Raw genomic sequence first — 288358 nt, forward strand, 5'->3', positions numbered from 1 at the left:
AGAGGGGCGCAAACCCTACTGTAAACTGCATACATGAGGGATCTAGGTTGCATGCTCTTTATGGGAATCTACTGCCTAATGATGTGTCACTGTCTCTCATTACTCCCAGAGAAAAACATCTAGTTGCAGGAAAATAAGCTGAGGGCTCCCACTAATTCTACGTTGAGTTGTAGAATTATTTCATTATATATTACAATGTAACAATAAAAAAAGTACACAATAAATGTAATACACTTGAATCATCCCGAAACCATCACCCCATCCCCACTCCATGGAAAAATTGTCTTCCACGAAACCAGCCCCTGGTGCCTAAAAGGCCGGGGATGGCTGGGCAAAAGAATCTTGTGGTTCTATCCTTGATTATCTCCTGAATGATGTTTCCAGCTCCGATCAATCAACAACATTACTCAGCCCTCACGCCCTCCTTCCTGCTTCCCCACCAGCTGACCCAGCAGAGCCAGGCAGCCGGCTAACTGTGGGCAGCCAAACAAGGTCGGAAGTTGGACAGGCTTACCCATTATTCACCATAACTACAAATCAGCTGGAGAAAGCCCAGGCTGGCGGCCAGATGGAGGGTTTGCAGGCCAGAAAGGGAAGGGCTTGGCAGAGACAGTGCCACGGAGATGGCAGGTTGAGGTCACTTGCTCTTTTCTCCAGGGCAATGGGTGACCGAGACAGCCGTGCAAGCCAATGGTAAGTAAGACCGGGGGAAACGTCCTGAATAAGTCACCAATGGGAAGCAGTTTCGCTTTCCCTCTGTCTCTCCTGCTTAGCACGAGACCAGCTCAGCACAGGGAATCAAGCTTCGGTGCCAGAGACTTTGGTGGCTTCCAAGACTGCTTTTTCAGAGACAGGTACTTGAATTCCTGCTTTCAGCTGAGGGGTCATTCTATCTATGCTCTGGGAGTGTGGGGGTGTGTCTGAGTAGGGTCAGGGGACAGTGACGGACAGGCCGTTGTGCCAGGACACGCTGCGCTGCTGGCTCACTCCCCCTCCCGGCAGCTGGTTATTCTTAGCCACGGATTGCTTGCCCTTCCAAACTGGTTTATTAGTGCTGTTTTGAGAGAGTTGCTGGACACGGGAGGCCGACGTGCAACTGCAAAGCCAGTAAGGGCATCGGTCGCTGCAGGGCCACCATCCTCAATCCTGCCCCCACCAGGCTGCCCCGGCCCGGGTCCCTTCCCTTCTCTTCCCTCAGCCCTGGCAGGCCTGCTCCCTCTCAGCTGACAGCCCACTGTACTGCAGTCAAATTAACAAATCAAATTAACACAGAAATGCATAGACTGCTCCAGGAATAGGAATAACACACTAAACCTCACTGGAGGGCTTTAAAGTCTCATAGTGTGAGAATCTTCAGAACTGGAAGAGAAAGCAGAGACCACTAACAGCCAAGCCCACGTTTGTCCTGCCAACAGCCCTTGCTAAGGAAGCCGCCCACCCCCTCCAGAGGAAAGGCGAACCTGTGTGTGTGGAAGGTCATGGTTTGTACCATGTGGCCCAGTGCCCTGACCACTGTGCTGTGGACAGAGAAGGGCAACTATGCCAAGGGCAGATTCAGAGGCTGGCTTAGCCCAGCAAGCTTGCCTGGTACTAGAATTTTGTCCAACAGGGGTGGCAATGACCAGGTGGGACAATTGCATTTTCTCTGTCTGGAGTTTAAACCTGAGCCATACAGAGAGAGTTAGAGCAGGAACGGATGGGGAAAGCAAAAAACGGGGAAACAAAGGCAGGTGGGGATGCTGACAGTGGACCAAGGCTCCTTGGGGGTGGGGGACACTGGGTGCCAGCCCCAGGATGCCCAGCTTGGGCTCCGGGATGTCTGCTACCGACTTCCAGCTGGGTCGGGAGACCCCCCCGCCAGGTGGTGCTGAAGGCAATGAGAAGCGGACACCCAGGTAAACAACAAAGTGGGTCTATCTGGGGTGCCTAGCGAGCTGAGAGCCTCAGGAGCCGACAGCATGACAGGCTGAAGGCCCCAAGCAGATGCTGATCCATGTATTTATTCTCTTAACAAGTGATTATTATTAATAAACAGGTGTTCTGTATTCACTTATAACTCAAAAATATTCCAAGCAGGCAGCTGTTACCCACTTACCACTAATCACAAACTAAAAGGTATTCTCCACAACGGAGCCATGGGGGCAGGGTAAATTTAATGTTTCTCAACAACAGTCTGCCCCCTGCATTTCCATTCAGACTCTCCCAAGGAGCCCCCTGTATGAGGCCACCTCACTGGGTCTCTCCTGTTTACCACCCAAAGGAGCAAGTCATCTGTCCGTTCTGTGTTACACATGAGGGAGTTGAGGCGAGGAGACCACAAGCTGCTCCTGAGGTTACAGGACCAGTCCAGGACTGAGAAGGGGCCGGTGTCAGAGGCAGATGACCGAGGAGATTGAGTTCAGCTGCTGAAACTTTCTGTGATGTCCTTCTTATTAGAAACAAGTTTGTAGACAGAGTTGAGTTTCGAGTTGCTCATGGGTCATGCCCCTCACCACCGCTCCTCAGGTGGTTTATGGGAGCAGAGACTACAGCTCTGTGGTTTCTCATCAGCCTTCCTTAGGTTGTACCCATAAGGAAAATGGTTTTGGAAAGGGGGAAGAGGCCTGGTGTGGTGGCTCACTCCTGTAATCCCAGGACTTTTGTGAGGCTGAGGCGGGTGGATCCATGAGGTCAGGAGTTTGATACCAGCCTGGCCAACATGCTAAAACCCCATATCTACTAAAAATACAAAAATTAACCAGGTGTGGTGGTAGGCACCTGTTATCCCAGCTACTCAGGAGACTGAGGCAGGAGAATTGCTTGAACCTAGGAGGCAGAAGTTACAGTGAGCTGAGATTTCACCACTGCACTCCAGCCTGGTCGATAGAGCAAGACACCATCTTGGGGGAAAAAAAGAAAAAAGGAAATGGGAAAGAATGGGTAGAAAACTCGCTCCAAATGCAGAACTACTTACTGGCTGTCTGTTCTAAGGGCAAATCCAAGCCGGTTGTGTGCTACTCTCTAAAAACCCATAGAGATCTTGTTGTCCATACCCCAATAATTAATGGAAAGCCAGCTTATAGGGATATCCTCTTTATCCCACAAGAAACACCAACAGACTAAGTTTTATTTTGAGTGGCTGAAGACCTAAGGGAAAAACTGTCAAGGCCAAACTGTCTGGATGGAATAATCCTTAAAACAAGGTGTATATTTCCCTCTTGACAGGCCCATGGACACAGCACGGATTGCGGTTGTCGGGGCAGGTGTGGCAGGGCTCTCTACGGCTGTGTGCATCTCCGAACTGGCGCCCCGATGCTCTGTCACTGTCATTTCAGACAAGTTTACTCCGGAGACCACCAGCGATGTGGCAGCTGGAATGCTCATCCCTCACACTTATCCAGGTGAGAGATTTCAACTCCTGTGTCGGACACAGTAGATGTCTGATGGAATGATGTTAGTGGAATTCTGTCGACAAAGATGGCTGGCTGTAGGTGTAAGGGTAATACCTGTTTTTTTTTTTTATCTTTATCTTTATCTTTTTTTTTTTTTTTTTTTGAGATAGGGTTTCACTCTGTCACCCAGGCTAAAGCGCAGTGGTGCAATCTTGGCTCACTGCAGCCTCAATCTCCCAGGCTCAAGCGATCTCCTACCTCGGCCCCTTGAGTAGCTGGGACTACAGGTGCATACTTTCATACCTGGCTAATTTTTGTATTTTTGTAGAGATGAGGTCTTGCCATGTTGCTCAGGCTGGTCTCCAACTCCTGGCCTCAAGGGATCCACCTGCCTCAGCCTCCCAAAGTGCTAGGATTACAGCCGCCATGCTTAGCCATGATGTGTAGTTTTCACATCCTGTTGGTTCATTTCTTAGAACAGCCTGTTATACTGCAGTACAAAAACAACCTCCAAATCTTAGCAGCTTAAAAGGCAAAGGTTTGTTCGTGCTCATACTACATGTGGATTGAGCATCAGCAAGGGGCTAGCTTGTCATCCAGGGACCTAAGACGATGGGGCAGCTGTCATCCTGATTGTCATCAGTGCATGCGTCCAGGGGCAGGGATCTCTGAGGGTCTCACATCTATGATTAAACACTCTAGACAGGAAGCAACTTTTAACACTTCCAATGATAGCTCTTTGGCAGAGCAGGCCACATGTCCCCACCCTCAGCAGGAGGCCAGCAAGTGTGACTCTATAGTTCCTAGAAGATGTGTAGCAAAAGCATGTGATGAACAGCACTGACGACTACATGATTGGTGACTCTGCCTTTCCACTGACGCTCAGTAATGACCATCAAGTCAGAAATTACTTGTAGTGGAACTAAAATTATCCTGACTTCTAAGCCTGTGTAAGAATAATTATCAATATGTTTGTAATTAGTTGATCATAGTTAGTCAATATGTCCTAGAACCTGAAGATGCATGGATTTTCTTTTTCTTTTTTTTTTTTTTTTTTGAGACAGAGTTTGCTCTGTTACCCAGGCTGGAGTGCAGTAGCATGATCCTGGCTCACTGGCTCACTGCAACCGCCACCTCTGGGGTTCAAGCAATTCTTGTGCCTCAGCCTCCTGAGTAGCTGGGACTAAAGGCATGTGTCACCATGTCCAGCTAAGTTTTGTATTTTTAGTAGAAACAAGGTTTCGCCATGTTGATCAGGCTGGTCTCGAACTCCTGGCCTCAAAGTGCTGGGATCACAGATGTGAGCCAATATGCCTGCCAGTGCATTGATTTTTGAACAAGTCCATGCATCCTTTCCTTTCTGCATTTTCCACTTGAAATAAGAAGAGGAAGAAAATAGCATTAAATAGAAACCAAAATCTCACTGCCGAAATGAGGTTTATACTCACTGTCCCCATTTTCTCATTTCCGTTGTCTTTTTCCTCTTTAATTTTATTTTTTATCAAAGTTATATATGTCCAAAGTTTAAATGATCAAATAGTTTACACCATTGATTACAAATCCCAGCAATCTGGAATATAAAAATTGCGCTGTCCTTTTTAATCTGGAAACTCATATTCTTCAATTTGAGAAGCAATCTTGGAGTTACTCAGTCGTTAACTTCCTCCCTTCTGAAGTCCTTTTCCCTCTTTCTGGAAATGTTAATATGCTGGACCTCCCAGACTGGTCCTCCAATTCTTTTAGCTTTTTCCTCCTCCTATTTATCTTTCTTTATTTTACTTTCTGAGAGACTTTCTCAATTGTATCTTTCATCTTGCTATTGAATTTTTTATTTCTACTATAATATTTCTAATATGCCAAAGCTCTTTTTTGTTCTCCGAATTTTCCTTTGTTATGACATCTTATTTGTGTTAGAGGGTTGCAATGTCCTCCCTTATCTTTATGAAGATACTAATAACAGTTTTTAAAAACTTTCTCCCTGAGTAGTGTCTGAGTTTCTGTCATCTCCAAATTGTGGGGGCTTTTTGTTTTATGAGGTTCTCCTTTTTCATGATAGAGGTTTTTCTTGGCCGTGTGGTATTCTTTACCCATTTTCTGATGTTTATAAGTGGGATCCTGAACAGCAGATAGGAATTTCTGAGTGTTTGCATAGGGCTTGTTGCCCATGAGCTCGCTGGAGTAAGAGGGCAGGGCCATTTATTTGGAGACATCTGTGATGTCATTCAGTTTAAGTTTTTCTTCTTGAGTGGGTCATGTTTCCTAGGGAAGAGGCTTCCATGTCCTGCCTGGGGAGAGTGAAGGCCCAGATGCCAGCTGGTATTCTAGAAAGTGAGGGGGGAGAGGCTGGGGTCCTAGTATCCAGTTTGCATGGGTTTCCTTAACCCTCCTGTTTTCAGCATGGCATCCCTTGCCTTTGCTGGTGCTTAGTGTTTTCCAGCCCAAAGACCCCTAAGAAAGAATAGACACATCTTTTGTTAGGGTGGTAATGGCCGTGGCCTTTGCATTGCAGGTCTAGGAACTTGGCTGGTCAGCTCCTGGGAACCGCCTCCCAGGAAACAAACACAGGTACCTGGTATGTCCACCAGATGCCAGCTGTTATAGTTTGGCTGTGTCCCCACGCAATTCTCATGTTGAGTTGTAGTTCCCATAATCCCTAAATGTCATGGGAGGGACCCGGTGTGAGGTCATTGAATCACGGAGGCAGTTACCTCCATGCTGCTGTTCTCACAATAGTGAGTGATTTCTCAGGAGATCTGATGGTTTTATAGGGGGCTTTTCCCCCTTCGCTCAGCTCTCATTCTTCTCTTCCTGCCACCATGCGAAGAAGGACTTGTTTGCTTCCCTTTCCACCATGATTGTAAGTTGCCTTAGGCCTCCCCAGCCATGCTGAACTGTGAGTCAAACTTCTTTCCTTTCTAAATTACCCTGTCTGGAGTATGTCTTTATTAGCAGTGCCAGAACAGACTAATACACCAGCTTACACTTGGTGCTTTTCTTGTGACGAGAGTTCTTGGGACCATTTTCCAGGCTCTCCCTTTTCTGCTCCAGGCCTGAGTGAGTGTTCAGAAGGCTGCCAGCTAGTCATAGAATCATCCCTCACAGAGGGTCACTCATCTAAGGGTTCATCGGGCCATCGAGGCCCGTACTCTCTCTTTGGCCAGGTGGCTGGGTCTCCTGGCTCAGGGTTTTTTCTCTATGGTGCTGCTAGATAAAGACTTTGGTCTTCTCATTAGGTTTTTTTTCTAGACACTATTCAGATGAGTCCCAGTCATAAATATCTCCTGTGCTCATAAATGCCAATACCATATGGAGGCCATGCCTGTCCCATAGAGTTGCTGTGGGGATTAAATGGGTTGGTACATGTAAAGCATTTAGAAGAGTACCTGGCACATAGTAAGTGCTATATTGGCATTTGCTACTATTCCCACCATTCCAGCTATAGTTTGTGTTACCAGCTCTTGAACATGAATTGGGTTACCAGCCTTCCTAGACCCACTGTTGAATGGGAATTGTCTGTTCTTTCGGGATTACTTCTGCAGCATGTGAGTCTCAGCCGCTATTTTGTTTTTAAGGTTTGGGGTGAAAACAGGAAGTTGCATTTCAATACAACCTCACACATTGGCATAGATTGTTCGGTAAAATCTACTTGAGGTCTAATTTAGTTCTCTCTGAAGCTTATAATTTATTTATTCCTTATTTCTAAAGCAGCATCCCCAGTGTGCAATTTTGGAATACAGTGTTAATTTCACATGGGCACATGTTTAAAATCGGCAGTACAGGTTTGCTGCTAAAGACATATTTATTGGCCCTATAACAAGTGAATTTGCTGAAAAATCCCACTGCTGACATGTCTTCAGTGACCTGGGGGCTTTGCCTGGGAAGCAGGATATCTCCAAAGGTCTTTCTATCTGTTCCCTGAATTTCAGGGACACCTCTCCAAGTGAAGCCAACCTAGCATCCTCTCTGCCGCAGTTTCCATGTCTCCTCTGTGGCTCCCCTCGTAGCAGCCCCTCAGGCTTGTCGTTCCTTGGTCCCTGCCCTAACACTAGCCGCTCTCTCATGATCCTTCCACAGGAAATAGACGGCCACATACTTCAGCCACAGCTGGATTTGTCTGTGATTAGGGGTCATTCCTGCTCTCTCTGTGCCTACACTGGACACTATTATTTTGAGGCTTAAACCCTGCATCTTGTTTTTTCCCCAATAGGCCTGGCACCCTTCTAAAAGCTGTGTCTGGGTCCAACCTCATGTGCTCTGGCAGAGACGCCTGGGGGATGGTATAGTCCCCGAATACTGTGCTGACCTCAGAAATGCTACTCTGGCTGGCACCTGATTCTTCTGTGTGGAGGGTCATGGCAGCCCCTGCTGGGAAGTCTGGCCTGCAGGGGGCTGCCTCCAGCCTGCAAGTCTTGTTTCCTTTTACCAGGAGGTGAGCCCCTAGGGCTCCCCATCAAGGTGCAGTCTGTTCCCTCTCCTGGTTGACCTGGGCCCCACACACCTGCCCACGTCATCCATTATGTTTTCAGTCCCCAAGAAAGAGGCCCTTGGTCCTTTGTTCTATTGTCTCAACTCTGTGGCCAGCTGGATCCCGCAGCCATGAACTGAGATCTGCTCAGGTTGGTTTCAGACCTGCCAAGGATCTCTGCAATATATCTAGTACCAAAGACCACCTTCCAGCCAGCTCGCAGGTCAGGTTTGGCCCTTGTGGGCCTGTTTTCCTCCATTGATTAATCATATGAGCAGATGTGGACAGCATGTGTCAACATGCAAATCTCTTGTTGCTGACAGATCCTCCACCACAATGTGGTACTTTATGTTAATATTCCTCCCTGCTTCCTTATTTTATTTTTGCCTCATTTCCCCCCCAAGTTTCTGGGAAGGAGTTTATTTGAAGTACTGTCATCATCATCATTTTCCTTTCTGTTGCACTTTGCTTTTCTCCGTGATTACAGACACACCCATTCACAAGCAGAAGCAGTGGTTCAGAGAGACCTTTAATCACCTCTTTGCAATTGCCAATTCTGCAGAAGCCGGAGATGCTGGTGTTCATTTGGTATCGGGGTAAGTGAGGAAAGCTGAAGTTGTTTGAGAATGTAGAATGATCTTAACGGGCATTAGAGTTCAACATAAAATATTTATTGAGTATCTACTGTGAGCAGAGTGCTGACTTAGATGCAGGAGGATTCAGAAAGAGCATTATAGGCTTTACCCCAGAGAACCTAAGAAAGACAAGTTATGGTATTACACTTTTTAACAATAAACAACAATCACGGTTTTGCATCACAAATATGATTGATTTTGGGTTTTCTCAGAGACCATGCAGTGATTTGCAAATTTGGTTAAAAAAATATGCAGGAGGTAAATGCTGGGTTTGGGTGATGTGGGGATGGTGCAGCCGATGGAAAGCAAACGGGTATGACGTTGGGATGGCCGCAGAGACCTAAGGGAGAGGGGTTTCTTACTTATTTGGTGTCCCTGGAGAATGAGATATTCCAAAGAAGTATATTTTAGAGGTAACTAAACTTGTCTTTTGAAGGGCCATTTGGAAAAAAATATTCCTGAAACTGTTAGCATACTTCTATTTCATTTTTAAGGTGTAATTTCAGTAGATATGCATAATTAAATGAAAGTTTGAAAATAAATACTATTTAACATTTCTGTTAGTAAGACTAGCACATTTTAAAATATCTTCTTAAACAGACATCACTAAATATTCTATTACTTTCAATTTACAGCTCAGTGTCATCACATGATGTAACATACATGTCGTTGGTGTATGTTACTCATGTAACAAACATGTTATCCTGTGTGATAACACAGTCTTTTTGCAGCCTTCTGAAAAAATGTTTCTTACCTCCTCTTTTGATGTCAGGCTGTCCACTGACGTTTTCTGCTAGTCTAGTGTATACACTTGCATTGGGTGAATTTCTACCCTTTTTTTCTTCTTGCTTTCCCTTACCATTGCAAACACCAAGACGATGTTGACAATCAGTTAATTTCCCAAAAGCCCCTTCCCCAAGTAGCAGCTTTGCTTTTCTATCAATCTATGAATCAATTCTTCTGTATAACTAAATCTAGAGCCAGTTGATGAACCAAGTAGAAAAAAAAGTCTCGTCGATTTACAATCACACTGTCTTTTTCCCAAAACCAGCATGAACCAGTCTCATTCACAAATTCTGGCTCTGAGTAATTTTTGGAAATAGCCATGTCCAAAATTCAAATGTCCTGTGCAACTTTGGCATAAGTATATAGCCTTATTCATCTATTCATTCCTTCAAAACAATATATTCAGCATTCTTCAGAATCAGGTTCTTTCTTAGTTATTAGGGCTACAGTAGTGAGCAATTAGTAATACTGCTTGGTATATAGTACATGCTTCATAAATATGTGTTGAGTTGATTTTTAAGGAAGCCAGACACAGTCTTGCCGTTATGTAGCTTACGGTCTGTAGGGAATGCACTAAATCGAATGAGTTACCAAACTCACTGGGACATGAGTTACCAAGAGGAAGAGGCTAGGGTAGGGTGCTTTGGAAGCATACGTCTGGAGAAGAAATTTGCTCTGGGAAGTGATGAGAAACCATCCAGATCAAAGTGTTTTATCTGAGACCATCAGGAAGAGTGTAAGTTAGACTGGTGATCTCGTAGAGGTGAAGTGGGGGCAGAGACCGGGTGGGAGAAGACCCAGGTGGAGGGAACAGCACACACCTAGACCTGAGTCTAGGGCGACTGTGATACGTGGGAGGGACTGAAGGAAGTCCAGAGAAATAAGAAGCCGTTGAGGGAGTTTACGCAGCGAAGTGAGTGGTCATAATTGCATCTCAAAGATGTTTTCTGCAGTGTAGAGAATTGATCCGTGGGAAGAGATGATGATGAGATAGATTGGATGTGGGTAGTAGAAACAGAGAGTAGATGGACTTGAGACATGCCTAAGAGGAGATTTGCTGGGACTTGACAGTTGATGGTGTGTGAGAGGTGAGTAGGGAGAGAGAATCAAAAATGATTCCTGGGTTTCTGGGGATTAGCACCTGCCTGCATGGCTAGATAACTCATTTTCTGAGTTACGTAGGATGGGGAAAATGTGTGTGTGTGTGTGTGTAAATGCATCAGACTTCTAAGTGGACTTACCAGGTAGGGAGTAGGTAACATAGGTCAGGATCTGTTTTTGGAACTCAAGAGAGAGAATGGACCGGAGATATAACCTTCTAAGTGCTCAGGACTGGAGAGGTGGCCTTCTAAATGTCTGGCCTGTAGCTCATGGTGAGTATATGGAAGAGGGCAATTTAGCCCAGGGCAAGAGTGGGCCAGCACAGAGCGCTGCAGTAAAGGACATTTGTACCTTCATGGGGACTGCTCTGAATCAATTACCTAGAGATGCACATTCTGATGTGGGAATTATTAGCAACTATGCACAGCACTCAAATTATTTTCCTTGCTTTTTTTTGAGTAATGATGATTTATAACATTTATCCTTTTTTTTTTTTTTTGTCTTTTGAGGCAGAGTATCACTTGTCTAGGCTGGAGTGCAGTGGTGTAATTCAGCTCACTGTAGCCTCCACCTCCGAGGGCTCTGTTGATCCTCCCACCTTGGCCTCCCTGATATCTGGGACTACAGCCTTGTGCCACCACACCTGGCTAATTTTGCATTTTTTGTAGAGATAGGGTTTCATCATGTTGCCCGGACTGGTCCCGAACTTTGCCTCGGCCATCCAAAGTGCTAGAATTACAAGTGTGAGCCACAACTCCTGGTATTATAACATTTATTCATTTACTGATAAAAACAACCCAATACTTACCAATCTAAACATTTGCATAGTAGCTATTAGTAGTACTATTACAGCCTTCTTGTTAACAACCAAATCTGAGCAAGAGCTTTTTAGAAAAGAAGTATTAAATTCAATCTTTAAAAGGCATGTTACTTTTAAGATATCTTATTTGTCCAATCACCAACGTCTGCTATTTATTTAGCTACTGAGTTATCTGAATCCAAGAGGATAGTAAAATAGATCATTTTCTCTTTGTGTTTATAGAAACTACATTTTTTTAATGCTCTAGGCCAGGTGTGGTGGCTCATGCCTGTAATCCCAGCACTTTGGGAGGCCAAGGCAGGTGAATCACTTGAGCCCAGGAGTTTGAGATCAGCCTGGGCAACATAGTAAGATCCCGACTCTACAAATAATTTTAAAAATTAGTTGGAAGTGGTGGCATGCACCTGTGGTCCCAGCTACCTGGGAGGCTGAAGCAAGAGGATTGCCTGAGCCCAGAAAGTTGAGGCTGCAGTCAGCCACGATTGTGCCACTGCATTCCTGCCTGGGTGATGGAGTGAGACCCTGTCTCAAAAATAAAATAAAATAAAATAAGATAAATGTTCTAGAGAATGTCATATGAATTTTACTAGAAATAACATTATTTCACAAATTTCAGGAAATTTTTTCATTTAATGTGTTTGAGTTGGCAGATATTTCAGAGCACTCCTACCGAAGAAGTGCCATTTTGGGCTGATGTGGTTCTGGGATTTCGAAAGATGACTGAGGCTGAGCTGAAGAAATTCCCCCAACATGAGTTTGGTCAGGCTTTTACAACCCTGAAGTGCGAATGCCCTGCCTACCTCCCGTGGTTGGAGAAAAGGTCAGTTGAAACGCTCCTTGCTAGTTCCTTATCTGTCATAGCTACAAATCATTTCATAGCTATTCATAAAGTACATACTGAAAAGTCTCTGCCATCCCTCAGAGCTCTTTTACATTGTCTTGTCACTCACAAATGACTAGGGCTTTGTAAAACAATCTGAAGACAGTGTTTGTGTCACAAGGACTAAGTTACACCATGCTCATAGTAATTTGTCTGTCTTCCATTTTTGGTGTGTACCTTGATGCCTGACTTATTCCCTACCCTTCTTGCCCCACGTAAAACCCTCTTGCTGAAACAGTATCTTAGTTTTCCTCATCTCTAAAATGGAACAGTTTGGAAAATATGTTTCCAGCTATAAAATAATATGATTTACTCTAATTCTTTGGATGAGAGAATTGTTTGCTTATTATAAATTATTTTTAAATTTTTTTCTCATTTGTGATAAAGAAAAAAAGTTTCATATTTCCTTTTGTCTTAAATCAGAGCTCTAAAACCGAAGGCCTATCCAAATTATGTCACTGCTTCCTCACTAAGTTCAGCCTATAATATCTTGAACTTGCATATTGGCTTATTTTCCAGGACTTTCGGGAAACTAGTACCTATTTTCCAGTTAGGAAACACATCAAGAGTGTCTTCATTTGAGGCACATCAATAAATCTGTCTTTAGTTTATTCTGGACTTGCAGGCATGTTGAGGGTTGTGAAACATTGGTCCTTTTGATGCTCATATGTGTATATTTGATAGGTAAATAGGAACCATGTGAATTATTGTGTAAATGTTGGAAAAGTGACTTGATGGAAGCTGGGGCAACAGTGATCTGGTTCCAGATGTAGGTTATAGGATAATTGATTCATAGAATTCATCAATTACACAATTTTTTATTGAACACTTATATATGTGGCATTATGCTAGGAGCTGGTCAAAAAGAAGCATAAAATATGATTTCTTTTAAAAATAATTTTCTGGTCTTTTGGGGCTATGTGTGTATGTGTTTGTATGTTAATTACAATGACAGTAACACACGTGGTAAAATAAAGTACAGACTTAAGCGGGTTGGAATGGGAGCACAAAGGAGGAAGCCTAGGACTGTGGCATCAGGATCTAGTTTCGCAGCTTTATAAGTGCTCTTCTCACTTTTACCTCTTAGCAATTTATATAGGACATTTTGCTTCTGTAAGTTTTAGTTCTGTAAAACCTATGCCCTTTTGTGCCTTGTTCACTGGCCCATAAATCACTGTTTATATGCCAAGTTTGGACTTGTATACACCAGCTGATAAACGTATATTTTGAGCTGTCACATGATGGAGTTGCCTGCTAGGCAACATGCATATTTTAGCAGCATCACCACCTTTTCTGAGAAGCAATAGTGTATAGTGTTGCATTTTTCCCCTTATAAAAATGACTAGAAATAGAAAATTGGTAAACACTGATGCTAGTGATAAGAAATTGAGGCATCAGCCAGGCGCGGTGGCTCATGCCTATAATCCCAACACTTTGGGAGGCCGAGGCAGACAGATCACCTGAGGTCAGGAATTCGAGACCTGCCTGGCCAACATGGCAAAACCTGTCTCTACTAAAAGTACAAAAATTAGCTGGGCGTGGTGGCAGGCACCTGTAATCCCAACTACTTGGGAGGCTGAGGCAGGAGAATCACTTGAACTTGGGAGGCAGAGGTTGTAGTGAGCCAAAATCGAGCCAGCCTGGGCAACTAGTGAAACTCCATCTCAAAAAAAAAAAAAAAAAAGGAAAAAGAGAAAGAAATCAAGGCGTCATATACCTTATTTTAATAAAATCGTATTATTACATGATAATAAAATAATTATTTTAACAAAATAAGTAATAAAATAAAAAAATCCAAAAAATAAAACAAAAAAATTAGAACATGTGGAAAAAGGCAAAAAAATAAAAATAAAATTTAGGTAAGTAGAAGTTATTAGCTATGCCAAAAAGTGGTAGAGTTCAGATTCAATACAATGCATAATTTTTTGGATTATGACCCCAAAGAAGCTCAAAATGGAAGAACATTTATAAAATATTTTGTATAAAAGGTAAAAAAATTAGCCAGGTGTGGTGGCGCATGCCTGTAGTCCCAGCTATTCAGGAGGCTGAGGCAGGAGAATTGCTGGAATCTGGGAGGCAGAGGTTGCAGTGAGCCAAGATCACGCCACTGCACTCCAGCCTGGACAATAGATGGAGACTCAATCTCAAAAAAAAAAAAAAAAAATTTTTGATATTTTTCGTGGTCTTGGGCTAAAGTTTCATTATTACCCCCAAGTCCATTGTGTGGCTTTCTCATCTTGAATTTTTGTCTTAATTATCAGGAAGATCTCTAGAAAACTTGGCTGGAGCCCTGTGGTCTCCAGCAAATCAGGAAGATGCAGATCAGTGAGAACCTGAGAGTGTTGTTCTCCATCAGTGACACGGTCAAGGGCTGATCAAGGGCGTGGGGATGGCCAAGGGTGTGTGTCAGGGATGGTAATGGGTACAGAGCTAAGGGAGGTAGAGGAACTCTGGATTCTTCATCCAGATTCCTAACATTTTGCTTCACTATTTTCTCCTTCTTTTTACTCCTTATATGTATTTTCCTTCAGAACCATTTGAAAGTAAGTTGTAGATACGATGCTCCATTATTCCTAATTATGTCTATGTTTGTTAGTTAGTATATTTATTTATTTATTTATTTTGAGATGGAGTTTTGCTCTTATCACCCAGGCTGGAGTGTAATGGCGCAATCTTAGGCCACTGCAACCTCCACCTCCTGGGTTCAAACAATTCTCCTGTCTCAGCCTCCCAAGTAGCTGGAATTACAGGTGCGCACCACCGTGCCCAGCTAATTTTTGTATTTTTAGTATAGACGGGATTTCACCACATTGGCCAGTCTGGTCTCAAACTCCTGACTTCAGGTGATCCAACCATCTCAGCCTCCTAAAGTGCGGGGATTACAGGCGTGAGGCACTGCATCCAGCCCCATGTTTAAATACTGTTCTCAGAACAAGGGTATTCTCTTACATAAACACAGAACTATAATAAAATCAATATCATTATATTGATACAACACTATAATCTGTGGATCTTATTCATATTCTTCCAATTGTCCAAATAATGTCCACATATAAATATAAATACACACAACACATATTTTTTTCCAGTCCATGAAACAAACCACAATCACATTGTCTTCAGTTGTCATTTCTCTTGAGTGTTTAGTCTGTCTTTGTCTTTTATTACATTTACAACTTTGAATAGTACAGACCAGTTGTTTTATATAATAGAATGTCCCTCAATTGGGGTTTGTGTGATGTTTCCTCGGGATCAGATTGAGGGCCTGCGTGTCGGCATGAGAATGCACAGAAGTAATGTTGAATCCTTATTGCCTCATAGCAGGAGGCCAATGATATCAGTTTATCCCCTTATTGAGGCTGTTAACTTTCGTTACCCAGAATGCCAGGTATCTCTATTGTGAGGTTACTACTTTTTCTCTTTGTAATTACTAAATATTTTGTTGTGATATTCCTGAGAGTATGTAAATATCTTATTCCCATGAAATGAGTTTCTATGAAAGTAGTACTTTGATTTATGAGTTTCAGCATCCACTGATGACTCTTGCCTGAATTATTTATTACTGTGATGTTTGCCAAGTAATCATTTCATAACTCCATCTACATAGCGTGTTTTCTACTGCAAAGTTTTCCTTTTCCTATATTTATTTATATCAGCGTGAACCAATGGATACCTATTTTATTAAATGAATTATAATCTACTCCCTCTTATTATTTTGATGTTCAAATTGTCCAAGATTAGCTGTGTAGGAGCCCCTTCAAACTGCTCCTGTGTCTTTTTGATATGTTCACTTGATTTGCTTTTTTTTTTTTTTTTTTTTAAAAAAAAGCTTTTGTTTTACTTAAGGGGAACAATAAAATTCCACACACACCCAGTTGCGAGAAGAAAAATATTTTCTTTTCATGAATATTTTCCACCATCTTTCCCTTAACACAAACCTGAGGCAATGCCACAATTTAAATTTATGAATTCAGTGCAGGAAGAAATTGTCTTTACTCTTTTTTCCATTCTTTTTTCCTCTGTCCCCTTCAATTTTCTGTCTGTTGCAATGTAAATCCTGATTTGAGGTGTAGCTAAAGAACACACCCAATATCAGACCAACCTCTACCACACCAGCAGGAAGGCCAAGTTGGCATTTAGAATTGATAGATTCCTCAGAGTGTTGCATGTTCACATGGCAGCAAGGAGACCCAGGGACGTGGCAGGAAACACCTGCACTCCATCCATATCTTCCCTGAAGACAGTTGTCCTGGGCCACTCCTTGGGCTCTGGGGTGCACACAGTGGCACGGTCTGCCCCTGGGAGGAAGACAATGAAGGCCCTGGAAGACGACAGGGTATTGGGATCCTGGGTCCCCAGAAGACAGGCTGGAAGTGAAGGGAGAGGGTTCTAGGTGGGCACATGCAGGAGCCCCCAATACTTCCTTAAGAAGAAGGGCATGGCTGGAGTAGGGCCAGATCCGGGTCCTCCGGGTGCCCAGCTGAAAGAAGGTACAGCTCAGATGAGCCAGAGTAAGTTTTAAGTCCTAGTGATAGCCTTGAGCTTATGGGTAATCAGGGAAGGGAGTGTGAAGCGTTTCTTCACAAACTCTTCTGCCCAAACTCTCATTAAAGCGTTGGCTCTAAAGCCTAGAAGTGGAATGCAAATATGTAACCCCTCCTGGGGGAGAGGGCTCAGTTGCTTTCATTTTGCTTTAAAGGGCAAATTGTTGATAAGACCCTGGGTGGATGAGGAGAGTTCTGATGGGGCAGGGACGAGGCGTGAAGGCCCAGGGCACCTGAAGGGGTGTCACTGTGGGAGGGGGCAGAGGCAGGGACATGCCAGCCTCAGCCCCCAGCGCACAGTCGCCTTCTCTGAGGAATCCTCCTAAGTCTCCCAGTTGGCCTGGTGCTGCCCTGCGTCGTAGGCAGCGACCTCCCCTGCGGGGGCCGGGGGTCCCCCACGTGGGACTGTGAGTGGGCGCCAGCCCTCGGCCCGGCCCGCCCCTGTGCACCCTGCCGGCTCCCACTCCTCCGACAGCGAGTGTTTGAGCTCCAGGCAGCCCCCGGTCATTTCCACACCGAACCAGATATCATCTGAACGATGTCTTCTTCCTGCTTCCAAAGCATCGCCTTCTAGAAGACAGGCCTGGTAGTTCCAGCATCGCCGGGTTTTCAGGCCTGACCCCTGGCTGCAGCAGGAGGGCCTGGGAACAACCCCGCCACCCAGCCCTGAGCTGCGGGCCCGCAGTCAGCGTTTCCCGCCACTGAAAGTGACCCCCGCCTGGGAGCTTGGGGCTTGGCGGGGACGCAACGCCATGGGCCTGACCCAAGACGGGCCTTTCAGGGCGAGCCTTTCAGGCGGGGTGGGCCCCGGTGAGAGTGAGGGGCGACACCTGGGGCTCACTCTGGGCTGCCACCCACTGGCCTCCCGCCGGGTGTCGCAGATGGGACGCCTCACAACCCCTGCTCCGTCCTGACGCTCGGGGTTGCCACCGACGCCTCTTCCACACGGTGTGAGCGTCCAGCCTTCAGTGTTCTCACTCAAAAATAAGCATTTGCTCAGCAAGCCACACAGCCATGGCTTCGGCCTAAGCACCATTCTTCTGAAATAATACAAAATCCCACACAAAAAAATTTTTATGCTGCAAATTAGATCTGCATTATTTTTCAAAAGATAGAAGAGATCATCTCCTTCTCAAAGAAAAAATAAGACAATAATGCCCAATACTATACAGAACAAAAACAAAAACCCCACAGAGTATGAATCACCCATGCAGGTCACGTTTTATATCAGATTCTGCCAGTGGAGCTCAATTCTGCTGCTTTTTTACTGGTGCCTTTCAGGAAATGAATCAGCAAGGCAGTAAGTCTTCCTCCGGGCAGTCTACCTAAATCCATCCTCCTGGAGGGACCGGGATTGTCCTGCCTCTGATGACATTCAGAAGACTGGGTGGCCCACTTCTGTGCTGGGCCCTGTAACATGGACACATGGATCTGTTTCCAAGAGGCCACAGCTTATCCTGTGTCCTCTAGGAGGCCCCCATGCTGGCCGCAGCTCTGGTCCCACTGAGCTCCTTGCCCGGCACTTCCCTTGCCCCTTGTCTGATTAGGTCTCTCTGTGACTTTCTCTGGGAGACTCCTCTGGCGCCAACTTTTTCTTCTCCTGAATGTTGTGTTCTACTGCTCGGCCTGACTCACAGCAATGCCAATGAAAGAAACTGACTTCCTCGGCACCATCATTAACCCCTTAGCCAGCCATGTGTCTTCCCCCGTCCCTGCTGCCAGCCATGGGGTCTCCAGGTCACAGCCCCACCTCCCTGTTTAGTGCTACCCAAGATTCCTTTCTCACCATGGCTTCAGCTTCAGTGGGGCATGGGAATTTTGTCTCTGATTCCAAGAGCCAGAGGGGATGAGGGGACTCTTTGCTCCTGAGAGGCTGAGTGTGTGTGTGTGTGTGTGTGTGTGTGTGTGTGTGTGTGTGTGTATATGCATTTAAAATTTGCTTAGTGGACCCTTGTTTTTCTCAGGGGCACAGTCAACTCAATTTGGGCATTAACTCCTTTCTGAAACTCCCAGTGAGGTGAAGGAAGGGCGCTGAGGACAACCATCCTCCATGTTCGTGGGTCAGGCTGAAGCGGTCCAGCAGGGAGCTAACTTAAGCTTGGGGAAATGAACACTCTTATGTTTTAGGGTGAGGACCAGAGGATGTTGGGCTTGGGCTATTTCATGAGCCCTGCTTCTTGAGTGACCCCCAACCCCATTTCCTCATGGGAGGTTGGGACAAGGATATACACTCTCCAGGATGAGGTCTTGCTCAGTTGCAAGAAGCCCCAAGAAGAAAGTCACCATGCTTCTTGTACCTCCAACCATGTGACCTCAGACTTCCAGATAACTACCTCATATGGTCATAAAAGCAGCCTGGTAGGCACTTGGTCACCTGATTTAACATCTGACTTCTGGGTACAGTTCCCTCCTATGAACTGGTGCCATCTGATGCATTGCCCATGGGATATATAATAATGACTGGGCATCACTATGTGGCTGCATTGCAACGGTGTAAAGGTGACCAGTCTCCACACGTTTAGTAAGTATCCCTCTGGGATCCAGGGCCTGGGAGCATCCAGCACAGCAAGCCTGACAAGGCCCAGCCACTAGGATAGCTTAAGAAGTCAGCAGGCACAGGTTGGACTTTTATTAGTAGCTTGACCAGCAGGGAACCCTTGAAATGAAAAAGAAAGACATTTGCATGTATTGAATTCTTGCATAATCATCATAAAAACTCTGTAAGCTAGGCACTCTTATCCCTAGGAAACAATTTCAGTGAGTTTTAGAAATTTGCTGAAATCCCAAGGCTGGCAGATTCTCTTATTCTCCTGAATTAGGAAAATAATTCTGAGTTTTAATTAGGATATCTGGAGCACAGAACATAATGTTCAAATATTAACACATGGAATCTACAATGTAAGAATAAAAACAAACCCCACAAAATCAAAATAATGATCAAATAATGATCAGTTAAAACTTTCCAAAATTGAAATATCATCCTTAATGAAACGTAAGTGATATACAGGTATGGAGGGCAGGAATACTCAGATGATGCACTGGGTCTTGTTTTTATAGTTGCATAAAAAAACCCTAAGCACTTTTTTAAAAAAAATAAAAAGTCTTTATTGAGCAGCTGCAGTGTGTTCTGCACAGTGTTATGCTTTTTTCAGACATTGTCTCATTTCATTTTCACGAGCCTAAGGAAATCAGTATTATTACCCCCAAATTATGGATATGTGATTAAAGCTTTGAGAAGTGGAATAACGTGACCAAGGTCATATGGATGGTAAAGGGTAGAGCCCTCCTAAGCCGTTTTTAAAGGTCTTTTCTTCGTGTTCACTTTTTAGAAGATTCTAAAAACACTGAAATGTGTTGGTCAGTATTACTACCAAACTCCAATTTACTCTTCTTTCTTTGCCAATGTTATGGGAAAAAAAAAACCTTTACAGAGTTATTTTAGTTTTAAAAATATTTATTATATGTCTAACAATATAATTTAAGCTTCTAAATTGGTTATTCTTACTGAGAGAGCCAAAAAAAAAAAAAAAAAAAAAAAACAAAAAAAAAACTATCCCCATAAAATTTGCTGCATTAAATGCTTTTTATCGATGAGTAGTTTTATTCACAAAACAAACAAACAAAACAGTCACACCAGCTTCATTCTCTCTCTTTTAACTACTTTTAGTTATACCAAAAGGTAATCCATTGGCCTTATCGATTCTCTGTGGCCCCGAAGTGTAGACGCTTGCCAGATTCTTTTCTCTGGTTTCCTCATCTCAGGTAAACAACCACGGCCTTCCTTGGATTTTTAGAATAAAAAGCAACAGCATTTATATTCTGTTGTTTGAAGCCCTGATGCTGGCAATGTAGCCTGCATTTAGCAGGAAGCGTGCCTCAGGGTCCTGTGATCTCAGAGCAAGCGGAGCCTCTGAGTTCTTCTTGCCTCCCAAGGGTGCTGGGAGTAGTTCAGCCTCTCAAAAAATATTTGTTACATCATCAATGAGTCTAATCCAGAGGTTTCAAACTGTTCTTGAAACTGCTCAGTGGAGATACTTTAGAGGTCTCTGCAGAGGGACGGAGTGTGGCGAGACCGAGCAGGTGGAGCTCTACCCGGCAGCCTGGCCTTCAGTCAGATGCAGAGAAGCTGCAAGGATGCGGAGACAGCCTGAGGCTGGTACTTGATGGAATAGGAAGCTGAGCTATTGGGGTTAGGGTCTAAGATGCTGTGAGCAGCAATGTTGATCTTTTCCATTTTCACTCATCAATGTGAGGCTCACTCTTTTTCTTTCTTTTCTTTTCCTTCCTTCCTTCCTTTCTCTTTCTTTCCCTCCCTCCCTCCCTCCCTCCTTCCTTCCTTCCTTCCTTCCAGTGGTGCCTTGCTCTGTATCTCAGGCTTGAGGGCAGTGGTGCAATCCCAGCCTGAACCTCCACCTCCTGGGTTCAAGCAATCCTCCCACCTCAGCCTCCTGAGTAGCTGGAATCATAGGCGTGCACCACCACAAACGTGAGGCATTTTCTAGAAATGCAACCCAGCTTCAGAAGGCCACTTTTCTGCTGATCTTAATACAAGTTTCAATTCAACTTTCCAACCAGGAAGTGGGGTGGAAAGTTAGAATCACTTCAAAGAGTCCCTCCTTGCTAAGTTCAAATTAGTTGTCAAACCCATGCTGTTCACTGACCATCATTGACCACCTCAGCCTCTGCAGAAGTTTCTGTCTTTTCTCATTATTTTCCGTCACATTAAACCTGTTTATCTGGCCTTGAAAGTAGATGGTGCTCAGAACTGCCATGAGGATCACTTCTGCTCTCTTAGGGGCAGGCAGGAGATAAGCACTCTGCCTCCATTTTCAGGGTCAACCCTACCCAGTTTCTCCCTGAAACGGCTTGGATTGCAGCAGTCAGAGGGAGAAGATGCCAAAGTTATGCCACCCTGCATTTCTCTCCAGATAAAAAGAACGAATAGTATGTGTAAGATCAGCAGGGTGAGTTGGCAGGCAAACAGGAGACCCAGGAGAGCTAATGAAAGGCCAGCAGACTTGAGACCCAGGAAAAGCCAATGTTTTTGTTCTACTCCAAAAGGAGAGAAAAGCCAATGTCCCAGGCAGAAGGCAGTCAGGCAGAAGGAATTCTTTCTTCCTTGGGGAAGAGTCACCTTTTTTGTTTTATTCAGGCTTTCAACTGATAGGATGAGACCTACCCACATTAGAGAAAGCAATCAGCTTTACTCCACCACCGATTTAAATGTTGTTCTCATCCGAAAACACTTTCCGCAGAAATACAGAGTATGTTTGACCAAATATCTGAGCACCCCATAGCCCAATCAAGTTGACACATAAATTAATCATCGCAGATCCCAAGCAGGAAATCATACTGTCTTTCGTATTGGCTAACACTTACTTCTAGTCTACTAGGTACGGGTCACTTAGCTGGGTCACAGGGATGGTAAGAAGCATAAGATACAAACTCTTCCCCGGAGGAGTTTGTGATTAATTGATATCAGTCCTCTAAAATTTATTGTGATTGATGCATTTTCAGAGAAGTGGCCATTATTTCATTGGAACCTCACAAGCAGCCTGTGAGACAGGCAAGGGAGGTATCCTCCAGATTTGGAGAAGTGAGGCAAGTTGGCCAGGAGCTCAAAGCTAATGTGAGGCAGAGCTGGGACATGAAGTCAGGCCTTCTGATGCCACATCACTTCTCCTTTAGAGCTCAGTCCATTCTGCCAAGCATTTACACTTCTGTCTGCTAATTCCTCGGTCAGCCCTTGAGGAAGGGCACTGTCACTCACACCCTTCTGGCCCCTCTTAGCAGTGCCTTGCATCCAGGCATTCGGCCTGCGTCTTTTGAACAGAGCTTCTGATAGTCCCTTTCTCATATTAAATCTCCTATATTCTACAAGTGACCTATGAACAAAATTACAGGTCCTGAGAGTTATTGCTTAATGGGTACAGACTTTCCATTTTGCAAGATTAAAAAAGTTCTGGAGGCCAGGCTTGGTGGCTCATGGCTGTAATCCCAGCACTTTGGGAGGCTGAGGCAGGTGGATTGAGTGAGTCTGTGAGTTGCAGACCAGCCTGGGCAACAAGGTGAAATGCTGTCTCTATCAAAAATACAAAAAATTAGCCGGGCATGGTGGCGCACACCTGTCGTCTCATCTACTCAGGAGGCTGAGGTGGGAGGATCACTTGAGCCCAGGAATTCAAGGCTGTAGTGAGCCAAGATCATATCACAGCACTCCAGACTGGGTGACAGAGTGAGACTCCCAACTCAAAAAACGTCAAAATGTTCTGGAGCTGGATAGTGGATGTGGATGGTAATGACGGTTGCACAACAAGATGAATGTGCTTAATACTACCGAACTTTACACTTAAAAGTGGTCAAAATGGTAAATCTTATGTGTATTTTACCTCAATTTAAAAGAAGACTACAGGTACAGAATGAGCCATTTACTTTCATTATTGATATACTTCGTCCAGAAAATACAATAATTACCAACCACAGCTGCCATTTAGCTCATCAGCTGCAAATATTTTGTGTTCTTCTCGTGCTAACATACTTGTAGACATAAAGCAGGTGGGGATATGACCCCTGTACCTTTTAGTTAGGGAGACCAGGCTAACACAAAGGAGCATGCAAAAGTTAACAATATGAGACAAAATGTTTAAGATGTAAATTTAGGTGTTAAATAAGTGGTATAAATAAGAAATGCTTGGACACTTAAAATACCAGATCAACTTTGCATTTATTCAGCATCTACTATAATCTAAGAACTCTACAAAACTTAAAAAGGTCAAAGCAAGCCGGCCGCGGTGGCTCATGCCTGTAATCCCAGCACTTTGGGAGGCCGAGGCGGGTGGATCACGAGGTCAAGAGATCGAGACTATCCTGGTCAACATGGTGAAACCCTGTCTCTACTAAAAATACAAAAATTAGCTGGGCATGGTGGCGCGCGCCTGTAATCCCAGCTACTCAGGAGGCTGAGGCAGGAGAATTGCTTGAACCCAGGAGGCAGAGGTTGCAGTGAGCCGAGATCGCGCCATTGCACTCCAGCCTGGGTAACAAGAGCAAAACTCCGTCTCAAAAAAAAAAAAAAAAAAAAAAAAAAAAAGGTCAAAGCATATAATCTCCCTTGTTTTGAATTTTCAAAAGTGGTTTCCATTTAGATTCCACTTTAGAAATCCCTAGTTCCTAGGATGTGAAGCAGTTGATGGCTAGAATTTGGCCTTATTGGACCCTGGAAGCTCTTGAGGTGTCTGTTCATCAGACCATCATCTAATTTTTATTCCCAGCTTCCTTTCTTTACTTCCTGGAAGTAGTTGATCAGGATGCTAACAAAGGATCACCTCACGGTCTGTCTTCCATAGGATAAAAGGAAGTGGAGGCTGGACACTCACTCGGCGAGTAGAAGACCTGTGGGAGCTTCATCCGTCCTTTGATGTCGTGGTCAACTGTTCAGGCCTTGGAAGCAGACAGCTTGCAGGAGACTCAAAGATTTTCCCTGTAAGGGGCCAAGTGCTCCAAGTTCAGGCTCCCTGGGTGGAGCATTTTATCCGAGATGGCAGTGGGCTGACGTATATTTACCCTGGTACATCCCATGTAACCCTGGGTGGAACTAGGCAAAAAGGAGACTGGAATCTGTCCCCAGATGCAGAAAATAGCCAAGAGATTCTTTCTCGATGCTGTGCTCTTGAGCCGTCCCTCCACGGAGCCTGCGACATCAGGGAGAAGGTGGGCTTGAGGCCCTACAGGCCAGGCGTGCGACTGCAGACAGAGCTCCTTGCCCGAGATGGCCGGAGGCTGCCTGTGGTCCACCACTATGGCCATGGGAGCGGGGGCATCTCAGTGCACTGGGGCACTGCTCTGGAGGCCGCCAGGCTGGTCAGTGAGTGTATCCATGCCCTCAGGACCCCCACTCCCAAGTCAAAGCTGTAGATGACATAAAATGACAGCAAATAGACTAAGAGACTGTTGATCAAAGCACAGAACAGATTCAAATAACTTTTCCACTGCATGGAAGTTTAATTAGACATTTCTTTGTTTTCAGCATTAGAAGTGGTACAACATGTAAGCTGATCACAGTGGCATGCCTAGAGTCCCAGCTACTTGAGAGGCTGAGGCAGGAGGATCACTTGAGCCCAGGAGTTTGAGTCCAATCTGGGTAACATAGCCAGACCCCACCTCTAAAAAACCCAACAACAACAAAAGAAAAGGTGCAAAATGTAGACTTATTTAGGAAGTCTTGTATTAATGACATAGGGCATAAAGATCTATTTTTTTCTTAAAAATATTTCTTACAGAGTAAAATTTCTTTAGATCTGATGTCCAAGGATCTATGCAGATTTATATGAATAAGGAAGCTATACAGATTTTGATATGATTTGGCTCATAAATTCACAGAAGGAGATAATGTATGGAAAACGTTTAAATCACTGTCAATTGCAGAGCTGCCCATGATCTTCTTAGGTTATAACCAAGTCATCAATATCATTTCTCTAAATAAAATTACACCGTGATCACACAATGCAGGATTACTACGTTTAATTGAAGACAAAGCATGCTTGCTGTTAGTACTAGCGACAACCTTTTCCTCCCCTCAGCTGGTAATGATGGTAGGAGACAGAGATGAAGTCGCCTATGGATGTCATATCTATTCAATAGCTGCTTGGGGTCAAACACCTAAGGGTTGTACGTTCCATTACTGTAAGTGATTGAGAGCTGGCTTGCAATATGGTTGACTTTGCCTAAGCATTTTTGAAGATGAACAGCATGTGCAGCCAAAGAACTAATTTGCTAATTAAGGTGGAACAATCATTCTGAATGAAATATAATCAGAGTATTCTGTGGTTTTTTAAGAAGTATTGGGAGGAGGGGAATGTGTCTCATAATAAAATGAGTTAAAATTGTCCAGGCGCAGTGGCTCACGCCTGTAATCCCAGCACTTTGGGAGGCTGAGGCGGGTGGATCACGAGGTCAGGAGATCGAGACCATTCTGGTCAACATGGTGAAACCCCATCTCTACTAAAAATACAAAAATTAGCTGGGCATGGTGGCACACGCCTGTAGTCCCAGCTACTCTGGAGGCTGAGGCAGGAGAATTGCCTGAACCCAGGAGGCGGAGGTTGCGGTGAGCTGAGATCGCGCCATTGCACTCCAGCCTGGGTAACAAAAGCGAAACTCCATCTCAAAAAAAAAAAAAAAGAGTTGGAATTGTCGAGTTAAAAGAATTTAACCTGATTTTTGACTCAGACCTACTCAGAGCCTTTAATGTGTGCATGCGTATTATGAATCTTCTAAAGGGTTTGGGTGGATGGAAAAGGACGTGCTGTATTGAGGTAAAGAGGCTTGAGGAGGCCGGGTGCAGTGGCTCATGCCTGCAATCCCAGTACTTTGGGAGGCTGAGGTGGGTGGATCACCTGTGGTCAGGAGTTCAAGACCAGCCTGGCCAAAATAGTGAACCCCTATCTCTACAAAAATACAAAAATTAGCTGGGCATGATGGTGGGTGCCTGTAATCCAAACTACTCAGGAGGCTGAGGTGGGAGAATAGCTTGAACCCAGGAGGCAGAGATTTCAGTGAGCTGAGATTGCACCATTGCACTCAAGCTGTGCACAGAGCAAGACTCCGTCTCAAAAACAAACAAACAAAAAAACAAAACAAAGAGCCTTGAGAAAGGGATTTAATTTTATTTTGGGGAAGACGACTTCTGTTACATGATACAATAAGATACATTTTGGACATCCAGAGTGAGATATAGGGTTGCCAATGAAAGTGTGGAAAGAGAAAGCTCTCAGCACAGTTACAGCGCTACTGCTGTGTTCGTCCAGAACTTGCATATGATTTTGTTTGCAGAAAACATTCTGCTGGTAGACAGTGAGAGAAGCCCACCAGTGTTTTATGTGATCATAATAATTCCCTGCAGTATTAATATTCTCAAGTAAAATCAAGTATGGGATCTTTTCTTTGGATTTCCACTAGGGGGTGGTGTTGTATCAGATTCGGATAACTTGTTACATTCAAAAATTTAGAAATGACTAGCAATAAAAGATGGATACCAGGTGTATAGAGTGTGTGTGTGCTTCTTTTGAGGTTTTGGGGTTTATATATCCCAAGTGAAATTCTTCTGAATTCTGTTTTAAGCATTTGAGAAATGTGTAAGTTTAGACAGACTAAAAACACATGCATCCTACATAATCAGTGAAAAATAAAATGTTATGATAAAATGGCATTTTTAAAAGAATGAAATAATTTTTAGTAGTTAAAATTGCAGGATACTATTCAGAACAGGTAGAATTTCAGTCCTTTCGAAGCAGCTTTAAGTATACGCCTTTGTTCATTATGCCTGTGGTTTAGATCCCGTGACATTTTTATTGTGTGTAGTGGGCTCACAGTCTATGACCTTTGCCTATTTGCTACTCTAGTTAAGCTTCACTCTGCATTTTATATTTATATTTATTTTTATTTTTTGAAACGGAGTTTCACTCTTATTGCCCAGGCTGCAGTACAATGGCAGCATCTCAGGTCACTGCAACCTCCACCTCCCGGGTTCAACTGATTCTCCTGCTTCAGCCTCCCAAGTAGCTGGGATTACAGGCATTTGCCACCACGCCCAGCTGATTTATATTTTTAGTAGATATGGGGTTTCTCCGTGTTGGTCAGGCTGGTCTCAAACTCCCGACCTCAGGTGATCTGCCCGCCTTGGCCTCCCAAAGTGCTGGGATTATAGGTGTGAGCTACCGCACCCGGCCTGCATTTTATATTTCTAAAGCAGAAAGCTACAAGAATGCAAGATTGGAGGCTTCTTGAGAAAGTGGTCATGGCTGCATGTCCTGATTTCATTTTCACTAATTGCTAAATATTTGTTCCCATTGTCTCTGAAATATTCATTTTGGTCAGCAGCTGCCAACCCAGGCTGTACCTTAGAATCACCTGGGAAGTTTTTAAACAATGTTGATGCCCAGCCCTGCTTTATGAAATTAGGATCTTTGGTGGGTGGGGCAGAGTTGCTGCACATGTGTTTACTTAAAGCTGTCTGCAACATTCTAACAGAGAGCCAGGGCTGAGAAGCACTGAGCACTTCTTCCCTCCTCTCCTCTTAGGCCCCTGCCGCTAGCGTCACCATTATCCTTCCCTGCCATCTCGGTGCATCAAGCTCAGAGGGATGTGCTCACTCAGGCTGCTGTATCCTTAGGCATTTCTGGGCAGGGTGGCCTAGAGCAATTAGCTATCTCCCAAAGTAATTCTCTAGAAATACTGGAATCACCTTGCTGGCTATCAGTCAGCTGTTTAAGACAGCTATCTGTCTTCATCTGAAAGACAAGAGACTAAACATACAAATGGGCAATGGCTAGCCTATATAATATATAAAAACAGAACTCTGGACCACAAGCTGTAGCAACCTGCCCAGGAGACCAATTCCCTTATCTACAATAAATAACACAAGAAGCCAGCCTGCTATGTGAGTATATCAGACTTGCAGGAAGCCAGATTGCTATCTCTAGAAATAATCCAGAAAGATAGTAACTTGTGTAACAATTGGCACAAAACAGCCAGGACTTGATTAATAATTGACAGCATCCCTAATTTTGGCCCCAACTACTAACTTAGAACAAATCAGAGAAAAAAAATGCATTTGCCCCCACTTCTAACTTAGGACCAACCACATAGGATGCTCTGCTTCCAGTTAACTCACCTACAGTGTCCCCATGCCAATCGGGACATATGTGAAGTCTTCTCTTTGTTCTATTGTGAAGCTTTCTCACCCCTCTGCCTACATTGGAATCTCTGCCAAATGTAAGTGTGGTGGGCTGACTCCCTTGCCATAGTAAAATCTAAAGAAATAGGCTTTGCATTTCTCATTTGACTGGTATATTAGGGTTCTCCAAAGAAACAGAACCAGTAGGACATATGTAGACATACAGAAAGAAATTTCTTATGAGGGTTGGCTCACACAATTATGGAGGCTGAGAAATCCCATGATTTGCTGTCTGCAAGCTGGAGGCTCAGGAGAACTGATGTAGTTCTAGCCCAAACCTGAAGGCCTGAGATCCAGAGGAGCCTGTGGAGGAAGTCTGAAGGCAATAGTGCTGATGTCCAGGGACAGGAGAAGACAGATGTCCTAGCTCAGACAGCAAATTTGTCCTTCCTCACCTTTTTCTTCTGTTCAGGCCCTCAGCAGATTGGATGATGTCCACTCACATTGGTGAAGATAATCTCCTTTGCTGAGCTTACTGATTCAAATGCTTATCTCTTCCAAAGATATCCTCATGTATACACCCAGAAACAATGCATTTGCCAGCTAGCTGGGCACCCTTAGCTCAGTCCAGTTGACACATAAAATTAACCATCACAGCTGATCGTCATTTACTTCAAAGATTTCGATGTTTATATAAGTTGAGGTCTTCCAGGGTGATCAGGGCTACTGCCTGAGAATAAACTGCTTTTCTTTTTTTTCTTTCTTGTTTTCTATTTCAGAACATCTTTTATTTTTTCTGAACATGGAGAACAACTGATTTCCTTCTTAAATCTCTGCTTTCAAGTGTCTGGCCTTTGTGGCTGGGTGTCTGCCTGCTGTGTCTGTGACCCAGAGGAACAAGGCTGCTTTGAGCTCTGTCATTGCCCGTGTGCTGCTTCAGCAGGCAAAGGTTATGCACAAGCACAAACTTTTAGGATTTGTTTAAAACTTTTGGGATTTTACTTGCTTAGGAAGAAAAAAAAAAAGTTAAACAGAAAGGCCATAGCCCAGTTGGACACAGTTGTATAGAAGAAAGGCTGTTTTTAAAAATGACATATATTCTTCCTTTCATTGAATAATGCATTCAAATCAACTGATATTTGAACCAGTTTTTCTCAATCAATTAAAAGCTTTTAGAAAAAAGGAACAAAAGAATGGTGGAACCTGTGTCCACTGGGAGTTGTAGTTCTTAGAAACCTGTTCCAGGACTTTCATAACTTGTCAAATATTTGAAATGAATGTGGCATTTTTTATTTCTCTCATCTTTCTTCTTGAGGGTGTGAATGATGGAGACACATTTGAAACCTGCTTCCTCAGGATATCATTCACTCAAGAAAAGCCAATTGAGATATTTAAGCGGTCTCTTTCTTCTTGAAAAATCTCAGCAGTTTGCCACCAGACCTGGGGGTTTATTATCCTAAGTGACTTTGCTGCCTATAAATCACAGCCCTAAGTAGCTAAAGGGAATGAGTTAACCAGATCTCTTATAAATATAACCAATGTTTCTTCAATTATTAGCAGAACAATTGACTTCCGTCTACTCGGGCACCTGTCAACCTGGCCTGCAGCCATGATTCCCACAATTCCACCTCCCAGAGCCTTGAATTGTCATTTTTGTTCCCCTTGAATTATAATTTTTTATACTGGTGCATGTTCTATGGTATGAGCCCATTCCCCAATTTTTCACGTATCACAGTATTTCTCTTCCTTGCAGCCTCAAGTTGTCTGGCAATGGAACTCAACCATCATGGTTGAAACTCCACATGGTCCTCCTGTTCTGCCCAGGCCTCCTTTCCTGGGAAATCTGCTCGGGCCTGGAAGAATCACCATGTTGGGAGTATTCCACAGGCCCTGCCTCTCTGGTCACAGCTTATTGGATCAGAGGAACTGTCAGGTTTAGGCTCTGTTGCAGGTAATGGAACCCCCTTAAATATTTGCTTGAACAAGGTGAGCATGTATTTCGCTCACATAAAAGAAGCCTAGCTATAGGCAGTTTAGGGCTGTTGTTGGGGTCTCCAGTAGTTATCAGTGATCCAGGCTCCTTCCAGCTCATACTATGCTATCTTGAGGTTGTGGCCCCTTGCTCACATCCAACAGGGCAGTCAGAGCTCCGGCCATCACATCACTACATCCACCCTCCAAGGACACTTCCCAGAAGGTTCACATAACACTTTTGCTTGTATTTTACTTCATAGGATTTAGCCTTGGGATTACACTGAGATTTGAGGGAAGCCGGGAATGTAGTCTTTGGTCTTGGTGGCAATGTAAAAGTCAAGGTTTTAGCAGGCTTTACAAAAGTATCAAAGTATAAATTGAGTTAGGCCAGTGTTCGGGCTCGGAAACTGAAACCCCAGAATATGGCACTTTGACATGCTGAACTGAAGATGTCTCAAGGTCTCTCTGATCTCTTCTATCCCAATCCTCTGTCTCTCCCGAAGCACAGAATGCAGCTGCTCTCTGAAGTTCCCTTATCTGCCTAAAGTCCAAACCACCAAAGAAAAAAATCAATTACCTCTGGTCCCTTCCCTGAGTTTTCATGAACTGAACTCATATGACAGGAAGAAAGACTTAAGTCTGTCAACACACCTGGACAGACTTCTGTCACAAACCACTATCTGCTCTGCAGGCCCAACAAACTTTATCCCAGACCAGTATATGTTCTTTAAACCCATTGAATTCCCCTACAAATCATTTACAACTCCCCTAAAATCATCTACACTTTCCCATCTTTCTTTCCCTTAAGAAAAAGGTATAGAACCATCTGTACCCCATTGCATGGTGGAGACTCACTCTGATTCTTCCCTGTGCACGTTAAGAAATTTGTATGCCTTTTCCCCTATTAATCTGCCTTTTATCAGTTGGTTTCCAGTGAACCATTAGAGGGTCAAGAGGAAAATTTGCCTTGGCCCCTACAACAGTCAGATTAAGAATTCGCACTAAGGATTTCCCAGTGATGGGAAATCGCTATCGACCTGTGGACTGGGGCTGACAATCCAAGTTGTTTAGGTTTAGGTATACAAAAACCCCTTGTATAAGCAAATTTATAAAAACAAACAAACAAACAAACAAAAAACCAAGGAAGCCAGGCAGAAGAAGAGAAAAGGCAGAGGAAGAAGAGAAAAGGCAGAGATGGAACCACCAGGGCCCACGAACTGTTGGGGAAGCATTGAGAATGACCTTGCTTCTGATCCAGCCCTCCTTCTTACCTTCTCTCACTGGACAGTCAATTCTATATTCCTCGGAAACCTCACATTAAAAAAAAAAAAAAAAAACAAAACTACTTTTTTTTTTTTTTTTTTTTTTGAGACGGAGTTTCGCTCTTGTTACCCAGGCTGGAGTGCAATGGCGCAATCTCGGCTCACCGCAACCTCCGCCTCCTGGGTTCACGCAATTCTCCTGCCTCAGCCTCCCGAGAAGCTGGGACTACAGGCGTCCGCCACCATGCCCAGCTAATTTTTTTGTATTTTTAGTAGAGACGGGGTTTCACCATGTTGACCAGGATGGTCTCGATCTCTTGACCTCGTGATCCACCCGTCTCGGCCTCCCAAAGTGCCGGGATTACAGGCGTGAGCCACCGCGCCCGGCCCCAAAACTACTTTTAAAACAATTATTGTTTTAAGAAGGTGAAAAAAAAAAAGAGAGCTGCAGAATTTCAGGTTCCCAATAAAGTAGTTGTTTTTTTTTCTGTAATAATTTCAATAATAAGAATGCTTTTTACAGCTAAAGAGTAAAATCTAAACCTCACAGATAAAATCCAGCATTTGGCGACTTTTGCTTAAATATCTTGTCCCTTCTTTTCCTATGACTAACTTGTGATATTTTATAAGTCCTTATTTCCTTTATTATTATAACCCAGTGTTAAGATAAACAGAGTCAAAGCTACCCAAGTAAAGCCTTTGCATTGCTCAGGCCAAGAGTTCTTGTTGTTTTTTTCTTTTACATTGGTGCTAGCTTCTAAATGTATTATTAGTTCCTAGTCAAGATTTTGTTATAACCAGTGGTGACCTCAGTAATGCAGATTATGTTATTTAATTAATAGAAGTGAATTATGGCCAATTTGTGTGGCAAAACTTGTATTTTAGGATTAATGCCTGTATTTAGTTTCCTGTCCATGGATTCTATTGGGTGAATATTTTATCACAATCCTCCTTTTTCCTTGAGCCCATGAAGTGGATTCTCTCCTTTCAACCAAAAACGCTTGTATAAGTAAATTTATAAAAAAAACAAGTGGATCAGCTGGGTGCGGCGACTCACGGCTGTAATTCCAGCACTTTGGGAGGCCGAGGTGGATGGATCACCTGAGGTCAGGAGTTCAGGACCAGCCTGACCAACATGGTGAAACGCCATCTCTACTAAAACATACAAAAATTAGCGAGGCATGGTGGCAGATGCCTGTAATCCCAGCTACTTGGGAGGCTGAGGCAGGAGAAGCACTTGAACCTGGGAGGCAGAGGTTGCAGTGAGCCGAGATGGTGCCATTGCACTCCAGCTTGGGTGACAGAGCAAGACTCAGTCTCAAAACCAAACAAACAACAACAAAACAAGCGAATCACTGTGATGGGAAAGCAGAGTTCAACTATCCATGAGACCAAGGGCAGCAAGCTGCTTCTGTAAAGAGCCCAGTGGTAAATATTTAAGGCTTTGTGGTCTCTGTTGCAACCACTCAATTCCTCAACTTTACCATTGTAGTCTGAGAGGCGTCATAGACAATGCATAAACAAATGATCATGGTGTGTTTCAATAAAACTTTGTTTAAAAAAACACAGGCAGAAGACCATATTTGCCCTGAGGACTGTAGTTTGCCTTATGTTAGACAATAAGCTCCGTGTGGTCAGGGAGATATCTGATTTAGCACTTTATAGCCAGCTCAGGCACCAAGCCTGGTACTTGATAAACATTTGTTGAATGACTAGGTTAAGTGAGCGATTAATTTAACATCAATGGATAGATTATTCCAGTTTAAATTTGATCTTTTTAAAAAAAGCAGGCCCCATTCAACAAGCTCTTGTTTTGGCCTGCTGATTCCTTAAAACTGTAAAAATCTATCTAGTACTAAAATTTCACAGCTTGAATATACGATTGAGAATACATTTATGGCCTAGATTCTTAGGCAGCTGAATTATCTAACCAGCTAGAAGAAACAGGCTGGAGAAAACTTTCTTGGGAGCAAAGCCAGCATGTGTGTGCCTTCACCCAGGTTTGCATATCTTCCTGGCATTACTCTACTAAGCCATGAAGCAGGGGCCATGAAGCAAAGTAAGGGTGCCTCTGGTAGAGGAGCAGCTGAAAGCCATGTCTCTCCCCTGTTTTTATGCCTTCTGCAGGCTCCAGGCCTGTTATACCTCGGATTTGGCCCCTACCATAAGGGGAACAAGATAATAGATTTTTTTTTTCATTATTTCTTCTAAAACACACACACACACACACACACACACACACACACACACACAAGGATACATATGCAGAATGTACAGGTTTGTTATATAGGTATGTGTGTGCCATGGTGGTTTGCTGCACCTAATTACCCATCCTCTAATTACTCTTCCTTCAACCCCCACTGCCCAACAGGCCCTGGTGTGTGATGTTTCCCTATCTGTGTCCATGTGTTCTCAATGCTCAACTCCTACTTATGAGTGAGAACATGCAGTGTTTGGTTTTTGGTTCCTGTGTTAGTTTGCTGAGGATGATGATTTCCAGCTTCATCCATACTCCTGCAAAGAACGTGAGCTCATTCCTTTTTACAGCTGCATAGTATTCCATGGTGTATATGTACCACATTTTCTTTATATACTCTGTAATTGATGGTCATTTGGGTTGTTTCCATGTCTTTGCTATTGTAAATAGTGCTGCAATAAACATACATGTGCGTGTGTCTTTACAGTAGAATGATTTATATTCCTTTGGGTATATACCCAGAAATGGGGTTGCTGGTTCTAGCAGAATTAGACATGAAATTTCTGGTTCTAGATTCTTGAGGAATCACCATACTGTCTTCTGTAATTGTTGAACTAATCTACGTTCCCGCCAACAGTGTAAAAGCATTCCTATTTTTCCACAGCCTTGACAGCGTCTATTGTTTCCTGACTTTTTAATAATCGCCGTTCTAACTGGCATGAGATGGTGTCTCATTGTGGTTTTGATTTGTATTTCTCTGATGATCAGTGATGTTGAGCTTTTCTTCATATGTTAGTTGGCCACATAAATGTCTTTTTTTTTTTTTTTTGAGAAATTTATGTTCGTATCCTTTGCCCACTTCTTGATGGGACTGTTTATTTTTTTCTTGTAAATGTGTTTAAGTCCTCATAAATTCTGGATATCAGACCCTTGACAAATGGGTAGATTGCAAAATTTTTCTCCTGTTCAGTAGGTCGCCTGTTCATTCTGATGATAGTTTATTTTGCTGTGCAGAAGCTCTTTAGTTTACTTAGATCCCTTTTGTCAGTTTTGGCTTTCGTTGCAATTGTTTTTGGTGTTTTAGTCATGAAGTCTTTGCCCTTGCCTAAATCCTAGAATAAAACCTAGGTATTGCCTAGGCAATACCTAGGTTTTATTCTAGGATTTTTATGGTTTGGGGTTTTACATTTAAGTCTTTAACCCATCCTGAGTTAATTTTCATATAAGGTGTAAGGAAGGGATCCAGTTTCAGTTTTCTGCATATGTCTACCCAGTTTTCCCAGCATCACTTACTGAATAGGAGATCCTTTCCCCATTGCTTGTTTTTGTCAGGTTTGTTGAAGATCAGATGGTTGTAGATGTGTAGTGTTATTTCTGAGGTTTCTATTCTGCTTCCTGGATCTACATGTCTGCTTTTGGTAATAGTACCATGCTGTTTTTATTATTGTCATCTTGTAGCATAGTTTGAAGTCAGGTAGCATGATGCCTTCAGCTTTTTTTTTTTTTTTTTTTTTAAACTTAAGATTGTCTTGGCTATATGGGACTTCTTTGATTCTATATGAAATTTAAAATAGTATTTTCTAATTCTGTGAAGAATGTCAATGGTAGTTTCATGGGAATAGCATTGAATCTATAAATTACTTTGGGCAGTATGGCCATTTTCATGATATGGATTCTTCTTATCCATGAGGATGGAGTGTTTTTCCCTTTGTTTTTGTCCTCTCTTGTTTCCTTGAACAGTGGTTTGTAGTTTTCCTTGAAGAAGTCCTTCATATTCCTTGTTAGTGGCATTTTTAGGTATTTTATTCTCTTTGTAGTGATTGTGAATGGGAATTCATTCATGATTTGGCTCTCTGCTTGCCTGTTGTTGGTGTAAAGGAATGCTTGTGATTTTTGCACACTGATTTTGTATCCTGAGACATTGCTGAATTTGCTTATCAGTTCGAGAAGCTTTTGGGCTGAGATGATGGGGTTTTCTAAATATAAAATTATGTCATCTACAAACAGAGACAACTTGACTTGCTCTCTTTCTATGAATACTCTTGATTTCTTTCTCTTGCCTGATTGTCTTAGCCAGACCTAATATTATGTTGAATAGGAGTGGTGAGAGAGGGCACCCTTGTCTTGTGCCAGTTTTCAAAGGGAATGCTTCTAGCTTTTGCCCATTGAATATTATATTGCCTGTGGGTTTGTGATAAATAGCCCTAATTATTTTGAGTTATGTTCCATCAATATCTAGTTTATTGAGAATCTTTAACATGAAGGGATGTTGAATCTTATCAAAGGCCTTTTCTGTGTCTATTGAGATAATCATGTGGTTTTATCTTTGGTTCTGTTTATGTGATGGATTATTTTTGCCTATGTTGAACCGGCCTTGAGTCCCAGGGATGAAGCCAACTTGATTGTGGTGGATAAGCTTTTTGATGTGCTGCTGCATTCAGTTTGCCAATATCTTATTGAGGATTTTCACACCAATGTTCATCAGGGATATTGGCCTGAAGTTTTCTTTTTTTGTTGTGTCTCTTCCCAGTTTTGGTATTAGGATGATGCTGGCTTCATAAAATAAGTTAGGGAGAAGTCCCTCCTTTTCAATAGTTTGGAATAGTTTCAGAAGGAATGGTATCACCTCCTTTTTATATTTCTGGTAAAATTCAGCTGTGAATCTATCTGGTTCTGAGCTTTTCTGGGTTGACAGGTTATTAATTACTGCCTCAATTTCAGAGCTTGTTATTGGTCGATTCAGGGATTTGACTTCTTTCTGGTTTAGTCTTGGTAGGGTGTATGTGTGCAAGAATTTATCCATTTCTTCTAGATTTTCTAGTTTATTTGCATAGAGGTGTTTATAGTATTCTCTGTGTTTATTGTATTTCTGTGGAATTAATGGTGATATCCCCTTTATTATTTTTTATTGTGTCAGTTTGATTCTTCTCTGTCTTCTTCTTCATTAGTCTAGCTAGTGGTCTATCTATTTTGTTAATTTTTTAAAAAAACCAGATTCTGGATTTGTTGATTTTTTTGGAGGTTTTTTTTTTTTATGTCACTGTCTCCTTCAGTTCACCTCTGATCTTAGCTATTTCTTGTCTTCTGCTAGCTTTTGGATTAGTTTGCTCCTGCCTCTCTAGCTCTCTTAATTGTGATGTTAGGGTATTGATTTCAGATTTTTCTGGCTTTCTGATGTGGGTGTTTAGTGCTATAAATTTCCCTCTTAACATCGCTTTGGCTGTGCCCCAGAGATTCTGGTATGTTGTCTCTTTGTTCTCATTGATTTCAAAGAACGTTGTGATTTCTGCCTTAATTTCATTATTTACCCAGGAGGTTGTTCAATTTCCATGAAATTGTGTGGTTTTGAGTGAGTTTCTTTTTTTTTTTTTTTTTTTGAGATTGAGTTTCGCTCTTGTTACCCAGGCTGGAGTGCAATGGCGCAATCTCAGCTCACCGCAACCTCCACCTCCTGGGTTCAGGCAATTCTCCTGCCTCAGCCTCCTGAGTAGCTGGGATTACAGGCATACGCCACCACGCCTAGCTAATTTTTTTTTTTTTTTTGTATTTTAGTAGAGACGGGGTTTCACCATGTTGACCTGGATGGTCTCGATCTCTTGACCTTGTGATCCACCCGCCTCGGCCTCCCAAAGTGCTGGGATTACAGGCTTGAGCCACCGCACCCGGCTTGAGTGGGTTTCTTAATCCTGAGCTCTAATTTGATTGCACCATGTTCTGATAGACTGTTTGTTATGATTTCTGTTCTTTTGCATTTGCTGAGGAGTGTTTTACTTTCAATTATGTGGTCAATTTTAGAATAAGTGTCATGTGGCCCTGAGAAAATGTATATTCTATTGATGCAGTAGAGAGTTCTGTAGACGTCTACATCAAGTCCACTTGATCCAGAGCTGAGTTCAAGTCTTGAATATCCTTGTTAATTTACTGTCTCCTTGTTCTGTCTAATATAGACAGTGGGGTGTTAAAGTCTCCCACTATTATTGCATGGAAGTCTAAGTCTCTTTGTAGGTCTCTAAGAGCTTGTTTTATGAAACTGGATGCTCCTTTATTGGGTGTATATATATTCAGAATAATTAGTTATTGTTGAATTGTTCTCTTTACCATTATGTAGCACCCTTCTTTGTCGTTTTTTATCTTTGTTGGTTGAAAGTCTGTTTTGTCAGAGACTAGGATTGCAACTTCTGCTTTTTTTTTCTTTCCATTTGGCTGCAGATTGCCACAGCTGGTGTGTTGGGCTGTGGGGACATGTCTTGGGACCAAGCTGTCCAGCCTCCCTGGCTCCAACAGGGGCAAAGTACAACCTGGAGCTACAGAGATGGGTGCCACCCTTCCCTGGCCCAGGGAGCTTAGCATGCTAGGCAGTTGTGAGTTTCAGTGCTGGCTGCTGCCCTTCCCACAGGGAGCTCAAAGGGCTTAGACAGCAGGCATCTGCAGCTGGTGCTGGTCACTCCTCCCACTTGGGAGGATTTGGTAGGCTTAAGCAGATTCCAGCTGAGAGGCTGTAAGAATCTGTGTCCTCCATCATTGGGATGCTAGGTCCCAGTGGTGTGAGTTTGTGAGTGGGATCTTTCGATCCATGGTTTGCACAGTTCTGTGGAAAAAGGACAGTTTCCACAGCTGGGTAGCCTGCTCACTCACCACCTCCCTTGACTGCGGGGAGAGGGTTCCCCTTCCTTGTGTGGCTCTCAGGTGGGCTGCACACCACACTGCTCTTCCTTCTCTCTGTGGGTCACACCAGCCTTCTAGTCAATTTTGATGACAGAACCTGGATGCCTTGGTTGCTGGTGAAGGATGCACACACTTATTATGGTTTATTTTTGGTGGGAGCCTCTGAGTGCCATTGCTTCTAGTCGGCCATCTTGGCCCCCAAGATAATAGATTTTAAAAAGTCAGACCTGTGTCAGCAAATTGCTTTGGCCAGAAAGCTTTCTGGTGAGGCTGTTGGTTTGTCTCTGCCTGGCCCTTCCCACACTGCCCCAGAGCGCTGCTCTCTACCTGCCCCACCAACAGCCCTTCAGTATGTCTGGTCTCCCCAGGGCTCGCCATGCCCTTGCACTCACTCAAATATGAGTTAACTTCCCCAAACAAATTCCTTTGGGCCAGGGGTCTTCAACCCTGACTGTGCATTAGAATCACCTAGGCAGCTAAAACCAACCCAACACCAACCAACTGAACAAACAAAAAACAAACCTGAGCCCACTGCCAGACCAGGAGAATTAGAATCTTTATGATGCAGATGGCAAGTATTAGTATTTTTAAAAAATCTGCTCCCACTCCCACCTTGGTGATTTTAATGTGCATCTAGGATTGAGAACCACAGATTTAGATTTCCAGCACTGGTAAGGCATTAGAATCACCTGGGGAGTTAAACATATACAGATGCATAAGCCCTATTTCAGACATCACAAATAAAAGTCTCACAGGGTGGGACCTGGGAATGTCCATGTTTGACAGCTTCTCTGGGAACTTCCTGATGAAGAGCTAAGGCTGAGAACCAGGCCTTAAGCCATGCTGAGAACATACTGTTATAACGTGTCCTGGGCATGGGCATGCTACAACCTCAGCCACCTGAGTCCGTGGGGATGAGAGAAAACCTGGGCTAGGCCAAAAGATGGTTGGCAACGCAGCCCACCAGTCCACATCCCAAAGACCTCTGACCCAGACACCTGCCTCAGTCCCTCTGCCACTGCTGTCCAAGCCTGGCAATGTGGGAGATGCCCATCATCAACTATGCCCAGGACATTGAATCAGCCACAGCACTGATGATCAGTCCATTTTCTTTATCAGTCTGTTAACTTTATCAGCCTGTTTTCATGCTACTGATAAAAACAATTTTGATAATAGGCAATTTACAAAAGAGAGAGGTTTAATGGAGTCACAGTTCCATATCACTGGGGCGACCTCACAATCGTGGCAGAAGGTGAAAGGCACATCGCACATGGCAGCAGAAAAGAGAAGGTAACTCGTGCAGTGAAACTCCCCTTTATAAAACCATCAGATCTCACGAGAGTCATTCACTATCACAAGAATAGCATGGGAAAGACCTGCCCCTATGATTCAATTACCTTTCACTGGGTCCCTCCCACAACACGTGGGAATTATGGGAGCTACAATTCAACATAAGATTTGGGTGTGGACACAAAGCCTTACTATATCAGGCACCAAGGCTGGCGTCTGGGAGGCCTGAGCACTTGCCAGCCAGCAGGGCTGAGGCCAAGCTCTGCAGATCTAGTGTATCTGTTGCCTGGAGGTTCTGGTATATCGCTGGCTTCTGTGCCAGAAGTAGGATCCTGTGTTGAATCACATCTCGTTTTCCTGAGAACTTAAGCCTCTACTTAGATCTTGCCAACTCTTTCCCTCTTTCTCCTCAGGAGCAGACTTGCTTCTTGTACCTGAGAAGCACCAGAAGAGATTTGAGGTTATACATCCTAGGTCCTACTGCTTGAAATTGTGATTTATTGAGTCTGGAATATGGCTCATGAATTAGGATTTTGAAGAAGCTCAAGTGATTATGATGCCCGCCCCCCCCCAAAAAAAAAGTCTTAGAAATGTTTTCTCAACCTAGAATCTAGTCTTCCCTCCTGCATTCCAGTTCCCACTCAAAATGCTAGGAGCTTCTTTTCCTTATAGCCACCAATTAGACTGCTTGTCTAAATAGCCAGTCCAGCTGAATTACTCATGCTCCCTTCTCCCTTGACCTGTGGTTTGCCCACAGTCCCTAGACATGATGCCATAGGGTTGTTTTTTTTTTTAGCTCCCTCCCCCATTCCTGTCTTCTTAGGTTGACCAAGTTTTCTTTCAGTCCTTGCCCCTCCCCACTGCCACTAGTTAAGATGTTATACTTCTCTCCCTCCCTCTCTCTCTTTCTCTCTCTTACTCCCTGCCCTTTTCTCCTTTCCTTCTTATTTCCTATTTCCCTTAGTAGTTAACCTAAATATTGTATATGCATACTTGACTTAAAAAGTGTACAGTTAACCTCATCATTTTCCTCCCAATCAATATAATAATCTTAGAATACTGTATTCCCAAGCACCTCACCTATCTTCTATGTTATTGTTGTTTTATATTTTGCTTCCACTTGTTTTTACGTCCTCCAAATTTGCTATTAAGAATATTAAAGGCCGGGAGATGTGGCTCATGCCTGTAATCCCAACATTTTGGGAGGCCGAGGCAGGCGGATCACCTGACATCAGGAGTTCGAGACCAGCCTGACTAACATGGTGAAACCCCGTCTCTATTAAAAATCCAAAAATCAGCCAGACAAGGTGGTGCATGCCTTTAATCCCAGCTACTTAGGAGGCTGAGGCAGGAGAATCACTTGAACCCAGGGGGTGGAGGTTGCAGTGAGCTGAGATCATGCCATTGCACTCCAGCCTGGGTAACGCAAGCCAAACTGTCTAAAATATAAAATAAAATAATTTTTTTTAAATCAGTAACTACTCAAATGTAGCCATACTTCTGCTTCATCACTTCATCACTTCTTGTAGTTAACTTCTGTCTGATTCAACGTCCTTCTGGACGTGTACTCTTCTTTCCTCAAGGGTTCGTGACTGTTAAACTCTCTTGGTAATTAAAAATGTCTTCATCTTGACCCCATTTCTAATGACAAGTTATTTGTGCAGTGAATTCTGGGTTTGAAGTTATTTCCCTCTGCTTCTTGAAGATATTACTGTGTTTCTCCGGCTCCCATTATTGCTGTGGCGATGTGTGTTTTCAGTCTAATGGCTGTCCTTTTGTTGGTGATTGGTTTTTCTTCTCTGATTGTTTTAAAACACATTTTCTCTTTGTCTTTGATGTTTGTTCTGCAGTTTGTTTTTAAATAATATGTCTAGGTGTGGATTCCATTTTTCTAGACTGCTTCTTCAACCTGGGGATTCAGGCCTTTATTATTCTAGAAACTTCTGCCACTATTTGTTCAAAAATGTCATCTCTTCCTTTCTCTCTATTCTCTCCTTCTGGATCTCCTATTAGACATTCTCCAGCCTGAATGCCTATGAATTTCATGTTTTAAAAATCTCTACCTCCTTGCGTTCTATCTAATGGCTTTAAATTAATTATCCAGTTTTTAATCTGTCCTCGCCTGGGTCCAATCTGCTTTTTAACCCATCCGATCAGTTTTACATTTCAATAGTTGTATTTTAATTTTAGAAGTTTTATTCAAATGTATTCAAGTTCTATCTATTTTTTAAAACATTCTCTCTGTTCTTTTTTCATTATATCTTATTCTTTTCCTGTGGCATTAATTCTTTCTTTTATCTCCTTAATCACTTTAAATATACATATTGTATAATCCTGTATTTTAAAAAATATTCTAGTTTAAAATTTATTCTATTATCTCAAGACTTTGGGCGAGGGTGCTGATCTTCCTATTTGATTTATGTGGAAATTAATGCATGTGGTGGATTATGTCTTCATGTATTTTGTAATTTGGGAGTTGTGGGACTATCTTAAGTTGATATTTTCTGCTGTGGAAATCCTATAGCCTGGGTTGTTGAACTGTCTTTCCAGAAACATTTCGAATTGACTTCCGTCGACACAATCACCAATCTAAAATCAGTGTTTATATTAATTTCTCTTTGGGAATTTCTGCATCACAGGAGATGCCCAGAATCCTGGATTGAGGTAAGCTTCTTTGATCAGTTTGTTGAAGATCAGATGGTTGTAAACGTGTAGTGTTATTTCTGACTAACATGGTGATAAATCTGTGAAAATATGTCCAGTGTTACTTACACTTAAATAATTATAGCTCAACAATAGGATTTAGTTTTCCACTTGCCAAACCAACAGAAATTATAGGGAAAGTTGATTTCCAAGGATGTGGAGAAATAGGCATTTATAAATAGTAGGTGAATATATAAATGACTTTTTAGAAGAAAACAGTCTCGATTGTTTTAAAAAATTAAAAAATAGGCCGGGCGCGGTGGCTCAAGCCTGTAATCCCAGCACTTTGGGAGGCCGAGGCGGGTGGATCACGAGGTCAAGAGATTGAGACCATCCTGGTCAACATGGTGAAACCCCGTCTCTACTAAAAATACAAAAAAATTAGCTAGGCGTGGTGGCGCATGCCTGTAATCCCAGCTACTCACGAGGCTGAGGCAGGAGAATTGCCTGAACCCAGGAGACAGAGGTTGCGGTGAGCCGAGATCGCGCCATTGCACTCCAGCCTGGGTAACAAGAGCGAAACTCCGTCTCAAAAAAAAAAAAAAAAAAAAAAAATTAAAAAATACTTGGTCCCTTTGACCCTATGTTTTTCTTCTAGTATTTTATCCTAAATAAATAATGGTACTTCTACGTGATGGAGTACTATGCAATCATTCAAAACATTTGTATATCGATATGTACAAATATGGAAATGTGACCTGGATGCACTAAATAGAGCAAGTTGCAAACAATGACCTGTTTTAATATCTTTTTTGAAAAATATTAATAACAAAGTATAAATATTTATATTTCAATGTATACCAAAGAAAAATTGGAGATGTAGCCACAAAATGTCAACCTGGATTATCTTGGAAAAGAATTGTGGAAGATGTTCCTTTTCATCTATGCTTAGATTTACAATGATTACATTTTGTGTTATAAAGGGATGTTAATTGTATAATTTTGAAAATAATAATATAAAAAAAAGGAAACGATCTCCTGTTTTTGGAATTTAGGAGGATACTGGGGGCTTTGTCCAACAGTTTCACTGGGGAGTTGCAAGTGAGAATCAAAAAACAGGGGACTGAGGAGTGAATATGTTGTGAGGAAATGAAAACCGCAAACAATACTCTTTCAAGAAGTTCATCTGTTGGTTTCTATAGGAAGCAAGGTACAGGGGGAGCCATTTCAGATGGGAGAGACTTGAAAATGATCAGATGCTGAAGGAAACAGGCCCTAGGATGGGAGAAAAGGAAGATCCAAGCCACGGAGTGTTAATGTGGGTAAAGTTCAAGGGAATTTGATGTACAGAGTCCCTTGGGGAAGGCCAGGGAGAAGATGGTAGACAGAATTCCTCCACTAAGGCAGAGGAAGGCCAGCAAGGTGAAGTGGATGTAGGCACATTTATAGGCGCAGGTAAATGCCTGTGATCTATAGGATGGCAGGTGGCGCCGGGTCTGCCAGCCTTTACTTCTCCTATTAAAATGTCATGTGGAAGTCAAGGGGGAGGTGGGTTTAGATGCTTATGTCTCCTGCCTCAGTTTGATGAGCAGAATGAGTGGGAGCATGGTCATGGAGGAGAAGGACACTCTGGTGCTATTTTCCCAGGTATTTTTCTGCTAAACTTTTGGCTAACTTTTTCAAAACACCCTCATCATAAGCAGATATTATCATTCTTTGGCACAGTAGAAAAACGTCTTGAGCATCTTGAGAAAACATTGCCATGACCTTTGTTCTTGACTGGTCCACTTTTGCTTTGACTGGACCACAGCCACCCTTTGGTAACCATTGCATTGATCGTGCTTTGTCTTCAGGAACACACTAGTAAAACCATGTTTCATCTTCTCTTACAATTCTCCAAAGAAATGCTTCCGGATCTTGATCCCACTTGTCTAAAATTTCCATTGAAAGTTCTGCCCTTCTCTGCAACTGATCTGGGCACAACCGTTTAGACACTCATCAAGTGGAAAGTTTGCTCAACTTTAACTTTTCATTCAGAATTCTGTAAGCCAGATCAGTTGAGATGTCTATGGTGTTGGCTATTGTTCGTGCTATTAATCATCTGTCGTCTTCAATTAGGGTATGAACAAGATTAATTTTTTTCCACACAAATTGACATAGATGTCTGCTGCTCTGGGCTTCATCTTCGACACTGTCTCATCCCTTCTTCAAACGAGTTATCTATTTATAAACTGTGGATTTCTTCAGGGCATTGTGCCCATCAACTTCTCATAAAGCATCAGTGATTTCACCATTCTTCTACCCAAGCTTCACTGTAAATTTGATTTTTGTTTTTACTCCACTTTTAGCAGAATTCGTGTTGCCCTGATCTGGGCTCTTTTAGACTGATGTCTTATCCTTCTTAGTACCTTAAACCAGATCCTGTTCAGTCATGTTATAATGAGTTAGTACAAACTGATTTTGCTGAAAGAAACTCTCAAAATTCATGCATAATTTTTTTATAATGGGCGCTTTTCATCAACTTTTTGAAGACCCATCGTACACAAAGCGTGGAGAGAGACTGTCAGAGTCTGAAGGAGATTCGTATAAAGTAAAAACGCCTGAGAAGTCACAGCTCTTCAAGCAGACCCTAGTGGCCTTACAACTTAATGTGAACGTGTCACAGATCTCAGCTGAGAGTTGGTTTTGATCATGTAGAATTGAGGATGAGAAGGGTTGTTGTAGTAAAAGGTGGAAATGTTTGAGAAATCCACATACGTTGGGTCTCTGCTCAGGTCTGAAGTTTGTTGCCAAGGGTAATGGTGTGCTGAGCACAGAAATATAGGAAGATATGTTTTGTTGAGGCTGGGCTGTGCCTGTACCCATTAAGGCTTACGTGAAAGAGTAGAAAATACTGACATGTACAAACGTAAAGTGGGTATATGAACTGCAGGCAATGCGTTTGCTAGTTCTTATATTTGGAAGGAGACAAAGGAAAGTGTATTTAGAAGAAAGGACATGGGGGGGTTACAGGGGAATAGTTTCACTCCTAGACAAGGCAAGGCTGCTGAGATTTCCCTGTGGGATAACCCAAGAAGGGTTTGTAGGAACGATGTGTTTTTTTTTTTTTTTTCCTTTTTGTCAGTCATGTATTAAATACTTTTAGGCTATGAGTGGAATGATTTAAAAGAGCTATTCAGAGACAAGGGAAATGACTGCTTGATCAGCATAATCCTGGGCTTTTAGGGAAAAGGCTGAGATAGGTTCATTACGACTATTTTAAGCTTGCAACAGAGGGGCTTATCCACAAAGCATTTCTGCAGGCTTTCCTAGGAGAATTAGAAACTTTCGCAACTATCTAATTTTAATCTTCCCAACATCCTTGTGAGGCAGGTAAGAAGGAATATTTTTACACTGTTTTTTTTTTTTTTTTTTTTTTTTTTTTTTAACAAATCATAAAATTTCATGACAAGTATTTTCCAAAGAAATCACGTGGGGCCAAAGTGCAAAGCCAGCTGGAGAAGTCTGAGAGCAACGCTATTATTCTTGCTGGAGCATTTTGTTTAGTGTGTACTTTCTACTTTCTATTCTGATCTTATGGCTGTTGATGGCCTTCAGTCTAATAATGCAGAGTTTAGCATTGACCACCTTAGTTATAAAGGCTTCCTTATGGTTTTGAGGGGGACTGTGCATAGTATATATATATATTTTTTTAATATACTTTTTTTTTTTTTTTGCCAGGCATTTATAGGTTTCAGAGTTGCAGAAAATTTCTCTGATACATGAAGCTGCTGAACCTTAGGAGCAATCTTTTGTTCAGCAGCTCAAAAAGCCTTTCCTGGAACATGAACTGCTAATGAAAGGCAGAAATTTTTTTAAGTCATTGCTAGTCATTATTCTCATACTTCCTATTGTCTGAGGGGAGAACTAATTCTATTGATCTGCCCAGCTAAGTTTTACCCCTGTCAGTAACAAAGACTTAAGCTCTAACAATGGTAATGAATAATAGACAAACACAGCCAATTTATCCTGGGTTGTTGAAGCCTGAAGCATAATGGAACTTCTCCTCTTTATTTAACATGGGATTTGAGGCAGAATACTCAGAAATAGTTGTACTTCATTAAAGCATGATGGTCAAAAAGAAAAAGAACTTTGTGTTAAAGAGGGTTTCTGTGTTTTAAAGAGATTTGATTGTGATGGGTTATAAACTGGCTTTCATTTTTATTTCTTATCAATGAAAGTTTAGGTATCTCCTTTTCACATTTAATTTGTTAAAAAAAAAAAAATCTCAGGGCTAGAGGCACCTGGGGAAGTCAACACCCTTTTGCTGTTAATCCAGAATTAGGCAAAATTGAGGATTTAACTGGTCATATTGTAGTGCTTAATGCTCACCACATTCCCCCTTATGCTGAAATTGAGTGCTGGAATATGAGAATGTGGCTTGCAAACAATTTTCATGATTGTCCATCAAACTTAGGGAGGCTCTAATCTAACAAATCAAATGTACAAAATCAAGATTCCCTTGAAATTTCATTACTGTAGCTTTTAAGTGCTTCAAGAAAGACACTTCAGATGTACATCATAACATTGCTATGAGGCTATTCTTGGTGCATTCCATGAGGCTGCAGCAAAAAGTGAGAGGATTTATTCTGAAACAGTTTTGCTACATCATTATTTAATTCTGTGTGAAGAAAATGCACATTTGGGTAATGAGCACTTTATTTGTTAAATCTCTGTGTTCACAACTTTTAAATTCTATAAGTTTCTGGGAGAATGTTCTATGGTAAAGAAAGAGACTCATTTGAGCCTTTGGTGGTAAGAAGCAGAGAAAGGTCTGGGAAAAGGTTCCTTTTGGCCTCAGAAGATCTAGAATCAAGATTTTTCAATGTCAACATATCAGGTGTTTTGTGTTTTACAGTTTGGTACTGCTTTATTTTGAAGTATATAAGGTGGGGGTTTGGGGAGTATCACAACCTGCATTCTTGGAGTCCATGCAGATCTTGATGAGATCCTACTTCAAATCATGACAATGTCTTCTGCTCAAAAACCATCAGTGACTCCCCATGACCCATTTCATGCAATTAAAACTCCTCAGCCTGCTCTTTTCCAGACCAACCTGGAACAATTCCATTTCCATAGCAAGGCTCATAGTGTTCTTTTTCGGGCACGGGGAGTGACAAGTTTCAGAGGCAGGAAAGTACAGCAGGTGCTGGGGTACAGTGAATAAGGGCACCTGAAGGTCAGATCCACATACACCAAGTTCAGTATTGTGGGTTTCTTGAAATCCTCTGTTGCATGTGTTTCACTGAGCTCCTCTCCGTGCCAGAGACTGGTTACCAAGAGGGAGACAAAAATGAATAATTCACCATCCACATCCCACCCTGCATCTGCTGTGGGACTTTGGCTGGTAAACAGTCACTGCAGAGGCAGCTACGTGCTTTGATACTTAGTGGGGCCAAAGTTATAGCAATAATGGGAATTTGTTTCCTGATTTTTACATGCTCTTTCCCCACATTAAGGGAGAATTTAAAAACCACAAAGACATTAAAATACGGGCTGCTGCTATTAAAAACCTTGCCAGTGATCTCATAGTCGGTGGTTGAAGCAGCTAATGTGCACACGCCGGCAGTAATAGCAAGACACAGACTCTTCCCCACTCTTCTTTGTCGTCCATCCTACAGAAGCTTTTCTCCTGGCCGCGCTTTGTGACATGGAACTATTTCTCCTTCCTTCTCTCTTAGCAACAGCAACATTCTTGCAGACAGCGTTTGCCGCCCTCTCTGAGCAACCACCCAAGTCACTGGGGTGGGAGATGCAGGGTAGCACCTGGCCTTCTTCTCCCTGGGGAGGAAGCTGCTCTTTAACAGTGGAAACATTCTTGAGGGAGGGATGGGGTGAAGTGTGCTCTGTAATTGCATTTGTATCGAATTCTGATGGTGCAAACTCACACATGATCAGGGCTGAGGCTATTCCAAGAGGCCGATGATAAGGAATCAGGTGATGGAGATGGAACAGTACCAAGAGCATGCCGTGAAGAGAAAAGCAGTGGGAAGTGAGCACAGAAAACAGGAAGAAAAAGAAGAAGGAGGAAAAGTGGTATGGTTACATGACACACAAACCCCACAGAAAGCAGAGATGAAAGGAAGAAAGGAGGTGTTTTAGAATAGCACAGGTCAGAAGGGCAAGGGAAGGATCCACTAGTTAAATTGGATTCATGTGCTTTCCCAGAAAGAATAGAAACGTTAGTGAGATACTCTTGGAGTCACCACGTCCCTGGCATGTGATGACTGCAAGAAAAAGACTAGGGGTTTGGTCGGAACAATGGCAGCATGACTCTGGTTTCGTTTCCTTTTCTTTCTCTCTCTCTTTCTTTTTGTAACAGAGAGAGGGGTCTTGCTATGTTGTCCATCTTGGCCTCCAACTTCTGGGCTCAAGCAATCCTCCCACCTCAGCCTCCTGAATAGCTAGGACTACAGGTATACACCACGGTGCCCAGCTTCATTTCTCCTCTTATTTCAGTTGTGTCTAAATCCAGTAAGCCCAAGCCCCAAACAATTCAACCTGAAGGCAAGAGAAAAAGGAACATAAATGAGTGCAAAACTAAAACAAATGTCCTTTATGATTTATAGCGAATGACAACAATAACAAATTACATACGATAGCACTATGTGCCAGGTGCTTCAAATATATTAGCTCATTTAACCATCATGATAATACCTCAATACCTTATGAGGAAGTTACTATTATTTTTCTTTTTCTTTCTTTCTTCTTCTTCTTTTTTTTTTTTTAAAGATGGGGTTTCTCCATGATGGCCAGGCTGGTCTTGAACTCCTGACCTCAGGTGATCCACCCACCTCGGCCTCCCAAAGTGCTAGGATTACAGGCGTGAGCCACCGCGCCCGGCGAAGTTACTATGATTACTGTTATTATTATCCCCATTTTAAAGATGAGGGAACAAGGCACAGAGGGTAAGGATAACTCGTGAGCTGACACATTGCATCCCAGCTAGGGCACTGAAGATTTCTGGGTGCTACTGCCTCATCAGAAGAATCAAGGGGCAGGCTCTAACCATACAAGGTACCTATGGGTAATCAAAACTTCTTCCTTTCATGCTACAGCTTTGGGAAATTATCAGAGCAACAAGGGAAATGAAGGAAGGAGGAAAGGAAGAAGGGGGAGAGGAAGCGAGAAAAGGAGGGAGGAAAAGAAGGAAGGAAGAAAAGTTCCTTTTGCAATCGCTCCACTTCCCGGTGAGATGCTGGGAGGAGAACGTAATGGCTGCCAAGGGGGCTTCTGCGCTTTTGAATATAAAGAACCCTCGTTAATGCCTAAAACTTTGCTAATAACTGTGCTTGGAGGGTTGAGGGAGAACATTTGCACCCATGGATACAGGATACAGGGTAATAAATGCTCCCTACCTTTTGCTCCCTACCCTCAATCATCACCACGGTGGAAACCACTGTGCCAGGATTTCTAAAAGTTTGATCATGGACCACCTGAAGCTTACCTTTGGGGGAGTCAGCACTGACTTAAAACTCACTGGAGGTGGGGCTTTTGAACCTGCCTTTGAATAACTCCCTGGGGGATTTTCATGTACACTTAAATGTGGGAGCCTCCGTATTATGATCTGAAAATAATATAGTTCTTAGGCTTTCCCCAGGGCAAAAGCAGTAATGTGATGAGAAGGAAAAACGGCTTTTGACCTCCAGGTTTTTAATATATTCACAAGCCAAGCTGAGATGACACAGCCCTGAGATTTTTGCCTTTAAGCATGCTGTGCCTCGCTTTATCCTGTCAGTTCCCTGATCATCTTTTTTGACCTTAAAAGGTTTTGTTTTCAAAACCCTTGACTTTGGGAAAGTTTTAACCAGGAATGTTTTTGACTTCAAAGTGATCTGTAGCTGGGAGATTATTTCTGGCATGCGTCATCATGGTAAGATGGGTGGAAGGTGCAGGAGGGTCAATGCAGTACAGGTGGTCCTATGAAAAAGGCAACGTTTTGAGAATTCTTAACCTAAGCCCCTTCATTGTTGTAGAATCCAAGAATGTCTCATTGTGGGAGCAAATGTCTTTAAATAAACCTCTCTAACAATGCCTCTGATGTGTTTTCTGAACATATCCATGAAAGTGTGTGTGTGTGTGTGTGTGTGTTGTGTCTTCCATCAGAACTTCCTGCCCAAGGCTCCAAAGTCTAGGGTTTCCCTCAGAGCCGCCACCACAGTGTTTACCCTGTCCATGCACTGTTCTCTCCACACCCACTTCTTCGACCTTACTTCTTTGCTCCCCAATGGCTTATGTGATGCATTCCCTGATTCTTCCCAAGTTCCTTCAGAGAAACAAAAAGGTACCAGGTTGCAGATATTATGATTTGTGAGCCAGCCAATATGGGTTTGACTATGATTCTTTTTAGGTTAGGATGGATGATCGACAAGAACTTTGGTATCTTGAGTCTGACTCCAGCAGAATTGGGGTGCGATGTCTCTTGTCTGTTAATGATTCCAGAGATATGATTAAGGCCTGCCCCATGCAAGGCATTGCTGGGGGTGCAGAAGTGATTCAGACCCCTATCCTGATGCCTGAGAAACATCCCCAGTAGAGGAAGGATAATCAAGTTCCACAAATGTTAACATAAGAATGGGAGAACACAGTGTGAGGGGACTCAAAAGAGGCAGGGAAGCTTCATGATCTCTTTCCCAGCCAGGCCTGCACAGTAAGATATTCCCCAGGCATTTTCCATAAAAGCAGCCCAGAGCCAGCTGTATTTGGTTGTGGAATAGGCAGTGGTATGATTTTAGGCAGGGTTCCCAGCCTCAAATAGCAGTTCCAGTGTCTGTCATTCTATTATAACTTTGTTCTTCTAGGTCTTGAAAGCTTTATCTTGGTGGGGTCTTCCTTGAACACAGATGTTTCTGTTAGGGTCATTAAGTCTTGGTGAGCTAGTATCTTATTTATTTATTTATTTGAGACCAGGTCTGGCTCTGTCATCACCCAGGCTAGAGTGCAGTGGCATGATCTTGGCTCACTGCAGCCTCAACCTCCCAGGCTCAAGCAATCCTCCCCCTTCAGTCAGCCTCTTGAGTAGCTGGGACTATGGGAGCATACCACCATGCCTGACTAATTTTTTATGTTTTTGGTAGAGGTCGGTTTTACCATGTTGCCCAGGGTAGCCTCAAACTCCTAAGCTTAAGCAATCCACCCACCTCAGGCTCCCAAAGTACTGGGATTACAGGCGTGAGCCGCTGTGCTCGGCCTGAACTAGTATCTTAATCATCTACATGTGTAGGATAGCTATCTCTGAATCGTGTTATTATGAATGACTGTTGATATCTTCTTTTGCTTATTTTTCCCACAGTGAACATGTACACAGAGAAAAGGTGATGGGGGGATAGGGGATGTTGATGCCAGACATTCTAACTTCATTCTTTTGTAAATTTAAACTTTAATTCAAACCGGGTAATATGGTTTGGATGTTTGTCTCCTCCAAATCTCACATTGAAATGTGACCTCCAATGTTGGAGGTGGGGCCTAGTGGGCGGTATTGGATCATGGGGATGGATTCCTCATGAATGGCTTAGCACCACCCCCATTTGGTCATAAGCGAGTTCTTGCTCTATTAGTTCTTGGGAGATCTGATTGTTTAAAAGGAGCTGGCAGCTCCTTCCTTTCTCTCTTGCTCCCATTCTCACCAGGTGATGTGCTGGCTCACCTTTTGCTTTCTGCCAGGACTGAAAACTTCCTGAGGCCTCACCAAAAGCAGATGCTGGCACTATGCTTTGTGTACAGCATGCAGAACTATGAGCCAAGTAAACCTCTGTTATAAATTACCTAGCCTCAGGTATTTCTTTATAGTGACACAAAAAGGATTCACACACTGAGTATATCACATTGTGAAATAGAAATAACCACTTGATGGAGGTGATACTGTTGGCTCCGTTTTCTCTTTGGACAGTCTGTAATTTAAAATGGCCACATTAGCATTTATAGTTACAGCAGGTCTTCTGAACTTCAACTTTCCTGGCATCCTAGGCTGGACAAGCCTTTGTAGTGGAAGGCGATCTTTTGTGTTGAAGGATGCTTAGCAGCATCCCTGGTCTAATGGGGAGCCATTAGATTCCAGTAGCATCCTCCAGTGGCAACAACCAAAAATGTCTTCAGACATTGCTAAATATCCCCTGGGAGGTAAAACCAGCCCTGGCTTAGAAAAGTTCTGTTTCACGCATTTTGCTGACTAAAACCTCAAAGAGGATGTAATTTGTGATCTGATGAAAGCTGCTCTTGTGGTTTACTGACCCGCTTGTTTAATTAACCAACCTATGACACAGTGGTTAATGATTATCAGCATTTTTGAACCACATCCAGAAAGGACTGAGACAAGTTGAACTGTGTAAGAAAAGCAAAGGTCGTGAATGAAAGATCGCTTCTCAGCTACAACAGTGATCCATTAGATTTGCCTCTTCAGCCCACAGACTGACCCATTTTACTATTCATTATCATCCACAACACAGAAAAACACTGTGTGGAAATTAAAAATAGATTTCTTCCAGAAAATTAATGATGCTACATATATATAAACAGTTCCTGTTTATTAGTAATAAACACATAGACATAAACACAAATGCAAAAGATAAAAGGCTATTTAAATATTCCATTTAATTTGAATTTTTTTCCATAATGAAAACGCTTTATTAGAGAACTGTCGAAATGAGATAAAGGAAAATATGAGGTTGTCCGGCCCATTCTCTTCAAGAACTATGCTGTTGTGTATGCACCCCCACTCCATCCTCCACCCCCAGCCCATAGTCTTATTAAATATCCCCATTTTAATAATATAAGATACTGCTCATGCATTCCTCCTGGGACAGAAACTCAACAGATGAGCAGAGGGCACTGTGTTGACTACATAGAAAATAAAACTTCCAGCAAAGTCTATATCGGACATTACCAATCCAGGTTTATCAAGCACCCTACAAACTGTCTTAAAGATCCTTATACAACTTAACAGAGTTCATTTCTTGATGCTTAATGGTTGTTTTCTTAAAATTATTGGGTCCTCTGAATTCCAGAGAATACTGTATAAGTTATTTGTAAATTTCCTTATGCTTCATCTTTGCCCACTTTGGAATCAATGCTTATCTTTTGTTTCTCATGACAACATTCAGGATTTTCTTTGGTAAATAACAAAATCATTACTATTGAGACCCTTCTCTGAGCCAGGTATTATTTGGGCATGAAACATATACTATTTTATGCAATATTTATAATCCTGCCATATATTTATTATTTATTTATATTTATATATTCACGGGAAAATGGAAGCTCAGGGAGGTCCGGTACTTTGTTGAAAGTCTCACAGTGCATGAATGGCAGGGTCCTGGTTCAAACACAGTTCAAGTAAATAGTCACAGGATGTGAGGCTAGCTCTCAGTTTGTGTAAGGAAAAACTTGTACTTGTTTAAATTTGTTAAAATAGAACCCATCTGCAATATCCCCTGGACTTATCTAAGAAAAAAATAAAAGTCAATCGTAATGGAACATTCAGGAGCCTGAGGACCTGATGTGGCCAGGGGATGGACTAGATTGGGTGGAGATATTTTGTTACATGTAGAGAAACAGGCCAAGTGCTTTGTTCACTAGCAAGGAATAAATTGAGTCGTTCTTAAGCCTGGAAGGGAGGAGGATTTTAGAGACAGAGGCTCCCTGTGGAAAACACCCAACATTCAAAAGGGCAGGGGGTAGGGTGCTATATTTGTTTTCTCTAGTCCATGCTGTAGTCTATTAAGGGGGAAGAAGATAGGTCCGCAGGCGCAGTCTGCGTGGAAATGCAAGAGTAAAACAAGGGAAAAAAGAAAAGTGACCACAGCTTTAAAAATCCAAATCCAAACCCAAGCTTAAACCTAAAACCCAAACCCACCCGAATGCGTTGTGGGAAAGGATTCTACTAACAGTTGAAAATGGAACACCCACCACTGGACTTCAGGCTGTGAGAGTGTAGTCTGATTAATTAAGGTCAAGGTGGTGATGGAAATACCAGCTGGGGAGCATTTTGCCGAAAGATAAATTTGTCCCTCTGTATTTCTGCGAGACAGCAGGGAGGTGTGTGTTTGGAGCTAAATTAATTTGATTTACATCGTGCCATGGTAACTTCTGTTCTCTCCGCCCGCTGTCAGATGTCTTAGCTGGCTTTTCCCCTCTCCTTCTTCACCCCCACACATTTCATAACAGGGAAAGAAAGCAGGAATTGGCTTCAGGCAGAACATGGAATAACTCTAATTTGATTATTCTACATTGAGTGCTATTCTCTTCGCCCCAATCCTCTTCTTTCTTGAGAGAGAGAGAGAGAGAGAGAGAGAGAGAGAGAGAGAGAGAGTTGTAAACCCGAGCATAAGTGCTATTTATTTTTATATTGTGCTTAACGGCGCACACCGCTTGACTGTTCTTGTATGCTCACCTACCCTGCCGTGTTTCTCCAACAAACTAATAGCAGAAAATGAAGTTATGGCCCGGATCCCGTTAGGAATGCGCTTTTCCTGGCCCTGTATCTTTCAGCTCCTTCAGGCTTTGGAGGCCGGGGCGGAAGGCACCTCTTGAGGGACCCTGCACAGCCCCGCCCTGGCACCTTCGGGCGGGGTGAGAGGGCGCCCTGTGACCGCGCTCGGCCCACCGCCCCTCGCCCCTCGCCCCTCGCCCCTTCCAGCGGCGGGGCGGGCTCGGCAGGGCCGGATAAGGTTACGCCGAGGCTTCCTCGGTCGCGAGGGAGGGAGGCGGGTCCCAGCCCGTGCCCCGGCCCGCGGGGGAGTTCCCAGAGTTGGCCGCTCCGGCCCTCGGGGCCACATCCCTGCTGCCGGCCAGGCGCGGCCCGCGGGACCCCGAGAGCAGCGCCATGGCCCGGGAGAGGCCGCCCGGGAGGGGCTGCGGCGCCCTGAGCCGGTGTCTGCTCGGGGCCGCGCTGCTGCTCGGCCTGCGGCTCTTCGCGGAGCTGCGGCGCGCTGGGCCCGGGTCTCCTGCCCACAGCGCCCCGCGGGGCCCAGCCTGGCGGCCACCTGGGCCGCACCTGCCGCCCGCGCCGGGTCCGCAGCGCGGCGCCAGCAGGAGGCAGGTGATCTACGTGCGCAGCGGGCGGCGGGTGCCGCCGGGGGGCGGCGGGAGCGGGACGCCGGAGCCGAGCTGCTGTGCCCCGCGCGGGAGCCCGCGCCGGAAGGTCAGTGGCAAAGCGAGCGGTGTGTTGGGCCTGGGACCAGAATCCCCCTCCCGACCGCGCTACGGAGCCTGGCGCTCGGGTCCCGCAGGCCGCCCCGCTGGGACCTCCGGAGGCTTCCGCTCCTTCTCTTCCCCTGCGCTCTCTTAGGCGGCTCCACGGGTCGCATCCCTCAGCGCCCAGATGGGCTCAAGCGGGACGGAGCGGAGTTCATTCACGCTTCAGCCATTACTTGCTGGGCTTCGTCGGGGCCGGACGCCCTTCCAGGCTCCGCGCATCCTGCGAAGAAGGACGGAGCTCTGTTCTGGTAGTTTAGTAGGGAAGGGCTTGCTTGACAGGCAGGGAAAGGCGAAGGCAGGAGGTGAGGCTGCCATTGATGTGGTGTGCTGCTGCCAGCCTTCCGCTCGAGGCCTGGCCGGCGCTGGGTGGGTATCGCCGTGAATGGCCTGTCCACTCCGCTGCCTTTCTCTCGCTGAAGATCCACCAGCTGAACGAATTTCCCTGGAGTTCCATTGCAGGCTTTGGCCGGGGGCTGGGAGGCTGGAGCCCGGGGAGAAGCCGAGCACCCAGCCCTACTTAATGAGAAGTTAATTGGATCCTCGAGGACCAGAGTAATAACCTGGGTTCGTCTTACAACTCGCGACAGTGTTGTGCCTCCTACCTCATTAACTTCTTGGCTCACACCTCACTGAGTGGTCCAGTTTTAGCCTCTGATGGTTAAAGTTTTGGCCGCTTACCTCCTTTTTGGAGCTCGGTAATTTGCGTCGTACTTGGGAATGAAAAGAACTACAGGTATGAGCTCGCCTCGTCCTCTTACCCATCAGCTCCTCCTTCTAGCCTCAACCACGTTTTCCGAAGCAACTACTCTCTGTTTCCCGGCTTTTCCTCGTGTCTTTTAGACAACTACCCCAACCTCCACCCCGCTTCCCACCACCGGCCCTGGAGGGGAGAGAACTGCTGTCTTGGGCTGCCCGGTGCTAGCCTCCTTCTCAGCACCACAGCCCAGCACTGCTGCCGCGGCCTCCCCTCCCTGCTTCCTCCGTGCCTCGGTCTCTGTCTTTCCACGCCACCGCCACCGCCTGTCCTTTCTGGGCCGTCAGTACTAGCTTCCTGGATACCCTGAAATACCTTTTTCTGTCTCGCAAACCTCGCCTCCTATGCAAAGTCTTAATTAGCTCTTCCAGAGGAGAGCAGCCATTTCCTCTCCAAGTTCCTAACTCACTGTCGGTGACACCATGTTACACATTCAGCACAGTTTTGCCAAGGGCTCACCAGATAGGCATCAGGTGCTGGAGGCACAAAAGGAGTTCAGACGCTCGTGGGGGAGGCTCTTAGCACAGGTATCCGGTGATTTCCAGTCCTGTAATTGAGGCCTTCAGCTCTGCCTGGGAAGCAAGAAAGGCTGCTCAAGGCGGGGGACATTTGACCTACAATATGGTGTTTCTTTTCTTTTTTTCTTTTTTCTTTTGAGCCGGAGTCTCACTTGCCCAGGCTAGAGTACAGTGGCTTGATCTTGGCTCACTATAACCTCGCCTCCCGGGTTCAAGTGATTCTTCTGGCTCAGCCTCCTGACTAGCTGGGATTACAGGCGTGTACCACCACGCTGGGCTAATTTTTGTATTTTTAGTGTAATGGGGTTTCACCATGTTGGCCAGGCTGGTCTTGAACTGCTAACCTCAGGTGATCCAACCACCTCTACCTCCCCGCCCCGCCCCCCCCCCCCAAGGTGCTGGGATTACAGGTGTGAGCCACCATACCTGGCCAACAGTCTGATGTTTCTTAAGAGTGGAGCTTCTTTTATTCCCCTGTGGATGTCCTCCAACGACCCGTCATTGATACCCTCAGCCCCGCCCTGTAGTTTTCCTTTCAAATTCACTCAACATCCGTTGTTTCTACTGTCACCTGTCAGAGAATTACTCTTAACTCTTTGTCTCTACCTCACACAACAGTATTGATGGCTGGACCATGTTCTACAACGGACACGTTTGGAATGCATAGACTCAGTGGGGCACTGGAGGGGAGGTTCACACCCATCCCCGCAAGGAGCTAGGAGGCTGCCACAGTGATTCATGCTGGAGATGGGGGTGGCTTACCGTGGTAAGTGTGGAGGTGGTGAGAAGTGGTTGGTTTCTGGATATGTTTGGAAGGTAGATGAGGAGGAGCAGTTATCTCTCTCTGTTTTGTTTGGGGGATAGATGGAAAGCAGGAGTTTGGTTTTCGGCAAGTTAAGTTTGAGATATCCTTCAGGTATGCATGTGAAAATGTCAAATAGGCAGCCAGACGTGTGAGTCCAGAGCTTGGAGGAAATGTCCAGGTGGAAGGTGGTGATTTGGGAGTCATCCAGGTACAAGTGGCACTAAAACTGAAAGATAGCATGTGATTATCTAGTAAGTGAGTGTGGCTAACGAAGAGAATCAACCCCAGCCTGTGGCCTGGGGCTCAGTTTTATTAAAATTAAATTAGGAAAAAAAGTAAAGGAAATGTTTAGCTTTGTGCCTGGTGTGTTTAGCTCTTAATAGTGGTAGCTTTGCTTTCTGTAGTCTGCCCCAGCTTTGTAGCCTCAGCCAGTCTCCACATGTCATTCACTGTAAACTGCAAAGGCGGCTTATTCTGACTCCTCTACCTGCAAGGCCCATATCCCCCTTTCTCATGACTCCTGCCCTTGCCATCCTTGGACATTCCTCAGGTCAAAGGTTCATAGCCCAGAAATCTTCCCATAGCAACCCTGCTTCATGCTGACCCCTCCCCCATTTGGAATGACAACAGAAATAGAGTCTGATTTGTGCATAGCTTTGTACAAGTTGAGACCTGATAATCCATTTCAGATGGAGTGTTTTGTCTCCACAGTTGTTCTTGATGGGAAGGATTGCGTTTCCCATAGTGACCCCTAGTAAATATTTACTCCTGAGACCCCAATATGTGAAAGTATAAGAATCTTACTATTTCAGCCTATTCCATAACTGTAAATGTCTTTGGTTAAAAATTTATAAGAAATAAGTGGTCTTTTTGCTATTTCTAAAATATTAAGTGTTTAGCCTCCTAAGGCAAACATTTTCTTAGGTTTCCTTCTCCAAAGCTATGATTTTCAGGATATACATCTAACCTCCCCAAATCCCTGGGTAGTGGGGATCTTGATCTTGCATTTGTTTTATTCTCCCATTATTTCACAGTTGAATTAAAATATTCCCTAAAACTCTAGAAAGATCAGTTCTCTAATCCATCCTCCCACTTCTGGGAACAGAGCTCAATACCCCAGATCTCTCTAGGGATAAGTCTTGTTTCTTTTTCAGCCTAACGTCAAGATAGCAGTGTAATAAAAGCTGAATGTACCATCAAGTAATTGAAATAAAATTAGGAAGTTATTTGTTAAACTCCTTGGATTGTATTTTATTTAGATTTCGTTTGTTGAAAATACTCATCAACAATATTGTTAGGTTCTTGGTTACTTTGCCCCCGGTACCTCCCAGACTGATAAAGCAGAAAAAGTTCTATTTTGAGGACAGCTTTCTGGGTAGATGAAAACCTGCGTGAAATAATTGGATTGCCAAGTATTTCTTGTTACTCTGCTTCCATTGCAGGTGTTAGAAGCACCAAAATTCTGCCACTTTCATCATAGCTTATGCTTCTCTTAAAGAAAACAATCTATTATAAAAAAGAGTACTGAAGTATAGTCCTCATGTAATTCTTTCTTTCTTCATCCCCTTCTTCATGGAGTCATCCAAGAACTAGCTCTAAGTATTTTCAGTTCTTTGACATCAGGGGTTCTCATCTTCAAGCTTTGTGAAATGAGAGCCAATGACAGCTGATGGATAAGTACTCCCCTTTCTGGTTATGTCTACCCTGGAACCTATATATTCTTGTGTATTACAGACTCTTTAAGCATTCTGTTGGGGCTCTTCGTCTCCAAATTTTGCATACTGTGCATGTGTAAAAATATCACTGTGATGCTTTTTCTTTCTGTTCTGTTTTCTTCTGTATGTGTTTCTGTTTGGGATTTTTCTTTTTTTCTTTCTTTCTTAAATGAACCAGACCTTTACTATGATTATGGATAAAGTTCTTTGTGAAGGGATTTATAGAGGAGCAGATACGGTCTCCATGATTTATGCTTTTTAATGCAGCTCTTGGGAGGATGTTTTATCTCATATAGGTTGGCAATCCACCTAAAAGGCAGATGCAAAATACAGGGCTCATTTGCAAAGGAGAGCCACTCACTCAGTGGCCAAGCTTCTTGTAGAAATTTCATCTCTCTTATCGGATATATTTTACTTGACATTTAATATGTTGGATAGCAAAGTGACTTCTGAGTCACAGAGCTCCAGAACCCAGCGATGTGCTGGCTTGGTCCATCAGTTACAGATCTTTTGGAACAATGTGTCAAGGGGGAGGAAAATAGAACTGTTTCCCCTTCTCCTGAAAAGCCATATGGCAAATTTGGTCTTTCCTCCTCACTTCTTGTCATCCTCTTAGTTTTCTAATTCTGTGATTGTCATCAAGAAGAAAGAGGAAAAATGGCATAGGATGCCCCCTGAAATATCCAACTGCCTTAAGGGTTCTTATTCTTTTTTTTTTTTTTTTTTTTTTTTTGAGACGGAGTTTCGCTCTTGTTACCCAGGCTGGAGTGCAATGGCGCGATCTCGGCTCACCGCAACCTCCGCCTCCTGGGTTCAGGCAATTCTCCTGCCTCAGCCTCCTGAGTAGCTGGGATTACAGGCACGCGCCACCATGCCCAGCTAATTTTTTGTATTTTTAGTAGAGACGGGGTTTCACCATGTTGACCAGGATGGTCTCGATCTCTCGACCTCGTGATCCTCCCGCCTCGGCCTCCCAAAGTGCTGGGATTACAGGCTTGAGCCACCGCGCCCGGCCAAGGGTTCTTATTCTTTACAAAAATATTTGAAGGTAGGTTTGAATTGCTTGTGAAACCTGGCCCAGCGGTAGTTTCCAGCTCCTCAGGTTTTTGCCTGTGTACCTACACTTCTGTCTTCAGGGAGCAACATTAATCAGTCCTCTGACACTGTCCTTAGGAGGCAAAGCATTTTCATTTTAAACAAAGTCACTGAGGGTAATTGAATAAGCTCCAGCAATATGTGGGTGTGAAACAGCAGTTGCTTAGTTGCACAAAGAAAAGCAGGTTTTTATTACAACTTTGGTGTGTCCTGGATGAGGAACAGAGCCCCATACTTTTTCCAAATCTCATAGTTCCTCAGAGAGCATTCTGTGGGCAAAGGAACTACTAATGGAGGCTCGATTGTTTTTCAGCCACTGGTGGTGGAGATTTTAGGGTTTTGTGTATAATTTGTCCTAGTCCACTTTCTCCAAGGAAAAGAATGTCTTGTCAGTTTTCTCAAATAGAACTGAATTTCCTTTTTAGTCTGTGAAGAGAATCAGGTCAAGTACTTAAACCAAAGACTGTCAAGGGTAGGCATTTGAGTTTTTCCATCTGTGCTGTAATACCTTTGGAGTCCTTGTGTTTCTAAGGAGTTTGGCATGCTTTGTTCTGTGGTTCATAGAAAGTAACATGAGCCTGTTTCACTTACCGTGAGACACACTGAGGCAGGAATCGACCAACCTTGATAAGCTTCTTTTAAAAACACCACTTGGGTTCTCTAGATACCTCACATTGGCTACATTAATGTCTTATATTCTGCTAAAAAAAAAAAAAGTAGGAAAATTTGATGTGCAAGAAGCATTTTTTTTTTTTTTTTTTTTTTGAGACGGAGTTCCCAGGCTGGAGTGCAATGGCGCGATCTCGGCTCACCGCAACCTCCGCCTCCGGGGTTCAGGCAATTCTCCTGCCTCAACCTCCTGAGTAGCTGGGATTACAGGCACGCGCCACCATGTCCAGCTAATTTTTTTTGTATTTTAGTAGAGACGGGGTTTCACCATGTTGACCAGGATGGTCTCCATCTCTTGACCTCGTGATCCATCCGCCTTGGCCTCCCAAAGTGCTGGGATTACAGGCTTGAGCCACCGTGCCCGGCCTGCAAGAAGCATTTTTATTCTGCTCAAATGATTAAAGGAAAATTGAATTTTAAGGGCCTTGTAATCTAGACCCATACGTAATATAAACCAGTAGCAAGCTGGATTGCTAGCTGACAGTTCAGGAGGTAAATTTGGCCCACAAATTTTGTTTGAACGACACAGTGTTTTAAGTATTTGAACATAAATATCATTATATGGGGCATATAGTGTCTAGTGAGGTCCAGCTCACCATTCTCTCCATTTGTCTCACCTGTGTGACCTCTGAAGCATTTGAAGTTACAACTGTAAGCCAGAGGTTGTTAAAATTAGTTTCCTAAAAAGCGGTAAGGCTAAGGCTGCTGCCAAGTTCAGTGATAGCATGGCACATGACTACTAGGTTCAGAAAAGCCAAAGGTCCTTTTAAATTGCTCCCATTAAGGAAGATAAGTTACCTAAGGCTGGAGCTGGATGTTGGGGAGATAAGATTGTAGGGGAATGGATTTAGTTAATCTAATATTCTTTTGGTTATAAACAGGAACTGGGCTCTAGCTTAACTTAAGCAAAAAAGGAAGAAAAAAGAATTAAAGAATAAACAACTGTATGTGCCTATGATAACTAACAATTACATTTTTTTAAAGAATTAAATTTATTGGGAAACCTTGGGATTTCTCATTGAATTGGAGGAAGAGTTAATGACTACCATGTGGAAGAGAGAAGGAATAGGGCTGCTGTGGAAATCCCAGCTTTCTGAATTCTTTCATCTTCTCCCTCAAGTGCTATTATAATACAGCTCACCTCACGGGACTCCAGGGCTTGGTCTCTTTGATATTCACCCTGGATCAGCCGGCTCAGGCCACTTGACCTAAACAAAGGCCAAGGGTCCCTGCCCTATTCTGGAAGCCATTCTTAGAGAAAAGAGAACCTTTAAGTTACCATAGAAAGGCAAGTCCTTGGCATACCATAACTATTCAGTATAATTTTTGCACAGTTTTGCCCTTAGGTTTTTGTGTTTCTTATATTTTATTCTATTATTTCAACCAACCCTTGGACTTACCTAGAAATAGAGTATAAGATAGTTTTGGTTTTGCTAATCCTAGACCCTTACATCGATGTGTGTGTGTATGTGTGTGTGTGTGTGTGTGTGTGTGTGTGTGTGTGAATAATATATATATATATATATATCAATACCTAGCTAGCTGTATCTTTCTTTAAATATTAACTATTTTTCTATCTATATATAGTCTTATAGATAGCCTTATTTCCAAGTAGCATTGGCAATAAGTTCGCACCTTGGGTATACTACTGACATTCTAAATTCAGTGAATATAAGCACGCAAGATCTATGTATAGGTAATGTTTTTTGAAGTAAAAAGTTATTTGTGAAGACGTTTATTAATTTTTTACTTATTTGTTTATTGTTTTTAGAGACAGGGTCTCACTCTGTTCCCTAGGCTGGAGTGCAGTGGTGCAATCATGGCTCACTGCAGCCTCGACACCCCAACTCAGGCCTCCCAAGTAACTGGGGCTACAGGCATGTACCACCACACTTGGCTAATTTTTATTTTATTTTATTTTGTAGAGACAGGGTCTCACTCTGTTGCCCAGGCTAGTGTCAAACTCCTAGGGTCAAGTGATCCTCCCACCTTGGCCTACCAAAGTTTTGAGATTACAGATGTGAGCCACTGTGCCCAGCCCCCATTTCAAGGACTTTTAATAGAGAATGTATCAGTATTTAGCCCATGATCCCAATTAGTGTTCTCAAACCAAACTTAAGAGTCTTATGTTCTTTGATTTTTTTTTTTTTTTCTGTCATGTGTAGTTACCTTGCAGGAAAAAAATCTGAAAATTTCTTCAGAGCATCTGAATATTCGCAGCCTACCTTGCAACTGGCTAGCCTGGAATTCTTTAATGCATGTTTATTTCTGTATCAGTTAGGACTCTGGGTTGCAAGTGACAGTCCCAACTGAAACTAGTGCAAATGGAGATTGATTGAAACCCTACTAGAGAGAAAAAGAAGAGCTGCAGAGACCAGGAAGGTTCTGGAAGTTGATTATGACTAAAATGAGCACTGAAGACCTTAGTTATCCATATCAGCCACTACTACAGATGTAGTGAGTATTTATTATTCTTTTTGGTCACACCTTTGAGTATCTTTCCTGTGTGTGAGGAATTCTCTGCCTTCCTAAGAAACAACAACAAAAAAAGTCGTTCCCACTTTTCTTTGCACCCAAAGTGCATTCATGTGACCTAGGCTTCATTTAGAGACACCTGCATGAGAATTTGGATTGTACCCTACAGATGCAAAGCAGGTGGCACAAAGGCCACAGAGTAGCTCAGTGGCCGAGGTTCTAGCAGAGGCATCCAGAGCTCAGGGTGGTGTCCGTGCCCAGCAGTGAGGCTGTGCTGTCTACACTGGCATGTCTGGAGGTGGTGTCCCTACCCTTGAGATTCTGTAAGCTAATAAATCTTTAATCATTTCCTTTTCTGCTTAACTAGCCAGAGTGGCTTCTATTGTTTACAACTAAGAACCCTGGCAGACCAATACATTAGAACTGGCAGTCTGGAAGGTTACAACTGTAACTTTTCCTTTTCAATTTTGCTTAGATCTATTTAATACAGATTTTTGGAACATGGTGATCAGAAGTGCAAGTGAACTGTGGGCTGAAGGACCTTTCCCTGACAAGATAGTAACATTTCACTTCAGATACTAAATTACACCAGTCTGCTAACTTATTACTAGATAAACTCAATTTAATCAACACCAAGCCCTTTTTTCATGGCACCATGTGCCTGAGGCATTGGGTGGGAGAGGCCAGTTTATGCTGTGGTCACAAACAACGCTCCAGCCTCAGGGCTCAGGCGAGCGGAGGTTTATTTCTTGCTTGTGCCAGTTATCTGTTGTGGGGGTGGGGCGTTGCTTTGTGCTGTCACTGCATCTCTCTGGACCCCAGGCTAGCAGTGCAGCTGCCATCTGGAATGTTGCTGGTCACTTTGGCAGAGGAGGGGTGAATGCTCTGGAGGATATTTGTGTGACATTATTAAAAGCCCTAGCCTGGAAGCAGCACACATTACCTCTGCTCACAATCCAATGGTCAGAGCCAGTTGCTCAGTCCCACCCAAAGCCAGAGGGACCATCCTGCTGTGTGCCATAGTCAGGGAGGTGGAGATGTGTGGCGAACAATGCCGATGATCACCACAGTGTGGTAACCCTTCAATCATCCGTGTCTAAATGGACATCATCCAGGTCATGTTTCACGTTCGCTGTTTTGAACGCCTCACTGAATCTGCATATTTGACAGTATCGAATACAGCACGGGAGCCTCTTTTCAGGGGACTGAGATCTAAAATGAAGCAGATGTCTAAATTTAGCAGAGCAGTGAAATAAAACAAGACTCCATTTACAACTTATAAACAGTGCCGTGGTGCATCCTGGAGTTTGTTAAAGGCAATGATTCTTGTTGACATTGTTTATGTTAGATTCTTTGCACAGAGCAGGGGCGGGATGATGGTCTGCTGGTCTTTTTCTCTGGAGGGAGAATAAAGCAAATTATTTGAATAAATAAAGTCATGAGTGTAAATGGGCCAAAGACCCCTATGAGATTAACCTAACTCCACATCAATCCATCTTCATGACCATCACTTATTCATTTTTAGTTGGAGCTGGTTGAACGACTTCCAAACATGTTTTCAGAATCCAGCCACAAATCAGAGGCAATATTTGTGATTTACAGTGTTTGCTATTGTGCATGATACGACAGCAAGTCATTTTAGTTTATTTTTCATGTACTTTGACTAGAGCACAATCACTGAAAAATTCTGATTAGCAAAATACATGCTCATTCAGCTCAGAGTAATTAGGCCATAGGAGGAACCCTCTTCCTTCAGCAGTTTAGGGAGTAGATTATGGGAGAAGTCAGTGAAAGTAATGCATGGGATCTCGGAGACCTCTTTACATGGTTTTACAAATTTCATGAAAATACTTCAGTATGGTGCAGCTTCATCTACAAGATGGGATCATATTTCTATTCTTGCAGTCAGCAATTTATCTTCTGCTCTCCTACTTACTGAATATGGACAAGTGGCATATCCTCTCCAAACTTGAGTTTCTTCCTTTGAAAAATAATTACTGATACTTATCTCACAGGGTTGTTGTGAAGATGAAATGAGAGCAAGTAGGTGAAAGCACATTGCAGGTGTCCTGGCCCATGAAAATAGTTCAATGAATATGGTCTGTGTTCAGTCTTGTGTTTCCAGCTGGGGCACTGGCCTGTGGGTACCAAAAAGGTATAGATGTGTGTGCTTGTGGTGAGTAAAGCCCAATATTCATTGCAATTTTTAATATTTCTTTTATTGTCCTTAAAATGTAAAGCATATGTAATACACTCAGGGATCAGAGGAGTTAGAATTTTTCTTTTTAATCTGAAATAAAAGCTAGCTGTAACTAGTACATTTGTATTAGTGTTTGTATTATAAATGTATTCCCCATAAAACTCATTTATTATGAAATTACTAAGGCTTATTGTTCACATTAGTTTGCAATTTTTTTTTCCTCACAGAACTAATTACAAATATCTTTTACAACATTCTGTTCAATGATTTTGGTCCATAGTAGGATTGACAGTATAAATGGGATTCCAGGGTTTTGAAATACAATTTTTCCTCAAAAGAATGTTTACAAATTTCCTATTAACTGGGTCACTTACTACCACTCTGTTACCTCTTTAGTTCAAGGGAGACCAGTTGGAGTAATTGTGTGTTAAAGAGCTAATTGCTAAATTGTTTTTCTGGTCCTGTCTTCCACATTTTAGTCAATTAAGTGCATATTATTATACTTGGTATTTTATATACATTTTAAAGATAAACTCAACACAATAAAGTCTAAGTATCAGGGTTACATGTGGTTTTATGGGGAATATAATTTCTTCAAGCAGCTTATAATTTAAGAGTGGGGTGGGAGGGGAGCACGTTGTACTAGGAGATTTGCATATATTCTTTCATTTAATTCTCAAGACAAAACCTTGAGGTAGGAATTGTCCTCATTTTGCAGACAGGGAAGTCAGGGCTCAACACTTTAATACCTTTGGGCAAGACACAGCTATAAGGGATGAAATAAAGGTTTAAACTAAAAATCCATGATTTTTTTTCTATATTTCCCTGCTGAGAAGCGAGCTAACAACCAATTCTCATGTAGAGTGGATTCTTTACCAGATGAAAATTAAAATCTTGTAAACAAGAGGCACTACAAAGTTAAAAGACAAGTCATACTCTGGGAGAGGATATCTGCAATGTATAGCACCAATAAAGGATCAATATCCAAAAGTTTAAAAGAACGGCAACAAAGTGAAAAAAACAACTGAACAGAAAAATAAATGAGAAATCCAGGATTAACAGGAGGAAAACTGAAAGGTCAAAAAATATACATTTACATATAATGATGATTGATAAGAAGGGGAAGAAAATCAAAACACAATGAGATTCTATTTCACCCCTATCATACTGGAAAAAATACAAATGTCTGATTGAAAAACAAGATTGATGGCCAGGCTCGGTGGCTCACGCCTGTAATCCCAGCACTTTGGGAGGCTGCGATGGGTGTATCACTTGAGGTCAGGTGTTTGAGACCAACCTCACCAACATGACAAACCCCCATCTCTACTAAAAATACAAAAATTAGCCGAGTGCGATGGCACATGCCTGTAATCCCAGCTACTTGGGAGGCTGAGGCAGGAGAATCACTTGAACCCAGGAGGTGGAGGCTGCAGTGAGCCAAAATTGTGCTGTCGTACTGCAGCCTGGGTAACAGAGCAAGACTCCATCTCAAAAAAAAAAAAAAAAAAAGGATTGAGAATAATATAGGGACAAAGGAACTGCTTATTACACTGCATCATCCAAAGTAGCTCCCTATCCCCACTCCTCCAATATGTTCTCTTATTTTCTCCGTAGCACTACCACTCTCTGACAATTTTTTCTTGCTTTAACTTTTGTTTGCAGTCTCATCCCCATGAAGGCAGGGAGCTCATCTGTCTTACTCACCACAATATCTCCAGTGACTATGATAGTTCTGGCACATAGTAGGTTCTCAGGAAATACTGGCTGAAAGAATGGTTGTTTCTATCACTGGGGTACTAGACCAATGGGTTTGAGGAACAGCTGGATCTTTCAAGTGCTTCTTCAAAGTCCATTTGAGGTCTCTAATTTCTGAATCAGGGTATTGCATTGCAGACTCTTAGCACAGATAGCGCAGCATTCAATTTGCTTCAGATAACGGTGGCTGCAGAACAGAAGTTGAGAACCACATGTAGCCTATGTTCAGCCCATAAGCTAAGAATGGTTTCTGCAGAAGAATGTAATCAATTTGATGTTAGGAAACACTAACATCAAAGTTTGTTTTTTGTTTTGTTTGTTTATAACTTTTATTTTAGGTTCAGGGGTACATGTGCAGGTTCACTATATAGGTAAACTTGTATCTTGGGGGCTTGTTTTATAGATTATTTCATCACCCAGGTACTAAGCCTGGTACTCAATAGTTATTTTGTCTGCTCCTCTCCCTCCTGCCACCCTCCACCCTCAAGTAGGTCCTAGTCAGTGTCCGTTATTCCCTTTTTTGTGTCTATGAGTTCTCATCATTTAGCTCCCATGTACAAGTAAGACTATGTGGTACAGTTTTTGGTTTTCTGTTCCTGCATTAGTTTGCTAAGGATAATGGCCTCTAGCTCCATCCATGTTCCTGCAAAATACGTGGTCTCATTCTTTTTTATGGCTGCATAATAGTCCATGGTGTATATGTACCACATTTTCTTTATCCGCTCTATCATTGATGGGCATTTAGGTTGATTCCATGTCTTTGCTATTGTGAATAGTGCTGCAATGAATATTCATGTGCATGTGTCTTTATGGTAGAATGATTCATATCCCTCTGGCTACATACCCAGTAATGGGATTGCTGAATTGAATGGTAGTTCTGCTTTTAGCTCTTTGAGGAACTGCCACACTGCTTTCCACAATGGTTGAACTAATTTACATTCCCACCAACAGTGTATAAATGTTTCCTTTTCTCCACAACCTCACCAGCATCTCTTATTTTTTGACTTTTTAGTAATATCCATTCTTACTGGTGTGAGATGGTATCTCATTGTGGTTTTGATTTACATTTATCTAATGATTCGTAATATTGAGCTTTTTTTTTCATATGCTTGCTGGCTACATGTAAGTATTCTTTAGAGAAGTGTCTGTTCATGACCTTTGCCCACTCTTTAATGGGGCTGCTTTTTTTCTTATAAATTTAAGTTCCTTATAGATGCTGGATATTAGACCTATGTCAGATGCATAGCTACAGACATTTTCTTCTATTCTGTTCAGATTGTTTGTTAACTCTGTTGATAGTTTCTTTTGCTGTGCAGAAGTTAAGTTTAACTAGATCCCATTCGTCAATCTTTGCTTTTGGTGTCTTTTTCATTCCATCTGTCATTGCTCATTCCTATGTCTGGGATAGTATTGCCTAGGTTGTCTTCTGGGATTTTTATAGTTACAGGATTTACATTTAAGTCTTTGATCCATCTTTAGTTGGTTTTTGTATATGGTGTAAGGAAGGGGTCTAGTTTCAGTCTTCTGTTTATGGCTAGCCAGTTATGCCAACACCATTAATGGAATAAGGAGCCCTTTCCCCATTGCTTGGGAAATGCTAACTTTGAACTCCAATGGAAAAAAATGCTGTCAATAAATATTTCAGTCTTCTCATTAACAGATCTGTATTGCTAAAAATTGTGCACAATTGTTTAATTTCATCAATAAAAGTATTATGGAAATTTCTCTTGTTATGTAAGTACCTATTAATAATATTCTTGATTTTGCTTCTTGGCTCACAAAGGTTAAATTATTTACTGTGTGGCCTTTTTCAGAAAATCATTGCCAACTCCTGCTACAGAGGTGGCCTCAGGGCCTCTTAGCCGTGGCTGTGGCAGAAGGGTGGGTGAGAAAAAAACTTCAGTGGACCCAGTCATGTCCAGGAGACTCTCGTGCTAGAGTTTTTCTGTCTGCAGCATGAGAGCAGTCCTAGACTTCCACAGGGCACTGAGAGAATGTTTTGGTACTCTCTGACCATTCATGGGAATGGCACCATAAAGTCTTGAAGGTCAAGAGTCCATGTTATGCAGTGAACATTAAAGTGATAAATCTTGGATTTGCCTCCTAGTCCCTGTTACCCACCTTTATAACATAACTGTTGTGTTGTCGGGCAGATTATAGTACGAAAGGCGGGTGATCTCATCTCTTCCAGCTGTTGGGGGTCACCCTTTTTCCTAATACTTAAAATGGCTTGAACCATGTACTATAAGTTCCATATCTTTTCTTCCCTCCAATATTCTGATAATAATGGGGCTTACCCTTCCCAGTCATCTCTCTTTGAATTCCTGCTGCTAGCTCAGTGTTTCACCTCTGACCACTGCTGTCTCCTCTTTGCTCTGCATTGCCCCCTTCTCTAATCTTCCAGAGTGACACTCACACAGGCCTTACTGAAGTTCTCAGGGAAAAGCAGGAAGATATCAATGTGGTTCAAAACAGAAATCAGCTAAAACTAGTTAAAGTTTTCTTGGCCATTGGGATTTCTTACAGGCTGTCTTTTCTTCTTAGGCCCCTGGTCCATTGTTCCTGCCTTCTTTTATCTACACATCAATCCCTTTTCCATTTTCAAGCCTTCAACCACCCCCATTCCTTACCTTGCTCTAGCAAATAAATGTCATTTTCTTCCTCAGGCAATTTAGCTTCCTCTGCTTTCCCCTTTCCTTACAGGCCTATCCTAGGCATGAATTACGCCACTCTGGCAGAAAGCAGAATTGGCCTCAATGAGTGAGTGTTTTCAATCATCCTGTTTCCCCTATCCTCTCTACTATTAGACAATCTAAAAAATGTGCTCAGCACAGTTCCTTGAGCATAGGAAGCACTCATTACTCATTATATGTTCATTTGTTTTTACTTTTTTTTTTTTTTTTTTGAGATGGAGATTCACTCTTGTTGCCCAGGCTGGAGTGAAATGGCACTATCTTGGCTCACTGCAACCTCTGCCTCCCAGATTCAAATGATTCTCCTGCCTCAGCCTCCCAAGTAGCTGGGATTACAGGCATGCACCACCACGCCCGGCTAATTTTGTATTTTTAGTAGACACTGGGTTTCTCCATGTTGGTCAGGCTGGTATTAAACTCCCAACTTCAGGTGATCCATCCACCTTGGTCTCCCAAGGTGCGGAGATTACAGGTGTGAGCCACCACACCTGGCCTCGTTGTTCTTACTATAAAGAGGATTATGCCAGCTGAGGCCCAGTGCTGGTCCCCTCATCCTAGCTATGACTACTGCTGTGTTATGGTGAAGGGGAGGTATATTATTAGTGGTACTTTGAGAGCAGTAATATATTGCTTCATGCAGAACCGTTTTTTCCCTTTCTACCTGTCTTCATTTTCTCCTTTGACTTTTGGGGTTTCTGGTGAACTATCTTTCTGTCTGCCATGGAAATGGGTACACAGAGGGTGATGATGTGAACTTTAGGGTTCAAACATGCCCAGAAATGACCCAGTAATTGCATTCCAGGTATATACCTAAGCTAATTGAAAACATGTTTACACAAAATTTGTGCATGAATATTCATAGTGATATTACTCATAGTAGCCGAAAGTTGGAAACTATCCAAATATCTATCAGCTGATGAATGGGTACACAAGATGTGGTATACCCATACAGTGGAAACTTATTCAGCTATTAAAAGCAATGAAGCTCTGATAGCTGCTACAACATGGATGAACCTTGAAATCTAATGCTAAGTAAAAACAATCACAAATGGCCACATATTGCATTACTAATTTTTTAAGGAAATGTCCAGAATAGACAAATCTAGAGAGACAGAAAGTAGATTAGTGATTGCCAGAAGCTGGGGGTAGTAGGGAATGGGAAGTGACTACTACTTGGAACGGAGTTTCTTTAAGGGTGATGAAAGCATTCTGGAATTAGATAATGGTGTCAGTTGCACAAGCTGTATATATGCTAAAAGTCACAGTGAAATGGTAAATTTAAAATAGTCAATTTTGTGGTATGTGAATTATATCTCCATTTTTAAAAAAATGCTCAGAAGCCTATGGAATGCATGGCAGGTGTGAAAGTACATGATTTTCTCTGTTCAGATACAGAGAAATGAACTGTGAGTGCACCCTGGGACTTCAGCCTGATGGTACTCACTTGTGAGCACAGGTATGTTCAACAGAAATGTGGAGCCCACGTGCTGGCCCCTCTAGGTAGCACCTGGCCTGGCCTCTCAGGAATCTTATTCTGGCTGCTGGTCCTCTTCATGATGCTCCCTCTCCCAACAGCTCCTCAGGCGTGGCAGATGCATTGCAGGATCAGATACACAAAGCCTTGCACTAGAAACATAGGAGCTTGCTGTTTGCCAGAGGAGAGAGAGCCTCAAGCTGCCATCACTGTGAGCTTGCTGACCTCCTAGTGCATTAGCTTTTTGCACCAAAGCACTGACACTGAGCACCAGGGGGTTGTCAAAAGATGTGGCCAGGCAGCTGTCAGCCCATTGCACCTCTTATGCAAGGGAGCGCGTGTTCTGCTAAGGATTTAGGCTACCTTGGCCCTTCTTTCTCACCTTCATTCTCACGCAGATAACCGTTGTCACCTCATGCTAATGACTTGTGTGCAAGAAACATACTATGCATTTTGGAAGACTGGCGTTTCAAAAGAGAACAGCAGTTACAGTACCTTGCTTTTAGATAGCTCTTCCTAGCTTACACAGGCTTGCTCTGTTGTTATCCCAAGTGGTTCTCATCATAACCTCATGAGTGAGATGAATATAATTTCCATTTTACCAAGAAGGAATCTGGTTAAATTACTGGATTGAGAGAAATTGAGATTATAATCCAGGTCAGATAAGGTCAGATTTCGTGTTGTTTCTGCTCTATACTGAGACTGCCTCTATGCTGAAATCTGGATCTCAGAAAAATATGTCGATTACTATACATTTTAGGTTTGATATTAAGGCTTCTTAGAAATCTTCCTAATGAACGAATATATCTTAAAGCTTAATTTCAGCGATTTTGTCAGGTTGGCATTTCAAGTATGCCTTACATTTCTTAAAAACAAATTTGAACTGGTTATATAATTATGATAGGGCATGTTCTTTTGAATGGTGAATATTCATTTTGCTCAGAAATAGTAGAAAATGGCCTATCTAATGTGCACTTAGAGGAACCTCAATCAGGGGCAGATAGCTACATCAGTTTTGAAATCGAAATGCTTGAATTTATTTGGATACCCTGGTTACAGAGAGTTGTTTTGGAAAATCTGAAAGCTTGGGCCTTATTCCTGGACAGAGAATGTTCTTATTCATAAAACCAAATTACCAGCACAGATTGGAGCCTGTTTTACACATACAACATTGTATCCTTTCTTGTTATGGTCATGTGTTTAGATAAGACACAGGAGAAAAGAATGCTATCTATATGTATAATCTGTAATTTTAAAAACTTAGGTAAACCATGATGCTGACAATTAAAATAAATATGTGTATACTTGTTCAAGCCATTAACTTAGTAAGAAAAACAGACATAAAATGCCCTTAATGCTTTTTTTAATGTTTTAATAATAAAACCATACAGGAATGTGTGAGAAGTAGGGTAAGGGAAAATGAAAATTTACTTTTCTGTGTCTTTTATCTGAGGAATTCTTAGGTTATAGTTATTTTGAAACCCAAACTTTTCAGTGTAAAAATAGAAGTGAAGAAAGAGGAACAGATTGGAGTCTGGAAAAAAAAAAAAAAAAAACAGAACATACAGCAGGAAGGCTGTGTACGGGGGAATGCTGTGTTCAGCCTCATCTCAGATTTCCTCAGGACTGTGGAGATAACCAGGATGGTGAAGACTTGAACTGAGTTCAGAACAGTGGTTCTCCATGTTTTTGAGTCACAAAATTTTGATGAAAACAATTTGATGGAAGCTGTGGACACGCGCTTCGGAATACTGAACATTTGCACACGTGCACATTCATTTGTGGTGGATTTCAGGAGATCTGTGATTCTCATGAAGGTCGCTCATGAAGAGCGGGGTCAGAATTGTCCATAGGAGTTTTCAGACTACAGATACATAGGCTTCTCCTGGCCCAGGGCTCCTGTGATGGACCACTCTGGCAGGGAGGCATGAGTGCCGGGGTAAGACATGGCCCATGATGGTTGTGATGGTTGATTTCTAAACTTGGCGTAGAGAGTTCAGTAACTGGTGTTCATCTTTAACTGAGAGCTGCCCCTGTGTGATGGGCTTCTCTCTTCTGGAATCACTTCACTGCTGGCTGGGCTGAACCCTCAGGAGGTGGTCCTGCTGTCCTGGACAACAGCCCCTCGAGTCAGGACCCCTCCTGTCTACCCCACACCCTTGCCCCTCAGCACCCCTGGCCTGGCCTAGCTACCTCCTCATGGTGCTAGGTGTGTGAGAGCCTTGGATTTCTTAAGTTAGACCTTAAAGAAGATCTTTGTTTTCTTTTCAGGATAGTAGCCAATGGTTCTTGCCTGCTTTTGATGTTTGTGTTGTTTCATTTGTAAATAAGTGCTTGTTCTAAGCCGTAAAAATGATGAATGCTTAAACAGTCTTTAAAGGTGGGAAAATTCATAGCTTCTTGAGAAAATAAATATAAAGGAAGTTATGGGTCATCTCTTCAACCTCGTCCACATCCTGACGTATGTTCCTATTCCTCCAACTAGGCACCAACATTACTCTGGCATCTTCTAAGTTGATTAATAACATTGCACTGTCTGTATCTATACACTTGTGTCATCTCTACAATCGTTTAATTAATAAGTGAGTAGAAGCCCCACACCAATTTATAGTAATTGATCAGTTATATACGATAAAATATAGTTAAAACAGTGAATCACAAAAATATATACATAGGCCATCTGTTTTAACTGAAAATACATACATGTACATTTGTTTGCCGATCTTTTGTTGTGTGTATTACCCCTGGCTGGAGTTATGATCTTTCTTGCACGAAGCCATCTAAACTATATCACCCACCCTTCCCAGTTTTGATTTCTTCTAAGTGGAGCAAGAATTTGACACTCGTGAACAATCTAAGTGCAGAACACCTCCAGATTTGAGTGATTTTGTTATTTTTTACAGTTACCTCACCCATACCTAATACCTATTTAGAAATAGCACCTAGCCTTTATTGACATGTTTCTTAATAGAAAAGAGAACGCATTTTCTTTCTGTGCACACATTTCATTGGTTTACCCAATTTTCAATTAAATTATGTCGTTTCCGTAGCTTGTACAACTGATAGGAACTGGTTCTGGAGCAAGCCAAATGACTCCTATGGGGAGAATTAACCAAGCTGTTAGCACCAAGAGCACACAGACAGGGAAGAGTCTGAGTTGGTTTTGCAGAGACAGATGAAGAGTGCTTCTACTGCAATATTACTGACGAAAATAAAAGTTGTGCACCATGTTTTAAGGTATATTGAAGCTACTTTATTTTACTTGTAGAATAAATTCCTGTAAGGAGGAATGTATTTTGTTAACTTTAGGAGAATCTGCACAACATCACTCTCCAGGATGGATGACTAGAAGTAGACCAGACCAGTTATGATCAGGAGGTTATCTCTAAGAGGTCATCTCTCTGGGATCAACCTTCCATGACAAACATTGTTTTCATCTTGACCTTCACCAACTACTTTTTCTGCATTTAATCAATAAAATTTGCATAAGAAATATTGGTAGTTTCAAGGTTACATACCAACAGTCTTTGGAATTATGAAAGCCAACTTTCAAGATTATAGAATAATTAGCTCAGTGCTCTAACCTTATGATTTCAAGTAGAGAACTTACACAGATTTAGCTTAAAGTTTATTATAACTGGTATGTAAATATTTAACTTTTTAACCTATTAGAAACAAATGCTAATTTTTAATGAAGTGTTTTAAATTCTCAAAAATGCTTTCTTGTAGTTTTTCTCAGGGTTCCTGCTAAACTACTTGCCATCTCTGATTTTAATTTGAATTTGGACAAAGCTGAATCAAAGACATGTGGGGTTTTGTTTTTTTAAATGGAGTCTTGCTTTGTTGCCCAGACTGGAGGGCAGTGGCGTGATCTCAGCTTACTGCAACCTCTGCCTCCCGGGCTCAAGCAATTCTCCTGTGTCAGCCTCCTGAGTAGCTGGGATTACAGGCACATGCCACCAGGCCCAGCTAATTTTTGTACTTTTAGTAGAGATGGGGTTTCACCATGTTGTCCAGGCTGGTCTCGAACTCCTGACCTCAGGTGATCTGCCTGCCTTGGCTTACCAAAGTGCTCAGATTACAGTTGTGAGCCACTGCACCCAGCTGACATGTAGCGTTTATAATAATGTATTTCCACCTAAAGAAAGAGTACTATGTATATTTAGCTAGATTAAGGCATTACTATAAAGCCCAGTTAGTGAATTTCTCTACTTTCTTCCAAAGTCATTAAAACAAATTGTCCTCAACCCCAAGGATTATACCATGTTCTTTCTTCCCTGGCATTTAAATCAGTGTAAAAATGTCTCTTGGAATCATTTCTGTGGGGGACTGTAAAAGCAGTAAAACACATGGCATCTTCACAGGGCTTGTAGTCTGGTTAGAAAAACAAGATTGACGTACTTGAAACAGATTATACCAAATGTTTGATTAAGTATAAAATGGGAAGTAAAGGTAGTAATTGCTGAAGCACCTGCTTTACATGGTCTATTTTGCACATAGTAGAGGCTTGAAGGATTAGGAAATTTGAGGGAATATGTGGAACTAAAACTAGAGTCTGAAGAATGAGTGGAATCTGAACTGACTAGTGAATAAGTGGGAGAATCCTGGGCAGGAGGGAAAAGGCCCGACACAGTACGTAAGGGGCATGATGCACCAGGTTTGTTTTGTAACCCGAATTTCCTTATGGTCTATCTGAGCTCTTCCGAACTTCCTTGAATCTGATCTTGACACTGACTTGTACTTGGTTATACTTCTTTTCTTTCCCTAGCCAAGAATCTGCATCAGACCAATGGTCTGTTCTAGCCTACCATTCAATCTCTGATGGTGTGGCATCGGGAAAGTGCTATAGCGGTGCATTCATAACGATCACCATCTCTCTTTTTTTTTTTTTCTTCTGTGCACTCTTTTTTTCTTTTCTTTTAGGTTCCAGGGTACATGTAAAGGTTTGTTACATAGGTAAACTTGTATCACAGGGGTGTGCTATACAGATTATTTCATCACCCAAGTATTGAGCTTAGTACCCAATAGTTATTTTTCCACTCTTTTCCCTTTTCCAACCCTCTACCCTCAAGTAGACCCGTCTCTATTGTTCCCTTCTTTGTGCTTATGAGTTCTCATCACTTAGCTCTCACTTCTAAGCAAGATCATGCAGTATTTGGTTTTTTGTTCCTGCATTAGTTTGCTAAGGATAATGGCCTCCAGCTCCATCCATGTTTCTACAAAAGATACAATCTTGTTCTGTTTTATGGCTGCATAGTATCCCATATTGTATATGCACCACATTTTCTTTATCCAATCTGTCACTAATGGGTATTTAGGTTGATTCCATGTCTTTTCTATTGTGAATAGTGCCACAGTGAACATTTGTATGCATGTGTCTTTATGATAGAATGATTTATATGCCTCTGCGTACATACCCAATAATGGGATTTCTGGGTTGAATGTTAGTTCTGCTTTTAGCTCTTTGAGGAACCACCACAGTGCTTTCTACAATGGTTGAACTAATTGACACTCCCACTAACAGTAAGTGTTCCCTTTTCTCTGCAACCTCACCAGCAAATGATAACCATCTTTTATCGAGTGCCTTTTAGTAGGTGCTCACATAAATTGGAATAGGCTAGGTTATGATGTAGTAACAAACATTCACGTGGATGTCTGGATTTCAAATTTCAGTGGATTAAAATAATGAACTTTTATTTCTTGCTATGCTACATGGCCAGCGTACGTTGTTAGGGATGAGAGGCAAGGTCTCAGCTTGATGCTGTCATTCAGGGACTCAGGCTGGCCTCTGCCTCTACTTACATATACTACTGCCGCTCATCAGAAAGACCCAAATCCTTTCTCTAATACTTTCACATTCCAATCCTTCTTTTTAACTCATTAAAGATTCCATCCTCCATGACATTTTCGGAGCCACTGGCCTAGAGGCCTAGGCCAGTGTCACTTCCTACTATAACCAGATCTGCTGTTATAGGGTTCACAGATGGCCCTGAGGATGGCCTTTGCCATGACCAGCTTGGGCTCTGGGCTCAGGTTCTTGGCTTCCCTTGCTTGAAGAATTGAGCAAAGGGCCTTACCCCCAGAGTGAGCGGTCCAGCTCCAAACAAGTGTTCGCGGACCAAGAGAGTGAGCAGCAATGCAGTTTATTGTGCAAGTGAAAGTAAAAGCTTCCACAGCATCGAAGGGTAGAAGGGGACCTGAGAGGGTTGCCATTGTTGGCCAAGGCTGCCTGGGCTTATATCCCCAAGTAATTCTGAGTTGCTGAGTGTTTGCCTCCTAGTCCTGTGTGGGGAGAGGGCTTATGACCATGAGTTGCATAATTTTCTCTTTCTGGTGGTTGTTTCCTGGTTTCTATTGATCTTGCAAGCAGTCTCAGAATGTGCTTGAACCGCTAACTTATACTTTGAACGCAGTCTCCTGACACGGTTGAAGTACCCATCTTGACCTTTTCCCATGCTAGGGTTTCCCTCACAACCTGGATGACTTTGGGTCTCTGAACTTCATTTTCTTCAATTAGTCTAGATTATTGTTAAGGTCTCTTTTAATGCAAAGATCCCCTACCAGTACAATAGGTGCAGTGTAGGCCCAGCTACCTGGGAGGCTGAGACAGGAGGATCACTTGAGCCCAGGAGTTCAAGTCTGGGCTGGGCAATATAGTGAGACGCTAGTCTTAAAAAACAAAAACAAAAACAAAAACAATCATTCCATACAAGTACAAAGCAAGTAAAATTTAAAGCTTGAAATTATTTGTGTCTTTTGGATTTTGTAACCTGCTTTTTTTTATTTTATTTTATTTTTTTATTTTTTTATTGCATTTTAGGTTTTGGGGTACATGTGATGAACATGCAAGATTGTTGCACAGGTACACACATGGCAGTGTGCTTTGCTGCCTTCCGTCCCCTCACCTGTATCTGTCATTTCTCCCCATGCTATCTCTTCCCACCTCCCCACCCCCCGCCCCTCCCCCATTTCCCCCCAACGGACCCCAGTATGTAGTGCTCCCCTCCCTGTGTCCATGTGTTCTCATTGTTCAACACCCGCCTATGAGCGAGAATATACGGTGTTTGATTTTCTGCTCTTGTGTCAGTTTGCTGAGAATGATGGTTTCCAGGTTCATCCATGTCCCTACAAAGGACGTGAACTCATCGTTTTTGATGGCTGCATAATATTCCATGGTGTATATGTACCACATTTTCCCTATCCAGTCTATCATCGTTGGGCATTTGGGTTGGTTCCAGGTCTTTGCTATTGTAAACAGTGCTGCAATGAACATTCGTGTGCACGTGTCCTTGTAGTAGAATGATTTATAATCCTTTGGATATATACCCAGTAATGGGATTGCTGGGTCAAATGGGATTTCTATTTTTAGGTCCTTGAGGAATCGCCACACTGTCTTCCACAATGGTTGAATTAATTTACATTCCCACCAACAGTGTAAAAGTGTTCCTATTTCTCCACATCCTCTCCAGCATCTGTTGTTTCCCGATTTTTTAATGATCGCCATTCTAACTGGTGTGAGATGGTATCTCAATGTGGTTTTGATTTGCATTTCTCTGATGACCAGTGATGATGAGCATTTTTTCATATGTTTGTTGGCCTCCTGTATGTCTTCTTTTGTAAAGTATCTGTTCATATCCTTCGCCCATTTTTGAATGGGCTTGTTTGTTTTTTTCTTGTAGATCTGCTTTAGTTCTTTGTAAATTCTGGATATCAGCCCCTTGTCAGATGGGTAGACTGCAAAAATTTTTTCCCATTCTGTTGGTTGCCGATTCACTCTACTGACTGTTTCTTTTGCCGTGCAGAAGCTGTGGAGTTTGATTAGGTCCCATTTGTCTATTTTGGCTTTTGTTGCCATTGCTTTTGGCGTTTTGGTCATGAAGTCCTTGCCTACACCTATGTCCTGAATGGTTTTGCCTAGATTTTCTTCTAAGGTTTTTATGGTATTAGGTCTGATGTTTAAGTCTTTAATCCATCTGGAGTTAATTTTGGTGTAAGGTGTCAGGAAGGGGTCCTGTTTCTGCTTTCTGCACATGGCTAGCCAGTTTTCCCAAAACCATTTATTAAACAGGGAGTCCTTTCCCCATTGCTTGTTTTTGTCAGGTTTGTCGAAGATCAGATGGTTGTGGGTATGTTGTATTTCCTCTGAGGCCTCTGTTCTGTTCCATTGGTCTATATCTCTGTTTTGGTACCAGTACCATGCTGTTTTGATTACTGTAGCCTTGTAGTATAGTTTGAAGTCCGGTAGTGTGATGACTCCTGCTTTGTTCTTTTTGCTTAGAATTGACTTGGCTATGCGGGCTCTCTTTTGGTTCCATATGAAGTTTAAGGTGTTTTTCTCCAGTTCTGTGAAGAAGGTCATTGGTAGCTTGATGGGAATAGCGTTGAATCTGTAAATTACTTTGGGCAGTATGGCCATTTTCACGATGTTGATTCTTCCTAACCATGAACATGGAACGTTTCTCCATCTGTTTGTATCCTCTCTTATTTCGTTGAGCAATGGTTTGTAGTTCTCCTTGAAGAGGTCCTTTATGTTCCTTGTTAGTTGTATTCCTAGGTACTTTATTCTCTTTGTAGCAATTGTGAATGGCAGTTCGTTCTTGATTTGGCTCTCTTGAAGTCTATTACTGGTGTATAGGAATGCTTGTGATTTTTGCACGTTGATTTTGTATCCTGAGACTTTGCTGAAGTTGTTTATCAGTTTCAGGAGATTTTGGGCTGAGATGATGGGGTCTTCCAGATATACAATCATGTCATCTGCAAATAGAGACAATTTGATTTCCTCCTTTCCAATTTGGATACCCTTTATTTCTTTTTCTTGCCTGATTGCTCTGGCTAGAACTTCCAGTACTATATTGAATAGGAGTGGTGAGAGAGGGCATCCTTGTCTAGTGCCAGATTTCAAAGGGAATGCTTCCAGTTTTTGCCCATTCAGTATGATATTGGCTGTTGGTTTGTCGTAAATAGCTTTTATTGTTTTGAGATACGTTCCGTCAATACCTAGTTTATTGAGGGTTTTTAGCATAAAGGGTTGTTGAATTTTGTCAAAAGCCTTCTCTGCATCAATCGAGATAATCATGTGGTTTTTGTCTTTGGTTCTGTTTATGTGGTGAATTACGTTTATGGACTTGCGTATGTTGAACCAGCCTTGCATCCCCGGGATGAATCCTACTTGATCATGGTGGATGAGCTTTTTGATATGCTGTTGCAATCGGTTTGCCAGTATTTTATTGAAGATTTTTGCATCTATGTTCATCATGGATATTGGCCTGAAATTTTCTTTTCTTGTTGAGTCTCTGCCGGGTTTTGGTATCAGGATGATGTTTGTCTCGTAAAATGATTTGGGAAGGATTCCCTCTTTTTGGATTGTCTGGAATAGTTTCAGAAGGAATGGTATCAGCTCCTCCTTGTATGTCTGGTAGAATTCAGCTGTGAACCCATCTGGACCTGGGCTTTTTTTGGGTGGTAGGCTCTTTATTGCTGCCTCGACTTCAGACCATGTTATTGGTCTATTCAGGGTTTCGGCTTCTTCCAGGTTTAGGCTTGGGAGGTTGCAGGTGTCCAGGAATTTATCCATTTCTTCCAGGTTTACTAGTTTATGTGCATAGAGTTGTTTGTAATAATCTCTGATGATGGTTTGGATTTCTGTGGAATCTGTGGTGATATCCCCTTTATCGTTTTTAATTGCATCAATTTGGTTATTCTCTCTTTTCTTTTTTATTAATCTGGCTAGTGGTCTGTCTATTTTGTTGATCTTTTCAAAAAACCAGCTCCTGGATTTATTCCATTTATAAGTTTTTACTTATAAATGGAAGCTTGTTTGTTTTTCTTTAATGAAAGGAATAGTAATCATTTCTCATACAATTAAGAAATATGTTTAAGATTTCATCGGCTCTATCTGCCCTGTTAGTACGGTTTGTCCCCTGCACTCTTATTTCCAGTCTGCAATGGGGAGAGGGGCCTGGGCCAAGGTCAGCTGCCACGTTGGCAGCCTCTCTTCTAACCTTGGAGATTCTCACTTCCATGCGCCAAAGACTCCCAAGTCCAGGGAGTTCCACAGCAGCAAACCCAGTTAGAGTTATTGACTTCCAAAAAGGTCTGCTTCCTTCAGCAATTCTTCATGTTCCTGAAAAGGGCTACTTCATAATAAAGACAATGGATTTTTCCTTCCATTTAGGGTTGAGGTGGAAATACTTTTGGTTCCAGAGGAGGATTCCAGTCAGCTCTGCCTGCCTTGTTCTGCCCTGGTGACAGCTTCTCAGAGATTCAAAAGAAGCTTTTATGTAGCTTCTCCTAACTTGTCAGCCACTATAACTTATAGTGCATGTGGACAGAAAAATGTTCTATAAATAGAGAATCATGCGAGGAATGTCCTGGAACCAGTGTTTTCTCTAACTGCCAGGTTGGATTTACTGAGACTACCAAATACTGTATCACTGTCTAAGGGCAAGAGAGTAGGACAGGCCAGTATGAAACATGAACAATATGAAAACGACAAAAGAATAATGACTGAAGGAATGCACACTGAGAACGGAGAAATACGTACATGTGTACATGCACGATTATGTGCAACCAGTGACATATTTAATGGGATGTGATAGCCTCATGAGGAAACTGCTGCTAGTCTTTTTTTTTTTTTTTTTTTTTTTTAGATGGAGTCCCACTCTGTTGCTTAGACCGGAGTGCAGTGGCACAATCTTGGCTCACAGCAACCTCGGCCTCCCAGGTTCAAGCGATTCTCCTGCCTCAGCCTCCCTAGTAGCTAGGGCTACAGGCACACGCCACCATACCCAGCTAATTTTTTGTATTTTAGTAGAGACGGAGTTTCATCGTATTGCCCAGGCAGGTCTCGAACTCCTGAGCTCAGGCAATCCACCGGCCTTGGCCTCCCAAAGTGCTAGGATTACAGGCGTGAGCCACCACCCGCCACTACTCTTTAACCAGGTGGCGAATGATGTGTGGCTTTGCTCTCCCCTGTCCCCCAACCCCTGGGGCTGTCCTACTCATGGCAAAGCACCTTATGTCCTGCTTGCTTTTGTCCTGTCTCAGAAGAGAGAATCCAAGCATCATCCATCGTCTACAACTGGTTTCCAAGAAAGGCTTTGCTTCCCATCAATGTCCTGTGCCACATGTGTCCTCTGTCCCCTCCTCAGCCTTTGGGGTGGCTGTGGGATGCTGCCGCTCTGTGTTTTGGGTGCTCTCTGTGGCCTCTGGGATGCATTCTTTCTGCCATTATCCCTGTTCCCCTGCACTTGCTAACTGCGTGAAGCATTTTAATTATTTTGGGGGGTAAAAGTCACTTCTGGTTTAGAGCCTAGAATGGAAACACTTTCCCCTGACTTGATTGAAGTTGAGACTGCCGTGGGCTGAGAGCCACCAAAGAGACCCCGGGGAGCCCTGCGGACCCCCTGGGTTGCAGGTTCTCTTGTGGGGAAGATGGAAATTGCTGTGCAGGTGTTGCTGGAAGATCTCTCTTTCCTCTGTTTTCTCTCAGGCACCCCTTTTCCTGTACTCTTCTCCATTCCTCTCCCCCCTTTTTTTTCTCTCTGGCTTATTTATTTATTATAGAGAACACTAAGATGAAAATAGAATATATAACTTCCAAATTTATTAAAAATGATGAAATACAGAAAAATCTGAGAATGACAACATGTAGGCAGTGGGTGGGAAACTTAAAAAGCCCCAAAATAAAAATATAAACAAAGTAATGTAAATGCACTTAAGTGTTTCAGTTATCAAGAAATACAACTGTTGAAGGGCAAAGTTTATAAAATTAAATCAACAAAATGCTGTATACAAAAGAAGTATTCAAAATAACATAGGTTAAAAATCAAGACTAGGTGTGGTGGCTCATGCCTGTAATCCCAGAACTTTGGGAGGCCAAGGTGGGCAGATCATTTGAGGTTAGGAGTTTGAAACCAGTCTGACCAACATGGTGAATCCCCATCTCTACTAAAAATACAAAAATTAGCACATATTTGTAATCCCAGCTACTCAGGAGGGTGAGGCAGGAGAATCACTTGAACCCAGGAGGCAGAGGTTGTAGTGAGCTGAGATTGTGCCACTGTACTCCAGCCTGAGTGACAGCGAGACTCCCCTCAAATAAATAAATAAAATAAAAATCAAGTGAAAAATATGTCAAGAAAATACAAATCTAAACTAAAAACATGGTTTACAAATATCGACCAGGCGAAATTTCAAGGCAAGAGTCATTAAATGGAGCAAACCGGTGGCTTTTATGTCCGCCCCACCCACTGCCAACCCCCATTTCCCTTTGGTTTTAATAGCAACTCAGGATCCCAAGCATCGTTGAAATGGGTTTTTAGGGGTGCAGCAGACCTTCCTCCCAGAATCATTGATGTCTCAGAGCGGGTCAATATTTGGGGGAAGATCAACTGACTGGATTTTTCTGACTGAAGTAAGTCGATGAACATAGCGGATTGGTGTTGATTCAGATGATGCTAAGCTTCTAAGATTCAGAGTTGCTGAAAGTCCAGGTAGGCTTATGTATTTTGAATAGGATGTGTATATATGTGGAGGCAAGCTGTGTGAGAGAGACAGAGACAAGGAGAGGCAGAGAGAGAGAGAGAGAGAATCCTTACAAATATGGGTATTGTTTCCAGGCAAACTTTTTTTGTTTTGTTTTGTCTTTTAGACAAATGATCTCCTTCTGTTACCCAGGCTGGAGTGCAGTGGTGCAAGCATAGCTTACTGTACCCTTGAATTCCAGGGGCTCAAGTGATCCTCCTGCCTCAGCCTCCCATGTAGCTGGGACTACAGGCATGTACCACCACTCTTGGCTAATTTTGCAATTTTTCATAGAGATGGGGGTCTCGCTTTGTTGCCCAGGCTGGTCTTGAACTCCTAGCCTGAGGTCATACTCCCGCCTCAGCCTCCCACCTCAGCCTCCCAAAACTTTAGGATTACAGGAATGAGCTACCGTACCCAGCCCAAACATTCTTATATAAACTTACTTTCATAAGAAAACTGAAACTCATTTGTCCATTCTGGGTTGATGTGCAACTTCAATGAAACCCAGAATTTGACATCTGAATTTTTACTATGTATGCAGACACTGTATAGATTCTACTTCACGAAAACCTCTGGTTTTCACTGGAGCCACTCTAGGTATATGGCTTCTCCTTTTACTGCCTGTGATAAAAATCTAAAATATATTATGTTTTATTCTCTTAGCCATCCCCTGGTGTGTTTCAGTCTCACTCATGTTGGAACCATTTTGACCTGCACAGAAGATGCAGTGAATTTAAAGATGTCAGTTTAAAAACAAACTCCAACTCAAATTTGTTTAGCCACTCTTTCCAACTCACCAAGATAACTTAGGGAATAAATCCAGAGCTGAGTGTTTATTCCTTCTTGTCTTTATTTTTGTATTCCTTCCTAAAAGTTATCAGGGCCTGCTTGAATTATAGTGCATTTTGTCTTGTCAGGGCTGATTTGATTTCTGGCTCCCCTGCCTCCCAGCCTACCCTCTGTGTCATGCTGCAGAGGCGGCAGATTGGCGCTCTGGATTTGAATTTCAGCATGCCTGCTGTCTGCTGCCAGAGACATTTAGCAGATGGGCTTGCAGAGGGGGAGCTGGGTCTTGACAGGGAGGGGGCCTCAGGGGAAGAGGCTCCTATGGGACAGGCTGGCTCTGCCTTTTCTCACCTTGCTGTTTTGACCCTGGCCCACTATTGGGTCTGTCACAAGATTAGCAGATGCTCAGGTTTTTTGTTGTTGTTGTTGTTGTCTTTAATATCCAGCACTTTGCTTATGATGCATGTGGGTGTGGAATTCTTTGAGTTTTCCTAGGGGTTTGCAAAGCTTCTTGAATCTCTATGCTGTATCTTCCATCATATTTGAGGATCTTTCTGTCATTCTTTCTTTTTCTTCCTCCTCCTCCCCTTCTCCTCCTCCTCCTTCCTCTTCATCTTCTCCTACTTCCTTCTTTCTTCTTTCCTGCCCCTCCCCCTCCCTTTCCTCCTCCCCCTCCTCCTCCCCCTCCTCCTCCCCCTCCTCCTCCTCCTCCTCTTCTTCTATTCCTCTTCTTCTGAGGCAGGGTCTCACTTTGTCACGTAGGCCAGAGTGCAGTAGCACAACATGACTCACTGCAGCCTTGACCTCCCAGTCTCAAGCAATCCTCTCATTTCAGCCTCTAAAGTAGCTGGGATTACAGGTATTTACCACCATGCCCAGCTAATTTTTGTATTTTTGTAGACACAGGGTCTCGCCATGTTGCCCAGGCTGGCCTTGAACTCCTGAACTCAAGTGATCTGCCCGCCTCAGCCTCCCAAAGTGCTGGGATTGCAGGTGTGTGCCATAGTGCCTGGCCTCATTATTTCTTTAATTTTTTTCCCCGCACTGCACTCTTTCTTCCCCTTCTCTGGAATATCAGTGACGTGAATGTTAGACTTCTTAGTATTGTCACACAGGTGCCCAAGGCTCTTTTTGTTGTCCCTCCCCCCCCACCCACTCTGTTGTTCACCTTGGATACTTTCTATGATCTATCTTCAGGTTCACTCTTTCTCGTGTCATATTCATTCTGCTACTGAATCTATCCCCTGAGATTTTATTTCAGTTATTTTTCTGTTCCAGAATTTCCGTTTGGTTCCCTATACCTCCTGTTTCTTTGCTGAGACTTTCTATCTTGCCTTTGGTTTCAAGCATGTCCACCTTTACTTTGTGAATTATTTTGTAATAATTGTTTGTAAGTCTTTGCCAAAAATTTCGACATCCGTGTCATGCCTACATGGATATCTGTTGATTGTCTTTTTCCCACATAAGTTGGGATTTTCCTGATTCTTCATGGGCTAAGTCGTTTGGGACTGTATCCTGAAAATTTTGAACATTATAAGGCTGAGTTTTCTTTAAATACTGTGGATAATGTTGATACATTTAACAGGCAATTATCCTGCTTGGGTCCAGGCCTCCAGTTCCCCCCAGCCCCCTGTGGGTTGTAATTTCCATGTCAGCTCTGTTTTCAAAGACTTTGTCATGGGTTTCACCTCTGTCCCATGTGCATCCCACCCAGTGGCCAGTCTGGGGCTTGGGCAGAGGTCTGTCTGTGAGCTTCAGCGGTCCGTCCATTAGCTCAGTTCTAAAAGTCTTTGCTGTGCCAGCCAGGATCAGATCCACACATGTACAGTTCTAGAGTGAGCCCGGGGATTTACAAACACTTTCATGGGGCTGCCTACTCCTTCTCCCCAGTTGCCCTAGTATTGTCCAGTTCCCTGTGGTTTTTGAATCTATGGCCAGAAAGTTTGATCTTTTACCCCTGCTTTGGCTATGCTCTGCTGCACACCTCCTGTGACTGTGTCTGAGTCCAAGACTAAGCTGTGGGAAGAGAGAGACAGGAATAGTCAATGAGGACTCACCCCACTGTCTGGGGGCCACTGCCTCAGGTGGGAGAGGAAACTTCCATTTTCGCAGGGTTCTAGGTACCTTCAGGCCCCCACTGTGGCTGCTACCATCTTAGTGGGATTACTTGAGAGGGAATGCGAGAACAGAAAGGGGAAAAAAAGGAAGAAAAGTGGGGATTTCCTCTACTTTCCCTGAGCATCAGGAGACGCCCTGCCTCCTGGAACCTGAGCTACCGGCCTGCTCCTGGCACTTCCTGGCTGTGCCAGTGCCCACCACTGGTGCCAGGCAGCCTAGAGTAGGGGTGGGCAGGATACCAGAAGGAAAAACAGTGGTGACCTGGCTCCTAGTTTCCAGGTACTTTGAATTCTGGTCTTTTTTCTGCAATCTGCCTGCTACTGTTTACTTTTCAGATTCCTCAAATAACCACTCTATGCATTCTGTCCAGGTTTCACTGCTGTATTCTGTGAGAGACATGGGGTGGGAGTGTGCTTACCCAGAACGGAAACTGAGATCCTTTGTTTTTAAATGAAATTTTTGCATGGGTTACCTGAATTTTAAACATCACTGCACAATTTATAACTGACTCTTGCTCTTTCTGAAGCAGGGCCAGGTCTGAGAAACAGGCCAATTACAGGAGAATGCTGAGGGGAAGGGATATGAACTGCACGCTGCACTCCCCCTCCCCGCTCCTCCTCCCCCCTGCAGCCCCCCTCCCGCTCTGCAGCCTTCAGAAGCCCTGGGCACACACTGAGGGTGTTACAGAAATGTAACGGCAGCCCTCACAGTCTCAGCCAGGAATGGAGTCATGTTCTGTCCAGATACCATTCTATGCCTCTCCCTCCCCCAACTATTCCCACCCCCCTTCTAAAAAGGAATAAACAATTTCCTTCAGTCATTGTTTCCTGCCCACTAACAGATGCTCTTAATTAGCACAAAATTGCAGCAAAATTGCTAAATAAATCTATTTTATTTGTTTTGGATTTGTTTCTCCCAGAAAGCTTAGGCTTCTCCATCATCAACACATCAACACACACTCACTTGATTGTTTAGCTGGAGTCGAGGACTGAAAACCTAGTTCCTTGCTCATTTCCACACGCACAACTGTGATGCACAGGATCAAAGGTTAGTCATCTTTCCCAGCAGAAAACTGCTGCTTTTAAACCCATTCAGGAGCTTACTAGGGGTGGGAACATGCATCTGAGAGTATTGAAACTTTATAAAAAATATCCCAAACACTCTATCCGTTATCCATCATGATAAAGAAACTGATCATTGACATCAGTCATCATACAATTTCATCCTCCAAAGGACTGTAGCCTTGAAACACAGAGGAATGGAAGCTTAGAAGCATCCTTTAGGTTTATTTTTTGTAAAAAAAAAAAAAAATGTAGAAACATGCTTTGTAAAGCTGATGATGGCACTATTTTTTGATAATGTCTTCATGGGCTGCCTGAGGTCATTCATGGGTGTGAGGGTATGGTCTGTGAAGGAGGACGCTTTTATTCCAAATTTTAAAACAAAGAAACCTTCTGTCCAACACAGAATAGCTCCCTTTCCTAGGTCATGAGTAGGCCTGCTTTTTTTGTGTAAATTTTTTTTTTTTTTTTTTTTTTTTTTTTTTTTTGAGATGGAGTTTTGCTCTTGTTACCCAGGCTGGAGTGCAATGGCACGATCTCGGCTCACCGCAACCTCCGCCTCCTGGGTTCAGGCAATTCTCCTGCCTCAGCCTCCTGAGTAGCTGGGATTACAGGCACGCGCCACCATGCCCAGCTACTTTTTTTTTTTTTGTATTTTTAGTAGAGACGGGGTTTCACCATGTTGACCAGGATGGTCTCAATCTCTTGACCTCGTGATCCACCCACCTCGGCCTCCCAAAGTGCTGGGATTACAGGCTTGAGCCATCGCGCCCGGCTTTGTGTAAATTTTTAAAATGCTACCAGTTTTGCTTGAGGCTCATGATCTTGAATTAATATATTTCTATTATGTGTACAAGTGTAAGCTGGTAGGCAGAGGAGTATTTTAAAAGATTGTGGGTCTCCTTTTGGCATTATCTTTTAGGAGTAAAATCTTGGAATTCAGCTTCATGGCTTGAGAGAATCATTTTCTTTTTTTCAAGAAACAAAACTTTATGCTGAGATCACAAATGATAAAAATATCCCAAAGCCTCATGGCTGTGCTTGTTGCAGTCTTTCTGAGTTAAATCCATTATCTCTATGCACCGAATGACTCGGTGATCACTTTTTACCCTTCGGGAGGTAGAATCTCAGATATCTGCAAAATAGTCACTAAATAACATGAGTTAGTTGTATATGGAATATTCTGCTGTCCTTAATCTAAACTTCTGGATTTTTTTTCCTAGTAACGAAGACATTTGCCTCTCATTAGAAGAAGGCTGCTCACTTTTCAATGCACATTTTCTGGACAAGGTGCCATGCCAGATAAGGCCTTTGCAAAACCGAAAGGGGGCTGCTTCCTTACTTTGGAAATCAGGACTACACCTGCCCTGAGAAATCCTTGTCTGAGGTGGAGCAGTCCCCACTGTCTGAATGCCCTGGTGGTTTATAAATAGAGGGGGTCCCCATTCCTGCAGGAGCTCAGGAGCAAAGCTGCTTCTCTGTGGCAACTCATCGTAATGCTCCATTTGATATTTCAACTCAGGCCTGCTGAGGACAGACAAACAGACCAATCCAAAATGATGGTATTTCCAGCCACCTCTGTTTAGGCTGCTGTTTTACCTGTCTGAAAAGGAAGCATAGGTGGCAGGCGGGATTGGGAATCCACGTTCCCACCTCCTGGGAGCAATGGGGATGGCATTGTTATGGCCACTTGATATTTGAAGATGTGGATGATAGGCATTTAATGTGCCCTGGCATTTAGAGAATTGTTTGGAGTAAAATCACAATGATTTTTTTTTTTAAAAAAGCTTTTAAAAAGGGAAAGATGATTTTTATCCTTTTCTATTTAACCTGCCATTGATGTTTTAAGGTGCTCAGAGAATTCTCTTTGTGGGAATTTGGGAAGGACAAATGTTGATGTGTACACTAGAGAATTAAGACAAATGATAATTGAAAGAGATGATAAAAGCTAGTGGTTTCCATGGGGAAATAATCACAAACTGCTGTCAGACTGATTCCAATAAGAACATTGCTTTATGTGAAATGTTTTTTAAACAGCTCAAGCAAAGCATTAAGCCAGAGCACTTCTGAGGGCATCTATTTGCAGTGTTTCTATTATATCCCCATCTGAGACTCCTCAACTTAATATTATTCACTGTTCCAGCTGCTGTGCTTAGCTTCTTTGTGGTCAACACTCAGTTGGAAATGAAAAATATTAGGTTGCAAGAAGAATACTATTTGCGGACCCTTAAGATATAATTCTATAGTTTCACCATATTGATTTGCCATATGGATTTGAAATTATTGATCTGTGAAGTTACTTTTGCGTGTTAGCCCAGGTTAAATGCTACTACTGTGTTTAGGTTTTCTCTTTCATAATGCAGGAAAAACCTTTGATGTGCTTTTGGGCTTCTAGCAGTGGAGGCTGCTTCCCATGCTCTGCCTTTGTATTTTCAGGCATTTATTTTGGAGTAATACTCAGGCATTGCAACTTTCTGTGCCCCCAGCGTGTCCTGTTGAGATTTCTGTCAGAGCCCCTATAACCTTTATTGCATTCATTGGTTTACACAGCTGTGGCCTATATTAAATTGTAACACAGAGCCTGGCATGTGGCACAAATGCCCACTGAATGAATGAATGACTCCTTGGTCAAGTCTCACTGCCTCTTTCCAAAGAATGCTGGAACAAGAAGCCTTCCATTTGCTCCTGCTGGCCCAACCTCCACCCTGTTCCACCCCGGGAGGCTGACCTGCAGGGACCTAGCACAGCCTCACTTTGAGTTTGACCAATAGGAGGCAGGAGACTGTTGGGGGGGCGCAGACAGTTAGCGTGGACTATGTAATAGGATTGTCTGTATTCCTCTATTGCAGACTTCTCCATGTAGTTCCCTTTAGGCTTGTAAGCGCTCTCTGGTGTTATCAGACACAGATATTGCATTATTTATTCCTTATTGGTTTCTTTAAGCCCTGGCTACACCTTTGTAAATAGTCTTTTTGTTAAATTCTCTCAAATTAGCCAGTTTGAATGAGCCCACTGGATCCTGCTGGGACCCTGACTGACTGCCCAAGTCACCCAGATGACAACCTTGGTTATAATCTAGACATCATAGGGGTGAACGGTGTAATACCTTTCCTCACTCATGGTATGCACACAACCAACACTCCTTTAACAGAAGACAGGTTAATGAGAGAAAAGCACAACAAATGTATTTAATCAAAGTTTTACATGACATGGGAGCCTTCAGAAATGACCCAACGATGCAGAGAAAATGATCTCTTTTAATGCTTAGTTTCCATGAAAATGTAAAGCTACATGGAAGTGTGATTGGACAAAAGGGTCTGATCTCATAGTAGTAGACTGAGGGGGGAACCCCAGCAAGGACTGTCTGTTCAGCTGCTTCTTGGTCCCTCTGTGTAGTGTTTCTTCATCCTGGGTATGGGACAAGATCCTTCTGGAGCAGAGGTATTGGGGGAGAAGGGAGAGAGTGATCTTTATAGATTTCACAGCTTGCTTTGGGGAAGAGCGTCTCCAGTTTCTCTCACCTGCCTTGCAGAAGAGGAATTCTGGTTTCTAGAACTCACTTTGGGGAAGAAAGAGAAATGAGGGGCAGGAAGGAGACAAGATCAGGGATAACTTTCCTTTGAGGCCCATCCAATGCCCTTTTGAGACAGCCAAGTATAAATCGAACCCGGGAGAAACTGACTGGCCTCGCACTGGGAGGAGTGGAGGCTGGGGCAGAGCCTCGGGAAGTTGTCAATGTTTGCAGCGGGGAGGAGCCTGGGATTCAGTCTGTGAGGCAGGAAGCCAGCTAGCAGAACTTTTGCTTTGCTGAGAGTCCCTGTTTCCCTTTTTTTGCTTTTTGCTCAAAAAACTCCATTTTTCTCACCCTTCAAAGTGTCTATGAGTCCAATCTCTCACGGCCATATGACAAGGAGTCCATTTTATCTGCACTAAAGAGAAAGTCCTACAACACTTTAAAGTACATAACATGCCAACGCACTAGACTTTCAGGAATCATGTTCTGAGCCCCAACAACATCATAGTCTGTCTCCCTTGCATTATTTCAGTAACCACCCTTTTCTAGGCCAGCCTATCTCTGAATTAGAATCAGCTGGAGCAGGAGTCGGCAAACTACAGCTTGCAGACCCAATTCAGCCTGCTGCCTGTTTGTGTAAATGGAGCTTTATTGGAAGAGAGCCATGACTCTTTGTTTACTTACTGTCTATGGCTGCTCTTGAGCTACAACAGGAGGCGAGGAGTTGCAACAGAAACTGTGTGGCCTGCAAAGTCTAAAACATTGGCTATTTGACCTATTGTAGAAAAGGTTTGCCAACTCCTGATTTTGAGGAAAACCGTACCATGCGAACTTCATCATTTTCATCCAGGGCCAGATGTTGGAGGCCCTTGTGAGTGGTCCATGACAGTGAAGTAGGAGGTTTTAAAACCCCAGGCCTCGCTGAGTGCTCTTGGGACATCATGTTGCTGTGTTGGCTGCTGCAGCAACCTGGGAAGCACTCACTCTCTCAATGTGACCAAGCGCGGCTGGAGGCATTTGTGTTTAAATGTGTTTGCAATTTATGATTCCAGAATCGAACAATTTCCTAAAGAGAACAACTCTCCTGAATATTTTAGCGTTTTCCTATCAAAGTTATTTTGTATGTATCTGTCTCCTCCACCTGACCATGAGTGCCTCTTGGGAGAGCCTGGGCTTTAGAAATATCTGTACTCACCAGGGCCTGAGTGGCTAAGGCTCAGTAAATATTGTTTGCCCAAATGGTAATCAACATCAAATTCAAGGAAGGAAAAAAGAAATTGGGGGGTGGGGGTGGGAGGCATTAACTGGGAAGGTGTATGACTTAATGTTCTCCTGCTCTCTTACTCGAGTCTCTGCCTGCTCAGCCTGCACAGAACAAGAGCTGTAAGAAAAGGCTCTTCTTCCAGGAGGTGCCCCTCAGGGAAGACTGGCTACATGATTTGTTGGCCCAGTATAAAATGAAATGCAGGACCTCTTGTTCAAAAATTATCAAGAATTTTGACTAACTCTAGGCGTACTGCCTATGAGTTCACAAGGAGCAGTAATTAAAATTACTAAGAATTTCAAGAGAGCATCAGCAGAGGATTAAGCTGAGCATGGCCTCCTAAGACAGCACAGGTTGCATGCCCATGCAGCTGGCCCTGCTCTATGGGTTCCTGAAAAAAGTCAGCCTGTGGAAACCAGGGAAGGCTCCTTCAATCTAGAGGGACTGCATGGTGCTCAGCCCCTGCAAGGGCAGTACAGGCTGTGGGCATATAAGACTGGGGGCTCTACAGGGTTTCTGCAGTGGTGTGTGTCTAATGATGCCTACACTGAATAACCCTCCATCACTGCCAAAGCGCTTGCATTGATCTCAGACCCTCACGTGAGAGTGGATTCCTCTTACCCAAACCCAGATAGATGGTCTGGCCTCACACAGACTAACCTTGTTCCTCACTATTTCCTTGTTTTCCATGTAACCCCGAGTCACCTAGGCCACCGCATCTAGGGGCAACAAGCCGCATTTGTACTAAAGTGTCTCATGGCTGGCCTGTCTAGATGTTGCCTTCTTTGGGTTCAGACAGTTCCCACCATAGTACCTGACTGGAAAACACTGTGTATATGTGAATGATCCCTTTATCTTCCCCCAGAAGCCTCCCCTGCCCACTTCTTCACCATAAAAAGGGGCTTAGGGGCCCATTCTCACCACACTGCAGGAACCCTGTGCTAGGACACCCAAAGCCTTTCCTGGTGCTAGACATTGAGCCCATCAGCTACCGGAGCTCTCGCTTCCCCAACCTGCGAAAGCCCTCCCCGCCCCGGGAATTGCAGCAAACCTCCTGGAGGTCTCCCAGTGGTAACAACTGTGGGTAGGGAGTTCTGAGCTCTAATAAGGATTTCCTGACTACTGCCCGCTTCTCACTGAAGGGGCTCCCATTTTTGCTTCCTCCAGACCACTGCATTCCCCAGCCCTTCATCCACTGATCCTTACTGCAAAAGGGCGCTGAGCGGGTCATCCTTAACCACTCTGCTTATGAGAACGCCCATAATCTCTGCTAACAGGTGGTGGTTAGCAGTGTTTCTAACACTTTCATCCCAAAGTGCTAGAAAGCCACCCTCCCCAGCCCTGGTGATGACAGCTCATGGGTCCTCACTTTGCATCTGCAGGGTTCCGGCAGTCAAGAAGTGTGGCCCCATCTCCTTGCATTGAGGAAGATAAGCAAATGCCCAGAGCATTTCTTTCCCACAAAGAGGAGTCCCCAGCATTATGGTGCTTTGCTTAGGGAGGCACATATTCCTGAAGCTCTAAGTTTTGGGAAACTGTCGTTGATAGGGAGTTTTTCTTCCCAGTGGAGCACGGCCTCATGTAAAATAAGCTGCAGTTAAGGGAGAGCCCAGTGGGGTCAAGTGAAGTTTGCCTTTGATCATAAATGCATAGTCAGACCATCCGGGGCCTTTGTACTGTCCTGCTTAACCTGGGAGCTGGGTTGCCTCAGGCCTCGTTTGTCTCCCTGTGAGTGATGTGGCCTTAATGACAGCAGCTCCCAAAGAGCCCCCTGCTGCCTGTGCCCACAAAACACACACATGTGTGTGTTTTGCTGACAGCTAAAGCAGCCTCACACCCTCTCTGATACTGTGTCCTTCTCCTCCCGCCCAGCTTCTCCTTCCTTACACACAACCTGTGTTTTCTGTTTCTTGCAGGGTCCCCGGTGGCATATAGATCTCCAGCCTTGGGCAGGCCCTGCTCAGTCCCTGGATGAAGAAGCCTGGAGGTTCCTGAGATATATCAGCACCACCCAGGTTGTGTTTCAGGCTCAAACCAGTTAGAGAAGAATGTAAAAGATCCTGATTGCCCCTTTGGAAAGAAGGAGGTGGGGAGGTTCTCAGCGACTCCTGATAAGGACTTGACGGGGAGGTGTGTTCAGAGGCGTGTTGCTTACACTCATCCACTCACTTGGAGGCAGATAAGATGCTTTCCATTTGCCAGGGCATGTTCCTACTTCCAAGAGTGTTACCAACCTGAAATGTTTAAATGATTCATCCCAAAGTGTTTTAAAGATCCACTTTAGAAAATTGCTTTGGAAACCATTTGAAATGACAGATTGGTCCCCGTGAGTAGGCAGTCGAGTATGTCACAAAATAAAACCATCATCTAGAAGTTCAAGCACCATTTTGTATTTGGAGGAACTTGCCTTTCCACTCTTCTGCCACAGATGCTTGGCAGCCAGGGACGTGCTAGGCAAGAGAGCAGAGGAGGCTTTGCAGGCAGTGTGCTGAGGAGTTAATGAATCCAAAGGCTCTCTATCCTCAGAGCACTTTAAATCATTACTGAGCACAGGCCTTTATTAGTGACTTAACACATTGTGGCAGCTCCTGCCCACCTCAAGGCTGAGCCAGTGCCCCGAGCAGGCAAAGAAACTGTCCATTAAGGAGAGTCTATGGCTTTTGACATGTTAATCAGGAGGTTCCATTCTCAAGTTGCCTGATCCCAGGGGGAAAGAGAGACAGAAAAGGAAATCAAGGCCCAAGGGAAATTTAGCCCTGAACTGAGAGGTGCTAGCAAATTAGGAGCTCAGACGGCCTGTGAGCTGCACATGGGCTGGCTCAGGAAGCTGCACAGTGGAGCTGGTGCTGTACGAGGGATCCTGGATTTTAAAAATCTCCCTCAAGCCCACACTTGGCATCCCTCTTCTCCTCCCCAGCCTCACTGGCAGCAAAGCCCACTTTTCCTCTGTGGGAGAGAATATATTTCTAGATCTTTAGGAGGTTAGTTTAGGAAGAAAGTCCCATTTCTCATATAATGCACTCAGACAATCATAGGGATTTTAATATTTGTCACTCAAACATGGACCTAAAAGCTTGTTGAATTAATCATGAGTGATGGGATAATAAATTAGTCCCTGTGCTTCTCATTTTATCTTATTTTGCTGCTGCAAATTAATTTGACGGACTTAGGCAGACTTAATTAAAATACTGAAATTTTAATTTTGTAGACCAATTTTACATAAAGGATAAGAATCTGGACCTCTTAACTGTGATTTTCAAAAGCCCTTAAAGGCTCCAGAAGAAAATAAGAGGTGTTAATTTTATGAATTGTATTTGAGAACTATGGGCTTCACCCACCAAAATAAATTTACGTAGTGCCAGCCACCAGGTTCCAGTTCTGTATATATTTTATATTAATGTTCCATAACTTATAAAAGGCATGTTTGCTTAGAAGTTATTGAGGCATGAAATGGTCATGTTTAGATCCCTCTTGGATCTTTCCCAGAAATTATGGACTGAGAGGAGAAAAATTCTTTTTTTTTTTTATTTTTTGAGACAGAGTCTCCCTCTGTCACCCAGGCTGGAGTTCAGTGGCACTATCTCAGCTCACTGCAACCTCTGCCTCCCAGGTTCAAGCGGTTCTCCTGTCTCAGTCTCCCAAGTAGCTGGGATTACAGGAACCCGCCACCATGCCCCACTAATTTTTGTACTTTTAGTAGAGACAGCCTTTGCCATGTTGGCCAACTGGTCCTGAACTCCTGATCTTAGGTGATCCACCCGCCTTGGCCTCCCAAAGTGCTGGGATTACAGGTGTGAGCCACTGTGCCTGGCTGAAAAAAAAAATTTTTTTTTTAAAGCATCCTCTGTAGTCCAATCTTGTAAACCTGGGTGCTTTACTTTGCTTCTCTGGCTCTCCTTGTTCTGTTCCTAAAATGGAAGAGATGGTATCAAAATTATTTCTACGATCCCTCCCAGTTCTGTGAGCTTGTAGTGTGCATAGAGTAGCATAGAATGGTTATTAACCAAGTATTTTTGAGTGCCTACAAGGTGCCAGGAACTGTTCTGGGCCCTGAGGATACAGTCTCTGCCCTTAAGGATCTAACCAACTGGTTGTGAAGGTAGATAACTGGATGTATAATTGTTATTTAGCTTGATGAGCAATAAAAGAGAATTTGTTGTTGAAGCTCACTAGAAGGATTTTTGTTGTCCTCTAAAAAGAATGATGTAAAGTTCTGGACCTCATAGTGGTTTTTAATGGGGGGCCATTTTAGCCAGGTAAGGTTCTGTGCTTTGATGTACTTCTGGGTTACTGGAAGGCCAGCAGGTGGGAGTCACCAGAGATGACATTAAATGTTTCTTAATCAGAATCCTTTACTAACCAATGCTCCCTCCCCTTCTGTATGTAATGCAAAGCTTTATGGTGGCTTTTGTGGTTTATGCCTCATTTAGAACTCATCTTGACGATGAAAGCCTGCAAAACCAGCACAATATCAGAGTCACTCTTACCTAAAACTTCCAGTTAGCAGAAGTGAGTCATAATGGGCAAGGAAAAAAATAAAAGCTCTGAAAGTACTAATGCAAATTCCACCCCCATCCTCTTATGCTGCTTTTTAACATTAAGAAATATACTTCCCCCAAATCTGTGCTGAAGCTTGTACAGCAAGGCCAGCGTCTAATATGTGCATCGTTGACATATGCATTTCTCAATTCAGAAGGAATTTGTCGAACACCTGCTTTGTGGCTGGCGTTGTGCTGGGCCCTGGGATATTAAGCCTCAATAAAACACCCCTCCATACTGGTAAATAGCTAGGGTGCAAGAGAGTTGGGTGTTCTCTAACAGGGGGCAGACAGATGGATGGGGAAAGTTTCCTAGGCTAGAGGATCTTGGGAGCAGAGGCTTAGGGTATAGGACAGCATGGCATGAGATAGCATGGGTGTGGCACCCCTTGACTTGTTCGTTGTGGTCCTGGAGGCATGGTTAGGGCCATGCATTTTTAAATGAAAATCCAGAGGATATGGCGCTTGGGTAGAGTATGCAGAACATCAAGCTCAGTTTAATTAAGTATTTGCTATTATTATTATTTTAGTGTGAAAGACCATGATACAAGGCAGAGTTCTGCAGTCCATGGTACACGATCTGCTGCTAACAAATAGTTAAATCATAAATACAGTGCTCTGTTCTAAGGGAAGTCTCCAGATTCAGCTTTTTATGGCAACCCCCAAACCATATGCCTCCAGGAAGCATGCCTTGCAGTATAAAATTAATCTAAGCAACAGTGGCTGTTTTAAAAAAGAAAATATGTTTTAAACCCTGTTTATCTATCTATCTATCTATCTATCTATCTATCTATCTATCTATCATCTATCTATCTATGTTTCTATCCATCTATCCATCCATACCTGTCTCTCTACCTAGTTATCTACCCATCTGTCAATTTGTAAGAATAACCTAAGAATAAGAACCCATGCTCTGGATATTTGGACTACAACTTTACAACAATAGTATGTGTTGTATTTCCTGCTCCACACACACACCAGGATAAAAACAATAAACATACAATTCTGCCCTTGAGCCTTTCAAAAATAATGGTACTGTATAAACATACAGCATAGAGTTGATTATTCTGTAAACATGCCGAAGATCGTTGAAGTGATTCTTAAGTTCCAAAATTTTCAGGGCTCCCTTTGCCAGATTCTACTTATGGGTTGGCAGAAATGCCATTCAAGCTTTTGGGATCCAAAATGAAATGAAAATAAATTAGATCCCTTTAAGTTAAATAACTAAAAAACATTTCAGAAAATATTTTTTTCCTGGAGTCTGTTTTCCTTTGTCTAGGCCTAATTTGCTTTATTTGGCTAAAATTATAAGGGGAATTAGAGAGACAGAGAACATAATTCGTTGAGTTGGAACTTAGCTAGAAGTTACTGCCCTCGCTTATTTTGCTTATAAGAGAGTTTATTGAAGCCCTGGCCATAAGTCTTAACTAGAAAGTTTGAAAAATCAATAGTTAATTAATTTTTAGGAGCAGAAGTTTATGGAGGACTTTCAGTTGTTTACAAAGCTAATGTTTATCAATGAGATGGTTAACAAATGGTTAAAATCAAATAATTCTTGTGTTTTATTTTTACTTATTTATTTTTTTTTCTGAGCTAAGGAAGGAAGAGGGGATGTTATCAGAGGGAGTGAATGAGAAAGAATGTCTCTTTAATAGGGATATATCTCTCCAAGATGAAATCTGTAGAGTAAGAAGAAATGCTTAAAGTAGACAAAGTGTCATCTTTAATAAAGTAAAACCCTAATTCCTGACTTTAGCAAAGGAGTTACAGCTGGATCTGAAAGTCCTGACTCCCCATCTTCAATGCCTACCTGACTCTCAGAGGCCTCTGGATAATTGTCAGCGCCAACCCCTCAGCCCATTGTTAGGGGTGGATGTCAGAGGGGCCGCTGTTTTCAGTTTAAAGCTCTGGTCCGCCAGGCGCGGTGGCTCAAGCCTGTAATCCCAGCACTTTGGGAGGCCGAGGCGGGTGGATCACGAGGTCAAGAGATCGAGACCATCCTGGTCAACATGGTGAAACCCCGTCTCTACTAAAACTACAAAAAATTAGCTGGGCATGGTGGGGTGTGCCTGTAATCCCAGCTACTCAGGAGGCTGAGGCAGGAGAATTGCCTGAACCCAGGAGGCGGAGGTTGCGGTGAGCCGAGATCGCGCCATTGCACTCCAGCCTGGGTAACAAGAGCGAAACTCCATCTCAAAAAAAAAAAAAAAAAAGAAAAGAAAGAAGCTCTGGTCCAAGTGTAGCCTTTTTTAATTTGCTAAGGCAGAGATGTGACTAGGCTGGAAAATTTCACTGGGGCTTTACAAAAGGCCTCCAGTAAACTCAAAAGGCCATCTGCCTAAAAATCACCCAGGGGAGCTTATTAAAATGCATGTTCTCAGGTATCAACCTGAGAGATTCTGCGTTTGTAGATCTGGAAGGAGGCCCAGGAATCTGCATTTTAAGTACCTCCCAGGTGAGTCTGATGTAGGTGGACCACGCCTTGAGAAATACTGTGGGAAAGGCTAGAGCTAGGTTTTGATGGCATTAGGAAGGAATGATGAGCAAGGACCTGCAACACATCATATCTTGATCTGTCATTATGGAGGTCTTCGGGGACGTGTACACAAAGAACAATAGCAAGTGGGAATCATCATACCACTTTAATAAAAATATCCCAGGAGGCTTCCCCGAAGCAGACAGCTCAGGCTTATAAGGTCCAGGCATTCTTTGGGGGCACACAGAACTGCCCTGGTCTAACTAGCTTCCCACTCGAGGTGGGGCTCAGGAAGCTGCCCATGTTTAAGGCACAGTAATCTGCCCACTAGCAGAACAGGGTCCAATGAACACATTGAGCTCTGACTAACTAGATTAGCAACTTTTCTTCCCTTAGGCGAGTGGGTGGGGAATAGGAGGTGGGCAGGCAGAGACATAATTTCCATTTATCTGTGGGAGAATAGTAGGAGATAAATTATCAAATTAACGTGTTGATGCACCCAGTTAATAAATGTATTCTGTAGCTGTTGCTTGAGAAAAGATTCAATTCCATTTTCTCTGATTATTTTTTCCGTTAAACAGTGGTTGAAGATAGAGAAGTAGAAAAATACTGGATTCGAGGAAAAGATACATAGGGGTTTCACTTTTTCAGCTTTCCTCTGAAAAAAAGGAAATATCCTAGCAGAAGACTCACATTCACTGATAAATAGTGCAGGATGGTATTGCCAGGCCAGCTGTAGGTGATAACAAGAGGAATGCTGATGCTGTATTGGTCAAATAGGCTCCACCTAATATGATCTTCTTAGATTAAAGTTTTGGAAAATCAGTAAAAGGATTGGACAAACTTAGAATATCTTCTTTTCTTTTTTTCTTTTTATTTATTTATTTATTTTTTGAGACAGGGTCTGGTCTTGCTCTGCTGCCCAGGCTGGAATGCAGAGGCACAATCATGACTCACTGCAGCCTCAACCTCCTGACCTCAATCAATCAACCCCCCTGAGTAGCTGGGACTATAGGCACATGGCACCATGCTTGGCTAGTGTTTGTATTTTTTGTAAAGATGAAGTTTTGCCATGTTGCTCAGACTGATATCGAGCTCCTGGGCTCAAGCAATCCCCCTGCCTCGGCCTCTGTTGGGGTTATGGGTGTCTTCTTAAGAAGAAAATTGCTTGCTGTTAATGTTTTCCAATGCATGAAAGCAGTGATTCTCAAAACATTCTTTGCATCTGGAGCAGTCTGTGGTCTATGCTGTGATAGCAAAAGCTGCTGTATTCATGGAGCATCATGATGACTGAGAGTTTTAAGGGATTGGGGGAAAATACTGTTGCTCAGTAAGGTAAATATCTTGGCCACAGAACTTATTTTCCTTATTTTCTTTGGTTTCAACAGCCTGCCTCAGCTGTGCAAAATGTACCAGCCTGAAACGCAAGTCAGAATCCCTTATGAAGTATATTTGCTTTGTGTGCAGTTGAAATTAGAGACTTGCTTCTGTTTGACTTACACACACATTCCCTTCGGTTTTCTTATCTAGTTTTGATGGATGAGTTAAGAAAAGTGCTTCTGTTAGCTCAGGAAGAGCCTCCTGCCTGGGGCTCTTGCCCTTCTTCCCCAGGAGGAAGTTCATTAGAGCAGTGTATCACAAAGAACACTGCCTTATCAGCAGGGACTGCCGATTCATTTCACTTGACCCGTGATCAGCTGTTTGCCCTGGGTGACACCTGCCACCTTTCGGGACCTTAGTGGCCCCACCTTATCTGCCTGAAATAAGGGATAGCTCATCTTGGGAGTATGCTTCTGAGATCTATGCCTATGATTGTGCCCCACACCTTATAGCAGGGACTCTGGGTAACAAAACCTCTATGTATGATGAGCACTGTTCTCTGTGTCTGGATGCATGGTGAGCACAATTCTCTGTATCTGGAATGCCCTTCTTGGTCTGAGCCTCTCAGTTCCTCCTCCAGGACTAGCACCCCTCTACAAAGCCTTCCTGACACCCCCCCCCACCCCCCCGCCTCCCACCTTTTGTTCCTGATTTGTTCTCTCCTGTACACCTGCACATGGCCACAGCAGCTCTTAACTTCCCTCCAAACCTGCATATAGTCTCCATGAGATTACTTGTTATTTGGTAATTGAAATTCCTCCAAACACTTTATAGCAGTCTTGTGGTTCCCTGGGGAGGACAGTAGTTAGCAGTGGTGAAGGATATAACTTTCCTATTATGGTTTTCAGGGATGGGGAAGCAATAAGTCCCTACCTGCTATTTATCATCCAACATTTCAAATTATTCACATTGATTTCCAATCTTTACAGATTGCATGCAATCACATGAATACAGACAGCCTGGCTACTGACTCTAGTCCTACACACAAGCCCTGGTCAGTGTGTCTTGACGACAGGTTCAATTTAGCTCATCAAATCCGCAACAAGCAGTGCCGCCTCTACTCCTTAGGGTGAGTACATTTTTTACAGCAGAAGAAAACACAAACACTCCTTCAGGCAGCCCAGGCCTTTTCAGCAACACGGAGTTAGAAATGGGTGTAGTGTATAACAGGTGCCATTCTTTGCCCCGTCATCATTTCAGGCTGATCCGTCTGTTGTGTAAATGGAGGCACGCACAGATCACTGAGGTCTCCTTGGCCAGAGGCACTTTCCCTCTCATTCTGCTGGTAGCAAGTTGGCAGCCCCCGTTCTCAGCTTACAGATGATCCTCTTGGTGAAACCAGTGATGTCCAGTTAGAATAAGAGCATCCTTAGTATTAAGAGAGAGAAGAATATTACTGAGTGCAGCCAAAAAAAAAAAAAAAAAAAAAAAAAAAAAGAGTATGTTAGATTTTTTTTCTTTTCTTGAGAGAGGATCTCACTCTGTTGCCCAGGCTGGAGTGCAGTGGCAGGATCACGGCTCACTGCAACCCTTGCCTCCCAGGATTAAGTGATCCTCCCACCAGCAGCCTCATGAGTAGCTGGGACCACAGGCACGCACCACCACACCTGGCTAATTTTTTGTATTTCTGGTAGAGACAGGGTTTTGCCATGTTGCCCAGGTTGATCTTGAATACCTGAGCTCAAGCAAGCCACCTGCCTTGGCCTCCCAACGTGCTAGGATTACAGGTGTGAGCCACTGCACCTGGCCGTATGTTAGAAATTTTATGCACAGTTATGATGTATAACTGAAAACAAACAATGGCCATTGTTAGATTTGTATGTTTTATACCAATGATAAATCTACATCTAGTTAAATTTTTAAAAAAAGGACTAAAAGGGAACTCTTATAAAAAACCATGTCATGTTGTCAAAACTGAGAAAAAATGATATCCAGTTATTCAGGTTGAAAATGACCTAGATGTACAAGTAGATTAAGAGAGCTTTTTTGTGAAAGGATGACTACAAAGTAATGGGACTGTTTTGCCAAAATATACCAGTACTTATATAAAAACAGTTCTGAACTTACAAATGATATATGACTCAAAAAAAAAAAAAAAAAAGACAGGAGGAAATTATTTTTGTTTGGAACTCTTTGTAAGGGCAATGTAGATCCTCAGGCTAGACTACTGAAGTCTTTTACAAACAGCGCTGGGGACCCTGATATGATATTGATCGTTTCCATGTCACATGCTTTCTCCTTACCTGTAGGTTTCATCAACTCTAGAGTCTACATTCAGGCCCAGGTACAACAATCACCAGCCAGAATCCTAGGTGGTCAGGGTTAGGGATAGACATCTGGGTGATGTGGGATGTCAAGGTCAAAAGGATGATTATCACTGTCAAACGATAACAAACACGAATTACCAGTCATTGTGGATTTCATTTTTTAAAAAACAAAATAAGAGTTTAAAGATAGGGTTCTCCTATGGGTTAAATGAAGAGCAATGGTGTATGTTGGTGGAGCTTGGCACATACTAGGCACACGATACATATTTGCTGTGTAGAAGATGGCTGGAGAGGAGAGGCCAGGGAGGGAAGCTAGTTATGCTGTGATTAAAGTGTGGAGGGTGTGGATTCGAAGAAGAGATGCTCAGCTAATTGATTAGAACAGAGCTCTCTTTCTGGAAGCCCACCAGCTATGCTTCAAGATTGGAGGAAGGATGGGAAGTTGTGACAGCAGAATTTATTTTATGTCAACATTAAAAATGTCTGAAAGTGGGTCATTAAAAAATTGCATAGTACCACATGCAAGCTGGTCCTATTTTCTTGCTCCAAATTGCCTCTATATTTTGCTGAATGTTTTACGCCCTGTGATAATTTCATTTAAAGGTTATAACTGAGTAAAATAAAACTTAGAGAGGTGTTTTGGGGGAAAGTTTCTAAATTCCTTTTTGCTTTCCTTATACTTCAAAGCTGTTGGATAAGGTAGTTCTGCAGTAAGAGTTCAGATTATTACATGTAAAAAGGTAGTCTCCTATTTTAAAATATTTTTATTGGCATATATTTGTACACATTTATGGGGTACATGTGACATTTTGTTGCATGAGTAGTAATCAAGTCAGGGCATTTAGAGTATCCATCATCTAAAGCATTGATCATTTCTGTATTGGGAGCATTTCTAGTCCTCTCTTCTAGCTATTCTGAAATACAAAATTTATGGTTGTTAACTAGTCGCCCTACTCTACTTTTGAATATTAGAACTTATTCCTTCCACGACAGGAAAATAGGGTCTGGAGGCAGGGAATATAAGGCCAATTCACAGTTCACCTGTGACAGGAAATATCCTCTCCCTAGGGCATACACCAAGTAAATGACTTCGTAACTTTACTTCATTCCTCTTCATTTACATAGGGTGTACACCAGGTAACCAATGGAAACCTCTAGAGGATATTTAAAAGCCCCAAAATTCTGTCACGGGGCCCTTGAGCCCCTGTGCTCAGGCCTGCTCCCACACTGTGGAGTGTACTTTCATTTTCAAGTAATTTCTGCTTTTGTTGCTTCATTCCTTCCTTGCTTTGTTTGTGCGTTTTGTCCAATTCTTCGTTAAAGGCACCAAGAACCTGGACACCCCTGCACCGATAACACTTTTATCTAACTGTATGTTTGTACCCGTTAAACAACCTCTTTTCACTTCCCTCTAAACACCCTTCCCAGCCTCTGATAACCATCATTCTACTCTCTTACCTCCAAGAGATCAACTTTTTAGCTCCAGTGTATGAGTGAGAAGATCCAGTGTTTGTCTTTCTGTGTCTGACTTGTTTCATTTCACATACTGACCTCCAGTTCCAAACATGCTGCAAATGACAGGATTTTATTCTTTTTTGTGGCCAAATAGTATTCCGTTGTGTATATACGCCACATTTTCTTTATTCGTTTATCACTAATGGACACTTAGCTTGACTCCATATCTTCGTTATTGTGAATGGTGCTGCAATTAACATGGGGGTGCAGGCATCCCTTTGATATACTGCTTTCCTTTCCTTTGGATACATACTCAGAAGCGGGATTGCTGGATTGTATGGTAGTCCTATTTTTAGTCTTTTGAGAAATTTCCATACTGCTTTCCATAATGGCTATACTAATTTACATTCCCATAATCAGTGTGTAAAAGTTTCCTTTTCTCCAAATCCTTGCCAGTGTCTGTTATTTTTTGTTGTTTTAATAGTAGCCATTCTAACTGAGATAAGATAATATCTCATTTGTTTTTGATGTACATATTCCTGATGATTACGGAGGCTGAGCAGTTTTTTATATATTTGTTCAAAAGAAATACAGACAAATGGGACTGTATTAAACCAAAAAGATCCTGCACACAAAAGAAAGAGTCAACAGAGTGAAAAGACAACCTGTTAAATGGGAGAAAATATTTGCAAACTATTTATCCATCAAGTGACTAACATCCAGAGTATACATGGAACTCAAACAACTCAGTAGCAAAACAAACAAACAATCAAATAATTTCATGAAAAAGTGGGCAAAGGAAACGAGTAGACATTTCTCAAAAGAAGTTTCTTATTTTCACTTAAATGTTTACTATTAAAAATCAACTTTAGGGCTGGGCACAGTGTCTCATGCCTGTAATTGCAGCACTTTTTGAGGCTGAGGCTGGCAGATCACTTGAGGTTAGGAGTTTGAAACCAGCCTGGCTAACATGGTGAAACCCTGTCTCTACTAAAAATACAAAAATTAGCTGGGAGTGGTGGTGCACGCCTCTGGTCCCACCTACTCAGGAGGCTGAGGCTGGAGAATCACTTGAACCTGGGAGGCAGAGGTTGCAGTGAGCCAAGATTGCACCACTGCACTCCAGGCTGGGTGACAGGGCAAGACTCCGTCTCTTGCCCTGTCAAAAAAAAAAAAAAGAAAGGGAAAGAAAATCAACTTTATAAAGGGCATCTGAATTCCACTGGGAAAAGAAATGAATAGATTACGAGGGCCAATATTTGACTAAAAACATGAAAGCACTTAATTAAAAACTGAAACTAAAGAAAATATTTCTGCTGCCTAAAAAAAGGTACTTTGGGTTGTGGGTAATTATGTTGATTGCACTTACTAAGGCTCCATGACCCAGACAAATATGACCCTGTTCAGGTGAATTGCTTGCCTGGGGCACAAGTAGATAGCTGGCTGACACCACCTCAATTGATACCTAGAGAAGAGAGAGACCCAGACCAGAATCGGTGGTCCTGAAATGAGGAGTGAGAACAGGGAAGGTGGCCCCGGGTTCCTAGCACCAGGGAGTGTCGGAACAGTTTTGAGATAGGCGGGGAGGGCAGGTGGTAAGTGAATTGTGTGGGCCCTGCATTCAGGCAGTACATGCTCCCAGTCGCAGGGCTGCAGCAGCAACGAGAAGGTGCCACTGCTATACCCGGTAATTCCCAGGCAAACCAAAGACAATGGATGCAGCTGCAGCTGGGAATAACTTCCCGGCAGTAGGGAAAGGAGGGCTTTAAGGACACAGGAGTCAGAAGGCAGAGGCTGATGGCCCCACTTTTTGATCTGTCTCATCTCCTTTCCTCCACCCCCAAGAACTGCAGCGGGTGTCACCTCCATCTTCTCTCTGATGGCTGAAGTTTATTTACTAGGAGTCAAAGGTTTTTATTCCACAATTAATGGAAAAGGCATTTGTCTGTGAGAGTACACTCTGTATCATGTTCAGTTGAAAATGAAAATCAGAGCCTTTTCAGTTTTGAAATGAGGTAGACTAGACCAATTAAGATAGGGGAAGGCACTGAAAAGAAAGGTGTATATTATGGAGAAAGGGATAGAGAAGAGGAAAAAGGAGAGGCTGTGGGTTCAGAAGATAGTATCGTCTGCATAATGACTTCAGACAGGGCGTGGCCTGCAAGTCTTTTCTTGTCTGGAGCAGGGAGGGGTGATGGTCTGGGTGGAGGGAGTGTGAGGTTGAGAGTGGTAGATAAAGCAAAGGGGGAAAGTCACCTTTTCTCCTTTTTATGTCAAAGATTGTATTTGGGGGTAGGAGTGGGCATGAGAGGAAAGATTTGAAAAGGGCTGATACATAGGTACGTATTTTTGGTCTCTTTTTTAGTTCTGTAGTAGGTTGTGCCTTTTAGTTTCAAGACATAAATTCTCATTCGAAGATAGTAGATGATTTCATAAGTGACACATGGTTAGATAGCAAGAGCCCATGTTTTATACAGAGAATCTGGGACCTTTGGTTATCATGAGCATTTCCAGAAGAATGAAAGAGCCAAATATTTTCATCTGATAATAGTTTCACACAGCAGGAAGAGGGTTTGTCTAGTGTATGTGAATAAAGAATCAGAAAACCATGGACCTCAAGCTCCCTTTTTGGGTATTTTCCCCCTAGTTACCCTCTCCATTAAAATTTAAAACCATAGATATACTGTGTATCTGTTTAGGTAATATGTGCATATCTGTGCTTTATACATAAAAAGAGGAAAGGGTTGTTTTTTTTTTTTTTTTTCCCCTAAGAATATATTTTACTCCTTTGGGGATGATATTATCTGACACGGTTTGGCTGTGTCCCCACCCAAATCTCATTTTGTAGCTCCCATAATTCCCACATGTTGTGAGAGGGACCTGGTGGGAGATCATTGAATCATGGGGACAAGTCTTTCCCATTCTGTTCTCGTGATAGTGAATAAGTCTCACAAGATCTGATGGTTTTAAAAACAGGAGTCTCCCTAACCAACCTCTTTTCGCCTGCTGCCATCCATGTAAGATGTGACTTGTTCCTCCTTGCCTTCTGCCATGATTCTGAGGCCTCCCCAGTCATGTGTAACTGTGAGTCCAATTAAACCTCTTTCTTTTGTAAATTTCCCAGTCTTGGGTATGTCTTTATCAGCAGCATGAAAACCAATACATTTCCCCTGTTGAGAACATATTTTAGATAAAATGTGACATTTCATGCAAGGTTATTTAGTAAAAATTAGCAATAATAAAGTGTTTTTACCCACTAGTGTGTCATTTATGCTTTAGAAAGCCTATTTCTCCCCCTCTAATAGTTGGCAGCTTGCAGATCTAGATCGTTATTTGGCCAGATTCTGTGGTTCCTGTTGGGATGAAGAGTGGAGGACTGAAACTCCTAGGGAAAACACTAATTGTCTTACCTCTTCTAACTCTTGCCTTCAATGGAAGGGTTAAAAACTTTCCTTGTCTTTGCTCTGAGTTCATTTTATTATTATTTTTTAACCTTTTAAAAAATGCTTGTTAAGATATGTTTCACATGCCACACAATTCATCCTCTTAAAATATACAAGTCTATGGTCTTTTAGTCACTACATTCAATTTTAGAACATTTTCATTACCCCTAAAAAGAAGCTTCTGTACCTAGTCGCAGTCACTCTCAATTTCCCTCCAACCCTCTTCCCTCCATCCCCAGGCCCCCATCCTTAGCCAATCACTATTCTACTTTCTGTCTGTGTAGATTCCCCCATTCTGGACATTTCACATAAATAGAAGCACACAATATGTGTGGTGTTTTGTGAGTGGCTTCTTTCACTTGGCATAACATTTTCAAAGTTCAGCCACATTGCAGCATGTATCAGTACTTCATTCCTTTCTGTGGCTGAATAATCTATTGTATGAATTTTGGTATGGTGATATCACATTTTATTTATTCATTCATCGGTTGATAGACATTTGAGTTGTTTCTGCTTCTTGGTTTTTATGAATAACGTTACTATGAACATTCCTGTACAGTGGTTTTTTTTTTTTTTTTTTTTTTTTTTGGATTCTATTTGGGCTCTAGGGTACATGTGCACATCCTGCATCCTGCAGGATTGTTGCATAGGTACATACATGCAATGGTGGTTTGCTCTCACCACCCCCCCCCAACCGTTGCCTACATCAGGCATTTTTCCTGGTGTTATCTCTCCCCCTCCTTCCCATCCCCCTCCCCACTGTCCCCCACTTCCCCGTCCCTCCACCTCCCCACCTAGCCCTGTGAGTGGCTCTCTTCACTGTGCCCAAGTGTTCTCATTGTTCATCACCTGCCTATGAGTGAAAACATGCAGTGTTTGGTTTTCTGTTCTTGTGTCAGTTTGCTGAGAATGATGGTTTCTACTAGGTTCATCCACGTCTCTACAAAGGACATGAATTCATCATTTTTTATGGCTGCATAGTATTCCATGGGATATACGTACCTTTTTTTTTTTTTTTTTTTTTTTTTTTGTCTAGTCTATCACTGATGGGCATTTTGGGTTGGTTCCAGGTCTTTGCTATCGTAGACAGTGCTGCAGTGAACATACATGTGCATGTGTCTTTATGATAGAACAATTTATAATCCTTTGGGTATGTACTTCGTAATGGGATTGCTGGGTCAAATGGAATTTCTGTTTCTAGTTCGTTAAGGAATTGCCACTGTCTTCCACAATGGTTGAACTAATTTACACTCCCACCAACTGTGTAAAAGTGTTCGTTTTTCTCCACATTCTCTCCAGCATCTGTTGTCTCCAGATTTTTTAATGATTGCCTTTCTAATTGGTGTGAGATGGTATCTCAGTGTAGTTTTGATTTGCATTTCTCTAATGATGAGTGATGAGCATTTTTTCATGTTTGTTGGCTGCATATTTGTCTTCTTTTGAAAAGTGTCTGTTCATATTCTTCGCCCACTGTTGAGTGAGTTTGTTTGTTTGTTTGTTTTTCCTGTAAATCTGCTTTAGTTCTTTGTAGATTCTTTATATTAGCCCTTTGTCTGATGGGTAGATTGCAAAAAATTTTTTGCCATTCTGTTGTTTGCTGGTTTACTCTAATGATTGTTTCTTTTGCTGTGCAGAAGCTCTTAAGTTTAATTAGGTCCCATTTGTCTATTTTGGCTTTTGTTGCCATTGCTTTTAGTGTTTTAGTCATGAAGTCCTTGCTTGTGCCTATGTCCTGAATGGCCTAGGTTTTCTTCTACAGTTTTTATGGTGTTAGTTCTTATGTTTAACTCTTTAATCCATCTGGAGTTAATATTTGTATAAGGTGTAAGGAAAGGGTTTCAGCTTCCTGCATATGGCTAGCCAGTTTTCTCAACACCATTTATTAAACAGGGAATCCTTTCCCCATTGCTTGTTTTTGTCTGTTTTGTCAAAGATCAGATGGTTATAGATGTGTAGCTTCTGAGGCCTCTGTTCTGTTCCATTGGTCTATATTTCTGTTTTGGTACCAGTACCATGCTGTTTTGATTACTGTAGCCTTGTAGCATAGTCTGAAGTCAGGTAGCGTGATGCCTGCAGCTTTGTTCTTTTTCCTTAGGATTGTCTTGATTATACAGGCTCTCTTTTGGTTTCATATGAAGTTTAAAGTGGTTTTCTCCAGTTCTGTGAAGAAGGTCAATGGTAGCTTGATGGGGATAGCATTGAATCTATAAGTTACTTTGGGCAGTATGGCCATTTTCAGAATATTGATTCTTCCTAACCATGAGCATGGAATGTTTTTCCATCTGTTTGTGTCCTCTCTTATTTCCTTGATCAGTGGTTTGTTGTTCATCTTGAAGAGATCTTTTACCTCCTATGTTAGTTGTATTCCTAGGTATTTTATTCTCTTTGTAGCAATTGTAAATGGGCGTTCACTCATGATTTGGCTCTCTGTTTGTCTGTTATTGGTGTATAGAAATGCTTGTGATTTCTGCACATTGATTTTGTATCCTGAGACTTTGCCGAAGTTGCTTATCAGCTTAAGGAGGTTTTGGGCTGAGACGATGAGGTCCTCTAAATATATGATCATGGTGTCTGCAAATAGGGACAATTTGACTTTTTTTTTCCTAATTGAATGCCCTTTATTTCTTTTTCTTGCCTAATTGCTCTGTCTAGAACTTCCAATACTATACTGAATAGGAGTGGTGAGAGAGGACAACCTTGTCTAGTGCCAATTTTTAAAGGGAATGCTTCTAATTTTTGCCCATTCAGTCTGATACTGGCTGTGGGTTTGTCGTAAATAGCTTTTATTGTTTTGAGATACGTTCCATCGACACTTAGTTTATTGAGAGTTTTTAGCATAAAGGGCTGTTGAATTTTGTCGAAGGCCTTCTCTGCATCTATTGAGATAATCATGTGGTTTTTGTGTTTGATTCTGTTTATGTGGTGAATTACATTTATAGACTTGAGTATATTGAACCAGCCTTGCATCCTATGTATGAAGCCTATTTGATCATGCTGGAAAAGCTTTTTGATGTGCTGTTGGATTCAGTTTGCCAGTATTTTATTGAAGATTTTTGCATCAATGTTCATCATGGATATTGGCCTGTAGTTTTCTTTTTTAGTTGTGTCTCTGCCAGATTTTGGTATCAGGAAGATGTTGGTCTCATAGAAAGAATTAGGGAGGATTCCTTCTTTTTGTATTGTTTGGAATAGTTTCAACAGGAATGGTACCAGCTCATCTTTGTATGTCTGGTAGAATTTAGCTGTGAATCTGTCTGGACCTGGACTTTTTTTTGGTCAGAGGCTATTAATTGCTGCCTCAACTTCAGACTTTGTTATTGGTCTATTCAAGGTTTCACCTTCTTCTTGGCTCAGTCTTGGGAGTGTGCAAGTGTCCAGGAACTTATCAATTTCTTCCAGATTTACTAGTTTATGTGCATAGAGTTGTTTGTAGTAATATCTGATGGTAGTTTGTATTTCTGAGGAATCGGTGGTGATCTCTTCTTTGTTGTTTTTTATTGCATCTATTCGATTCTTCTCTCTTTTCTTTTTAATAGTCTAGCTAGTGGTCTATTTTGTTGATGTTTTCAAAAAACCAGCTCCTGGATTTATTGATTTTTTTGAAAGGTGTTTTTGTGTCTCTATCTCCTGCAGTTCTTCTCTGATCATTGTCATTTCTTGTCTTCTGCTTGCTTTTGAGTTTTTTTAATCTTGCTCCTCTAGCTCTTTCAATTTTGATGATAGAGTGTCAATTTTAGATCTTTCCTTGTTTCTCATGTGAGTATTTATTGCTATAAATTCACTCTAGACACTGCTTTTAATGTTTTCCATAGGATCTGGTACGTTGTGTCTTCATTCGCATTGGTTTCAAAGAACATGTTTATTTCTGCCTTCATTTCATTGTTTATCCATTTGTCATTCAGGAGCAAGTTGTTCAGTTTCCGTGTGATTGTGCGGTTTTGAGTGCTTTTCTTAATCCTGAGTTCTAATTTGATGGCACTGTGGTCAGAGAGACTGTTTGTTATGATTTCCGTTCTTTTGTATTTGCTGAGGAGTGATTTACTTCCAATTATGTGGTCAGTTTTGGAGGAAGTGCAATGTGGTGCTGAGAAGAATGTGTATTCTGTTTTTGGGGTTGAGAGTTTTGTATATGTCTGTTAGGTCCACTTGGTCCAGATCTGCATTCAAGTCCTGGATATCCTTGTTGACTTTCTGTCTTGTTGATCTATCCAATATTGTCAGTGGAGTGTTAAAGTCTCCCACTATTATTGTGTGGGAGTCTGAGTCGCTTTGTAGGTCTTTAAGAACTTGCTTTATGTATCTGGGTGCTCCCGCATTGGGTGCATATATATTTGGGATAGTTAGGTCTTCTTGTTGCATTGATTGATCCTTTTACCATTATATAATGCCCTTCTTTGTCTCTTTTGATCTTTGTGGGTTTAAAGTCCATTTTATCAGAGACAAGGATTGCTGCCCCTGCTTTTTCTTCCCTCTTCATTTACTTGGGTAAATCTTCTTCCATCCCTTTATTTTGAGTCTATATGAGTCTTTGCATGTGAGATGGGTCTCCTGAATACAGCACACTGATGGGTCTTGACTTTTTATCCAGTTTGCCAGTCTGTGTCTTTTGACTGGGGCATTTAGGCCATTTACATTCAACTTTAATGTTGTTATGTTTGAATTTGATCCTGCCATTTTGTTACTGGCTGGTTGTTTTGCCCGTTAAATGACATGGCTCCTTCATTGCATCATTATTCTTTACCATTTGGTACGTTTTTGCAGTGGCTGGTACTGGTTGTTCTCTTCCCTGTTTAGTACTTCCTTCAGGAGCTCTTGTAAGGCAGGTCTTGTAGTGATGAGCTCTCTCAGCAATTGCTTGTCCATAAAGGATTTTATTTGTCCTTCACTTATGAAGCTTAGTTTGGCCGGATATAAAATTCTGGGTTGAAGTTCTTTTCTTTTTTTTTTCCTTTTTTTTTTGAGACGGAGTTTTGCTCTTGTTACCCAGGCTGGAGTGCAATGGCGCGATCTTGGCTCACTGCAACCTCCGCCTCCTGGGCTCAGGCAATTCTCCTGCCTCAGCCTCCTACATAGCTGGGATTACAGGCACGCGCCAACACGCCCAGCTAGTTTTTTGTATTTTTAGTAGAGACGGGGTTTCACCATGTTGACCAGGATGGTCTCGATCTCTCAACCTCGTGATCCACCCACCTCGGCCTCCCAAAGTGCTGGGATTACAGGTTTGAGCCACCGCGCCCGGCTGAAGTTCTTTTCTTTAAGGATGTTGAATATTGGCCCTCACTCCCTTCTAGCTTGCAGGGTTTCTGCTGAGAGATCCACGGTGAGTCTGATGGTCTCTCCTTTGTGGGTGACTTGACCTTTCTCTCTGGCTGCCCTTAGGATTTTTTCCTTCATTTCGACCCTGTGAATCTGACAACTATATGCCTTGGGGTTGCTCTTCTTGAGGAATATCATTGTGGTGTTCTCTGTATTTCCTGGATTTGAATGTTGGCCTGCTTTGTTAGGCTGGAAAAGTTCTCTGTGATAATATCCTGAAGTGTGTTTCCCAACTTGGATTCATTCTCCCCTTCACATTTAGGTACGCCAATCAAGCGTAGATTAGGTCTTCTCACATAATCCCATAGTTCTTGGTGGCTTTGTTCATTTTTTTTTCACGCTTTTTTCTCTTTTCTTGCCTTCTCATTTTATTTCATTGATTTGTTCTTGTATCTCTGATATCCTTTCTTCTGCTTGATCAATTTGGTCGTTGAAACTTGTGTATGCCTCACGATGTTCTCGTGCTGTGTTTTTCAGCTCCATCAAGTTGTTTATGTTCTTCTCTAAGCTGGTTATTCAAGTTAGCATTTCGTCTAGCCTTTTTTCAAGGTTCTTAGTTTCTTTGCATTGGGTTAGAATATGGTGTTTTAACTCAGAGAAGTTTGTTATTATCCACCTTCTGAAGCCAGCTTCCGTCAATTTTTCAGATTCATTCTCTGTCTTTTGTTCAATTGATGATAAGGAGTTGTGATCCCTGGGAGGAGAAGAGATGTTCTGTTCTTTGGTGGTTTCATCCTTTTTGTGCTGGTTTTTTCCCATCTTCGTGGGTTTATTTCCCTTTAATAGTTGAAGTTGGTGATTTCAGGAGGAGTCTCTAAGTGGACTTTTTTTTTCTGTTGAGGTTGGAGCTGTATCTCTTTTGGCCTGTAGAGGTCGTTGCTGGCCTCTCTGGGGTTCAGTCAGGTTGTTGGGTGGGTGGTCGGTCCTTCCCTGGAGTTTGTTTGCAGGTGAGATTGGCCCCGCATTCCCAATGTCGTCTCTCTCAGAGCTTGATCTTCCTGGTTGGGGTCAAGCTGGTGTATTTGCTGCCAAGCTCTCTAGCCAGGGCTTCAGTTTGAGTTCAGTGGAGGTGGGGCTTGCCAGGCCTTATGGTCTGTTTCTCTGCTTTCAACTCTGCCTCCCTCTGTGGGACAGTCCGTGGTGCTGGAGTTAGTTCAAACTCCCGCCCAGGTCCCTGTGACAACTTGCCACGGGACAGTATCCCAAGCTATCCTCTGCTCAGATTTGCATCAACTACCCACCGCGCCCCACTGTCTGTCAGGGCTCCTGTGGACCGTGGGCTGCAGGAGGGATGATGCAAGCACAGGATCTGAAAGGAAGCACCAAGGGGGCCAAGTTCCCCGACCTCCTACCCAGCTGCAGGTTTCAGGTGGGGACACACACCCCCTGTCCCCCGTCTTGATCTGCCACCCCGGGTGGCTGTGCCCTGCGGCTCCTTCCCTGGGCCTAATTCCAGTGCCCTGTCAGTCCCACAGAAAAGAACCTAGCACCTTGTTTGGAATCGTGAAGTCCTCTAGCCCTGTGTGTCTCATTTGCTGGGAGCTGCATTCAGGTGCTGGCTCTTGGCCATATTGGCGCCCCCCACCCCAACCCCAACAAGTTTTTATGTGGACATATGTTTTCATTTCTCTTGGGTATATACCATTTTGCGTTTCCAAATCTATGAAGGTTCCAATTTCTCTATATCCTTGCCTACACTTATTATTTGTCATTCTGATTATAGCCAGGTCATTTTGGTATCTCACTGTACTTTTGATTTGTATTTCCCTACTGCCTAATGATCTTGAGCATCTTTGTATGTGCTTATGTTCTGAGTTTTTTATTCCTGGAAAACATAAAAGGCCACTCACCTTAATACTTTCAGGAATATTTTTAAAAGAGTAATCAAGGGCCTGAAACAGTGCCACGACCCACCCCTTCTGCCCTTCAGCAGCGTTAAAGGGCATGGGACTGCGGTACCACATGCAGCTTGTCCAAAGAACACCTTTATACAATTTGGAAAAGAGCATCCCTCCCTCAAGAACTTTTACTGCTAGAAAATCATTTTTATGGTAATTATGATGGGAATGACATTTCCCAGAGTTGTTCAGTGCGCAATCCACACAACCACCTGCAGGGACCTTAGTTGCTTTTCTCCAAAACATCGGAGAAACAGGATAAAGATGGCTCCACTATTATTCATAACCTTTGAAAATTTAGCCCTGTAAATCTCCCTTTTCCTATTTCTTCAACAGTTCTCAGATTTAACAGTCCTTCTATGTTGAAAAGTCTGTGGTTACTTCTAACCCCAGCATCGATATTTATGCAGAATAATGTTGTCAGGATGAGTTACACAATTTTGTTTCTTCCCCTTAGGGAAGGAGAGGTAGCAGTCTTAATTCAAGGACATATAAGAGCTTTGAATATACATGTTGACTGCTTAATTATTTCAGAGATGGATTGTAGCAGGAACTACTCATTGTCCCTCAATATTTATCCTCCCTTTCTTTTTTTGGTAACAAAACTCCTGAGGTTAGCAGGGCATATGGCCACTTTTCTGGTGGCTGTATTTCCTAGCCTTCTGTGTAGCTGTAAATGGCCATACGAATAGCGTTAAGCGATGAGCTACGAATGGAAATGATGTGTGAGACTTCTAGGCCACTTCCCCAAGGGGACAGCATGAGACTATCACTTTCCATTTTACCTTTCCTCAAGGCCAATATACAGACAGGTTGGCAAAAAATGGAATAGTTGTCTTAGACCCTGAGATGGAAGCCATGTGATCTATACTTCTTGTTTCATTAAATAAACATTAAATAAAATATTTCTATCAAGTAACATTTTCTGATGTATTCTTCTTCTAGTAAGTAATAGCAGAACATGATTTCCTTATAGATTAAATACATTTTTGCTGTAAATAATGGTTTTCCTTTTATTATAATTATTTCTTCAAAAATCTTTCTTCATTATTACTTTGTGAACCTCTTCAGAGCAAGGACCACTTTTAATTTATCCATTTGTCCCTGGTGTCCAGTGTAGTGCCTCGCACATGTAAAATGCTCTATAAATATTTGTTTATGAATATGAATAAGTCAGTGAAATGTAGCTCACCACAGGTAACATTTGGATATTGAATATTGTACTGTCTATTCTGGGAATTCCAGACCCTGCCTCATAGTTTTATTTCACTTAGGGCAGCATTTTGTAGGTCTGACTGTCATCATTCATCTGTTCAGCACTGGGGATTTAGAAATGAGCAAGATTGACACAACCCTTTTCCTCATGGAGCATTACTGTCTGGTAGCTGACAATTCCCTAGACCTGAGATCACAAATATTCCTTTCATGATCCTGTGACCTGTGCTCATTGGCAGTGAGGTGGTGTGTAGAGAGCATGTGCTGTGGATCTATCTGGATTGGATTTTACTCCTGGTTTTACCTCTTTGGGCCATGTTTTGCAAGAACTGTGCGTATTACAATTACTCCTCCTCTTGCTTTTCACACTGACCACAAACTTGACCAATTTCAACTACACTTGAAGACACACCATTTTAAATAAATGAAAGTAAGAATTTTATATATCAATTAAATGAATATAGTTTATTACATTCTAATATGGTACACGTTTATGTATTAAGATTATAGTAAAAGTGAGAAATTAATCATAAAAATTACAAATTATAAATAGTTTAATGTTATCTAATGTATTATACAAAACAGTTCCCCATTATTTAATGACTAACTTATGTGTATATGTGTGTGCTTGTGATATTTATAATAAACACTTGTATATATGTAGAAAAATTCTGGAAAGATGTATAAAAAACCTGCTAACCAAGATCATCTCTGGAAATTAGTGGCTAAAATTTCTAGTGATAAAAAATTCTTTTTATTTTATATGCTTCTTAAAACTTGAGTTATTTATATGTATATTTATTTAATTATAAGCAACTAGTTTAAATAGAAGCCATATCAATATATTAAAATGTCTAACCAAACAACAATTAGTTACAGAATTGTATGTGGCTAATTTAATTAAGTTTCTTGAGAACAATATTCTGAAAATTCAGAGGAAGAAATTATTTATATATTTTACTCCAGATTTATATATAAATTATATGTAATGAATACTTTTTTGATATAATGTTCTCTTAGTGAAACTATCAAATTGCCCATTTCTACTGGTGACCTATTCTACTACTGTTTTGCTCATCTAAATTTTGACAAATTTAATTAAGTGAAAATTTCTTTTGGGTAATTGAATTCTACAATATTCTGATCTCTATAAAAACAAATCTATTGGCCAGCCTTGGTGGCTCACACCTGTAATCCCAGAACTTTGGGAGGCTGAGGTGGGCGGATCACCTGAGGTCAGGAGTTTGAGACTAGCCTGGCCAACGTGGTGAAACCCCGTCTCTACTAAAAATACAAAAAATTAGCCAGGTGTGGTAGCTTGCACCTGTAGTCCCACCTACTCAGGAGACTGAGACATGAGAATCTGTTGAACCCAGAAGGCAGAGGTTACAGTGAGCCAAGATTGTACCACTCCAGCCTAGGTGACAGAGTAAGACTCTGTCTCAAAAAAAACAAAAACAAAACAACTATCTACTAAAAAATGCTTTGTAGTTTCAACTGCAACTCTTGAATGTATATTTAATGCCAGACGTATCAGTTAGCTATTGGTGTGTAATCACTCTAAAACTCAGTGGCTTAAAAATCACCGTTATTTACTCTTGCTTGTATGTCTTTAATGTTGCTTGTATGTCTGCAGGACAGCTGGGCCTCTGTTGACCCAGGCTGGGCTCAGCTGGGAGGCTTTCTTTACCTCAAGCTGAGATGGCTAAGGGGGGTTCTGTATTTCATAGAGGACTGGGGAACTGGCTGGATAAAAACTCTTGAGGGCACATTTTTATGTGATGATAGTGTAAGGGAGAACAGAAGCACTCAAGGCCTAGGATCTGGACTGGCACACTCCCACTTCCTTCAAAAAAGCAAGGCATATGGCCAAGCCAAAAAGTCAAAGGGCAGGGAAGGACACTTTCTCATGATGAGCATGGAGTAGTGTGGATAGTGCAGGGTTGAAGGAACAGAGTCCCCGAGGCCGTCTGCCACATCAGATTAGATTATGGAAAACTGGCATAGAGACTTCAGTGGACTGAGCTGTGTGGATTCAATAGGAGGTAGGACAGAGGGAACAGGATCTGTTAAGTGAAGAAATGGAAGTGCTTGTGAGAGGAGTGCTGAATTTTTTCCAGGCAAAAAGGGTTGAAAGAGCTATGGCTGAGGGACGTCAGAGGACTGACTTGTCCTGGGAGCCAGGGAGAAAAAGAGCAGTATAGTTGGGTGAAGGGAGAGTAAGAGGCAAATAAAACTATAACCGTCCCTCAGCACCCATTGAAATTGGTTGCAGAACTACTGCAAAGACCAAAATCCAGGGTGTTCAAGTCCTGGATATAAAATGGTGTAGTATTTGCATATAACCTATGCACATCCTCCTGCAAAATTTAAATCATTTCTGGATTACTTATAATACCTAATACAATGTAAATGCCATGTAATAGTTATTATACTCTATTGAGTTTTATTTTTACTATTTTTTTAATGTTGTATTATTTTTATTTTTGTTTTTTCAAATATTTTCAATCTGCCGTTGGTTGAATTTGTGGATCAGATCTGTGGATACAGAGGGCTGACTATATTAAGAATGTCTAGGTGGGGTGCTGTAGCTCATGCCTGTAATCTCAGCACTTGGGGTGGCTGAAGAGGGTGGATCACCTGAGGTCAGGAGTTCAGGATCAACCTGGGGAACATGGTGAAACCCCGTTTCTACTAAAGATATAAAAATTAGTCAGGTGTGCCGGTGCATGCCTGTAATCCCAGCTACTCGAGAAGCTGAGGCAAGAGAATTGCTTGAACCCTAGCAGTGGAGGTTGCAGTGAGCTGAGATCACACCACTGCATTCCAGCCTGGGCAAAGGAGCCAGACTCCATCTCAGCGGGTGGATCACCTGAGGTCAGGAGTCTGAGACAAGCCTGGCCAACATGGCAAAACCCCGTTTCTACTGAAAGTACAGAAATTAGCTGGATGTGGTGGTGGACACCTGTAATCCCAGCTACTCAGGAGGCTGAGGCAGGAGAATAGCTTGAACCTGGGAGGCGGAGGTTGCAGTAAGTCAAGATGGTGCCACTGCACTCCAGCCTGGGCGACGAGAGTGAAACTCCGTTTAAAAAAAAAAAAAAAAGTCTAAGTGGATGACCTCTGAACTGAAGCCTTATTTTAGTTAATTAAAATAAGGTAAATAGTTATCATTCACTGAATTTGTGTATTTCCAGATTACGCAATAGTCAGTCATCCCTCTGTATGGGGTTGACGGTTGGCTCTAGGCCACCCTCTCCCCCACGACAATACCAAAATCCATGAACTACCAAGTCTGGCTACAGAACTCACAGATACAAAACATCAGGCCTTTGCATCAGTAGGCTCCTGCATCCCATCAATGCTGTATTTCTGATTCATGTTGGTTGAATTTTGGGGTGTGAAACTCAGTTATGGAGGGCTATTTATTGAAAAAACATCCACTTACAAGTAGATCCACGCAATTCAAACCTGTGTTGTTCAATGGTCAGCTGTAGTAGAATCTATGACAATGAAGTTTTTCTGCACTGGGCTCAGGTTTGGCCAGTGGTGTAGCTACTCTGCAGGATTTTGGTATCCTAAATCACACAGAAGTACAGTATTTGGAGCAGGGAAGACATAACCACCGTTAAAAAAATCATTCTCAGTTAATTTCATGCTTTTCATTAAAACTGGCACTTTAATCAAAGTGATGATCCTTGCACCATTCAATAGGGAATATTTCTGAGTCAATTCAATATTTGTAAGTTCATAATTTTTCCATATGATGTGCTACCTGTTGAGTACTTACGTACAATTCATTTGTAATTTCTTCCCCTTTTGATGTGAATTTAGGTGAGGAACCCTTCTGCTTCTTGAATTCTGGATGCAATAGAATCACAAACCTTTGCGTTTTTTCTTATCTGCACTGTTTAAAAATATTTTCCAGTGCTAAGAAAGCAGCTGTTGTCTTTAAGTCAAACTGCATACAAAGCACTGTGGCCATTAGAATGGAGACAAATTACTTCATTAGTAGAATACACCTCTCCTCAAGAGAACTAATCCTGGGGCTTATGTTTTTGGACATATTCTGAGAAAATCTCTTAAGACTACTGGATAGTCTGCTTTGTTTCATTGCTATTCTGATTTACATCATTAAAAAAAAAATGATGCGTCTACATGTTTGAGTATGTGATTCTCTGGTCTTTGTTTGGCAGATAATTTCTCTTTTATCCAGAATCTTTGAGCAATAATGCTTTTTGTCAAAGAAAGTTTATTGAACGTGTACATTAGCCATGTGTTAAAACAGGAGAAGGCTTGATATAATTAAGAACATTGGCCTTGGAGCTGTTATCTTGGCAGTCCAATACTTTGCTTCATTGCATTTTTTGTTGTTGATGTCCGTCCTCTTTCTTTCTAGGCTGGGAAGTGATGATACCCACTTTGAGCTTAGCATGGCCAACAATGGATGTGAAGTGCATCGTTTTGATCCTAGTGTCAAGTCAGCTCACATTCTGGAGAGTCAGCACCTTTGGTATCACCGCTTGTCCATCGACTGGCGGGATCCCCATCCAGCTGTTGCTGCCCAGAAACCACACAGCAACACCAGAAAACTGGGAAGCATTTTGAATGAATTTGGGCATCACAAGGTGAGATTTTTCATTTGATTTTATACTTGAATAAAGTGAACAAATCCATGAGCTTTTTAAAATGCAAACCAAGAATAGCAACATTGACATTAGATAGTTGAAGGTCCAGTTATTTTATTTTATTTTATTTTTTATTGTACTTTAAGTTCTGGGATACATGTGCAGATCTTGCAGGATTGTTGCATAGGTACACACATGCCATGGTGGTTTGCTGTCTCCATCCCCCCGTCACCTACATCAACCATTTCTCCCAGTTTTATCCCTCTCCAACCTCCCCACCTCCTGCCGCTCCTTCCCTGGCCCCCCACCCACTAACATACCCCTGTGTATAATGTTCCCCTCCCTGTGTCCATGTGTTTTCATTGTTCAGCACCTGCCTATGAGTGAGAACCCATGAGGTTTGGTTTTCTGTTCTTGTGTCAGTTTGCTGAGAATGATGGTTTTCAGATTCATCCCTGTCCCTACAAAGGACATGAACCCAGCATTTTTTATGGCTGCATAGTATTCCATGGTGTATATGTGCCATGTTTTCTTTGTCCGTCTATCAGTGATGAGCATTTGAGTTGGTCCAGGTCTTTGCTATTGTAAACAGCACCACAGTGGACATACATGTGCATGTGTCTTTATAATAGAGTGATTTCTAGTCCTTTGAGTATATGCCCAGTAATGGGATTGCTGGGTCAAGTGGAATCTCTATTTCTAGGTCCTTGAGGAATCGTCACACTGTCTTCCACAATGGTTGAACTAATTTACACTCCCACCAAGTTTTAATCTCACTAATCACCTAACATTAGAGAGTCAACTCTAGACATAAAGTGTTGGCAAAGATAGCGATATTTAAATTGATTTGAAGATTTTAGTTGCTGTTGAGTAATATTAATGGTCTTGGCCAAGACTAGGCAAGAAGACTAAGAAACTTATTTCTGGCATAGGCTGAAGAATACCATTTTCGTTTGGCAACTGATTTACACTTTCCGGAAAGAGCAAACTACTTATACTGACCTCAAATACAAAAAAATAATTGGGGTTGTGTTTAATAAGATATTGCTGTGTATCATGTTACTCACTGTTGTTACACGTTTCTCACTATTTTGAACCTCTAGGCTCTATAAAGAAAATATGTATAACTTCGATTAAAATTTACCTTATAAAATTGAATGGACATTATGTATCTCTGCAAACATTTTATTATGAATGAACAGCAAAAAAGAAACTCAATCTTCGAACTGTGTTCTTTGAAAGCAATTTTTAGTATAGCATACCCGAGCTGATTGTATTCTGTAGGTAGATACTAGGGAATTTCTCCTGAGTGTAGTTGGCTTGTGTTTGATCTTCAGCCCTTCTTGGGTTTGGCTATTTTGGCCTGTGTTCCCAGCCAGAGATGCCATATAATTTAGAACAGATCTCAATGGGTGTTTCTATTTGAGAAACAGTGTGCATGAGACTCAATTTTAAACTTGAGATGGCTTCTTGATCTTCAGCAAGAGGCTTTTCCCCACATTGTTGTTCCTCCTCCTCCTCTTCCCCATCTTCCTCCCTTTTCTCCCTTTCCTTTCTTCATCTTCCTCTTCCTTCTCCTTCCTCCCTCTCTTCTTCTTCCTCCTTCTCCTTCTTCCTTTAAACAACCTTTAATTCGATAGCCCATGCTTCATCAAGAACAACTTCAAAAAATTTGCTATTCTTTTAACACACTATTAACTATTGATTTGTACCTTGCTTTGCCACCAAGAGTAACTGGTGGCATTTAATAGTCAAGAGCCTTAGTGAGGCACATGGAGGATTTTTGGGTAAAATCTCAGAACAGAATTCCTTTTTACATACTGTTAATGTTTTTCACATGTGTGGGAAGAAGCAGGAGCATTTTTCAGAACTTTACTTAGGGTTTTGTTTTTTTCTTTTCTGTTGTTTGCTACCTTTGTAGCTTGGTTTTTTACTGCTGAAAATTACAGGCCTGTTTCTCTAATATGTCAGCTTTAGATTATTCAAAGAGCTAAGTATTTATTCTTTGTGCTCAGTTAGGAGTCTTGCTGTTCCTCTTTTATGCTGTTCACATCCTAGCCTTCTCCAACCCCACTCTTCAAAGAAAAGACTGAGTAGGAAAGAGAGAAACTCAATGCCATTTTGCTTATTTTTTTCCTAATAATATTTTAGCAAAAGATTTGGTAAAGGTGAGGATAAAATAAGACTTTGAAAAAGTGATCTGCGGATATAATTTATCTAACCACGTTTCCTATGGGAAATGTATTTTTAGGTAACAAGATATGTACCTGAATTGTGTTTGTTTAGCTGCAGTGAACAAACCCTTATGCTAAGGGTAAAGCATGAGGCCTTTTGCAATGCTGCTCCTGAGATAGTAGAAATATTTACAGTGATGTCTAAAAAGCAGAAATGCTTTAAAGGATTGCTTATGTTTCTAAGGCTACTTATTTTATTTTATTTTTTAAAGTTTACAATGAACGTGATCTGGCACAGAATTGCCAGGAATGTATTTGTTCCTTTTTTTTTTTTTTTTAATTTTTGTTGAAGATACTGCCATTCTTCCCTAGAGATTTTTTTTTTTTTTTTTTTTTTTTTTTTTTTTTTTTTTTTGGTGACTGCTTTAAAACAAAAACAACAAAACTAAACCCATGAATGATTGCTTTCCTTAGGAACATGCTTCTAGGAGCTATGCGGGGCCAGATAAATGGAAACCTTTTTTGTGGCATGCAGCAAGCATGGTCTGTTTTCATTTTTCTGCACATGTGCAGACAGTGGTAAATAGGATGTGGCTGTGGCAGGGGAAGCAGATAGAAAAAAACACAGTAAGAAATGTCAGCGTTTCTGCCTTGACACCTTCATTCATTTATTCTGAAAGTGAGTGTAGAAACCAAAGCATTTTGTTTTCATTTCATATCTTTAAAATATCTCATATAGTTTTGTAATAATTTTCCTACTCAGCTGTTAGTTTTCCTTTTCTATATATCCATACCTGGATTCCAGCCACTCAAGCAAAATATGGGCAAAAATGAAAGCAATCTTCTGAGATAGTGACAGAAAGATGCATATGGCTTTCGTACTACTTTTAAAACTCTTTGGTAATTTTAACTTCAAACTATAAATCAAAAGCCTTTTCTAAAGCATTGGGTTAGAGCAGCTGCATCAGCAAAACCACGTGGACCAGAAGCCCAGTCTGTCAGGGAATAATATCACTTGGATCCAGCATTACATGAAATGATTAACTGTCTACTCTTTGCAGAAGTGGTTATTGTTAACTAAGCACACAATTTTTTTCAGACTGCAACTAGAAATATTGAATCTGAAGTTTCTGCTCATATTAATCATAATATTTTTTTTAAAAGTCTTTGTTACTTTAGATTTTGTTACACTCAGAGTATCCTCAATGATCCAAGCTAGTTAATGAGGAATTATAACTATTATTTTTGGTCTTAACCATGCTGCTGATAACTCTGAATAACAGAGCTGCCTGAGGGTTTCCCTATCTAAGCTCATCAATCTAGGTTTGAAGCTTGGTCCTCTTGTTCGCTTTTGGTGTTGGCAGACTCACTTAACCTCTCTGGTGCTCAGTTTGATTGTCAGCTAAGTGAGGACGATGATACTTTCTAAACTGTGGGTTGTGTTTGAGAAGTAGATCTGAGCACACAGTGTGAAAGTCTCCAGCAGAATGCCTGGTATGAATTAGTCACTCAATTGTTTTCGGTAAATTCAAAGGGTTTTTATTAACAATTTTAGTAAATTTTATAGAAAACTTTTTCTTTTTCTTTCTTTCTTTGTTATCAGGGAAATGTACATCAGAGATTTCTCTGGAAATTGCTAACTGTACCTAGTTCCAGTCAAGAGTTTTTAATGAGAGCTCTGTGTGAAACTGAAAGGCAATTGGTCTTTCAGATGTGGTTGTAGAGAAAATATTGTTTGCTGCCTTCAGGCGCTGAACAGCTTTGAGGGTGACTGTATAGAAAGTAAATACTGTGCTGTATAGAAATTAAATAAACTGCTGACAGTTAATTGAGATTTATTCCATACAGAACAGATGGATCTTGGGGCTGGGGCCCTCTGGTCAGATGCCCTGGGAGAGCTGGCCTCCCTGTCTGTCAGCTCAGGGAACTGTGTCTTCCTTCACCTGCCCCTGTCACCACTCAGGACATGGCTCAGTGTCCACTCGGACCCTCACAGGACTACCAGTTTCTGCCTCTCTTGGCTGGGAGCTCACCATTGATTACAGAACACCAGTTTTGTTGTGCATTCACTATGATTACATTTGAGAGCATATGGGCTTTGAAATGAAATTACACAGCTGGGGCAACATAGTGAGATCCCATCTCTACAAAATATTTTAAAAATTAGCTGGGCATGGTAGCATGCTCTTGTAGTCCCAGCTACTTGGGAGGCTGATGTGGGAGGAGTGATTGAGTCCAGGAGTTGCAGGCTGCAGTGAGTCATGATCACTCCGCTGTACTCCAGCCTGGGTGACAGAGCCAGATCCCTCTCAAAAAAAAATAAAAGGAAAAAAATTAAAGATTCACTCTTTTTTTTTTTTTTTTTTTTTTTTTTTACTTATCAAATTGCTAAACGTAAACAAGATATTGATACTGCCCTGTATTGGAATGCTTGTTGGAAATAATACACTTTGCTGCTAGAAATGGAAAATAATATACTCTTTCAGGAAGATTTGACCAAATGTATATAGTGTGTCAGTTTTTATTTCTAGAAATATTTTTTGCCTTAAATTCTGTTTTATCTGATGTTAGTTCTGCATACTAGCTCTCCTTTGATAAGTATTTACATGAAATAACATTCTAGATTATTTTCATTCTTTTGATATAGTTTTAGTTTATGTATGGCTTATAAGAGACATGTATTCAACTATGTCTGGATTGTGTTTTTAAACCCAACTTGATAATATCTTTACACGGGTGTGTTTAATTCTTTTATATTTATATTTATAGGGATTACTGGCATATTGGGAATAATTTCTACTCTTTTAAATTGGGCCTTTGGTTTTCTGCACTTTCCACCTCTTCTTGGTAAAGCTTATATCTATTCTTCATGCTTATCTTTAGATTTAAAAAGTATATAATTAACTATAAAATTTTAATACATGTAAAATCATTCAGTATTTCTATATTTCTTCTAAACATACAAGGATCATAAAACGTTAATACCCATTGAACCTGGGTGCCAACATTGTTATTATATGGAGTTTTACATATTTTTATTTTCAAAAAATTTCAAATGCCAAAGTTGCTAGAATATAATGAACGCTCCCAGATTTTTCACTGGGACTCACCATTTGTTAATATTTTGCCATACTTACTTTCTGTCTCCCTCTCTTGCCATACACTTATCTCTGCAACATAAAAAAACAAAAATTAAAAACTCAATAGAAAGCAATGGATGAGGACTTCCATAATAAATCTGTCTGTATGTGTGAGTTTAATAGGTATTGTGTTTGCTAATATATTTGGATTAATTGCTTCTTACTTTGGTATATCTCAGTCCAAGAGCTGACATCCTAATTAATGTGGAAACAGTAGAAATATCCTTATTAAAGTCAGGGAAAAATAAGGATTTTTATCATCACCATTTAAAAAGAAACTAGATTAGAGCTCTTTGAAAAAACAACAACTTAACATTTTGAGATAGATTCATATGCACTTGTAAGAAATAATACAGAGACTCCAGATACAGAACATTTTTAGCACTATAAGATCATGTTTCCCTTTTATAGCCATACCTACCTTCTTCCCCTTACTTCCTTCCCTAACCTCTGGTAACCACTAATCTGTTTTCTATTTCTGTAATTTTGTCATTTGTAAGAATGTTATATTAATGGAATCATACAGTGTAATCACCATTGCTATTTAATATAGTTCTTAAGATAATAGCTAATACAATATGAAAAGAAAAAATTATAGGAGTATAAATTAAGAAAGAGGTAAAAATTTTACTATTTGCAGATATTATTACTATTGAAGGACATATTAGTTGAAGCTAATATGATAGTATGCTGGAAAACTCAAGATTAATGAAAAACTATTAAACAATAAGAAAATAAAATGAGTTGTCTGAGTACAGTGTGCAAAAAATTTTAAACTACACCTTTGTGAATAAAAACCAGTTAGAATATAAAAAGGAAGTAAAGGTTATTTACAAAAGCAACAAAAATAAAGCTAAAAATAAACTTAATGAGACATGTGCAAGGCCTACAAGAAGAAAACTTCAGCCCCTCAAGGACTCAAACGAAGACTTGAACGAATTCAAAGACATAGTACATGCTTCGATATAAACACTAACCAGCATAATGATTAACTCTCTCCTACTTTAATCTATTGATTTAACGCGATCCCAATAAAATTGTCGATAGGATTTTTTTTTTTTTTGTGCAGAACTAAAGAAGCTGATTCTATAGTTCATCTTGAATTAATAAGCAGAAAAAGCCAATCGAATTCTGATAAAGGAGGTTAACTAACCCTATGAGATAATAAAGCTTCTTATACAACTATAATAATAAAAATGGTACTATTGCATGAAGAGATAAACAGATTAATGGGCAAATTTTAAAAATCCAGAAATAAATCCACATACCTGCAGAGCTGTTATATAATCAGAGTACTATCTCGAATCATAGAGAAAAGATGGATGTTTCAGTAAAATTAGGAGTAAGGCTTTATTTTAAAAAATGCTGCTTTGGAGAGAGATCCAAGATGGCTGATCACTAGCAGCTCGGGATTGTAGCTCCCAGTGAAAGCGCAGAGAGCGAGAGGACGCCACACCTTCACACGAATTCTTGTTGCTCATGCACCAGGAGATTCCCAGCGGAGGAGCCCAACGGGTCGCCAGCGCGACTCTCGTGACCAGCGAGGCGGTTTTGCCGGCGCTTCAGAGCGTTGGTTCTTGGTGCAGAGTCAGAAAAGCACCATCAATCTTAACGCCGCTGATTTAGTCGGTGCAGTGGGTTGCTCAGATTTCGGCGCTGAGAATCAGTAAGTTGGACGTACACTCAGAAACCCAATTACAAAGACCACAAATGGATAAATCTACAACGAAGGGAAGAAAACAGCCAAAAAAGGCTGAGAATACCCAAGATCAGAACGCCTCTTCCTCAGCAGGGGATCACAGTTCCTCATCAGCAACGAAACAAGGCTTGATGGAGAACGAGTGTGTCCCAATTACAGAAGCAGGCTTCAAAATGTGGATAATAAGAAACTTCTGTGAATTAAAAGAACTTGTTTTAACCCAATCCAAAGAAACTAAGAACTTTGAAAAAAGGTTTGATGAAATATTAACAAGAATACACAATTTAGAGAGGAATATAAGTGAATTGATGGAGCTGAAAAACACAAAACGAGAACTTCATGAAGTATGCACAAGTTTTAACAACCGAATTGATCAAACAAAATAAAGGATATCAGAGGCCGAAGACCAACTCAATGAAATAAAACAAGAAGACAAGATTAGAGAAAAAAGGATAAAAAGGAACAAGCAAAATCTCCAAGAAATATGGGACTATGTGAAAAGACCTAATCTATGCTTGCTGGGTGTACCTGAATGTGACGAAGAGAATGAATCCAAGCTGGAAAATATGCTTCAGGATATTATTCAGGAAAATTTTCCCAACCTAGTAAGGCAGGATAATACTCAACTCCAGGTAATACAGAGAACACCACAAAGATATTCCTCAAGAAGAGCAACTCCAAGGCACATAATCTTCAGATTCACCAGGGTTGAAATGAAGGAGAAAATACTAAGGGCAGCCAGAGAGAAAGGTCAGGTTACCCACAAAGACTCACAGCAGATCTCTCAGCAGAAACCCTACAAGCCAGAAGAGAGTGGGGACCAATATTCAACATCCTTAAAGAAAAGAACTTTCAACCCAGAATTTCACATCCAGCCAAACTAAGCTTCATAAGTGAAGGAAAAATAAAGTTTTTTGTGAACAAGCAAGCACTCAGAGATTTCATCACCACCAGGCCTGCTTTACAAGAGCTTCTGAAAGAACCACTACACATAGAAAGGAACAAACAGTATCAGCCTTTCTAAAAAATACCAAAAAGTAAAGAGCATCAATATAATGAAGAATTTACAGCAACTAATGGGCAAAATAGCCAGCTAATATTAAATGGCAGTATTAAACTCACATATATCATTATTAATTCTAAATTTAAATTGACTAAATCCCCCAATCCAAAGACAGACAGGCAATTTGGATAAAAAACTAATATTAGTTTGGTAGTTGAGGAGCCCATATTAGAGGTAATGTAGCTTCTCCCAAGCTCACAGGCAAACTGGAAAGCTTTTTCGAACATGGGCTTCCACCTATGACGGGAAAGTATCTCTTCTTACATAGTTGGGTTAGGTCATTCTGCTTTATTCATTTTATTAAATAAGAATTAAAAGTAATGTACTGGTGAAGAGTAGCGAGATTAAGAATTTTATTATAACAGGTTTTAAAAATATTTTGATAATTTCCCCCAAAGGGAATGTACTATATGAATAAATAAAATCTATAAATTATTGGGCAAAAAACAAAAACAAAAACAAAAACAAAAACTAAAACCCATTGGTATGCTGCATCCAGACCCATCTCACATTCAAGGATACACAAAGACTCAAAACAAGGGATGGAGAAAGATTTACCAACCAAACAGAGAGCAAAAAGAAATAAATAAAAAGCAGAAGTTACAATTTTTTCCTCTGATAAAATAGTCGTTAAAGCAACAAAGATCAAAAGAAGCAAAGAAGGACACTATATAATGATGAAATGATCAATGCAACAGCAAGAAGAGCTAAAGATCCTAAATATATACACACCCAATACAGGAATACCCAGACATACAAGACTTATAAAGAGACTTAGACTCCCACACAATAATAGTGGGAGACTTCAACATTAACATTAGACAGATCAATGAGACAGAAAATTAGCAATGATATCCAGGACTTGAACTCAGATCTGGAACAAGTAAACTTAATTAACATTTATAGAACTCTCCCCTTTAAATACACAAAATATACACTCTTATCAGTACCACATCATATCAACTTAGAAATTTAAATGAAATGTTGGTTGGCTCCTTGTTTGTTATTCTCTTCCCTCATTTTCTTTCATGTCTCCATTATTAAGGACAATTATAGGCCTACCCATATTTAGACTGTATTCTAGCCCAGGCAATAAAGCATTACCCCCATTCTCTCTCCTTCTTCCTCTTTCTCTTTCTTCTTCTTCTTTATTCTTTTTCTTATTATTCTTTTTTCTTTCTAAAAAAAAAATGTTGCTTTGAACTTTATTTGATGCCTTTTGCCAAAAATTTAAACCAATAAAAGCTTTTTTAAGACCATAAAAATATTAGAAAGAAAACTATGGTGATTAAAAAAAAAAAATCCCAAAGTTGGGAAGTCACAAAGCAAAGAATAACTAATTTGATTGTGTACAAAATTTATACATGGTAAAACTACCGAAAACAAAATTAAAAGACAAATAACAAGTGGGGAAATATTGACAATTCATCTTATAAGCAGAGAGTTAATTTCACTGGTATAGAAGGGCTTCAACAAATCATTAAGAAAATGATACACAACTTGATAGAAAATTGGATGAAGAAATAGTTGATGAAAAACAGTTCACAGAAAAGGAGATACAGATGGCTTATATGAAAAAGTATTAAAACTTGCACATATGAAGAGAAAGACAAATAAAACTATAGTTAGATACAATGTTTTTATCAGATTATCAAAGATAAAAAATCACAGGAATATAAATTGGTACAACCTTTCTGGAGGGCAGTTTGGCAATATCTATCACATTGCAAATGCAAATCCAGCAATTCTACTTCTGTGAATTTGCCCCACAGTCATATCCCATATGTGTGAACCAATATATGAATAAAGTTATTTTTTACAGCATCGTTTATAATAGAAAAGGGTAGAAAACAATCTGCATAGCCCCATTGTGGAAGTAGTTAAATGGAGTATTGTATATCTTTTGGACAACTTACAAAGCCACTTAAAAAAAGGACAAAGCAAATTTTTATGCACTGTTGTGGAACAATTTCTGAGATATATTTTAAAGAAAAGAAATTTATAATGCAAAGCAATTGCTAAACACTTTTGAAAACAAAAAACAAAGTTAGAGAACTTACACTACTTGATTTCAACACAACGTAGGGGATAGTAATCAAAATAGTATGGTACTGACATGAAGATAGACATATAGATCAATGGAACACACCAAGAGAATTTGGAGATGGAAACGCATATGTACATTATCCTTAGCAAACTAACACAGAAACAGAAAACCAAATACTGCATGCTCCCACTTTTAAGTAGGAGCTAAATGCTGAGAACACATGAACACATAAAGGGGAACAGCAGAAACTGAGGCCTATCAGAGGGTGAAGGGTGGGAAGACGGAGAGGATCAGAAAAATAACAAATGGGTTCTAGGCTTAATACCTGGGTGATAAAATAATCTGTACAACAAATCTTCATGGTACAGGTTTACCTATATGACAAACCTGCACATGTACCCCTGAACTCAAAATAAAGGTTTAAAAATATTCTGCAATGAAGAAAAAAAGAAAAACACATATACAACTAACTGATTTTTTTTAATAGAGTCATCAACATAATTCAATGGGAAAAACCTGTCGTCTTTTCAACAAATGGTGCTGGAACAACTGACTACCTGTATGGGAAAAAAGTAAAACCTGACCTGAACCTCACATCACAATGAAAATTATTTTGAAGTGGAACATAGACCTAAACATAAAAGCTAAAATTATAAAACTTCTAGAAGAAAGTATAGGAGGAAATCTTTACAAGCTTGACATAGGCAGGAATTTTTAGACAGTATATTTCTTAGCATAAACCATGAGAAAATTTTTTAAAATATAAATTGGACTTTAGCAAGATCAAAACTTTCTGCTCATCAAAAGGCATTGTTAAGAACATAAAAACTGGGAGAACACATTCGCCCACAAATATATCAGAAAAGGACTTGTATCCAGAATACATAAAGAACTCTTACAACCAAAAATAAGGAGACAAACAATTAAATTAACAAATGGGCAAAAGATTTAAACTGATGCTTCACCAAAGAAGATATACAGATGGCAAAAACACACATGAAAAGATGTGCAATATGATTCCTTATTAGGGTAATGAAAATTAAAGCCACAATGAGATATCACTTCATAACTACCAAAATGGCTAAAATTAAAAAGATTGATGTTACTAAGTAATAGTGAGGATATGGGGTAACTGGAAATCTCAGACATTTGTAGTGGGAATGCAACCTCTTAGGAAAAGAGGTTGGCAATTTCTTAAGTTAAACATATGTTTACCAACTGATATAGCAAGCCCATTCCTAGATATTTACCCAAGATAACTGAAAACATCTATCTGCACAAAGGCTTGTAACTGAAGGTGTATAGAAGCTATATTCATGATAACCTCAACTGGAAACAACCCAAATGTCTGAAACCTGTGAATAAATAGAGAAGTTATGGTATTAATACATCTCTTAAAAGTACCATATACCACACATTCATAAGGATGAAATACCACTGAGCAATAAAAAGAAACAAGCTTTGTAATACATACAACACAAATGAGTCTCACAGACTTTATGCTGAATGAAGGGAGCCAGATTCAAAAAGCAACCTGTTATGTGATTCTCTATGTGAAGTTCTAAAATAGGCAAAATTATTCTATGCTGATAGAAATCAGATCAGTGGTTGCCTGGGACAGGTGGTGAAGGAGCAGAGTTGGAAATTTACTGAAAGGATCAGAAGGAGATTCTTTTGGGGTGATGGAAACATTTTAACATTCTATATTTTGAGTATGTTTGTGGTTACATGAATATATACATTCATCAAAAGTTGTTGATTGGCCAGGCATGGTGGTTCACACCTGTAATCCCAGCACTTTGGGAGGCTGTGGAGGGTGGATAGCTTGAGGCCAGGAGTTTGAGACTAGACCGGACAACATGGCAAAACCTCATCTCTACAAAAAATACAAAAATTAGCCAGGTGTGATGACACACACCTGCAGTCCCAGTTATTTGGGAGGCTGAGGCAGGAGGATCAATTGAGCCACTGCATTCCAGCCTGGACAACAGAGCAAGACCCTGTCTGGGAAAAAAAAAAAAGTCATTGCCAAAATACTTAAAATGTATGAATTTCATTGTATATCAATTTATATTTCAATAAAGGCAAACTGCAGAAGAGTGTGTGTAGATTTTCACCATTCTACCATTCACATAATTGTTTTTTAAATTACATGCAAGAAACTAGTGATGCTGGGAGCTTCCAGGGAGAAGAACTAGATGACTGAAGAAGAAACTCTGTAGTCTTTGAATTTTTTCTTTTCCTTTTTACTCTTGAATTTTGTACCTTGTGAATATTCAAAAAATTAAAACATTTTCCATGGTTTCTTATCTATTTTTCTTATTCTCTACTTTTGGAGTACTTTTCAGATGTATTTTGGAGTCTCTAAATCTATCCTCCTTGTCTCTTCATTGCTTTTTTCATTCACTCTGTCCTATGTTAGGATGAATTCCTCAGTACTAGCTTCCAATTCTTTAATTTTCTTTTTAACTATATCCAGGCTATAGTTTATACCATTTATTGGTATTTTTACCAAAAAAGACTATATTTTTCACTTCCAAGGTTTCTAATTGGTATCTTTCCTATCCATCTGTTCGTTTCTAGTTCTGTATGTTTTTATTGAAAATGTGTTTTCACTGCCTGCATGTTTGTGAAAGTCAATATTCTTATTGACTGAGCTGAGCTTCCCAAACATACTTATTTTAAACTTTTGTCAGACTTTTCAACACAATTAATCTTGGAATGAAGTAACATTCTAATTATTGCATGGTTGACTTTTTCTCTTATCCTTTGACTTCTACATGTATTTTGGAATTTTGGTTGCTGGCAGATTTTCAGTAGAAGGTTTTGGTTTTGTTTTGTTTTTCTCTTTCTTTTTGGCTTGCCCTTCTCTGTCTAGTGACTTTGCCCTAACCTTCAGGACCTGGTCTTTTAGAAGCAGTTGTCTCCTACTTGTGCCAGTAGTATGTGGACTATTCAGACACTGAACCATCAGAAGTCCAGCTCATTTACTATTTGCTAGAGCATGTCACTCTCCTCTCATCTTCTTAGGCCAGCAGCTAGTTTTACGCCATAGCTTCCAGCCAGTGGTTGTTGGCAGTTTATTTTAGTCTCTTTTCTGCAGCCAAGGAGTTCTGCTTCTGCCCCTGGCTTTAAACAATGAATGGGCTCTGGCCACTCTCTCAGGGGACACCTTGAGTTCTTATTTTCTGTAAGAGATGCACACTCAGCACCACTGCCACTTGCTCTACCATGGAAGCCTGCCGTTTCCTGCCTGCCATCCTGCTCACCGCCCTGTGTTCTGGTCCATGGAGATGATCATCTTGGTTTTGAGCCCTGCTGTGTCCTTTTTGTTTCTTTTCTTTTTTTTTTTTTTCTCTCTCTCTCCCTTTCAAATAGTTCTCCCTATTTTTGCTTTGTGTTTGGCATAGGGGGAAGGGTACATGTCACCTGCATATTTTTCTTTAAACAACTTTAAATGGAATGAATTATCGGAATAAATAATGTCTATAGACTTGTGAGTCAGCTGTCCTAGGTTTGTTAATACATTTAAAACACCTAACAAATGAAAGATTTTGAAATATTGCCTCTAAATCATGTTCTATGTCATTATTTCTTAAATTTAATGTATACATGAACCACCTTGGGATTGTGATTAACATGCAAGTAACAGTTCAGGAGGTCTGGGGTAAGACCTGAGATTCTGTATTTCTAGTAAGCCCCACGATGATGCTGATGGTGCTGGCTGGGAAAATGAACTTTGAGTAACAAGGTGTGTACACTTGGAGAAACACAGCACCGGAGCAGAAACATTGCCCATGCCTATGACTTCATAGTCATGCGCAATGCTGAGACTTGAACGCAGTCCCTGCAGAGCACAAGCACCGGGCTACTTTGTGTCCCATTGATGTCTTTCACCCTCAGCCTGAGACCCTGGTGAGAAGGACAGACACTGTCATAGTTTCATTGTTTTTATTTCCATGAAGCCTATGGTATCTGATATCTGTACTAGCTGTTGTCCTGGAACAGTTGTTTTCTCAGGAGGGAAGCTCCTTGTGTTCCCTGCTGGTCTGCCATACCAGGTCAAAGCCCAGGCATACCTGAGTCTTAGATAATGATTTACCCTCGAGCTGGAGGCCTCCTTCTGAGATGTGTGTTTCTAAGTGGGCTGTGTGGCTCACAGGCAGAGATCCCTTATTGTATGGATTCCCATTTCAAGTACCCAGCAAGCACTCTGGAACTATACAGGATACGTGTTGGCCTAACTTTTTCTTCAGCACCTTCCTAAATAAAACATACAAGTAATGAAAGTTTGAATACCTTGTCTTTGAACACAATCTACCCTGGAATTAAGAAGCAGCAGCCTTGAGCATCCAGAGACCTTAGCTCCTGATATTTCAGAATGCTTGGGCAGGAATCCTTACAGAAAACCAGATACGCTGTGGTAAAGGTGGAAGTCCAGGTGATTCTTTCAGGTCCCACAGCAATTTCTATCTAAATTTGTCTAAATTCCTTTTTCAAAGAGAGGTGTATATCTTTCTGGGTATTTGAAGGCAATTTCATCTTGCAGAATTGTGATTTAATCAGGAAGGTGCTATGTTTCTGTGAAATAAGCCAGTGGCAATTTAGCAGTAATGAGTCATTCACGGTGCTGAATTGCAATTTGAAATGCGGAGACATCCTTTGGTCTCCATCAATCTGCAGTGGACCCTAAGGGAAGTGAGTCAGGGAAGTGAGTCAGGAACTTCTGAACTCAACATTTTAGGAAATGAGTTTTTTGGTTTTTTGCCAAAATTCATCCATAAAGGTGAAATTTGCTGTGTAGCAAAAATATCTTGGCTCCTCTGCATATTTTTCAAACCATTCAGTATTTAACTAACGTGGAGCTGCAATAGAGTAGAATGTCCATCTAATAAGAGAATTAACTACTAACTACATCTGGCTTTAGTTGTTGTATTAGGGTTCTCCAGAGGGACAGAACTAATGGAATATATATATATATATGTGTGTGTGTGTATATATATATGTATATATGTGTGTGTGTATATATATGTATATATGTGTGTGTGTATATTATATATATGTGTGTAGATTTACACACATACACACACACACACATATAGGGAAGTTTATTAAGTATTAACTCACATGATCACATGATCACACAGTCCCACAATAGCCCATCTGTAGGCTGAGGAGCCAGACGAGCCAGTTCGAGTTCCAAAACTGAAAAACTTGGAGTCCGGTGTTCAAGAGCAGGAAGCATCCGGATAGTGCAGTCTCTCTTTTTCACGTTTTTCTTCCTGATTAGATTCTACCTGCTCTGGCAGCTGATTGTGCCCACCCAGATTAAGGGTGGGTCTGCTTTTCCCAGCCCACTGACTTAAATGTTAATTTCTTTTGGCAACACCCTCACGGACACACCCAGGATCAATCCAATCAAGTTGACACTCTATTAACCATCAGAGCTGTGGTTGGTGTTGTCTTTGGAGGTAGAAGCCATGACTGGCAAGGTTGTATGCACACGGTGTTTTGGAATCTGGAGACCACTCCCAGCTGTAGGACTCTGTGGTGCTTAGACTCTTGGAATGGGGATGCTGGACAACAAACCAAAACAATATCAGTAATACACCACAAACAAAGAATTCAACCACAAAGGGAGCTTGATTAAAATGTCACCCAGGTGCGGTGAGCTGAGATCAAGCCATTGCACTCCAGCTGGGGTAACGAGGGAAACTCCGTCTCAAAAAAAAAAAAAAAAAAAAAAAAAAAAAAAGTCACCCAGGTAGGACCAACCTCAGAGATTGTGATGTAGTAGTTCTGGGATGGAGCGCAGGATCCTGCATTTTTAACCAACTTTACCCACTTCTAACCCAGGTGATGTGAGGATCACCCTTTGAGGAACCTCTGTGTGTGGAAAGGACTTAAGTGGCTCAGCCTTCCCTTTGCAAATCCCCCACCCTCTTTTTTGCATAAAGCCCTTAAAACAAGAAGTGTGTCAGGAGGCTGGCTGTCAGCTTCTGCAGCATCCCCTCTGTATCCCCACCAAGTTGCTGGGTCCCCCATTCCCCAGTTTCCCTTATTGCAAGGTGCGTTATATCAACCCTTGCCACTGGAGAATGTTGTGGAAGCAAACGAGCACGCTGAGTGAGAGGAAGGAGCAAGGAATTTTCATGAGACCAGATTTGTGATTTTATGGAGAATGGTGATTAACTATGGCTTCTTCGAGATTTTTCAAAGGACCCAGTATTATTACAATAGAGGCAGATTTCACATATGGAAGAAATTGGCCCTCAGGGAGCTGGCATTTTTCTTTGTTGCTGTGGAAAAGGAGTGGGTGTGCTTATCTGAGAATCTCGCCATTTTCACGTGTTTGGGGAATGAGAACCAAGTGCCTCTTGAGGGAGTGGAGGGCCACAGGCCCATGTAGTTCACTGGGTTTCCCTTTGTGTGACTGACTTTCCTAAAGGAGATGATGGGTCTGTAGAGGAATGTTATGTTCAGTGAGCACAGCTCGGATTTGCAAGGTCATGCCACTCTGCAATTCCTTTTTGAGTGTTAAAGAAACAGTTATCGCCTTTTGACTGTAAGAGCATTGAGAACCTGCTATCATATTACTGAATTCTCTGAGGGAATGTGTATTCCTAAGCAAATCCTTCCAGGTCACACCCATGCTGGTCATTTCTGCCTTGGGAGCTCAGCGGTACCCGTTTTCATAGGTGCCCAAGCATAATAGACACACCCATGAAACAGGCTCCGGGTGTTTGGGAAAAGACGGTCATAGTTTCATTTAGAGGTAAAACCTGATTTATTTTCCAGGCAGTGAAAATATCAGGAAAGAAAAGTTTCATTTCCCCCTTTTTAGTTAAAAATATAAGGGCTTTTTAAAAAACACAAATTTCCTAGCATGGATTGGCATTCAACAGTTTTGCAATTAAAATGATAATGAAACATTTCTTACAAGAACTTCTCTTTAAAATCAGCATGATGGGTTCACAGCACACTATTAGAAGGAATTATGTAAAGCAGCCTCTCTGTTCCCAGTTTTATTTTAAGATTTAATTTATTCCAGATTCTGCAGGAAAAAAACGCCCATGTGACAAGCCTGCTAACAGATGTCAATTTAGTTTTATAGCACATGCCTGCGCTTCAGAGTCAGAAAATGGAGATTATTCTTTTTGCCTGCTGTTTATTACATGCTACAGCTTCATAACACTATGCCCCAGAGGCCAGCTGATTAATAACCTGTGGGCCAACAATGTATCGTTGCTTCTATCAGTCTTCCGCAGTGTTAAGTGTAAGCTTTCTTTCACATTACCTTTTGGATTAAGAGAGGTGCTGGAAAGAGCAAAGGTGACAGAAAATGGATGTTTCTTTGTTTTAATGTCATCTAGCTCAGAAGACAGATTATACTGCAGTATAAATAGCAGAAGAGAAATAAGATTTTAAAAATAAAAATTATTAACTAGACAGTACCAGATTTATACTAAAATTTTTTGTGGTGTTGGTGGGTAAAACAAAGTCACTCTATATGATAAATATTATGTCAAATTCAACCATAATAAGAAACCTTCACTTCTTCGTATTCACAGGGATCATTTCCCTACATTCCCATGGTCTAGTAATTATCAGCTTATATGTATATTGCCTTTCCATTCATATCCCTATCCATCTTTCTCTCCGTCTGTCTGTTCATCTATTCATCCATCCAATAAATATTTATTAAGCATCTTCTATATGCAAGGTCCTGTGCTTAAACAGTAAATATGGAAGGATAAGGAAGTCTCTTTTTAATTTTTAAAAATGTTTAATGGAGGTAAAAATACACTTACCATAAAATTTATCAACGTAACCATTTTTAAGTGTATAGTTCAGTAGTGTTGCGTACATTCACATTGTTGTGCATTCAATCTCCAGGACCTTCTCATCTTGCAAAACAGAAATCCTGTACCCATTAAAAAATAACTCCTCTTGCCCCACTCCTATGTGGTAACCTCTAATCTACTTCCTGTCTCTATAAATTTGCCTATTCTAGGTATCTCATATAAGTGGAAACACATATTATTTTGTCCTTTTGTGTCTAGCTTATTTCACTTAGCATAATGTTTTCAGGGTTCATCCGGGTTGTAGCATGTGCCAGAATTCCCTTCCTTTTTAAGGCTAAATAATGTTCTGTTGTATTAGGTTAGTACAAAAGTAATTGTGCTTTTTGCCATACAGATAGACAGCATTTTGCTTATCCACTCATCTGTCGATAAGCACTGGAGTTGCTTGACCTCTTGACTATTGTGAGTAATGCTGCTATGACTGTGGGTGCACAAATGTCTCTTCAAGGCTGTGCTTTCAGTTCTTTCGGGTATATTTCCAGAAGTGGAATTGTGATCACATGGTGATTCTATTTTTAATTTTTTGAGGAACCACCATAACTGTTTTCCATAGCAGGTACATAATTTTACATTCCCATAAACAAATCTTTTAAGATGTAGCTGAAAAGACAGAAGTGTGATGAGTGCTATGAAGAAAAAGTATAGCATGCTATGGGAATGTTTAATAGAGAAAGCTGGTCTAAGCTTCACTGATTCCTGTATTTCTGATGCCTAGTCCACCGTGGAGGCTTGCTAAGTGTTGGGTGGGTGGGTGAATGAGCCATCCAAACACTTGATCATTAGGCCTCTTTCCCTTGTTTCCTTCTTGCTAGTCAACTGCCCTCCTTTCTATAGAATGGCTCTGGGGAGCAGTGAGAGGGTTTGTTAGCTTCTTCTTGGTTGCCTCTGTTGATCTCTGGCAAGATTATGGAAAAAAATTTTCTAGTAATTTTTTTTCTCATTCTGTGTATGATCTAATATTCTGAGATGTTGAGATATTTCTACCAGATACGTCCCTTCCTTTTCCTTCGGGAGAGAAAGGGAAGCTGCCTGTGGATGTAAGATGAAAATGTAGTGGATATAAAATAAAACTATAGTGATGTTAGGAAGTGGTGGGGTATTCAGGGAGAAAAATGTTCTTTCTATTCTTTTTTTTTTTTTTTTTTTTTTTTTTTGAGACGGAGTTTCGCTCTTGTTAACCCAGGCTGGAGTGCAATGGCACGATCTCGGCTCACCGCAACCTCCGCCTCCTGGGTTCAGGCAATTCTCCTGCCTCAGGCTCCTGAGTAGCTGGGATTACAGGCACACGCCACCATGCCCAGCTAATTTTTTTTTTGTATTTTTAGTAGAGACGGGGTTTCACCATGTTGACCAGGCTGGTCTCGATCTCTTGACCTCGTGATCCACCCTCCTCGGCCTCCCATCTTTCTATTCTTATAGCATTGCTTCTGTTTTCTAACGAATTTTGTTCTATAAAGAAAGCAAAAAGGTCTTTTGCTCAGTTTCTCATTTGACTTAAATCAGTAGCATTTTGTTCAATTATATGTTATTCACAGCTAGTTTAAAAGGAAATTTCATTCTTGAGCTTTTTCAACAGAATTCCAGATATTTAAAATATATAGACATTATATTTGAAGACTTAAACTTCTTATTTATGATGTTATAAAAAGAATCTGTTTATCAAATCCTCAAACGAATGAAAGACATAATTATTATTCTGCCCAGTTTTTCATTTTGCCAGCAATAGAGGCTGGCCACAAAAATATTTGTCACAGCTCTTTCTTTAGAAATTCATACCGGTTTTGAGGTTTGCCATGGTGTTATTATTCTGATCAGCTAGAGGGATCAGTTGTTGGTCTGAAATGAGTCCTGAGGGTTTCTTATAATTGCTCTGGTCTTGGTATTGACACAGGAGAGCAATGTTAATGACATTTTGAAGATGCTGGCTTTGGGTCAGGTAGGAGGCATGGGGCCGTGGTGCCCAGTGGGAATTGCTGGCTCTCAACCCAAGACCTGAATACCAGCTTTACAACCTGTTTGTTGTATGAATAGCAAGGTGAATTAAGTTCTCTGAGCCACATTCTGTTTTTTTTCCATGAAATGGGGGTGGTAATACCTTTCATGCAAGGAAGTTGAGGGGGCTAAAGACAAAAAGAAAACTATAAAGAACGACATAGAACTATAAAAGAAGTATAAAGACTATAAAGAACTATAAAAAGCTATAAAGAAACTAGCACAGTGTCTGGCTGGTTGTTCCCCAGATGGGCACTATTTATTAAGTAGTTATTGGGTTGGATTTATTTGAATTGTTTAAGGCCAATATTTAATTACTGGGGATGGAGTATTATGGTATGGATGATTTGGTATATTTTATTGCTCTTTTACTTTCTTAGTGATAGGGGAACTTCTATTAGGTTAACCATTTAATCCAGAAAATGCTAAAGAGCGTCAGTTTTCTGGGTTGAATTCTGAAAGTATTTAGAACAGTAGCAGTGTGCTTCTGATGTCCAGATATCCCTTTAGTGACCTTGGGACTCATCTTTCTCCATTGATAGCCATTGATGTAACTGGTGTATGTTTCAAATAGTCCATCTGCTTCCTGGCATTGGTAGACATCTTGTAATTTAGTGATCTTTCCCCTGTGCATCTCTGCAGTGTAAATATTTAAAGCCACACAGGCTTATTGAGGATATTATCATGAAATAATATAGGTGGTGAGTATTAACATCTTTGAAATTTTTTTTTTTTTTTTTTTTTTTTTTGAGATGGAGTCTCACTCTGTTGCCCAGGCTGGAGTGCAGTGACGTGATCTCGGCTCACTGCAACCTCCACCTCCCAGGTTCAAGCAATTCTCTTGCCTCAGCCTCCTGAGTAGCTGGGATTACAGGTACACACCACCACGTCCAGCTAATTTTTGTATTTTTAGTACAGACAGGGTTTTACCATGTTGGTCAGGCTGGTCTCAAACTCTTGACCTCTTGATCCACCCTCCTGGGCCTCCAAAGTACTTGGATTACAGGCGTGAGCCATCACGCCCAGCCTGAAAATATTTTATGTAATTAAAGTTCAATACTTTTCACTACATTTGCCTTATGTCAGTGTATTTCCCTTAAGATTGAACTCTCTCTTTCTCATGCCTTCCATTATGTCATTTTTGCTCCTTCTGGGGGCATAGCAAATACAGTGCCAAGTGTTGGCTGAACTAAATGCTCAGGAATATGCTGGATAACTACATTCTCTGACTACACGGAAGGGGTGTTGCTACCCACTTGTCTTTGTTCTCCACTCCTGTGCTAGCCAGTGTGTTAAATATAATCACCCCATTTTACGTATGAGGTCTCAATTCAATTTCCCAATCTCTTTATCTTCCACTACCTTCCTATGGCTATCCCATGCTCTAACCTGGATGGTTTTACTTCCAAGTTGCCTAAACTTTCTCACCCTATGCAGCTTTAATCATAATTCCTGTTATCGTTAATATTTTCTCTGTATCTGAACAAGTAAAAAAAAGTCACCCATCTTTCAAGTCCTATCCCAAATGCTGTCTCTTCCACAAAACCTTTCTCTAAATAATTTATTTTAATATTTTAAGTTATATAAGTGGTGTATGTTCACTGTAGAAAATTTATATAATAGAGAACTCCAAAGGTAAAAGGATAACAATTAAAGTCACCTGTAATTTTGCCACCGAGATAATCACTATTAATATAGATAATCTCAGGCCCGGCGTGGTGGCTCATTCCCTAGCACTTAGGGAAGCTGAGATGGGAAGATCACTTGAGCTCAGGAGTTTGAGACCAGCCCGGGCAACATAGTGAAATCCTAGCTACTTGGGAGACAAGAGGATCACTTGAACCCAGGAGCCTGATGCTGCAGTAAGCCACGAGAGCACCACTGCATTCTAGCCTGGGTGACAGAACAAGACCATGCCAAGAAAGAAAGGAAGGAAGGAAGGAAGGAAATCTCTCCTCCCACACTTTTACCCCAATGAAGGAAGGAAGGAAGAAAAGAAAGAAATCTCTCCTCTCACATTTTTCCCCCAGTGGTATATACATTTTAACAAAATTAAGACGGGATGGTGACATATGCTATTTTATAGTCTGAGGGGTGTGTGTGTGTGTGTGTGTGTGATGGAGTATAGCTCTGTTGCCAGGCTGGAGTGCAGTGGCATGATCTCGGCTCACTGCAACCTCCGCCTCCTGGGTTCAAGTGATTTTCCTGCCTCAGCCTCCCACGTAGCTGGGATTGCAGGTGCCTGCCACCATGCCTGACTAATTTTTGTATTTTTAGTAGAGATGGGGTTTCACTGTGTTGGCCAGGCTGATCTTGAACTCCTGACCTCCTAATCCACCCACCTTGGCCTCCTATTGCTAGGATTACAAGCGTGAGCCACTGCACCCAGTTGAGTCTGAGTTTTTTAACTTAAAATATCTTGAACATTTTTATATAGTATTACACATTTCATCTAGATATATTGCAGCACTGTTTGTAAAAGTAAAATTCTGGAAACAACATAATTGTTCTTTAATAGGGAACTGAATAAATGAAATATCATAAAACCCATGCAGTTGAGTACTTGGTGGACTATTGAAGTACATCGTATATATCTATATTTTGCTGGCATGGAAAAACATCCAACATAATTAGTTAAGGGCCCAAAGCAAAGTGCCAAACAGTGGTTGGGTATACTACGACACCCACCACTTGAATAAAAATAAAGAAATGTTCGTAAAATATGTGCTTGTTTATGTACTCTTAAGCACAGGTCTTTGGGAAATGGTTTTGGGTAAAAGTACTGGGAATTCTTTGGTAAAAGTACTGATGTGATTTGAATATGTGTGTCCACCCAAATCACATGTCAGATTGTAATCCCAAATGTTAGAGGTAGGGCCTGGTAGAAGGTTATTGGCTCATGTGGGTGGGTTTCTTGATGTTTAGCACCATCATTCTTGATGCTGTCCTTGCGATAGTGAGTTCTCATGAGATCTGGTCACTTAAAAATGTGTAGCACCTACTCCCTGTTTCTTGCTCGTGATCTGGCTGTGTGACGTGCCTGCTTCCCCTTTGCTTTCTACCGTGATTGTAAGTTTCCTGAAGCCTCACCAAAAGCCAAGCACATGCCAGCATTGTGCTTCCTGTATAGCCTGTGGAACTGGGAGCCAATTAACCTCTTTTCTTTATAAACAACCCAGTTTCAGGTATTTCTTTAGAGCAATATGAGAATGAACTAACACAAGTACTTTGGGTTTTCGGGCTAAGGGGTAACTTTGGGTCAAGGTACTCTGGGTAAAGTAACCAGGGATTCGGGGGTGGAGAAAGACACTTCATTGTCCTTTTGAAGAGTTTGAACATTTTTCTTACCATATGTATTAATATTGTATAGTTTTTCCATAAAATCTTATGAAATACTTACCTACAATGAAATTCGTAATGCCTGCTTATATTCGAATGAATAAATGTATTATAGATTATTTAACCACTTCCCAATTGTTGGATATATAGATTATCTCCAGTTTTTTACTACCATAAACTGTACAGACTTAAGGCTTTTTATATGTTTTGCTAAATTATCCTCAAGAGAGTTTATACCATTTCAGTCTACTGGGATTCTTCCAATGGATGTAATTGCTTACTCATTTGAATTCCGATAAAGCTTTGTTTGTGTGTCTTTTATGGAAGTTAGCTAGTCCCTTGCATCATAATTACCTGGGTACTTAGGGTATCTTTCTGATACACTATGTATCTGTCTGTATAATAATACATCATGTGTCTATTTATACCATACTCTGAAATTTTTGAGGTAGCAATTTTGTCATATTTGCCTTCTTTCACAGCAGCCTACAGCATAGTACCTGGTCCATGTGAAATGTGCATTAAATAAATACTGGATGCATTAATATGAACCAATGTCACAGTGTTAGTGAGCATCTTTCTAAAATGATAGTAGTGAATCTTGTTCAGCTGTCTGAGTATGCTGTGGCCATAACCCTTGTTAGAGACCACCATACTCTGTGGATCATCACTGTTACCCAAGCTGAGTGCAAAGGCACAATTACATCTCACTGCAGCCTTTACCTCCTGGGCTGACGTAATCCTCCTCACCTCAGCCTCCCAAGTAGCTGGGACTGCAGGTACATGCCACTATGACTGGCTAATTTTTCTTTAGAGTTGGGGTCTCACTGTATTCTCCAGGCTGGTAGTGAACTTCTGAGCTCAAGTGATCCTCCCTCTTTGGCCTCCCAAAGTGTTAATATTGCAGGCATGTGCCACTGTGAACAGCCTGTTTTTATTTTTAAAATAAGATTTCCTATATGAATCAATTCTCTTATACTGCAACTCCCTTATAATTAATCTGGAGAAAAAATTATTTTAGCATATTTTTAAGTAGTGTCCAAGACAGTGCTTTGTGATAAGTAAGAGTTTTTCTCTTATGGTGAAATTCTGGTTAATTGTGATTTTGTTCTTCAGTTAATGGCTGTCATTTCAGAGATGTTTGACTAAGGAATATGTATTTGAGGACAAAAGTATTTGGTCTAGACCTAGTACAGCCAGGCTCTAAAATTTCACAGAAAATTTAACTTACCCAATTACCTATTATCACCACTGTAGCCATTGCTTTCAGTCACTTCCCCAATCTAGATTTTAACACAAGCTGTTTCAAAGAGGAAAGTGCAGAGATAAAGTTTAGTCTCTTCTAGCTTTTGTGTAAAAAGTGATCAAGTGTAGAGAAGCCAGAGGCATTAGCGAGGAACATAAACAGGAGGAATATACCACCCGCAGGAGAGGTAGTGCTCAGAATGCCCTTTTCGCAATTCACACATGGGAACCAGAAATAAAAGACTCAGCATGCCTGTGAAATAATTACCTTGGCCTGAAAGAATTACAGAGCATAGAAAGGATAGGAATTTGGCCAATAGTGTTGTTACAAACAATGCTAAAAAACAAACACGCTGATATCATTGATGGCGCTTTCAATATGCCTCCCCCTGACAATAACACAAACTTTTCTATCTCATAGTTGGGCTTATAACAGGCAAAATCTGAAGAAAATTTATCATTGAAGAATCGCAAACTCCCTTCTTTTTGCTTCTTACACGTTCTGTTATGAAGGATATATTTTTTTAAATGTTTGGGGGTAACTTGGAATAGTTTTGCATGGTTTAGTTCAGAATAATTCCTATTTATATCTTTTGACATGCTAAGATAACTGTTTTTAATCTAAAATTATTTATAAGAAGACTCTACATTCAGGAATCAAAATGAAGAATAAGAAGAATAAAATCTTCTATCCAAGTAGAAGAAGTTTTACTGGGACAGCCGGACATATTAAAGGAATTTTAGATTTCTATAACATTTTCCTGACAAAGATTTATTTACTATAACTTAAACAGCACTTTTTTGAGGGCCTTTTCCACTTAGAATGAATTTAACAATCATAGATTTAATATAGGGTAGCAATTTCCAAGAAATTATTGGACAGCAAAGGATAAAGGAAGCCTGTTCCCTAGGCAACCTCATGGAAGGGTATAACATCCTTCAAGCTCCTAAAATGAAGTTTAGAGTTGCTACTATTTTTGGTTTCAGCTTCCTCTGGAAATGGTTTTTATTCCTTGAAATTATTCTTGTATAGAATGAAGTCTGAGCTCTTTCCAACTCTTTTCCCTGTAACGCTAGTCTTGTATGTAACAGCATCTCCATCCTTTGATCTCAGCATGTATGGCTATAAGAGGAATGGCCGCCCTGGAAATAAGATCAAATTGGGGATAACAATGAATCTCATGAGAAGCGAGGGAAGAGCAGTGACATTTCCAGCCATTTGTTAGGCTTTTGTAATTTCGTGAAGAAAAGTGCTCTGGGATTTTCTGACCCACGCAATCTTTTGTGACTTTTTTTTTTTTTTTTTTTTTTTAAGCTAATGTACTACAGGACACTCAGCTTTAGGTAGAAAACATTTTAAATAGAAAAAAATGTTGGAAATGGGTGCATTTCTGATTCTTTCCGTAGACTTCTTGTGTGCGTGCTAAGGGCCATCTATTTGGACGTGGCAGCGTCTATCTTATATGCATGCTAAGGGCCATCTATTTGGACGTGGCAGCGTCTGTGTGGTTCCCCCAGGATCATCGCCCTGTCTTATCTGCCACCTTTCTCTTGCCCCTTTTCCCCTTGCTCTCTTTGCCCTAATTCTGTGTGTTTTATGATTTTTCTCCCCCACTAGGCCAGCAGTGAATACTGAGTGACTGCAATTTTAGGAACACGAATTCCCTAAGAAATGGGGGGCTGGGGTCTTGCTGCTGACTCCCACCTCTTCAACATGTTGGAGCTGGTGGTGTCTTGCGGCCTAGAAAGTCCTTCCAATGAAAATTATCTCTTGAAAAAAAAAAAGAAAAGAAAAGAAAAAAGAAAAGAAAATCTCTCTTCAGCATATTCTACCAGTTAGATTCATTTGGGCTATCGAGCTAATCTTTGAAAGATATTTCTCTGTGGGGAACTGAGTTTATTCTTGACAGAGTACAAATACTTAAACCATGTAATTTTTTTTTTTTTTTTTTTTTTAAGACACGACCTCCTTACTCTTTCACTTAGGCTGGAGGGCAGTGGTGTGATCACAGCTCACTACAACCTCAAACTCCTAGTCTCAAGGGATCCTCTTGCCTCAGCCTTCTGAGTAGCTAGGACTATAGGCACATGTCATTACACCTGGCTAATTATTTATTTATTTCTTTTTAATTTTTTTTTGATAGAAATGAGAGTCTCACTATATTACCCAGGCTGGTCTCAAACTCCTGGCCTTATGCAATCCTCAGGCCTTGGCCACTTAAAGTGCTGAGATTATAGGCATGAACTACCACACCCAGCAAGTTATGTAATCCTGTTGGTTTCTCACATAGTTGTTTCATAAGGCTTGACATATGGCTTGGCATGTACATTCTACAATAAGAGCTGTGGCCAGCCAGAAGGCATCTGACCATGAATACTGTGGGTGGGAAGGCACAAGAGGTGGGAGAGAAATGCAGAAGGCAAGTGTAAGGAGCAACACTTGAGTATCATTTGCCTTCTTTGCCATTTTGGCTGAGGCTATAGACATGTGTCTGTCTGAGTGTCATGGTATGATTTCCTCATGCAGGTGAACCATATATTGTTAATTAATGATTGTTACATATTAACTACTATCTAGTTCTTACTCTATGCCATAGGTGAAGAAGAGAGACTGGATTTTTGTTGTTGTTGTTTGCTTTTGCTGGATAATACTGATAATTATTTAGGTATTCTGTAAACACTTTTTGAAGGCCTCCTGTCAATCAGGAGCTCAGCCAAGGACAGGGAATCCATGCTGAAGGTCCTTGCCCGCAAAGACATCATGGTCTCTAGAAGGAGATAAACATTTGTACAAAGATTATATGATAAAGTACTTGGTGCCACCACAAGGGAAGCAGAAAAGAGGTAGCTTATTTTGCCTGGGGAGTTAGGGAGGGGGCACAGAGGAGGTGATATTTCAGATGGCTCTTGGAAGTTGACTAGGAAGTTGACTACCAGAGGTAGAAGAAGGAAGGGAAAATGGTAAATGCAAGGGCGTAGAGGTGAGAGAAAGAAGGAGAAATTCTGCGAATGGTAAAAAACTTAGCATGGCTGTCACAGAGGGTAATTTGTGGAGGGAACAAGGATGTGAGGCAAGAAAGGGAGGTTGGGCGCAGGCTTTGAAGAGCCGGAATGGCAGTAAAGGCATTCAGATTTATATGTAGTTGCAGGGAGCCAGCAGGGGCCTGAAGCAAGGGACTGAAATAACTAGGTTCAAAATTAGATAGATAATTCTGGAAACATTGTGGAAGGTGGACAATTCAAAGCCAAGATCTCTTGAGAGCGTAGACATAGATCATTAAAGATATCGAGCAAGCATTCAGGCACAGTGGCTCATGCCTGTAATCCTAGCACTTTGTGAGTCTGAGGTGGGAGGATCACTTTAGTGAAGGAGTTTGCGACCAGCCTGGGCAACGTGGAAAAGTCCTGTCTCAACAAAAAATACAAAAATGAGTTGAGCATGGTGGTGTACACCTGTAGTCTCAGATCCTCTGGAGGCTGAAGTGGGAGGAATGATTGAGCCTGGGAGGTGGAGGTTGCAGTGAGCCAAGATCACACCACTGCCCTCCGGCCTGGGCAACAGAGTAAGACTCTGTCTCAAGAAAAAAAAAAAAAAAAAGAAGCTCTTTCAAGATTTAAAATGTGGGCAGGCATGAGGAACTTTTACTTTTTGCTTTATACATTTCTCTCTTAGTTGTATTTTTGCAATCAATTATTTTTTAACTTAAAAACATTTTTATGCCAATAGTTTTTGGGGAGTGGGTGCTTTTTGGTTACAGGGAGAAGCTCTTTAGTGGTGATTTCTGAGATTTTGGTGCAACTGTCACCTGAGCAGTGTGCACTGTACCCAGTATGTAGGCTTTTTCCCCTGATTGCCCTCATACCCTTTCCCTTGAGTCCCCAAAGTTTATTGTATTATTCTTATGCCTTTGCATCCTCATAGCTTAGTCCCACTTGTAAGTGAGAACATTTGATGTTTGGTTTTTCATTCCTAAGTTACTTCATTTAGAATGATGGTCTTGGCCTGGGGCAGGGGCTCCTGCCTGTAATCCTAGCACTTTGGGAGGTCAAGGAGGGCAGATCACCTGAGGTCAGGCGTTTGAGACCAGCTTGGTCAATATGGTGAAATCCTGTCTCTACTAAAAATACAAAAATTAGATGGGCATGGTAGCAGGCACCTGCAATCTCAGCTACTTGGGAGGCTGAGGGAGGAGAATTGCTGAAACCCAGAAGGTGGAGATTGCAGTGAGCCAAGATCATGCCATTGTACTCCAGCCTGGGTGAAAAAGCAAGACTCTGTCTCAAAAAAAAAAAAAAAAAAAAAAGAGTCTCCAACTCTGTCCAGATTGCTCTGAATGCTATAATTTTGTCCCTTTTTAGGCCTGAGTAGTGTTCCATGGTATAGATACGTATCATATTTACTTTATCTACTCTTTGGTCGATGGACATTTAGTATGATTCCATATTTTTGCAGTTGTAAATTGTGCTGCTATAAGTGTGTGTGCATGTATCTTTTTCATATAATGACTTCTTTTCCTTTCGGTAGATACTCAGTAGTGGGATTGCTGAATCGAATGGTAGTTCTACTTTTAGATTTAAGGAACCTCCATTCTGTTTTCCATAGTGGTTGTACTAGTTTACATTTTCACCAGTACCTTAAAAGTGTTCCCTTTTTACCACATCCTTGTCAACATCTATTTTTTAAAGAAGTTTAAATTACGGCCATCCTTGAAAGGGTAAGGTGATATCTTGTGGTTTTGATTTGGATTTCCCTGATAATTAGTGCTGTTGAACATTTTTTCATATGTTTGTTGGCCGTTTTTATGTCTTCTTTTGAGAATTGTCTATTCATGTCCTTAGGCTACTTTTTGATGGGATTATTTGGTTTTCTTTCTTGCCGACTTGTTTCAGTTCCTTGTAGATTCTGTCATTAGTCCTTTGTCAAATGCATAGTTTGCTAATATTTTCTCCTACTCTGTGCACTTTCTGTTTACTCTGCTGATTATTTCTTTTGCTGTGCTCATGTCCTTTGCCCACTTTTTAAAGGAGAAAGGTCAAATCCTACTGCAGTAAAATTTTGTGCTTTAGCAGAAAACACTTAAAGTCTCCATTTGAGAACCCAGAAATATAGCCAAATACTTACAGCCAACAGATCTTCAATAAAGCAAACAAAACATAAAGTAGGGAATGGACACCCTGTTCAATAAAGGGTGCTGGGGAAACTGGCAGGCCACATGTAGAAGAATGAAACTGGATCCTCATCTCTCACCTTATGCGAAAATCAACTCAAGATGGATCGAAGACTTAAACTGTAGACCTGAAACCGTAGAAATTCTAGAGGATAACATGAGAAAAACTCTTCTAGACATTGGCTTAGGCAAATAATTCATGGCTAAGAACCTCAAAGCAAATGCAGCAGAGACAAAAATAAATAATTGGCACCCAATTAAACTAAAACGCTTCTGCATAGCAAAATAATAATAATAATCAGCAGAGTAAACAGAAAGCCTACAGAGTAGGAGAAAATATTTGCAAACTACGCATCCAGCAAAGGACTGATATCCGGAATCTACAAGGAACTCAAATCAGCAAGAAAAAAAAAAATCTCATCCAACAATGGGTGGTAAAGGACATGAATAGACAATTCTCAAAAGAAGATCTACAAATGGCCAACAAATTCATGAAAAAAAAATGCTCAACAATATTAATTATCAGGGAAGTGCAAATCAAAACCACGATGAGATACCACCTTACTCCTGCAAGAAATGGCCATCATTTAAAAATGAAAAAATAGTAGATGTTGGCGTGGATGTGCTAAAAAAGGAACAATTTAATACTGCTGGTGGGAATATACATTAGTTCAACTGCTATGGAAAACGGAATGGCGATTCCTTAAAGAACTAAAAGTAGAGCTACCATTCAATCCAGCAATCCCACTACCAGGTATCTACCCAGAGGAAAAGAAGTTATTATATAAAAAGACACATGCACACACACGTTTATAGCAGCACAATTTGCAATTGCAAAAAATATGGAACCATCTTAAATGTCCATCAACCAACGAGTGGATAAAGAAAAGGTGGTATATATACACACGGAATACTACTCAGCCATAAAACAGAATGAAATAATGGCCTTTGCAACAACTTGGATGAAGCTGGAGGCCATTATTCTAAGTGAAATAACTCAGGAATGGAAAACCAACTATCTCATGTTCTCACTTACAAGTAGGCTAAGCTATGAGGATGCAAAAGCATAAAAATGATATAATGCACTTTGGGGACCTGTGGGCCAGGTAATGGATGGGAGGAGGATGAGGGATAAAACACTACGTATTGGGCACAGCATATACTGCTTGGGTGACAGGCGCACCAGAACCTCGGAAGTCACCACTAAGAACTTATCCATGTAACCGGAAACCACTTGTACCCCCAAAACTATTGAAATAATAATAATAAAGCTCTATACAATAATTTATTTGTAAAGGAAATACTGATTCCTAAAGTATTTAAAAATTCCTATAGGGCTTGCTATAAACAAAATTTGAACTGGGTTTTTTTGTCTAGGAAGAAAGTGGACATATGTCTCACTCTCCACAAACAAATCTGTTTTTGCACTATCAGCCATTTATTATTTCCCCAGGAATCCTATTAATCTAAATTGTAGATAATGCCAAATGAATACTTTATATTTAGCTATGAACTGCGCATTTATAATTGCATTTAAATGTGGGTTTGGAAATCACCCTATAGATAACTGAAAATTGACTTTTTAAAAAAATGTAGATTGTATAGATTTTTTTTACATGGACTGTGAACTCACTTTTGTTGATCCTTCCCTGTGAACTGTGTAAGTTCAAATATATGTCTGGGTGAAAATTTTCAGTGCATAGATCAAGAAGCTCATCATTAATAAAGCCTTGTTCATCACAGTCAATTTTTTGGAAACAAAAAAATTGAAAATGTATGCTCTTAATTAGCCAGGTGTGGTGGCATGTGCCTGTGCCTGTAGTCCCAGCTACTCGGGAGGCTGGGATGGGAGGACTGCTTGAGCCTGGGAGGTGGAGGTTGCAGTGAGCCAATGTTACGCTACCGTACTCCAGCCTGGGAGACAGAGCGAGACCCTATCTCAAAAAAAAAAAAAAAAAAAAGAAAAAAGAAAAGAAAAAAGAAAAAGAACATGTATGCTCTTAACTGAAGATACTATAAAGCTGTCTTCAGCACAAACTTGTTAGTTAAACATCCACTTACAGTCCTTTAAAGTTAAGTAACCAAATTTGGCAACTGTACTTCAAAAGAACTAAGATGACCGGGCGTGGTGGCTCATGCCTGTAATTCCAACACTGTTTGGGAGGCTGAGGCCTAGGTGGGAGGATCATCTGAAGTCAGGAGTTCAAGACCAGCCTGGCCAATGTGGTGAAACTCTGTCTCTACTAAAAATAAAAATAAAAAATTAGCCAGTTGTAGTGGCGCACACCTGTAGTCCCAGCTACTCAGGAGGCTGTGGCAGGAGAATCACTTGAACCCATGAGGCGGAGATTGCAAAGAGCCAAGATCATGCCACTGCACTCCAGTCTGGATGACAGAGCAAGACTCCATCTTAAAAAAACCAAGATGGCGCTGTTTTTTTCCTCTCATGTAATGTAAGACAAGACAATTACAACTCATTTGTCTTCTTTAAGACATTTATGGGAAATAATGGTATGAGGATCCCTAGTAATTTAAAAAATGTAGAGTAGCTTAAATTTGCTAATATAATGTCTTGTAAGAGATTTGGCTTTACAGGAAGTTCAAATATTGTTACATGCATGAAAGAAGCCATTAGGCTGTGAGGTTGTAGGTGACACCCCCCGTTGGGCACCGAGGAAGGAGAACTGTCCAGTCCCCAGGCACAACCAGTGCCTGAAGAATATCTTAATTTATAGTGTTATTGCTCAGGTGTTTCCTTTATATAATCCTGCTGTCTAATCATATATTAGTTTATAGAATTCATGCTTGAAGTATAACTTACTGCTTACATATATCTAGTTTATATAATCATACTTAATACTTATATCTATTAGTTCTATATAATCTATCTATATCAGGCATCCCCAAACTATGGCCCGTGGGCCGCATGCGGCCCCCTGAGGCCATTTATCTGGCCCCCCACCACACTTCAGGAAGGGGCACCTCTTTCATTGGTGGTCAGTGAGAGGAGCACAGTATGTGGCAGCCCTCCAATGGTCTGAGGGACAGTGAACTGGCCCCCTGTGTAAAAAGTTTGGGGATACCTGATCTATATAATCATATAGGTATTGTACATATAGGAGCTGTACTGACACATTTAGTGCTGATTTATATAATCCTCCTATATAACCATATAGTAGTTTGTAGTAGGAGGAATGCCTAGAGCAGTCACAGAACAGAAGCAGTACATGGGAAAACAGCCAGACCAGGATGAAAACCAAAGATCCAGGCAGTGGTGTCCCTGCCTGAAAGGGCATACGCTGTATGGCAGGCTTGGCACAAGAGCCTCTCCTCCTGATAAAGGAGTTGTAGTACCCTGAATCCAGTTCCTGTGGAAAGTAGGCCTCAGGCCTGAGATCCTGAAAGTAACCGAGGGAGAAGAACCCCTCTAGTGTGACCAGTCACTGCGGCTGTATACTCTGTCAGTCTTTTCTCACTTCTGCGCTAGCTCAAATCATCCTCCCATAAATATCTTAAGAGAAGATCACAAGTCTGTCAGCTCCCACTGCATTAAGCTTACAGTATCCTTCTATTAGAAATTCTTTGAAGTCTCCAACCCCCAGATAAGAAGTGTTGCGCACGACACCTGTTGCACACAGTCCACCTGTTTACCTCGGTGACCTAATGGGGGTGAACTCCTTTTCTGTACATGACCCTCTACTACAGCAAACGGCACAGCCCCCTGCTGTGCATGGCCCACCTCTCTGCCCAGGTGACATAATGGGGTGGTCCCCTCGCTTGTGACTCACATGATTATATATGCCCTATTACTAAGCCTATAGATGATAACCTCACTCACGACCCTGCCCCCTGCTTGTACCTAATAAATACAGATGCTCTGGGGCATTTGGGGGCTGTCGCTGATCTCTGCTCACAGGTGGCATGGCCCCCCCACTCCAGATGCTCTTCACCAGTTCTTCAGTGTCCTCTCTCTTTACTTCTCGGATCCTGCACCTCAACACAGCATAAGGGACACCCCATGAACCTGTGGGACCCCAACAGCCCGACAGAGGCAACAATTCTCATTCTACGTAACTAAATTCAGAGCCCTCTTTGTTGCCTAAAAAATGCCTGCTTGAAACCACCCACTTCTCAAAATGTAGAGCATGCATTTTATTTTGGGAAGGTGGTCATGGCTACAGGTTAGCAACTGACTGGCTGCTTAGCTCCATAAATTGTGTATGCACACTGGGGAAGCTGTATTCTACCCTTTGTTTCCATTGAAAAAAATGCCATTGGAACCCCACCCCTCCCCCCACAAGCAGCTCCAGTAAAACTGCATTGCCTCATGGCTGAAACCTCCCAGGCATCAGCAATTTCTTTAAGGAAGGAGGATGAGTAAGAGGATAGAGAATCCTGGAAACTTCAATCTAAAAATGATAAAACCAGCCACCACTGAAGTCAAGTAAGATGACACGGTCCCTAGCTGACAACCCATAAAACTTTAACGATTATCTCTACTCTCTCTGTTCTGAGCCAACATATGCACTCAAAAAAAAATCCATTGTATGTATCGATCTCTTTGATTCAGTTAGAAGTATATATTTTTGGATGATTTTCAAAAGATCATCATTTGCCAAAGTCCCCAACAGGTTGATTCATATCAAACAAAGACATAAAAGTGTCTTTTTATTTTAACTATTAGACAGCCATCCTATTCTTTTCTCTGTTGTGAGACCGAGGGCGGTCAGGGAGGAGAAATCTCCATCGGGAGTCCTGTAGAACATTCCCCTTCCTTGTTCTTTTCGTTTATATCCTCTTCTTCTGCCTCCTTCTTGTCTAACAGATGAGGCTTTTAACATCATATGACTATTTAGATGACTCACTCTTCCACTTCTCCATCCCTTCCTTCCTTTTGAATTTGCAATCTTTCCTACTTCTACAATTCAAAATTGCCAAGTGTGAAACAGTGGATGTTGTGAAACATGAAAAAAAAAAAACAAAAAAAAAAAAACCCAACTTCATACAAAATTCATATTAGCAGAAAAGTACAATGACCACAATATTTTTTCAGGAAGGTCAGCTCTCATTTCTTTTTTTTATCATAGCCCTATATAGGTTAAATTGTGTGGATGCATTTTTACTACTATGTGATCAAAAAGTCCCAGGACAGCCTACTGAATTATGCCCAAGAGAAGCTTAGGTTCTTTGTAGTCATCAATGAAATGCTGAATTCAAAATTTTGAAATGATCTTTTCCTGAAATATAAGGGAGCTGTTCAGGAGTATTAAAAAAAAAGATGCCCTATTAAAGGGAAAAACAATAGCAACAAAGAACTCACCAGAAACAGATTTTAGAATTATATCTACTTTGATCTCAACTATTAATATTTTCTAAAGTAGATAAAATACTGCAAGAAATATAACCAAAAGTTGATAGATATTTTCTCCTGGGACTGGGATTTTGAACAATGTTTTCCTTCTTCTTTGTATCATTGTTACTTTCTGATTTTTAACAATGACTATATCTTAAACAGAAACAGTTTCCCAAATTGTTGTCCCTTCCTAAGGAATGGAGAGCCTTGGGGTGGGGTTGGGATGTCATATGTTTGCTTCTTGGTATATAGGGTCTCAAATAATTTTCTTTTTGACACTTTAACATGCAATATGATGTGGGCTATAGACCTGGCTTCTTAAAATTAGACCTAATCCTGAATTTAAGAATGAAAGAGAAGAGCACAATCCATTTTAGGTGTGGAAGGGGATCAGTGAGAGGGAAGAGGCCCCTAGTGTAGCAGAACAGGGAGGGGCTTTGTGGCAGTTATTCCAGGTTCTACAGATGCAAATGGTGGCTCTCTTATTATGTAATTATATTAATTTATATGGAATTTTATAAAACATGAAATGGCAAAGAAAATATCCCAGCCCCAAATTATCCCATTTGGTCATAGAGAGCCTATGAAGTTAATATGAATGGCAATGTCATTACTCTAAAAAAAATACATAGAACAAGGAGGTGGGAGAGGGGCACTAGTTCTGATGGTGTAATGAGCTACAACTGCTGAAATGTGTGTGCCTTGTTTGCAGCCAGGCTGGATTTCTGCTGCTTATCCCCAGGAATGGGAGCAAGTGGGCCATGCACATGCTAGAAATTCAACAAAAACTCAGATTAATAAATACTTCACATTTACTTTTCTCCTGTCAATCATTTTTATCAAAGGAACTGTTAAGTTATAAACCCTCAATACTGTTGTATTTTATGCTTAGATCCTTCAAGATTGTGGGAATGTTAAGAACATACTGCAAGAAACCCTGTTTTGAAGTCAGACCCAGTTAGAATCCAATTCCACTACTTAATATATATGTGTGATCCTGGTAGATTGTTTAATCTCTCCGAATCTCAGGTTTGTAGGGACACTGGTATTGGTCTTGGCTTCAACCTTTCTAGGTCATACAGCTAGAGTTTTCTCATCTGTAACATGAGGATAACAAAAGGGCCTATTTTATTTGCTTGTCTGAAGATTTATTGAGGCATTCCATCTATTGTTTAGCATGCTGACTGGCTGGTTACATGATTTGGATGTTTGTCCCCTCCAAATCTAATGTTGAAATGTAATCCTCAGTGCTGGAGGTAGGACCTGGTGTGAGATATTTGGATCACGGGGGTGGATCCCTCATGAATGGCTTGGCACTGTCCTTGAAATAGTGAATGAGTTCTCAGTGAGCTCTTGCAAGATCTGGTTGTTTAAAATAGTCGGAGGTCTACCCCCTTGCTCTCTCTTGTTCCCTCTCTTGCCATTTGACATGCCTGCTCCCCTTTCGCCTTCCACCATGACTGTAAGCTTCCTGAGGTCCTCACAGAAACATGCCAGTGGCATGCTTGTACAGCCTGAAGAACTGTGAGCCAAAATAAACCTCTTTTCTTTATAAATTACCTAGCCTCAGGTATTTATTTATAACCTAATACAGCTGGACACAGAGCAAGTGCTTAATTAAAGTTAGCTATTGGTTGTGACGTTATCAGTAGATAGAAGATAAACAGATAAACATTGTGTCTGTGGAATGGTGCATCCAAAGCAAATGTTAGGAACTTTTCAACAGTATCTAGTGAGAGCCTACGAATGGTTACTTTTGCGAGTAAATTGTCGAAGCATTTTTACTAAGATGAAATGTTTAGATCTACTCCATATCTGATATCTGGTATATATGTTTGGTTATTATATGGGTGATGTGAATAACTGGTAGGTACTGATCTTTCTGTGTTTTTCCCCTCTCATTCTAATTGCTACATAAATTTAACAGGAAGTTCAAAACTTGTACCGCTTGAGCTTTTTCTTGCAGGTTTTTCTTTTCTTATTTTCTGGCCTTTAGCCATACATCTGTTTATAGTTTGCTTTCACTTAATCCTTCCTTTTCTCTTGGACTGGACCTTGTATATATGTGTTGATTATAAGCAGAGGTGACTTTACCATAAATTTAGTGAAACTCAAGCTTTGGGGCCTGTCACTTGCATAGGCCACAGGCTCCTTCTAAGATCTTCATTTAATTCCATATTAGATGTTATAATTTTATATTTAAAAAAAAACCAGGGTCCCTCAAGTTAAATAAGCTTTAAGCCCCACAAAATCTGGATCTCCCCCAATTATAATTTACAACTTTTTTTTTTTTTCAGGTAAAGACTTGACACATTCAACTTAAAATTGTCCAAAGTGAATGTTACTATGGGAGCATTATGAGACTAAGGATATTTTAATTTTTGTGTTCTACTTGAGCTCTTGATTACATTTTGCTCTGTTTCTTCAAGAAAATAATCTATGCCTTCATTAAGATCCACTGGCTGGTCAAAATGTCAGTGTCTGGCTTCTTAAGTATATTCTAGAACTTCAAATGTATAGAATAGATAAAAAGAGACCGAACTTCGTGACCACGCTGCCTCAAGCTGAGATTGTTCAGACTGAAGGAAGTGACCAGGTATGATTTTGCAGCCCAGTTTTGCTATGCGTTGTCGTTTCTAGAGTAAGAGAGGAGGCGTAGTGCAGTGTGGTGGTCACGTGAGCCGTCGCAGGAGAACTGCCATGATCCTGGAGGAAAAGAGGAGGAGGCAAGAAGGAAGGATGTAGGGAATCTAGTCAAAGAATAGAGATCCAGAATTAGAAAGCTGCTTACTGGCCGGGCGCGGTGGCTCAAGCCTGTAATCCCAGCACTTTGGGAGGCCGAGGCGGGTGGATCACAAGGTCAAGAGATCGAGACCAACCTGGTCAACATGGTGAAACCCCGTCTCTACTAAAAATACAAAAAATTAGCTGGGAGTGGTGGCGCGTGCCTGTAATCCCAGCTACTCAGGAGGCTGAGGCAGGAGAATTGCCTGAACCCAGGAGGCGGAGGTTGCGGTGAACCGAGATCGCACCATTGCACTCCAGCCTGGGTAACAAGAGCGAAACTCCGTCTCAAAAAAAAAAAAAAAAAAGTTAATTACTAATTTGGCAGTCCTAATTAAGAATAGTAGACGTTTAGGTGGGAACTTTAACCTTGAAAAGACACAGGTTACTGGTCTACTGCACATCCACCAACCACTTCTTCACAAAAGCTTTGAACTCCCATTAATGTTTCCAATTCGGATATCACTCTATAAGTAGCCGAGAATACTAGAATATGTAGAAGGTATTTCAGATTAGGTTGAGTTGCATTACAGATAACAGAAACATTGTCTTCCTGCCAGGCACAGTGGCTCATACTTGTAATTGCAGCATTTTGGGAGGTTGAGATGGGAGGATGGCTTGAAGCCGGGAGTTCACAACCAGCTTGGGCAATATAATAAGACTCCATCTCTACAATAATATTTTTTAAAAAGAGCCTGGTGTGGTTGTGTGAACCTGTAGTCCTGGTTACTCTGGGGGCTGAGGTGGGAGGATTGCTTGAGCTCAGGAGTTTAATATTGCAGTGAGCCATGACTGTACCAGCATACTCCAGCCTGGGTAGCAGAGCAAGGCCCTGTGGAAGAAGAAGGAGGAGGAAGAGGAGGGAAGAGGAAGAAGAGGAAGATGAAGAGGAAGAAGAAAAAGAAGGAGGAAGAGAATAAGAATAAGAAAGGAATAAAAAAGAAAATTTTTCTTCCTCCTTTTACATAGAAGAAGTCTGGAGGTAGTACAAATCTTGTATGGAGACTCCACAGTCATCAAGAACCCAAGCTCCATCCGGCTGTCTCCACCTCCACCTCTAGCATCTAATCCTTCTTCTTATGGGTCAATATTGCTGCTGGAGCTGCAGCCATTACACCCTCACTCCAATTGAAATGATGGAGGAAGCACTAAGTATACCCTTTTCCTTTAAGGAAACTTTCTAGAAATCCCACATGACACTTTCATTTATATCTTATTGCTCAGATTTTAGTTACATGGTCACACAGTCATAAAGAGACTGGAAAATATAGTCTTTTGTCCAGGCAGCATTGAGGTCAGCTAGAAGTCAGGGTTTTGTTGTTGAGGAAGAAGGAAGACGGGATACATGGGCAAGCAACTGCCCTGCCATCCTATATTTGCCTTTAAACCAGAGTATATGTTGCTATTTTCTTTATTTTATAAAATGCATTCCTCAGTACATTTTATAGGATCTGCATTTGTATTAATGTGCAAACTGGTATTGATCAGAAGTAAATTTAGAACACACCAGATTGTGCTTTTCTGGGCACTTCTGGTGCAGAAAGATTCTTGGCAGAGAGGCATATTACCCTCCAAAAGATATTGGGGAAAAAAAGGGACTGTGCTTCTTTCTAAAATATTGTGGCTGTTTAAGGTTACCTGGCTACTCCTTAAGTTCTGAGCAAAACGAAGGCTTAGAGTTGTAGACTTGCCTCAATGTCATGGGGTATGTGTGTGTGTGTAAATGCATCTAAGAGTCAGAACAGAGGAATGATGTTTGGGATGTGGAATCTCTGTACTAATAATTATTTTGTGATCTTGAGTATATCATTTGGTTTTATCTGTTAAATCAGGAGTTGGACCAGATTTTCACAAATTTCCTACTGGCTCTAATCTTCCATAACCTAGGATCTGTGAGGTCCCTTTAACCAGCCACCTATCCCCCCATCCACCCATCTACCTCTCCATCTGGTTTGTTTGTCCACACATCCATTCATTCACCTCCCCCCACACATCCATCTATCAAATATTTTTGAGCACCTGGCAAGTCCCTGTAGTGTGCTAGAGGCTAGGTATTCAAAAATAAATAAGTATCAGGAATATAGTCCAGCATAAGGCATAAGGAATACATACCTCTTTGCCTCTTGTCAGATGAAAACGCAGTTGAAGAAATTGTTTTCAATTTCATCTGTTAACGCACTGTATATAGATGGCTTTTGGCGATCATGTTTGAGATACTTCTGTATATTTCCTGAACCAAATTTTAATTTTGCCTCTGAGCCACCTCCCAAAATATAGCTGCTGTGATTCACAGAAGGCACATTTTGATAGACAGTCTTAATATTTTTTGGATTATGAACCTCGTGGAGAATGGGTGAAAATAATAACAGCTAACACTGATGGCACTCTTACTCTGTGTTACGTACTGTGCATGGCGCTTCACAGGCATTTTTTGTTTAGCCTCAACACAGCCCAGTGATATGGATGATATGGGTCCTGTTGTTTTCTTCTGAATCACTGAGAGGCTAAATAACCTGCCTGAGAGTCAAGGCCCTCAGCCACCGCATTGTTCTTAGAAAAGTGTTTATGTGCACAGACATTTTTTTTTTTTTTTTTACATACAGTTCCAGAGAACATAAGCCTTGCTGAAACCTAGGCATGTGTTTAGGAAATTCCAGCCTCAATATATCATAATTAAGAAAGCAGCTGGTTAGAAAACTATGCTATACCTTCCAAGGCCAAAGATTACCAGTATGTGGATATTTTCTGCATCTGATCATGGGCTGAGGCTGAGAGCGTTGTGCACACATACTGTGAAAAGCTTACCTCATGTCATCAGCCAAGGCCAGTGATTCTCAAAGTGTGTTCACTGTACAGCAGCGTCACTGGCAGCTGGGCTCTTATTAGAAACACAAGTACTTAGGCCCCACTTCAGATCTATTGAGTGAGTGAGAAACTGTTTTTTACGAGCCCTCTCAGTGATGCTGCTGTGTGTGATCCTCTGAGTAGCACGGTCCAGTAGAACTTCGTGTGGTAATGTGGATGTCCTGAGGCTGCACTGTTTAGTATGGTAACCACTTGCCGTATGTGGCTACTGAGCACTTGAAATGTGGCAGAGAAACTGTAATTTTAATTTGATTTAATTTTAATGAATTAATTAAAATTAAAATGGCCACATGTGACAATCCTCTGCTGTACAGGACAACAGCTCAGCGGCTTTCCTAAACATTCCTATGCCTTATGTCTGAACAATTCACTTCCTTGTACACACCCACAACAAAATAAAAAAACTGAATGCCATTTGGAGAATTACATATTGATATTATTCATTTCCTTATTTCAGTGTTGATCTCATTTAACTAGAAAATATATTTGAGATGGGAGCCTTGTAGTTTAATACTAATGAAATATTCCATAAGATAAAACCAATTTCTATCTATTTCTACATCCTGTTAGAACTTATGGTAAGTCATCCTTTTTCAGATTATTGCCCCTGCTTTAGATCCTATGAGTTTTAGGAAAACCCAACAATTAAAATTTCTTGATGAAATGCAGCCTGTACTTGAAGGACAGTTGTGGTGCCCTGTATACAGACAGAGGGGGAGATGATCAGCAGAAATTCTGGTGTTCCACATAAAGGAAGTGGCATGAATAAAGAAACAGGGGCAGGAAGGTCAGTAGCATTTTGCAGAATAGCAAAGAATTACATTTAGCTAAGTGTCGTGTGCATAAAGAGTTGAAAAATCAAGACTGTAACACAACATGTGTGCCCCATGGGACGATGGAATTGATAACTACTGTCATTCCTCACTTCCAAACCTTGATCTCTCTTGTCTCCTCTCTTTCCATCAGTGAGTTCTGAAGCAAGGTGATCCTGGAGGTGGAGGGTGAAAGGCCAGGGGGAAGGTGTTACAGAGGCAGAATAGCTGGGACTCATTAACTGATAGGATCTTGCACCTGCTGCGAGCCAGGACCTCTGATAGGGACTTGATACCCAAAGAGAGGTTAGATTCCTGGCCTGAAGAACTTACGGCCCAGGTAAGGACATCAATCCATCAACACAAGAGTGACCATGCTACCTACTTCGCTAGAACTCTGCATGGGGCTCAGAAATGGAGGACATCAAGGTGACTCTGACAGGTCTAGTGTGAGCTTTTGTGCTGGGGTAAACTGTAGCACTGGGACTCATATCTTATATGACCCAGGAGGGAATGTTGAGACTTTGAGGTTGATTAGTATGGGGTGACACTAAAGTCTGAGGTGAGGTTAGGCTCGGTGGTAAAAATAATTTCCTGTGTATATTTTTTTCAAAGCTGCATTCTTTAGTCATGTGTGTGTGTTGTGTGTGTGTGTATGCATGTGTGTGTGTGTGCACTCACATCCCAAGACTTCTTAATGTTCTTTCATCTTCTCTCATTTCTGGCTTGTAACACTTGACCCCACTCACTGCTGATTCTTTGATTATTTTAGTTTCTTCTCACTTATATTCTAGGATACACTTAAAACACAAGCAAAAACTAAATACCAAATGAGTTTCTTTTGTGTCCCTCTAAATTAGCACTTGCTTTTTGCATTGGGGCTGTGTTTTTTGTGGCCTAAGTCACATTGCTGGCCTCAGCATGCTCTGGGGTTGACCCAGTCCCACCATCTAAGGGCAAAGATTCTCCTACCGAATCCCAAGAACATGTCTTCCTGAAGAACATTTTATTTGGCTGTTTACTTGGTTATTTGTATATACATCTATTCATTTAGGAATCATGTATAGATGTCTGAGTTTTATGTTCCATCTCCTTCCAGAAATACCTGCAAAAAAGTTAACCAGGTGGTGTAACTTTAAGGCATTGGATTCTAATCTTAAGGTCAGAGATTTGTTTTCAGCTGCCCAGGGAAGTAGGGTAGAAATGAAGGTGGGAAGAGATAGCATGGGGAGAAATGACAGATACAGGTGAGGGGACGGAAGGCAGCAAACCACACTGCCATGTGTGTACCTATGCAACAATCTTGCATGTTCTTCACAAGTACCCCAAAACCTAAAATGCAATAAAAAAAAAAAAAAAAGAAAGAAAAGAAATGAAGACATAAAAGCAGCTGCCTGGAGCTGTCCGTGGTTCTGCCATTGCCCTTCTGCCTGACTCTGCCCTTGGTCAGGTCCCTTGCTACCGTCTTGGTCTTGCCTATATTTGTGCTGCTTGGTTCCTGCTTGGTTCTTTGCTGTTGCCCAGGAATCACCCTGCTGACTCCTGATATTTTGGTTGGTCACCAGCTTACCCATCATCTGTCCCTGACTTTGGTTTCTGGTGCTGCTTATTCTATCACCTCACCCAGCTCAGAAGACTCTTGCTCAGCAGCCTCAGACTGGATTCTTTCATCAAGCTGGATATCTGGCCCGAAAAGAAGAGTCTGTTTGTAAATGTTTTTATAATTTCATTTTTAATTCATTTGTAGAGTGTTGCTCCCTGCAGAGAGGTCATTTTTGTGAGCTAATTACTAAGTAAAATTATTTTATTTTATGATTAGTTTAGAATTGGTCCCACATTATCTTAGAGTGACCCTTCATATTTCTCATAATCTATAGGGCAAACCTCATCTCTTTTTATTCCTAGTGATAGCAAAAGTCTTGTACTGTTACATTTCTGCCAGTCGACAGTGATAATTGAAATTGATTTAGTGTGTTTAAAGTCTAAGGCTCTCAAAGAGACTTTTAATACTCTTGTTCACATTTACGAAGATTAATTTGTTCTATTTTTCTGCAACAACAAAATCCTCTTTCTAATGCATTTAACTTCTAGTTTTGCAGGTACAGATATGTCTTTCTTTAAGTAGACTTGACATATAAAAGCCTAGCTAGATTTTATTATTAAATAACAACTTTTCACAATTAAACTAAAAAGTGAGAAGTTTTATTGATGTAATTATTTTAAAATTATGATTGAATATTGACCCAAACTGTAATGCATATGGAGAATGACCGTTGATTTGTTAAGGTGTTAGGGAATTGATGATAATTGAATTTTTTTATTTTTATTTTTTGAGACGAAGTCTCACTCTGTCACCCAGGCTGGAGTGCAGTGATTACGATCTTGGCTCACTGCAACCTCCACCTTCCTGGTTCAAGCAATTCCCCTGCCTCAGCCTCCCAAGTAGCTGGTATTACAGACACATGTCACCATACCTGGCTAATTTTTTTTGTATTTTTAGTAGAGATGGGGTTTCACCATGTTGGCCAGACTGGTCTCGAGCTCCTGACCTCAGGCAATCTGCCCACCTTGGCTTCCAAAAGTACTGGGATTACAGGTGTAAGCCACCGTACCCAGCCTTCAATTATTTATTTATTTATTTATTTATTTATTTATTTTATTTATTTTTGAGACAGTCTTGCTCTGCTACCCAGGCTGGACTGCAGTGGTGTGATTTTGGCTCACTGCAGCCTCTGCCTTCCAGGTTCAAGTGATTCTCCTGCTTCAGCCTCCCAAGTAGCTGGGACTACAGACACGTGCCACCATGCCCAGCTAATTTTTATAGTTTTAGTAGAGACAAGATTTTGCCATGTTGCCCAGGCTGGTCTTTAACTCCTAGCCTCAAGTGATCTACCTGCTTCAGCCTCTCAAAGTGCTGAGATTACAGGTGTGAGTCACCATGTCTGTCTGATAATTCTATTTTTAAAAATATTTATAAATAACTAGATGATGTGGCCAAAAATAACAGTTCTTAAAATAGGAACTCAATTACAAAACTTAATTTTCATACTTCCTTTCAGAATTCTGTTTTACAAAATGAGAAATTTTGTAAAAGACATCTGTAAATGACTTATAGTAGATTATTCTGGCCCGAAAACATTGAGGCAAGCAACTTAATTTTCAGGTCAATTAGAGCCTGAGTGTAGAGTCCTTCATTCTGGGTTAGGTGATTGATAAACTGTATAGTTAATATTGACATTTTATTGGTGTTACTTATGTAGATTTGACTCTTAGTCAGGGATTTTGATTAAAATAATGATCAGTTGTCTTCATAATTGATGGTAATTGCCAGTTTTAAACTCTAATATGCATGTTCCAGGTGGAAAAAAATCTATATCATTTTAAAGATTTAATATAGAACAATAACTTAAAGCATTTTAATCAAAATATTTTAAATAAAACGTAATATAAAGGCAGTTTAACATGCATTTAGTTAAAATGGATTGTTTTCCTTTAAATCGCATGCAGGTTTTTTTCTACTCTAGGGAATTGTTCAGACATGGAGGCATAGGGGGTTTAGGAATGCCCCCAAGTGTCATGTGGCTTCAGGATGAGAAAACCAGTGGGGTGCTGACTGGGCTGGTGGCAGCAGAGGAGGCCTTTATGGTTTCTCTACACTGGGTTCCCAGCTCCCAGCAGCACAACCTGCTTTGTCCTCAGTGTCTTAAGAGCCAGGGACAGGAAGGCTTTAGGACAATTAAAAGTTGTAAACCATACCCGTTTTTTGCACCTGCTATCCTGCTTTTGGGGATTTATTCTAAGAAAATAAGAGAACACACATACACACAAAACTTGGTTGCCCAACTTGTTGATCGCATCAGTTTGTAACTTTAATCACTTGGGAAAATATCTAAATGGCCACCAGAAGGAGGATTGATTAAATAAATTACATTATTACAAAAGCTGTTAAAAATAAGTTATTGATAGAGGCTTTCATATTTTTTTTAAGCAGGAGAGCTCTTTTCCCAAGTGAAAATGTGTGAGGGATTCCAGATATATCAAGGAGATGAAAGGGGAGCTGCTCTTGAATTGAGGTCTGAGCTTCATCCACTTGACATCTAATCCTCCTTCTGGGGACCCTCAATCACCTCCTTCAGATCCTGAAAGCTCTGAGGAACTATGAGAGTAAATTTTAGAGGAAAATTTATTGACATGGAAATATACTTATAGTCTGTTATGTTAAAAAACAGATTTGAAAACACAGGATAATTTCAATTTTGTAGAAAATGTGTGTGTGTTTCAATTATGATCAGGTGTGTTAGAATCTGTCTTGTGTGTTTATATGATGATGTGTCTTGTGTGTGTTTATGGCAAAGAAAAATGTTTGGGAGTTCAGAAGTAAACTGTTTCAAAATTCTGTATTATAGGTATTTTACTTCTTTTTTCTTATCTATAATTTAAATTTTTAAATAGTGACAATGTATTGCTTCTATAATAAAATATTTTTGGTTAAATGCATATTAATTTCTAGAACTCACAGCTTTGGAATATATAGTAGTTGATACAATTCAAGTAACTTTTAGATTTTGGAAAAAAATTTCATAAATAGCACTTAGTCTCTGTTCTAGTTATCTATTACTGCGTAATGAATCAACCCCAAAGCTTAGCTTTTTAACCCAACAGTTGATCCTTTGATGCTCTCTCATGGTTTCTGTGGGGCAGAGTTTTGGGAAGGGCTTTGCTGGGTGCTTCCTGCTCGGGGTCTCTCATGCAGTTGAACCAAGATGAAGGCTAGAACAGCTGGGGGATGGCCAGGCATCTCTCTCTTTCTCTCCCTTTGTGTTCACTCAGGGCCTCTTTATTGGTCTCTCTGCAAAGGCTAGTTTGGATTTTCTCATTAGCAGGACAGCCTCAGGGCAGTCAGACACCTTTCCAGACGGCCAGAGTTTTCAAGAATGAATATAACCATAAGCAAGGTAGAAGCTGCATCACCTTTTACAGCCTAGGCTTGAATGTCACTTAGAATCACTTCTATCAGACTGTGTTAGTCAATCAATCATTCACAACTCATCACAACTCTGGGGGATGGGCTACATAATTTGTGGTGCCCAGTGAAAAATAAAAATGAGGGGTCCCCCTTGTTTAAAACTAGTTAAGAATTTCAAGACAGTGACAGCAGAGCATTAAATCAAGCACAACGCCTTTCTAGGGTTAGGGCCCTGTGTGACTACATAGGTTGACCCCATGTCTCAGTGGTGGGAGTGTCTAGGCCATATGTAGACAAACATGTGAGATGTGAAATAATGGTGTTACATCTTTGGAAAATAAGATCTACTACAGTCTCTGTGACTCACCTCCAATTAATTTGGTGGCTAACACTTGTACTATCTAAAACCAGAGTTAGCCGTTAACTATAGAAGAGACACTGCAGCCTGCCGTAATAGTATCAAGATGTATTCTAAAAATGTTTATGGAGATAGTGGTTACCTCTAAATAGAGCATAGCAAAATTACTTGTTCTAGATCTGTTTTGCATAGAACAAATTTATAAGATTAAAGCCCTAATTCCCAGTGTGACTATATTTAGAGATAGGACCTTAAAGGAGGTGATTAAGGTTAAGTGGGACCCTAATCCAACAGGACTAGTGTCCTTGTAAGAAAAGGTAGAGACACCAGGAGTGCATGCAGAAAGGCCATGAGAGGACTCAGGGACAAGGCAGTCATCTGCAAGCCAATGGGGGAAGACTTAGGAGAAACCAAACCTGCTGACACTTTGATCTTGGGTTTCCAGCCTCCAAAGCTGGAAAAAATTAATTTCTGTTGTTTAAACCACCCAGTCTGCTCTGGTTTAAATGTTTTTGTCTCCTCCAAAATTCCTGTTGAAACTGAATCCCAATGCAGCAGCTTTTGTTTTGTTTTGTTTTTTAAGGTGGAGTTTTGCTCTGTCTCCCAGGCTGGAGTACAGTGGTGCAGTCTCAGCTCACTGTAACCTCTGCCTCCAGGCTTCAAGCGATTCTCCTGCCTCAGCCTCCTGAGTAGCTGGGATTGCAGGAGTGTGACACCACACCCAGCAAATTTTTATATTTTTAGTAGAGATGGGGTTTCGCCACATTGGCTGGTCTTGAACACCTGACCTCAACTGATCTTCCCACCTCGGCCTCCCAAAGTGCTGGGATTACAAGCATGAGCTACTACACCTGGCCCAACGCAGCAGTATTAAGAGGTGTGGCTTTTAGGATGTGTTTGAGTCAGGAGGGCTGTACCCACATGAATGGGATTAGGTGACCTTATAAAAGGGCTTGATGGAGGGAGTTTGCCCCTTTTCTCCCTTCCATCCCTTCTGCCATGTGAGGATACTTAGGTGATGCCCTCCCAGAAGAACAGGTTTTCTCCATACACCAAACCTGCCAGCACCTTCCCAGCCTTTGGAACTGTATGATATAAATTTTTGTTCTTTATAAATTACTTCGTCTAAGATACCTTGTTATAGCGGTGCAAGCACACTAAGACACAGACCAAGCAGACTAATACAGTATCTAACTTAGACTTACAAATATTTATTTTAGTTGTCCTATTCATTTTTTTCTTTGTTAGTCATCTTAATCCATTGAATATCCCAGGTTCTCTGTCAAGTAAAACCAAATCTAAAAACAGATGTCATGTTTTATTACTATTCCATCTTTAATAACATTCTGATGAATAAAGCCTTTATTATTCATTTTTCCTGGAGTATTAGTTGTGTCCAGTAAAGTTTCCTGTCCACTGCATTACTGTAGCTGATTTATGGATTTATATAAAGTAATATTGCTTTTAATTACTAGGGCCAATTGTTTGTAAATTTAGCCATGAATAACTTCTCTTCCCCTCTCTGTGTATGCCACTTCTCCCCTCAAGGGCTAGAATTGCAATTTGCCTTGACCAATGGAATGCAGTGGAAGTGATGTTTGTGACTCCCAGAACCAGGCTTTACTTAAAAGGTGTTACAGCTTCCATGACTGCCCTCTTGCAGGCCGGCAAGATGTCTTAGAATCTTCATAGTTTGTTTGTCAGCCCTCTTAAAGGGGAAAAGGGTCAGATCAGGAGCTGTAGATGTGAGGATATTAAGTAGTCATTCAGACCAGTTAATATCCTCACATCTACAGCTCCTGATCTGACCCTTTTATATAGGGAATGGGAGAGCACCAAAGACTAACTGCCCCTACCAGGCCTGGTTGTTTTTGCTGAGAAGGAACCAAGGAATGAAGCAGAGGGACTTCCAGGTGGTGGTTTCAACTGGCTTTGGAAACTAGTTGACCTGCCCTGGGTGTGGCACTTGGCAGGGCCAGAGCTGTTAGCGTTGGCTGATGTAAGGACTTATCCATGAGTCAGAATGATAACCATAATTGTGTTAGATGGTTGCTGGCCCTTGGATCGATAGAGCAGGGCACTTTTCCTATCCATTGGCCCTGGGAATTGGCTCCTAAACACATTGCAAAAGCCCTATTGCCAAAGCTACCCCAAATACTGTTATGAGTTGAATTGTGTCTCACCCAAATTAGTATGTTGAAATTCAAACCCTTAGTATCTCAAAATGTGAAGGTACACTATTTCCACTTATCTGGAAATAGTGTCGTTCCAGATATAATTAGTTAAAATGAGGTCAGACTGGAGGAGGGTGGGCCCTATTCCAATCTGACTGATGTCCTTATAAAAAGAGGAAATTTGGACACATGGAGAGAACACGGCGTGAAGATGAAGGCAGAGACCAGGTGATGCAGGAGCCAAAGAATGCTGAAGATTGCTAGCAAGCCACCAGGAGCCAGGCAGGCGGCACAGAACACATTCTCGCTCAGGGCTCTCAGAGGGATACTTTATCTTGGAATTCTAGTCTTCACAACTGTGAAACAATGCATTTCTGTTATTTAAACCTCCCAGTCCATGGTCTTTTATTACGGCAGTTGTTGGAAACAGATACAAGCACCCATGCCTCTTCCTCCCTTTTCCTCGAATCTCTACAGTTCTGGGTAAATGATCACAGGGATGAACTTGTGCCTATGATAAGGAAGCTGCCAGATGGCATCAGGTAAATCTGATGCCAGTTAAAAATGAAAATTCTCATTTCTTCAAAAAGGTTTCTGAAAGTCAATTTATTGGATATTTCAGGTACAAAGAAAAGGCGACAATTTTTGATAGGAGGGCCACTTTAATACATTGGAAATTATACCAAATAAGTTGTTTCCTCTACTTTCTTTGAAACCTTTTTACCCAAGCATGTCTTCACATATTCTAGAGTTTTCTGGGAGTTAACCGTCAGTTGTTTTTCTCCAGAAACCTGATTTATCCTAACTGTATTAGGATTGGCACTTGATTATTCCCATCTAATTATTTGTATGATTTTTAGTGCCATAATTGTTGAAAGCTGATATTAGAATCTTTAAAGTGGCATATCCTATTCAGCAATGTTTCGTGCTTTATAATAAGAATAATATTGGATGCATTATGCAGTAATAATGGAGATCACATTTGCAAAACCATTGCAGTAATGGGACGTTCTAAAATGTGAGAAATAGAAAAAGCACACTGGAAGAGCAGAGCATGTTTTATTCACAGCCTTTTGGCTGCCTGTACTCTCAGGTCAGAAGGCAGAGAAGAGCTTCTGTGCTCCTCAGGGAGGCACCACACTGGGCTGCGTGATGTAGACCAACCTATATAATTCTGATTGAAGTGGGGGATTTTCAGTCACTGGAATCAAAAGAGGGTGGGAGTGTTGTTGTGTTTGAAAATACTTTTTGCTCTTTGGAATAGATTAAAACTTTATAAATCGAAATTGGATTTTCAAAGAAAGCCTGTATTTGCCACGATTTGGCCTAATAATTTGGTTCCCTTTGAGTTGCTCATAACTTCTGATTGATAGTTTATTTTTAAGATGTTTGGGATAAATATATAAAACATATTTCTTATATATCACTAGTAGAGTTTTTAGGTCAATTTAATGCTGATGAACTTTACTCTGTCCCTCTAATATTTTGGTGTATTCCTTACATTCAACATATGCAAACTCACAGAAGACCATGGTGAACACGAATCTGTAAGGAACCTAAGACATTCTTGGCTATGTGAATTGACACAACAAATGCTGGCTTTGAGTTTTAGATATTTTCTGTATCAATTGGAAAATTTTATAAAATTTTGATTAAATATTTCCTTTGGCAGCTTAATTCCCCTTAATCTCAGAGTATTCTGTTTAAACCTGTCAAGATTAAACAAAGCTGTGGACATGCCAGGGCAGCAGAGATGAAAGAAAGAGTTAATTTCTTTATTAATAATGTTTTATTTGTTTATTTATTTTCATTTTTTAGCAATGAGGTCTCACTATGTTGTCCAGGCTTGTCTTGAACTCCTGGGCTCAAGTGATCCACCCGCTGGGATTATAGGCATGAGCCACTGCACCTGGCTAAATTTCACTGTGTCTGATTCACAGGAATTATTTTAGCCTGGTGTGTGTGTTCATGTGTAACCTGTCTTTGCTCAGTTTCTCTCATGAAAAAAGGTTTTGTTTTGTTTTCACTTTTTCTCTTTCGGTTTGGAACTATTGAATTGACAATAAAAAACTATTGAACTCAATCTTTCCTAAGGCACTCAGTATTCTCAGGATATTACCATCACTTTTTCCTTGGTGGACCAGGAGGTACAATTCAAGGCAAGAATGTGAAACCATGTCCCACAGAGTCTCAGGCATCAGGAGAAAGCCCATTTTCTTATAGCTGTTACATATAAATTCTGTGTGCCTTCTCTTCCATTCAACTCAGAAATCACCCAAGGAACGTGTGTTAGGCTGTTCTTGTGTTACTATAAATAAATATCTAAGCCTGGGTAATTTATAAAGCAAAGAGGCTTACTTGGCTCGTGATTCTGCAGGCTGTACAGGAATCATGGTGCTGGTATCTGCTCCTGGCAAGGCCTCAGGGAGCTTACAATCATGGTAGAAGGTGAAGAGGCACCAGCCTATCAGATGGCAAGTGAGGGAAAAATAGAAGGGACAGAGGTGCCACACTCTTTCTACACAACCAGATCTTACGTGAACTCAGAGCTAGAACTCACTTGCTATCTCCAGGACAGCACCAAACCATTCATGAGGGACTCAGCCCCGTGACCCAAACACCTCCTACCGGACACACCTCCAACATTGGAAATCATATTTCAAGATAGTATTTGGAGAGGACAGTCATCCAAACTAGATCAGAATGTTTCTGTGCACAGGGAGACTCACATGAGCCTCATATGAGAAACATATCCAACAGACATGCAATGAGAGGAGAGAGAATGGGCAGCCTCCATTTTGGTGTTTATCTGTTTTTTTTTTTTTTTTTTTTCTAAACAAGCAAAGGTATTGCCACTTTCCCGGGGCAGGATATTTCATGACTTCAGTCAGCAGCTTCCTGAAGGGCTACTTGAGTAGCCCTTGCTGTGCTCTCTTGGGGCTACAGCCTTTGCTCTTTGGCAGTGATTTGCTCCTGCCCCGTGATTCCAAAATGTCTGAATGCTGTCAGCTTTCCTCCGTATGGTAAAATTATCCCCCTTGAGAAGTGCTCTGCAAATGTGAGGTGGCAATATTGATAATAACACTTTACTCACTGACCCATATTCGCTCTCTCGATAGCACCTTCTTTTCCAAACCCCAAACCTCTCTGGGACTCTGAGTTACCCATTTTTTCTCTTGGGTATATTGGAAGAGGCAACATTATATAGGGGTTAAGAAGGCAAGCTCTGTAGACAGACTCTGTTCAGAGTTCACCACTGCCTCTCTAGCCATGTGAGTGGCGATGGGTTCCTCAATGAGTTTGGTTTCCTAAACTTTAATTAGGGATACTCACAGAATCACTCTTACAGCATCGTTGAGAGAATTAAATGGAGATTGCAAGGGGAAGCCCTTAGCATGGCATCAGGCACATATAACTACTTGGTAAAGATGAACTTTCATTGATTTCCGAAGGTGTTTAGGGTTCTGGTGTTCTAATGGATTTTTCACACAGGTAGAAAAAGGGAGCTGATTCTCATAACTTCATTAATTGCAAAATATTGATCTTCCAATCCTCTTCTTTTATTCTGTCTCATTTGAATGTGAACTTGTGTTCACTAAACAGAGGATAGTGTTGCTACTTCTTTTTGTTTTAGAACACTATACTGGTATGTACATTTTAAAGAATTCGTGGAATTATATATATATATATATATATATGTATATTTACAGTCCAATATTCAGATACTCAAGAACTTCTTCCTTGGTATCCAGTCTTGATGAAGTTGGGGTGGGAGAGGATGAGGCTTGCAAGATATTCCCTGCAAAGAGTGGCCATCTGTCACTTCCTTTCCATAGACACCTACTGTCAGGACTTGGCTGAGTTTCCTGGGGTGGCAGATAGTTTGTGGGGTGCACAGAGGTCTGTGATACACTCACTCTACCTTCTCCTTCTCAGATATCCATTCCCACTGTGCAGAAAGCAAGAGGGTCTGTTGTGATTTTTGCCTGGCATTTCATCATTTGTATATTAACATGTATTAATGTAATAGGCTCACACCTGTAGTCCCAGCCACTCAAGAGGCGGAGGCAGGAGGATTGCTTGAACCCAGAATTTTATACTAGCCTGGGCAACATATCGAGACCTCCATCTCTTAAAAACTAGAACAAACCCCCAAAACTCAAAACGTTTAATATGGAATGAGGTTAGAAATTCATGTTGTAAATGGCCACTTGAAAACCACCCTCAACTCCAAAATTTTAAAAATTCTGCTTCCTTCAGAGGTAGTTATAATGTGAAACTACTGATATCAAGACGGTTTTACTAAATCTGCTAATCTCATTTGATTGCTTTGTTACAGATTGACGTTCTCAAGGCAGATCTGGAAAGCGCAGAATGGAAAGTTCTGGAAAATCTTATTCTGGAAGATGTTCTTGAGCAGATTGGACAGCTCATCTTTGAGATCCATCTCCACTGGCCTGGGTTTGAGGTCAGTGGCAGCGACAGCAGCGTCGTGCGGTTCTGGTACAGCCTTCTCAAAGAGTTAGAACAAAAGGATTTCAGGCTTTTTTACAGTTACAAAGATTTGTCTAAACCTCAGCTATTCCTGAAGAAAGACATTTTCAATGCAAGTAGCTGTTATACTCTGAGTTGGTTGAACACAAGATGGAAATAGGATGCAGGATGTCGTCAGGAGCACAAGAAAATATTTGCAGAATGGAGCGTGTCCATGATTCTAATCGTGAGTTTACTCATCCAGTCTCCTGCTAGCCCATGCCCTGCTTGAGGCAGGGGGTATGTTATTGTCTTTGCAGTACATGAAGCCTGGTGCTTGTCATGTGATAGGGGTACAGTTAATACTAGCTAAAGAAATGAACACGGTCACCCCCATTTGCCCAGACTCTTCCTTCACCTTAACTTGGAAGATAATCCCCCACTCATCTCAGTTTTTCCTAAAATTCTCTATGTATCTATAACCTATAAATTCACCAACAATGAAATGAAATTATATAAATTTCCCGTTTTTACTAGGTTGGTGAGACTTTTAAGTTTTTTGCCTACTGTTTAAAATAGGGCTTTAAATTTGAATTTGATTGTCCTTTTTCAAGGTTTTTCTTATTTACCTTGTCAATGATATTCTTTACAATCTTGTAGATTTCAGTCTTACCTTCTCAGCCTTTGCTGAGGCCATGGTGTGGCTTTATAAGTAGCAATACTTCTGATTTCTGGGAACTCAATGCATCAAATTCTGTCACTAGTTAAAGAGACTAGACTATTATGAGCTCCAACTCGAAGGTGTAAATTCGTTTGAGACCAAGTCTGAAGGCAGGAGATCCATGGCCCAGCTTGAAGACAGCCAGACAGAGAATTAATTTTTCCTTACTCTGCCTTAGGTTCTATTCAGGCCTTCAACCAGTTGAATGAGGTCCAGTCATATTGGGGTGAAGAATCTGCTTTATTCAGTCTACTGATTTAAATATTAATCTCATCTAGAAATATCCTCACAGATACACCTAGAATAATGTTTAATTAAAGATCTGGATACCCTTTAGTCCAGTTAAGTTGACACATAAAATTAACCATTATAGGTAGGTAGGTAGGTAGATAGATAGCTTGATAGATAGCTAGATAGATTTTCCTACTGGCATGTTTCACCATTTTCTTGACTCACATATTCTTTTCTCCATCTTGTTCCTTCAGTTAAAGGCCTTTAATGATTACTTTTTTCCATCTTGTTCCTTCATTAAAGGCCTTTAAAGGGCCAGGCGCGGTGGCTTATGCCTGTAATCCCAGCACTTTGGGAGGCCGAGGCGGGTGGATCACGAGGACAGGAGATCGAGACCATCCTGGTCAAAATGGTGAAACCCCATCTCTACTAAAAATACAAAAAATTAGCTGGGCATGATGGCGCATGCCTGTAATCCCAGCTACTCAGGAGGCTGAGGCAGGAGAATTGCCTGAACCCAGGAGGCGGAGGTTGCAGTGAGCCGAGATGGCGCCATTGCACTCCAGCCTGGGTAACAAGAGTGAAACTCTGTCTCAAAAAAAAAAAAAAAAAGGCCTTTAATAATTACTTCATTATGAGTCCATAAGTCCATAGGTGATACAGTTTGGCTATGTCCCCAACCAGATTTCATCTTGAACTGTAGTTCCCATAATCCCCACGTGTTATGGGAGGGATCCTGTGGGTGGTAATCGCATCATTCCCCCATGCTATTCTCACGATACTGAGTAAGTTCTTGTGAGATCCGATGGTTTTATAAGGGGCATCCCCCTTCGCTTGGCTCTCATTCTTCTCCTTCCTGCTGCCATGTGAAGAAGAATGTGTTTGCTTCCCCTTCCAACATGACTGTAAGTTTCCTGAGGCCCCAGCCATGCTAAACTATGAGTCAACTAAATATCTTTCCTTTATAAATTACTCAGTCTCAGGTACATCTTCATAGCAGTGTGAGAATGGACTAATACAATGGGTTTATGCTTTTTAGATTTTACATATTTGAAAAAGTACTTGCTTTTCATACCTGAATAAAATTTATTTGTGCACAGAAAAAAAAGAACTTCAACTCAAGATGCTTTTCATACTCAACCTTAATTCCCCTTCACTTCCTATTACACTAAGCACAGAGCAGAATCTGGGTGTCTTTGCTGTTGCCTCTTCTGCCTTCAAGCATGATTTTCCACCCGCAGACTTGCCTATGCTGTCAAATCTTTTTTAAAAAATACATGATCTCTAATAATGTTAAGTGCATTTTTCTTTACTTCCAGTTGGCATCACTTACACAATTGTGGTCTGAGGACCTTGTCTTACTTTCCTAGGTTAGACAGTTTTTCAATAGCACCAAGCCTTTCTACGTTAAAAATTAAGTGGAAAGTTTAGGTTCTCAGTGGTTCAAATGCTCCCTCTCATTACTAGTTACAGGATTAAACACGTTCGTAATTTTCTAAAATCCTATTTCAAATAAATAGCATAAAAACCAAATTATTACCTTATTGTCAATTAAATATATTTTTGGCATTTTCATAACCTGAGAGAGTATAAAACTGTATGTACATTGTTCAAAAATTGGGGGAGGCAGTAGAATACTGATTATTACTAGACTTTACCCCTTTTCCTGATTTTGTACTTCCGTCTATCCTCGACATTCCCCAGGTTGGCTCTTTGTTCCTTGAAGTGGTTTGAAAATGCCATTCCTCAACTGAGAAATCAAATTATATTAGACTAGGATGAACTTACTAGCTTGAGTTGAAAAGAGAACAGGACTTTCTGAGTTAGTTGTGATAATTTAAAAAATATAGACATGAGGCTTTTATTTTAAGATTCATAGTCCACTGTCTAACATGGTACAAACCCGTCTCTACTAACAATACTAAACAAAAATTAGCTGGGCATGGTGGCATGCCCCTGAAGTCCCAGCCACTTGGGAGGCTGAGGCAGGAGAATTGCTGGAACCTGGGAGGCGGAGGTTGCAGTGAGCCGAGATCGTGCCACTGCACTCCAGCCTGGGAAACAGAGTGGGACTCTGTCTCAAAAAAAAAAAAAAAGAAACTTTGAGAGGTTAAATGGTTTATATAGATTACTCAAGTTGTAGATGGAGGAACAATCATTTACGTTTCTGTCTGTCAGATCCCAAAAGGTCTGTGTTTGGTCCCATTCACAATGCTGCTTCCACAGCCTGTACCAAACATCAGATGCTTTGTCCAAAAGACACATTTTGGCCTCCCTGTTAGTAAAAGATGGGAGAAAAAAACTACAAATAGTAAAGACCTGCAAGTCTGAGTCAGAATCGTTTTGTAGCATTCAGGTTTGCTGAACTTAATTAAATCATTTACTTGATTAAGTATGCCTGCCAACTGGAAACTTACTGAAGAAATATGGAGACACGACAACTTCTCTGTCAATATATTTAGGCTGCCAGGAAAGCTCTTGCAGGCCTGGAAGTGACTCTTCTTCTGGCTTGTCCCAATACTTGTCACTTTTCTGCCTGGGTTTTAGAAATGGCAGTCACTTGGAGTTGCTTAAGCAAAGTAATTCTCTTTTGCTTAATACTAGTCTTTGACTTGCAGGTAAATGAGCTAAGATGTGAATATCTGGGACATGCATCTCCTTCATTTGTACTAGAGCATGTTCATAAGTGATTCTGAAAATACACATTTGATAATGCTCTTATCAAATGAGTAACAATGCTCTCTTGTAGGTGTGAGACATATGAGGATGGAAGAGATTCACAAGTTGCCTTTTAGCATAAACTCTGTCATAATTTGTCAAAGAAAAATAATTTTCCCCTTATTTCTTACTGTGCTTGTATTTTGATGCAGTTATAATATAAAAGGTTATCATATAAATATTTGTAACTACTTGACATGTTCAAATGAAGAGCTAGGGGAAGTGGGGAAGTGAACAAATTTCTACTAGAATTGACTGAAGGTCCAAATTTACCTTAGGATAGGGCATAAACAAACTCATGGGTTTACAGTGAGTAATCCAAATCAGTTATTCATGTAAGCGTTTTTGCCTTGATTATAAGATCTTTTAGTAAGTATAAGAATTGCATTTCTTAAGTATTAAATGTTTGGATTTTGCAAAGCTTGGATTAGTCCCAGGAAGCCATGCTTATCATATTTTGCCAGTGTAAAAATGATGACCTCATTTAAATAGATCATTCTACTTAACAATACAACAGGAACTCCAAGCTCAATTAGTGTAATTGTTCTTTTCTGGTGGAGATAAATTTATGTTTGATTCTTAAGCAGTAACGTAATTCTTTTTGAACTAGCCAATTGCTGATACTCTGTGGATTCAATGATACATTTAACTTTATGCTAAAATGTCTTACTTTTTCTTACATTGAAAGAGGTACTTGAACTTATCAGATAAAATTATAACCCAAAGATTCAATATATTCCTCAAACTGCTTACATGTAGAGATTATTAGAATTCTTTAAATGATTTGATGGTATTTCTTAAGAAATATAAATCAAGCATTCTTAATGTTGTCACACTTTATAACTGTATGGAGGCGGGGTGCAGTGGCATATGCCTGTACTCCCAGCTACGTGGGAGGATCACGGGAGTACAGGAGTTTGAGACCCGCCTGGGGACCACAGTGAGACTTAAAAAAAAAAAAAAAAAGAACTATGTGGAAAAATGGTTCTCAACACATTAAAATTTAATGCTTTCTTAAAACCAGCAACTTCTTGTTTTTCTCAGATAGACTATTTCAACTTTTTCTTAGTAATTAGTTTTGTCCAATATGACTATCTGAAATAATAAGAGATTTCAATTTGGGGGATCAAATTTGACTAAACTATTCAACACTAGACTGGATAATTTCAGTACAGAAACCAAGTGTGCAGAGGACTGATATCTAATCAGTATGTACCAGTAGAGAAGAGCTATTGTGCAACATGGTGATTAGAGTTAATAGCAATGTATCATATACTGGGAAATTGCTGAGAGTAGATTTAAAATATTCTCACCAGAAAAAATAAGTATTTGAGGTAATGGATGTGTTAATTAGTTGACTTAGTATTCCACAATTATACATAAAACAAAATATCGCGTTGTGTGCCATACATATATACAATTTATTTGTCAACTAAAAAAAAAGTATGTCCTTTGGAACATATTGGACATATTTATACTTTTTAAAGAAAGTACCAGTAGAGACATAGTGGTTCCCCAATGGTCCCTCTCCACTGGAGACACTCTCACAGGATGCCCAGGCCTTTCCCCTTGACTGGGTAATTAAAGGCTAATGCACAGCACAAAAGGCAGCTTCCGGGATCCTGACCCAGCACTGTGGCTTGCTTCTGTTCTAACTAACTGGCCTGTCTTCTGCCTTACTTGCCATTGGATATTTTGAATATCACTCCTGGGTAGATCTATAAAATAAAGGTTCAACTGTGTTCTGTAACATAATGAGATAGTTCAATTATGTACCAATAAAAATAATCTATTATCTGTACAAGAAAATATTATTTCTCAAGGTTTGATGTCAGATCAAACATAATTTTCTCAGGGACCCCTCTTATTTAAGGCTCCCTGCTATGTGTCCCCACAATGTCCTCGATTCCTATCTTAACACTCTGTACTTTCTCTGTTTGTATAATGTCTGGTTTTCCCAAAAGACTGTACACTCTATGAGGGTAAGGGCCGCATCTGCAGCCCCAGTGCCTAGCATGAAACCTGCTAGTTAAAAGGGCTAAATAAAATTTTGTTGACTATAAATTTAAAAAGCTATTTCCATATAATTTTTTCTATAAGATTATTTCATTTGTTATTGAAGTTTTTTCTGGCATTAAAAATAGCTTTGGAATTTAGATGGACTACTGTCTCTCATTTTGTTATTTAAATTTGGACACAATTTGTTATTTTCTTGACATGGCTGTTCATTGCACTGCATGTGATAGTCCCTATTCTCAATTAAAGGATGCCAGCCTGGAGATCTTCGAGATCTTCTTGGCCTTGGGGAACTGAGAACCATATAATAATTTAATTGAATGAATACAATAATAATTGAAGATTCAATTATTACTAGAAGCTATCTGAGTCCTAGAATGTTACACTTCAATCTTTCTCATTGTCCTTGCTTTGTAGCAACTCCCAGCAGTCTTTTTTAGAGACACTATATGGAACCACAATTCACAATAGCATGGAAAATGTTTTTCAGTTAATGAAAGAAGGAAGGTAGGATGATGTGAGACTATTTCTACCAATGATAGGGGTTAGCATTTTTACAAAAATGATTCAAGCCATAGTTTTTATAGGCTATGGAGTATAAAGTGCATAATAAAGACAGCAGTTGAAAGAGAAAAATCAAGGTGAGAAAAGGTATTGCAGAGACTGAAATATGAGCCAGAGATTTCCTTGTGGGCACAGAGAAAGTGAGGGGGCTCAACTCTAATGGAAGGAGCCATAAGAATAACAGGTTTGGTTTTACTAAAGGATGAAATAAACACTATGTAAATGGCTGTTTCTTTTAAATTACCTAGCTCAGAGACAGCAAGCCTAGAAGCCACAAAAGTTGTAACACTAATCCAACAGTTTTAAAAATATACAATTAAGTGGCATTATATAGAGGCAGGACAGTAGAATGAAATAAATAAGGGACTCTTGATACTGCTGCTAACTAGCTGTGTTATATGAAGCAAGTCATCACCTTTCTTTAACTATTTTCTTAGGTTAGAATATTTAATTTCTAAAGTTTCTTCTTGCTTGCAAATTTCATTATTTTGACTACTGTGATTACATGAGGCTTAGACAATGATAATTTCTTAATTTGTATGCTGCTATGGTCTGAATATTTTGTGACCCTCCAAAATTCACATATTGAAATATTCCCAATGTGTTGGTATTATGAGGTGGGGCCTTTAGAAATGGACTAGGTCATGAGGGCAGAGCCCTTGTGAATGGGATTAGGGCATTTATGAAAGGCCTGAGGAAACGTTTTTCCCCCTCTTGCAATGTGAGGACATGTGAAAAGGCACCATCTTTGAAGCAGAAAGCTAGCCCGCATCAGACACTGAATCCGCTGGCACCTCGATCTTGGACTTCTCAGCCACCAGAACTGTAAGCGATACATTTCTGTTGCTTATGAATTACCTGGTCTAAGGTGTTTTGTTATAGCAGCCTGAATGGATTAAGACAAGTGCTGTAAAGGGAGGTCTTCCGACAAATTCAGAAGAATCGAAATCATGTGCTTATGCAGAAAAAGCCCAGGTAAAAGGTGAAATCCATTATGATGGTTCTCTGGTCATCGATATGAAGTACCCTTCGAAAAGTACCTTTTCATATCACATACTTAAACTCACATGGTTCTAAAAATCAGAATGTACATTTTTTAGACTGTACTAGATGACATTCCTGTTTTTAGACTGTTCCAATAACATGGTGACATCTAAAGATACAAAATACAATTATACGTCGATCCCCAAATACGCATGCATGTGTATGTGTGTGTATACATGTGAGTATATATGTGTGTATATGGTATATATGTATGTATGTATATGTGTACAGATTGAATGTCTAAGAAGAAAAAGTCTTCCAGATGCAAACAACCCAGAGGGAAGGAGCCTAGAGCCAGACAGGTAGACAGGAACCTACACTGCAGGAGCCTTTGGAGTTCAGTGTAACCAGTAATGGAGAGAGGCCTAAGCACAGGACAAGACCTGGTCCTGGGGAGAAAGGATTGGGACTGAGGACACCTACAGCAAAGAGGGACTGTTACAGGGCTACAACCTCAGTGAAAAAGGGACCTAAAAATTCTACATCCACCAGCACAAGGACACTTATATAGCTCTGAGTACAAAGAAAAGTTTTCATGAGAAATTGAAACCTCAGGCCTGTGCAAGGAGTTGACTAGTTGAATTTATCCTAATCACATGCTGAGAAAAACCATAAGCTGAGAAATTAGGGAAAAAAAACTGTTCCTACCCAGAACTATAAAAACTCTATAAGAAAACCTAGGCAGTATCATTCAGGACACAGGAACAGGCAGAGATTTCATGACGAAGATGCCAAAAGCAATTGCAATAAAAGCAAAAATTGACAAATGGGATCCAATTAAACTAAAGGGCTTCTGCACAGCAAAAGAAACTATCATCAGAGTGAACAGACAACCTACAGAAAGGGATAACTATTTGCAATATATGCATCTGACAAAGGTTTAATATCCAGCATCTATAAGAAACTTAAATTTACCAGAAAAAAATCCATTGAAAATTGGGCAAAGGACATGAATAGACACTTCTCAAAAGAAGAGATACATGCGGCCAACAAAGATGAAAAAAAGTACATCACTACTGATCATTACAGAAATGCAAATCAAAACCACAATGAGATACCATCTCGCACCTGTCAGAATGGCTATTATTAATAAGTCAAAAACCAAAAACGTAAATTAGTTCAAGCACTATGGAAGACAGTGTGGCAATTCCTCAAAGATCTAGAGGCAGAAATACCATTCAACCCAGCAATCCCATTACTGGGTATATACCCAAAGAAATATAAATAGTTCTGTTATAAAGACACATGCACATGTATGTTCACTGCAGTACTATTCACAACAGCAAAGACATGGAATCGAGCTAAATGCCCATCAATGATGGACTGGATTAAGACAGTGTGGTACATATACATATGGAATACTATACAGCCATAAAAAGTAATCAGATCATGTCCTCTGCCGGAACATGAAAAGAGTTGGAGGCCATTATCCTTAGCAAACTAACACAGGAATAGAAAACCAAACACCATATGTTCTCACTTCTAAGTGGAAGGTAAATGATGAAAATATATGGACACATGCGGGAACAACACATGCTGGGGCCTGTTGGAGGGTGGGAGGTGAGAGGAGGGAGAGGATCAGGAAGAATAATGGATGCTGGGCTTAATACCTGGGTAAGGGGATGATCTTTGCAGCAAACCACCATGGCACACATTTATCTATGTAACAAATCTGAACATCCTGTACATGTCCCCTTGAACTTAAAAGTTGGATATTAGACAGGTTCTAGGGGTGATACCTCAGGGGTATACGGCAGAAGCAGATGCAAAACCACTCTGAAAGGACTTTTCGCCAATCCAGGCTACAGAGAATTTCCTTAGGAAAACAAGACCGATATTAAATATTAAAACTGACAAGGAAATAAACAGTCTCCCATGAGGTAGAGTTACCAGACACAATAAACCACGTGATTTTCAGCCCAAGAACTTGAGATAACAGAACGATCTTAAAGTATAATATACATGATTTATCATAATTAAAGGCACAAAGGACTACATAGGAGCCATAAGAAAATACAACATTGTGAAAAAGAACAGGTAAATATTAAAAAAGTACAAATAAACCTTGCAGAAAAGAGAAAAAGCCACAGAAACAAGAAGTTTAATGGAACAGCAGCACACTGGACACAGCTAAAGAGACTTTACAATGAACTGGAAGACAAACCTGAGGAAATTACCCAAAATGTGGCACAGAAAAAAATGAGCATTTGTATTTTTTATGAGATATTTTATGATCACATTGAACCTTAGAATGTTTTTCAGAAGATGAGGCAGTACAATGAATATCTGAGCCACTCTTATGTAAAAAGTAGTACTAGTATTGTACTGTGCAAGACGGTAGCCTACAGACACGTTGCTACTGAGCACCTAAACTGTAGTTAACTGATAAACTAAATTTTAAATTAAACTTACTTTTAATTAATGTAAATTAAAAATCGTATATAGGCACATACCACATAATAACCTTTCAGTCAGTGACAGACTACATATATGATGGTGGTCCCTTGAGACTATAATGGAACTATATAATGGAGTAGGCTATACTGCCTACATTTGTTATATACACAAATATTGTGGAGTTACATATGTAAATTACATATATGATTTAGCTGGTCAAAAATACATACTGTACACACATGTATGTACATCTGTATGTGTATATAATGTATGCACATAGCATATATGTACATATTCCATATTCATAGTCACCTTAATAATTGTGGAAACAACTTTCTCAACTTAATTGCAATCTTATCTGGAACTTAAAAGAAGTCATAGACTTGCAGCCACAGCCCTTAGAGTGACTTTATTTTTAGTGACAGTAAGTGAAAGTGAAACTCTTGATTCTACAGCTTCTTATATCTGCAATAGCTGTCTTCAGATGAGTTTCTTTTATTCGATTCCCCACTCTCCAGCCTCCAGCATTGTAGATCTGGGGGAGCAACTCAGATCTCCATTTTTTATTTGTTCTAATACAGTAGAACATGGTAGACTTACATATGTTAACGCGATGATGTTTGCACAACAATGACATTGCCTAATGATACAGTTCTTAGAAAAAAGTAAAATATTAATTTTTTAAACAAAAGTAAAATATTAATTTTTTAAACAATTGAGTACATCTTAAGACAATTTTGGATATGTTAAATAAAATACATTAAGTCCCTTTTTAACCCTGGCTATTAGAAAATTTAAAATCACGTATATGATTGACATGTATCTATTGGACAGACTGATTAGAACAAATAAAAAATGAAGATCTGAGTTGCTCCCCCAGATCTAAAACGCTAGAGGCTGGAGAGTGGGGAATCGAATAAAAAAACCTCATCTGAAGACAGCTTTTGCAGATATAAGAAGCTGTAGAATCAAGAGTTTCACTTTCACTTACTGTCACTAAAAATAAAGTCACTCTAAGGGCTGTGGCTGCAAGTCTGTGACTTCTTTTAAGTTCCAGATAAAATTGCAATTAAGTTGAGAAAGTTGTTTCCACAATTATTACGGTGACTATGAATATGGAACGTGTACATATATGCTATATGCATACATTATATACACATATACATGTACATACATGTGTGTACAGTACGTATTTTTGACCAGCTAAATTTCTCTTTGACTTTACATGTCCCAAATAGTCTAGTTTCCCAAATACCCAAGATAAATTCGGGACTCTACTTCAGTGGTTCTCATTTGGGGATCTTGCCAAAAGTGCTGACTTTGATTTGGAGGTCTGAATTGTAAGAATTCTACATTTTAAAAAAGCTTTCCAGTGATTATACATACATACATATATATATTTGTGTGTCTACATATGTATATTAATATATTTTTTTAATTGCAATCTTTAGTTCATTCACTTTACTCAGTGATCAAAGACACATTTCATAACAGGAGTTTTGAGCCCAGTGCTACAACAGACACTTTCCTTCCATTGGATCTTTTCTTCTTCTCAGGCCCTTAGTACTTGCCTTATTTTTACTGTATTTCATTAATTATTTTATGATACACTAAGAATTGAATGCTGCCCATTAAACTATGACATTCATTTACTTTAACTATAGCCCTATTCACAAATGTCAAAATGTGAAAAATACGAATCTGTGAAGATACATGGAATCAGTATTCCCCAGGTCTCACTTTGAAACCCACATTTAATTCTGCTGATGGATACTATGACCTGGATGCCACTTTAAACCCCTTCACATACCTGAATTCATGATGGCTCCCCCAGATAATCCTTACTTTCTTCTGAATTCCACATCTCAGTAAGCAACGCAACCCCTAGGTAATTCAGATGCAGACGGTTATCAGTCCATGCCCTGAGAAGCAATGTTCTTCAAGGAACGTCTCTATAATTGTTCCCAGTGTTGTGATATTTATGATTGCCATCTAAGGGTTTGCTATTTCAAAGTCAGTGTCTTCTTACAGGTATTTTATAATCCACCAAGGATACCAGCAGCCCCGCAGTGTAGCCTCAAGAACTACTTAGAAATGTGACTGTGTGACACTACTCCCTGTTTATCTTAATTTTGCTCCTTGTTTAGGACAAAGTATTTCCAGCTTTTGCCTCAATATTTAAATATTCATTCTAGAAAATCTTTCACTAAAGCATCTCTTTTTATTCTAACTTTTAGGAAGGAAATCTGTCCTGGTTATGACAAAAAGGCTGCAAGAAGGAAAAGGAGCCACATGGTAGCTACCTAAGTCCAGTAACAATGAGATTGTGAGACTTTTTATGCTGAAATACAACCCCACTCACTTATGTACTCTAAAATGTTGTGTAATCATGACTTAGTGCCACCACTAGTCATGAATAAATACGGAATGTGCTAAATTTAATGTGCTCTGAGGGTTCCGCCATGTATTTTATTAGTTAATTAGAATAAACCCATTGATATACCTGAATAAACCACATCCACCTCTAAAGCATCATTTCTTCCCACATGACCCTTTTAAAACTACAAATGGTTTTAATCTAGTGTCTCAACACACTTAAAACTTAAAGGAGACTAAAGATGAATAAGATGAACATTTCGATAGCACTTTCTACAAAAAAATGCTTTATTTAAAAATACGATCTTTTTAAAAAAGAGACGACTTTTATATACACTTACTTTAGAAACAGTCAAAACCACAACAAAATAAATCCAGATTTAGAAATGATGATCTGTAACGTACAATACTGGTGTACTGAACAAGACAGTTTAAATGTATGATTCTTTCTGTCCCATCACATTTCAATAATTCACATTTGTTAAAACTACTGGTTGGGACTAAAGAAAAGGTCATATCTGAATCCTTTCCCCTCCAGAAATCTGTCACCCTTTTGGGCAATTACAGAAATGGCAGCAGCTAGGCAGTGTTTGTATTTTTTGGGGTGCCTCTGTGTCAAAAAATACATCTCTACTTTTATTCTCTTTCTATAAAATTTATTTATATGTGGCTACAGAGCCTGGTCATATATTCCAGGCCTTTTAAAATCTAAATTTCTAGAAATGGATGCTCCCTAAGGGCAAGGAGCATACACTGCTGTGACCACACAGGACTCAGAGCTTAATGCTCTTAGGTTATTAACAAGAGACATGATTTTGGTCTCCCAGTTAGCACCCCAAGCAGCTATCAACCAATCTTTTTCAGCACGGTAGTGAAATATTTCAAACCATATTCAAACATCTAATGTAGACTTATAATGAAATGAGAAAAATGGCTTAACAAATTAAAGTGCTATGAGCTACTACATTCAAGAGGCTATCTTGATTTTATTTTATTTTTTGAGGCGGAGTCTTGCTCTGTCACCCAGGCTGGAGTGCAGTGGCATGATCTTGGCTCACTGCAACCTCTGCCTCCTGGGTTCAAGGATTCTCCCTGCATCAGCCTCCCAAGTAGCTGAGATTACAGGCAGGCGCCTGCTACCATGCCTGGTTAATTTTTATATTTTTAATAGAGACAGGTTTTGCTGTGTTGGCCAGGCTGGTCTTGAACTCCCGACCTCAGGTGATTTGCCTGCCTCAGCCTCCTGAAGTGCTGGGATTACAGGCGTGAGCCACTGCACCTGGCCTATCTTGATTTTATAATCTGATGTTTTCAAAACTATTTTTCACCATGGTCACTACTTCTCAAACTGGGGAACCCTAGCCATCTTCCTGGAGTGTGATTTTCTTTTTTTTTCCAGACATATAAAGAGGTTCAAAATTTTTTTAATCTTAAAAAGTCCTGTTGTATATATTCACAGGTAAAATCAGAATAATTTTAAAGATGAGACATAGAACTTCAAAGAAATTACATGTTGACATCTTGGACTCTACCTCTCATACCTTATCTCCTATGAGGAGGATTTCAGTAATTACATGGAGAAGCAATGACCTTGGATATCCTGATTTCTGAAAGTGTAGCCAGGTCTTTACTGACAGTGAATACAAATAAAATTCAGTCTTGGTGCATCCTCCTGAGTTCCATCTTCAGATATAATGTAATTCTCTGATTAAATATATATAGTCCTGTCTATACTGGTCAAGACTTAAGTCAATGAAAGAACTCTGGACTGATTTTTATTTTACATTGTTTATAATTAGAGGAATGCCGCAGTTAAAGATTGCTATTTTACAACTAAAAATATACAACATATGTCATCAGAGGGAGTGGAACTCATGAAGCCAAAAGATCAGGACTTGACCCTATGAAAATAATGGGGAAAGTAACTGTGGGTGGTTTTATCCTTCTTCCAAATTTACATTACATTATCCCTACTCTTTACCGCCCTTTTGGTTGAAGAGGTAAATACATGGTATTTTTCTGAATAATTAATTACATCACCTCCTCTAGAATCCCAAATCCACTAGGGATTCTTTCCTGACCCCAAAGGGATGCTTTCAGTATGTCATGAGTATAAACTCAAACTGCCTGCCAATTATAACTACTTGTCAAATAGAAAGTCAACAGCCATTTTCTATATAAATAACATTTATAAAGAACAAAACGAAGTTGCAAATGAAATTGTGTCAAATTTAGAGTTTGTTTTTAAACAATGGGTCAATGTCATCAGGCATGTAAGGAAAACATTATCTGTAAATCAAGTTATCATCTGATACATTTAATAATTTAGTTAAATATGGCAATGGATCAAAAATGATCCTAGATAGTTTAAGGATTAATCTCATTAATCCCATAATTTAATGAGACCATCCCAACCACATGTTATGACCTTAGATGTTTCATGAGGATGCCACACTGCACCTATACACACTTTATCATGAGCTTTAAATCGACTGTAGAGTTTTGTGGTCTTCCAGTCCCAAATGTTCAATTTTCCATTTCCATCTCCTGAAATCACATAACTATAATGGGAAGAAAAATAAAATAAATTCAAATTATTAAAATACCTTAATCTGGTGAGGCGAAGGAAGAATAGAGAAAGATTTTATCTTTTCATTTAACATTAAAAAAAATCCAATGCAAATATACAATACTCAGAATAACTGGGTAGAACATGAAGCTGTCTATAATTTCAAATTCTATTAAAAAAAAATTCTCCCCATTGAGCTACCAATCTAAGAGTAGAGAATTATTTTTAACTTGTAAGACTGGGAGTCCCAGGAACCACAATAAATAAGGTTACATAATCAGTCTCTAGAGAGTCAGAAACAGAGAACTGGAGAACCAATTTCACATATAGCTAGGGAACACTTTTAGATCTATTCTATCATAGTAGACTCTACCACTTTCATAATTATTTTTTTGGCTTTAATATCTTTTGAATACATCTACGACTGAATCAGAGGTAGGCCCAATTACTAGGCTAAACATACAAAGTTATAGGGATTTCTAAATTACCTATACATTTTAACTAAGAATCATGCTGTAGGCTTCACAAATCCAGTGAGACCTAGAAATGTTCAAAAGCTGGATTTGAGGTTTCAGCACAGACAAGCTGTAGTGAAGCTGTAACTGCAACACTGTACTACACAATTAATTCCTTTCATGTTCATTCAATCATAGCAATACAGTAATTACAGCACTTCTAGTCTTGCTTAGAAAATAAGGCATTGGTTATATAGACAGGGATTTATTAGGTGCCTAAAGGGCATAAGCCTAGTAATACAAGGGAATATACTGAAAGAAGAAACTAAAAAAATCAAAATGTACTTTTCCTAATTTGTTCTGACCTTTACATCCAGCATTTTGACAATTTTGACACATTACTGAGTTCTCATGAAAATATATTATGTGAGAGTGATGTCAAAGTGTTATTTGTACAACAATAGTTTATATCATCATATTTGAATATGAGAATGAATTAGAAGATTTAACTTACCTCATGTCTGGTGAAAAGTCCACCTGACAAGCGTAGCCTGCTACCATATGGCCCTTAAAAATTTTTTTCTTATTTAATCTAAATCTGTTCTGTGCTCCGAAAATTAAGATTTGGTTGTCCATTGATTGGCATGCTAGCCATTTTCCTGTAAATTCAATAAATGAGGTATTTTAAAGAAAAACGAAAACATTTTAAAAACCTTTTTAAGTATGTTCACTGTGATTAATATAATTTTTGCTCCCAAATATACTGTAATATTAAAAAATAAATTTACCATACCACCTGTAAAGTGTTACAAATATGTCACTGGCAAGAGGTATTAATATATAAACTAATGGCTGTTGCTTACACAAACTATACCACTGAGTACTCTCACATAAAAGCTTTTTTTAAAAAAATAAGGAAAGAGAAATTCTAAACTTAGTGTTAATAGAAGTAAACTAAAAGTTATGAACTAAAATTAATTTATCGTAAGCATAGACAACAGAACTATGGGACATAGAAGAAAGACACTTCTCTCTGGTAATTATGGAATAAAGATTAACTGGTGAGAAAGCCTAGTATTATTAAATAAAACTATGCAAAACAAGTTTAAAAAATTTAAAAATTACAGTAACTTTTTTTTTTGAGACGGAGTTTCGCTCTTGTTGCCCAGACTGGAGTGCAATGGCGCCATCTCGGCTCACCGCAACCTCCGCCTCCTGGGTTCAGGCAATTCTCCTGCCTCAGCCTCCTGAGTAGTTAGGATTACAGGCACGTGCCACCATGCCCAGCTAACTTTTTTGTATTTTTAGTAGAGACGGGGTTTCACCTTGTTGACCAGGATGGTCTCGATCTCTTGACCTTGTGATCCACCCGCATCGGCCTCCCAAAGTGCTGGGATTACAGGCTTGAGCCACCGCACCCGGCCACAGTAACTTTTTAAAAGGCTACAATGCTTTTCTTTTCCTAGGATTCATCAAAGCCCTTAGAGCCTAAACTGCAGTGTTTACACTCACGTGCCTCTTGCCAATGTTTTGGTCAATGATGGACCATACATGACAGTGGTCCCATAAGATTATAATGCCAAATTTTTACTGTACCTTTTCTATGTTTAGATACATTTATTTGCGTAAATGCTAAGCATTAACTACATTATTCAGAACAGCAATATGCCATACAGGGGTAGAGCCTAGGGTAATAGGCTGTCCCATACAGCCTAGGGTAAGTAGGCTATACCACCTAGGTTTGTGTACGTACTCTGTATGATGTCCACAAAATGACAAAATCACCTAATACTGCATTTCTCAGAAGTACCCTTGTTATTAGGAATGCATGACTATACTTGCATCCTATATACAGTCATCCCGTGGTATCTGTCAGGAATCAGTCCCAGGATCTGCACCCCAACCCAATACCAAAATCCGGATGCTCAAGTCCCTCATACAAAATGGCATAGGGTTTGCATATAAGCTACACATATCTCCTGTATAATTTAAATCACCTCTCGATTATTTATAATGCCTAATACACAACGTAAATGCTTTGTACCTAGTTGTTATACTGTGTTTTTTTTTTAATTTGTATTTTTAATTCGTATATTGTTATTTTTTATTTATTTTTGTTGAATATTTTGGATTTGTGCTGGTTGAATCCCAGGATGCGGTGCTCATGGACACAAAGGGCCATGTAAACATTACTAACTGAGGAAATGGACTTAAGTAATGCCTGAGTGGGTAAATGGCCTTGTTCAAGATGGGGACAAAATCTATAACAGATGGTTTAAAAACACAATACATGACATGTAGATGCATAGTGACGAAGTATATAATCTAGCAATTACCAAAAAAGGATTCAGTTAGGTTGCTCTTCTTATAAAAATGATAGAGCATCTGACGACTATCACCATTTGCTTGTGTCCGAGGCCCTGATGGAAGAGCAAACTCTTCCTTGCCCTACACTTGGAGTAATTATGTGAGTTAACGGTGGCTTTGATGACAATGTCCTCCAAACATCAGAATCCCCACTTTAAGACTCACGTAGAGCTATAATCACACCAGTATATTGTCAGTATATCTGTAGCACAAATTATCTTGTACTTAAAAGACAATGGGTTAAACAATATTAAATAGCTTTATCTTTTTAATTTTTGCCTGAGAAAATATGTTATAGAGAATTGCTAAAGTGTTCTCATTATGGAGAACCAAACCTAAATTTCCTATCCCCTGAAAGAGCTTACAATAAATCATTATTATTATTATTATTTTTAGAGAAAAGGGTCTTGTTCTATTGCCCAGGCTGGAGTACAGTTGCATGATCATAGCTCACTGCAGCCTCGACCTCCTGGGTGGATCAAGGGAACCACCCAACTCAGCCTCCCAAGTAGCTAGGACTACTGGTGTGCACCACCATGCCAGCTGATTTCTAAAATTTTATTTTGTAGAGATGAAGTCTGTCTATGTTGCCCAAACTAGTGTCCAACTCTTGGGTTCAAGTAATTCTCTTGCTTTGGCCAAATCATTATTAAATGATTTACTAAACGTGATTCTGTTTGGAAGGAGAATTAGAAAAGAAAACTGGTTGGGCACAATGGCTTAGGCCTGTAATCCAGCACCTTGGGAGGCCAAGGTGGGAAAATCACTTGAGCCCAGGAGTTTGAGACTAGCCTGAGCAACAAAGGGACACCCAGTCTCTTAAAAAAAAAAAAAGAAGAAGAAGGAAAAGAAAAGAAAAAACTGATTGTTAAATAGAAATCTGATGCTCAACAGATGTTAGCTATAAATCATTTTCTTTTAATTTACAAAAAGAAAAGTAGGCGATGTGACTTACATAAGAAAACCAGTAATTCTTTTTAATATTGTAAAGGCTGCCTTATCCAAGTAATGGCACTGTGACACACCTTCCCAAGAAAGAAAGGGTCAAAGTTCTTTTGAATAAAGAAATCACACAGTATCTCAGAAGCTCATTTAAAAATACAATCTATGTACTAACTCACCATTTGGAGACAAAGTCACTGCAGGCATTGAGTGCATACTGGGTTCTGCTATATACTTGAAATCCACAGGGATATCCCTAAAAAATGTCATATCAGAATAAGTAATTTTTAAAAACCACCTTCAGAAGAATTATATCTGGAATACAGGAATAATATGCAAATAAAAGTAAACTATTGAAATTATACATTTAATAAATCTTTTGTGAAACTTTCTAGAAGAAGAAAAATCACAAAATGATATTGTATGGCTTATGGTAAATCCTGTCCTTCATAAATGACTTTCCATGATAATTATAACAGTGGCAGTGATTTTGTTTTCTATTTGATTTAAACTTTGTCCTTTATGTTAAAAAATTTGTTACTAAAATTTCTTTAATAATGTACCATGGTGATAGGTAAACTAAAATCTCAGAATTCACCATCATATAATTCATTCATGTAACCCAAAATCACTTGTACTCCAAAAGCTGTTGAAATTTAAAAAAAGTAAATAAAAAATGTACCATGGTGAAGCAAGGTATCTGAGGCAAGCCTATGGGGAAGTGTTACCGCCAGTCAACCTTAACTCAGTGGGTGAGAGTGTTAAAGAGCCTGCAGCAATGCAAGCGGATGGCAGGCAAAGCTGTAGGGATCTGTGAGCTGGTCTAGCCCATCCAGAAATGATGTCCACGGACAGAGATTAAATGCTTGGTACCTGGACCATTTTCAGTTGGCATGCAATGCATTTCAAATGTGTTCGGTGAAGGAGGGAAAACATTAAAAAAAACCAAAAAAACAAAATTCATGTGAGTGATGTAAAGACTGAAAGAAAAACAAAAATTCAAACTAGCCACCTAAATTCAGAACCATCAAAAGTTATAAGTGCCATTTTATTTTCAAAATTCTCCATGCGAAAAATTCTTTTCTGAAAGGATGTTTGGTCTTGCTGCTTTTCATGAGACCAGAAATATTTTTTACAGAGTAATGTGTGGGAAATGTAATCCGATAAGTAACACAGATTATGCAGCAGCAATTTGAACTTCAAACCCTGTTTCAAGTTCCAATACTTTGATTAACTGGAAAATAATAATAATTTGTCTTAATATAAGGACTTTCCCTATTTATCCATCCACCCAGCAGAAGGAACAAATGACTAGAAAAAACTTAGATCAGGTTCATGGTCAGAGGAAAACATTTTCAGGAATAACCTGGGGAATGACATCATTTGTCAGATCTCCAATCCTTTAAACCTCTATGGTACCAGTGAGAACTGACATTTAGAATGACCTAAATGTATTTTTAAAAGCTGCAATCGAAAAAAGGCTTATTTCTTCCCTCCTATTTATTGTTAGTGGTTACTAATTTTACAACATGAATTAAAACACGAGAATTTTCTAAATTACCTATAGTCTAGGTTCACATTGATCAACGTGTTAACAAAATTAAACAAAAATATTCAAATGGATACCTTATTTCAAGGAATCTTCATACCAGTAACTATGGAAAAAGAATTTTTGAACTACCCTGTAGACTTCATTATTTCTAGCAAAAATGCCTGCTAGGCATAGTTATAGTTAATAAAGACAACATGGCTGATTGTGTTGGCTCATGCCTATAATCCCAGCACTTTGGGAGGCCAAGGCGGGTGGATCACTTGAGGTCAGGAGTTCGAGACCAGCCTGGCCAACATAGCAAAACCCTGTCTCTAATAAAAATATAAAAATTAGCCAGATGTGGTGGCGTATGGCTGTAATTCCAGCTACTCGGGAGGCTGAGGCAGGAGAATTGGTTGAGGCCAGGAGGCAGAGGCTACAGAGAGCTGAGATCATGCCACTGCATTCCACACTCCAGCCTGGGCAACAGAGCGACACTCCATCACAAAAATAAATAAATAAACAAACACAACATTATTTTCTAATTAGATAGTGTAATTCAGTATAATGAGCTAGTAACTCATATCTTGCAAATAATCTCCAGTTTAAAAATTCACCAAAAAAACTAATAAAAGTCTATGAAATTTTTAAAGCTAAAAGATAAACAGTAGTGTCAACTTCTATAAAATTTTCTTTCAAAATTATCTTAACAAAATAAAGACCTTCTGGAGAAAACATGTCTATGACATTTCATGCATTTGGCTGATTAAAATACCACCAGCTGCTGAATATCTAATATAGTCTTTTATTTTCCTTTAGTACATAATAGAGTTAGTTTGTATAATATTATTTTAAAAAGTTTCCTTTGTTTTCTGCTATCATTATGGTTCCCTAAGCAGGTACAGCATACAAATGTTTGGCAAATACCACTTGTCTGAATTAGCCCCAGTGTTGCTAATTTTCCCACAGAGGAGGTCAGCTGTCACTTTGAGGTGGTCAGGGCCTCCCTTCCTCTTGTAAGCAAGTGGCCAGTATCACTAGTAATTGCTCTTAGGGATGATTTATGCAGTAAGCACGGTTCCAGGGATCCTGAACTGGTATTGCTTCCTACTTGTCTTTGTAGCGGAACAGACCCTCACAATTATTACTTTCTCACGAATCAAATCAAATACAAGTTATTAATACCTTCTCTCCTTACCAGTCCCCTCATTCGTCTAACTATCTGTTCATAGGATCAAGAATTCAACCTCTGTGAGGCCAGGAGTTTGTGACGAGCCCAGCAAACAGAGTATGAGCCTATTTCCACAAAAAATTTAAAAATTAGTGAGGCATAGTGGTATGCATCTATAGTCCCAGTCACTCAGGAGGCTAAGGCAGGAGGATTGTTTGAGCTCAGGAGTTCAAGGTTGCAGTGGGCTATGACTGCACCACTACATTCTAGTGTAGGCATCAGAGTGAGATCCTGTCTCTTAAACAAACAAACAAACAAACAAACAAACAAAAAAATCAAGCTTTGAAATCAGTTTGATCCGAGTGTGAACTCTGGTCCTTTCATGTCCTATATAACCTTGGGCAAATTACTTAAACTATCTTAGCTTCCTTATATATAAAATGGGAATAACAAGTGTACCTATCTTATAAGATTGCTTTGCACACTAGATCAGATAGTTCATGTGAAATGCTTAGCATAGTAACTGGCATATAGAAAGAGCTCAATAAATGTAACATCATTGATAATTACACCAATAATTACTTCTTTAGAGATACAGCACATATTGTGTGCCAGGCATTGTGCTGGGAACAGACAGTAAGCATGACTCACACTGTTCTTTCTCTCACGGTTAAGAACTTGTGAGGGAATGGAACAAATAAACAAGCACTTGAAGTATGCTAAAAGCTGTGGAAAGCCCATGACAGTGTGGGATGATGGAGAGGAGGCACCTAATCCCATCTGAGGACTAGTTATTTTCTTTAAAAAAGAAAATACGCTTGCAAAAAAATGCTTAATAAACTTTTTGTTAAAATGGATGTTTGAATGGAAGCCACCTTGTTTTTACAGTCAGTTACGAAGCACAGCTCTACCATGAGTCCTAGCAAGGACTAAAAAGTGTGTCTGTCCTTCTCTCCTTACCAATCCCTTCATTCATCTAACTATCCAGACTCTCATAGTATGGGAAAGCTCTCATAGTAAGGGTTAAACTGAAATCTGATTTTTTTGGATTTTTTTTTTTTTGAGATGGAGTCTTGTTCTGTTGCCCAGGTTGGAGTGCAATGGTGTGACCTTGCCTCACTGCAACCTCTGCCTTACAGGTTCAAGAGATTCTCCTGCCTCAACCTCCTGAGTAGCTGAGATTACAGGTGTGTACCACCACACCCAGCTAATTCTTGTATTTTTAGTAGAAATGGGGTTTCACCATGTTGGCCAGGCTGGTCTCGAACTCCTGACTTCGTGATCCACCCACCTCAGCCTCCCAAAGTGCTAGGATTACAGGCATGAGCCACTGCATCTGGCCTGAAATCTGTTTTTGAAAAATTATTTATTTTTAATTTTTTTTATTGAGATGGGGGTCTCGGTCTGTCACCTAAGCTGGAGTGCAGTGGCACAAGCACAGCCCACGGCAGCCTCGACCTCCCAGGCATAAGCAATCCTCTTGCCTCAGTTTCCTGAGTAGCTGGGACTATAGGCCTGTGCCACCACACTAGCTAATTTTTGTATTTCTTGTAAAGACAGGATTTCACCACATTGCACAGGCTGGTCTCAAACTCCTGGGTTCAAACAATCTATCTGACTCAGTCTCCCAAAGTGCTGGGATAACTAACAGGCATGAGCCCCTGTGCCCAGCCAAGTTAAAGTAAAATCTAAAGAACGTCATCATTTGTTAACAAAACAGTATCATGACTTTTTAGGAGTATTTCTCAAGATCTGAGAGGAATGGGGCGAAACAAAAAGAAACATACTAACATTACCCGTTAGTTTAATAAAAATTCTTTGCTCACCAATGTTTTACTTTAGAACACCCACATACACATGTCCTTTAGCCCTGTAATTGCTTAAATATTTAAATATTTACAAATTTCTTTTATATCACTCTATATTTAAAATTGAAAATATCTGAAGGTAGAAACATCAGAAAGTTTGAATACAGTAAAACTGTTAAAGTACGTAAAAACAGAACGTGTATATGTATGTTTATTCTCCAGAGTTTGTGCAAATGATCTAAGGTGGCTCATATAAAACTTGGGGTCCATATTAGATTCTATGTAAAAAAACACTTCTGAAGTAAGAAAGATCTCAGCTGTGAGGTAGTCTCCAACATGGGCTATATGTTAAGAATATATATAAAGTACCGTCAACTCTCCACTAATTGGGGATAATCTGAAGGGGTGAATTGACGGTGGTGGTGAGTGTGGGAGAAACTACAATTAAATTACATGAAATGTTCAGTCACCCAGATTGTCCTGACAAGGGTTAGGCACCTGCTCAGGTCCCCAGAGGGACTTAGAATAAAGAGGAAACCACTGGCCGTGGTTCAAGGCTTCCCACTTGTTAAAGCACAACAACTTTTGAGGGATGGACAGACACACTTTTTAGTCTTGCTAGGAGGACTCATGGTTGAGCTGTGCTTAATAACTGACTGTAAAACCAAGGTGGTTTCCATCCAAACATTCATTTTAACAAAAAGGTTATCAAGCATTTTTTTTTTTTTGCAAATGAACTATAGAACACACTATGATATGTAATGAAACTAGTATATTTCTTAACTTTAGAAAAATATTTTTTTCCCTAGGAAAGTACAATTAACCAATATAATACGATTATATTCTACAAGTAAAACATTTGTACCAGCATGATGATATGGGGTGATACGGTTTGGCTGTGCAAGCTCCCAAATCTCATCTTGAATCATACTCCCATGATTCCCATGTATTGTGGGAGGAACAGGTGGAAGATAATTGAATCACAGGGGTGGTTTCTCCCATACTGTCCTCTGAGGTAGTGAATAAGTCACATGAGATCTGATGGTTTTATAAGGGGAAACTCCTTTCGCTCGGCTCTCATTCTCTCTCATGCTGCCGCCATGTAAGAAGTGCCTTTCTGCTTCTGCCATGATTGTGGGGCCTCCCTAGCCACAGGGAACTTTTAAGTCCATTAAACCTCTTTCTTTTGTGAATTGCCCAGTCTCCGGTATGTCTTTATCAGTAGTGTGAAAATGGACTAATACATGGGGTGTTTGTCAGTACTGAATAATCATAAAAAGTAGACATTTAAAAAATTAAGGTATATACCACTATTTTCTTTGAGTGGTTCTAGGGCCACAATCTTATGCTCAATCTCCCTACTGCTTGCCAGTTATTTTGCAGAAATGAATAAGATACCTAATAAAGAATGTAAGACAGCACAAAACAAATCTATCATCACTCTAAGAAAAACAACCCAAAATACACATCCTTTGGAAAGACTATCCAAAGATTATAAATAGTAGCATGTTTAGATTTTAATCTCCATATGGCTAGTACTTAAATAGTTAAAACAGTTTGACTAGCAAGCCAGGATCACAGTTGCAAAAAATATTCAAATGGTTGTATATTATCAGGTTTCATCTTTGACTACACAATTTTTAACTGCTTGCTTTATATATGTCAGATTTTCTACTAATGGAAACTCACCATTCCCAAACTCTTAGGCTTTTGTCATCAGATGTGCTCACAAATCTCCTATTCTCATCCACAAAAACAATGGTGTTGACAGCTCCCAAATGCCGATCATATTCCTGCACAATTTCTCCACTTCGAATGTCCCACTGTAGATCAAGCAAGAGAAAAGGTAAAGACAGAAGTAGAGCAGATTTATGAAGGACCATAATTCTGGAAAGTGGAGAAGGAAAAGATCTTCAACATGGTATTTCTATAAATGTAGATTTTTCTGCTAAGAGTGGAGCATTAGCTGTCCCTAAAAGTAACAAACATTAAATGAATAATATTAGCTTATTAACTTATTCCATCCCCTTATACCACATAAGCTTAAGAGTTTTACCAAAATACTGTGAAAGACTTACCTGCACAATCTTCTTATCAGACATCCCAGCCACAAAGAGATTTTGCTTATCTTCGTCAGGATTGAATTTGACACAGTAAGGTACTTTTCGGTTTGTAAATCTTGATATACACTGTCCTAAAACCAGACTCAAATTAAATAGGTATGATAAATTTGACCACTTAAAGATGATTGTGAGATTAAGATTTAGAGATTATCTGCTTGATAAATTTTGAGGAAGGACTGCCTGCTTGTTCTTTACTGTAAACTACATTTGTTCTTTTCCATAGATTTTTAATAATTAAAAATAATTTTTTCAAAAGTAAATCTGTACTTCCAACTGTAGAATAAATAAATTATAACTTCATTCATATAATGGAAGAGTGCAAGCAATTTAAAAAAAAAAAAAGAAAGAAAAACTACTGGTTCAAGCCAATGAGTGAATCTCAGACATGCTGGAACTAGAAACAAAAGAGTAAAAATGGTATGATTTCATTTATAAGATGTTTAAGAAGAGGAAAAATGAATCTGAGATGACAGTAGTAGTTACTATGGTTACTGGCAGTGGGCACAGACTGGAAAAGGGCACAAGAAACCTTTACTGAGTGCTGGAAATGTTCTATATCTTCATCTTGGTGACAGATAACTACATAGATATGTTTACCAAAAAAAAAAAACAAAAAAAAAACACTGAATATTTAGACACTTCATACATTTTACTGTGCGTACATTTTATCTTGATTTTTAAAAGAACCTGCAAAATGGTGGTTTCTCCACCTTAGCTATATGGTACAGTCATCTAGTCTATAGCCTGCACCAGTTACTTAAACACCTCTGAGGGTGGGACTCAGGCATCAGTAATAATAAAGCTCTTCAGATGATTACAATGTGTGGCCAGAATTGAGACCACTGCTAAAGTGCTGAAGAACATGGGCTTTGGCATCAGAGAGAGCTTCGTTTGAACACAAGTCTGCCACTTATTAGCTGTGTGACCCTGAAAATGTTAGCTCTTTAAGCCTCAGTCTCCTTATCTATAATATAATAATAGTACTTACCTCATAGGGTAAATTAAGATTGAAGGAGATACTGAACATCAATGCTTAGCAATTATGCCTGGCAAATGATGTTTAATAAATATTAACTATTAGCATTACCCTTAAAATGCAGTAAGGGTAATGAAAGACAGTAAAAAATAAGATGATTTTTCTAATTACATAAAATTAAACTAGCCACAACATATTAATGTGACTCAATTAATAAAGAGCAATTAGTTAGGGCTGTGAATATATAAAACCAACTGGCCTGTGGAAGTTTAGACCTACATTTTAATCAATTTGTCCAAATAAATTTAATTTGGTTCATTAGACATTTATTGCACTTACGTGCAATGTACAGAACAAGGTGATGTAAGGGGACACAAAGATCAATCAGATGGCCTATACAAGATTTCAACTTTGTTTATCTGTCAATATGTTTGCTTTATAAACTCTACCTGGTACAAACAAGTTTCATAGTGAAAGAGCTACTGATGCTTAGTTTTGAGTCTACAAATGTATTTTGTGATATTAGCTGATAGTGAATAGTGTGAGAATCAGCAGTTAGATAGAGAAGGTGCCACTCTGCCATGGAAGACTACTCATACCACTTCATATATAAGCGATAACTTGTAAGATTAATATGTATTCGTATAAGTGAACTCTTACCTGTCTCAGTGTCCCAGAGCTTAAGATACCTGTCATAGGCCGCACTGAGGAACTGTGTTCCTGCAGTATTGAAGCAGATATCCCTAACAGCTTTACTGTGACCTAAAGGTGGAGTCAACAGAAACAGCAGTGAGGTGAAGTATATCTTCTCTGAAAACACAAACACATAAAGAGAAACGGCACTAAGCAGTTGTTCTCAGCTGTGAGTTAGGATCACTGGAATGCTACTGCCTGATTTACTGACTTAGAATATGTTATGTGTGGGCTTCAGAATGTGGGTGTTTTTTTTTCCCTTGAAGCAGCTCCTTGGGTGATTCTGATGCAAACATCTTGGTAAGAACCAAGAGAAAAGGTTTACCTTTTTTTTTTGTCTGTCATAGCAATTTCTTAATAGGCAGTACATAAACGTGATGACTAACTAGCCAAGAATTGATGGAAATGTAAAAGACCAATTACTGCCAGTGAAAGAAATAGCTGCTGGAAGTTTGGAGGTTCACTCTCAGATTGCTCATCCGGCTGCAAGTGAAAACAAAGTGACCTAAACCTAAAGTTCAGGAAATTGTAGCCCTTGTTCGACAACTGTCTATTTCTGTGATCACATTACCAAATTTCATAGAAAGTGACTTTGAATCTAGGAGACTTTTTGAAAACTGTATTAGCTTGTATTGTTTTTTATTTTTATTTTGTTTTGAGGCAGGGTCTTGCTCCGTTGCCCAGGCTAGACTGCAATGGCTACCTCAGCTCACTGTAAACTCAACCTCTCTGGCTCTAGCGATCCACCCACCTCAGCTTCTTGAGTAGCTGGGATTACAGGTGCACGCCACCATGCCTGGCTAATTTTTGCATTTTCTGTAAGGAAAGGGTTTTGCTATGTTGTCCAGGCTCGCTTCTATTGTTTTAAGATGGTATTTTGACAAAACACTAATTTCAAGGTGCTGATTATACTTTACTTAAAAATGAATCTTGCCAGACCATTCAACTCTTTTAAAAATTACAAAGAAAAATAAAATGTGGTTAAACAAAAGCAAAAATGTTCCTATTTTTGCCACCCCACCATGAGTAAGACATGTACAATTGTGCAAGATGAGCATGGCACCAATTGTTAACCACATGCAGCAGCTCTAAACCATCACCTCCAGTGAACTCCCATCAGGCAGGATGTGTCACGGCAATTAGGCATCCTTTTCTACAGCCGGAGTCCCAGTCAGAGCTGTTATCATCTCCCTCAGGAGGAAAATTTCAGTTTTCCGTAGAAAAATGGGCTGCCAGTGCAGAGGAGACGAGGCCGACCAAATCCACTCTATCTGACGGAGACATTTTGTTCTCCTGTACACAGCTAACAGCCTTCCACAAGTCTTCCTTTAGACTGCGGTGACATCTTAGGCAGTATTAATTTGTGCAGGGAGGCCCTAAAATCATAAAGCGCTGCCAAACAGACTCCCACTTTAATCTAAAAACAGAGCCACTACGAGTCACACTGTTTCAATGTGGTACAGTTAAATTTGGAAAGAGGACCTAGCCTTCACATGAAATTTGACAAAGAATAAGCCTTTCTCTACCAAAAAGGCTGGCATGTCACAAAGCTGTCCTCCCTTTGGCCTTCTTCCTTTCTTCAAGGAGTTCTATCAATTTCATCCTTTCTCTATGCTTTGGCTGCTAATTCTCAGTCTCTCTTCAAAGCGCGACATCTGGCTATCTAATTGTTGACTGGACACTTTCACCTCAATATCCCAAGTGTGTCTAAAACCTCACCATCTTCTTATGTTCCTTCTTGGTGAATGGCACCATCATTCATCCAGCCTCATGGGAGTCACCCTAGATTCCTGTCTCATTCTGATCATTTACATGCCGTTACTCAATCTCACTGACTTGAACTCTAATACGTAGCTCCTTTCTTCTCTCTTTGCTGCTTTGGTTCAGACTCTCATCATCTCTAAATTAGACCTATGAAAGAACTGTGTAATTTTTTCCCTTCCTCCAAGCTTGCCCTCCCAAAGCATCCTGTGTATTGCCATTTGATCTTCGTAAACGTCAAATCATGTTGCTTTCCTGCAAGAGCTCTCTAATGGTTCTCCAATGCCCTCAGAATAGAGGGCACTCTTTATTAATGGCACAGAAGGTTTCCCCTGCTCTGGTCCCCCTTTTGCCACTTTTCTCCACTTCTGTCTCTCAACATCTTCTGACAATCCTGAAATATACGTGGATCCCCTTAGCAGCACTCCTTCTCACACCACTTTCGTTTTCCATCTGCTGCTCTTGCTTCCTAGTTCTTTGTTTACCTGGGGAGACTGACTCCTCCTTCCAGATTCAGCTCAAGTCTATGAAGACTTCCCTTCCTATCAGTGTAGTGAAATTACTATCAATTATGTTATCTCACTTTGAAAATTCTTCCCAAACAAATTGATGTTAGAGAGAAAAGAAGCATTACCAATAAATGTTCTCAGACAGCGCCGGTCTCCATAAACCTCCCATAGCTGGGGAAAAAAAAATAACACATGGAAATATTACATTTAATACAAGTCTTTCAATCAATAACCAGAGCCCTATGCTGGTTATGTGTGTGAATATCTATGTGTGTAAACACACAGCTTTAATTATTAAATAGTAAACAATGAATATCATTAAATATTGCTTGGGGCTGCCAGCTTGTGTTATAATATTTGGAACGCGCACACACACAATCACACACACTCAAAACTAAAGCATTTCAAAGATATTTACATCAAAATATCATGAGACTTAACTACAGGTGGAGTTAATTCAGGTGAAGTTTTTATTTTCATATTATTCTTTGCTGTTTCATATATTTTCTATGATGAAAAGTTTCTACTTTCGTAGCACTACAAACAACTTTTAAAGGAATTAAGTGTTAAACTGGCATGTATATAACATTTTGAAAGTGAAAGCCTTTTTGTTTACTTTTCTCAAGTAACAAGTATTACAGAACTATCTGGAAATGATGATCTAGACTAAAATAACAGGCTCATAATTCTCAGCATATCTAACGTGGATTAATACAATAGCTTCAAGACTAGCTTTATTCTCGACTGCCTTGAATCCAATCCTCAACAATGTTGCTAGTACTCTAAAACAGAAAGCATTTCCTTGCCACTGGGGCCAGCAGGACAGGGTCTCAGTTACTGTAGAATACTAGGAAAGGACCTCTGAGACCTGGTTCCTTGCCCATGACTGCAATCATTCCTTGTTTCTTAGTTGTTATGCTCCAGCAAGCACAAAACTGTTGTTTCCAGCACATGCCATGCTGATTCATTCTCTTCACTCTTTTCAAACAACTCTACTCCTGTTTCCTCGTCCTTTACTTTAAGGTATGCTTCCTCTTTGAAAGCAGCATATCTTGTGCTTGCCTCTATAATAATGACATTTATATCATAATAAAATGATCATCTTAAGGGGAGAGTCAGTGCCTTAATAGCTTTTGCTTTCAGTCCCTTGCACATAATAGAATGTTTATAGAAGTGAACTAAACTGAATTCTATGCTTTTTTGGTTGGCCAAAGAAAAGACCAATATCTCAATTAACATAGTTCGTATACAGTAAAAGTTAAATAAAATGGGTGTTTTTACTTCCAAAATGTTGGCCTGTCATTTTAAGCTATTAGAGGCAAATGCCTAAAGGGTTGCTCTTATCAAAAGAGGCCTCTTTTTACTGTTAATATCCATGAATTATTTACAAATGATAAAATTTTAATGACTCAACTTTCCAAGCCCCAAGAGCTCTATAGGGTTGGTATTTATTGAACCATCATAATGGTCTGGACAAAGAGAAGACACAAAACTGGTTAGAACTATCCTTTCAGATTTAAAATTTTTTTTCAAGACTTTCTACATATTCAGATTGATAGCACTGGCAACTGACTTTTTTCTACCACACATTCTACAGCTGAATAGAAGCTAAAGATGGAGCTTCCCAAGACTAGAAAAGGTGAAAGAAGGGGCTGGGGGCAGTTCTGCTACCTGGAGTCTATTAGAATTTAGAAGAAAAAGGATGAATTACATTTTCTACTTTCTAAAAATGGGATTTCTATCATGTGTCCTCTCTATTTTGTAAGGTTTGAAGAAACAAACTATTACATATACAAAATCTCTACAAAAATGATTTGTGATTAAATATTTATACGTCTAAAGCCAAAGTGACTGGATTACATTCTCATCAGTTGTCTAAGCTTAAAAAGGAGACCAGCCAATTGGACCACAGAGCCATATTTGAATCTATGCTTGGAAGTAGTTCAGAAATTGCTGCATTTACAGGGTCTAAGAGAAAATAATTAGTTTCTAATTGCCTAACAAACCCAAATTTATTTATAATTAACCAAACAGATTTAACCAAAGAACTAGCTTTGCAGCACTCTTATCTGTTACTGAAAACTCACCTTAATTTTACAGTCCATGGAACAAGACAGCAATAAATGGCCAGAGAGAGGAAACAATCTGACTGCACTGACGCCCTATAAAAAGGTAAAGTTATCAACCAGAAGCATTTTACAGATCAGCTAAAATTAAGCATCAAGAAAAGACAGTATATATTAAGCAGCTTAATTAGCTATTTGTCTTCATTCCAAAAATCACACCTCAGAATAACCTTCATTAGCATTCCAAGAGCAGGCCTTATTGACACTAAGCTTTTGAAGATTTTTTGTTTTTAACCTTTAATATTGAGTTCCTCACCCAAGGGAATCCTGAGTCAATCAAACTGCTAATGCCCCCACTTGCTTTCCTTTTTTAACTTAGTCCCTTTGCTCTTTGCAAAGAGTTGGAAATTACCAGTTGGAATAGTGCAGATGACGAAGAATATCAACATCAAAAGTTTTCACGTACCTTGTCTCTGCATTAGTTTAAAAATTACCATAGTTATAAACCAGGGCACATCCAATCTCTGAAGAGTGATAACCACAAGAGCTAAAGCAAAATTATTGAAGCCAACCAGGAGACTTGGTGCTAATACCAGCCCATTACTCCCTGATTTGGTGCCCAAAAGGAAGAAGATTATAGCAGGAGCTCGTGGGAAAAGGTCTGGGCTTCAAGGATGCAGGACACTGAACCATGAATGCTATGGCATGGCCAATTCAGATGACCCTGAAGACTGATTAGTCTCTTGTGATGGATGCGTGGGCACCTCCAAAGCCTATAATTCAGGCTTACATTCAATTCAATTTCCCTACATGTTTACCAGAAATACTAAATGTTTCACATCAATAGCTAAAACTTTACTTTGGCTTCATTATTATAACATTACAGCAGACACAAACAACCAACTTGCTTACTTTTGTGTGTCCAGACCACACATGAATTTGTTTTTTGGGAAGATAACACTTCTCAGGTGGTATAGTTGACCGTAGATTAACACCAACGTCCTGAGGTATGTGAAGATAGGACCTGCCCTGATAGTCATACATTTCTTTAACTGAAACAAAAAGGCAAAGAAAATCAATAAACAAATACAAGCCATAGTCATGAAATCTGTATCTTACAATAACATTTTATTCACAGGGATAGCATTCCATATTAAGGTTAGGTAATAACACTCCAATTATGTCAAGATCAAGAGTCAGCTAAGATTTAAGTGCTTTAAATAACTGCTATCATTTACAACTAGAGGTAGTACTTTGAAATTCCTAAATACCCAGAGATTATATAGATCTTTAGATAAGATCTATACTTCTTTTCATAAGTTACACATCTTAGTGACTTATGAAGACTTCACTGTAGCATAATTATAGCAGAGGAAGAAAAGATAATACTTGGGCCTTGTGAGTCACTGGCAAAGAAGCAGAAGTAAAACAGGTTAAGAAGGAGTTCAAAAGAAACAAAAAAAATTATCAACTATCCTTTTCCCCTGCTTTCCTCTTTTATGCCCTGCCAGTTCCTTTTCATCTATCTTTTCCCGCTTTCATCACAAATTTTACAATAAAGTCACCTATGGAAATTAAATGACATAGTATATATAGAGCAATTAGCAGCATGCCTGGCACAGAGTAAATACTCAATAAGTGTTATTATTATATTGTTGTTATTATAGTTGTAAGTACCATAATACTGAATAGACTCGTTGGACATAAAAATGGAAGCTTGAAGAACCAAATATGGCTTCATCAAATCTAAATATCTGACGTAATATTAACATTAGAATAAGCGACACTACAAGTGCTAAGTTATCCTTTACAGTTTTAGATAATCATTATGTAATTTCCTAAATATAGCTAATTATTAATGAACAGGTACATTCTAGAATACTTACGCATTTCCTTCTACAAGTCAAAACAAGTATGAGAGCCTTACTCTCTATCTTTTCACATGAAAATCCAAGTTTATTCTTTCTGAGTATAGTTTAGTAACCGTTATGAACTGTGAGGATACCTGAGTATTTCGCTTCGTTAAAAACAATGAAAATGTCTGGGGCACTATTAACACACCAAAAGAATCAACTTTATCTTAAGAAAGAACAGATTGCTTCTGCTATTCATATAATATCAATATGAAGTTTTTTCATAAAAATGAAGATGTATAAAAAATGCAATACCATGTAAGATTGTCTTCTCCTCCCCAGGTTTCTCTTCTTCCTGTTTTCCTTTTTTCTGCCTCTTTGCTGTGATTTCATCCAATTCTTTTTGTTCTTCCTAAGAAAATTAAGGAGTAAAATTTTAAATGAATGTTTTGGAACCTCATTATGCCTAAAGATGGTTATACATTCTTTATAATGAGGTCTACAAATTTGGTCCAAGTATGTTCTCAGAATAACAAGCTCGACTCTTTTTTTTTTTTGAGATGGAGTCTTGCTCTGTCGCCCAGGCTGGAGTGTACTGGTGTGAATCTTGGCTCACTGCAACCTCCCTCTTCTGGGTTCAAGTGATTCTCCTGCCTCAGCCTCCCGAGTAGCTGGGACTACAAAGCATGCACCACGGTGCCTGGCTAATTTTTCCTATTTTAGCAGAGATATGGTTTCACTGTGTTGCCCAGGCTGGTCTTGAACTCTTGAGCTCTAGCAATCTGCCCACCTCGGCCTCCCAAAGTGCTAGGATTACGAGCGTTGAGCCACCATGCCAGGCCAAGCTCAACTCTTCTATAAGCAGAGATTAAGTACCTTTTCTACAAATTACAAAATGGTACTAAATACATAATGGATACTAGAAAATACTTTTCAAGTATATAAAATCAGTTTTCAAAACTCATCCTTCTGTGACACCTAGAAATAAATTTTAACATATTATACTAGTTATGCAAGTAAAAAGACAAGGCAATCAGAAAATCTAGTTCCAGAATGGACACTGAATTTTAGCACAAGATGTTGTTTTTCAGTTAATGATTTTTACACAGTCCTAGGATGTAAGTGATGACTACACCTCTGTGACACAACTTTTTTAAGGAGCTGGGGACAGAAGATGGGGTAGCAGTAAATCTGTATCCATAATAACAAAGAAGTCAACAGATAAAATCTAAAATAAATAAAAAACAGTAGCATACATTTATTCATCTTAGATGTCACCTGTTTACTTCTATCATTATAAATATAGATTTACTGGATATAAGTAACAGCTAGAATATAAGCTTCATGAGGAAAGGATTTTCTTGATCTTGTCCAATGCTGTAGGCCTGGGACTAGAACACTCTCTGGCTCACAGAGACAGTGAGATTAGGAGGTGAGGAAGGGAAGGGCAGCGCATTTACTTTACAAACTTTATAGCAATTTTAAAAACATAGATAAAATTTAATTTTAAATAAATTTGGAATCAGTAAAACCTATCATCAATTCTAGTATAATAGAAGGCTGATTTTGTAGCTATTATCTGAATGTCAAGTATCAGAAGAGCAGCTTCTATGGCAGCTTAATAGCAATATCAAGGCAATCTTTATGAAAATTGTTTAATATTGTATTTTAATAAAAAAGCATGATAGAAAACAAATCAGCAAAAAAGGTAAATAAAAATATTCCAAAGAAAAACAAATAAATTTTATTGTATATTTTCAATCAACTAAAGGCAGAACATTTCTGATGAGTCATTCGGTTAGTCATTTCCTTAGTCATTTCTAAGGAAATCTCAAGTGTATTAATGTAGATATCGTTCACAGAGGTACAGCATACACCTGAATTGACAATGAAAAACATCAAAGCTTACTTCTGAAGGTTTGGCTACATCTTTTTCATCCACGTATTTTGCCCATGGTCCCAAGAAACCATCAATATTGGATGCATCATTTTCTTTGAACTTTTTCCTCTTTTCTGTTTTCTTCTGACCAGTTTCAAATACAGTCAAACCTACATTAACCCCCAAAAAAGACGGATTACAAAGATGTACATTTTCTAATGAAATATTAGCATATGTTTAATTTTATTTTATACAGTTAAAAAAAGATGATTGCTCGAGTGACTACAGAGTTATTAAAAAACAAACTATCTACATGAATCTACCATATATGCTGACTCATGCTACACAAAAAGGGATTCAATCTTCCGGGAAAAGACACTTAAAACTAATTGAATATTCTGCAAATTCTAATACCGTATACTTAAGAAGAGAGCCAAGTATGTACTCCTGCAGTGGCGCACAAGCCTTTTATTGAATCAAGAACCCGTGTCAGTGGATTTTCATGACTTTCTGGAAAAAAACTCAGGAGCTCATTATTGCTAAATAATGATAAAGTGACCTTTAGAAGCAAGAATAAACTGTAATTTATCATTTTAAAACTAAATTAAGTTATAGTAAGTACTTAATAACTTATCTTCATTTCACTTGTAATGCAAAAACATAAATAAAACAAGGTTTCACCAGAAGTGGTGTTTCTTCCAAGTGATTTCAGTCTCAACTTGACTTCTAATATTATCAACGTTAATAGTAAAAGAAAAGGAGAAGGAGGGTGTTTCTGGTTGACATTCTGATTTGATTAGTAGGATGTGGCATACTGTGTATAGTCATTATCCTGGAAAAAGAAAGGTTCATGGAATCACAGTCACAAGTTAACTAAGAATCGAGCTACCTTTAGGAGGGACTTGCAGAGTTCTAACTTAAAGAAAGTCTACCTGTATTAATTCAGGCTATGCTTTACAGCAAAAGCCTGTTAAAATTCTATTTTAACAATAATCTAGCTCACGTACACAGAGTAGCCTGATCACATAGGTCTATAGCTACTAAGCAGAAGTGTCCTATGCAACCAGCAAATTACTTTTTAAATGGGATTTTATGGATAACATTCTAATGGACTGATGAGCCTTGTGACAAGTTAGCATTTAGCATAGATTGTTTTGTCTTATTGTAAGTTCAAAATGAATATGAACACAAACATACATCAAAACACATATTCAGACTCAGCGTTCAAAGCAACCCTTCAAAGACAGTCTTCACAGACTTACAAAATAAAGTATTTCTACTCTGTTAAAATGAAGCTTGACATTAGCACTGATAAGTCAATTGCCAAAATTCTCTATATATTAGTTATAATTTATTGAATGATTTCTATAGGGTTGGCATGGTGCCAAGTACTCAAAACTCAAAGAGATATGTACCATTATTTTCTCTGCAAGGTTACACAATTGTTAAGTGGCAAAAGCAAGCTCTAAACTGTAACAGTTCAACTATATTGCTCTAAACTGTATCACCCCATTGTTTCAACTTTAAAAAAAAGAGCTAAATAAAATGCTTTTTAACTAATTAGTCACTCTGCAAGACACGAATTACAGATGTTTACATATATGTATTTGATATTAAATGTTTCAAATAAATTACCTTGATTTTTTTCAGCTTCTTCTACAGAACCAATGTATTTAGCAGACACTTGATGATTATCTAATGATGGGTCTAATGCATAACCTGAAAGGAAAAAAGTACAAATTATTAACTTGATTTTGCTGTTTAAATTCATTATATTATAATACAAATATACACATTTCACATTTATTTTCCCAAATGTCAAAAATGATCTCTTTAATATGGGACCAATCATTCTGCCCTCAGCTATATTGCTTTCTTTTCCTTTTTCTTTTTTTTTGAGACAGGATCTCACCCTGATGCCCAGGCTGGAGTGCAGTGTCATGTGATCTCAGCTCCCTGCAACCTCCGTCTGCCAGGCTCAAGAGATTCTCCTGCCTCAGCCTCCAGAGTAGCTGGGATTACAGGCGTGTGCCATTACCCCTGGCTAATTTTTGTATTTTTTGGAGAGATGGGGTTTCCCCATGTTGGCCATGCTGGTCTTGAACTCCTGACCTCAAATGATCCACCACCTTGCTCTCCCCAAGTGCTAGGATTACAGGCATAAGCCACTGCTCCCAGCCCCTCAGCTATATTTCTATTTAGAACCCAAAGCTATATTCTTCTATTTAGAACCCAAAGCTCAGGCTGGACTCCAGCAGAATATATTTCTTATAGGATGAATTTCGTACACTGACGTTACATTAGTAAGTGCCTCTCTAGCCAAGATATCAAACTTTAGTTTTAAATATTCTAAGAGCTTGAGAATACATATACATGATGCATTTGGAAATTTAGAAACCATTTCCCTTTTCTTCCTGGTAATAGAAATTGTAAGGCTAAGTTTATCAAATTATATAAATTATTAAATAATAAAAAATATCTAAATAATATCTAAAAAATAAAATATCTAAAATATCTAAAAAACAATATCTAACTAGAATGTAAATAGGGTAAGAAGAGAACATTAAATCTAGCTATTATTTTGAAAATACCATTCTCAGTTAGGTTAGTCTTCCCTCCCAATCTTAAAATAATATAGTTCTATTTCACCAATCATTCTTTATATTTTCTTAAGGGAAGTAAGGAAGGATATCTACCAGCACATGAATGCACTTCTTTAACTAGTTATAGAGTATGTAGCTACATATAAATGTGGTCTTCAGTGTCTATGGGAATTTAAGGAAAGAAAGCCTACCTAAGTTAGCTCAAATCAATATTTTTCTCAAGTGGGTGTGCTAGCACAACAAATGTTTGGTAACACTAGTCTGGTATATTCACAAGAGTGCTAGATAACTCATCAGTCTATGGCCTACAACTCATGTGAACAATCACAGAATACATAAAAAGGTACTAACCCCATTTTTTTTTTAAAGGGCACATTCTAGTGTATAGATTTAATATTTTCATTTTTCACCTAAAGAATACAGGCAACTTCTTTTGGGGAACAGAAAAAGATTTGTCATGAAACATGCTTTTCAAACAAGCTAAGGATGTAAGTGCTCAACTCACCCTCATGATATGCTAGAACAGAACCAACCACCTGGCTATTGGATGATTTGCATATAGTTTTGTTTCAGGATTAAAATATGTTATTAGCCAGAGGAGAGAGCCTTATGGCAGAAAAGTAGCTTTGGAGTAGAATCTCTGAAATCACAGATTCAAATCCCATGAGTTATTTTATCTTTAATCTCTGACATACAGAATAGTGTTTAGTACAGGCGTCCCAAACTTTTTACACAGGGGGCCAGTTCACTGTCCCTCAGACCGTTGGAAGGCCGCCACATACTGTGCTCCTCTCACTGACCACCAATGAAAGAGATGCCCCTTCCTGAAGTGCGGTGAGGGGCTGGATAAATGGCCTCAGGGGGCCGCATGTTTGGGGACGCTTGGTTTAGCACATAATTTTTTCCCAAAAATGAGATTTTAATAAGCTCATATAAAGTTCAGATCAACATACCAAGTTAAAAATTCTCATTTCAATAATAAAAAACTTACCTAACTAGAATGTAAATTTCTACTTTGAAAGGAGACTTAACGTCTACATAAATGACATTTCATGATGGGTCTGGAGGGGAGAAGGAGTAGACAGAGAGGGAAGAGGTATCCCTGGTCCCCATCTCTGTGTAAGCACCATTCCCCAACTCATCTGGCCATAATCTTGTTACTCAAAAAAGAAGTTATGCTTTCCTCTTGCTCCACATTCCCTGTGGTCAAAATCTTTACTGTCATACCAACATCCCCACTACTGCCTTCCACCCCACATGATTAGGAAACAGTATTATTTTCCTTTTACAAATAGGAGTTAAGGATTTGGCCTTATGTCTTCCTACAAATCGGCCAGTGATAGAACAAGATGTAACTCTAACACTACCACAGTTCAGTATAATTTGTTTTCTTACTATCTTGTGTCTTAAATAAGTGAATATATCTGCATTTCTTAAATGTCCTTATCTATCTCTCTGAAGCTTATTTTCCCCTTTATCTTTTTAATGGAGTTAATGTCTACTTTTTTCCTTTTGATAGTCTTATTTGAAATGACTATAATATTGATTTTATTATTATACCCTTAAGATTATTAAAACTAATTCCATTAGGTAAATGAAAAGAGATTATAAGCAATTTGCAAACGAATGGTCATAAACATACAGAAAAACCTTCAACCTCACTAGTAGTCCAGAAAAATTAAGTTGCAATAAAGAAATATAATATTTTGATTATGAAGTAAACAAAGAAAAAACAGTCATATGGATCTTTGATTAAGAGAAATAGGGCCAGGCGTGGTGGGTCAGGCCTGTAATCCCAGCACTTTGGGAGGCCAAGGCAGGCAGATTATTTGAGGCCAGGAGTTTGAGACCAGCCTGACCACTATGGTAAAGCCCCATCTCTATGAAAAATACAAAAAAAGAAGAAAAAATGAGCTAGGCGTGGTCGTTCATGCCTGTAATTCCAGCTACTCAGGAGGCTGAGGCACGAGAATCACCTGAACCCCAGAGGCAGAGGTTGCAGTAAGTAGAGATCCCGCCACTGCACTCCAGCCTGGGTGACAGAACAAGACTCTGTCTCAAAAAAAAAAAAGAAAAGAAAGAAAGAAAGAAAGAAAGAAAGAGAGAAATAGGACTTTTATATGCTGTGGCAGTAGAATAGGCTGAGAGAATTCTTTCAGAAAACAATTTGATAATATACAACAAAAGTTTTTAACACATACATTCTTTGATCTACTTTTGGGAACTCATTTAAGAAAACAATGTAAAGAAACTACGAAGTTTTATGTACAAAAATATTCACTACCACATTTTAAAAAGCATTTTGTAGCATAACATATACATCACATTTTTAATAGTGAAAACTGGAACCAAACTGAAATCTAAATGATACAAGTAATTCTTTTTAAAATTATCTTTGTTCAGTAGACTATTTTAAAAAATAATTTAACAATGTTAATACAGGGTTTCAAATACTGAAGTTAAAACTCATGTTAATAAGGACTATTGTGAGACTAAAATTATTTATTTAAAATTCTATTTTCCACTTCTATAGGTGGGTATAGAGAAAATTCGAGATGAAAGTAGGAAAGAAAGAAACTTCATTGAGAAGTCCCAAGTAAGACTGGCAGGGGAGCAGCCTAAGGTCCAGCAGGGAAAACAGGACAAAATTCCCACAACCACTGAGGGACTGAGAAGTCAGGAGAAATACTATAAATGCAATCTAAAAGCAAAACTGTACAGTAAGTAAATGGGATGGCATAGTAAATGAGACCATTTTCAGTGGTAAGGATTCTCTAGGTGGGCTCTATAATAAACCAACTGTATTATAGAAATCTTGCAGAAATAATTCACTGGGATTATAACAATCTTACATTTAAAAATGGGAAGAAAATTAAAATAAATGTTTATACTATATTCCAGCAGTGATATCCCAGGGTTATGAGATAGAGGTAAAACTGAATTAACGTGTCACCTCCTATATATCTGGTAGATAACACCACTACATGGTATAACAAAGGTTTGCTGCCTTGCACTTTGCAAATGAGGAAAGGTAACAAAAAGGTCTCACAGCCTTACATTTCATTTGGAAGGGTTAAAAAACAAGAACAACAACAAAATTTGATAGAAGTTGGTATAGGAATTACTATCAGAAGTCAGGTAAGAACTTTCTATAAGAAAATGATAGGACAAATTAATAGAAGTCATATACTTGGCTCAGTATCTAGAGGCAAAGAAAAAAGAGACACTGTTAAAACTCAGGTTTAAAGAGACAGTTGTTAAAGCTTAGATAAGATTGATCTTATTTATTAAGTTCACTTATTAAGTTTACTTGAACCTAATAAATAAACTGTCTCTGTAAACCTCAGTTTAAACCTTAATCTTACTAAGTTCAAATTAACCAAAATTTTCTTATTTTTGCAACTGGCCATTCCCTTTATTTTAGGCTGCCTAATATACTATAGCCCCAAATTCATTTTTTATCTCTAACTCAATAGTTCAACCTGTGTCCTAGCTTGCCACTTCCTAGAGGGAGAGGTAAAAAATCACCAGATACTTTAAAAAAAAAAAAAATTCTGAAACCAGGTCTAAAGCCAGCTGGATAGTTTTAAATGCTTATTCTTGTTACAAGGTAATTTACAAAGAAAAGTAGGTGTCAGTATAAACTTACTTGGAATTTTGTTTTACTTTAAAGGAGACAAGAGAACTAAATTATTGCTTAAGGTACTTCTAAAGTAGAAAAAAATAAGAAAAGTCTTTAAAAGTCTCTTTTATTATAGGCTAGAATATGACAAAATCATCATGCAACAGAGTTTATTTTTATGTGCTGCACATTACTTTAGATTTACATGGGACTCCTTATACAAGCAATGGGTACAATGTATTTGCAATCATTTTATTGAACGGGAAGTGTTACAGAACTGATTTGGGTGATTTAAGTGGTATATAGTCTTGGCTGTGATTTTTGGCACATTCTAAATCTATTACAATCTTACCACGGTGAAATATGATCTAATACATCTAATACATGATAATCCTTTATACAATTAGTTTCCATATACATTACCACTGATAGGATATAATTATTTTACACAATGAATTTGTGACTATTCTCTTTCCTAATAGCCTTCAGTGATCAAGAGAAAGTATTTCTGAGATAAGATTTGAGAGAGTAAAGTTAAATGGCCTATAAAAAGATAAAAAAGTAACCTCTGAATGCTGTCTTTTCATTTGCCAACTTTAACAGCAATTTACATGTAATGGACATGCAATAACAGTGTCCATTACCTAGTACAACAACAAAGAGCATTCTGGTTAAGATCATGGAATATTTCCAGTACTTAGAAGTCCCAGTAGATTTACAATGACAGCTAAAAATATGAATTCATGTTTCCATTTATATAAATATTTAAGGATATGTATAAGAAGGCATACCATCCTTTTTGAAGGAATCTAATGAATTTCAAAAGCCAGTAGATAAAACAGATTAACACACACACATCACACTTCTAATAAAGCCAAAATTGAAACTGTTTAAGTCTTGTCACATTACCATATGTTGCAAAAGTTCTCCTTTGCTGCTCAAACATGAAATCATTGATATGGGCTGGTTCGGCATATCCAGAAAGCATATTTCTAGGGGCGGCCATTTGCTGTGTCCTAAAGGGATTTTCTGGTCCAAACTGCAATGTTGTGAGAAAAAAAAAAGAAAAAGACAAAAGTTCTGAGTATATGGAAGCCAGAATTACTCGAATAACTATATAATATTTTTTTCAACTATAAATCACCAAGGGCCTATTAACCTACCTGCGAACACTCTAGCCTGATACAGTTCTGTGTAACTGAGCAATGGCTAATTAGCACCATTTGTTAGCCCCAGGGACAGAAGGAGAGGAATCCCTCTCACTCAAATCTATATGTAGTTGTTTCTTTCAAGAGCTCAGTAGCCACATGTGGTTGTCAGCTACTACATTTGCATTATTGTAGAAGTTCTATTTCACAGTGTTATCTAGATAATCGAGAGTTACTGTAATTTGTCCAAACCATGATTTGGGGGATTTGGGTGACTTTTAAATCAACAGTGGCACTGTGATGTAATTTCTAAAAAAATACTTGTTTCTTTTCCACTAGCTTATGAGTTCCTCAAAGTGGGAGACTCAGAATACTCAATATTTACCACAGTGCCTGGCATATAGAAAATACTAATGAAGGAATGATGAATCAGAATTCCACTGGGGTAGAGGACAGAAAAACAGAATAAAGTGCTTGAAAACATGCCTAGGAAAAGGTATTGTAAATGTCAATAAAATATCTCCACTCTGAAAAGTCACACTGTGAAGAGTCACATTATTTGTCTTACACCAAATAATACCATTATCATGTTTATAATACTTTTGAGTTTTTCCAAATGCTATTTAATTTGATCTGTACAAAAATCCTGGCAAGTTAGAAGAGTATTCTCTTTCTGATGTTGCAAATAAAGAAAAAAAACCCCAAAGACAATGTATTTTACCTGCCCTAGGGTAAAAAGTTTTATTCACTGGCAGAACCAGAGCTAGAACAAACTGTAGTCAAGCATTCTATCATAAAGTTCCTTAAATGCACAATCAGAGCCTCTAACTTTTAAAAATTGGGTAAAAAATTACCAGAATATATTATGTCAATTCATTGCTATTATAAAAGCTACTGGGAAAATCCAACTCTTTTTTGTTTGTTTGTTTGTTTTTAAATAAAGAATCAAATGAGTTTCCCACTTTAGAAAAGGCGAAAATAACAGGCTATATTCATCTGAACTCCGTCATGATGAATTATTTTGACATTAGAACACTGTAGGTCATTACCATTAGAAACCATCTTTTCTATGATACATTTCCAGAGCCACAAATAAAAATTACTCATCTTCTTTTAACCAGTATACTGCATTCTCAAGATATCAACATTATACTATGTATGAAAATCTGAATTTAAATGTTAGATGTGCCCTACATTTTTTCTGCTTTTGAAGAAAATAAATTGCTACAAGATTCCTATATATTGACAGCTTCCATTTATATGTTTAAAATGATTCAATTTAAAAATACCTGATTTACATACAAAGCTTTTATTACTATATATTCTTAATTATAATGGATAGTGGAAGACTTTGCAGTCCATATAAGTCCTTCCTGTGTCTGCTGATGGGTGAAAAATGTTGGGGAAAAAAAGACTGCAGAATGCTGGAAGTAGCAGTCAACTTCATTCAGTCATGAAATTTATTACAAAAACAGGAACAGTCATAAAATCACAGATAACAAAATGATTTAAAAGTTTGCTAGATGCTCTACCTGCTACAGTCAGCTATCCTCCACAAAGTAGCATCTGCTATTTCTGGACAGAGGTGGGGTGGAGAGGGTATGGTGGGAAATCTAAAAATGATAAAAATCCCCACTGTCCTTATTGTTATTCACATCACATGTAACAGAGGACCAATCACTGTGCTTTAAGTAACTTTCCATTTAAAAAAGGAGACTACAATTTCCATATTCTTATTTAATTCAGATTTTACTAAAAAAGAAAGAATTCTTCTTCTACAGGCCATACATACAAAATGAGCTCCACTTTTTAAAGAAAAATTATCAGTGTAAAAGAACTGTAACTTCTATACAAAGACAACTCCATATATCTAAGCTATGTATGCATTATATAAGGTGCTATACCTAAAGCAATCTAAAAATTTACATGTGCCTATGTCTCATACAGATTTAGGCTGAGGCAACAAAAAATCTTCTAGTGATATAGGGAATTGGTGGGAAGAGGATTCATCTACTGGTAGGTATTAGAATTGACCTCAAAGATGCTGAATATTAACAGAGGAAGGGAGAGAACACTATTTAGCAGGACTCAGCTCTTCTCAATTACTCAAGATATGTCTCAGATATTCTTGAGTCCCTGTGAGTATGCAACTCCCTTAATTCTGGGACAACCGTTAAAAAATACAACAGAGCCCTGTAATCCCAGCTACTCAGGAGGCTGAGGCAGAAGAATTGCCTGAATCCGGGTGGCGGAGGTTGCGGTGAGCTGAGATCACGCCACTGCACTCCAGCCTGGGTAGCAAGAGTGAAACTCCGTCTCAAAAAAAAAAAAAAAAAAAAAAAAATACAACAGAGCACATAGAAAACACACAAATTTGATTTTCAAACATTTCTTTTCAATTTTTAGTAGTTAACTCAGTTTAAAAGTAAATTTGTGTTCAAGTGATTTAGAACAATATACAAGTACATAACATAAATATGAATGCATAATATATTCAAGTTCACGTGAGTGTTTAACAATTTTTAGCTAAAACAATAATGAAGCACAACACAGTAAATTACAATTGCAATCTCCTTATATAAAACATACACATCTAAGTGAGAAAATATTTGCAAACCATACATCTGGTAAAGGGTTAATATCCAAAATACACAAGGAACTCAAATCAATAGCAAGAAAATAAATAACTCGATGAAAAATTGGCAAAGAACCTGAATTTCTCAGCATTTTTCAAAAGAAACATAAATAGCCAACAGGGGGCCAGGTGTAGTGGCTCACGCCTATAATCCCAGGACTTTGGGAGGCCAAGGCAGGCAAACCACTTGAGATCAGGAGTTCAAGACCAGCCTGGCCAACATGGTGAAACCCATCTCTCCTAAAAATACAAAAAACAAGCTAGGCATAGTGACCTGCGTCTTTAGTCCCAGCTACTCAGGTGGCTGAGGTGGAAGAATCGCTTGAACCCAGGAGACAAAGATTGCAGTGAGCTGAGATCACACCACTGCACTCCAGCCTAGGCTACAGAGCAAGACTCCGGCTCCAAAAAAAAAAAGAATAGCCAACAGGTATATGAGAAAGTACACCACATTTCTCAACCAGAGAACTGAAAATTAAAATCACAATAAGATATTATCTCAAACCTGTTAGAATAGCTATTATAAAAACGATAAAGGATAACAAGTGTTGGCAAGGATGTTCTGGAGAAAAGAGAACACTTGCACACTGTTGGTGGGAATGGAAATTAGTATAGCTACTATGGAAGATAGTATGGAGGTTCCTCAAAAAAATCAAAAATAGAACCACCATAAGACTCCAGCAATTTCACAAGTGGGTATGTGTCCAAAGGAAATGACATCATCAATATGTTAAAGAAATATCTGTATTCCCATGAATCAACCTAAATGGCTGTCAATGTACGAATGCATAAAGAAAATGTGGTATGTCTGCAGAGCAGCATACTATTCTGCCTTAAAGAAGGAAATTTTGGGCCGGGCGCGGTGGCTCAAGCCTGTAATCCCAGCACTTTGGGAGGCCGAGGCGAGTGGATCACGAGGTCGAGAGATCGAGACCATCCTGGTCAACATGGTGAAACCCCGTCTCTACTAAAAATACAAAACACTAGCTGGGCGTGGTGGCGCGTGCCTGTAATCCCAGCTACTCAGGAGGCTGAGGCAGGAGAATTGCCTGAGCCCAGGCGGCGGAGGTTGCGGTGAGCCGAGATTGCGCCATTGCACTCCAGCCTGGGTAACAAGAGCGAAACTCCGTCTCAAAAAAAAAAAAAAAAAAGAAGGAAATTTTGTCACTTTTGACAGCATAGATTAACCTGGAGGGCATTATGTTAAGACAAATAGCCAGGTGCTGGGACGTGATCCCACAATTGTAATCCAAAAAAGATGAACTCACATAAGCAGAGAGCAGAATGGTTAGCAGGAGCTGGGTGGGTAGGGATGAGATGGGATGGAGAGGTTTTGGGTGATTAGTCAAAGGATATAAGATTTCAGTTAGATAGGAGGAATAAGTTCAAGAGATCTATCATACAACATGGTGACTATAGTTAAGAACCATGTATTCTTGAAAACCACTAAGAATAGATTTTAAGTGTTCTCACCACAAAAAATGATCAGTACATGAAGTAATGCATATGTAAATTAGCTTGATTTGGCCATTCAGCAATGGATAAATATTAAAAAACACATTGTACATTGTAAATACGTGCAATTTCTGTTAATTAAAAAATTAATTAGTTAAAAGGCATCTAAATACTAGTACAGATCGCTACACCCAAAGTACGTATGATGCTCCCAATGGAGGTAAGTATCCTTAAACATCTGTCAACTGAGTGAAGCAGTAGTTTACTTATAGGGTTGGGAGAAAAACACTTAATTTGTGAAGATGCTGGTTGGTCACTCTCAGAGATCTGATACTACAAGGATGTGGATCTCAAAAATCTTCAGTAGGTAGAATATTGGTGAGTCAGCATTTTAGCAGCATATTATAACATCACAGGAATTAAGAGAATTTATACTACTAAAAATGGACTACATAAGTTCATACAGAAAAATAAACCAAATTACTGAATATATACTAGATTGTTAGTACATTTTTCATTCACATTTATTGCAGTCATTATTGAAAAGATTTACAAACAAATTTTAAGGTTAGAAGAGTCTGTTAATAATTTCTTGCAAATTAAGAGAAGATTCCCTACAATTCAATTTTATTGGTGGAATACTTTGATTTGTAAGACACAAAAATATTAGTATAAGAAAATTTCATTAGTGCTGGTTCTATGACCTTTGACCTCAGTTTTCTAAAAGATCTGAGCTATATGATTTCTAAAGTTCATTATAACATTAATATTTATAGCAGCCTTTATAGACAGATTCTTAACTGTTTTTTTTCTCTTAACTTTTATATTTTTTTCTCTTCTAAAGTACTACTATTTTAAACAGTCTGAAATTCTTCCTGAGACTTACAGGTTTTATGAGTTTAGAGAAGCTAATTAATACATTTTTCTCTAAGTAGATTCAAAAATAATTGAGTGAAATGACATACAAATTACTAGACTAAAACAATGGTGACCATGTCATCAAGTTCTATCCATTATTTGATAAAAATTATCTGTATAACTGAAAAGTCCTTGGTCAGAAGGGGGAAACAATATTTTATAAAATAAAATAAGCAATTCAGTAAGTGTTCAGAATTAGCAAAGTCAAAGGCATAGGGGTGTATCCTGCAAACTCCACAATGGCCTTTAAACTGGTCTTGCAGTTACAGAGAGATAATTAAGAGTGATCTGGACTCAAATTTCTAAATATGCCACTTGCTGGCAGTATAACTTAAGACTTGCTTTCCTCACTATAAACTAAGGAAAAGGTACTTACTTCATAGGGTTGTATTGAGGACTGAAGGAGATGAGGTATGTAAATCCTTCAGTATGGTACCTGGCGTACAGTAATAACTAGTGGCTTTATTTCATTAATCTATACTCCTGTTCTTTTCCATCAGGCAAACTCATACCAAATAAACCTTCCTAAAACTTCAGCTTTGATTATGCCACTCTCCCATTTAAGACCCTCACAAATCTATTTATCATCGATTAAATCAAGACAAAACTCTTTACTTTGGCCCCAAAAGCTTTGTGAAATGTTATACAAAATACCATTCTAGTCTTCTCTCTCGATTCTTTCTTCTGGTAAGGACTCAGGCACTCCTGTTCTTTAGATCTTTTATGATTTGGCTCATTCTGTTCTCTTCTTGGAATCTTTCCTCATAAAAGCCTACCTAGCCACCAATGCCAATAATTAATAATGCCAGTAACAATGATGACACCATTTGTTAAATGCCAACTCTGTGCCAGAGGTTTTTTTTAACTACATCATACATTATCTGATTTATCCTTATAACTCAATAAAATTAAAATTATCTTCATTTTACCTACGAAAAAACTAAGAACTTCCAAGGTTACCCAAGAGCTAATAAGTATTCCATTTAACTCCACATCTCATGTTCTTAACCTGGATTAAATTGTCCATTTCAAATAGTACTTCTTTCAGGAAACTTTAAAAAGTATTTACAACCAGATGCAATTTTTCCTTAAGCTTGAGTAGTACTTCGGAAGCATAATAGGAAATAATCTGGTCTCTATCTTTTCAAAAAAATACATTTGACCAAACAAACACTTAGCAGATCCTCTCTGGTAAACATTAGCTTGAGGAGAGGGATTATATCTTTATTTATTTATTTATTTTATTGCATTTTTGGTTTTGGGGTCCATGTGAAGAACATTCAAGATTGTTGCATAGGTCCACACATGGCAGTGTGATTTGCTGCCTTCCTCCCCATCACCTATATCTGGCATTTCTCCCCATGCTATCTCTCCCCAACTCCCCACCCCCTGCTGTCCCTCCCCTATATCCCCCCAACAGACCTCAGTGTGTAGTGCTCCCCTCCCTCTGCCCATATGTTCTCACTGCAATGGATACTCAAGAACTTTACATTTAAACTCGTGAAATTCCTAGTGATACTTTTCCAGACTTTGCCAAGTGATACACATCCTAGTCATAGAAGACAAAAGTTCAAAATTTGTTAAGGTACAGAGGATTCATTTGGCAACCAGGAAAAATTATATTTTGATTCCCTTTTATGTCCTATCAGTACTTTCTCATATTGTAAAGAAGTATTGTCGTGCTCCTCACATAAACTAATTTATATATTTAATGTGAGGTTCCCCAATACGAGGACAAAGAACAACATAAAAGGACTGAAAATCCCACAAAGAGAATGACAGGCCTCTTGTTAATATCAACACAAACAATTTTAACTGAACTTTAAAATTTTTCTTGAAAGTTTTGAAAACTAATCACACAGCAATGTATTAGCTACACATGAACTTTAAGAACTTAAAAAAAGCAGGCTTCAGAGAAAATAAAATGGCATCGGAATGTTATACATCACAATGCTTACAAATTTTCTTGTTTTCTTAATTCGGTGGCTTCATTTTATTAAAGTACTTTTCATTTTTAAGAAATTATGAAGTATATATTTATATATAATATACAACCTCTCTTCAATGGGCTGGCTAAAATGGTTATGAGACAGCCTGTAGTCTGACAGGCTAGAAGGATTTTAGACACATGTAATAAAATTTAAAATGTACTGTAGTGTCAGATCATGGTCAGATTTTTGCTAAGTGCAGACCCAGTGAATTGCTGGAGTTCTGTCTAAATCCAAGCACTGACATTTCTGGCTGTGCTACACATTTCAATGGTCATCTTTTAAATGACTACAGAAACCTAGGCAGGGCAAGTACTATATGAAACAGCTCTATGACTCTCATATGTCACAAAAGGGCTAATTTATGCAACAAAATGAAAAATGTTAAAAGGCATGCCATTTTCCACCAAGATACCATAAAATATAGCTCCTCATCTCCATCTTGAAAGTGCTTGTTAAGATTCTGCTACCTATCAAAGCTGTATTTCTTGGTTTCATAATTATCATTTTCTGGCATCTCTGTTTTGTCAATCAAGCATTCTTTTCCATTTTAAAAGGCAAAATATCTAGAAATTTAGTCTTTTCTATACACTTCCCTAAATTGCTAATATTCAAATACTTTCTTACATGAACAACATTCACTGTTTGTTTTTTTTTCATAGGAAGAGAAAAAAAATCCAGTACTTTGTTTTATTCAGAGCAGGCATCAAACACTGTGACTACTTTCCAGCAGTGTGTCAGTATGACATTTCAGGGGCATCTGTAACTAGATGTTTCATAATATACTACACATTGATGCTGATAAGCCCCACTATTTTCCTTTATGGTTAATTATAATACTCCCTCATCAAGACTGAGAGGAAGAAGTCAACTAAGTTCATATTTAAGAATCAGATTTCCTTTTTCAAAAGACATAGTTCCATTTATCAGACATTTGTATGCAGGCAGATAAGAAGCTAGTGGATTTTTAAAAGTATTCTCACAAAAGCACACTATTTAAACTTTTTGGAGAATAGAAGATTATAGTTTCTAAGAGCTTAAATAGTATGCTTATGTGAGAAAACCTTTAAAAATTCACTGCTATGTCTAATTATCTACTATGATTTGAATTCTTTAGCAAAAGTCAAAACCTTAAATATGTTTTCTTACCTCAGGAGCAAACATGGTCTCGTAGGTAGGATTATACTGAACTTCTTTGACAGCAGGGTCAAGGTGAACTCCAGTCTCCAAATCTTCCTAAAAAGAATACCAAATAAGTATTAAAGATCTGATAAATGATTATTTTATTTTAGAAGCCACATTAAAGTCATGTTAGCTATCTTTAATACCTGTTTTGTGGTTATAATAGTATCATATGAATAATTCTAATAAAGATTAATAAAATTAATGTATACAATTAGTGTTAGAGGTTAAAATATTTTAAACATTTTCTTCTCAAAATACTGACTTTATTAAAAATTTAAAATTTTTAAATTTAAAACTAAATAAGTTAACATTACTCAAAGCCTTAAATTAGATTAAGAGATTTCAACTCTTCTTTGTTATTAACTCAAAAGACCTGGACCTCTAGTGCCCAATTCAAGAGGTATTTCTTTTTTCATTCAGCAAACTGTATTAGATATGTAACCAAATTGCACTTGGTTGGGTACTGGAGAGGAAACAAAAGGAAGTGACAGGGACTGAATCTTCTAAATCTAAAGTCTTATAATCTACATTACTATTTTAAACATCTTAAATTAATTCCTCAGATTATTGAAAATAAAAATCTCATCTCCACTGAAGAATCACTGGTAGTGTAACTTCTATATAACCCCACCACTTACAAACATGACAATTCTCAAATTGGTATCTTTAGCCTGGACCTCCCCTGATTTCTAGAGACTTGTATATACAACCTTCAACTTGACATCTCTTCTCCTAGGACATCTAACAGACATCCCAAACTTAATATATCCAAAAGGGAACTCATGGCCTCCCCTCCCTCAATGAATCCTTCTAGTCTCTCTTAATCGCAATCCCACCCTTACAGCTGCTCAGGCGAAAATCTGGAGTTTCCTTGACTCCTCTTTATTTTACACTTTATATCCAATTCATCATCAAATCCTGTACCTTCTATATACATCCAGAATTCAACCACTTCGGACATCCTTTATTGTGGTGGTTCAATTTAACGTCTTGCCTTCGGATTTTGGAGTAGTTTTGTTACCTGGTCTCCCTGTTTTCTGCCCTGACCAGCCACAGCCTCACTTTCCACAGGAGATAGTAGGATTCTTTCAAAATATTAATCAGGTTATACTACTCCTATGCTCAAAACCCCGCAGTGGCCTCCCCAGTCAGAGTAAAAGCCTAACGAAGGCCTAACAGGGCCCATTACCACGTGTTCTCAGGAAGCAGGCAGGCTCCCTAGAGTAGTTTTACAGGGCATTTCTGTCTTCCTGTATTGTCCTGTCTGAATATTCACATATTGAAAACCATATTTGATTATAAGTACCTTTCTTTTAGTTAATGTACTCATGTTCTATTTTAAAAATCATAAAGAAGTTATATATCATCTACAAATTATATTTCAGTAAAGCCGGTATTATAACACTGTTGCCATAAAATGACAGAGCTGAGTCTAACTGGTTGAGAATTTGCCCTCCATGATCAGCCCCCTACCCCTACTAACTTCTGTCTTCATCTAGCACTATGCCTGTGCTCACTTTACCCCAGCATCACTGGCTCATTTGCTATTCCCGGAATAGGCCAAGGAACAATCCTCCTTCAGGGTCTCCGTACTTACTTCTTTTGGAATGAAATGTTTTTCCTGCGGCTATTCACGTGATTGTTATCTCTCCTTTTAAGTCTCTGCTCAACTTTTCTGCTTCCCCGTTATCTTGCGTTATTTTCCTCCATTATATTTATCCTCAACAGACAGATATATTATCTCTCTCTCTCCACTAAAATGTAAACTACACAAGGTGGATTTTGCACACACAAATGTACAGTCAAACGCTTGAACTATCCCTATTATATCACCGTCTTTATTCTGCTGGCCTCTTGCTGATGGTAGGATATATCCCCTAACACAATGCAAAACCAACGCAAAGTAACGTCACACATTCTGCAAATAAGTAGGATTTTGTGAAGTTGATATTGATGTTGGAGAAGCAGCAATTCCACAGACAAGATCTGGTAGAGTTAGGTCAGCTGATGACCAAAGACTAAGAAACCAACAAGAAAAATAATACCAGAAGCCCGTATTCACTGTTTCAAAATTTGACCACTCTAAAAACACTTTACCATGGCCCCTGTATCAAAACAGGCAACTTAGTTTCTCTATTTCTTAAAGATTCAGAGCCTATCAGGTCCCTTGAGCTTCTCTCCTCTCTAAACTGTCCGTATCTTTACAATATCTTATCCTTTTCATGACTTCAATTACCACCCCCAATTTTCATCTGCAGCCATAATCACACTCCTAACCTCTGGATCCACGTATCCAACTGCCGACTAAATTTCCTTATATGAATGTCCCACAGCATTAAACACTATGCTATGTCCAGAAGAGAACCTACCATTCCCCCATGACTCCATCTTCACCAATAAATCGGGCACAGTCTTGCTGATTCTACTTCGGAATATTTCTCCAGTAGTCTCACTTCTACCCTCCCCTCTTTGCATCCCAGCTACACTGGCCTCGTTAGGACTTCGTTAGATCTTGCCTGGCCTAGTGTAACACTTCATTGTCTGCTTTAATACTCCCTCACTTTTGCCATATTAGAATAAGTGCTAATTTTTAAAAACAGCAAGCATTTTGATGCTTTCTATGCTGTAGGTAACGTTACTGCCTTGTATCTTAGGCATTGCCTTTATTATTTTATGTTGCCTTCTTATTTTCCCTGATACTTTCCCTCCTCCTGCTTCAGAAGAACTGTTTGTTGTTGTTGTTGTTTGCAGCCCTAAAAAAATACTGTACTCTGTTTGACAGTACTTGTGATATATTATTTGTTGCACATGGCTTTTACATATGTCATATATCCTCACTGCCCAGAATGCAGGGCATTCAACATACATTCAATAAACATTTCTTACATTAAATTGAAGAAAGAAAAGCCAAATCCGTGGAGAAATTAAGTAGGATAAGGCTGCCCAAAGATCAGTGGATCTGGCAATTGTCACAAAAAACTTTGCGAGAGTGACTTTTTTTAGTAAGGACTATGGAAAGCCAGTTGCAAGAGGCAGAGGTATAAATGAAGATTTGGAAAAACACCACCATATAAATCTGTACTGAAAATATTTAGTGGTAAAAAACAGAACAGATGGGGTATCTGCTGGAAGGATTTTCAGGGTCAAGTTTTCCTTCTTCCTTAAAAAGAGACTAAGTCAAATTGCGTGATGCCTCCAGCTTTGTTCTTTTTGCTTAGAATTGACTTGGCTATGCAGGCTCTCTTTTGGTTCCATATGAAGTTTAAGGTGGTTTTTTCCTGTTCTGTGAAGAAGGTCATTGGTAGCTTGATGGGGATAGCGAATTTGAATCTATAAATTACTTTGGGCAGTATGGCCATTTTCACGATATTGATTCTTCCTAACCATGAGCATGGAATGCTTCTCCATCTGTTTGTGTCCTCTCTTATTTCCTTGAGCAGTGGTTTGTAGTTCTCCTTGAAGAGGTCCTTCACATCCTTTGTTAGTTGTATTCCTAGGTACTTTATTCTCTTTGTAGCAATTGTGAATGGCAGTCTGTTCTTGATTTGGCACTCTTTAAGTCTGTTATTAGTGTATAGGAATGCTTGTGATTTTTGCACATTGATTTTGTATCCTGAGACTTTGCTGAAGTTACCTATCAGTTTAAGGAGCTTTTGGGCTGAGACGATGGGATCTTCTAACTATACAATCATGTCATCTGCAAATAGAGACAATTTGACTTTCTCCTTTCCTAACTGAACACCCTTTATTTCTTTTTCTTGCCTGATTGCTCTGGCCAGAACTTCCAATACTATGTTGGATAGGAGTGGTAAGAGAAGGCATCCTTGTCTAGTGCCAGATTTCAAAGGGATTGCTTCCAGTTTTTGCCCATTCAGTATGATATTGGCTGTGGGTGTGTCATAATAGCTTTTATTATTTTGAGATATGTTTTGTTAGTACCTAGTTTATTGAGGGTTTTTAGCATAAAGAGCTGTTGAATTTTGTCAAAGGCCTTCTCTGCATCTATTGAGATAATCATGTGGTTTTTGTCTTTGGTTCTGTTCATGTGGTGAATTACATTTATAGACTTGCATATATTGAACCAGACTTGCGTCCCCTGGATGAAGCCTACTTGATCATGATGGACGAACTATACTACAAGGCTACAGTAATCAAAACAGCATGGTACTGGTACCAAAACAGAGATATAGACCAATGGAACAAAACAGAGGCCTCAGAGGCAATGCCACACATCTATGACCATCTGATCTTTAACAAACCTGACAAAAACAAGCAATGGGGAAAGGATTCTCTGTTTAATAAATGGTGTTGGGAAAAATGGCTAGTCATGTGCAGAAAGCAGAAAATGGACCCCTTCCTGACACCTTACACTAAAACTAACTCCAGATGGATTAAAGACAAACATAAGACCTAACACCAGAAAAACCCAAGAAGAAAACCTAGGGAAAACCATTCAGGACATAGGCATAGGCAAGGACTTCATGACTACAACACCAAACGCATTGGCAACAAAAGCCAAAACAGACAAATGGGATCTAATTAAACTCACAGCTTCTGTACAGTAAAAGAAACAATCATTAGAGTGAATCGGCAACCAACAGAATCAGAAAAAACTTTTGCAATCTACCCATCTGACAACGGACTTATATCCAAAATCTACAAAGAACTAAAACAGATTTACAAGCAAAAAACAAACCCACTCAATAGTGGGCAAAGGATATAAACAGACACTTTTCAAAAGCAGACATATATGAAGCCAACAAACATATGAAAAAATGCTCATCATCACTGGCCATGAGAGAAATGCAGATCAAAACTACATTGAGATACCATCTCATGCCAGTTAGAATGCCGATCATTAAAAAATCTGGAGACAACAGATGCTGGAGAGGATGTGGAGAAATAGGAACACTTTTACACTGTTGGTGGGAGTGTAAATTAGTTCAACCATTGTGGAAGACAGTGTGGCGATTCCTCAAGGACCTAGAAATAGAAATTCCATTTGACCCAGGAATCCCATTACTGGGTGTATATCCAAAGGATTATAAATCGCTCTATTATAAGAACAAATTGAACAAGAAAATGAAGGGCTGTTATTTTACAAAAATTTAATTAGAAAACTTGGACAAAATCACAACCTTGTTTTAACACCCATGAGGAGTTCAATTCCAATTAGGCATGCAGTTGGAATTACCACAGAATAACAAATAATTTCTATTCAGTTTCAATTATCCACAAAAATTAAAATGCACTAAGTGAAGGGCACTCTGTTGGTCAAATAAGTTTAAATAGTTTATCTTTTGTTGATTCGAAGTAATTTGAGAATAAAACTAGGTAATATTCATTTTCTTTTCCACATTTCTTCCTATGTCCGAATAAGAGATATTAAAAAAAAAGTCAACTGTAAAGAGGATCATAAAAATTATTATTATAAATTACTTATCAATTTATGACATAGTTTTTGTTTTTATCTCCCAGAAAACAGAAATGACTAAACTTCCTAATAGAAGAATTTAGATGAATGATACAAAAGAACAGAAATTCAGATAAAGATATCCTCTGAGTTTGGCCCTTAACGGATGCAGAGGGAAAAGGTGGTTCATTTGAAACTCACAAATATAAGAAATGCCACTCAAAAATATGCCTCAAAATTAGAGGCAGAATTTTTATTTTACTTTAATTGGCTATGCTAAGGAAAGAGTACATTGAGGGGAAGTAACATGGTCACTGGTTGAAACGAGAGAAAGCCAGGTCTGCTTTTGTTTTTCTAACCTTAAAGTCACTTAATAAGCAACTCTTGCAATCCAATAGGGTCCACTGCATGATTTCTAAAGTGCAGCCCTTACAATGCTGCATTCAAATTAATTTTTATCCAGAAAATACTCATTGTCATAATACACTGGAGAATCCAAATATGTTTAATTGGAGTTCCAGAAGAAGAGAAGACAGAATGGGACTAAAATAAGATATTAAGTGATAAGAACTGACAACTGCTAAGAAATGTCCAAAGGTCCACATTCCAAACCAACTGATCCATAATTGAAGAAATCCAACAAATTCTGAACAGAAAAAATAAAAAGAAATCCACACGTGTATCCCATAATAAAACTGAAAAATAAAACCGTATCTCAAAAAAAATGAGGAGGAGGGTCTTAAAAACTATCAAAAGAAAAGAGAAAATCACTTTCAAAGAGAATCAGGTGTACCAAAGCTGATTTATGAGTAACAATGAAAATCAGAAGAGAGCAGAATTATCTTAAAAGTGCTGAGAGAAAACTGCCAGCTAAGCAAACAACCCAGTGAAAATATCCTTTGAGAAATACAGTTAAATGAAAGCATTTTATTTATGTATTTATTTATGAGACAGGGTCTTACTCTGTCTCCCAGGCTGGAGTGCAGTGGTGTGATTCTGGGTCACTAAAACCTCTGCCTCGTTGGCTCCAGCAATCCCTCTAACCTTATCCTCCCAAGTGGCTGGGACTACAAGTGTACACCACCATGCCTAGCTACTTTTTGCATTTTTTCTAGAGACAGGTTCTCTCCATGCTGCCTAGGCTGATCTGGAACTCCTGGGCTCAGGCGATCCGCCCACCTCGCCCAGTCAAAACATTTTAAAAGACAAACTAAAACTGAAAGCGTCTGTCACCAGTCAATCCTCACTAAAGGACATTCTAAAGAATGTGCTACAGGCAGAAAGAAAGTGGTATTCTGCATATGAGATGCAAGAATCATCATCATTCACCATCATCTTGTGTGTGTGGAGGGGGTTGTATACAGGTAAATATATGTGAATATACCAAATAACAATAACTAAAGTAGAAGTAGAGAGGACGTGAATAAAATTAAAGTGTTCTAAGGTTCTTCCATTGTTTAGAAGAAGGTGAAAGTACTGATCAAATGTGTTATGCTTTCTATGGAAACTGAGTGCATGACTTAAAAACAAGTACAGGAAAAGAATGTAATGATTTTAAGAATCCAAAAGAATGGATGCCTAACATACTAACTTTCTGCCTTTCTTTTTTTCTGTGATATGTATTTATGATAAAAAAAAATTGTTATGGCTACACCTCACATGTTCTGATGTATAGGTTGCTTAGAAGTACAACTTCGCAATTTTCAAATATGGAAATTTTATGGCTATCTTTTTGTGGTTAGTTTCCAGCTTAGATGCACTGAGGTCAGAGACTGTGGTAATAAGATTTTTAAATCTATTGAGACTTATTTTATGCCCCAGTTCAGGGGGTGGCTAACTATAGTCTGTGGGCCAAATCCAGCCCAAGGTCTGATTTTTTTGTACTAATGAGCTAAGGATGGTATTTGCATTTTTAAAAGGCTAAGAAAAAAGATGAAGAAAAAGAAGAAAAGGGAGAAGAGAAAAAGAAAAAAGTGACAGAAACTACACGGGGCCAGCACAGTCTAAAATATTTATTGTCTGGCCCTTTACCCTTTGCCAATCCCCGGTCTAGTATACAGTCTTAAAAAAAAAAAAAAAAACGTTTCATTAGGGCTAAAAATAACATTCCGTGTTGCTGAGTGCCATGTTCCTTAACACCTTTAGATGCAGTTTTCTAATTTTGCTGTTCTCATATTTTGTATTATTATTATTTTTGCTTGTTCTATCAATTTTTGAGAGTTATTAAGACGTCTCCCACTGTAATTGTACATTTGTCCATTTCTCTTTGTAGTCCTGTCAATTTTTGCTTAAATATTTTGAGCTTACATTGTTTTATATCTCTCTGTGAACCGAAGGTTCTATCATGATGAAGTGACTCTTTTGTCTCCAGTAATGCTTTCTGCTTTAAAGTCTATTTTTACTGATCTTAATGCAAACAGTGCTAGCTTTCTCTTGGTTAGAATTTGCCTGGTACATCCTTTTTATTTTTATTTTAGATCTTCCTAGAGTAAGCAAGGCAAGGCAAGAAAAAGAAATAAAGATTAAGAAAAGAAAAAATACTGTCATATTTGCAACTGCTATGACTACGTAAGTAATAAGATAAGTAAGAAAGTTAAATGAAAAAGACAATACTATTTATTAATATAATAGCATAAAAATAATATGCACCTAGAAATATTTCCAATAAAACTATACAAGATTTTGATATGGAGAAAATTACAAACTTTAGAAGAAAAAAAAAACACTAAAAAAGGCCTAAACAAATGAAGGGATGTAACATTATCTCCAAGTTGACCTATGACTCAGTGTACTCCCAAAGAAAATCCCAACTGGATATTAGTAGAACTATACAAGTTAATTCTAAACTGTATATAGAACTACAGCGCCCAGAAGAGCCAGCCAAAACATTCTTGAACAACAATGGAAAAGGACAAGGAAAGTGCCTTATCACATATCAAGCCATGCTATTAAGAATGTTCACACTATAGACAAACATTAATTTCACAGGGATTAATGACTTAAATGTGAAAAGCTTTCGAGCAGTAATATGAGAAAATATTTTCATGACTGTGAGTTAAGGATTTCTCAAACAAACAGAAACCACAATACATAATGGAATAATCTGGTAAGCGCAGACTACATAAATGATTGTTTATAAACAACAGTGAGAAGACAAGTCATAGAAAGAAAAAATTTTGTAACACACACAATTGACAAACGATAGTATCCAGAATACGTAAAGATATCCAAAAAATCAAAAGGAAATGACGACCCAGTTGCTTTCAAAAGAAAAAATAAATAAATCACCAATAACACATATGAAAAGACACTCAACTGCAGGAAACAGCTCAGAAAAAATATGGATTAAAAACGCTGCATACATGTATTCTCTGCCAAAATGCTGGCTATTAATCACAATACAATTAGTCAACTACAGATGAATGTATTTGCAAGCTTCGCACCTCCCTTGGTCATTTTCCAATTTTCCAGTCATTTGCAATCATTATATTTACTATGCAAAAGTTTTTTTCCTTCATATAAACAAGTGTTGGTTCATAAACCAGAAATGAGCAATGCCCTCTACTCTCTCATAGAACCCAGACCATGGGGTAGACTAGCTCCAGCTCTACCTCTAATGGATCTCTGGTACCTTATGCAATCTTTTCTGCTGGATTTCCTTATTTATTTTTGATTGACCTAAGTGAGCTCTAGACAAACACCCTCACCCCTGCCACTGCTCGCCCAGCTCTAAAATTGATTCTTAATGTGTGTACTTTTATAAGACTTTCTTTTTCATTTCATTCTCTTACCAAACATATTTCCCTAATCTTGTACACCAGGCATCGGAGACACTAATGAATGGATACCGCAGTCTCTGGGCCCTAGGGTCTTACAGTCCAGGGGAAAGAAAAAGGTGAACAAGTCACAGCAATGTGATAAGTGCTATAGTTAAGATATGATAAAGGGGCTAAGGTAGAATAGGAGGAAACATGTGCACTGAGACGGAAGGACCACAGTGTTTGGAGAGGGGGAAGGAGGCACTAGACAAGGGATTTCCAGGCAGAAAGACTAGCATGGGCAATGTCTTCAGAGGAACAAAGAAAATTTGGCTTTCAGGGCTTTGTAGAGTTCAGCATGGAAGCACAGCAGGCCTCACATGCTACAAAAAGCTTAGAAATTACTCACTGGACAACTTGGTGTCTTTGGGCAGGGAAGTGATAGGATGCAAGTGTAATTGACAAAGATAATTTCGAGTGCACTGTGGAGAAAAGAATGGGGTATAAAACTAGGAGACAAGAAAGGAAGAAGTAGAAAGATCAGTTAGAAGGCTATAACTGTCTGAAGAGAAATGACAAAAATCTGCACTAAACAGTGGCAGCAGAAGAGGAGAGAGATTTGATAAATAACAGGACCCACGACCCAAGAGGCTGAAAGAGAAAGAAAAGAATACTCCTGGGAGAAATAAGGAAGATATGAAGCCGGTACCAATGAAAATAGAGAGGAAAGAGTTAATGTGAGAAAAATTAAACAGAAATGTTAGAATCAATTGACTGACTAGCTTCAGGGGCTGAGGAAGAAGGAAAAGGATACCTCCTTTGCTGTTGGCTTGAACTAGTGGGTGGCTTGTGGGATCACAGATCAAAATGGGAAAAGCAGAAGTGGATTTTGAGGGAAAGAAAATAATTTTTCAACACACTTAAATTGGAGGTGGCTGAGCACCAACCTGCAAGAGACAAATGTACCATTACAGTGGGAGATATTTATATACTTAGCAAGGCTATAAGCTAGCAAGGAGGATAGAACTGGAAATAAAAGAATAGCAAGCATTTAATTAGTGTTTATTGTGTGTGGCACCGTTAAAAGGGTTTTTATCTTTTATGACGATTCTTATAATTCCGTTAGATAGGTACTACTGTTAGTCCTACTTTATAGATCAGCGAAAATTAGGCACAGAGCATTTAATTAACTTATCCAAGGCCCCAATATGGGTAAGTGCTGGAGGCAGGATTTAAATTACAGTCTTAATTCCAGAGCCTGTGCTAACCATTTCACAGTGTTCACCTTGAGCTAGAAGCAGCACAGACTGAGGTTGAAGGTATGGGAGAGTATGTGAAATGCAAAGCGGACTAAGAGCAGAGTCCTGGGAAACACCAATATTGAAAGAGAGAGTAAAATAATTGGACCAGAATGCTGAGGAGAGCCCCATGGAAGTGAAACGGAGAGAAAGTTTCAAGAAAGAGGAACTAATGAATAGCGTCATTTGGTGCAGACATTGAAGTCAGATGGTGGAACCTGACAACTGGAAGGCCTGAAACGTCACTCACAGACAGTAGTTTGCCAAGAGGGTAGGGCCAGACTGCATTTCCTTGAGGAGAAAATGAGACTAAGACAAAAACAGAGTTTCAAAAGGCTGAGCTGAGAAAGGAGGTTACCGGAGGGGCCAAAGTTTGGAAAATTTTGTTCTGATAGGAAGTTAGGTGGCTTCTAAGCATTCTTTCATGGCAGATATCCATTTGTAAAAAGTGAAATTCATAAACAGCTTGTTAAAAACCTGTTAAACATGTCTTAAGTCATTCAACTAGACTTGGGGATATGCTACAAAGGAATTTTTGGATACTGCCTCCCCTCTCCACATGCTGAGCTGGTCACCTACATCGGGCTCTACTGGGCCTACGCTACCAATTGGTCGATGCTCTCATCAGGCTTTAGACACATCAGCTTTGCCTCAGTTCTTCAAACATAAGAAGCTCTTTGCCTTCTCAGGCATGCCTGTCACCTTTGCCTGGAAACTCTTGCCTTAACTTGCACTGGGCTAGATTCTTGTTCTTCAAAGCCACCTTTTCAGGGAGGATTTCCCTGACTGACCTATCGAAATAATATTCCTACTTTATTTTGTATTACGGTACTTTATTTTTCCTTCACAGTGCTCAATCCAATTTGTAACCACTTTATCTGGTCACACTTAATCGGCTGCCTCTTTCCCTATATTGTATGCATCATGATGGCAGAGATGTCTGTGGCTTGCTGGCCTCTGTATCAGGAACTGAACCACAGTTCCTGGCAAGTAACAAGTACTCAATAAACATTCGTTAAGTAAACTATAACCCAATCTCTCCATTTATCAGCTTCCTCCATTGAGATCATGCAGCTGTTTCTCAAATCCAACGCCTTTTTCTCACCGTATTAACATACATAATCATAAAACATTTACTGCACTCTCACTAGTTACCAGGCTCTGTGCTATATGGTTTATTTGTGTAATTTCACTCAATTTTCAAGTGTTTTGAAAATGATCTCTACTGTATAGGTGACGAAACAGGGGAGGCTGCATAACTTGTCCAAATTCACGTAAGTGGTGATGCCAGGATTAGAACCTAGTTCTTACTTCAAAAACAAAAAAAATCCACGCCACTCCTACTTCAAGTGAAGGCACAATATTCGAGTTTGGGAAGTCCCGATCTAATTTAATTTATGTTCCAAGATTACACCTGCACTTTCCAGGCCATGTCCCTAATCCATAAATTCAAATTTCATCCCCTCTTTCCACTTGCTTTCTGATGGCGGGAGGTAAGGGCAGACAGCATCGGAGGGCTATTTTGAAATTCCAATTCTGCTTCTTCCGAGGAAGATGCATGTGGGAAGGAGAAAAAAATCCAAGCGTTAGCAACTTAGCTCTGAGCACTGAGAAAGCGGTAACCCGGGACCTAACAAGCGACCGGCAGTTTTGGAGCTGAAGCCAACCATTCCCACACCGCATCAGCAGCAAAAGTGCTTACCTTAACTGCCACCTCCGGAGCCGAGTCCACCGCCACTGCTAGAGACGGCTTGGCCGAGGGAGATTTAGTCAAATGCATGAGAGAGTCGGCGCCTGGCAGCGGACACCGACTGCTCTCACTGTCCGAGTCCGATTCGGACCCTGAACCCGAACCATAGGAAGCGGCCAGAGCCGCAATCGCAGCCGACATGACGGCAACAAATTCTCTGCGGATACCCTGCCAGGGCGGAAGAAGAAGAGGCTCCCAGGTCCTGACAGATTGCCAGCCAACACATTATTAACCTTCTTTGCTAAGAAATCATTTATCACATTTTAAAACAATTAGATAATTATTATTAGAATAGCTAATGTCGAACTGAGGACTTCGAAAAGTTTACCTAGAGAAAAAGAGCGAATTGTAATAGCTTATAACTTTCAGGACCTAGTTAACTAAAGAATACCAGTTCCAAAATACCTTGAGGCCTCGCGGTCCTACACTTCCAGCGTGCAGCGCGGCAGGAAGCGCGAGAGGGCACAATGGGAAATGTAGTTTAGAACGAGGGGGCGGGGCGGGGCGGGCGGGGAGGGGCGGGTCCCTCTTTGGCCCCGCCCCCGAATGGATGTTCCATTCAATTGGCTATCATCTTCCCTCATTCCCTAGCCAAGCACTGTTCTCTCCGTCCCCCTCCCCCAAACTGAGGATTGGGCAATACCACAGAGCCTCAGGAAAGGGGGAAGAGCGAGCTTCAGACCCACTGATGGGGGAGTGGGCGGAGGCTGGGTTTCCCACCTCGGCTGCACCTGGTCACTGGAGGCTGAACAGGAAAGTGAGAATCTGAAGTTTCAAGACCTTTAACTGGAAGGGAATAGCTCCTGGGGGTGGCAAGGAAGGGATTTTAGGCGGAGAGTCCCGCGGTCCCCCCTGCTTCTGGCGCCGGTCCCTGCGCCCGGTTGTGGAGCGTCCGCGCGGGGGGGGGGCGGGGGGAGCTGCAGCTCGCGGTGTTGTTCACTCGCGCGTCGAGCACACGGTGGGTCCGGCGGCCGGTGGGCGCCCCAGGCGGCGTTCCCTTGGCCTGGCGCCTCGGCCGCTGCCCCGAGCGGGTTCCGTGCCGGACCCCGACGCTCCTGGGGGCCCTAGGTGGAATTCCGCGAGCCGAGGGGGACAGGCGACCGCTGCTGAAGCATGAAGAAGGGGTAAGGCGAGAGCCCCCAAGATTTCACGGTGAGCGCGAGTCCCCGAGGAATTGCATTTTTCGGGGAGGGGCTGGTGGGAGAGGAACTCTTACTCACCGGCCGGGCAGACCGAGAGGTGTGTGGCCCGCAAAGGTGGCGGGGATGGATGGGCGCGCCTCCCCCGCCCCGGCCCCCACCCCCCATCCGCGGGTTTCCCGAGCGCCCGCCGCCCACCCGCCAGCCGGGCTGGGTGCCGAGGGAGACGGCGGCGGGCGCGCCTGGGGCTCGGCTGCAGGGACCAACCCGGGGCGGCTATCGCTGGAGAGCCTGCGGGTCTCACCTGAGGTGCCACCGCCCGGGCTTCCCTGCCCACCGGCGCCCAGGGTCCGTTCCGTGCCTCTTTCCGGGGGAGGCGGCAGCCTGGGGCGGCGGAGAAGCCCCTGTTCGCCCTACGTGCCCGGGGCTCGGTAAAGCGAGCTCGTGCGTTTGCGTGTTTGCGCCGCGAGTCGGTGTCTAAAGACATAACGGTAAAGCGAGTGCGGGCATCCTTTTCTCCGTTGGAAGGGGAGGCGAAGCGCTGTCGTCTCTGATGCCTGTTCTTGGGGGCTGCCTCCAGCAGAGTTACGGAGCCGCTCACTCAGCGCTCCTGTCGGCAGGACTCGCCCATTGTGCCACCCAGATAATTATTCAACTATGCAGCATCCATTGCACCTTTCCCATTTTTCTTTTCCCCTTGCTACAGCATGCCCCCTAGCTTCGGTACTCTGACACCTTCTCTTGCACTTGCGGTTGATGAACTGGAATAACGATGAAAAGAAAGCAGATCCGACAGCATTCCCGACCTGTCCTATAACCGATTAATTAATTGATCCCCAGCTAGACTGGGTACTTAAATACGACTTACTGTAATCATAGCCTTTTCTATATAATAAGGTGTGCCGTGTGGATTCTACTTAAATTTTTTCTTTGGTGTTAGAGTCACGATTAGCTAAGGTCTTATTTCTGTTCACTAATTGATGTAATTGACTAATTGGTTATTCAGTCCGTCTAATATTCTTAAATTTAAATTTGCATGGTAGGTAGCATTCATTTTTCTGATTGTTCATAGCACTATATCATAATTAAAAATGCAGTCCCAATTTGAACTCTCAGGAACAATTTAAGTTTCGGTTAGGAAAAGTATATTTATACTGAATATTTTAATGAAGTATTTGATACAAAATTTTGGAAGTTTTGAATAAGAAAAGTTTTGTATTTGTTTTTCAGTAGCAGAAGATGTCATTACTAATCATAGCCTTCCATTGAATGGAAGAATTTAATATTTAAGAATAGGTTTTTAACCACCATGTCAATCATTCCCTAACTTACCTGATTTTTTTTACTCACTTTTTTCTTTGCAATATCATGTATGTAATTACTTGTTTTAGAATTAAGTTTTTTTTTTTTTTTCTAACTTCGATCTACATGGATGAGTAGGCTCCAATTTTACATGATCTACCTGAAGGATGAAATTTTTTTTTGAAAACAGAAGAAAAAACTGTTACTTGATTTTTATGTTAAAAACTGTTTACGTATCATTATTTAAAAATAAAAGGTTCACTATCAAAAATAAGTGTTGCATTTTTATAATTTTCCTTTTCCATCTTTCCTTGTTTAAGCTTGTTGCATTAACCCTTTCGATAAAACAGGATCACGTAGAAGCATTGCAGAGGCAGTTTTAAGGAACAATAATTGTTCTATGGCACTTGGAAATGGCATACATAAAAGTTGGTGGTGGAGGATTAGTTGCTTGGTTAGGAAATGACCTTGCAATTTACAAAATGGACACCCTTGTGCCTTGGTTTCCTTATATGTAAATGGAGATAATATTTACACTGGTGGTAGTGTGCACAAATTCAAGAAAAGTGTGTTTTTGTATCTTTTTAAAGAAAATCTTGTAGCCTTTTTAAGAAAATTTAACTATTTTTAGCTGATGAATGAGAAAACATTTCTGTGAAAAATACAATGAAAAAGTGTCATTAGGATTTTCTATAGCATGTTAGAATGGCTGATTTACGTTGATTTTTGCTTTGGAGAGATACACCTCTGAATTGAAAAACGTTTTTCATCTATCAAGGGTTTTAAATAATTGCAGACATAAAGGTTATTACAGTTAATACCTACATATAGTTAAACATATAGATAAAATAGTTAATAGTAAATAAAAATTATATCACTTGATAAGTAGAATATTGAATTAGTTAAGAATAATATATTCAAAAAATATTAAAGGCTTTTTTTTGTAAAAAAAAAAAAAAAAATTGCAGGTGATACAATCCAAAATACATGGTTGTGATTATAAGGTATGCTATAGAATTATTTTATTACTCACGTTTGTAAATATTCATATATTCAGAGACAGTGTATTAATATTGTATAAGACTATATTTAATTATACATTTTGCTTTTTTTTATGAATAGCTTAAGATAACTTTTCCAACTGCTTGATTTTCATTATCACAGTACATAGTAGCTTGTGATTTCCTTATTGAACTACTATCAAAAGATTGTATTATTAGCTCTTTTTTACCAAAACAGTGCTTTTGGTTACTTTGTGAGAAAACTTCATATAGTTGAGACTATTAAAGTATGTTTAAAGTTACTATCTTATGGTTTCTTTTTTGAGAATTTGATTATGTTTTATAATGTTTTCTTAAATGAACTAAAATTTAGTTATCACTGTCACTTTGGTAAATGCAGTGAAGTCATGGTTTTTCTTAGCTCTTTAAGGAGAGGAACTGACTTGCATGTTATCGTCATAAATCCAAAGTTATCAGTATAGTGTTTAACAAATAGTAGGGGCTCAGTTTTCTTTGTTGAATAAAATGAATGGGTAAAGAATGTCCATTGAATTAATATACTTAGTGAAACAAAAAGATTTATCAAACATTAATTAATGAAATGTATATCTTTATCTCGGGAGAAAAGAGAAAAATAAATTTAGGGGTTCCTTGAACTCCATTTACCTGTTCAGATATAATTCCATTACCTGTACATTTTTGAACTGGCGCTAGATACTTAATAATGTATATGTTAGCATTCTTTGATTTATGAAATGATATTAACCATATTTTAATCACTTTATGAAGATGTATGTTAACATATTGTTTTTCCTATGCTAAATAGAAGTGTTTGATTCTTTGTGACTTAAGTTTTTTAGTGAAATAGTAGTAAAAAGATACGTATAAATTAAAGCCTGTTCTAAATGCCTGAGTACCTAGTTGTTAAAATTAAATGACCCCTGAGGTGGAACTTTTTATAAAATTAAGAATCTTCTGTTTTTAATTTATTATATTCAGCTTATAATTTTGAGTCTTTGTGAATTAGTAATTCTAACTCAGAACACGATCGATCATATTTTACAACTTGTAAAATGGTTTTAAACTTGAGTCTTATTTTCTCAGACCTGGTATACTTACTGGTGAGAGTCACAAAGAGCCTACTAAAGCCTATTTAAATCTTAAGATACCTGAATTATAGGATTATGTTAAAATACTAAAGAAATTATAAAATTATGTTAATAATTAGTATAAATATATTAAAATACTTATAATAATTTGTATGATAATCTATGGGAAAAATAAATTTCAGATTTACCTTGAAATGCTAGGATCTGTAACTCTTGTATTAGACGTGACAACATTATTAGGAAGTTGTTACCTTTCACCCAGTGGACCTGAAGAGGAGGCTGTTCCTCAGTTCAGTGAGTGGTGTAGCCTTACATTCTCTGGTACAGGAAGTTAGGGCAGAAATTAGAAGGAAATGTAGTCTTCTGTGTGACTTACTCAAGATGTTTAATTATAAAACAAAAAGGTAGACGTAGATGACTTCTGAGATCTGTTTTAGCTACAAATAAAATTCTAAGACACTTCGAAACTTGACATAACCCGTTTTTTTTTCTGAGAGTTCATTTTCCCTAACATTACAACTTATGTACCTCTTGTGAGGACATTTCTTCTTTCTGGATCTACCTCTGAGAAGGAAGGTAGTCTTAATCTTTTTACATGCCTGTTCTCAGAAGCAAGATATTTTAGTCTCTTAAATGAGTTATTTTTGTTATGGGTTTTTTTTGTTTTAATTTTTAAAAATAAACTCCCAGCACTGCCAAGAAACAGGATTTTTCCTTTGGATTTTTTCTTTGTTTCCTTCTTTTGAGCTATTAGTAAAGTCCAGGTAGATTTTAATCATATTTTGGAGAAAGATCATATCCAGTGACTCTCCATATAATTTTTTTAAGGAAAAAATATTGGAATTAGGTAGTGAAGTGGGAGTATGAAGATATAAAGAGGGATTATTGCCCCATAAAATGTGGGGCATCTTGTATTTGTAGCAGCCTTGCCTGGGGGTGCTATGCAGCTTTGGTATGGATGTGATGGGCTGAAGGCAGATTGAGAAAATGAATCTGTGAACTTGAGGACAGTTTTGTTGTTACCGTTTGGTTGTTTTGTTTTGCTTTGCTTCACTTTTGTGTTCCCAGTGCCTGTTTTTGGTTTAAGCCAAATGGATTTTGAGTGTACGCAATTACTACAGAATAACAGATAAGTCATTTTCTTACTAGATAGAAACATCAGAGTGCTGTGAGAGAAGAGGTTCTGAAACACAGCTATTTTTGTCATATGCATTGGAGTATTTCATAGGTTTTTATTAACTCCTTATTTGGAGATCAGTGATACTCAAAAATTATGTAACATGGTCCAAAAGGAAAAGAAGTAACATTGCTTCTTTGCTATATGTACAGGTCACTGTATAGGTACTGTCACATTTATTATTTGTCTTGTTGATACCATAGCCCTATGAGGATTTAGTTGAAGAAAAAGGTTAGCTGAATTGAACAAGTTGCTCGTTCTGCCTAGCAGAAACCAGATTCTCTTGCAACTGCTTTATCTCCCGTCTTACCAACAAGTTATTATTGGAGTAGTCATTTTAGTAACTTGATAATAGCAATTTTGCCTGCCTGCTACTCTCCCCTTATTTGTAATTGGTTGATTTAGTGATGCCCCCATGCTAAACCAATGATTCATAATTTATAATCAGCACATAATTATTGAGGACCAAGTAAGTGCTAAAAAGGATAGGTCTCTATCCTCTTGGAGTTAACAGTATAGTTTAAAAAAAAAAAACAAACAGGTGTTGAACAAGTACATTTGTAATTATTAATTTTGGTGAAGGCTATAAAGGAAAAGAAGAGAAACTGGATTTACGTTGGGAGTCAGGGAGGCAAGAATAATGGAAGTTAACTAGGTGGGAAAGGAAGAGGATGCAAAGAACATGTGAAACAGAAAAAAAAAAAAAAAGGCCAGAGTAGATAAAGCTTAGTTTAAGAGGGATTGTGACTTGATATGAGGTTGTGGAGGTAAACAGAAGCCAGACTATGCAGAGAGCCTACAAGAAGCGTCGTTTAACAAGGTTAACTATTTTAAGTCTATTGGGAAAGCCCATGAAGACTTTTAATCAGGTTAATTACTGGATTAGATCTGTCTTTTATAAAGATCACTTTGGCTTGGAAGGGGCCAGAGAGACCAGTCACAATCCTATTCATTTCTGTGGCTTGTTTGCCTGGTTTTAGATGCTTGCACTAAGCCAGGTCACTCAGAACTTTTTACTGGGTCCTACATGCCCAGAGGTTGAATAATTTGTTTTCTGTTCCGTTGCTGAAGCTGTGAGATATATAAAACTCTGGAACTGTTAATGGTCTTGTTTCTTGCCCTGTGAGCTAGATAAGCCAGGGCTTCTAAAACAAAGAGTGCAAAGAAGCAGATGCACAGAGTTCTCACTGTCTTCAAGTTCCTTTGTCCATGGTCCTGAGATTGGTTTCCAAGAGACATCCTAGTATCTTTGTCATAAGTCCTTCTTTTTGCATAAACTGTTAGAATTAGATCTGTGGTGTTTATCAACCAGCAAACTGAGTCCTCTCATAGATTATGTAGTTTGTTCAAGGTCATGTGGCTAATAAAAATGGAGGTGGAATTTGAATGCAGATACATGTGATTTCAGAGTCCCATTTTTTAATGTTACCAAGGTACCATTTCTTAAAGGAGTTTTAAAGGTCCTAAAGGAATTGTGAGGAGGTAGAATTTGGGTGTGGTGACATCTATTGGATGATGATGATGGCAAAATTTTTGTTTTGTTTTGTTTTGTTTTGTTTTGGTGTGCTTGACAGTTCAGCATCTAGCCATTCTTTCCTTCTAACCCTTAGCCAGGTCTACTCCAATAAGTTACAATAACTTACTCGAAAAGGAGAAAAGCTTATATGTCAGGGCATGGATTCACTTGTTTGATTCCTTTACCAAAAAACACAAAGATTGTTATGTTTTCACCTTATGCTACAAAAGTAAGCTTGTTTTCTAGTCTTTTTAATAGGGATGTCTGTTGTCTTATTTTGGTAACTTTTTATAACATGCATGTGCTAGAGTTTATGCCAAAGAATTGTGGAAAGATTAAACGAAATGGGAGGAACAGTGAAGCATTTTATGTTTTAGTAGAGGATGAAGACTGGTACTCATTTTTAAATTTTTATAGATTAGAGGGTACAAGTGCAGTTTAGTTATATGGGTATATTGCATAGTGGCAAAGTCCGGTCTTTTTAGTATAGTGTACGTTGTACCCATTAAGTAATTTCTCACTCCTCACCCATCATCTATCCTTCCACTCTTCCAAGTCTCCATTGTCTGTTATTCCACTGTTCATGTCCATGTATGCAGCTGATTTAGCTCTCACTTATAAATGAGAGCACACGGTATTTGACTTTCTGTTTCTGAGTTAGTTAAGATTAATGTCTTGTGGTTCCATCCATGTTGCTGTGAAAGACATGATTTCATTCTTTTTAGTGGCAGAGTAGTATTCCATTTTGTGTGTTTAAATTTTCTGTATTTACCCATCCATTGATGAACATTTAGGTTGATTCCATATCTTTGCTGTTTTGAGTAATAGCACTCAGTTTTTTAAACTAAACTAAAAGCTCTGTGTGGTACATCATAATACATGACATCAATTTTGTTGATGTTTTCAAAGAATCTTCATTTAGTTTCATTGATTTTTTTTCTCTTGATTTTCTGTTTTCAATTTCATAGATTTCTGCCTTAATTTTTGTTGTTTTTTTCTTTAGCTTGCTTTAGACTTATATTTCTGTTCTTTTTCTTATTTCCTAAGGTGGAAGCTTAAATTATTGATTTTAGATTGTTCTTCATTTCTAATACAGACCGTGATATTTTCAACTTAAAATAGATTTATTGGGGTGTAACCCCATCATAAACTGAGGAGCATCTGTATATACACTCAGTGCCATAAATTTCCCTCCAAGGACTGCTTTTGATGCATCCCACACATTTTGATAAATTGTATTTTTTTTTTTTTTTTTGAGACAATCTTGCTCTGTTGCCAGGCTGGAGTACAGTGGCATGATCTCGGCTCACTGCAACATTTGCCTCCCAGGTTCAAGTGACTCTTCTGCCTCAGCCTCCCGAGTAGCTGGGACTACAGGTGTGCACTGCCACACGCAGCTAATTTTTCTATTTTTAGTAGAGATGGGGTTTCACCACGTTGGCCAGACTGGTCTCAAACTCCTGACCTCGTGATACACCTATACTGCCTTGGCCCCCACAAAGTGCTGGGATTGCAGGCGTGAGCTGCCGCGCTAGCTTTTCATTTTCACTTAATGCAAAATATTAAGAAATTTCTCTTGAGATTTTGAAACGTGTTATTTAGAAGTGTGGTGTTTAATCTCCAAATGTTTTGGTATTTTCCCATCTATCTTTCTGATATTGCTTTCTAGTTTAATTGTATTGTCGTCTGAGAGCATATACTCTTATTTTTTCCTGTTCTTTTAAATTGTTTTCAGGTGTGTTTTATGGCCCAGAATGTAGTCTGTCTCCGTGAATGATTTATGTGAGCTTGAGAAGAATGTGTATTCTGCTGTTGTTGGATGAAGTACTATGTAAATATCAGCTAGATCCAGTTGATTGGTGGTTAGTTCAACTGTGTTGTTACTGATTTTTTGTTTAATCTGTTAATTACCGAAAGAAGGATGTTGAGGTCTCCAACTGTGATCATTAGTTCATCTATTTCTCCTTGCACTTTTATCAGTTTTTGCTTCATATTTTGATGCTCTGTGAGGCGCATATACATTAAGAATTATCAGGTCTTGGAGAATTTTCCCTTTTATTGTGATGCAAAGCCTTTATCTCTGTTAATTTCCCTTGCTCAGAAGCCTACTTTATCTGAGATTGGTATAGCTACTTCAGATTTCGAATCATGTTAGCATGGTATATCTTTCTCCATTTCTTTACTTTTAATCTGTTTCTATGTTTAAAGTGGGTTTCTTGTATGCAACATATAGTTGGGTCTTGTTTTTCTTTAATTCTACTCTATCTTTTAATTGGTATATTTAGACCATTCACATTTAAGGTGGTTATTGATTATAATTGTATTAAAATCTACTGTATTTCCAACTTTTTTTTATTCATTCCACTTTTTCCTTGTTTCATTAAAAAGAAAAAGTTGGCTGGGCCCGGTGGCTCATGCCTGTAATCCCATCATTTTGGGAAGCTGAAGCAGGCCACTCACTTGAGCCCAGTAGTTTGAGACCAGCCTGGGCAATGTGGTGAAACCCTGTCTCGACAAAAATGCAAAAATTAGCCAGGTGTGGTGGCAAGTCCCTGTAGTCCCAGCTTGGGAGGCTGAGGTAGTAGGATCACTTGAGCCTGGGAGGTGGAGTTTGCAGAGAGCCAAGATTGTGCCACTGCACGCCAATCTGGGTGATGGAGGGAACCTCTGTTTCACTTCCTCCGCCCCCCAAAAATGTCCTTTCTTTTTCTGCCTTCTCTGACTTCAGTTGAGCACTTTATATGGTTTACTTTTCTCTTATCTGTTAGCATATCAACTATACTTCTTTTTAACATTTTTTTTGAGTATTTGTCCTGGTTTGTCTTTTCGTGTGATACCGAGAAGTCCAATCTAATTTTTATCCTTGCCCCTCTATAGGTAAAGTGATTTCTCTCTCTCAAAATTTTTCTTCGTCCTTGGTTTTCTGCAGTTTGAACATCACATGCCTAGGTGTAGATTTTCTGGTATTTATCCTGCTTGATGTTCTCTGAGCTTCATGGATTTGCTGTTTGGTTTCTAAATTTTGGGCACCTATATATGCTAGGCACTGTACTAAATATCTTATGTATGTGATTTAATCCTCACAACAACCCTGTGAGGAAGTATGATTCTACAATAGTCATTAAAATTTAACTGTCTCAGGCTTATCCCTGACGTAAGCTTCCTCTAGATCAGGGGTCCCCAAACTTTTTATACAGGGGACCAGTTCACTGTCCCTCAGACCGTTGGAGGTCTGGACTATGCAACGTGTGACACCCTTCACAGCCAGCGCTGCTGCCTCCACTATCCCAGACAGCGGTATACAGTGTCACAGGCCCAGCACCGCCTCCAGTGCTGTATACAGGGATGGCGGTGATCAGCCTGTGACACTGTGTATACAGCGTCCTGGACATCTGCAGCAGCGGTGGGCCTCTTCTGTGGGAAGCCCACTGCTGCATGTTTCCCCTATTATAAGACACCTCCTAAAAATAAGACAGCCCCCGTCTTTTGGGGGTAAAATTAATGTAAGACAGGGTCTTATAATAGGGGAAACCTGGTGCATAGTAATGTCGGGGGAGACTTTTGGGCAAAGGGAGGTTATAGGGGCCATTATGTTGTTGTACATTTGGGGGAGTATCGGGGCCATTGTACTGTGTAGTTATAGTGCTTTGCCTTTCTTCCTACTTCTGCTGTTATTTCACACTGCTTCCGGTGATGTGGGGCGCTGCAGCCGCAGACCGGATGTGCGTCATATGACGTGCTTCCGGAGCCGTGATGCGTGCGTCCCTCGTCACCGGAAGTCGTACTGTACCTGAGCGACCCCGCGCTTTGCCGCGCTGCCGCATACTGTGCTCCTCTCACTGACCACCAATGAAAGAGGTGCCCCTTCCTGAAGTGTGGCGGGGGCCGGATAAATGGCCTCAGGGGGCCGCAGTTTGGGGACCCTTGCTCTAGATGTAATGAAAAAAATGGAATTATTTTGATTTACTTATTAAGTCACAATACTGGAGTTTGGTGTTGGGGATTGATTTCACAGTTCAATCCATGAGCAGTGTATCAAATTTGTGTACCATCAAAGGAGTTGAATGAAAATGGCTATATTGTATCTTTTTGATAAGATGCAACTGTTTTACCAGCAATTTGCATACATTTGAAAGTTGACTGAACTGATTAATGAAGAATCAAGTACTTCAGTTTAATATGAATATGATCTCAAATCCTAAGTGATTTGGTGCTGTTACTAGAAATAGAGAAGCCCAAAGAATGAGTAAGTTTCCTTTTTGGGGAGAGCAGGGAATGATGGATGATGAATTTGATTTTGGATACTTTGAATTTGAGTTAGTGAGATGTCCCTGTGGAGCTGTCTGCCATTGACTGTATAAGTTTGTGTAAGTAATTTGGAGTTGATGGTTAAAGATCTGGGAATGACGGATTTATGAAGAGCAAGTGTAGGAGTAACTAGGTATTACAAAAACTGTTGACTCCTAACATTGAGTGGAAAGGAAAAGGAGAGACAGAAGAGGATGCTAAAGGTGTGATCAAAGACGATATAGTGTGTTGCATTCTTAATGTGACTGTTCTCTTGGGATAGGGGATAAGGCCTTCTGGTCTGGGCAGATCTCTGAAGAGGAATCTGAGATGCTAGTGAGTAGGAAGGAAAGCAAAGACAAAAGTGTGTTGATGGTTTTGAAAATAGAGGAGAATGACAGGATTGCAGGAAGTTGGCAAGGAAGGACAAAGTTGTTTTATAATAATGAGGCAATGAATGGATAGAGGAGAATATGTCAGAAAGAGACACTTCAGAGTTCGAGCTCTCATAGGTAGAACTGTTTTAAAAAAGTCTGTGCACAGACACTTGAGGTACTTAGTAGTAGAAGGGAAGGCGCTACTCCTAAAGACTGGAAGTACTGGCAGTGGAGTCCTCAGGAGAGATGGGGTACAGTTTTAAAAGCCTTGCTCTTGTCTCTATACTTCTAACAGTTGTTCTGGGCTTGGCAAGTAGTACAAGCCACATCATTTGAAGTGGAAATCTTGGAGGGATGAAGGTGGTTGTGCGTTACTGCTGATTCCTGTATTCTAAATGTATTTTTCTTGCTTGCAAAAATCAGTCTTTTTCATTGTGATAGAGGCAGCGCACAGCTGCATGCCTCATATATAATAGATATTGTTAATATCATAAAAAATCACCATTTTCACTGTCACAGAAGAAAATGAAATAGAGCATGTCTTTCAGTGGAATTGTACATACTTAATTTCATTCATTAGCATTGAAAAGAAAATTAGATTTTTGGTAAAGCTGTACTAAGTACAGAAAGATGATATTAATGACTTATCAGTAACATGAATTTTAATACGTATTTCTTGTAGTAAGGATGGATTTATGAGTTTCTTAACAATTTTAATTAAATTCATTAAATTCACTCATATTAATTGTTACGTGAGAGGTCATGTTAGGGCCAGAAGCTGTGGTGGAAATAGTATTTATTTTACTTATTCTAATGAAATCATCTTTGAGGTGTAAGAGATAATTGTTATAAAAGGGCTTTTGAAACAAGTCTCTATTAACATAAGATGCTGCTGTTAAGTTCTAAGGCCAGGGAACTAGGAATATAGACAAGACCATGATTTACATTTTATATTACATAGACAAGACCAATTATTTCCATTTTTAATGAAATAGTGTGGTATTTAAATATTTCCAATGTAACCAATGACTAGAATGAACAATAAGTATTTGTTTTGGTTATTATCAATTTAGCTTTATTATTTTGAATTTTCTTGCTAGTTTTATTGAATTTTTAAGTGGCTGTACCAATAATATTGAACTTAAACTGAAGAAAGATGGTGATTTATTGAAACTCAAGTGACTTATTTTAATTATGTTGTTTCTATTTGAATTTTTTTCATTTAAAGCTGCCTCACCAAATATTAGTAGAATTATCTGTAGTTGACTTTATTTGAGGGTTATAGTGAAACATATAAGTTAGATATAGATGTATCTCATCTTAAGAAAATATGAATGAGATTACTAATGGAGTGAGTATAGATAAAAATAAGAGAAAAGGTGTAAGGACTAAGTCTTGGAGTCCTCAAAGAATTAGAGGTCCAGAGAAGGATGCATTTGCAAAGGATGCAGAGAAGGAAATAGGAGAAAAGCCAAGAACTTGAGATGCCTGGAAGTCAACTTAAGCAGGCGTTTTGCGGACTGAACAGTTGAGTTTATCAGATGCTGTTAATAGTTTGAGTGAGAAGAAGTCTGAGAGTTAACCGTTGGCTATAGCAGATACAGTGCTGGGAATGAAAGACTGAAAAGGATAGATTTTAGTGAGAATTGGAAGAGAGAAATCAGATAACTCATTCAAGACATTTTGCCATAAAGTAGAACAGAAAAATTGGGAGAGGGGTGGCTAGAGGGAGATGTGGGACCGAGAGAAGTTTTTGTTGTTGGTGGTGGTCCCTTTTTTTTTTTTTTAAAGATGGGTGAAATTATAGTGTATTTCTATGTCAATGGAAGTGTTCAGAAGAGGGAAAAATGATGATACAGAAGAAGGGAAGGATAATTAATTCCTACTGCTTAAATAGAATTTGGGAACTGGCCCGGAACTTCACCACTGTGTGAAATGGTTTCTGTGGAGAAATTTTTGACTTTGACACAGGCAAATTACAAATGCTTAATAACCCAATTCATGTATTGTTTTATAGTTGTAGATTACCTTTATTGGTATGCACTGTACTCTTATACATTTTAAAGCTTATGTTTGATATTACTAAGTTTAAATCAGTTGTTTTTTTGTGAATAGGCAGTAGAAAATAAGCATTTTATGGTATGTGATTATTGTCTTTAGTTGGAATAAATAGTTAATGCTGTTGGATTAAACGGAGTTTTGAGAGCTTTATTGAAATAAAATTGACATGTAATAAACTGTACAATTGGATAAGTTTTGATTTATGGATACACTCAGGAGACTATTACGACGATCAAAATAACGAACCCCCAGAAGTTTCCTAGTTCTCTTTGTAATTCCTGCATCTTACCTCTCCCTTCTACATCTACAAACCCTCGCCCCTTCCCTAAGCAATGACTAATCTACTTTCTGTCACTGTAGGTTAGTTTGCATTTTCTAAAACTTTATATGTATGAAATCATGTAGTATGCATATAGTATGTAACAGTCGTGTTGCTTGATGACAAGGATATGTTCTGAGAAATCGTTGGGCGATTTCTTCGTTGTGTGAACATAGACTGTACTTACACAGTTCTAGATGGCATAGCCTACTATGCACCTGGGCTATATGATAGAGCATTTTGCTTCTAAGCTGCAAATCCATACAACATGTTACTGTACTGAATAATGTAGGTAGTTGTAACACAATAGTATTTATGTGGATATTAAACATAACTAAATATAGAAAAGGTACAATTAATATATGGTATTAATATAAGAGATTAAAAATGCTACACCTATATAGAGCACTTACTATGAATGGAGCTTGCAGGATAGGAAGTTGCTCTGGGTGACTCAGTGAGTGAGTGGTGAGTAAATGGAAGGCCTAGGGCATTACTGTGTATGACTGTAGTTATTATAAACACTGTATACTTAGGTTACACCAAATTTATTTAAAAAATTTCTTAAGTAATTAGCTTACTGTAACATGTTTGCTTTATAAACGTTTATTTTTTTTTTAACTTTTTGACTCTTGTAATGGCAGCTTAAAACACAAACTATACAGCTGTAGAAAAGTATTTTCTTTATAAACTTTTTTTTTTTTTTTTTTTTTTTTGGTTAAAAACTAATACCAAAACACACACCTTATCCTAGGCCTTCACAGGGTTAGGATCGTTGATATCACCTCCACATCTTGTCCCATTGAAAGATCTTCAGAGGCTGTATGTAACAAGCATGGAGCTGTCATCTCCTATGATAACAATCCCTTCTGGAATACCTCCTGGAAGAGCTGCCTGAGGCTCTAACTTTGTTAAAAAAAATAATGAGGAGTACAGTGTAAAATAATAATAAAAAGTATAGGATAGTAGATACGTAAACCAGTAATATAGTAGTTTATCATTATCAAGTATTACGTAACCATACTTTTTTTTTTTTAATGAAATGTAGTCTTGCTCAGTTGCCCAGGCTGGGGTGAGGTGGCGTGATCTTGGCCCACTGCAACCTCCACCTCCTGGGTTCAAACAGTTCTCCTGCCTCAGTCTCCCGAGTAGCTGGGACTATAGGCACATGCCACCATGCCCAGCTAATTTTCTGTATTTTCAGTAGAGACGGGTTTTCACCGTGTTAGCCAGGATGGTCTCGATCTCCTGACTTCATGATCTGCCTGCCTCAGTCTCCCAAAGTGCTGGGATTACAGGCGTAAGCCACCATGCCCAGCCATAACTATACTTTTATGTAACTGGCATCACAGTGGTTGTTTTTTGTTTCTGTTTTTGTTTTTTTTCCAGCATCACCACAAATATGTGAGTAATGCTTTGCATTATTATTATCCGTATAATGGCTACAATGTTACTAGGCGATGGGAATTTTTTTAGTTCTCTTAGAACCGTATGTGATCACCGTTGTGTATGTGGTCCACCACTGACTGAAACTCATGACCGCAACTCCAGTTATATGAAGATAGAGTAGCCCTTTATCCTTGGAAGATTGTGCTTTAAGAAATACTTGAAAATTTTTTCAACACAAAAAATAAACATTTTTGAGTTTTGTGTTGTATGTGCTAGGCTTTATGCTAATCATTCTATCTTATTTGAGTCTCATAAACAGCCAGGCAATGAAGGCAGGACTAGCCACAGAGGGACGGAGAAGTTAAGGTTCTTTGCACAGTTTATAAATGGCAGAGCCAAGATTTAAACCCATCTGGTCTGTGGTCAGACGCTATACTCCTAACTGCTGTAGGAAACCACCTTTTAAATTTTACAGATTAAATACAAACAGCAAAGTTTTTGGATAGAGGAAATAAATTCTCATCCATTGCTAGAGTATAAAATACAAGTATTAGTTTATTATTTTAATGAATTTGACATTAAAACTGAAAAACCTTTTAATTCATGTTGAGTTTCTGGTGGCCCTGGTGATTTTTTGAGCCTTGCTTTCTGTAAAATGAGTAAGCTATTCTCATTGTCTCCTGGATGTTCTTTGTAAAGACTGTACTTTGGTGATTAAAGGTAAGTTGGGGAATACCACTGATACTTTAAAAACATTTAAAATCTGTTCAGGGTTAAAGAGTTCAGAAATATTTTGGTCAAAATGAGAACTCAAATTAGGAGAATTATTGTAGGGTGTTTGTTTTTTTTTTTTTTAGTTGGTAAACTCTCTCCTTAGTCTTCTTTCACCCTGGTTTCCTGATCCAAGACTCTTTCTTTTTCATAAGCATTCATCTGCTTTCCCATTTCCCTTATTCTCTAAATAATACAGAATAAATGGCTTATCCCATTTTGGCTTGCTGTATCACTGATTTTTTCATGAATGATTCTGTTTTCCCATCTACATCCTTGACATCTTTTAAATTTAATTTTGCACCACTTCATTTTTACCCCTTCTTTTACAAAAACTATGCCTGTCTGTTTGACTTTCATTGTGCTTTGCTTCCTTTATTCCTGGAATTCATGCCTCTTGCCAGGAACATAAAGGGAGCTAGAAGGGTACACAAGAACTAAGGCTTCCAGAACGTTGTATTCAGACTTTATCATGCATCTTGTAAAAAGCAGATTCTGATCAGAAGTTCAGAGGTGGTACCAAAATATGCACTTCTTACAAGTTCCTAGGTGATGTTGATGCTGCTGATGCTGGTTTAAGGACCACACTTTGCATTATCACTGGTGTAGAAGATCTATGTCAGAAGGAAGTAGTTAGAAAAAGTGTTGCTTTAAAGGGAATATATCCTTAAAGTTCATGTTTATAAAAGAGATGAATTCAAAGGAGAGGCAAAAGGTCAGGAGAAAAAGGTCTTGAGAAAAGATAGAAAGGCAACAGACATCTGAATAGAATGAATACCTTCTTAGTTCCAAATGTTGTTAGAACTCTTTTATGACATTTAAAAAATTGTGTTAAGATATACATGAGTTAAAATTTACAATCTTAATCATTTTCAAAGTGTATAATTCAGTGGCATTAAGTACATTTACATCTTCAACTTCTTTTTAAAGATACTTTTATTTTTTACATCAGTTTTAGGTTCATAGCAAAATTGAGCAGAAAGTACAGAGAGTTCCCATTATATATTCTCTGACCGCACATATGCATAGCCTTCCCCACTATCAATCTGTGCCAGAATAGTGCATTTGTTACAACTGATGAACTTGCATTGATAAGTCATCACTCAAAGTTCATAGTTTATGCTAGGGTTCACTCTTGGTGTTTCACATTTGATGGATTTTGAGAAATATGTAATTTCACCTATCTGCCATTTTAGTATCATACAGAATAGTTTCAGTGCCCTAAAAATCCATACTCTGCCAATTCCTCCCTCTCTCCTTTGTAACCCCTGGAAACCACTAATCTTTTTACTCTTTATAGTTTTGCCTTTTCTATCATGTCATATAGTTGGAATCATAGAGTAGCCTTTTCAAATTGGCATCTTTTACTTGGTAATATGCGTTTAAGGTTCCTCTAATGTATTTTCATGGCTCACTATCTCATGTCTTTTGAGTGCTGAGTAATATTCCATTATTTTGGTGTACCACACTTTATTTACTTACCTACTCATGGACATGTTGGTTGCTTCCAAGTTTTGGCAGTTATGAATAAAGCTGCTAAAACATCCATGTTGAGATTTTTGTATGAGCATAAGTTTTCCCCTCATTGGGTAAATACCAAAGAATGTTTTTGCTGGATTGTGTGGTAAGAGTTTGTTTCATTTTATAAGAAACTGCCAAACTGCCTTCCAATTAATGCATTCTCAATAGCAGCAAATAAGAGTTCCTGATGCTTAGCATTCTCTCCATCATTCGGTATTGCCAGTGCTATAGATTTTGGCCATTCTAAAACGCATGTAGCAATATCTCGTTTTAATTTGCAATTCCCTACTGACACATGATGTTAAACATCTTTTTATATGCTTATTTGCAATCATGCAATTAGTGTATCTCTTGGTGAAGTATCTGTTGAGATTAGAACTTTTTCCCAATTTTTAATTAAGTTGTTTATTTTCTTGTTGAATTTCAAGAGTTCTTTGTATATTCTGAATAACAGTCTTTTATTAGTCTTTTGCAAATATTTTCTCCCAGTCTGTAGCCTGTTTTCTCTCAACCTTGTCTTAACAGAGCAGAATTTTTTAATTTTAATGAAGTCCAACTTACCAATTATTTTTCATGGATTGTGCCATTGGTGTTATATTTAAAATGTCATCTTCAAACTCAGTCATCTTGATTTTCTGCTTTGGTACCTTCTAGGAGTTTTCTAGTTCTGGATATTATGTTTAGATTTATAAACAATTCTGAGTTCATTTTTGTGAAGTTTGTAAGGTCTTTGTCTAGACTCAGTTTTTTGCATGTGGACATCCAGTTGTTCCAGCATCATTTGTTGAAAAGACTATCTTTTCTCTTGTAATGTCTTTGCTCCTTTGTCAAAGATCAGTTGACTGAATGGGTCTGTTTCTGGGCTCTCTATTCAGTTTCATTGAACTATGTTTCTATTCTTTCTCAAAAACTACACTGTCTTGATTACTGTAATTTTATAGTAAGTCTTGAAGCTGGATAGTGTCAGTCCTTCAATATTATGTTGGCTGTGCTGGGTCTTTTGACTCTGTATAATAAACTTTAGAATCAGTTTGTCGGTAGTCACAAAATAACTTGCTGGAATTTTGATTAGGATCATGTTGAATCTATAGATCAAGTTGGAAAGAACTGACTTCTTGACAATGTTGAGTTTTCCTGTCCCAGACTGAATGTGTCCCCATCCCCCACCCCCACAATCATATGGTGACAGTCTAACAATGTGATAGTATTAGGAGATAGGACTTTGGAGAGATGATTAGGTCATGAGAGTGGTGTCCTTGTGAAGGAGTGCCTTTATGAAAAAGACCCCATAGCAGTCTGCTGAGCTTTCTGCCATGTGAGAACACAACAGGAAGTCTACAGCCTGGAACAAGGCTCTTACTAGAACTTGACCATGCTAGCACCTTAGTCTCATGGAGTTCTAGCTTCCGAAACTGTGAGAAATAAATTTCTGTTGTTTATAAGACACCTATTCTGTGGTACTATGTTATGGCAGCCCCAAATATGACACTATCCATGAACATAGATTATCTCTGTATTTATTTAGTTCTTTGATTTCTTTCATCAGAGTTTTGTAGTTTTTCTTATGTAGATTTTGTACAAATTTTATTAGGTTTATGCTTATTTATTTGGGGGGGCTTGCAACATAAATGGTATTATGGTTTTAATTTCAGGTATCACTTGCTCATTGTTAAGATGTTGGAAAGCAATTGACTTTTATATATTAATCTTGTATCCTGCAACCTTGCTATAATTTCTTACTAGTTTCAAGAGTTTTTTCATTGATTCTTTCAGATTTTCTACGTAGACAATTATGTCATCTTTGAACAAAAACAGTTTTATTTGCCGGGCGCTGTGGCTCAAGCCTGTAATCCCAGCACTTTGGGAGGCCGAGGCGGGTGGATCACGAGGTCAAGAGATCGAGACCATCCTGGTCAACATGGTGAAACCCCGTCTCTACTAAAAATACAAAAAAATTAGCTGGGCATGGTGGCACGTGCCTGTAATCCCGGCTACTCAGGAGGCTGAGGCAGGAGAATTGCCTGAACCCAGGGGGCGGAGGTTGCGGTGAGCTGAGATCGCGCCATGGCGCTCCAGCCTGGGTAATAAGAGCGAAACTCCATCTCAAAAACAAACAAACAAACAAACAAAAAACAGTTTTATTCTTCCTTCCCAATCAGCATACTTTTTGTTTTCTTCTCTTGTATTAACTAGGACTTTTGGTATGATATTGTAAGAGGGAACATCCTTTCCTTCCTTGTTCTTGATTTTAACAGGAAAGATTGTAGTTTCTTACCATTAAAATGTTAGCTGTAGGTTTTTTGTAAATCTTTTCAAGTTGAGGAAGTTACCTTTTATTCCTAGTTTGTGGAGAGTTTCTGTAATGAATGAGCATTGGTTTTTGTCAAATCCTTTTCCAGTATCTTTTGATAAGATCATGCAAGCTTTTCTTCTTTAGCCTATTGATGTGATGAATTATGTTAACTGACTTTTGGATGTAGAAGCAGCTTTGCATATCTAGGATGAATCTCACTTGGTCCTGGTATGTAATTATTTTTACACATTGTTGTAATCAATTTGTTAATAGTTTGTTGAGGATTTTTGCATCTTTGTTAATGACAGATATTGGCCTTTAGTTTTTTGTAATTATCTAGTTTTGTATTAGGGTAATGTTAACCTTAGTGAAATGAGTCTGCTTGTATCTTTTCCTTTATACCTGCTGAAGCAAGAAATATGTTGTCTGCATGAGAAATCTTAATTTACGTCTTGCTTGTTTTGAGGATAGTGAATAATGAAAAAGTTAAATTGTGATTAGGTCAGAGTAGACTCTCAGAAGATTCTACCAAAAAGTAGAAGAGCAGAAGCAGAATTTGTCTCCCTGTGTTCTAGGACCTGTCCCAAAAGATAGAAAGTTTTTTATTCATAAGTAATAATACTTGATACGTTCATATTATTTTTACTCTTTAAAAAGTACATTGAATGTTTTTTTCTTAAAATATATTCACTGAAGTGCACAGTATATGCTTCAGATATATCAGTGATACAGATAGAATTCTGAATTTTACCACTCATACTCTTTCAAAATTGCTTAATAATAAACTTTAGATTTATTAAATTCATTTGGTGATAACAAAGTCCTCCCTGTTTTGTTTTGTGTTAGGCCTCCTTATTTGCATATGTGGGTAATACATATTTGAATAGTTTGTGTAGGGATTAGGTTCTTGCTGAAATTTTGGTCCTTTCATAGAGGTCAGGTTGAGGCTGGGCCTTGATTCTTCCTGTCACGTAGCTTGTTCATAGAGTTTAAAGTAACATGGCTCATCATAGTAAGTGAGAAATCTGGAATGCAGACATCATTGTAATAATTCATTGCAAAAGGTATAATTAATTTTTCCCCAGTTTTTTACTGAATGGCAAGGAGTGGGTGATTCCTATTCAGATTTTTTTTTTTAAAAGCTATAAAAAGCAACATTACCATCAATTTTCTTCAGGGAAAACATAGTAGAGTGTGATAGATAAATAAGGTCTCACATATCTTGACCATGTAAAAATATCTGGACAAGTAAAGTGTAATCTAGTAAGATAAGGTACGCTTGACTAAAGAATGGGCCACTGCTGTCTAAGAGGCTCCTGTGAGTAGATGAGCTTATTAAGGGGATCAGTATGTGGAAGGAAAGAGGGATAGCCAAATTTATCCGACAGTTGCTGGGATTTTTGGATTAGTTTCATTGCTAGTTAAATAAAACATTAGACTAGTTAGTACCTCCCTCTTAAGGACATATGTTTTCTTCTAAATAAGTTGGTGGTAATGAGTAAAATGAGGTTAGTTGATAGAAAATGTAATGCACTGTTTAGTGCAGTTAAACAGTGTAAAAGACTATAACGTAAGTAAAAAGGTACGTGAAATATTTGTCGAGTTAATGAATTTAGAATACTGCTTTTTATCTTCTGAACTTAAGAGAAGTTGGAGGAAGACGCCTTGAAAGGACTTTCTGATTTCTTGAGCCTTAATTTTTACTGCTAAAGATTTTCCAGTCACCTGTGGCTTTAGTAGCAATAGGTAAAGATTTTTTTTAATGAAAAAAATGTTTCATTCTTCTGGGTAAGCAAGAATTGCATTTATTTCATCTAGATAATTTCTAATTCATAATATGATTAATGAGTATTTTACTATATTGATCCTCTCATTTCATATTATAATTAAAAGTAATTGGCTAAGCTTAAATTAACTCAAGTCTCATGTTTCATTGTTCTAATTATTCAAAGAAAAGGTAGATTCTTTGAGTATGAGAAACAAGGGATAATAAATTTGGATATTATTTTTGTTCTCCATTTTAATCAGCATGTTGGAGAAATCAGCATGTTAAAACAAGTATTGATGATAGCTGTTGGAATAAAGTTACAGTGGAAGCTGTGGCTGTAAAATCTTTAAAATCTTCAAGATGAAATTAAGAAGTAATATATCTCAATAGCAGCTCCTGATAGCAGGTGTCAATTTAAAGCTACTACTCATTTCTGCTTCAAAAGTTACAAATAAAAAAAGTGGAATGGTCTTGAAAGCATCTTCTACTTTTAAAAGTTAAGTGTATAGGGACAAGATTAGAAAATGGTGGTGGTTTTATAGTAGGTTCAATAGGTTTGGAACCAGCTTCTCAATCTTTTAATTTCTGTTAAAGGTAGCACAGTCTCCTAAACTCAAAACCTTTCTTATTCTGTATCTAATGATTTTTCTTCTCTAGTTTCCAACTACCAACAGTCTAAACCCAGATCCCCATCAATTTTTAAGTGGTAAATTAAAGGTGCTCCTAAAAGAGTCTCATGTCTGGTTTTCCCATCATTTTTAGTCCATTCAGCAGTTAGCTAACATATTATTCTGCCTTGCGTTGTAGTTTCATTAGACACTTGATTTTAAATCAGCTATTTTTATTAGTAAACTACTGTCTTATAAATACTGTGCTATAACAAATATAACATTTTTAGTATAATTTTGTGTATGTTGAGTGTATATTCTGTTTTTAAAGTAGACTTAATATTCTAACTATATAAAGCTTTCAAGATATTTTTGAATTAAAAAGGTTATTTTAATGCTAAATAGGAGTTGAAAAATTGCTGAAGCCATGATTCATTTAGAGTTAAAGAAATAGATGTTAAAGAAATAGATGCTTCCCGAGGTACAGGTTCAGCATCCCTAATCCAAAATCTGAAATGCTCCAAAATCCAAAACATTTTGAGCACTAATATGACACCACAAGTGGAAAATTCCACATGTAAAGACCACTTTGTTTAATACACAGAATTATTTAAAATATTATATAAAATTACCTTCAGGCCGTGTGTATAAGGTATATATGAAACATGAGTGAATTTCATGTTTGAACTTGGGTCCTATCCCCAAGAGCTCTCATTACATATATGCAGTATTCCAAAACCCAAAAATAACTGAAACTGGAAACACTTTTGGTCCCAAGCATTTCAGATAAGAGGGGATACTCAGCCTCTAACTGTGATCTCATGAGTAGTGCTATTTATTTGGTTTGCTGGCCACAGCCTGGCGTTAGGCTCCAACAGGTACCATCTGGTGTCAGTTGGAGTTGCTATTTGAAGACCCCTATCAGGTGCCAAAAGGAAAAAAAGATGTGGAAAAAAATCTTATAATGTCACTTCACTTCAGTGAGTAGTGTTCCTTTTCTCAGACTCTGGCAGTGTCACATGGTTATCCGCCGTATCAATGGTTCTCACCTTGAGTATGCATGGAGCTTGGTTTAGAACCCTACTGCCTTTAACTCAACAAACTTTTTTTTTTTTTTTTTAATCCAAATGCAGAGTTGACTCTAGCTACTAACCTGTGTATTATTTTTACTTATTTACTTTTTTTTTTTATGCTTGCTTCTACCAAATTTGCCTTCCCCAGTTTTTAAAGTAATCTGTAATTTTTTGTTCTTACTCAGCGCATTCTGAATAGTCAAAACGTAAAATGTTATTAGTTGCTGTGAGACATATGAAGAAATATAAAGATCACAATGCAGCAAACGGCTATTTGGTTAATAAAAATAATTACTGGCATAGAGGATGGAACTCTAAATACAGAGGAAGAACTAACTCACTATGAACTGGGTATATTAAGGTTTTCATGGTGAAGGAAGGCTTTGAAGAATATTGAAGGATATTGAAGGATTAATTGGATTGAGCTACATGGGGAAGAAAATAGACAGCAATTCTAAATAAAATAGTAGCTGGTTCTAATCTTCACTCTTAACTCCAATATGAATTGTCTCATTTTAAAAAATGTTTATGCTTATAGAGTAGAACACTGACTTACACAATTAGTGTCTTTTTATTCGCTTATTTGATCTTGGGGTCAAAGAAGCTCATGTGAGGATTTTTCATTCCCTAAAATTTCCCTTTTATATTGTGTAAGATTGTAAACAAGAAGGCACTTTAGAAATAATATAATCCATGTGCCTGGCAAAACAGCCAAATAGGAACAGCTCCAGTCTACAGCTCCCAGTGAGATGAGTGCAGAAGGTGGTGACTTCTGCATTTCCAACTGAGATACTTGGCTCATCTCACTGGAACTGGTTAGACAGTGGATACAGCCCATGGAGGGTGAGCCAAAGCAGGGCAAGGTGTCACCTCACCTGGGAAACACAAGGGGTCAGGGAAGGGGTCAGGAAACTTTCTCCCCTAGTCAAGGGAAGCCATGAGGGACTGTGCCGTGAGGAATTGTGCGCTCTGGCCCAGATACTACTATGCTTTTCCCATGGTCTTTGCAATCTGCAGACAAGGAGATTTCCTCGGGCGCTTATGCCACCAGGGCCCTGGATTTTAAGCACAAAACTGGGCAGCCATTTGGGCAGACACTGAGCTAGCTGCAGGAGCTTTTTTTTTTATACCCCAGTGACGCCTGGAATGCCAGTGAGACCGAACTGTTCACTCCTGTGGAAAGGGAGCTGAAGCAAGGAAGCCAAGTGGTCTAGCACAGCAGATCCCACCCCCATGGAGCCCAGCAAGCTAAGTGGTTTGAAATTTTCCTGCCAGCACAACAGTCTGAAGTGGACGTGGGTTGCTCGAACTTGGTGGGGTGAGGGGCATTCACCATTACTGAGGCTTGAGTAGGCAATTTTCCCCTCATTGTGTAAACAAAGCTGTTGGCTGTCAGGAAGTTTGAACTGGGCAGAGCCACTGCAGCTTGGCAAAGCTGCTGTAGCCAGACTGCCTCTCTAGCTTCCTCCTATCTTGGCATGGCATCTCTGAAAGAAAGGCAAGAAAGGCAGGAGCTTATAGATCAAATTCCCATTCCCTGGGACAGAGCACTGTCGGGGAAGGGGTGCTTGTGGGTACAGCTTCAGTAGGCGTAAACGTCTGCCTGCTGGCTCTGAAGAGAGCAGCAGATCTCCCAGCACAGTGCTTGAGCTCTGCTAAGGGACAGACTGCTTCCTCAAGTGGGTCCTGACCCTTGTGCCTCCTGACTGTGAGACACCTCCCAGCAGGGGTTGACAGACACCTCCTACGGGAGAGCTCTGGCTGGCGAATGTCCCTCTGGACAAAGCTTCCAGAGGAAGAAGCAAGCAGCAGTCTTTGCCGTTCTGCAGCCTCTGCTGGCAATATAGGCAAACAGGTTCTGGAATGGACCTTGGCAAACTCCAGCAGACCTGCAGCACAGGGGGCCTAACTGTTAGAAGGAAAACTAACAAACAGAATGGAATAGTATCAATATCAACCAAAAAGATGTCCACACACAAACTCCATCTGAAAGCTTACCAACATCAAAGACCAAAGGTAGATAAATCCATAAAGATAAGGAAAAACGGGCACAAAAAGACTGAAAATTCCAAAAACCAGAATGCCTTTTCTCCTCCAAAGGGAAACAACTCCTTGCCAGCAGAGGAACAAAACTGAACAGAGAATGAGTGTGACAAATTGACAGAAGTAGGCTTCAGAAGGTTGGTAGTAACAAACACCTCTGAGCAAAAGGAACGTGTTCTAACCCAATGCAAGGAAGCTAAAAACCTTGTCAAAAGGTTACAGGAATTGCTAACTAGAATAACCAGTTTAGAGACGAACATAAATGGTCTGATGGAGCTGAAAAAAGCAGCATGAGAACTTTGTAAAGCATCCTCAAGTATCAATAGCTGAATTGATCAGCGGAAGAAAGGATTTCAGAGATTAAGATGTACTTAATGAAATAAAGCAAGAAGAAAAGATTAGAGAAAAAAGAATGAAAAGAACAGAGCCTCCAACGATTATGGGACTATGTGAAAAGACTAAACCTGTGTTTGACTGGTGTACCTGAAAGTGATGGGGAGAGTGGAACCAAGTTGGGAAACACACTTAAGGATATCATCCAGAAGAACTTCCCTAACCTGGCAAGACAGGCCAGCATTCAAATTCAGGAAATACAGAGGGTACTACAAAGATGCTCCTCGAGAAGAGCAACCCCAAGACACATAGTTGTCAGATTCACCAAGGTTGAAATGTAGGAAAAAATGTTAAGGGCAGCCAGAGAAATGTTGGGTTACCCACAGAGGGAAGTCCATCAGACTAACAGTGGATCTCTTGGCAGAAACCCTGCAAGCCGGAAGAGAGTGGGGGCCAATATTCAACATTCTTTTTTCCTTTTTTTTTTTTAAATTTATTTTTCAATGAGCTGCACTACTGTGGAAACATTCAACATTCTTAAACAATTTTCAACTCAGAATTTCATTTGTAGCCAAACTAAGCTTCATAAGCAAAGAAGAAATAAAATCCTTTAAGACAAGCAAATGCTGAGAGATTTTGTCACCACCAGGCCTGCCTTACAAGAGCTCCTGAAGGAAGCACTAAACATGGAAAGGAAAAACCAGCACCAGTCACTGCAAAAACATACCAAATTGTAAAGACCATCAACAGTATGAAGAAACTGCATCAACTAACGGGCAAAATAATCAGACAGGATCAAATTCATGCATAGCAATATTAACCTTAAATGTAAATAGGCTGGTCTCGAGCTTCTGAGCTAAAGTGATCCTCTTACCTCAGCTTCCCAAAGTGCTAGGATTACAGGTGTGAGTCACCATGCCTAGACTTGTGTTAGCTTTAAGCAGGATAAAAAAACACAAACTAAAATTATGAGATACCTCTGTACACGCACTAGATTGACTAAAAATAAAAAGATTGACTATACCAAGTTTTGGTGAGGATATAGTAAGAAATCAACATAGATTGATTTAATCTATGGCTTCTCGTAAGTATTAAGGCTCTTATTAATCAGTCTTAAGTCTTCTTTTTGGACTCAAAATATCAGTATATCGTTACATTGTATAGCTAGTTATTATTTTTATCTGCTGTAAGGTCAAACTGGAACAGAAACCAGAACTGTAGATTTGGTTAAACTATTTTGCCATTTATTATTTCCTGGCTCCGTATCTTCAACTAGAATTCTTTTGGTGGGAATGTAAAATGGTTAAACTGCTTTGGAAAGCAATTTTGTAGTTTTTTTACTAAGCTAAACATATAACTCAACCATTTCACTCCTAAATATTTACCCAAGAAAAACAAAAACATACCCACACAGAGACTTGTGTGAAATGTGTGTAGTTATTTATAATATCAAAAATGGAATATTACCCAAATGTCCATAAGCAAGTTATGCTATAGTCATACAATAAAATACAGTTTAACAATAAAAATGAATGAACTGTTGATGCGTGCCGCAACATGGATGAATCTCAATCATCTCAATAGAGTGAACAAAAGAAAGCAGGCAATAAAGAGTTATTACTCGGTGAATCCATTTACATAGAATTCAACAAGCAAATTAATCTGTGGTGACAGAAAGGTCAGTGGTCCTTGGAAACATGAGGGGAGAAAGACGTTACAAAGGGACACAGAGAAAATTTGGAGGATGACTGTGACAGCTTCACAGTATTAAGCTGTGATAAACTGTTTTAAACCTAATCAAATTTTACACCAGTATGTGTAGTGTATTATTTTTCTATCACTGCTTAATAAATTACCACACATTTAGGCTAAAATGCCTTCTCATAGTTATATAGGTCAAAAGTATGAGTAGGCTTGGCTAGATTCTCTGCATAGGGACTCACAAGTCCAACGTCATGGCACTGACTAAACTACGTTTCTTTTCTGTTGGCTCTGGGGAACAATCAGCTTACAAGCTCATTCAAGTTCCTGATAGTTGTACAATCTTAAGCTTCCCTTTGAATGTCTAATAAGTACAGAGGCTGATTCTATTTTTCCTGATGGATATAATTCTTCAATGAATTGTGAATTTTTCTGTTGGATTGTGAAGACAAAATGAAAGTTTAGAAGAATTTTGATAATATAGATATGTATGAAATAGTAACAGAATGCCAACTGAAAGAGAGTAGTTAGCCAGAGTAAGTTTTTGTTGGATTTGATATTACAGTTCCTGGTTCCTGGTTTCCAGGTTCCTGTTTTCTTCCTGGGTGTCAGAAAAAGATTTCTAGCTCCTAGAACTGCTTTCAGGTTCCCTCTATCTTTAAGCTAGCAGTAGCTGCCATGTCTCCCTCATGCTTCAAATCTTTGCCTTCTTTCTCTGTTCAGCTGGATCTTCAGGCAAGTGTTACCAAGAATGTCAAACAACTGGAACTCTCATAAGTTGCTGATGGGGGTATAAATTAGTTCACTTCCAAAATTATTTGACAATATTTACTAAAGCTGTATGTATGCATATGTATATGTATATGTATATGTATATGTATATGTATATGTATATGTATATGTATATATGCCCTATGACCCAGTGGTTTACTCTCTCTGGTCATTCCATGTTGACTCCATAATACACATTAAAATCTCTTTAAGATCAAATGTTTGTCATCTTTTACTCCTTTTTTTTTTTACTTTCCTTTTTTTTTTTTTTTTTGAGACAGAATATGACTCTTGTTGCCCAAACTGGAGTGCAATGGTGCCATCTCGGCTCACTGCAGCTTCCACCTCCTGGGTTCAAGTGATTCTCCTGCCTCAGCCTCCTGAGTAACTGGGATTACAAGTGTACACCACCACACCTGGCCAACTTTTTGTATTTTTGGTAGAAATGGGGTTTCACCATGTTAGCCGGGCTGATCTCCAACTCCTGACCTCAGGTGATCTGCCTGCCTGGACCTCTCAAAGTGCTGGAATTACAGGCATGAGCCACCGTGCCTGGCCCTTTTACTTTTTTTTTCAGAAGACTTATTTGTTCCTCATTGACCACCAAAGTTCAGAATCTTCAATTTGATTGCTTTAAAAAATATATTTTATTCCTACTTCTGTTTTCCTTTCAAGCAAGTGTCTTTATTTTTCCTTTCTAATTCTCGACTTAAAATACCCTGTCTCCCTGCCATTTTATTCATCATGGATTTCACTCCTGCCCAATAGAACTTTCTGCAGTAAAGGTAGTGTTCTATAACTATCCTGTCAAGTATGGCTGTTGAGCACTTGAAATGTGGCTAGTGTGACTGAGGAACTGATTCTTAAATTATTTACTTTGTTTTAATTTAGCCACCTGTGGCTAGCAGTTAATGCATTGGACAGCACAGGTATAAATAAATACTGTCTTCCTTTAACCCCATTAGCTTGTTTTGATTTCATTCTCTCTACATAACATAACACTTTATCTTAGCCTACTTTAGACCTTAACTATATGTTCCTTTTTATTGTTTTACATTTTTGTTACATATTTTTGCTTCCTGATTATTTTGTAAGCTTCTGGGTGGTAAGCCTATTTCACTTGTTTTCTATTTCTTTTACTTTCTATGGTTTTTTTTTTTTTTTTTTTTGAGACGGAGTTTCGCTCTTGTTACCCAGGCTGGAGTGCAATGGCGCGATCTCGGCTCACCGCAACCTCCGCCTCCTGGGTTCAAGCAATTCTCCTGTCTCAGCCTCCCTAGTAGCTGGGACCACAGGCATGCGCCACCATGCCCAGCTAATTTTTGTATAGTAGAGACGGGGTTTCACCATGTTGACCAGGATGGTCTTGATCTCTTGACCTTGTGATCCACCCGCCTCGGCCTCCCAAAGTGCTGGGATTACAGGCGTGAACCACCACGCCCGGCCGCTTTCTATGTTTTAATCATAATATGTAATCTGTAAATATTTAGTGAAGAAAGTAGTCATCTCGGAATTGGGGAACATTATTTATTATTTGGAGCTTCAAACCATGGAAAATCATTTAGGATAATGTGAAATTTGGGAGGCCGATTCATCAAGAATACAAAAATGGATTTAAAAACAGTAATAGGAAAGGGCATGGTAGCTCACACCTGTAATCCCAGCACTTTGGGAGGCTGAGGCAGGAGTATTGCTTGAGCTCAGGGGTTTGAGACCAGCCTGGGCAGACAACATAGGGAGACCCCCTTCTCTACAAAAGTTATGATAATAATAATTTTAAAAAGTAACAGATTAAGAGAGTAGGAGGGGGCTGAGGGATAAAAGACTACATATTTGGTACAGTGTACACTGCTCAGGTGATGGGTGCACCATAATCCCAGAAATCACTGCTAAATCACTTATCCATGTACCCAAAAATCACCTGTACCCCAGAAACTTGAAGAAAAAGTTAAATTAAAATTTGTATACTGACAAAAATAGAGCAAGCAGTAGATGTAAAATCTGGAAACAAAATCTAGTCTCGTCTCTGCCATTAATTTTGTGAACTTAGAGAAATTTCTTACCTTTCAGGTAAATTTGCTAATCTACAAAAATGGGATATGAATTAGTTGGTATTTTAATATCTCCTCCAGGTTAAGATCCATTCTCCTTTCCTCCCTCCCTCCCTCCGTTTCACCCTTTCGTCCTTCCATTTTCACAGAGTCCCCCTCTGCCATGCTGTCTCCTACAGAAAGAAAATGACTACACATTTCATATGAATTGTGGGGCATTGGAAGGTGAAATGCTAGGAATATTGTGTTTATCCTGGCTCTCTAGTCTAGAAGTCAGGTGGACTGAAGTTACGGGGCATAGAGAATGGCAATGATGTAGGGGAACAAAGCAGTTAAGTGAATCTAAGATTTCTCCTTGAGACTGAAATTGGTAAAGTGGGCATATGCCATGCAGAGTAATAAAATACAAGGAAAAAAAATAAAAGAAGGGGAAAAAAAGAAACCCACTAAATGTTTTCTTGCTTTCTCAATTAATTTTGGCTTTAAAACTCATCGTTCCTCCAGTACCCCATCCCAAATACCATTAAATTACTCTCTCCATGAGCCCAGTTACTTGGTTGTACGTATTACTACAGTTAGTCATAAATCTTTTCCTAATCCTTTGTGGATGGGGGGGTCATGTATTAATATAATTGATCTGCTTTAGAAATAATTTTCAGGTTTTGGCTGCCTATAGAAAGTTTCTTAAGCTAAGAACTTGGGCTTCACCCCTTCTGGTAATCTAATCAATCTTCAGTTCTGTTTCTTTCTACCTCCAGGATATGTCTTGAGTTGACATGCTTCTGTATCACTGTCGTCTAGTTCAAGTGATTGCCATCTCTGTCACTGGACTACTTCATTCATCTTCTGTCTGGGGTCCACCTGCATTTATTCTGCCATTCCCCACCGCCCAAATCTCCATAGAGCAATTTGAATGAATAGTCAATCATTTCTGGTCTTGGTACTCCTTTGCTTAAAACCCTTCAAAGGTTTTCCGTTAGAACAACATAGAAAATCGTCAGTACAACCTTCAAGGTCCTACCTAATCTGACCCCCTGCTAACCCTAGTGTCTCTCATTTCACTTCAACCCGTCTTGGCCTGCTCTCATTGTTATTCCCTGTCTACCTTTAATTCTAAGAATGAAAACGCACACGCGTTTCCCTAGCTTAGCTAATAATCCTTTTGTTCTTAATTTCAATGTCATTTCCTTAAGGAAACAGGTCCGCTTTATAGTGCCCCGTACTTTTACTCCATTACACTTACAAGTGTAATAAATGCTAGATTCTAGCAAATACTTGGGGGATTGTTTGCTTTTGCTCACTCCTTTATCTTTAGCACTTGGCACACTGTACTTGCTTCACTGATGTTCAGTAAGTGGATGGTTAGATGAATGAATGGTTGCCATTGTGTCAGTACTGCCATTTTTCATACAAAGTATAACATATTTGGTAGGTATATATTGTTTTTATAAATATTTTTAATATGAAGAACACAATCTTGTTTTTTAAGTAGATTAATTCTGCGTTTGTGGTTTAGATACCTCAAACTTCAATTTTAGCATCTTTTAAACCACTAAAAATAAATGTGGTGGTTGGGTGCAGTGACTCATGTCTACAATCCTAGCACTTTGGAAGGCTAAGGCAGGAGGATTACTTGAGCCCAGGAGTTTGAGTACAGCTTGGGCAACATGACAAAACCTCATCTCTTCAAAAAATTTAAAAATTAGCCAGGTGTTGTGTAGTAGTCCCAGCTACTTGGGAGAATAAGGGTGAGAGGATGGCTTGAGCCAGGGAGGTCGAAGCTGCAGTGAGCTGTGATCATGCCACTGCATTCCAGTTTGGCTGACAGAACAAGACCTTGTCTCAGAAAGAGAAATAATAGCAATAATAACCTTGGTGCAATATTATGCTTGTATAAAGATTTGTCAGGTAAGTTTTCAGTAGTGGTTATATTAATGTAGAAGAAATACAGATTTTTCTTTTGAATTACATAAGAAACTATTTAGTGGATTTTATTACTAACTATACTGAGTCAGTCTTCTTTCCACTCGATAGGTGTCTAATACTGTTTATTATTTCATTAGCATATCTTTGCTAATGAAATGAATCTTTGCCTTCTTTCTCTGTTGTAAGTTGATTTTTCTCACTGATTTGATTTGGCATAGCATTTCCATGTTCAAATCGGGAAATAGAACTAAGATAATGATATACTTACCACTTTTTCTATATTTTTAATTTTCTTTCATCTGCGATGGTAAGAAATAATAGAAAGGTGAGGATGTAGCTAAAACTCAAACATAACAGAAAGAGGTGATTTTGTAAGTTTTTTAAGTTCACTCAGAATTGTGATTAATATTGTGATTTAATGTATGTCTACAAATATAACTATTTAAAAATTAGTATTTTCTTGACTATCAAAAATATTGGTGTTACAAATTGCCGAGTATATAGCTTATTTCTTCATTTCCTTTTTACTTTAGTTTGCTTAGCAATGTATTATTTTCAACCTTAGTAGCCTATCAAAATTTAAAGCTTTGCTGTTGTGACTTCAGGTGACATAATTATTTATCTATATATTTATTTTTGGTAAAGATAGCACTGTTCTTAGGGCAGTTTTTTAAAAGCAAGAGCCAGAATACCTCAGAGCAAATGACTGGCAATGTTCAGCATGATGAATAGTTCTTTAGTCCTGTGAGTACCTACATTCGTTTTGTTATTTTCCTGTGAATCTCCTTTAGAAATTCATAAGTAGTGAGTAGTTTTAAAGTTTGCTACTCACAACAAAGGGGAAATTTATTATTTTTATATATTTCTGAGGTTGTTTTGCACAAGAAACACAAGCTTAGCTTCTGTTCCACTGGTAAATGGAGTTACTTTTAACTTCAGTCTTTTAGTTTACAATAATGAAACAGTTTGAGATAATATGCATTATAGATTTAGGGAAAAGGTAAGTTATAAAATTCTGTTTCTGATACACTTCTAAACAATAACATTTTAAATATATTTTATATTAAATCACTGTTAAAACCTATGGTTTTACATAATTGAACTATGGTTTAAAATTAGATATAATGTATTTTAAATGTATAGTTCATGCATTCTTATTTCAAATTTTTATATTTAATTGTATCTGTCACAATTATAAAGTATTTTGTCATTGGCATGGAAGTTTATTAGGAAAATTATCTCTATGAAGAGCAAAGCTCTGTTTAAACATTCTCATACTCAGATTTAACTGGCCTATATGCATAATTTAGTGGCTTCTATTCTGAGGAAGGGAGAACATTTCTTAATAAGTATTTGCTCTCCCCAAAATTTTTAATGTATTTGTAATACTGAAATTGTTTTTATTAGAGTCCTTATTTTAATCTGTTCCTTTAGGTCATATAATATAATCTTTTAGTTTAAATAAGTAAGAATTTAATACTATATTATGAAAATTGAAAATTATATTTCTATAACACAATTTTTTTAGTTAATATTAATGTCATTTGTAAAATACTGAAACACTTTACATGATCATAAATTATTTCATCGACGAATGTAAAGAATTAATCACTTGTCATTGATAATAAAATACTTTTACTTCTTATGTTCTTTATATAACTCATAAAGCAATTATTAACTATCAATATAATTATTTTGGGGACATAGTAAAATAAGCAGCTATTTTATTTTTCTCTGAATTGTTAACTACAAGGAGTCCTTTAAACATGTTAAATAAACTTTACAGGCCATTTTTTGAGTTCTGAAATCAGAACTTAGATAGTGTACTTTTCTGATTTCTAAATTCATGAAATACTATGACATCTGATCTTGGGTTATTTTTAATACTTTATATATTGCTTATACTCATACATATATGTGCCTCATTTTGAATCAAGAGAAGGCATACTAACAGAATATATTATTAATATTAGCAGTAGTCACCAAAATAAACTTTTATTTTAGAATTCTGTCAAACATTTTGCTATGGTTAGATTTCAGTAGTTTCATTTTCCTTGCCCTCCTGAAAGAGGGCTTTCAATATAAGATATCGTGATAGCTTATCAACAGTATTGTAGCTCATTTTATTTTTAATGTAAAAATCTATATCAGAATTTAAAAGCAAAACCATGAAAACGTTTTTTTAAATTAAAAACAGATTATTGATATTTTAGCTATGTTATGTTTTCTTAAATATTATTTTAAAATCTTTCTTTTTGAGGGATATATTCTTTAGTTTATGTACTCTAGCAATCAATTGATTTTTGCTTCAGTAAATAACAGTTTAATTGATAAGAACACAGGAAAATGTGCAAAGAAACCTGGGAATTGCTTTTTTTTTTTTTTAAAAAAAAAAAAACATCATTGGGATACCAAATTACTTTTAGAACTACATGTGTTATATAATAGTTGGGAAATTCAAAGATTTGGTTATTTTATGTTATAGCACAGTATAATTTAGCTCTTTTTAATAAGAGTTTCACCTTATTAAGCAAGTTAGGCACGGATGGATTAAAAGATCTTAAATTCTGGGAGGCAGAGGTTGCAGTGAGCCCAGATCGTGCCACTGCACTTCAGCCTGGGTGATAGAGCGAGACTCCGTCTGAAAAAAAAAAAAAAAGATGTTAAATTATGTGTAGTTGCTTCATTCTATGCAATGTTTTCTTAAACAGTGTATCATTTGCAGTATTAAAAATACTGAGATAAATTTGATTTTATATTTGCTTGATTAAATCATATTTTAGCATTTAGAGTTTCTTGTTTTTTTTTTTTAAATTATTTTCTAGTCTGACAAAATATCCCACAAAAAAGATGGGATTTAGTATTGCTCTAAAATGGGAATGAGGCAGTTTTTCTCAGGATTTAGGAGATAAAGTTATAGACTTTATTTTACTTTTGGCCATTAAGATTTTGATAGTTGAGTTAGATAAATGACATTACAAATCAAGGAATAAGGCAGAGAAGTAAGAAAATGAATCTGTTGTTGAAACTGAAGTAAAAAGAAAGATTTTCTCTCTAAAAAGCTTTTGCGTTGTACCTAAAGGCACTATTTTAATCACAATGAAAGCCATTTTTCTTTTGAGATTTGGATAATATTTCAGAACTACTTTGTACGCTGTACATTCCTTTCATCAAAATTGGTGCGATTGCTATACCCTAGAACTCTGAGCTAGCCCATAAAGATGAAGAAATGAATTAGATATGATCCATCCATGCTTTTTCTTGGGAGAGTGAAAAAAGCAAGCCTATGATTTCACAATACAATTGTAAGACAGGATTTTTCTCAAATGTATTTCTTTTCCTTGCACACACAAAAAAGCAGCTCCTTAGAATCATGATTAAGTAGTTGGCTTTGGAAAAGTGTATGTGTATCTGTCTTCCCACAGTAACCTAACTAATTTTTTCTTTTTTTGGCTTCCTTAAAGCTCATGATTTTATTATTTCTTCCATGTCTGTATTGATTAACTGTTGAACATCTGTTTTCTAGATCTTGGAGATACAGGTAGAGTAAGGCAAGATTTTTGCCTTCTAAAAGCTGACATTCAGGCATGGATGTGTAAACAAATAAGTACAGTATTGTAAAGTATAATTGGTAGTAATTAAGTAGATGCACATGTGGATCAAAGTTGAGGGTATCAAAGAGTAGATGGTTATATTGGCCTGGGGGGGGTTCAGTTAGTCTTCAGAAAAGAGTTGCTGGCTGAGTCTAGTCTTGATCAATTATGTATTCTTTATGAGGATAAAAAAGTGAAATACATTCCAGGCAGAGAGCAGCATGAGAAAAGGCAGCAGTCCTGCAGCAAGATGTATGCAGAGTAATTAGAGTATAATGTAGGAGTGTAGTAAGAAATGAAGGTAGAAGTGAGGAAGGGAGGCTAAATCCTGAAAAACCATGTATATTATGTTTGGACTTCATTGACAACAAGGAATCAAAGAAGGATTTTGCAGAAGGATTTTGCAGAATGACATTACCAGATTCAAAATTTTTGTAATATAATAGTCCCCCTCTCATTCATGGTTTTGCTTTCTATGGTTTTAGTTACCAGTGGTCAACTGTAGTCTGAAAATATTAAATGGAAAATTCCGGAAAAAAAAGTTCATAAGTTTTAAATTATTGCACATCATTGTGAATAGCATGATGAAGTCTTGTGCCATCCTGCGTGGAATGTGAATCATCCTTTTGTCCGGCATATCCATATCACATATGCTTCCTGCTCGTTAGTCATCGACACCCTCAGCTCCTGACTTTCAACCATTGACATTGTCATGGCTCCTTCTGACATAGCCTAACACTGTGTCACAGTGCCTGTGTCATCCACCTCACTTTATCTCATCATGTAGGCATTTTATCACCTCACACCATTACAAGAAAGGTGAGTTAACTACTGTGAGTTGAAGAAACACACTCAATGTGTTTTTCCTCTGCTCTCACACCACAGCAGCAATCAACACAGAATACTTCTGTGATCAGTTCTGTGGGGTTTCTCCCCGCATGCCAAGGAAGCAGTCCTTCAGCAGACACTGGCTGGGTGTTCTTGAATTCAATTCTGACACTATCTACCTGGAGATAGTGTTAGATCCCACAGATTGAGGGTTCAGTCCCACAATATTGCTTGACCCTCTTGAGATACCAGTTGCAAGTTCAGGCCTCTAGAACTTCTGATCTACCCACTTCAAGTTGGGTTCCTATGACTCCCCCTTTGGGTTCGATTCATGTACTGGAGTGGCTCAGAGAACTCAGGGAAGCACTTACATTTACCAATTAATTATAAAGGATATTACAGAGAACACAGGTAAGGATGCATAGGGCAAGGTATAGGGAAGGGACATGGAGCATCCATGGCTTTCCAGGACATGCCAATTTCCAGGAACCTTCATGTATTTAACTCTCTAGCAGCTCTCCAAACCTATCCTTTTGAGTGTTCAGGGAGGCTTCATTACATAGACATGATTGAGTACACCTCTGGCCATTGGTGATAACATTGAGCCTATCTCCCCTCCCTGGATGCTAAGGGGATGGGGCCAAAAGTTCCAACACTCTAATCTTTCAGGTGACCAGCCCCCATCCTACAAAAAAGTAACACTTTGGACATTCTAAGGATTTTAGAAGTTGTAGCCCAGAAAATTGGGTGGAAAAGGAACCAAATAAATATTTTACAAGTACAATTAGATGTTTTGAGAGAGAGCATTCATGTAACTTTTATTACAGTATATTATTATAATTGTTCTATTATTGGATTATTCTCTTACTGTGTCTAATTTATAAGTTAAATGTTATAGGTGTGTATAGGAACAGACAGTATGTATAGGTCTCAGTACAATTTTGGTTTCAGGTATCCAATGGACGTCTTGGAATGTATCCTCCATGGATTGGAGGTGGGGGGACCTGCTGTGTTCTTAAAGCAGTGATGTGGGATGGATTGAATTGGTGGGAGTGGTAGTATAGATGGAATGGCAGGGACAAAAAATGCAAGACTGGAGGAAGACAGTCTAGTCTGTCAACCTGAGATAATTGAAAGGATCAGAATCCAGTGTAAAGAGTTTATTCAAGCAAAAAGCACAAATAGCCATCCAGGAGACACAGGGATCAGTGCTCTGAAGTTAGAAGTTAAGGTTTTGCTTATGATGGCAGCTGGAGCTCATATGTAGCAGCTGCTGCAAAGATGCCAGCTGCAACCAGGGAGGAGCAGTCAGGGCTGGGAACAGGGGGCCCTACCAAGTTTGTGGGGTGGGCGCCCTGTGATCCTGGGTGCAACTGCAGCTCCCCAGCCGCAGCTCTGGACCTGGGCATCCCTGTGCTTTTGGGGGCCTGGGAAGCCTCCTTGCCCCCGCAGGCTTGCAAGTGCCTGCTCCCACTCTCTGGCCTCTCCCCCATCCTGGCACCTACTTCAGGGCGGAGCAAAATTGTGGCTAAGCCCGGGTGCTGTAACAACCTGGCTGGGTATGCATGTGCTCAAGGCTGTTCTGACACACCAGTGCATGCTACCTTGGCCCCCTCCAGACTTTGGGCACCCACGAGCATGGAAGGAAGACCAAAGTGGGGCTGAGGGCAGCTGGGCTCAGGCCCACAGGCATCTCTCAGCATGAACAACCTGGGCACCATAGATAGCATGTTGATGGTGGCAGGAGGCAGACAAGCTCCTGGGTAGAAAGGGGCAGGTCCCAGTTGAAACCTCATCTTCAAGCCAGGGAAGGCCTAAAGACTGGGGGCTGGGCACTCAGTTCTGTGGACCAGAGTGAGAACTTGGGTGCTTTTCCCAAGCCCACCATGGCTGCCTTTGGACCAATCAGCACACAGTTCCTCCCTTCTGAGACCATAAAAACTGCAGACTCAGCCAGATTCACACAGATGTTGGGACTACCAGCTGCAGGAAGGAGCTACCCACCCTGGATCTCCTCAACTTGTTGGGACAACCTCCCTGTGAATAAGAGCTACTCATTGCTGGTCTCTTCCCTGCTGAGAGCTGGGCACTTATCAGGACGACCTACCTGTGGAAAGGAGCTACCTACTTTAGGTCTCCTGAGAGCTGTTCTGCTGCTCAGTGAAGTTCCTCTCTGCCTTATTCACCCTCCAGTTGTCTGCATACTTCATTCTTCCCAGACCTGGGACAAGAACTCAGGACCTGCTAAATGGCAGGACTGAAAGAGCTATAACACCGACCTGAAACATGCCCCCCACTCACCATGTTGCAGGTGATAAGGAGAAGAGAGAAGGAGAAGAGCTGTGGCCCTTCAGAAAGCCCAGACCTGGGAACTTTCTAAGCCAAGAGTGTGACACCCTCTTTGGGACTCTGAAGTTTCTGGTGTTTCCAAGCTCCTGGGTGCCACTTGTGGTACATCTAGTCCAGCTGTATCCTCTTAAGGAGCCAGCACCTGTGCCAGCTCCTGGAGCTACCTGCCCCACTGCAGCCAGTGTGTTTGGCTATGCTCAGTGGCCAGACCCTGTGCTTGCTCACACATCCTCACTACTCCGTGCCTGGCTCGCCCTTGGCAGGTATGGGATCCAGGCTGGTAAAGTGTGAGCTAAGTGCAGCCTGCCAGGCCAAGTGGGCGGAACAAGCCCAGTGGCCCTGAGCAAAACTCTAGCACAGGTGCCACTGGCCACAGAGGTTTCCAGCTGGAAAAGCGACACCCTAAGGATCCTGTGATACTTGTATAGGAGGAAAACAGAAATTTAATAGGATTACAACGCTTATTTTAATAGAAGGCTGTTTTCTAAGTTACAATAATTAGTTACAGTTTGTTTCTTTTTCACCTAGGTTTTCTTTTCTTTATACCTGTTTTATTGCCTTTCTGATTTTAAAGAGTATACTTAACATTCCATCTTAAGACAGTGTGATAGCCACAAAGTCTTTGTGTGAGAAAGGTCAGAGGGAAGTTAGTGTATAATGAAGATGAGCAGTAAAGAGGAAAGAGATCTTCCTTGGGGTCCTTTAGTCATGTGCAACATTTTACAAAACAACGTAAGTAAGGAAGAAGGCGGATATATAATCAGAGAAACAAAGGTTGCAGGTGCATTAAGTTACAGCTGCCTGTCACCTGACTGCAGATGTAAAATAATTTAGAGTCCAACAGCTTACATTTTGATTTACCTGTTTTCACAAATCTAACCAAGTGAGGACTATGGTTTGAATTAAAGCAGCAGCAGTTAGAATAGAAAGGGATTATCAGAATATGAGAGATGTTCATGGGATAGAATTAATAAGGCTTGATCCCATATAGAGAGTACAGTGGTACGGCAGAACTAAAGATGATGCCTAGATTTGAAGAGGAAAATATAAGGAATTTAGTTTTCGATATTTTGAGTTTAATAAGTGTTATGGAACTTCCAAGTAAAAATGTCTAGGAGTCATTGTGCCTATCCACAGCTTAGGAGAGAGAATTGAACAGGAGTTAATTGAGTTACTCAGCAAATATATATTTAACATTTCTTATGTGCCAAGCATGTACCAGGCACTAAGAATACTATAAAACACATAAAATCTGGTTTATGACAAATAAAGGAGAAAAATCAATCATGAAGATACATAATTACAAACTGAGACAAGTGTTATAAGGAAAAGTTATAGGTTGCTGTGAGAAAATTTTAACAGGAGGACCACTTCTAGTTGAGACTGGGGGATCAGGAAATGTTATCATTGGAGCTAAAATCTGAACAAGTAGCAGTCGGGAAAAGAGAATATGAGCAAGTTAAAATATCTTGGGCAAAAAGAGCATTAGCATTATACCAATAAAATCACATTCCTTTAAGGTGCAAAATAATTTAGAGTCCAGTAGCTTACATTTTGAATTACCTGTTTCAAAGGTTAACTGAGTTAAAGAAAAATAAAGCAAAAGGCAGCAGCTAACTGTATTCTGTGAAGCGATAGGTTTAAAACAAAGATACAAGAAAGTTGAAAGGAAAAGCTCTATCATGCAAACACAACCAAAAGAGCTGCTATGGCTGCAAAACTAGACTTTTAAGCAAAAAGCATTATTACTAGAGATAGGAGGAACTTGGTAAATATATCTGATAACATAGTCATGAAATATATAAATCATACGGAGAATTTAACAAATCTGTAGTCACAGTGGGCCATCTTAACTAATATCTCCGTGATAGACCAGTAGACAAAAATCAGTAAAGCTATAGAAGATGTAGATACATTAGCAAATGTAACTATTGGACATACGTAGACCACTGCAACCACCAATAAAATGTACATTATTTTTCAGTATGCCTGGAATGTTTAGAAAAATTGACTATTTTGGACAATAAAGTAATTGTAAATACATTTTAAAAGGATGAAGTTGATACGAAATAGATTTTCTGACCACTGATTTCTAGTGTCCATAATCTAAAAATTAATACAAAAAAATTTTCAAGGACATTATATTAAGAGAATGGACCATTTTCTCTCATGGGTGTAAATGCAAAAATCTGTATTAACCAAAACTACACTTGATCTTAGCTAAAAGGCCAGAAGTGATGACAGACCAAACCTAAATCCAGCAATATATAAAAATAGATAATCTTCCTATTTTAAGCTCAGCTGATTAGAAATCTTAACTCCATCAGCTACCTTAATTCTAAGCCCTTTGCCATATAATGTAACATATTCATAGATTCAGGGGAATAAGATCATACCACTGCACTCCAGCCTGAGCAACAGAGTGAGGCTGTGTCTCTAAAAAGAAAAAAACCACTTACTCTAAAGCCTGATAATAATTAAGTCAGTTTGTCATTAGCTCTAGGTTAGTCAAAAAGAGCAGTGGAATAGCTCGCAGTTAATACACTGGAGTAAGTGAAATTTGAATCATGGTATTGGACACTGGTGTTACTTAACTCAATCCACTCGAAATTGTGCATATGGGAAACATGCAAAGTGAGAGCAGCCTGTAATTCAAAGACAGTTGAACTTTTTGATCGGTTAAATAAAGATCTGGTAGGTTCTGATGAGATTTCAGGTGCAGGGCTACTTGGAGTATTTGATCTGAGCTGCTGAGCCCCTGAAACATTTTATGTGGTAATGTAAATTTGGTATTACTCTCACAGCTTCCTTAAATTTTTTTATGTACTTCCTTAGAGAGGACATCTCAAAATAACTCTCTAGAACAAAATTCCTATTATAGTAAATAAGAACAATGTTTTTAGGAGAATAATAGTGATCATGCCTGAATTCATCATGTAGCAACTGACATTAAAAGCAAGTTTTTAAAAAATGTTTTATATAATGTTGAAATTCTAGTAATTGAAAGTTAAATCAATTTTGATTCTTTTAGTTGGGTAATTCCATTTTTATTGCCTTCATACAAACAGAGTTGGCCCTTGAACAACCCAGAGGTTAGGGGCACCAACCCTCTGCATTGTTGAAAATCTATGTATAACTTCTGACTTTCTAAAAACTTAACTACATATAGCCTACTCTTGACCAGAAGCCTTACCAAGAACATAAACTGTTATTTAACATATTTTGCATGTTATATGTATTATATGCTGCATTCTTACAATAAAATAAGCTAGAGAAAAGAAAATGTTATTAAGAAAACCATAAGGAAGATAAAATACATTAAGTGGATCATCATAAAGGTCTTCATCCTTGTCATTTTCACATTGAGAAGGCTGAGGAGGAAGAAGAGGGGTTTGTCCTGCTGTCTCAGGGGAGACGGGGGAAAGAAAGTCCACCTGTAAGTGGACTTAGCAGTTCAAACCCATGTTGTTCAAGGGTCAACTGTACTTTATTCTTCAATATGAAAGGTAGAGTCTCATTCTGTGTTGGCTGAAATTGAATATTGTTAATTTATTTTTTATTTCCTACAGGTGAACTGGCATAAAGGTTAATCTCAAGATGCCACTAGTGAAAAGAAACATCGATCCTAGGCACTTGTGCCACACAGCACTGCCTAGAGGCATTAAGAATGAACTGGAATGTGTAACCAATATTTCCTTGGCAAATATAATTAGACAACTAAGTAGCCTAAGTAAGTATATATCAATTAAAAATATACTCACAAACCAGGATGTTATGCTGGAGTATTAAGAAGTTGTGCTTCTGAGTAATTTGAGGGTATGATTTGGTGAGAAGAGTACAAAGTTATCCTGAAAAATATAGTCACTTGAGTATAATTATTGAGTTTTAGAATAATTTCTTCTTCTGCGTGATGTTTCTTCTGGGAAAGGAACATAAGGACAGAATCTCTAGTAACAGAACCACATGATGAATGAAAATTATTGAGATTGTTTTAAAAATATATAATCTGTGAAAGGACCAGAGGTGTACTTTTGCTTGGTTATTATCACGATTTACTCTTTTTAGAGGCCTCAACTGTTTGTGTTTTGAAACACTAATATCCTATCCCTCTTTTTATATATATATATTTAATTCATTTAGGGAAATATTTTTATATTAACAGAGATCTAAAGTGAAAGGTGTGGGGTCATTACTAGTCAAAGGAGTACGCTAGTCAAGTAGGCTGTCTAAGAGACATTAAGATACCAGTCAGGAATCAGCATGGTGTGAAAACAGCCAGTGAACCTGGCTTCTGGCAGACAGAAGTCAAGTAGGTTGGCCAGAGAATAAAGGCCAGTGAAAGAGGCAGATTAGGGAGAAGGAGACAGCCAATATGTTCTCATTACAGATTTACAGAATAGAGCTACTTGGCTAAGGAATTAAACAAATTATTTTTCATTGTTATAAGTTTAATCAGAAAATTTTAAAAATAAGTCTAGTCTATCTTTTCCATTGAAGGATTAGCTTTTTTATGAGACATTGATATTTTGTTTTAAAGGTAAAACGAGGTGTTCTTGGCACAGATAATATCCTCCAAGTAGTCCTAGATTTATCTCATCAGTCATATAAATTCTCCTGATACGCAGGCCTGGCTTTTCTTTCCTTTTCCTTTTAGCTTTTGTCCTTTCTTTTATAATTGAGTCCTTAGCACAAGAGGTTGTTAATCTAATTTGTTTCAAGTGAGAAAGTTTAGGCATACATCTGTAGCGAGAGCAACATAAAAAGTTAAATTTGAATGTTCTCTGTGAGAGTACTAACATTTTGCATTGCCTGTGAAATGGAATAAATAAAAGGCTATTTTATTTGAATTTTGTTTTAAGTATATTCCTTGTTCCATTTGGTGGCTTGTTTCAGGTTAGTGAATCACTAAAAGATTGTTTACTTGAGACTAAAAAAAAAGTGTTAAGAGTTCCCAGATTAAATATGATTCACCATATTGTTAAAAGATATTTTGCAAATTTTTGTAACCTAGCATGAATTGAATCTAATATAACATGATGTCATATAAAATGTGTTTTTTATATATTATATACATACATGAGTATATAAGCATGTTAATATTAAAATGCATGTTAAGAACCTAGAAATGGCAGTAGTAATTTTGTGTAAAATATTTCTTAAAAATGAATTCTGGGTCCAATATAGGCATCTTGTTTTTGGTATATACCCAATATAGAATTTAGAACTAATATTATGATTAAGGGTGTTAATTTGCAGTACTAACCCATTTCTTACATAACTTAAAGATGAAAATTTAAAGAATTTTTAAGTGTCATACAGTCCATATAAGCAACATCTATCAGCAGGCACATGATTATGCTGTAGCCAAACTGAAAATTATAAATACCTTGTAACAATATAAGTAAATTAGGTGTTGGGTGCTTGCTTCACATTTAGAGGGCATTGTTTAAACAGTTTGCAGAGATTCGAAAACAAAGAGAAAATCCATAAAATGTTGTAGCAAGGTGTGACAGTAGTTTACTGCCCGAAATTAACTTCTCTGGCAGCTTTCCCACTTGATACAGTTGAGAAGCTGGAATTAAATTTAAAAGGTCTCAAGATAGCCAGAATAAATAAACCCATACACTAAAGACCATTCACATAAAATAACCAATTGATCCCTCTCTCAAAACCTGTTTACTTTTACTTGGATAGTTCAAACAGATTTGATGATGTGGTTTCCAAACAGTTATGCTTCAGAGGATAAAAGGAGGAAGCATGGGAGGAGATACTAGAAAGAGGCATCACTGAACCCAACTGAAAGAAGATAGTTTACAGGAAAGGACAAAGTGACGTAAGGGAAGATGCAACATAAAAACTGGAAAGGAGCCATTTAATGTGAAGCATATATCCTTATACACTTGAAGGCTGTTTTCTGACCTAGGATAATTTGATTTTCATAGTTCATGCCCATGAGTCCCCAAGAAAAAATTATGTTTAATCTCATATTCCATTTAAGAAGAGGGAAGCTTAGAATACGTTTCACAAGTTTCCATCCAAAATAGTTAAAATAACAATTGATGTATTCGGTAATATTCTCTGAATTACTTAGACAACTTGGCTATCCAAAATGTTTCTAGATAATGGGGATTTTTCCCTTTGGTGCTATTATTAGTACCAGAAGTGCTTGAGAGTATAGCAGTGAAAGTAAATTGCAGGGCTCCACATGGCTTACTTAGGGCTGGATAGCTTCCTGACCTTTTCCTCAGAGAAATGTACTTTCTTTTTTTTTGAAACAGAGTCTGTCTGTCACCCAGGCTGGAGTGTAGTGGCACGATCTTGGCTCACTGCAACCTCTACCTCCCAGGTTCAATCAATTCTTGTGCCTCAGTCACCCAAGTAGCTGGGATTACACGCAAATGCCACCATGCCTGGCGAATTTTTGTATTATTTTTAGTAGAAATGGGATTTTGCCTTGTTGGCCAGGCTGCTCTTGAACTTCTCAAGTGATCCGCCCGCCTCAGCCTTCCAAAGTGCTGGGATTACAGGCATGAGCCACTACCCAGTCAGTATATCTGTTTTTTGTGAGATTTTTCCTAGTAGAACATAATTCTGTTTTATATTACATAATTACCACAAATCAATAATTCACTTTATATCAATTTCCCCTGCCTCATTTTCTTGTTTTCTTAATGATGCAAGATTTTTTATTCCTTAGCTCTGCTAGGTCCAGGTTCTTGTCTCACGATGATGAAGAATTAGGCACGCAGACACTTCGAGAGTGAATAGAGTAGATTTTATTAAGCGAAAGCAAAGCTCTCAGCAGAGAGGGGTCCTGAAAGCAGGTTCCAGTTTGCACCTTCACAGTTGAATACAATGGCATATATATAAATATATATGGAGCTGGGTTCCCTATTTGTGTAAGGCACAAATTCCTGGTGGCTTCACCACATTCCCCACAGTGCACATGCAACACGCAGGCCCTTAGTCCACTGTGGGCATGTTTAGGCAAGCCCCAGTGCAAGTGCCCTTATCAATACAAAGCATCTGGTATAAGCATTTGTAGGGTGAGTCGGAGGTTCTCTGGGGACCCTTCCCTTACTGTCTTCCTAAAGCAATCTATCTAACTCCTTTCATTAACCACCATTGGGATTCTGATGACCTAAGGAATCTCTTCCCCTGGCTTCTCTTTTATTGAATATGATCAGTTCTTATTGCCAAGATTAGTCTTTTCCATATCTGTATCTACACCTAGCATTTGTATCTCTACCATTTGTTGAATATATGAATAACTTTATATCTGCTTTTTCTTCCATTTGGGATGTTTCCCTTATCTGCCAGAGAAACTGTCTCTGGGAGTGTCTTGAACGCCGAATAACTTTTGACACCTGAAAGTGAGGTGCTTTTATCTCTGTGCCGTGTTGCTCTTACCTTATTTAAGAGCTGCCTGTTAGTGAGCTCTTCTGTATCAGGTGCACTTCAAGGCTCTTTGCTCACTTCTTTTTGAGACAGATACTTTTATTCCTATTTTACAGATAAGGAAATTTATACCAAGGTCTCACAGTAAACAGAAAAAGTGTTTGGATTTATTTATTAAATTGCTTTTCATATTTGTTTAAATGTCTGGTTCTCCCTTTGTTCAAAATTCAGTAATGGCAGGGACCTTCTTTCAGTTATTTTGACATACTTTTTTCAGTAATAAGAACTTACAGAACTAGAGGAATACAGTGCTTTTAGATTTTTTTTTTTTTCCAGAAATTGTAACAAGAGAATGTAAAAGAGCTCCTAAATTTCTGAATCTGTATCTTGGGCATACCTGAAACAGGTCATCTATTAGGTCTTTGATGAATCTTACATTCTGCCACTTGGCCTAAAATTTATTTCTAGCGAATATAAATGCTGATTATATATAAATGCTGAATATATGTAAATGTTACAGTCTATGTATAAATGTTTTCAGATTGAAAGGCATATTATTTGCATATTCATTTACATCATAATCTTTAACCCTCATCAGGTGGACAGATGTAGATAAAGCAATTAATGTCCATTTTAGACACACATCACTTAACGGGAAGTAGCAGACCAAGGTTTAAAAGCAGGCTTTCCAGGGTATCTGGTTTTTTTTTTCCCCCTACTTTGTCATGGCTAGGAGACTTTAGTTAGGGTTTAAAGTTTAAAATGCAATTGGCCCTTGAACAATGTAGGAGTTAGGAGCACAAATTCTCAGTGAAGCCAGAAATTTGCATATAACTTTTGACTCCCCCAAAACTTAACTGCCTATAGGCTGCTACTGACCAGAAGCCTTACTGAGAACATAATTTGTTGCTTAACACATATATTGTGTGTTATATATATAGTAGTATACTGTCTTCCTACAATAAGGTAGGCTAGAGAAAAGATTACATTATTAAGAAAACCATAAGAGAAAATACACTTAGTGTTCAGTAAGTGGAAGTGTATTATGAAAGCCTTCAATCCTCATCTTCACATTGAGTAGGCCAAAGAGAAGGAAAAGGAGGAGTTTGTCTTGCTGTCTTAGGGGTAGCAGAGGAAGAGAAGTGGAGGAGGTGGAAGTAGTAGAGACAGGCACACTGGTTTAACTTTACAAAAACACATCTGATTTCTGAGTTTTTTGCTTTTTCATTTCTCTAAAAATGTTTTTTTATGGTACTAGGCCTTCTATTTGCTTTAGTTTCAGTACTTATAGAAGGGTTCATGTTGTAAAAGAAATTTAAAGTCTTGAATAATTGGAATAATTTTGCCAGATTGTCTATGTCAGTTTGTTTTCTGATACCACTTCTTCTGTGTCTTCTTTCTCATTGTCTTCGAGGCGATCATGTCCACCAAGTCATCTGTTAATTCCTGTGGTGTGCTGTCTAATTAGGTCTTGAATTTCTTCAAGATCCATACCTAGCCACCCTTCACGCCCACCCTTTTTTCTGTATCCACTGTCTCTTTCATTATTTCCTTGACTGGCACTGTTATAAACCCCGTGAGGTCATGCACAACATCTGGACACAGTTTTCTCCAAATTTATGAATTTATTGTCTTAGGCTTGCTGGTTTTCTTGGCTTTTTGTGTAACAACTATGGCATCTTTGATGGTATAATCCTTCCAGACGTTCATAGTGTTCTCTATTGGGATTCTCTTCCATAGTTAACAGTCTTCCATAGAACACTGTGTGTAATGAGTCTTAAATGTTCTTATGACCCCCTGATCTGTAGGCTGAATTAGAGCTGTCATGTTTGCAGGCAAGTGGACCACTTTGACACCTTCAGTGTGAAATTTGTGGGGTTCTAGGTGGCCAGGGATGTTGTACAGTTATCACAAGAACTTTAAAAGACAGTCTCTTGCTGGCAAGGTACTTCCTGACTTCGGTGACAAAGCATCAATGGGACCAATCTAGGAAAGGGATTCTCATTGTCCATGCCTTCTTGCTGTCTTACCTTCTTCTTATGGCTGTTTCCCTTCAAGGCTCGGAGGTTAGCAGCTTTACAGATAAGGGCAGTTCTGATCATAAACCTGACTGCATTTGCACAAAACAGTGGAGTTAGTGTGTCCTTTCCTCCCTTAAATCCTAGTGCTCACTTTTTCTTACTAATAAATGTCCTCTGTGGAAAAATTTTTTTCTGAACTAGAGCACTTTAGTCTACATTAAAAATCTGTTCAGGCAGATATTGTTTCTGTTCAATTTTTTTATTTTCTGGGTTTTTTTTTGGGAGGGGGAGAGAGGGTCTCACTTTGTCACCCATGGTGGGCTAGAGTGCAGTGGCATAATTATGACTCACAACATCTGGACCTACTGCCTTGACTTCCCAGGCTCAAGTGATCCTCCTGCCTCAGCTCCCAAAGTAGCTGGGACTAGAGGCACATGCCATCATGCTGAGCTGATTTCTGCATTTTTGGTTGAGACGGGGTTTCACCATGTTGCTCAGGCTGATCTCGAACTCCTGAGCTCAAGCAGTCTGCTCACCTTGGCCCCCCTAAAGTGCTGAGATTACAGACTGCCCTGTCTGGCCAATTATTGTTATTTTTCTTAAGGCAGCATACATGTAAACCAATTATTTTGTTAATGTCATTGGGGAATTCATCTGCTGCCTCTTGCTTAGCAAAAGCTGCTGCTTCTCTTGTGACATTTTTAAGGCCAAACCTCTTTCTAAAAATATCAAACCATCCTTTGCTGGCATTGGTTTTCCAGGTTTAGATCCTTTACCTTCCTTTTGCTTTAATTTGTCATATAATGACTTCACTTTTTCTCAAATCATGTTAGAATCTATACATAGGATTTTCCTATAACAGCTATGTACCTGCAAAAGTTGCATTTTCTATATGAGATTAGAAGGTGTTTGCAAAAAGTATAAGGTTTTTAAAGTATCTACTGGTGTAGCTACAGCAATGGCTTCATGATTTTCCGTTTCTTTTGAAATGATTTTTTTTTTTCTGTTGCACTTCAGGTTCTGGGATACATGTGCAAAACACGCAGGATTGTTGCATAGGTACATACATGGCAATATAGTTCGCTGCCTCCATCCCCCCATCACCTATATCTGGCATTTCTCCCCGTTATCCCTCCCTATCTTCCCTACCTTCCACTGTCCCTCCTCTATTCCCCCCCAACAGACCCCAGTGTGTGATGCTCCCCTCCCTGTGTCCATGTGTTCTCATTGTTCAGTACCTGCCTATGAGTGAGAACCTGTGGTGTTTGATTTTCTGTTCTTGTGTCAGTTTGCTGAGAATGATGGTTTCCAGATTCATCCATGTCCTTACAAAAGACACAAACTCATCGTTTTTTATGGCTGCATAGTATTCCATGCAGTTTCACCACATTCCATTCCATTCCACCACATTTTCCCTGTCCAGTCTGATAATCGATGAGCATTTGGGTTGGTTCCAGGTCTTTGCTATTGTAAACAGTGCTGCAGTGAACATACGTGTGCATTTGTCTTTATAATAGAACAATTTATAGTTGTTTGGATATATTCCCAGTAATGGGATTGCTGGGTCAAATGGAATTTCTGTTTCTAGGTCCTTGAGGAATTGACACACTGTCTTCCACAATGATTTAACTAATTTATGCTCCCACCAACAGTGTAAAAATGTTCCTATTTCTCCACATCCTCTCCTGCATCTGTTGTCTCCAGATTTTTTAATGATCACCATTCTAACTGGCATGAGATGGTATCTCAATGCGGTTTTGACTTGCATTTCTTTAATGACCAATGATGATGATTATATTTTCATATGTTTGTTGGCCTTATAAATGTCTTCTTTCGAAAAGTGTCCATTTGTGTCCTTTGCCCACTTTCGAATGGGTTGTTTTTTTCTTGTAAATCTGTTTTAGTTCTTTGTAGATTCTGGATATTAGCCCTTTGTCAGATGGGTAGATTGCAAAATTTTTTTCCCATTCTATTGCTTGCTGGTTCACTCTAA

General features: G+C 39.6%; 4 protein-coding genes across 9 annotated transcripts in view; 3 read left to right on the forward strand and 1 right to left on the reverse strand.

Annotated features, from left to right (window-relative positions):
* Nucleotides 1-741: 741 nt before the first annotated feature.
* On the forward strand, nt 742-31558 carry DDO (D-aspartate oxidase). The gene is made up of 5 exons (XM_003935965.3): nt 742-854; nt 3205-3380; nt 8324-8432; nt 11822-11998; nt 23949-31558. The coding sequence occupies exons 2-5, from the start codon at nt 3209-3211 to the stop codon at nt 24514-24516; spliced, it is 1026 nt and encodes a 341-aa protein (XP_003936014.1). The 5' UTR covers nt 742-854; nt 3205-3208; the 3' UTR covers nt 24517-31558.
* Nucleotides 31559-51529: 19971 nt separating this feature from the next.
* METTL24 (methyltransferase like 24) lies at nt 51530-180923 on the forward strand. Of its 3 annotated transcripts, XM_039467692.2 has the most exons (5): nt 51530-55484; nt 94881-94979; nt 102288-102427; nt 121352-121580; nt 174964-180923. In XM_039467692.2, exons 1-5 carry the CDS (start codon nt 55167-55169, stop codon nt 175276-175278), a joined length of 1101 nt encoding a protein of 366 aa, XP_039323626.1. In that variant the 5' UTR covers nt 51530-55166; the 3' UTR covers nt 175279-180923. The 3 variants fall into 3 exon arrangements, with proteins under 3 accessions (XP_039323626.1, XP_039323627.1, XP_039323628.1); XM_039467693.2 differs by lacking the exon at nt 51530-55484 and having other exon boundaries at nt 94888-95094; XM_039467694.2 differs by lacking the exons at nt 51530-55484; nt 102288-102427 and having other exon boundaries at nt 94913-94979.
* A 6499-nt stretch (nt 180924-187422) lies between these two features.
* CDC40 (cell division cycle 40) lies at nt 187423-238004 on the reverse strand. Its single transcript, XM_039467371.2, has 15 exons — nt 237593-238004; nt 225386-225472; nt 217002-217131; nt 211503-211586; nt 209898-210037; nt 208304-208400; nt 207048-207187; nt 206157-206231; nt 204195-204240; nt 201767-201868; nt 200086-200201; nt 199697-199830; nt 193677-193753; nt 190703-190847; nt 187423-189725 (listed from the first exon to the last, which is right to left on the reverse strand). The coding sequence occupies exons 1-15, from the start codon at nt 237779-237781 to the stop codon at nt 189548-189550; spliced, it is 1740 nt and encodes a 579-aa protein (XP_039323305.1). The 5' UTR covers nt 237782-238004; the 3' UTR covers nt 187423-189547.
* A 272-nt stretch (nt 238005-238276) lies between these two features.
* WASF1 (WASP family member 1) overlaps nt 238277-288358 on the forward strand; it is a 69516-nt gene continuing 19434 nt past the window's right edge. The window contains exons 1-2 of one of the 4 annotated variants that reach the window (XM_074397608.1): nt 238277-238397; nt 280516-280676. In XM_074397608.1, coding sequence (XP_074253709.1) covers nt 280544-280676 — 133 coding nt within the window. In that variant the 5' untranslated portion in view covers nt 238277-238397; nt 280516-280543. Of the gene's footprint in view, nt 238398-238432; nt 238793-280515; nt 280677-288358 lie in introns of those variants that run through there. The other 3 variants (XM_039467374.2, XM_039467373.2, XM_039467376.2) reach the window with 3 other exon arrangements.

Source organism: Saimiri boliviensis, chromosome 4 (assembly GCF_048565385.1).
Source record: "Saimiri boliviensis isolate mSaiBol1 chromosome 4, mSaiBol1.pri, whole genome shotgun sequence".
Taxonomy (NCBI): domain Eukaryota; kingdom Metazoa; phylum Chordata; class Mammalia; order Primates; family Cebidae; genus Saimiri; species Saimiri boliviensis.

Bases quoted from the DNA above. Each gene is read 5' to 3' on its own strand.
- DDO (XM_003935965.3), top strand. From the start codon at position 3,209: ATGGACACAGCACGGATTGCGGTTGTCGGGGCAGGTGTGGCAGGGCTC. The intron at 3,381-8,323 runs GTGAGAGATTTC...CCGTGATTACAG, and splicing joins CATCCCTCACACTTATCCAG to ACACACCCATTCACAAGCAG. The intron at 8,433-11,821 runs GTAAGTGAGGAA...AATGTGTTTGAG, and splicing joins GGTGTTCATTTGGTATCGGG to TTGGCAGATATTTCAGAGCA.
- METTL24 (XM_039467692.2), top strand. From the start codon at position 55,167: ATGGCCCGGGAGAGGCCGCCCGGGAGGGGCTGCGGCGCCCTGAGCCGG. The intron at 55,485-94,880 runs GTCAGTGGCAAA...TGTTTCTTGCAG, and splicing joins GCGGGAGCCCGCGCCGGAAG to GGTCCCCGGTGGCATATAGA. The intron at 121,581-174,963 runs GTGAGATTTTTC...GCTTTGTTACAG, and splicing joins ATGAATTTGGGCATCACAAG to ATTGACGTTCTCAAGGCAGA.
- CDC40 (XM_039467371.2), bottom strand. From the start codon at position 237,781: ATGTCGGCTGCGATTGCGGCTCTGGCCGCTTCCTATGGTTCGGGTTCA. The intron at 225,473-237,592 runs GTAAGCACTTTT...TATTCTTTTTAG, and splicing joins CTCCGGAGGTGGCAGTTAAG to GAAGATTTGGAGACTGGAGT. The intron at 210,038-211,502 runs GTAATTTATTTG...GGGTTAATGTAG, and splicing joins AGAAGCTGAAAAAAATCAAG to GTTTGACTGTATTTGAAACT.